The 288,358-nt window shown below is 36.2% G+C and overlaps 2 protein-coding genes across 7 annotated transcripts; one reads left to right on the forward strand and one right to left on the reverse strand.

Moving 5' to 3' along the window:
* Window positions 1–103,654: 103,654 nt before the first annotated feature.
* Window positions 103,655–186,712, reverse strand: METTL15 (methyltransferase like 15). Of its 6 annotated transcripts, none has more exons than XM_033006846.2 (7): window positions 186,528–186,630; window positions 185,815–185,897; window positions 184,450–184,729; window positions 150,819–150,955; window positions 110,467–110,658; window positions 108,226–108,404; window positions 103,655–104,209 (listed from the first exon to the last, which is right to left on the reverse strand). In XM_033006846.2, the coding sequence occupies exons 2-7, from the start codon at window positions 185,829–185,831 to the stop codon at window positions 103,767–103,769; spliced, it is 1,248 nt and encodes a 415-aa protein (XP_032862737.2). In that variant the 5' UTR covers window positions 185,832–185,897; window positions 186,528–186,630; the 3' UTR covers window positions 103,655–103,766. The 6 variants fall into 6 exon arrangements, with proteins under 6 accessions (XP_032862737.2, XP_042640790.1, XP_032862741.2 ...); XM_042784856.1 differs by having other exon boundaries at window positions 186,497–186,626; XM_033006850.2 differs by lacking the exons at window positions 185,815–185,897; window positions 186,528–186,630 and adding an exon at window positions 186,642–186,712.
* Window positions 186,713–186,718: 6 nt separating this feature from the next.
* Window positions 186,719–230,535, forward strand: KIF18A (kinesin family member 18A). The gene is made up of 17 exons (XM_033006845.2): window positions 186,719–186,763; window positions 187,567–187,961; window positions 188,649–188,806; window positions 189,924–190,028; window positions 190,988–191,098; window positions 196,406–196,603; window positions 197,885–198,061; window positions 198,945–199,019; window positions 199,294–199,403; window positions 204,182–204,344; window positions 208,979–209,143; window positions 210,304–210,425; window positions 211,712–211,950; window positions 224,299–224,782; window positions 225,303–225,407; window positions 228,014–228,123; window positions 229,635–230,535. Exons 2-17 carry the CDS (start codon window positions 187,634–187,636, stop codon window positions 229,781–229,783), a joined length of 2,799 nt encoding a protein of 932 aa, XP_032862736.2. The 5' UTR covers window positions 186,719–186,763; window positions 187,567–187,633; the 3' UTR covers window positions 229,784–230,535.
* Window positions 230,536–288,358: the final 57,823 nt, after the last annotated feature.

The following is a 288,358-nucleotide window of genomic DNA, read 5'->3' on the forward strand; positions in this document are numbered from 1 at the left end:
TTTAACCCTTTAACTGTCTTTAACTGTCAGTCAATTCTTATGACTATCAGTATTTCATCACACCAACTACCAACAGACTGTGCTGAAATAAAGAACAAAGTGAACTTTACTGATAACAATAATTACTATAATTCTTTCGATGCCTCCAACACACACAGAAGACAGAATCAACATACACATGCAAGCAAACAAAAATAATTTATAACAAATATTTCACTTGACAAAGAACTGAGATATTTTAAATCATTCAACCCAACAGTCACTGGGTTATCTCAAATTCTTGTCAGACAAAATCCTTTGCAGAATAGTTCATGAAATCCAGAGGAAAATAAACTTTCCCACAGTGATAGGATCATGAACAAATGGCACTTACTGAACCTTGAAGTAACTAGGACCTTTTTTCTGAAAGTAGCCCTGCATGAATGGTCCGAGTACAGCATAACTGAGGATGGGCTTAAACACCTAATATTGAATGCACATTCCTGAAGCTCTTAAATAAAGCAGAACTAAACTCTGCAACAAAACTTTTAGTATCCTGACACAGTGCTGTTCTTTTCCTTTTATAAGGTAACTCTATTCCTATGTAGCCAGAGGTCAACTTTATTCTTAGTAAACTTCTCTGTAGAAAAGTAAACCAGGCCACTTTCCACATATCAGCATGGAATTACACCTGCATGACAACACTACATATAAATAAGAGAGTGCAAAACATGGAGAAATCTCTGACTAAATGAATCAAGTTTCTCTTTCCACCTGGAATAAACTCACAGGCCACAAAACATTTTAAGCACCTACTATATAACATTTGATAGGGTAAACTTCAGCTTAGTTTCAAGTAAATTTGGCTATATTAAGTCACAAAGTGACCAGAAACTCTCAACTTTCTAAGTTAGTCACTTCTGAAACCTGAAGTTTTACATTCTATTGAACTCCAATATGAGGCTCTAAGACTGAAAATGTACAGTTTTCAAAATCCTGATTTTTCAGGAAATTGTTTGAAAAGAATACTCTGGATATCACATAGCTATCTTGGTAATATTCTGAATGATTATTCATTATGACACACATCCACGAATCTCATCGTTAGCATCATATGTATCACAAGGTAGATGAAAATTTTTAAACATTACACAAATTACAAATTTGTCAGAGTCCAATACTGTCTGACCAGTTTCTTTTAGATATTTCACACATGAAGGGTATAATGTTTGATAAAAAATTTACTTACTTGAAGATAACTGGTGTTACATGACATTTCTGTTTTAGCAGAGTGATACAAAACATACTGACACAACAATGCAAATGTAAGTTACACTCAGCAAAATATAACAATTGAAATATATAGTTCAACAACAATGCCAGTCTGATTCCCAATACCGGTCTCTATAATGTGCTCACTGTCATGACACTGGGCATCTCCAGTCACCAAGAAGGAATATGTGGGTTGAAGCCAGATCAAGCCCTCTCCAAAATACTTTTGTTAGTTGTCTAGATTTTGTACCCTATGTTGGGCTGAGCCAGGTATTCACTCCCCCCATTCTGGTCCTGCTAACTCAGGGAGAGGTTTACACTCTTCATGAACTTTTAATGGGAGAAACATTTATACCACTAGTGGATCCAGTCAACAGTTGATAGCTGTTTGTCTAAACCAAAGGCCACTCTTCAGTCCCCTTTGTGGTTAGATAAAGTCAGCTTCTTTGCAACAGCTGTGGTCAGTCAAACTCTGCATTATTCCTGAGTTTCCGAGCTTCCTGGACACATCACACTTGCCCATCTCCTCTGAACCTTCCTCCATTTTAGGGGTTTATTGGTCAGTCACACCACTTTAGCAAGATATTGATAACAATCACTGCAACTACTTCAGTAATTTCTGAGCTAACAATGACAACCAATAGTAATACTGTTGTTTTATACAATTATGGATAAATCCACAAACTTGGTGCAACAAATAAAACAAAACATCTGTCATGGAACAGAAATTAGAGTTTGATGAAGTAAGTGAAACTTGCTGTTTCAAACTGCAGATGTTTCCATTTGTAATTAGAATGTATGCTTATATGGCCTGTCCCAAATAAAAGCAACTGGGAAAGCTCCCAGTAGCTCTATGGTAGCTCAACCCAACGGTTCTACCAAAGTAGAGTATCACTGTATGGTGAAAAAAAAAATTAATCACATTTACAACCTTTAGACCTAATAATCTCCTCCTAATAAAAAAAAAAAAAAAAAAAAATCCCAGTTTGTCCATAACCATTCCTGTTTTAAGCAATATGCAAAATGCTAGAATTATTTCTTACCAGGCAGATTCCATTTGGAAATTTACACAATACAAAATTAACAATGTCATTTTGATAACTATGAGATTTTCATAATCAATAAAACAATAGACTTAATTCAACATTTTTTTCATAATTTTAACACTATTTCATAATTATTGTGTACCTGTGTAAAATTACAACACACTGAAACAACTTTTTTTTTTGTCATAAAAATGGTGTTCTGAACAGCTTTTAGCAAATTTAAAGTAGCTCAAGTAATTAAATTTTTGTTTCATTTCTGTCTTACATCCCCAACCCCACCAGTTCATTTCACTTTTATTTCATTTTGAATGGGATATATGAAAATTCTTACAGAACACTTTGATACCTGCATGCCTGAAAATATAAAACCTTGAAAACCTGATCTTCCATCACACTTCCAGAATTTCCTCATACTAAGGAAATTCCAAGGTAGAAGCTACAAAATACTGGTGCTATTAGAAACATGCATGAACCAGATAGGAGAACTGAATTTGAAAGCACACATTTATGAACCTCTAGGGGTGAACACCATTTCATCCCCCTCTAATCTATTTTGAAAAAAGCAAGTTCATCTTAAGACAACATTAATTTGCTAATAACAATATTATCTCAGACTTTCCTCTTAAGAAGACACTTGGAAAAAGCCAAGGTGATTATGTCTTTGCCTTTAGCTGCAAATATGCTGGTCTACTGGATCCAGCTCTTAATCCCTCTTTCGGTGCAGACAGATCACAAACATCTTGCCACGATTGTTGTACAGTACTTGTTTCTGTGATTGATGACATCTATTAAACTATCTGCAGCTCCTCTGTTGCCTCTCTACACTTATTCAATTGCTTCTGCCCAGTCAGATCGCGTATTTAGCTCTTTCAGGACATCAACTATTTTTACTTTTAACTACATCTATTGTCAGACTACAAAGAATGTGCTTCTCGCTAAATTCATCATTAAAACTATCAGGCAAGGGAAGGAGACACTCTTAAAAATGATGCAAGCTGCCAGTGACTAGGATAGTTACATTTCATGGTTTTAAATAATGCTCTGCCTTTAGAAACATAGACCCTAAGAACACAGACTCTCCACTTACAGCTGTTCCTATATAAATCAAGGACACCCCAAGAAGGTGAACTACACAGAAAATCAGTGACTTTATTGATATACAGAAAATAAAAAAAATCCTATCCCTATCCTTAGCTCTTCAACTACAAGCTTGCTTCTTACTCATTGCTAACAGGCTAGAAGCTTTTCCTTTTATAAATTAAATTCTTTAGCCACTTGGTCATATTTTCCCAGGAATTCTACTCAGCATCACAGTTCACATCTCCTTGTGTTATGCTGACTAACCATGAGAATTGTATAAAATTTTGTGAAGAGGTGACAAAAACTCTTGAAGTGCTGAGGTTTGGGACACTGAAGAGCACTTGACAATGATAAACTTAAGAACACAGTAAGCAAGAAAAGTTATTCTAAAAGCTTTCCAAGGATCAAAGAGAACTAATATTCTGAGATGTAGAACTTTTTTAAACAGAATTAAAGTGAAAAATTTTAAATAGACAATTAAAATTTACAATACGCTAAAAACTGCTGGCAAGAATTTCTCCCTCATCACAAAAGACTACAGAAGCTCCAATAGCACATAATATTTTCTCCCTTATGAATGTGTAGGTAATTGTATACTTTCATTTAGTACTTGGACTATAATGATATACACTGAAATATAAAGTAAGATATTCAGAACCTATTAGAACTTTACTGATTTAATGACCAAGAATTTCTAAAGGACAAATGATTCTTGGTCATACCTACCTGTTTGTTCCTTGTCTTCTTACATGACTACTGCAAAATGCTAGAGGAAGGTAAGAATCCTGCACTGGGCACATATGAGATCCTTCTCTCTCCATTAACTGTTAAATGTTCATTGCTGCCATAATTAATGCTTTTCTCCACAGCTAACATTTACTCAACTCTGTTATAAATCTGAATTAATACTGGAATCCAGCACCCACCTAAGGCCACATTTCATCTGTAAAAATACAAACATGCAATGTTGAACTTCCTATTTTTCAGATATTTTGAATGATAAGGCATTGGGAAATCCTGGCTAGAGGATAAACTGCGCGTTTATGCAGTATAGCTAGCCTACCCAGTACTGACTGCTAGCAATGGCACTTTGGACAACCAAAATCTTTTTTATATCTTCACATCTAATTAAGAGTGTAATTTTCTGTCAGAGTGTACTTAGCTAAACGCCAGGCCTGAAGCTACAGGTTCAAGCTCCAGCCAATGAAAGTGAGACAGAATAGAAAATATACCAATTAAGTTTCTACTGAAATGAGGGGTTACACATCAAGGATTGTCAGTTGTGACCTTAAAGATCACATTGTACATTCTATTATAATTACCTCTTGTACCTTAAGGGATAACTGTTCTGGTTACGGAGCTTACAAGCAGCTACTGTATGGAGTATTTCAAGTAATGATTCCTGTAGTTTGGGAGTTTCTATAAAGTTAAATATTACTGAATGCTACTGAGATTATTATAGTTGGTTCAAAACAAACAAACAAACAAATCTATATTTCAACATTTCTTTTAAATTCAAAATTAAATTTAAGGAATTTTTTAAATTATTATTATTACTTTTTCATCTTCTATTTGCAAAAATGTATAGATTTCAGAAGCATTCACTTTGGAATTCTAAACTTCCAACACAAAAAGGAGATCTTTCTTTTTAGAAAAGAAAGGGTATCAACCAATATCCAACAACTAGTCTTAGCCTTTTAAGCTTTACAAAAAATGAAACAACTGTACAAAGAATCATGGGGAAAAAAAAAAAAAAACAAACCAAACCACTAAATGTTTGAAAAGTAAAATACCAAGAGAAAGAATACCAAAGTTTCAAAAATTAGAAGTTTCCCAAATATGTTTATATATATATATATATATATGTATACACATACACACACACACACAAAAGATCGAGTCTGTTGAGTCATACACCAATTTCACTCAGTAGCTATACAGTTATGTTTAACCTTGCTCTTATATTTTTTGGCACCTTAAGTACTGAATGCTTTCCTAGACAGTAGCATGACTTTAACAGTTGTAGATAAAGCATACAACATGCTACTTTCTTGCAAAGGACAGCCTGGACTCATCTTGCTTTGGTCCTTTTATATCACCTACACTGTAGCAAAAAAAGAGGAATACTCTACATAAGCACACAGCTCCAAGCAAGCAGCTGTTTTCTGCCTTTCACATACCACAGTGAAAAGCAGCTCCCTGCCCACCCACCTTCAGCTGATCTCTTACCAGCCACAGCCTAGGCAAGATTATTTTTCCTGTAGTTTCATGTGAGTTTAGGATTAATTAGCATGTTGTTCTTCAATAATGTAACATAGTTACTCTCTGGAGACCATTTTTAATGTACAGAATCATAGGAAATATTTACAGGTCTTATTACACAAACACTGAGCACAAGTTAAGAAATACACAGTATTATAAATAAAAAAAAAAAAAAAAAAAAAAAAGGAGTCAACTTTACAAATTTTAGCTACTAAATCTTTGTTTCAGTTTGGAAACACATTGTTGCTGAAGGCCAAAATTTAGAAGCCCTCTTCAAAATTCTCCCTTACTATAACCAAAAGAAAGAAAAAAAAAAAAAAAACAAAAAAACCAGTCTCAGAAATCTGCTTAAATCTCAGTGAAGTAGAACCTAAATCAACAAACTTTTTCTATTACAAGGCACAATTTCTTACCCTCTGTCAAAGTGCAATGATTATTATAGCAGAAATTTAATTTTAAATAAAGTCTCAGGGTTGTTTTCTTCTAGGTGAATCACTACTAAACTAAATTGCAGCTTTGCTAGAAAAATCACTTTTCCAGTAACTCAACATTACTTACAGAAAATCTACACCATTCCCTGTACTACAACATAGATCTAAAATACACACACAAAAAAAGCCTATTCACCATAAAAAATGTAGCCTACTTACTTATTATCTCCATTTTGCTGTTGTTCTTTTGCAGTGCAGACAGAGTAATTTCCCAATTTCTGTCTTCCACTGCAGATTTCAACCAGGTGCAAGAAATCAATGATAGTTCATGAAAAACATGTGTGCGTTGTAGAACAGCAATGGGACTTGCAGGCAGCTAGAATCTATTGCAACACAGCAACAAAGAATCACATGTAAAAATTAAAATAATAATTTCTATACTCTTATTATAGTTAATTATTATACAATTTCCCCATAAGAACAAAATTTTATTATCACTGTCATGATAAAATGGTTTTCAAAGTACTGTTCACAATACATAGAGCTACCGTTAAAATACTAATAATTTTAAAGTGAAAATATTTTTATGAAGTTGTCTAAATATACATATATACACATACAGAGGTCTAAAAACATACAGAAATTTCCTTTCACAAGAAATCACCACGCACACCAAAAAAAAAAAAAAAAGAAAAAAGAATTTGGAAAAATGAATTTATAGCTTCTGATTTGTGTTTAATAAGGAGTTTGAAGCAACTCTATTATTAACATCCTTTATCTGATTCTACAAATAAAGGTTCTTTTGTGTTAGCATATTTTGCTAGACTTTAACATTTCAAAGCAGACCAATTTGTGAATTAAGTTCTTGAAACAGATACTTTTCATGTCTAGGAATAGAACAAAATGAAGAACTAAAGTACCTAACTGGAAAAGATCTGTCAACAATTCTTTTATAAAGCCCCATTCTCAAGAGGTTACAATTATCACAGCACGACATTTTTTCAGGAAAATAATTTTGCCCTAGATGGCTTTCTGGCTTATAGGTTTGTGGTTAATTGTTTTCTGTTTTTTGTTTTGTTTTTTTGTTTTTTTTTTTTTTTTTTTGTTTTTTGTTTTTTGTTTTTTTGTTTTTTTGTTTTGTTTTTTTCCCTCTCTTTAAATGAATAATGACAGTTCCTATATCTGTGAGAGGAAAATTGCACATTACCTTACCACTCACATTTCTCTCAACGGCCTGAAAAGAGAGGACCTTCGACTAGGTCTAGATTTCACTCATTTCAGCTTCTCCAATATTTGAACTGAAAGCTTCACATTAACAAACTATCATAAAATCTAATAACAAAATTTAGATATAGACTCTGATATTCTTTGCTTTGAAGATTTGTCTGTGGTTTAGATCATAAATAAATAAATAAATAATCTGGCTTTAGAGTAACTCTTCTAAGCTAATTAAATGAACCTTTTTCTTCCGTGAATGCATATACTCTCTCAAAATATAAAAGCCAAGAATTGAAAACATCCACTGTTTGGGGAATGAAACAAATACTGGTTCAATCTCTATTTCATGGCTTCAATCAAAATTCCCTCAAGACAAAGGGAAGACATTTGCACATTAACATTTTAAATCACCAGGGAGAACATGGCAAGGCTTTCTTGTTGCATGTTGTGAAAATTCTGCAAAGGGAAGAAATAATAATAATAATAGATTTTAAGTTGGTTGTTATTTTTGGAAACTTTAACTTAACTGACATATTAGTGGGAATATGCAACATTTTCCATGTTTCTCAAAGCTCCTATCTTGAAATTTTGCTTTATCATTTAATACCTCAGAGTTTTATCATGTACTTTTTAGAGAAAATAGAGTTTTGGAAGAGTGGCAAACAGCAAATGCTAGAAATACTCTTACTCAGATATGTTTTTCTTCACATCAGAAAGAAAAAATGATTCCAAATATTAATTGTTTACACTGTGAACTGTTGTATTTCTTTGCAAACACAGCTCTTCAGTCAATTTGAGGCTGGACCACATGACAGGTTTAAAGAACTACCACTTCTAGTAACTTTCTTAACTCAGATCTTTTCTGTACACTGCAGACAACTTAATCCTTCCCATACAAAATTCTCAAGGTCTTTTTAATATGCAACAGTCATGAAGCCATTTTTCCTTGCTATTTTCTCCTGAATCAGAAGTGCACTTGGCAAGAACTCAAAGCATACACGGCTGCTGACGCTTCATACACTGGCAGAGAAGGTGAAGGTTGAATCACTCTAACACTTAAGAATCAGGTTGGAATAGCTCTTACAGGTTTGGAAAAAAACTACTCGCTCTCCCAGCTACAGAAATGTTATACTACACCTTTATAGACTGAAAGAGATACAGACATACAATTTATGAAGAAAGCTATTGTACTTCATCATACACTTTATTCCCTGAGCCTTGGCAACAAAGAAGGGGTTGAGCCTCCTTTGTGGGAGGATGATTATTGAATCGTGCACCTGGCATCCACAAGGCCTTTCTGTCCTTCATTGATTGCTGTGGGCATCAGAAATGAATGAAGTAGGGGAAGGCAGATTGTTCTAATACTCTGTTTCCCAGCAGATAAGCACCAAGCCAGGGCACTCTTTCCTGGCTTCAGATAGACCTTCGGGTATCTTTTGAATTCTGGAAGCAGTTTATTTATACTCAAAATCCTTAAAATAAATACTACCTCACTTTCAACTGCCTCAGAGTAACTACATCTCCCTTTCTCTGTAATAAAGCAGTTAAGTTCATTGTCTTGCCGAGGGCCACAAACCCCCTCCAGCTCAGCAGCTTTACAAAGCTCCTGCTTTAAGTATTATCTTGACTGATTTCTTCCTTCCCCCCTCAGAGCTGCCACAGCCGGTCCAGCAATCCCCTGCTGAGCCTCCCCCTCCTCTCCCCGCTCATACCTTTCATCTTTCCCAGGGGCATCTCCTAACACCAAACACCTGGGGCTCAGCCAGCTGGGAGAAGAGCTCAGCCCAGCCCTCTCCTCAGGGCTTCTAGGCCCAGGCCTGAAAGCAACAAGAGGTTGAGAGTGCTTCCATCACCTGTGGCAATATTCATCAGCTATATCTAAAGATTAAGCAGTTAAGAAACAAAAACTTCTGGGGATTCATAAGCAGTTCAGAATTCTAAAAAAAAGGGCTTCAGCCATAGAGAAATGAAGCCTGGCAAGAAAACAGTGAATTTATAAATGTGTTTTCCCAGATGATAGGAAAAATGGTATTTAGTTCATGGTATCTGCTGCAGGGAACTGATTGGCAGATGGTTTTTGTTTCATTATTGATTTAAAAATGGCCTTCATTCAGAAAAGAAGCTGTTTGCAAAAAAAAAGTTATATCTTTGAGGGTTTTCCCTTTTTAAAATGAAATAAATTTTAAAATTGTTTTAAACAATGTTTCTCAGATTTATTTTCAGCAGGTAACCAGTTTTTTCTTTGACTTCTTTCATCTAGTCACATATCAGTAGTTTTGCCCCTGAATATAAGTGAAAAAGGAGAACTTTTCAGGTGTTGCAATTTTCTTTTCTTTTATAGATTTGGACATCAAATCCTAAGGAGGGTTTGTTTTTTTTTTTTTCCCCCAAACTACATTCAGAGTGCTCCATGTCAGTTTTACTAACATATGTCTAGCAACATTTATCTGACCCAAGCACCAAAGATGTCTCCAGAGCACCTAGTTCCATCACAAGATTCATTCATGAGTCAGGTCTTCATCTGCCATTTTTCTGTAATTTAAAAAGAGGGAGGAACAAGGCCACATTCCAGAACTCCCAAACTAAACTCAGTATTTTAACTGATTCAATTAAATTATCTTTTGCAGCTAGTGAATTTTTCCACCATAGAAAATGGAGCCATACTAAGAATATTAATTCACTTTTCTTAATTTGATATGGACGGTTTCATTTAAAAGTTGCACTTTGCTCTTCATGGTTTAGAACTTGTCAGCTAAATTGCAAAGTAATTAATCTGTCAGTCAACAAACAGTAAATTTTAAAGGAAAAATTTAAAGACATCCTTATCTGCATATGACTCCGTTTGTTCATATGCCTAACTAACTATTGTCTGAAGAAAATCCATTCCCCATACTTCAGTCAAAAAAAAAGCTCTGTTCAGATTGTGGGGAGAGATACATGCTATTACTATGGAGAGAATGCCTAAACTATTCATGCACTGTCTTTGTAAAGTACCTGTCATCATACCCTATTAACACCTCCATGAAAGGGTTGCCACAAATCTACTTTATAACTAGAATCACGGTAATTTTTTGTAGAGCATGGTGATATTCAACTATGATACAGACTGACTTGCTATCCAGAATTCTCTTAAATGTTTCTCATTTTCTTTGAATATTACCTGCCTTGACTGTGAAAACCACATCAAAACACCCTTTTCAACAATTACATTTAAGCACACAACAGTTGAGTTTTACTACTACTATGGCTACGATAGTGGTAAAGAATACTTCCTAGAAAAAAATGTTATGTAATGACTCACATGGAGTTGCTAATAATATGGAAGTCAAGATGAGGTCAAGTGTCTTGTCACAATCAAGGTTGCAATCCCCTTAAGTCTAATTTTTTCAATTAATTAAGCTTTGTTTTAAAAGCATTTAGCCTTTCTTCTGGTTTTGAGTAGGTTGTTTTGTTTTGATTTAATAAAAATCTAAATATACCACCATATTTTCAGGACATAATTTTGAACAACATCTTACAAACTGGTCCTGTTACAGATACCCTAATAAAATATCTTGAATCCTAGGTGACTTTTGTTTAGAATATTATTTTGATTTTAAAATGGAGTTATAGCAGCGATGAGAATATAAAGCACATTAAGGCCCTTAGGAATAAGTAACTAGTATGGTGTGTGCCCTGATCACAGAAATCGTTATGAACTCTGAATCAAAACAATGGGTACTGGTTATGGACCTTGAGTCAAAACAATAGGTACCAGAAGAGACTGGTTTTGGTTTGGAAGATCAGCCAAAGAAGAAATAAGTATGTGCAAGAATGGAGTTCGATCAGCGGACACAGTGAGGAAGACTATCGACAACCACCAGAAGACCCCTGTCCAACATAACCACACATGAGTTAACAACATTTGCATATCATAATGATTCCCAGGAAATAACATGAACATGCTAATCATTACCCTCCCCTCTTTATATTCAAATCAATCAGTAAAGTTCACCAATGATTTCTATAGAATAGGAATATAGGTAATGTGAGGTAACTAAAAGCCGATCATTATAGAAGTCAAATTAAACTCTATGCAATTTATTGATCTTATGCAACCATGACTCTGCTGAAAAAGTGTATAAATATGTTGTGCTTTGCACCTGTTGGTGAATACATCTTTGGTGGAGTTCTCCCCTGTGTTCCTCAGCGCTGGAATAAAGAAGTGCCTGCTTATCTGCTTTGTGTAGGTAAGTTCTATTCATGACTGTGACCGCTAACAGCCCTGGTACAACATTCCCTTCAACAAGACAGGACAAATCTAGCTGACAAGAATGCTTCCTTGCAATCTAGAACAACACAGGAGAATTTCAGTTATACTCTTTCATTATGTGCTTTCTCAAGTGCTCATAGCATGCAACATAGTAAAACCATATTTGTTGAGATGGCCAAGAATCTGAGTAGCATTAATACCTTTACCTGCTTTGTTAATCGTGGCTATTAATTTTATTTTGATATTTATTTAATGTCCATAAAAAACAAACCACCAGAAAAAATAAAACGCCTGTTGCCACTGTGCTTTATTCTTTAACTGGGTTTTAGATTATAGCTGCATTGTTAAGCAACTTCTCATTACCTGCCATATCTTTTCTCAGACAAAAAATGGGAAGAAAATTAAAATAACTACTGCTTACCCCCAAAAATATTACCTATTTAATTTCACTGTGTGCCATAGAAGTCTTGGTATCCAGCATGTCTTGCACAGCATGATAAAACCATAGAGTTGACTTATTGCTTAGTGTTTGGCCACAAAAAAAAAAAAAAAGAGGTCGGGTGTCTGGGCAGCTCTGTCTTTGAGTCATGGTACAATTTCTTCCCTTCTGTTTGACCCAGACTATTGAGTCCTCTACACTGATTCAGCAGCTTTGACCAAGGTATTGAAATGGAAACGAAAGTACCTGTGTCAGCCTGACTTCCCATCCAACCACCACCTGCAACACAGACTAACAATGGGTCTTCTTCTTAAACAGCCTTCTAGAGGTCAGGTATATAAATGTGAAGTGTTGGCCTGGAAGGCACTGAGAGTTACGACTCTGTGATAGACTACTCAGACCTCCAGTTACTTCCATCCATACATCTGTGACTACATTGATCATGTGATGCACATAGAGGTGTAAATATATCATATGCAATTACAGAAATTAGAAGCTGTTAATAACTTATATAATTGTAATTGATATTATTATAATTTTACCATCTTACATAAAAATTATTCTGCATCAGAAAACATTAAATTTAGACAGGATAAGGGATACTGTGAGGGTCTTGAAACTATAATATGCTAAACAGAAATGATACTAAGCTTTAACAAGTATATTGAGTGTTCCCCTCTCCCTATACTCAAAGCATGAACCATATCTAAACTTTACAAAAACTAACTTGTGATAATTTTTATCATTTTAGTTGATTATTCTGCAACAGCATATAAAATGAATCAGATTGCTGAATGATCCTAACAACAAAAGAGTGGAAATAGTCTTTTAAGTATTATTATAACATTTGACTAATAATGTTTCCATATGGAAAGTGTCTCTGCACTTAAAAAATATACAAAGACAAATACTGTCAGATAAACAGTACTTGAGAAAGGAATCCTGACATCTTCCATGGCACCTCACAGAAAAGTTCTGAAAAACTCATTCCTGAAAACCATTTCAACAGAGCACAAATGTGATACTGACGCCAGTTTAGCAGAGACAGCACAAAGAACAAAACCCTGCGCTACTGAAAGGGCTTTGTGAACCTGCATAACACCGCAGATTTAACAGAATCATCTTGAAAAGGTGACGAATACTGAGTCTGTCACCATGCAAACTCTATGACATATGGCCAATAGATTGCTGGTAAATATTTAATAAAATGAAACATTAGTCTCTGACATAAACCCTCTACTATTACAAAGAGGCAAAGGTACAGCAACAAAGCACGTGCTTTTTTTTGACAATGGTGCTGTGTTTCAGGTTGCCCATATCTACAGACTAAAATTAAAGCTCAGTCTGTTACCACAGCGTAATACAACTCAGCAAAAGAGGCCTCTATAGATTTTCTTTTTAGTTAAACCTGGCTTCTATGGTTCAACAGCTTGACAGCAGTGTGAAAGTATGTTTTTGCTGGAACACGTGACCTTCCAGTCATTACTATTCCTACTTTAAAATCTTTACTGTAAAAGCCAGTAGAGTTTGGATGTTGGGTTTGTTTTTTCCCTTTGTTAATACCTTATACTTCGTGTCAGATGTAAGATGCAAATGTAGCATAGGATTGGTGCTTCTAAATCAACAGAAAATTATAAAAAACATCTAAATTTCTTAGTCACAACTGCTTATGTGGTAGAAGACTGGATTTTATAGAGGAACAAATAATTTTTTCCTTTGGAGGTGTGATTTAAAATCAGAATTATTAGTAAAAATAGTTTGGAAGCTTCAATTCCAGTGGAAAACCACAAAATATTTGTCATCTCCACTCATGACTGATATGAATTGCCAGAATACAAAATGCCACACTCAGATCTATCATGTGCAATATTGTTAATCCAAATCCCCAAATCATGGATGGTTTTAAAAGTCTTTACTTTTAAGAATAATGAATATTGAGGTGGGGGTTTTCTCAAGTTTTATATTTTTGCACACTTAGGGTTACACTTATTACATCATTTTCTAATTTTGGACCAAAAGACTATAAATATAATTTCTTCAGTGAAAACAACCACACAAATGTAATTTCCTGATTTCTGCAGCTGGGTTTTTAAGGTGCCAAGTTCCCTGACAAAAAGTTAAAAAGTGGTACAAGATAGAAAAAATCCATGATACAAGATTGAATTTCATTATGAAGACTGACAATTAGCAACATTGTGTATGGAAAGTATAAACAGAGCTTGCCAAGTTTCTGTGATGGAATTAATCAGCCATCAGAAATGTTTCTCTCAGTCCATTTGCTACAACTACTTCACTTTCCTCTAGAAGCAGTAACTTACTGCTGTACAGACCTACTACAGAAAACTCAGTGCTTGAATGAGTAAATACATGAATGGATATGCTGGATAAATTGCAGGGTCAGTATGTCTGTCTCAAAAGCTGTTCTCCAATAACAATTTTTATTTTTGACAAATTAATCAAAGAACCTCATGTAACTATCAACTTTACAGATTAAAAATTACTGAAATTCTTCTTTTCCAGTAGAGAAGAGGCAAATTTTTTTATTATTTCTATTAAAAAAAAAAAAGAAACAGTCTTCTTAAAAATAAATTCACCTGGCAGGGCTATAACATTTCTTCAGGATAGTCAAATCCCAAAACTGCAATTATGCCTCCTTGTATAATATTATAATTCTTAAACACTCCACACAGTGCTATCTTGCTCTAAGTTATTTTCTGGTCAGCTTACTTATTTCAGTGCCTCATTATTCATAGTCAAAATTTCAGCCAAACTAAGAACAAACACATATGTAACATTGAAAAAAAATCCTGGCATTAATTCAAATCAGTAATAACATTTCGAACATTTGTTATTTAAGTTTGTTTAATTTCTTCCATCTTAAAGTCTGTAACAAGGCAACTTGTCCTATGTATCATCATGAGATCTTCCATTATCCAATCATATATCAAGAAAACACAAAAAAGTCATGTTAGTACAGCATCTGTTAATGTGCTTAAAGTTCTGTGGTAACTAAATCTGATACTGAACGCAAACAGAGTCCACTAGATGGCATAAAGCAATAAATATCATTATAAAAACCATAATGAAACCCCTGATTTCTGTTATGGTATTTACTGATTTCTTTTATGATAAAAATCATGCAATGACAGAACAAATTTCTTTTTACTGAAATATTAATAAATATTAATACTTTTCTTCTTCTACACACAAAGTACTACAGAAGGAAACGTTGAGGATACAAGCATACCTAAGGAGCTCAGATAATATTAGTATGAAAGTTATAAATACAACCTTAACTCTACCCTTTGAAACTACATATTCTAGTACAACATTACTACATAATCACACACTACTTCAAAAATAATGCAAGACAATAATTTAATTTTTTATACATAGCTTTCCTCACAAAAAAAAAAAAGTAGCAGTTTTCCTTTTTTTTTTTTTTTTTTTTTTTTTTTAATATTCAAAGTGACTCTGCCTCATTTTAGCTAACACAGTTAAGAAAACACCTTTAAGATCGAGACCTGGCCTGGAAAATTTCTCCAGCCCTCAGGAACCTCTCCCAGTCACCACAATCTTTCAAAGATAATTAAGAATGGCCTTGCAAGGACATCATCGTTCTCTGTCAACACTTGTAAGTGCATTCCATAGATCCCTTGGACTTGTGTACATCCACTGTGTATACATGTCCCTTGATCTGATCCTTCTCTACCAAAGGTAAGTTTTGTTTGCTCAAGACTTTCCTGCTTGTCTCTGGGGGACTGGGACTCCTGAGGGCAAAATCCTAGCAGTAAAGAGCAAAGAGAAGGCGGCACTGAATACCTGAGCCTTTTCCATACCCTTTGTTGCCAGGTCTCCTGCCCCATGCCACAGAGGGCCCACATTTTCTCTAATATTCCTTTTGCTGATAACATATCTAAAGAAGCCCTTCACATCAATCACCAGATTAAACTCCAAGTGAGCTTTGGCTTTCTTAACACTGTTTCTGCACACTCAGGGGAATGAAGAAAAGAAAACCAATTCTTAATGTAACTAGATTAAACATTGGGTAGTGTGTTGAGGTTTTTTCATTTCATTTATTTTATAATTCTTTATAAACTTGTAACTTTGTTTATTCTGAATGTTATGGACAAATGCTTCTATGTGCATTTAATCTTATCCGGACATGGTCTAATGTGATTTACAATAACTACGTAACAGCATCCCTCACCTCAGGTCATGACAAGTCTATAAAGCAAGACCCTGGACCACTTTACCAGTAGTCCCAGCTCCCCCACCCATCCTCCACTGTTTCCAAAAGTTAGGTTTACAGCTGAGCTGATCAGGCCAAGGAGAGAACAGCCACTGCAGGAGTCAGGAGAAGCAAAAAGTTTCAACACTCTTTACACTAAAGTCTCTGGAATGCAGGAAGGTGGTGGGACTCTACAGGAGTCACAGATATTAGGTGGATGTTCTGCACTTTTGAGGTATACTCTTTCGCTTCACTGAAATTTCTGTTTTCTATATTTACACACTGCCTTGGTTCGGCACTTTTCTACCTATATACTATTATTTTATGTTCAATTCATGCTATCTATAACAAGTGGGTGGACCAATACAAAGCCTGCACCAGAAATAGGGACTAAGTTGTTAATGAAAATGTTTGCAAACCAGACTGGTGTTAAGTAAAATCTTTGTAAGGTTAGATGATGCTTTTTCAGAGCATGCAGCTTCACTTCTACATTTAAATGGTTTCTGTAGCTGAACTTGACAGTTATAAAGCCATGGACTTCCAAAGACAGGTTTATTTAAAGGCAGCTGGAACAGCTTTTCAACCAAAACTAAATTATCCTTTTCCCTATACATATATATCTACCTCATATATATATATGTGCACACATGCACATTCCATATGCTCTATATATATACTATTCAAGTTAGGTATATGTAAGTGTATATTCAAATATGTTTACATAGAAATGTTTACATATATATGTATTTTCATATTATGGTGCACAGGAAAAATCAAGGATCAGGAGAAATATTTAAAATCCAAGAAAACATTCTTTGCAGACAGTGGTGGAAAAGTCTTTTGCATAAAGAAATAATGTGAAGCAGACCATTTCTCATCAGTGTAGTGTTTCCTGGTAGTTATTAGTTCTTCTCTTCAGTTTTTCAACTAGATTGTTATCTCTAGGTGGTAATCAATGGACTCCAGCACTAGACATTAATTACTGGTAGTAGCCAAATTGTTATATGAGTTCAGACAGAAAGTAGAATAGTCTTACACAATATCTTCTATGTCTTTATTTCTTTTGCTGTCATGTTTCTAGTTATGTAGATCCACCAAGATTTTGGATGTCATCTTTCACTGGTGTTTAATTAGCTGTTCTATGTACTCTGCGAAGCCATTCCCTGCATGCTTTTTCTCCATGCTTTCACCCACTTGCTCCTTACTTACCTTATGCTGAAGTGTTCTTTTACATGTATCTTAAAACTTTTCAGCATAAAGACACTGAAGATATGGCAACAGCATGACTTTTTTTGTGAAGAATGAGTCAGGTTTGCTACCTTTGTGTTAGTTGTTCAGGCTTAGTTTTTACAAATGCATCAATTACTATGACAAATTTTTTTTTTTTAGTACTTCCTTGATCTCCACTTACACAACTTCAAATTAATTTCAGTTTCTGAGAAGTGTCAATCTCTTGACTAATTAAATTAAAGCCTAATTGAAATTGAATATTTTGGAGGCATAAACTTCTAAAAAATTATTATTATTAAAAAAACCCCATGTCATTATTCTGCCTCTAATGTGCTGACCTCAAAGACTGTGCCTACGCAAGCAAATTATTATATAGAGAAACATGGTTTTTCATGACTGCATATCCATAGGCCACTCAAGTTATGAACAGCTGTGGGACATCTATTTATGAAAAATAAAAATGTTAGTGTGCATAATTTTTTTTTCTAATATAATTTTAAAACAAAAGCTACTTCACAGTTAATTGAATGTAAAAGAAGAAGCAGATGTTACTTTATTTAATTACCTGTTCTAATCTTTACTGAGGAATATGTTATCTTATTAAAATCTTATTGAAATACTAGATGATTCCCACCCTGTCTGTACTGATATCCTACAATAGCCTGAAGTTATTTCAAGGTTTTGTTTTGGTTTGGTTGCATATTTTAATGCTTAAGCAGCAGGCTCAATTGTTAGTAGAAAAAGCATGTTTGATATTTCAACTTTAAAATTAAAATTCACTCTGGTACAACTTGAATGCTGAGTTTGCAACATGAGAAGGCTGAAAATAATTTTTAAGTGTTTCTATAAAAGATAGGATATATGGGGGAGCCAAAACCTTACTAAATTCAATCATTTGTATGGCATGTTAACTGGGAACATGGGCAACACAAGGATAAGAGTGCAAGAGAAAGCCAGTCTTTCTGAGCCTCTTTACAAAAGTAAGAATCAATACAATCAAAAATGCCCTAGAGAAGTACTTGTCCACTACATACACGTGCCTGCCATTAAATCAAAGGTTTTGTTCTCTGCCAGAATGGAATACCTTTAAACATATGCTCATGGGCTTTGATATATTAGGCTTGAACTGTAAAACAGATCATAAAATAGAATTCCAATTATATCAGAAATTCTGAAATCTTTCTAAACCCCGTTAAAAAGAAGTTAAGCATTTTAAAAAATTTCAATCTGAAAATACTTTTAGAAAATGTTCCTAAAGCTCCTGGAAGAAACAGGAGAGCTGTTAGAGAGCTTGCATATTGAGAAGTCTGGAGACCCTGGAATCTGAGAATGCTGAAGACAACATAGTCTATAGGCTTCCTTGTAACTTCATTATCACAAAAATTTTTGTGAGGTGTTTCATACAAAGATCGCCAGTGGATTAGATTTGATACTGAATGTACAGAGGCTACTATAAGGCTTTTCAAATTTTTAAAATAAGTAGTAAATCATCCACCCATTTAAGGTACAAATTAAAATGAAAATAGCTCTAAGTTCATTTAGATAATAAAGAAAGAAGAGCAAGAGTTAATATTCCAAATGGAAAATATTCTCCCATATCTTCAATAATAAACCTGTATCCCTATGCACCACTCAATATATTCCACTTTACAAAGGTCTGCACCTGTGCTGGCATACCAACCTTTACACAGAGTTATCACTGCCACCCACAGCTGTAGGACTGGCAGTAGACACTGAGACCTTGCTTCTGAGATGTTATGTTTGGAAACTGAAAAAAAAAAAAAAAAAACCTACAGAGTTTACAAGACCTTCTAATTCTCCTTCTGTTCTACATTCTTCCTCTGTATTCCCTCTGTTGTACGGAGCTTGATAGCTCCAACTGTGCGTTATGGTTCATGTGTGGTCTTATGATACAAATAGAATGAATGAGGAGTAAGCAGAAACATCTAGCAGATCCTGGGGCTGCTTCTGAGATATGTTTTAAAGACACTAAAAAAAAAATTGAGACAAGTTGGCAGTATACAACCATCCTGAACTCTACAATTTACTAAGCTGCGTTTTCTAAATCTCACATGTAAAATTTCTCCTTTTCTTTTAATACACTAAATAATACTACCTCACCAGATCTACACAAGCCAGAATTTCTGATTTTCATCAGTTGTGGCTTTGGGATTAACAATTATTGAAAAAAAAAAAAGTAAAAAAATCAGAAATTCTCAGTAACCATTCCAGCTCACTAAAGAATTGCTTGATGGGCAGCATATAGACCATTACTATGGACTTGTACTCACTTTTCTGGTTCTTGAAATACATTGGTCATAATATTGTTTCTTAAAAAGAAAATTAAACTCAAGACATGAAAATGCTGTATATCACCTGTCTAGTCTCATTTGATTCACTTTTATCAGTAAATCTATACATCCTATAACAGCTTTGACCAAAAGCTTTCTTTTCAGGATATTGCTATTTGTTTTATAAAAGCTCAGATCCACAACCCTAATTCTGCCTTCCAAGTACATATGCTTTATATGTATTGCTGGGGTCAAATAAGCCACTTTTGCTCTAATAAATTAATAACATTAGTTTTAGTTTTTTTCAAGTTTCCTAATCTGAAAACAAAAAAAAATAGTGGGGAAGTACTCTATTTTTCATATTTAAAATTCTTTAAACTTCTATTTCTGCACAAAAAGCAGAGCATCTCCACGTGGCATATTAACACATGAAAAAATATAATTAATATATAATTCAAAGATATAATATGGTGTAGAAAATACTTTAAAATATATATCATTAGTATCAGGATAGTTTGCTTGACATTTTGCATATTTACAAGGGCTGAAACTGATTTGTGTTCAAGAGTCATGAGATCTACTTGAAATAAAAAAGCTCTTTACCATCTCTTGCTTTCTGCAGTAGGACATACTTGACACATGTCAGAATGACATAACAGAAGGTATATTATAATACACTGTAGGCACTGATCAATTAAGAGAGCTCGACTTACATCACAATGCATTACTAAACTGACACCACAACAAACATGGTGATTTTTTTGGCACTAAAACACTTTTCTGGTAGAGTTGTTGAACAGCACAAATGTAATAGCACAAAAAATTATTCTTGTAAAATAGGTAAGACCGCTATTTGACCTTCTCAGTGATACTGGCCAAAGACAAAACATTATAAAAGACTGCTTGGAAGAAGATAAACTCCAATTTAGCAGTGCCCATTCATATATATCATATACATACTTTCAATCAGGAACTAAGTTGATCACTAAGTTACCACAGAAGTTGAAGATGATAATGAAATGCTGAGTCATTGCAGTATCAAAACTCAGAGAACCCATTAATATCTATGGTGAAAATTATTCTGTTCTGAATAACAACACACCATAGATTTAATTTTCAAGCATGTCCTTGTTGAAATCTCCCTTCTTTTCAGTACTCATCAGCTGCGTCTGAAATATTTCACTATAGAAGTATTTACTAAGTTCTCGGGATACACAACTGCTCCCTAAAATGGGGAATTGTGCTTTGAAAACAGAGAACAGCAGTATTTGTTTACACTTGCTGCAAACGATTTTGTTAATCTTGAGCAAACATTGTTCCTAACGTGATCACAGTCTGCCAAATGAAGCTCTACATCCAGCCTCATTAGGTAAAACCCAGTTTCTTCTTCAGGCAGTACAATGAACAACTTCATTTGTTGCCAGGTTACTCCGTCTCTAATTTCTTTTGCCAAATGAAGTTGGAATTGGCATACATCTGAAGATGCCACAATGAAAATAGGTTGGCACAATTTTGTTGAGAAATTACTCCTCTTTTATGATGAATTTACAAGTCAACACAGTGAGTAGTGGCTTGAAACTGATGTTTCTGCCTATAACTGATATGTGGCTCCTAAGGATACTCCAAGAAATATCCATGCCCCATTGAAGTGCATGCCTTAAGAATGGAGGGGAATACAGACAATCTTCTGAGATTTTAATTAAATTCCTTCTACTGAATTGATAAGATTAATTAAGAGCATTCATTCTGAATGGCCACAGTCCCCATCAGAACAGTACTCTGGTAAAGTCATAAAAGATCCAGCCCATTTCAGTGGTATAAGGGGTAACAGAAAAGCACCTTTGAAAACTGTCACTTTCAAAAAATCTTGTAACTCTAGAAAAGCATGTAAAACTTTGGACTGAGAGGCAATCTTTGGCAAAATGTTACATTTTATCCTGACTATTTTTCTACTGACACTATTTTTGGTACAAAGAGTTCTTTCTATTGCAGAAGATATATCTCAGACCCTTTGTCCTTGCCAGACAGTAGTAGAGAAAACAGACCCCTCTCCCCTCTCCACCCCCCCCCCCCCCCCCCCCATGCTTTTTTTAAAGAAACTTAAACTTGGAATAGGGAATCAGGGATATGAGTAAGCAGGCAACAAAGGTATGTTTTCAACTTCCGAAAGATACAGCAACTAAATCTACTTCATTAAAAGCGAGCTGTTCCTTTATATTCTTCCTCCCTATCCTGGCCACTGGCAAAGTTGCATTATTATCCTATGAGTCATTCTTTCTTCAAAATATCTCTCTGGGTAGTACTTGTTAATTAAACTTTCTCATCCTTTCTTTCTCTCTTTCTCTCTCTCTCTCTTACAGTTGTTGGCAACAGTCTTGTATCCTCTCTTTTGAATAGACATCTATATGTAATCTCCCATTATTAGAGTAGTAGGAAGGAACTGACTATCTTTTACCATGTGTGCCTGTTGAGCATACAATTACTAATTATATCAAGTATGCCTTGTGAGTGCTACTGGTGATTTAAATAGTACATTTTCTTCATCTCTTTAGGACAATGTCATCTATTGTACAATGTTTCTGTCTGATTCTTTGGTGTTATTTTAGCTAGTGAACTTGAAAAGTTCTTCAGTTTCAGAAAGAAAAATGTGGAACATCTGTCCCTTTTCTGTGGATGTGACTCTGCAGTAGCTAAAACAGCCTGCTGTTCAGAAATGCAGAGTAGGAAATAAAATGTCATTTGAATACGTGTGGTAATAATAGCCTGGTGGCAGTGTCACAGCCAAAACCAATATTCATCAGAGTTGTATCTAGTAAAGTCATATGTACCGATTTATTTTCATTTTTTATGAAATTATAGGAAAACATTTTTCACAAAAACTAGGTTTTACTCCCTACCATACAAACTTACATACATATTTCATGAGTCTGTCCTACAAAATATATAGAGAAGTAACTGAGCATGAATGAATCAACTGAGTAAGAATGAAAGGATAATGGAGCTTCTGTTTATGCTTAGTGAAACAAATTCACAGGGTGGCTCTGTAGATGGTCAAGAAGTTAAAGCTTATGTCTTTATCCATAGCCGTTTAGTGCATAACTCTGTACAGAGTAACAGTTCTAGCTTTAAGCATATGGCAGGATAGGGAAGGCAAAATATGAGTGAAGAGCACCTGATATATTGAAGGAGCAAGGTAAGCAGAGAGAAAGCCTGAGCAGAGTAACTCCTAAAGATCTTCAACTGACATCAGACCTCCATGGTGGAGACTACTGTATAAATGAATAATTAGAAAGAATTAGAAGTCTACAATTAGGACTGAATGGGAAGGTATAAAAATTCAGCAAAAGGTTTAACTTAGGCCAAAGAAATCCTGAGGCAAAACCAGGAAAATAATCTACTTTTTTGAAAATCAATGCAGACCTCATCCAGAAAACAGAATACCATCCCTTTTGTAAGCAGAGACAGAACAACACAGATTGCTGTGCTCTGGGTAGCTATGACTCTGCCTTAAAGCTGATCTGGTAAATCCCTCAAAGCCCCTTCAAGATCTACGTTTCTATGGATTCAACAGTAAGATAAAGATAACGAGAATGGGACGTTATATGTGTCATGTTTGATCTTTTTATTTCTGTCATGTATGAACATCAAAAGCGTTTGTTGGGACTGCAGTTGTCAAATTGTAAGCCAGCATGTGAAAACAGCTGTCTATCCTCAGCACCAACAAACATGAATAGATCTGTCATCATAATTACAGCTCAGAGCTGGATTGTCTTCAAATACCAACAACAGTCTGCACTGTGAGCTATGTCAAATAAGCCTGACTCAACTGGTTTAGGATCCATTTTTCTAGAGAGCATAATGACAGCCTTTCTCTTCTATGAAAGGTTGCAAAAGTTTTTGGGTAAGAAAGTCTGTTATCTCTCATGTTAAAAATTTCATGACTTGCTCAAAGAAATCATTCTAGAAATCAAAAAATGATTTACACATTTAATAAAATAATTATGCAGTTTATGTATGTGTATGTAATTTTAACTTGATTACACTCCAACAGTCTTATTTCCTTATTACAGCATTAACTGTCTTCTGATACTGCTTTATGAATCTTTCACAAATGTTTATTTAGATACATACAGTAGCTCAAGGGGGTTATAACAGAATACTGAGATTTTCATCCCAAAAGAGCTGTACATTGACAAGAAGTAACTGAGAAATGTCTGAAAGTATCTCCTGATTTAGCAGCAGCCTAGACAAAACTGATTTGGGAATCTTATTAAGAATGAAATTTTATAACATAAATATCACACTGTCAGCATATCTGGTCAGTAGGTTTAGCATGAATATTACAATTCTCTGTATATCATTAACAATATTAAAAGGAGACAGGCTTGTCTGAGCTAGAGACAATAATTTCCCTTGGGACACAGAAGAAGCAGGAACCAAAAATATGACTATTTGAATCAATTCCCAGTCTCTCTTCTGAACCAAACCTGTGCAACTGACCTGTGTACTGACTTTTCTCAGGAAATCAGATTACAGTCTTTAAGCGTGCAGATTATAATGTGCCATTTTGAAATTACAACTTCTAATACTTGTTCTCTAAGGATATAGTTTCTCTTGAGTCTCAATATTGTTACACAGTCAATGCTCAATAACAGGAAAACCAGGATACTCTGCTTTCCCGTCTCACATTACTCCTACATTCCTGAATTATTTTAATTATCATAACATTCTAGCATATAATCAAAGTACCAAAGCATTCCAGTAAAGCAAAACTGTTAAGTAACAGGAATTGCAGAACACCAATACTATTATCCATATAAATCAAACTGGCTGTATAGAGGCAAAGGCTTCTGCCTCTCACAATCATCTAGCCTGAGGGTTTGCACGTATTTGACATGACATTTTGTTAAATGTACACTTTCACAGTAAATGGTGGTATTTTCAATGTGGAAAGTATACTACTTTTGAATTACTGTAGAGATACATAATCTAAAAGAAGTAGCCATATTTCTAAAAGAAACAAACAGGAGAGAAGGGTAAGAATGTAGGAAAGGGAAAGGGAGGGAGGCTATAGTTCACTGGTAATTTAGTAAAAGAATAAACAAAAAGAGGAATTTCAAGTCCACCATCACAGGACTTTGATTTGAGTCTATACTTGAAGTTAATGATATAAATACTGTGCAGTCACATGATCTTAAAATCATCCAAGTTAGAAGGGACTTCAGCAGCTTTTCTGGCCTGTCCTCCTGCTCAAAGTCCAAGGCATATCTCTTAGTCTGATTATATTTTTATGCATATGCATGCTACTGACAAAATGAAGTACGTTCTTTTTAATTTTTCAGGTAGAAAATAAATTTTCATTATATTATGGATATTTTTTTCATTTAAAATTATCTGAAACAGCTCACCGAAATAATTTCTAAAGGTCTTAAAAGTCAGACATTGTGCAGTAACACACTTAAATCGAAAAGTGGTGACTGATAGTTACCAACGGAGTAAATGAGACACTGACTGAAATGAAATCTGCTGATGATTCCTCTCTTAGCTGCAGGTTGTAGAGTATGAGTTCAAGCCTAAGTTCAATATTATTGTCATTTCCCTTTCTGTCCCTCTCTCCCTGGCAAACCCAGCTGTATATGCACACTTGGTCCCTGGATATGGGAACCAAAGACAGGTAGGAGAGCTGTTGGCCACTTCATTTCACTTGTATGATACAGGTAGAGGGTTTCTCCCTCTGCCTCACAATTCTCAGAAAAAGATGAGCACAGTTTAATGTTTATAAGTACCAATATAACTGTGCATGAACAGAGACACACATACATGTTGTATTGAATAGTGCAACATAGTAAACGTGGCATAAGTCATTAGCTTAAATTCAGCTGAGCATTGAAGATGGGAGTGAACATAAAGGGAAGATGTGAATCTAAATATAGCTCATTGGTGCTCTTATGGAGTGATTTTCAAAGCATCACAGTATATATATACTTACTCTGTAGACTGTATCAGAGAATTAAGTGGAGCTTCTAACTGCTGAGAAAACAATGCAATAACAATACACAAAAAGGAATAGAAGCGGTGTGGGAATGTACACATTAGTTGGCAATTTAAATCATGAAAGAATTAATTGTTAGTAGCTTTTACTAATTCTTGTTTAAGCTACCATCATTCCACTTCACACTAAAGATCAGTTAGATGACAGGAGTTAATTCACATTTCTAAAGGCCATTTTGTGTTTCTGGGAAATCTGGGATCTCGAAAATATAAACCAAAATATAATCTCAGCATGGTTTGCACACTTTATTTTTCAAGGTTTCTTCACAATTCATAGGTAAGAAACGGAGAATCAACTTGTACCTGTTTAGGATCTACTTCTAACTGATGATGCAAATTGTAGGAAGTGAAGAATGATGTCTTCTATGAAATATTAGGTCCCTGTGTACCTTTAGGGTACTCTAGAATCATGGTGATTGAGGGAAAGTGATTATTTTTAGGCTTGCTTTCCAGACTAGAGAACTTGAATTTCAAAGAGGCATTCTTGTATAATACAATATTGTTCCCCATGACTAAGGTTTGCAGAATCTCTTTCAAATTTCACACAGGCATACATGAGGAATGTGCAAGGAACAGAGAATAAAATACACTATCACAGATCTACCAGTGATGATCTCAAAGTCAAAAAGAATCATGTTATTTGTAGGCATGAAGAAGGGCTAAAGGGAAGACCTCTGGAAACCAAAAAATCTATTATTTGAGATATACTAGGCCATAATTCTCCACTTCTGATTATGCAATCCAGCAAGAATAGATAGATATCCCCAAGAAAGGACCTCTGAAACCCACTCATCTTTTGTGTCAGCCTGTAGAAAGAAAGGAACAGGGAGGATATGTTTCAATTCCATCCTGACTAGATGGTGAAATGTGTCTGTAACAGTCGCTAACATTTCTTAGATATTTTCTTTAATCACATGCACAATAATGCAATTAAAGGTGCAAAACCACCAAAAAATGAAGTCTTGTCTAAAGAAGTGGTGATTCACAAAGAATTGAATACACAAAACCTGGTTTGAGTCTGAGTCATGTGGAGCTCAGTGTACTACTGATTTTTGCCAAAGGCAATTGTAATAACGTTGAAAAAGATTAAAATTTTAAATATGATTAAACTCATTAAGAACTTGTTTTGAAGCTTAAGTGGATGTGGCAGCAGAGAAGAGGCTTGGATGCATCTGTGAATCATGCCAATTTCACTATGAAAAACCGTTCTCCAAACACTTGAGTTGTACTCTGTGGCTAGGGAAATGAGCTAAACTGGCTTCCCAATGCAGTATGCCTGTACAAGTGAGAAAGTTCACTGACCCATAAATGCTGTTTGCCATAGCACCTTTGCAAGTCCCATTTCCTGCCAATTGTGTAATAACTTGAGACTATATTTGAAACTGATAGGGAATGAAACTGAGAAGGAGGAATGGTTGGACAAATTAAATATGAAGCTTTTCAGTTTAAAAAGTTGTCAGAAGCTTGTCAATAGGGATTTAAATATGTGGGATGAGCCACATTCTGGAAGCATCATTTTCTCATCACTTTCTATACAGCTTATTTAGATTATACAACAACTTGTAGGTGTTTATATATAGATGTGAGGATTTCCACTTACAGAAAATAGAAGATAATTAGAAAATGAGAGAAATAGATCACTTCTTATTTGTAAGAAACACTATTCTGACTCTCTATTAGAGTTTCAGCTTCCTCTGATAGAGCTCATGAGCTCTGGTCTTCAACTAAACAATTCTAGTTTCCCTGCTTTTTGGTACAAAGCTTGTGAATTATTCAGAATTATTCTTTTCCTCGCTACTGCTGAAGGAGCAGAAGCTTCAAGTTATCCTTAACTAAAATAGTCTGCACTTGTCTGTAATATTTACAACTACATTTGAGGCTTCCACTGCTAAAGCTGGTCACTGTCATTTCCAAAAATGTTTAAAATACGATATGTATTTCCTCACAACATTGACAAAGGAAACCTTTTTTAAACCAAGGTTAGAAATAACCAGCTACCTTCCTAAGCCAAGCAGGGTAAAAGAGATAGTATTGTAAAGTAAATCAATCATTTTTTTTCCCTATGTGAAGTCCATGAACATGTTTGTTAAGAAGAAATCATTGGTTCTTGTAGGGCTTTTTTTCTGAGGGAACTGAAATTTCAATAGTTTCAAGAGTTTCTCTGGAATGCTCATTATTTTTTCATTATTTAAAAATGAAGCAAAATATACAGATCAGAAAATTTCATCAAATTGTCAAAAAGATCAGTTTGTTGTTTTGACAACATTAACATAATTTCTTCTAGAAAGAAAATCAGAAGATATGCAGTGGTACTCACATTTCTTACTTCAAATCCTCAATGTATCTGTAAACTTGTTATTCTGACCTTTCAAGTTTGACCTTAATAATTCTGACTTTAATGATTATTACTAGGGGGTAGCCTTCATTTTAACTAAGTGTATTAAAGAATCTCTCGTCAGGTGAAGCCCACTTTCAGAAGCCCAGCCCCACTTACATGAACCATTTAAATACTACATACAATCACAGGGTCGTTATTTTTTTAATGAACCCTAAATTAATAGGGCAACTGTTCACAACTTATTTATAGAGCCAAATCTTTGGGCTAGCATTGAACTGAAAAACACCAAGTCATACCACCCTTTTATCAAAGCAAAATTGATTTAAATGTCTAGCACTGAAATCTCTCAAACTCTAAATATTTTATACCTTTACATTCATAGGTTAGGGATCATCATATCATTCCTAAAGAGTTCTGACCTAACAACATTTAGTGAAAAAAGTGTAGTTAAAAGTTAACTGTTTTGTATAACACTGAGAGAACTTTTTGCATGAAACTGGGTAGGTTTTGATCTAATTAATGACTATCCTTTAATGGTTTTCATTAGAAATTAGATAAACACTAAAGCAAAAGAGCATATCCAGCAGTCATATATCCAGTTGATTTTAAGTGACAAGACCTAGTGCAAGACAGAAAATTATTAGTATTTTAGTCATTTTTTTCTGGTTCAGTTCAGCTCTACCTGTAGTTAAAGTGTCCCATGAGTTTCAGTATGTTACAATGGGCTTTCAGTGAAAGAATGAAATATGATTAACTTTAAGCATCTATTGCTGAATTGGGGGCTGAAAATACAAATATAAATCAAAGATTAATAGTTCTATTCAATTCTCTCCGGGATTGTACTTTCAAGGAAAACATTCAAACTAGTGTACTTTAACTAAATAACTATTTAACCTCCAATAAACAACAATTTGTTACATAGAATAGACCTCAAAACAAAATATTGTACTGATGCCAAACAAGTTGTACACAGGCGCAAAGGAGATTTTCTACTTTTCAGTTCCATTCAGTGTTAATACCTTAAAGCTGACCTGGTGCAAATAAGCATCTTTTCCAATGTTTCATTTAGCTCTGCAACAAGCCCCAGGTTTCCTAAATATCTTCAGGACAAAAATCCACCATCTTTCCAATAGATATTAAAAAGATAATATGATTTTTTCTTTGTTTTTGATTTTAAATGGGATAAACCAGTGCTAAGATAATTGATTGTTTCTGAATCACAGAATATTATATTAAAAACACTCTTACAAAAAATACACTATTTATTATCCCATATGGAATTTTCCTCTGATGACAGCAAGCTTTGAAAAGAAAGTATTCTCTTCTCCTTCCTACACCTACCTGCTCCTCCCTAATCAAAATTACTTATGATAAGTTCAATTACTCAACATTCTTCTTGATTTCACTTGGAAAGGGCTGGAAATAGAAGAACTGCTTTAAGTGAAACAATTTCTTAGCAGTTCCACGTAATTATATAACAAATACTGACCTACCCAGTGCGAGGAGTCATATGCACATCTCCTGCCAAAATCTTATCTCTATTCAGAAACAAGACATTCCTGTACTCCACTCCTCTGAAGAGCCAGGGGCTGCTAGTTGGGGTGGTTCTTCACTTTTGCTTCTTGTAAAATCAAAACAGTAATAATCAAGACCTAATGTCTTAGGAGATACCATGGTACTAATATATAGTGTGCATACACAGGTTTTCTATTTGCTTCTCCCAGGACTATTCTTGTGTTTTACACAAATTATCTGCTTAATTCAAGTAGAGGATTCATCCTGAAATCAGATATGGCACCCATTCTCTTTCTCCAAGTGAATGTTCTTAGCACTGCACTAAGCAGACAGTCTCCTTTTTGAATACTTATTCTCTCTCATTATCACTCACAACAAAACAGATCTTCAATTATAGGTCATTAGCACGATGCAGGAGAGTGTTATTGTTCAAAACAGACAACAGTGAGGTTTGACTACCTGCTTTCCAGAAGCTGGACACCTAGATCTGAATTAAAAATTATAGCCAGACAACTTTCTGCCTGAATGAGTGTACCAAACAACAGACTTCTAAACCAAGGATCATCAGTTCAGAAAAGGAAAAGCTGTGAAAGAGCTCAGTTCTTTGAAAGAAAATGGCTAGCAATTTACTGTTTGTAAAATTTTACACTGTATAATCCACCTTAAAGCCCTGACATATTCCACTAAGAGAAAGGAGATTTCAGAACCTGCTCCATCCTCCTTATTTCCTTTACTAGCTGGAGCAGGTCCCACACTGTGATTATGCCTAATCTCCTCCTTGTGCTATGATGCAAAATATAGCATTCTGTATTCCATTTATACTTAAAGATCAGAGGCTGCAGTCTTTAAATGCTTAAATACTTATCTATTTTCACTGTCCTTCTGTAAATAACTCTGTCTTTTACTCTTTATCTTTTCTGATTCCACCTCCACAGTTTCTATTAGTCAGCTGTTGACCATTACTACATGTTCATAGCAATGCATTTATAGGCACTGCTACAATACAGATAAGAAAATAACAAAAATAAACAGTTGTCAGTGAATGAATGATGTTCTGTAATGATGCCAAAGCCTACCTGATCAGGCACAAAGCCCAAATCATCTTTATACTAAATATGATATTCTCTTGCCCATTGTAGTGAAAGATTCATTTTTCTTACCTGCTCTCCAGTCCAACAGAGAGCTTAGGAAGGGTATGCAGCACATGATACTGTGATAAAAATAAGAAGGTGGAATACATCAATGGAACCAGAAGCAAAAGTAACTCATGGTGCTGATTCCCGTCATACATGCCAACAACTCAAAAAGTTGCAGTTCATGAGTTTGTAAAAAAAAGTTGTCTATTCCACAAGCTGTTTTGGCCCCTACCTCATGGCTGCATGACAGTAATTTAGTAATTCTTGATGTGAAAGTTTGTCAGATGCATATTCCAGGCAATACCTACTCCCCCTCGTTGAATCATACAGGCTGTATCCTAATCAAATTATATTTTTGAAGTGTTTCCTCACTGAATCCCACAAGATTGTTTCTCATATTTTCCCCCACACCTGCTTTTTAAACTAACTGTCCTGAGGCTGCCAGCATAGCCTTCTTTCTTCTCTCTCTCTTCCCCTACCCTCCACTTTCCTTTTTTTTGGAGGGGGGAGGCAGGGAGGAAGGGAGTCATGGAGTTACGTTTGTCATTTTTCAGTCCTTCACAATCTGCCCTGTCAGCTGATAATATCTAAAAATATCAGGAAGACCAATGCTCATTTCTGTCAGGTTTATGCCTACATTTTTTTTCATATGGCTGAGAAGAAGGAGGTGTTGTCTATTAATTTGAGGTAAACCCTTGTTTTCAGATCTATTGTGCCCTGTTAGTTGGACTGTCACTGACCTTCCCTAATATTTATGAGGAGGCTCATGGATCTCTTTCAGCAAATACAATTAGATGCTTCCCCTTACAGGCCAGGGACAGAAGGCTTGCTGGAGAGCAGCACAGTAGTGACATGGAATCTTTCACCTAAACTGCTGCCATTTGCTTCCTCATCATTACTCAGTGATTATACACCAGAACAAAACATTATGTGCTTGGCTGCCCACTGGTTACCCCTGCTTATCACAAGCCAGTTACATCATACCCTGTTTTTTACTTACAGTGGACTCACTGTCTTTTGAATTATCTCCTGTTGTATTCCAAGAGTTGTTCTCTGTGCATTGTAATAACCATGTACCACCTGTTTCCTCACAAACTGACTTGCAAGGGGACATTTATTTCACTTGTGCCCAATCATTTGCTAAAACAGGCCTCATTGCTGGGCTACAGCCTATTGCTTTTCAGAACTTTTTCTGATGTTCTAGCAATATCAACCAACTGATAACAGCTTGTTGCCCAGATCTTCATCCTCATTCCTCCTGTAGTTCCTGGTGCAAAAGTAGAAGGGGAGACAGGGTCATGGGAAGAGATGATTAGGGAAGGCTGAAATGCAGCTGTAGGGGTAACAGCCTTGTTGGATTCAGTATGCAAACACTTATACGTATAATTTGAGTAGGACACATCCACCATATTAAACATAGTGGGGAGAAGGTACTGCCTGGACTCTGGGACCATGCAGCAAAGGGAACAGGTGACCCATGTACAAGTTAAGGCAAAGTTAGGTTTGCTTTTATTCATACTTGGGCTTGAACAGTTTTCCAGCAGGTCTTATGCCCTGGGAAAATCAAAGAGAGTCTCCATGGACTACTTCCCTAGCATAGCACTGATCACAACCAGTCTCTCAGTAAACATGCCTAAAAACACCTATTACTACTGAGGGCTGGTTTGCAGCTGCCACTTCAGCTCAAGCTGGTTCCACCTCCTCCTCTTTCTCATCACGTATTAGTAGTGCTTACTAAAGGCTACCATACAAATGATAGATCATATTGTGCCAGGGAAGCATGAAATCTTAGCTCTTTCACTTATACTCTTAGCAATTACAGGGTGTCAGAGATGAGCTGAAAAATATTTCTTTCCTAAGCACAAATACCAGCAAGTTATCTGAAAACCCTGATTGTCATAGATGACATGAAAACAATCCCATTCTGTTGGCACAAGTAAACTATCTCTCTGTGACAAAGACAATGCAAATAAATGAAGAAAGATATGCATTGCACAGAGGACACTGAAGAGGGACTGGCAGCTTCATTGAAAACTTTACATATTCTTTATCAGTTACTTAAAAACAAGCTGTGCACAAACTGAAGCAGCCTGGGGATTTAAGTGCCACATTTATTTTTAAAAAAATCTCCATCTAAGATGACATATGAGACACAACACAATTCCAATCATTATTTCAAGCCAAAGGAACTAGATTTTAATAAGAATTGGTTGGGGAAGATGGAAAGGGGTTTTGAACATATTCTGAAGTGGTTTTGCAATATATACATGGCAAAAGGTACATGATAAATCTGAAATAATTAGGTATCTACACTCCTATTATGTATATTGACTAGGAGCCAAAATCTGCAGTGGTCTTCATTGGATGCACTCTGTATCTCCAGTGCACTTCTCTTCCCTCATGTTCTACATGTGTAGAGTCTGAGTTTAGGCCTGAGCAATGCAATTACACAGGGACTCTAAAACCTGCTGCACTATGGGATGGGAAATATTTGGGGCATAGCCTGATGTTGGACAGCTAGTATCTTTGATGAAGAAGACTTTAGCTAGATAAGTCCCTTGTAAGGATGATACAAGTGTCAAGAAGCAGCAAAGTGTACATGTTTCATATAAGTATTTTTAGCCTTTATACCTTCAGTTCTAGGCATATTGCTAGAGCTCTTTTGGAAGATAAACTTTTGCGAAAAAAAAACTTATGGGCTCCCTGAATGTTGAAGTTGAGCTGCTAGAAGTTCTAGAGACTCTATTTTCTGATCTAGCAGTCAGTACAGATCCTAAGTATGATGCCCCGATTAGTGGTGAGAAACAAAGTAAATAGGTCAATGAAAGTTTGTCAAACCAAATGTGTGTCTGGACATGATGAATGGTACTTGGGAAAGCTCAGCTAGATTTGTGTGCTGCCATATAGCCTTGGCAAAATATTCAGTCTATCCAGGGGACTACCTGAACTTATCTGTACAAGAGGATAACAGCATTTTTCTCCTTCTCTGGAGCTTTTTAAAGATAAAATCCAAGAGTGATACCAACGTGTTCCTATGATAAGGCAACAGTTACCAAATACTATGCATATGATAGCGATAGATACATATCAACTGGACTTTTACCCTAGTTCAGCAACCTAAACTGAGCTTAAATGACTGATCATTTTTCCATTTCATTTACCATATCCTCAGAATCCATGATGTATCTCAATTTGGTAGGCATTAAGAATTACAGTGCACAGCTTCTTTGACTTCTCTATAGCCTATCACAGATGTGCACAGTTTATCCTCATACCAGTTTTAGGTTTGTGTACTTTGATCTAGTTCAGTTTTGCTGCATCTCTCTCACAGGACATGTCTAAATCTGACCAGGGGCACCTGTATTTCCAGTCAAACCCAGACCAAGATGAGTCCTCCCAAAAATTCCAGGCAAATTCTAAATTATCATTACTAATACCAGCAAAACTGCTGATACTCATACATTCATCCTAGTCATTGGTTATCAAACTGAAAGTGAATAGAAGGAAAAGTTATCGAGACTGATCGGTTCACCAGCTAGATTACATTAGAACTGTTCCTGAACAGCTGAAATAGCAACAGGCAAGAAAGAGGTGTCAGGGACATTAAGTGGATGCTAAAGAACCAGTTAGGCATATTCATCCTAGATATAGAGTCTATGAAAGGATCCACCAGCAGGGACAGGAGCAGAGGAGAGTGGAATAGGTATTAGGGAGACTAGATAGGGATGGGAAACACGTTGTTTAAATTACTGTTGATTGCCAGTAACAGGAAACACATCATCTGGCCTATCAAAACTGCAGAAAAACTAACAGACAGACAATTTGGAGAGATATTGACAATATTTGGGCAGGTCAGTTCAGAGAAAAATCTGTGCATATCCTAAAAAAAAAATTTAAAAATCTTATGATGAAAAGATTCATAGGTCTAGTTTCATTAACAAACAGTAAGTGAGAAACAACAGGAGAGATAATCTCTGAAGACACTGTGAGTGTACCCAATAACAGAAATTAGTAAGTGGAACATCACTTTGACCAAGAGAATAAGAAAAGCACTAAGATAAGGCAAATGGCATCAAATCTTTATACAGAGGTTTTTTTCCTCTACTGCTACTGCCCACCTCTCTACATCACTAGCCACAACTCATATCATAATTTTTTTCTTAACCATGCCACATTAATCTGCAACTATTTATGAAGTATACTACATACCCCAATTTTAAGCATGTATGTCCAGACAAAGCAATTATAGAATACATGGGGAAGAGTAAATACTAAGAAGGTATTACTGTGTAGAAATCAGTATTAAAAAAGTGTTCTTGTCTGACAATTGCCATGCTCAGTCCACTCTACTATGCTGCCTCCCTCTGAGTTATTACATCATTCTATCTACCCTTGAGGCAAGCTATCTCATTGAATTAACATTTGCATATTTATATCTCATCTAAAAATACCTGTAAACATATGTATATAAATACTGTATCCCACCTGCCCATCAGCCCCAGTCACCTCCCACCTCCTGCTCACTAATAGCACAGTCCTGCATCACCTCCCACTCAGCTAAGCTAGCTGCTTTCGACATACTCACAGCTATATATATTTATGAGCATGATAAAACCCTTCTGCAAAGTAAAGATAACATCTTTTTTGCAAGAGTTACAATGCATTTTAGAGTCACTGTGATGCTCTGGTTTTTTTACACCGTATTATGTGCTACATTTACATATACATGTATGTCTTTGCAATTCATCTAGTTTGAAAAAGTATATACCACTAAGACTAAAAAAAAAAAACCACAACCAGCCATGTTTATGTAGGCAAAGGTATTTTTTCTAGCACAATTAAATCTTGATAATTCTGAATTACCAATACATCTTACAAAAAAGTGAACACAATTATGTTTTATTATAGAGGCAGATTTCTCAGGGCAACTATATTCTACCGTGGAAAGACAGTCTCTGGATTGCTTGTACTCTATACATTCTGTATCAGTGGCTAAATGCAACCATGGTTAGGAATTCCTAGTGTTACTATGCCGTCTATCCTTTCCTAGTGCATTTCAAATCTATCATAAAATGAATTTCACATGATGTAAATTTTCAGTTTTCTCTTGCTTTTCTTATGCGGCTCTTCAATTCTGTAGCATTTGATCTCACTGAAAAGAGTATTTCATGATTCAAGCTGATTTTCGTTGCTTAATTTCATTCAACAACTCTAAAATAAAAATTCCCCCATCTTGGTATTTGTCCTTTACAAGTGCACGTTAACAAATATCATAACCTTTTTGCTCCATACTTTTTATTTGGCCAAGTTATACATAGCAATTTCTTTTCATGGTCAGTCAATTGCCTTAATCTCTAACTTCTCTCTAGTGGGTTGAATTAGGATTTAATGCATCGAGGTCTAGAAAAGTCCTTCAATTCAAAGAGGTAGGCACTCCTATTCTTGTGGATTTAAAAGATGCTCACAGTTCAATGGGTATAGCTGCAAATAAGAAAAAGTTTATAAAACTCTCAGTGAGAGTTAGACTTGAAGTCCTCTAAGAAATGTTTGCAAATGCATGTAGGCTACTACATTTCTGTATTACATAGATTTACTTCATGCAAAATTGTGTTGTTTATAAGGAGTTTAATGAATATGATTTATGGCAATTGTTTCTTGCCTGATTGACTGTCAGATGAACACTATGATCAAGAGATGGTCTCACTCCCACTCAAGTCTCAAATACCTTGTTTGTATCCCCACAGTACACAAGGAATATCCAGAATATTTCTGGAGGGTGAAAATTCTCTGGAAAAGCTCTGGACTGAAATTTTCAGATAATTAAACATTTATATATAGTTGATAAGGGGTACTTTCTGGGTTTTTTTGGTGGGGGCAGGGAGGAGCTTCTTCCTCCTGTGGCCCTTCCCCTGAAGCAGTCTTATTGGCTGTTTATGATGGTACAAAAAATATTTTCGAGACAGGAGTGACTCCTTACAAGAACAACTTCTCTTGGCAAGCAAAATAAAAGTATAGCTAAACTTTTAACACCCTATACCTAATAACTTTAAAATGTCTAAATGTTTTCTGAGAATAAGACTGAGGTTATACCACTATCTCGCCACCCTTGAAAAGTCAGCAATAGTGTTCAGCTGAACAGTAGACAGCTGGATTTTAGAAACACCAATTAGTTTTGTTATCATATTACTCACCAGAAACTTTCCAACCAGAGAGTCTCTAATAAAGTTTTGTTTCATTGGGATTTTTAGGTGTCAAGCTTCTAGGTATCAGAAATTACTAAGAAAGCAAGCAAAAATATAACGTGACTCCAAAACCACCGTAGCTATCTCCAGTAAAGGAAGAAAAAATATCTGTTCAGGTCCTTATGTTAATCTTCTTCCCTGCTTCTCCTTAGCGCTCAACTAATTAGCTTCCATGTGTAGGGGTCCAAGTACAGGCCTACAGGATACCAGACTGATAAAACCAATGCATTTTCTGAAGATCTGAGCCTGAATCTTAATACAGATTGTCTTATGAAGTGGCATGAAAACAAAGTACACATTCCAACGTAGGAGGCAAAAAAGTCTAGGAAAGCATTTTAATTATGTTTATGCTTTCAGTGAGCATAGTAATAAGTACAGACAAGCAAGTAGGCAGCAACAAAACTCATGGGGATTATTTGTAAACTGCTGTAAAGTTAAACTAATTAATTAAGTGCAATTGATACTCAGTTGCATTATCCTCAGTTGGATAGAAGCAGCATTTAGTTAACATGGACATTTGTTTGAACTATATTTCTGCATCAAAGGATCAAGACCTGCTAAAAGAAGTAGTTTCTCCAAACAAAGGAATTATTGCAATGTGAATAGTAAATAATGACACCTTGTTGTTTTTTAGGCAAAAAATACTTGTTCAATTTTAGGCAAAGTGTTCACTCAAACAAATTTCCATATTTCACTGGCTATAATTGTCAAAGGCAGAAAAGGTAAGTTTCACAAACTATAGGTGAAAACAAAACTGAAGAAGCCATTCTGTTAAAGGAGACTTAATTTTGCCACATTGCAAAACAGGCAATTTTCCATTTACAGCATTTTGCACGTTCTCTTGACACCACAAAGTTCTCTTATGTCCCAGTATATTTCCACTGCTTAGAAACAATCATAGCAAATGACCAGAAACGTTGATTGAATTGCATAGTGGCCCTTTCCCTAAAGTTATTACAGAATGTTGTAGAATACAGTGTACCAGACTACTATAAGAACATACATAATCCTTGAGTTTTTTCAACTGTCAATGTTAACATTAAATAATTCCCCTAGCTCAGGAAGAGAACCACAATCACCACTTTACTTTGCAAGAAACAAAGGTGAAGTACTCATACTCAGAAGTTAGTCACTGGAAATTAATGGAAGCCTGTGGGTACCAACTGACAACAAACTTGCAATTATTCTCATTTCTTCTTTATACCTGCTGTTCTGAACTCCACACTTCCACTTCTGCATTTCTCAGCTGCCATCCTTTAAAAGACATACTGAATGCCAAGCTTAAGCTTATACATATCAAGAAGTTCTGTCCATAAAGGATAGTGGGAGTTCCATCTGTAAGTCTTCTCAAACTACTGTGGTACTCATTGCTAATCACCCATGTTTCCAATGCAGTCAATATAAATAATTCCACAAACATTTGCAAAGTTCTGACATGTGGCAAATGTTCAGTAGCTATGTTTAGCACATGCTGGATAATTCAAGTTTTTCATACACATTAAATTAGCAATTTTGACTCATGATAAAAAGGAAAATAAAAAAAAGATTTTTAGAAACTATTTCAGCTATATGAGGAAAAATGTGTGTCATGCAGAAGTGATAAAAACTTACAGGAAGAGGTGCTTCCTTAAAATAACAAGCAAGGTACTTTTTCTAGTGTTGTACTACCAGTGTTATTACTAAAGATTTTCTGTTGTTCAGAACAGAGGAATCCTTGGGTAGTGTACAGCTGCTACAGTTGTTCCTACATCATCCTACAGCCAATATTCTGAGTACTGAAGCTGTAGGAAGGAAACACGTTAGTTGATATCCAACTGTCAGAATAGCCCCTTAGGGGAAGAGCAGACCTGCTTAATGTTATCTCTTATGAAGACATCCATACTTTCTCCAAACTTCTGTAGCTTTTATCAGGAGAAATTATGAAATTCACTCCCTTTGGGGAAGAAATGTTTAGTTGTTTCTCTTAGAGAAAGTATCACGGTTATATTTATCTTCTTTGGAAAAAGTAGAGTGACTGGAAAGTGGAATATCTTCCTCAGATTTTTGTTGCCTAAATTTGAATATTTTATTTTCTAATACTACTACAGTGCTTTGTGCGTCCCAGCTCAGATGTTCTCTCCTCTTATGAAAGACAACCACTCCTGAACGTTAGAAGACCTGTGTACGAGAAGAGTGTTCACCTGCCATGGATCATGGGAATTGTAGTCAAAGGAAAACTTAGCTAAGGGCAGCAAACTTATCTCCTTGGAGGCACTAGAGTAGAAGACTCACATAAAAATTAAAAGTGGCCACATCTAAAATATTGGGCTGAAATGCCGTGGGTATTCATTCATTTTATTTGCAAAAGAAAACTAAAAATCACAGATGGAAGTTAGAAACTTTCTGTAAAAAGCTAGGAGGTGAAAACAGCTTTAGTATTTTAAGATCCAGGTGAATGTTGTTACCATGATTACTAGCATAGCATTTGACAAAAGAAGAAACTGAGTCATTAAGGAGAGTACTTGCTCAGGGTCAACCATTGAAGTGGTGACTAAATGGAACCAAGCAGTCAGAAGCATTAGTGAGAGACAGAAGGTTGAGGAGAGGAAAGGACTGTATGAGCTGCAATTTTGATCAACCTTAACAGCTATGGAATCACATCATAAACTTTGCCTCTTGAAACAGCCACCTTAACTCTACCCACTGTGGCAACTTCTGTTGCTGTATTGTCACTTCCCCCCCTCTCCGTCCCAAATAATGTATTTCATCTGAATGAGGAAGAAGCATTATCACAAAAGGGTCTCTGCCTTTATTAATCTGTAAAGCTTTTGCCTTGATCTTTCCCTTGTCCAGCTTCTAGGCAGTTATTTAGATGAACACAAATGCTCAGCAGAGAGGCAAAACACACAAGATTAGCATTCCTCATCAGTGTATGCATACTTATTATCACAAGGTTCTTACTAGATGACGACAAGCAGGCAGAAGCATAGCTGGGTAATACTACATAAAGGTAACTTTTGTTCTGCAGTGTAGCAACTTAAATGTTCTATAAAATATTTGCTTTCATTTGTGTGTTTATCTGGACACCCCTTCGGTTCTTTGTGTCTAATATAAAACACAGATTTATTCCAGGGGTATTCAGCCGTGGTAGAAATTCCACAGATTCCCCTTTCTTGCAGGATCTCAGAGTGTTAGTAAACATAACAGACAACCAATCAGTCAAGCTACAGTAACACACACATCTCCAGAAGGCAGTGAGAAAGCCTTAAATAAAACATAGTACCAGCCTTCAGTAGAGTGCATTGAGACAAATGCCAGGGATGTGAAAGGTGTCGCTGGGATTACCAATGACGTGCTAATGGTTGTTCAAGCAATCTCTGTGCCTCCTTCTCTCTGACTCACTGTCTCCCTTTGGAGGCTCCTCTCACGTCATTAAGGGACTGAGGGTTATTCACAGATCACTGACTAAACGTAAGCTTTAGCTTCCCGCCTGCATTCCCCTGGTCATAAGAACAGGACTGAGGTCACTGCCAAGCAGCCTTTGAGTTTTTATCAATAGATCCAATGCAAAATGAACAAAACAAACAACAAAAAAATTGAGTACCTTCTGCTCTTCTGTTTCTATCTCCCACCACCCCGCTACCCCACCCCCCCAAAATCATGACTTGCCTTTCTGTTCTGTGCTGTTTTTCCCAAAGGGTTAAAATTCCCCTGATCACAGCAAAAGTGGGTTTATGGTTTCTGACTCTTCCTGAGGCTTCTGAGTAATAATGGAAGATGAAATATATACATGTATATAAAGCTCCCAAGTTTTATATGAGAAACCAGCTTCAGGATAATTACTAGAGAAACCTTTTGGTACCACTAGAAACAAATGAGCCGCAAGTCAACCTAACCATTTACTTATACACCTGTTTCTAATTACATTTTACAGTGTGCTGTGATGCTCTCTCACATGCTTTTTATACCATTACTTTAGTAGGAAGTGCTGCATGCATTGCTAGTGCAATGCCTTTGACTCAAGTCCCTTCCAAGTCACTATTATCACTCACTCAACTGCTAAACTGTTGTTGATTTTTCAAACTGGATTCCATGAGTTAGTCATCATTTTCAGTGTAACTGTTAGGTTAAGGCATTACGTCCCCAAATGACACAGGCACAAAATAGTACAGCCCCACTGCAGATACTACTGTATTGCTTTAGTGGCGCCTTTGACCAACTACAGTGGGTTTTTTCCCCTTTCCACATGAAAATTATCTGTACTGCAAAAGTGTACTTATAGTAACATAACTGTGATGATCCTATGTGAATGTAATGGGTACAATTAGAATCTAAACAGCAAAGTAGTATAATAATTGTGTGCAGAAAAATAATAAGAGAAGATTATTTTATAAAGGATTACAAAAATGAAGAACTCAAATCCTATGTCTTCAGTGAACAGAACAAGCTATTAGATTGGCTTCTGCACATACAAGCAAACTCTTTGCAGGTGCATGAGTGTAATCCATTCATAGGACTTTTACACATTGTCTTCCTCACAACTTCACATGTAGTTGTCCTGATACTGTTTTCTCCTCATCTTACTTATTCTCCTTCTATTGCTTTTATCCAGGTACCAGTTTTTGATCTGTAATCCTCACCAGAGGTTACAATATTCCAAAATCCAAGATGGCACCTTTTTCTACCTACAGCCCTCTTAAACAGAAGCAAAGCAGCAGATTAACTTCATCACCCTCTGGTATTCTCAGATTGCTCAGCAAATTCATCACAAAAGCCTATTCCATCACACTTGATATCACAAAACAAGATTATTATTTTTCTCCAGAGATAACAATTTCTGTTGCTTGCCAGGAACCTTTGTTTCAGGATGCTCAAGCCTCTATTGTGCATAAGCACTTCACATGATAACAGTAAAAAGGGTTGGGATGAGGCTATACAGGCTCAAAAATCAGGGAGAGCCTGGAAAATAGGAAGAGTAAGTATAGTAACAGACTTAATCTGCTTAAGCCTTTTTGTCTGTTAAAACTGAAATGGAGATGGTAACCTAGAGATGAGATAGTCAGCAGAAAATTCACTCAGGACTTTAACATGTTAAAACACTAGAGCAAAATTTTCCAGATTGTATTTCTTAGCACCCCAGCACAATCCATTAAATGTAGCTGTGGCAATGAAGCAGACTGGGGAGGATTCTATTTTTCCTCTCCTCCCAAGCACTCCGCGGAAGGAAAATACCACACCAAGTTCTCAGTTTACATTTTGTGACAGGGTGATGCTCTTAAAAATTAGTTGTACCCTCCACTGAAAGTATAGTTTTCTGCTGTCATGACTAAATCTCCTGAAATAACAAGTCAGTTTATTTTCACACTGTACAGTTCTCTGTGGTAAAGAAATTCCAATTTATTTTTGTCTCTCTCCTTCCTATTTTCAACATTTGTGACACTTCTACTTTATAAGATAAACATTTGAAAAGGAAGACGTCTCCATACTACTGAAATGCACTTTTATCACGTTGGCTTTTAAAAGAAAAGTTCAGTTCTGAAAGGGGGGAGAAATCACATCATCAGAAAATGACTTTGGATAGTCCTGTATATGAATTATTCATGTTCTATTTTATAGTCCCCTTTATTCCAAGAAATATCAAATGATTCAGCAAGCCTATGATTTTCTGTGTTAATCAGATGTCTGACACTATACTCAGGCCTGATGATGGGCCAAAAGAGAAAGGACTTCTTTATGTGAGCTGACTGCAAAGACTCTTGATGAATCCCACTCAGTTGCATGTCTTCATGTAATAAGATATTCAAATACAACTTAATTATATTAGTGAGAATGGAAAATTCCATCTAATGATTTATAGCCTGACCACTAAGACATCAAGAAAGTAGCCTGGCTGATATTTCTACCAGAACTGTTATGTACAAAATGAACTATAGCTTTCAATTCTTTTTGAAAAAAATAGATTCTGTCTCCCTATTTTATATCTTCCTTTCAAATCTATTAATACAGCTATCATAGCCTATAGTTTCTTTTTCCAATATCTTTCACACATCATCACTATTTATAGTAAAGGACAAGGATATACACACATCTTATATAGACACATAGTTGAAAATATAATGGTTAGGTTATCTTTCTAACAATCCAGAAAAACAATCTAGACAACTTTCTGTTTCATTTGATTATTATCATCTCACCTGCTGAGGGCCTCATTATGAGATATTTTACAAATCCATCAGTATTACAGAAAAGTACAGCATATTTGTCCAGAACACAGAAAATCTGTAGCATGGCCTATATAGCTATACAGATCTGTATATGGTCTGTATAGCCAACACTGAGGATCTTCCAAACCCCTGGGTTTTGGATCATTCTTTCTCCCTCATTTTTGTGGTTACAAGACCCCTTATTACCACATCACCCAGTAATTAGTACAAATTCTTTAGTTCTTTTAGTAACAAGTAATAGTAGGCTTTAACCACCTAAGAAAGAATTGTTATTCTTACCAGAAGAGACATAAAATCAGCTACAAACTATAATTGTTTCCATGGATATTTTTTTTTTTTCCCCTGCACTACTTCAGGAAGGATTTTAGTAACAAAAGCACGCTGAAAACAGGACCCCCATGCCAGAATAAGAAGAAAGTCTGAAGTTACAGCTCAACTAATTTAAAGCTTACCGTGGTCAAGGAAGGATGTTCTGCTCCAGCCCAGCTCACAATATACACTTCTGGTTTCCTTTACACCTGATCAAGCAGCAGCCAGCTGAACCCAATCACCATTTTGATAAGAGTATGATTTTTATTAGCTCAGCTGTAACACAAAGCTGTAACCTTGAGTATGTCTACACAGGAAGTGAGACTAGTTAACTTGCATAATCATCTTAAAATTCATGGTCTACGTTTTATGAAAATAAAAATATGTCCATAAGCCAGCAGGGTGCTTTTCCTAATGCTGATGCTTAAATTAACATTTTTATACAGTGTAACTTCTGAGACAGGTATGACAGATCATGCATATTTTGAAATCCCATTAGAAAAAAAAAAAAAAGATATACCACCCTTTGATCTGATTTTAAACCATGTTCAATATTGTAGTTTCCTATATCCTATGTAAGATAAAACAGTAATATAAGGACCAAGCTATATTTGAAAAATAGTAAATAACTAACAAGTAATGAGAGTTTACTGTAAAGGAAAAAATTGTCCAGTAAGATTATCAACTAAGGTTTCACTGCTGCTGCAGTAACTGCTGCCTGCTGAAAATAACTGTTGTGATTAGATAATTTTTTCACATTAGAATTTTTTAAATTAGGCTATAAAATACAAGATTAAAAAAATTAAATCAAATGTTTTTTACATTATTCTTAATAACACAGGCTAGTCAACTCTTCAAAGCCTCAGTGTAGATTCAATCTGATTTCTTCATTATGGCCTTTATGCACCAGCAATGTGCTTAGGAAAACAAAAAAAATTGAAGTCAGTTAACATTGAATTTCTAACTAATCCTTAAAATCTGACTAACCCACAGCACGATTATGGTAGGCAACATATGATAGATATATGGACTGACTGAACTAAGCAGATTATACATACACCCACACACGAGAGGTAGAAGGGGAAGACATGGAATGCAATGTGGCAAGAGTAAGCCTTGATACACTATACTCGACTGTGTATATCTCAACTGTAACTTTCTTGTTTTGCATCTGAGATACTACTCCAAGAATGAGATGAGCAGGCAAACAACACACTGAGAATAAAAGCCAACCTACACACATAATAAATATTGTATGTTCATTTTTGACTTTGCACCTTTTTCCTATTCAGTGGCTCAGCTGCACAGACTAGCTACTCTAGGACCATCCTAAATTGAAAAGCCTCTGTCATAGGCAGAGTAAAGAGTACAAGGAACTAAAACACAGCCAAAGCAATCACTTCCTTGCTTAACTTGCACAGTTGGTACAACAGTTGTGTTGCATTAGTTTTTGATTCATAGCTGGCTGGAGGGCATCATGGTCTGATAAAGCTGACTGAACAACAAACAAGTATGCTGTAGAACAAAAGTTTGTATCAGTGGCTAGTAAGTGTGCCTGACAGCACTAACTGCTTTTCAGGAGTTTGTTATAGATCAAGAGGATGCACAGCATAGCATTATCAGTTCTGAACAAAACAAACAAATGATTAAATAAGTTAGTAGTGACAATTGTGAAGAAGAAGAATGCAAAATTAGTGTATGAGAAAGAACACAAAATATACATACAATGTATTTTCTTTAATCTTTTTAAACAATCACTTCAATACTAGCAGTATTTTGTTAATTAATGATACTAGAGATCACAGCTATGGCATTTCTTGGCAAATTGTATGGAACAGATGTCTGAGCCTGAAGACACTGGCTTCTATTTTTCCCCAAAATAGTGAGCTGTTAGCATTCTTTCTGCTGCTAACATATTGAAATCTGCTGCCGTTTTCTCTCCTGTTGTCTCAATGCTAAATCAGAAAATGCATTGTTGGTTGGGTGAGAGGGGGAAGATGTATTAGTCCAAACCAAGAAAAGAAAAAATAAATTATTAGAGACATTAATAGACTTCCTTCCATGGCTTTGCCGCCCCCCAAGGAATATTATACTGGGGGAGAGGTTGCTGCAAGTATTTTCAGCAACAGTTGAGGAAAAAAGGATAGTATGTGGAAAGTGCATATAAGAGAGCTAGGAGTACCTCTGAAGGTATGTTCTGTTCCATGTTTTGTTAACTTCTTTTGTTACTGCTAAAGCTACTTGGAACTTGAAATCCCATATTCCAAAATTTTGGTATGGCAAAGATTTTAGTTGGCAATATCCTAAAGAAATCTTTGGACTTTCTTTCTAAATAACTCTGATTTCCTCCTCACATTTTTATTTATGAAAATACTTAAGAAAATTGTACTTTCTGTAAATGATTCTGTTTATTGAGACTTGATAAATGTGAAAAAGCAAAATATGACAACTGTAATTTGCATATCAGATCCAATAATGGTAAGTTCTTGATTTTATTCTGAAGTCTTAGGATCTGTGAAGAAAGGATTTGCAAAGTTCTTTGAAAGAAAGATAAGAGGAAGTATAGATGACTTGAAGATAAAAACAGCTAGTTAGTATACACTAAAGCCGTTTTCCTAAAATATTGAAAAAAATGTCCATAAATCACTGTTTAGAAGGAAGAAAAATTATTTCATTTACTAGTTAAATTTTTCCAAGTAAAAAGAACAATCACCAATTAAACATCTGGTTTAGTCCTCCCAACTTGACTTCTGAAGTCATTAATTCTGTGACCACTACTGGCCTACTGGCAGTAACATCTTGTCCTGTATGACTATTACCACATTATGTCTGTAAATGGCAAGCTATATGTCCTTGATGAAAAGCATGTTCAACAACTTCACACACTGGTTGACTGAAGGAATCAATCACAACATGAAACAACCATGAAATTACTGTAAAAGAGTCAAATCTCAGTGGACATTCCTGAACTATTTCGTAGTTCAGGTCTGAGAACGTTCAGCATACAAACTGGACTCTCGGTATATATTCCCAATTCAACTTTTATCCTGCTTTTCCCAATAGAATAAGGAGCATCAGGCTGGTAAATCCCTATGTCTCCATCAGTTACCACAGATAGAGAAGCATAACACTGCCCTTTTGTCATTGAAATTGTATTCTTAAATGTATTTAAGGAAGAACTTTTTAGGTGTGTCTCCAAATCCACTGTGATATAAGCAATGATACAGATAACTATGTCCCAGAATACATCATCATCCTGCTAGAAAAGCCTAATAAACTAAATACAATAGCAAAACAAGACTCATCTTTAGTACTGAAGAAATGCTCTCAATTATATAGGCCAAAAAGAGTAAGTCTGCGTGTTGGTTTTGGCTGGGACAGAGTTAATTTTCTTCACAGTAGCTAATAGGGGGCTATGTTTTGGATTTGTGCTGAAAACAGTGTTGATAATGCTGAGATGTTTTTCATATTGCTGAGCAGTGCTCACACAGAGCCAAGGCTTTTTCTGTTCCTCACCCCACCCCAGCAGCAAGTGGCTGGGGGGGCACAAGATGTTGGGAGGGGACACAGCCAAGACAGCTGACCCCAAGGAAGTCCCAGACCATATGCCATCACGCTCAGCATATAGAGCTGGGGGAAGAAGAAGAAAGGGGGGGGATGTTTGGAGTGATGGCATTTGTCTTCACAAGTCACAGTTTCACATGATGGAGCCCTGCTGTCCTGAAGATGGCTGAGCCCCTGCCTGCAATGGGGAGTGGGGAATGAATTCCTTGTTTTACTTTGCTTGTGCACAGCTTTTGCTTTACCTATTAAACTGTCTTTATCTCAACACACTATTTTTCATACTTTTACCCTTCCAATTCTCTCCCCCATCCCACTGTGGTGGGGAGTGAGTGAGTGGCTGTGTGGTGCTTAGTTGCCATCCAGGGTTAAACCACAACAGTTTGTTTTTAAAAGTCTGCAAACTTGATATGCTACCATCTTTAACACTAAGATGTTTAGAATCATGCTGTATTGTTTTAGCTTAGATTTGCCTTACTGATCTTCATAAGGCAGAGAAATATTTGCAAGGAAAAATCTTTCCAGTTATAGAATATGCCAGGCAGTGATTACTTGGAAAAACTAAAGCCAGCTTCTCTGTTTTGTAGAACTTTGGCAAAACGGTTCAGTGATACTGCATTAAATCCTGGGAATATTGAATTAGAAAGCTAAAGAAAGATATAATGAACTCAGAGAAGAGTAAGAAAGTAGCTGGCAGAGAAAAGGGAAAAAATAAAATTAAAAAACTCAACAAGTCTTTGGTGGACAATGGAGGGAGTTTTAAAAAGGTGGGTTATCTGATAAGTTTCTTCAGATGTTTGAGTGGTGTGCTTAATGAGCAGGACTATTTTTCACTGGAAATTGCACGATTCAGAGTAATCTGATGAATTTTGCAAATCGCCAAAGAGGCAAGAGATTAAAGTGTCCTGGATTGAGTGGTGGAATTTTTTGGTGGCAGGGGAGGGGGCTATCGGGGCGGCCCCCTGTGAGAAGCTTCTCAAAGCTCCCCCAGCTTCAAGTCAGTTCCACTTCTGTTCGGAAAACTGAGCCAATCAGCTGCGCCTCTGCGATAATGTATTTAAGAAGGGACGTGGTGAAGAGCAGTCGGACTTCTGAGGAGGAGTTGCTGCAGCTGCATGAACACCAAGGTCAGTGGAGGAACGGAGGAAGAAAGGAGGGGGGAGGTGTGCCGGAGCAGAGACACCCCTGTATCCTGTGGTGAGATGGCAGGGTGGCCCCTCCCTGCCACCCATGAAGATCTACAGTGGAGCAGACATTGATTTGTGGCCTGTTGTTCCTGCTCGGTATAATCAAGGTGCTGTGCCCGAAGAAGGCCGGGGTCTCATGGGAAAAGGCAGCCCCGCTGCTGTAATTCAGTGCTGGGAGGATTGCAGCATGCGGGGGAGTCCCACGCCGGAGCAGCTCGGGAAGGGCTGCAGCCGTGGGAGAGAATCCAGTCGGAGGAAGTTAGTGACCCATGACGGAGCAGTGTGGGGAATGCTGAGGCCCATGGGAGGAATTCAAGCCGGAGAAGGTTTGTGGAGGACTGTCTCCTTGGAGAGGGGGACCACGATGGAGCAGGGGGAACAAGTTCCAGAAACTCCCCTCACCGAAGATAAGGAAAGTGGCAGCACTGACTGAACTCCCCCATTCCCTGCCCCTGCACCACTGGGGGAGGAGGTAGAGATATCGGGAGCAGAACTGAGCCCGGGAAGAAGGGAGGGGTGGGGGGAAGGTGTTCTCAAGATGTGACAATGCTTTTCACTGTCCTACTCTGTTATGTGTTGTTAGTGTCTGTAATAAATGTATGTTCTTTTTTCCTTCCCCTAACGAGTCTGCCTTTTGCTCGTGATCATAAAGGGGAATTTTTCCCCATCCCAGTCCTATCTTGAACCCCAAGCCTGGCTCTCTGTCCCTTCTCATTGCCGGAGGAGAAGGGGGAGAGCTGCTGTGTTGTGGTTGGCTGCCAGCCAGGCCCAAATTATCTAGTCAAATCCTCCAAGAACAGCTGACTTCAATTGCAAAAACCTGTTTCTAGATAGTGCAGAAGGCTAGAATGCAACAGCTCTGGATGCACTTATCACGTCTTTCATACATATTATCAGCAAGTACAGGAGTGGCTCATCTCTCTCTGCTTCAGCTGTACCTTACTAAAATAAGGATATTGATATGGCCACTTTCTCAATCTTTGTTTTATCTATTTAAAATGTAAACCCTTCAGGGGCAAAATTACTTCATGCTGTGTGTTCACAGAGAGTAGCCTGCACAGTGGGATCCTAATTTCAGTTGAGTTCTCCAATTGCTTCCATAATACAAATAATAAATGATAATGTATAAAGACCACCAAAGAACAGCCCTCCAGTTTAATAAATGTAAATCCTCACTTGAGATAGTTAAATCTACTCTGGACTTAGACATAGAAAATATATTTCAGGGAATAATCCTGTACCAGTAGGGGCACAGCTGACCTATTTTTATCTCTAGCTCCATGAATCACAGAAGTTAAAATGGACGTATTACAGTATCAAATGTCTATTTTGAATGATATAATAGAAGGAGAAATCTTTTGAAGTTCCTTTTCTTTCAGGCACAGCACTCTACATATTAAGCCCAATGTAAGGTGCTTATCTTTGAAATATGGAATAAAAGCTGTTGACCTTTTAAACATAAAATCTTGGTGAGCTTTGGTATGGCTTGGTCTAATTATATTATAATGGATAGAAGGTAATCTCTTATGTATGCTGTCTAGACATATCATCTCTTATCAGAAATCTCAGGGAAAAAAATGGGCCTATAGGAAATCAGTGATGTAGCAATCTTTGTTGAAAGACCAGGATACCATGGCTTCACAACAGACAACAAGAGATGCATGACATTGCTAAGCAACGCTATGAGCTAGTGAGGTTTTCTCTGGCTTCATATAGTGTGGTAGTTAAGGAAGTAAGACCAAGAAAAGAAAGACAAAAACAACGAAATGAACTGAAGACTGTAAGAAAGAAAGCAAAAGAACAAATGGAAAAGCAGGAAAAATCAATGTTTACTTATGGATTTCTCCAGCTAAACTTTCATCATCCTATTTTCCTTTAAAGTTTATAATCACATATGGATTGGAAAATACTTCTTAAAGTAAACTAGGCTTTAAAGTAAATCACCATTTGTTAAAGCTCTTCTCCTGCAGGTAGGCTAGAGAATGTTTGAAAACTAAACAAGTGGGCTCAAAAGTGATTGACAGAAGGTTTAAGCATTTTGAAGAATAGAACAATCCGATAAATGGTAAAAACATTCTCTTCGACAGCTTGACATGTTATTTGCACTCTAGAAAGCAGAGCTGCTCATCTCCATCTTTTCTCTTCGTAAGGTAAATTCTCAGATAATGATAACAGGTTTGTCTCTATGATTAGACACTCCCATGTTTTCTTCTTTTTTAACAAAAATACTCACTACTGCTCATTTAATCTTCACGCAGCCAGAACTGTTAAAAGTATTTCCACCAAAAAAACCCCCAGCAGATAACTTTTAAAAGTATGGTTTAAATTGTTCATCAGAATAATCAAATCCTTGCTCACATACAAGAGAATATAGTCTAGAACGAAAGTATCATACAAGACTGTTTTCAATCTAATTATAAAAGGGCATAAGGTACACTTTCTAAATGGAGTCTTATTCCCTTCCCCCACCCAGATTATTCTTCAATTCTTTCTAAGGTCTCTAACTCTCTTGTACAACTTTTGTCTTCTGGTAAAAGATTAATGAACAATCCCAATCCATCTCTCACTCAACACTGAGGAAGTGTATTGTCACTTTGTCTACACATACCTCCTTTCAGGAAAATAACTTCTGACCTTGTTTTTCCTGGGGTACTTCGCAGATAAACTAAAGCTACCACACAGACAAAATAGAATTGCTGTCTCTTAATTCAGGAAGAATAGGAGAGATCCTTTGCAACACCTTGATCATGTGATGCAAAAGCTGATGTTTGATACTTGTCATTGTGATCTAAAATAGTTAAAAGGACCATCTAAAACAAACCACTTAAGATGTCATTAAAACAACCATTATGTGTCCATAATCATTGCACCAGTCAAAACAGAATGTTTCATTTACCATTTGTCCCCCAGTCAACAAACATTTTTCTAAAAATAAATTATTTAACTATTTAAAAATAAAAATCAAATATTAGAAAACAAACTATCTGACAGAGAATATGAGTCTGTGACTTTGAATGCTATTTTAATTCAAGTAAGTCTAAGTTTTTAGTTTCCTACTGTTTTCTAAACATAGGGCAAGAATCACATGACATAAATTCCCTCAAGAGTGAGCATCAAGTACAGACTAAATAAGCCACAATTTCAGTGTCATTATACTGTTTTCTATCTGATTCACTAAGAGGAACAAAATTAATCTTGGTAAACAAGCAACAATTATAAGCAGACTCTGGTCTGTAAACCTGTAAAATAGTACTACTGATGAAGTTGTCACTTCCTGACTATTATTTTTGTGTGGGAAGACTGTTTTTCTCCACAGTTTTCTAAGAAATTTCTGTAAGTGCTTACAATGAGTAGCTTATTTTGCAGTGTCTGTCAGCCCAGAAGTTGTTTAATTATTCTTTCAATCTTAATGAAACCATGCTTCTTATCTTGATGTTAATGGCTTAAAAAACTATGTTCTGTTAGACTAAGAACTGTCTACTTGCATATATGGCATGGTTATTCAAAATTTTAAACAGTGTATTTAGAGAATCTTTTACTTTCCAGTTGGAGTGACCCACAGTCCTATCCTTTTGTGTGCCATGCTTTTAAATCTCTTCTATCACTAATATTGAGTGACATCAGGGTGTTATCCTTTAATGAAGTCCAGGAATTACACAAGAAACTTTTAAAATTCAGTCACTTTGTTAAAAGTACTCTCGATTCAGTTTGGGGACTGAGAAGTGGTTTTTGACCACAAGAGGGAGCTCATATTGTTCTGTTATGTGCAACAGCAATGTGTGGAGGTACACAGGATAATTTCCTTAAAATCCATTTGGTATAGAAATGAGAAAGGTCATCAAATATATTTTAATAAGCAATATAAGTACAGATGCAAGATTGAATTCAAATCAATCTTAATTAAATACTTTTTCAATGAAACCAGAATTGTTCCCAATTTTGTTCAACGAAATAAAATGTGACATTTTTAACTATGTTTTTGATAGTAAAATGATTTAAGATTTATGCCTGCCACTGTTCTATGAGTAACTCCATAGTTTCAGTGAGACCATTTATGGGATAGCAGATCTCTACAGTGATGAATGATGGCTGCAAAATTCATCCTAGCTCTGTATATAATAACGATATACAAGTGCTAATGTTCCTAGAATAAATCTTAGATTCCCCATCAAGCTCTACCATGCATAAACTTCAGTAGTAATAACAGAGTTCTCTGAAGGCTTAGAACACTCTTGAGCCTCTTGGTCTCAAGACAGAAAGCATCAGTTCCTGTATCTGCAGCCAATGAAGATTTACTCCAGTGCAGCTTAAAGAAGGATGCTCCAGAGCTGTGAAAGATGCTGGAAACACATAGGAAGTAAATTACATCACCAAAACGTGTTCTCCTCCACATGGTGTTTTTTGAAGACCGTTTTATAATCTTTAGGCCAGTTAAGTTCTAAATGTCTTGAGCTCTGAGGCTTTTATCAGTTCCCACGTTCTCCAAACTCCATAGTTAAATATTTTTGAAATATTTTCTGGCAATCTGTCTTATCTTTTCTGTTTCTATTTTCATCTCATTACTTATAGGCCTATGCATCTTGACAAACAATCCCACTTCCTTCTTATTGCTTATCTCTTTGAAATAATCAGGTCTTGTTCATTTATCCATATACATCCACAGACATGAAGGGCCCTGGAGTTGAAGATGATATAAACTGGGTATTATAACCTGAAGCATCCAGAAACTGATTCAACCACAGAATTAAGTAGGGAGGTTTGGGATTTTTTTTTTTTTTTTTTTTTTTTTTTTGAAAGAAAGTATTTCATGGATGTTTTGAGATGAAAACTTCAAAGTTTTATCTGGAATCTCAAGTATTGCTTATGCTTCACTGGCAGTATTTCCCCATGCAATCTAACTAACTGCATATGCACAAATGTGCGTCCTTTACATCAGTGTATTTTAGATATTTGCCTGTAAGTACTCTTTTTCATGGCCCTTTCAATCATTATTACAGTTTTCAACAGGGATTTTTTATAAAGAAGAAAAATATCTGAGGTATTGTTTTCTGTGCAGATCTATTTCAATGCTATTTAAACATTTATATATTGGTGTGTGTTCTACTTTGAAAAACAGAAAAATAACAAGACTGCGGTCTACTGTGCTGACAGACTTAGCCACAAGTTGTTCCAATATATCACAAAAATATAACAAAATTGTAATTCCCCAAACATGTATGTAGATCATTAGTGGTTTAAACTAAGTGATGTTTATTGATTTTAAAAGACTACTCCTTTCTGCACGTAGCATTTGACGTGGTCACCCACAACCCATTTTAACCCCCAATAACTTCCCTGACAAAAAGTGTACTACCTCCAAATTCATACTATTATCATTACTAAATTAAAAAAAAATACTAAAGGTTTGAAGATATATAACCATGCAGATGGCATTAAATGCATCTTATTTGTGCAGAATGTTTTGCTGCATTGCAAATCTATACATACTACTTCGTTTTATTGTGATATAAATCCCATTAAACTCCTCATCATATTTCTGTGTTTTTTGCTAATTTACATTTCAATTCTGTTCATGTGTCTTCCCAGTAAACTGTATAAAATCAGATTTGCCTTTGTTTTATTACAATGTAAAATACCATTTGTAGCTTAATAAGTGACGCATACATTAAAAAAAAAATAGAAAAAAAAGAAAAAATAGCATATAAGTCACCACTCTCTCCTCACTGCAAATTAAAACAGCAGTTGAGGAGAAAAAAAGAAAAGAGAAAAATTTTATTGAGGGTAATATTATACAGATTTATGTAATAAAAATATGTCTGACCTTTTTGCAGTCCCCAAAACTGCCAGCTACTGTAAGGCTTTCCATAAACTGCCTGCCAAATTGACAGAAAAACTGGCCACTTTCCTACAGTTCACATCTGTGTTCAGTTTGCACGCAGTAAGAAGAAAGCAAGACATCAAGAATATTTGATTTGCGCCAATCTGTAACATTATTTCCGATGAGAAAAACACTTTATCATGAGAAAGCAATGAAACAAGTGACAAATACCCTTGATAAGGAATATGTTCTTAATAGTAGATCACTTGAATACAGAGCTTACTCCTCTATGTTTAAGTTAGTCAAGTCACTTCAAACAAAGTTTGACACAAACTTTTCCTCTGCAGTGACATTAGAGAGAAAGTGACATCTCTGGGCTTGTGTTGTCCAGAGGCTTGAATCCCAGTCCAAATGTGGAAAACATCTGCAAGGCTTGGTTTCACTATTAATGAGCATTTAATGACACCAGCAAACCACAACATGAGCTGGCAAAAGAAGCAGCCTTTCTAAGGAAAGGAATGATACCACAGTAGCCTACTTTGGAGCCTGAACTTTGAAATTTGTGTATGTGTGGGATCTTCATTAGAAGACATGATCTTGCAAAAATCCTGGTTGTTTAATGAATGCATTTATGTTAGCTCACCAGACCTTTTTCTATAGCTACACTGCAGCAAAGTAGCAGCTCAACTCATCCTCTGAGGCTGCCATGTCCTCAGTTTCTCTGGGACACAGTTGCTTAAAACAACCACCACCACAGACTTTTATGCCCTCTCAGAGTTCTCAATTCAAATTTAACTACTTGAGCAGTCTCACAACTCCCTAATCCTCAGCACATCTAGCATTAAATGTGATCTTACGATCTTGTGCAAGCAAAAATGCTTGCTGAATTTAGGTAACTGCTGACACAGAACTAAGAAGTTGTGTCATAGGTGTTACGAAGATGGAAACTGCCTATACATGATTCAAAACATTCACATAGCCAAAAGAACCTTGTAAAAATGTTTACAACATTCCTTTAATGTTTTACCTCATCACCTTAATCATTGCTATCCTTATAAATATCAGATTTCTCTAAAATGTTTTCAAAATCTAGCACAGTGCTCAAAGCTTGACCAACGGTAACACAAATTTACAGTGTAGAGCTGCACTGCCTGCAAAGTACTGGCTCTTTATTGTTTTCCATAGAAAAATGAAACCTGATGTTTACTAAGGTGAAAATTTTCTCAGAATTGGCAACTGCATTTAAGATATAAAGAATAAATTAGTCAGGAAAAACCCTGAATGTGAAGCCCTTACCTCCCCTGTTCTAGAGACACGCCATTCTGTACCATGTGCAGTGGCAAGCCTCTACTCCCAGATCTCTTCAGCAAAGCTGAGAAAGTTGGACTCTTCTTCCTGGGTCTCCAGACACCTGCAGAGATGGACATAAAATAAAAAAAGTATTTCTGATCGTGGGCATTCCACTTGAGGTACCCTAATCAAAACTTCCTATTAAGATGTAGGAAATCACCACTTCCTGAAAAATGAATGTATTTTTCTGTTTACAAAACTGAATAATTTACAATCACTAAGTCCATTTGGAGGCTAGGCACCACTATAATGCTAGTATTTAAATAGCAGTACCAAACTTAAAGGTTTATTGTGAGAATTATTCTTTTTGTTTTTAGCAAAATGGTTGAAATATAAAAGGTGCAACTGCATTAAACATACAAACATGACATCAAACCAACACAAGTCTATCTTGACACCAGCCTTGAAAACTGAAAACTTTAAAGATTTGTTTCAATGATAATTCCTAGCCTTTTGTTCACAAAACTAGAATAGAATACATGCTCTTCTTGATACATATTCTTAAACGATGTAACAACAGTAAATGCCAAAGCACTGAATTATGAATTAAATATTTTATTGGGAAATGTGGGTTTTCTTGTTGCATCAAAAATAAATTAAGGGTAGATCTTTTCTAAAGAAAGTAAAAAAGTATTTTTCAGTAATTTTAACTGGAAAATAATTCAAACATGAACGTGTCTGTAAACAAGGGTTTTCATTAAATACGTTTTTCAAAATCCTAGTTCTATCTTTAAGAATTTGAGTGTTCTCAAATGAACTTTGGCAGACAACAAAGGGGATGTCCACATTTTCCCTTAATTCAAACAATATCTGTATATTCTCTTTCCCATTATCTTAATGCTATTCCAGGCTAGTGTTTAATTTAGGAGAGAGTATCTCATATGTGAACGTAGCCAGGATATCACTAAAAGATATGCAAGTTTTTCTCTGTATGTTTAATGGAGAAAATACAAGAAACATAGATAGAATTTACAGTTTGAGGATTTTATGCTCAATACAAATACTACCCCACAAATGTTTTCATAGCAACTTTTAATATTCCAAGATAGGATTAATTTCCATGCCTTGTTTATCTTCGATAAGGCTAGTCTCTAGTATTTTTATTTTGAGAAAGATTTTTTTTTTCCTTTTCCATAAAAAAAAAAAAATCCAATAACCAACATATCTGAAAGGGAATATCCACTTTCAAGCTTTTTAAACATGTTAATGACAGCAAACTTAGTGCAGTACACCAAGAAGCAAGATATGAAGAGTCTGCCACACATCTAAAGAAAAGGAACAGAACCACAGTTATTTTACCAGTTAAGCAAATGAAGATATTTTCCAACTTATATTTCTCCAATAGAATGATCCTATTCCCACAATAAACCTAATTAACTATCTCAGAAATATGAAACAGCTCACATTTTCTGTTAGCCCCAAATAGATTGCAACATGAAACTGTTTGAACGTCATTTTTTTTTCCTCTCAGTGGCATACATCTCTACATATCCTTGTTCTGCTCCAGTGTTGAAGTACAAGTGGTGTGAAAACAAAAAAAATGAGTTCATTTCTGGCTTTGTAGTTTTAGTCTGCACTTGGGAGAAGTTTGAGGCTTTTTGCTTTGTCCTGCTGGGGGAGCTTACCCTTTACAAAGAAAAAGCTAGTGCCAATTAATAACCAGGACAGAACTTCACAAAAGCGGATTGGTCAAAGAAAAATTTTTCATTTCATGTCAATTATTCTCATCTCCTTCAGCTAACTCTAAGATCTTATAGGACACTCCAGACTCAAATATTTGGCATGGAAGGACAAAGAAAGAATTGAATTTGTCCTACCAGCAATTTCCAGACTTACTCCTGTCCTCACTCTTGACTCATTGTTCTCCCTATATTACAGTATTCTCTTCTAGTTTTCACATAAACTATTGCACGTAATTGCACCTGGAAGCTGATCAGCAAGGAATTTGGAAAGCCACAGAAAAGGAGAGTACTGTCAACATTTGTGACAGTTTTAAAATACCATAACACTATGAGAAAAGAGGGGCAGATTGCCATGTTAGGCAGGAAAGCAAGTAAGTCTCAGGAGAGTATTTGACAAATATTAACCTTGGTGAAATGGACTAGTGAAATGCACTTTTTAAGATGCTATTAGTTGTTTCACTGGAGATTTGAATTTATAATATGGATACTATATTACACATATTTTAATCCATACTTAAAGCAGCTAAAAAGTAATTAACAAGATTATAACCAATAAATAAAAATACAAATTAATTTTAAAGTGACTCCTGGCATGTGAACAAGCAATGTGAAGAAGTGGGCTTTCTAGGCTGGTATAGAAGAAACAGCAGCACTGGCTTCTCAACACAACCAGCAGAGTGTTCTGGAGTTCCGTGTTCTTAGTATGGAACCAGATCTGTCTCTGTGTTTGCTCATGCTGCAGTCCTCTCTACTGACATAACCTGTGAGGCAAGTCTGGAAACAGTATGGCTCCCAGATGTACAGAGGCCCTTCATGGACTAGGGATAAAATGTGAACTTAGCAAAGAATAAAGACAGCTTTGAAACGGTTTCATTGCATGAATTTGATTCAGTTGCATTCACTCAGACAGGGCTGCTTCACAAAAGAGCCATCTGCAAAAAGTGAATCTGAAACTTCTCTAAGCATCTGCCATATCAGCTAAATTGTCCCATGTTGAGCTTATACTAACGACGTCAATAACAGCATTTTATGGTTTAAGCTAGTAGTGAACAAGGCATGAACATAAATGCTTTCAAACAAAATGGAAAGTCATCCTTACCCCTAAACAAATAAAACACAGCCTTCCCCTTACACACATTAAACTGACAAACCAAGAAGGAATTTAGATTTCTTTATCTTAAAGTCTACTTTATTAGTAATCACCATGCCCGCTTTTTAAGAGTTTTGTCAGATCTGGGGTTTTTTCAGTTTAGCAAACCTCAGCTGAACTTCACATTTCAGCTGTTGCCTTGTCTGTTCCTTAAAACAACTTCTAAGGTATTACACACAGTTGACATCAGCCTGTCTAGTCTGTCTCAGGTCCATACTGATCAACATTACATTCATCTTTCCTGGTCCTCAGGTGGTTTATTTTGACCTAATACAAACTGCAGAAAGGTTCACAAAAACCTCTTAATTTTCCAATTTCTTTTCATTTCCTTCCGTACACTAGAGTACACAAAATTTGGGTAGTAAAGATGGCTCCTCAATGAATTGAATGCTCTTCCTATGACCACCTGAAGGATTATTTGTAAAGCCTCCTCATTTCATCTCCTTTTGATAGGGATAACTTGCTTCTTAAATTGAGTAAAATACCTAGCTTCATAAAAATAGCGCTCATTGATTTTCTACCTTCCATTCATTTTACATTTTGTTTTCAATCTCGTGATGTGGGAATGTAATTTTTTTCTTAGACTACATTAAAAATAATCACACATCAATAAAAAACAAGTACGCCATTTTGCCAGTAGTTACTTCTATCTAATTCAGTTTCTTCAAACATACAATGAAACAGATCCTACTACACACCATGTAGATCCAGTTTCTTCCACCTTTTTTCACTTGTTCACAGGCACATAGATGTTTAGACTTTTTATGCCCAGAAAACACACTGTAATCAACACACTGGGGTCAAAATGAAATATTTAGAATTTGAACTAAGATGCATAACATGGGTATTTTCCCCATGACTTGTGGTTTATCCCTACCTCTTAAATGTGGTCACTCCAGTCATCTACTCCCAATCCACATTCAGCCTACAGCATGACAGAATCTTAGCCTTAAAAGATCATGTCCTCAAGGGAAACAGACCACTACTGACTACTCCAGTTCTTCCAAATTTGTACTACCTAAGTCAACTAAGAAATTCTGTTTCTCTAGCACAGAAAAAATACAGACAGCAAAAAATAACCACTCGGTAGAGCCTTTTTTTTTTTTTTTTGATATATTTTTCCCTAAGATGATCCTTTTTGCCTGATGGGAAAGTCTTTGTGCTAGTGGGATACAAAGGACATGTCTGAAATTCAGCTCACTCTAGATATTACTCCTGCAGATTTGTGTGACACAAATGCTCCAGCGTCTCTACTCCAGTTCTCTGCAACATTGATTATAATATGGAGCATTAAGCTCTGGAGTAAATGCACTGAGATCAATAGACCTATATAAATATACCATTAAAGTGGTGTGGGTATAAGTGACAACAGGACCAAATCTCATATCCTTACTAAATCAACTTTTATGTTTATTTTAATCTAGGCATATATAAAATATACTGTGTAAATATATATGAGGTTTGATGACAGCTGCCACATCCTTAAGGAAAATGTTTAAATATGATATTAGTGTCAGATGAAGACTATGAAATTTGTTGTTCCCATGATCTTCATTGCACTGAACTTCCATCAAATTACTTCACAGTGCTCTTTGAAAGCTCTGCAGCTCTGAGCTGCAACAGGAGAGATGAATTCATAATTAGTAAAACCTCCCTCACAACCACACTCCCTCACAATAATCTCCAGAGCAAGGCCCAGAAAAAACTTTTAAATGCAAATGTTCTCCAACAGGAAGTCCAAAAAAAGAAAAAAAAATAAATAAAAGCTAGTCAATAGCAAAACAGACTTTTAATGACAAAAACAAAGGTAAGAAAACCAACCATACAAAAAAAGAAACCCCCCCCAGAAAAACAAAACAAAACAAAACAAAACAAAACAAAAAAACAATTTAAAAAATGTAAAATGATGCCTTATAACATTAAAATCTGATGTCTAAATCACCCATCTAAATACAAAGGAGAAAGGCCCAACACTGTTTTCAGTGGTTCATCTGTTTTTCAAATAATACTGGTTAAATGGCTCATTACTTTATATATAAACTTGAAGTACTCCCACTTTAATTTCTTTGCTTCTCTGGTTTGCTCTATCTAGAACCAAAATTACAGACGGTTCCAATATTGTCCTTTAGGATGTCTTCTAGTAATAAACTATTGTGTACAAACACTTACTGGTATCGCTGACTAGTGGTGTCACAGTATAACCCAAGGCCCCAATTTCCACAAAATCCTGTTATGGTAAGTACTGTACACACTGTAAACTGTGTTTAACACACTGTAAAAGTCAGCAAAAAGGATATAAATAACTCAAAGGATTAACAGAAGTTTCTCATATTAACCACAAATACATTTGAAAAACATTATATGATGCATGTTTTACATAGAGGGTGTCACATGCCAACAAGTGACTGCTCATCTTTATCACTTTCAGAGATATTGTTGATAGACTTGGCACTAGAGTCTACTAAAATTCCCTTTGGAAAGCTAATTATCTGATTTTGCTGGACATGTTCTAGAAAGTTTCCAAGGCTTCGGTTGTTCTAATCCGGGACTTCACTCCTGTCCATGTACCACAAGCAGGTTCATCAGCTGGAGACCATACTTGAAACCAGTCATGCTTTCAACACAGTATGATCTTTACACATTTATATCACATTAATGGTTTTAGTTTTATCCTAACACACTCATTTAAAATCAACTGCAATCTTTTCAAATATAATGTTATTCACGTACATAATTATTTAGAGGACCACGTCCCTGGAGTCCCCAATGTATTTCTCATCAATGTCCACAAGGTTTGGGTTGCTGTTTGATAAATTATTATATATTATATGTACTTAGAGGTATAGAGAACATTTTGGAAGGAATCAAACTTCTTTTAACAAATATTCATTACTTTTATACTGAAAAATATATCTCACTGGAGAAACTCTCACTTAGCCAAATTCATTGCATGCTACCTTATTACAAGAAAGTGCTTTGTTTCATTTTCTGTATGTATTTACATACATATTGCTCAGAAAGCTCATAAAGAAATGAACAATTATCTATCTAATGGATGAATACTTAACATATGGTAAAATCGACTTATTTGCTATGAATTACCATAGAAGAAATACTCAAACACATTCAGATGGACTGAAATGTGTAATGCCACCACAATGATTAAATCAATGCTTAGGTTATTATTTTAACAACGACACTCTAGCATAAATATTTATCAGAAAAAATTCAACATGTAATTTCATTCTATGAAAGCTTAGTATAATAGCTACTTAGAGAAGATAAATGGAAGGTGGCTTAAGGGAAGTCATGTTAGGACCAAGACTAAATCTTGGACAAAAGCCTTTGCAAATGTTATTCTCTATGACTAAATGTGAAGCACTATGAGGTTTCAAGGAGATTTCAAAATCTTTCTGCTTGTGGGAATCAGAAATTTCAAGTCTCTAAAATTGGATGCTGCACAGGAGGTTTGGATTGCGACTACCTGCTTTACTTTTGCTCTGTATAAATGGTGCATAGCCTGACTATTGATCCCCTGGTCACCTCAAAGCAATCTATTTCTTTTGATCAATCTCAATTTTTAGAAATACTTTTAACATAAATGTTAATGAGAGGTAGGAGAAGTAATTTTGAAGTGCAGGGCATTTCAGCAGGCCTGTTTGCAATTTCAATAGATGTCTGCACTTAAATAGATTGCTATGTTAGGGCCTGTATTAGAAGCATGTATGTAATTTATGTTGCTTCACATACAGTTCTGTCACAAACCCAGCAGAGCAAGCAGTCTCCAGTCTACTAATGTACGAGTTACCATAACATTTTTGTGTGATACACTGAAGTAGAATTTATATCTAGAGATGGGTCTAGCTCCCTCATAATTTTAAGATTTAGCTTTTCAGATACCTGTCAGGAGAGATGTTGGTTAGCCAGTGAAGTAGATCCATTCTGAGCAACTATTAAATGTATTGCCAAGCGGGGTCTTTGTTAAGAGTTCAATTCCTTTTTCTCTTAATTCAAATAGTTCTTATTACTAGATAGGCAGGATGTGCCCAAGTGAGTACAAACAGAAGCCAGATATAGAAGCTTATTTTCTTAATAAGCCATTGAATGTTTAGTTAGGTCCTTGGTTATGTCTTACTCTCCTGTGTAACTCTAGATGCAGAGCTTGAGTAACTCATGTGTAAAATAGAACAATACGTCCCTGTCTCAGCATGTATTGTATGCACGTTCACTTCAAAAAAGGAACTGTCTTCTGTTCAAAGGCTTCTTCTCCCTGTATTCATATTAAACAAGCAGTCTTAAAGAAAGTATGTCAACAACATTCACCAGGCATATTGCATTACAGAGCACCAAAGTGAGGTTCAAACCGCTAATCACTAATGCATATATGGCTGTAATGAGTTTTTCTTCAATAGGTCAGAATTACTATTCTCATGTCACAGATGGAAAACCAAGAATAGGAAAGGGAATATCATCTCCCTTATAAGGTCACTCAGTGTGTCACTGGCAAACTTGGGTACAAACTCAGAATTTTTTTGGGTAGCACTCAAAATTGTAGGCAGCACTGATTCTGATCACATGAAAAATATCGTTAACCAAACTCACCACAACAAAATCTTAGTGCTTCCCCAACACAGAATTCTAGCAAGGGGCATTTACGTCACAGGATAAGCGTGACTAATAGTGAAAATACTGGAATGACAAAAATAGACTTTGTAATAGTAAAGAAATTCAATCTATGTTTTAACATTCATGCATTATACCTGAGATATTTCTAAAAATAATCCTCTTGTTGTAATCGCTTATCTAGACTTGTGGGATGCCAAGATGGAAATAAAGACTGAAGCTTCAGCTGTGATGGTGCCTTTAATTACTGACACATAGTTGTGACTTATCAAAGCCCACAGTCAAAATTAGCCACGACAGTATATATCATTAACAACAGATACAGTACAGGAATGGCAATGGCACTTTAGGATTGCTTTATATCCAGAAGAGTCAAACTCAAAATGCTTAAAATTAAGGACTTCACAGTCACAATATTTGTTTGTTTCCCATATTCCACTTACAAAGATACAGAGAGAACATTCATGATTTCCCAATTCTACCATAAAATGCTTTGCAGAGATCTTTCACTATAAGCTTGCGTGGGAGTAAACTGAAGACTTACTTAAATAGCAATACCGAATTTAACAGCTCAGCAATGTGTGAACATTCTTTAATCTTGATCCAATAGTCAAATCACAGCCAAGATAATAGCACTACAGGTTTATTTTGTATTCATTTAAGGTTTTACACCAGTACTGCAACAAAGTCACTTACAGTACTCTACCATAAGCACATTCTTTCTCCCTTAATATCAATGCTCACCTCTTCCAGCTCTCAAAATTTCCAGACAGAAAGTCAGAACTTTGATTAGATAAGGCCCAGCGAATCTCCATCTTGTCCACTGTGAAAGACACAGTGATGCTGTGGTTGTAAATGACAATGCTAAAAAAAAAAAAAAAAAAAAAAAAACAACAAAACAAAACCCCCTTGTATTTATTCAGATTCCTGAGTGGCCACTAGCTTGGTATGCAAACATTAAAGATAGCTTTCACCTTAAGTCAAGCCTGCCACTTCACGGTGATTGTCCATGAACTGTCATTTCACACAGGATTCCAGGCACATAACCATTAAGCACATGTCATATGGTAAACTACAAACACATATTTATATAGGACACAAATAGGGATTTGGTGTATAGCGTCATTAAACGTATTCAGCTAAACACTGATAGTCTACTTAAGGAAAAAAAAAAAAAAGAAAAAAAGAAATTTTTACAGAAGTCCTGAGGTAAATATTTGTCAAATATCAGCCTTCATGTGAATCAATTATCCTATGACACAAATATGATAAAGTTACTTTTTCTCATTCTATTACAAATTTCATATATAGTAACAAATTAATTACCTTCCTCATGAGAAAATGGTGAAAACATCAGGCCATAAAAAATTCAAAACTGTCACAAGTTTTGCATTCATAACTCAGAGCATACTTGTACTATTCTATTACATAACAGTTTCCTTTAATAGTATCAGTGTGTTCAGCCTTAGGAAAAAGAAAATACATTCCTATATAGCACAATGGAATTCCAAAGTTAAATTCATACTAAAATCAAAAGACACTCTGGTGGAAAAAAGCATGTGTAATTATTTTCATATTGCATATACACAAGATAACGATAGATTAAAAAAAAAGGGCTTCATTTGTTGAGAATGTACTAGCTATATTTAATGAATTAGTAATTTAAATATTTTCACAAAAACTCAGTGTTATGTTTTACTGTTTCAGACTGGATAATCAATGCTTCAGATTATGCGCAAGACGACACAATATTACAATACAAACATCTTGAATATATGTGACTATTAAATAGAAAATATGCATTAATTTTTTCATTATTTGCTTCCATTCCTTCATGTTTTTCTCAATGTTGTTGGATTAGCACTAGATCTATGTTCAAGATTTTCTTACACAGAATATATTCATTTATGGGATCACAATTCTTTCCATGGCAACCAACCTTCATGTGAGAGATTCAGGACATGTGAGCTTAATGACAGGTGAATAGACACAGAAAATATTAGTGGTGTTGAGATGAAGAGGATGACATAGATCTGTCTAGTCCTCTAGCCAAAAATTACCATGAAATTCTGTAAAATAGTGGCTTTGGGAAACTGAGAAATAAAAGATACTTTCTATTTTCATGTAACGTATGACATAATAAGTCAAAGCACAATAGATGAAAACATTGCTCAGTTTATGTAAAGAAACGACATTTCACATACTTTTCTGTGGTGTAATTTTAGTCAGCATTAAAAATCATGTCCCCTGTAAAACCACTTTACACTGGTGGAAGTCACAGGAGCATTTCAGAGGAAGCCACCTTCAAGCGAGCACAGCAGTATCCCCCACTCACCTCTCACAGGTCACACCAAAATCAGGGAAAATTGGGGTATTCCATCTACTTCTGAGACCCGTGTTTCTCCATTGGTCACTTTTATTTATCCAAGGCCTGCCTGGGTGGGTAAATACTAGAAGCCAAGGGCAAACCCTGAGCAGCTCTGACAACACTTGGAGTGCAAGGGTGCTCTTCCAGAAAGAGCAGTAGCACTGTGAACTAAAATAAACCTGAAGGAAAGACTCTAAATCATTACTGCTGATGAGACAGATGTACAAAATGTTGATATTAATAGTCAGTGAATAGAAAGGTGGGTGCTAAGCTGTTAAATATCTAGATAAACTAATTTACCCTTAACACACCTGTCATGGTGCACAATTGCTGCACGATTGCTGCTCCACAGAGCAATAAGCCTTTCCAAAGGGGAGAAAAAAAAAAAAAAAAATAGTGCTTTGAATTATTCTTACAATGTTACCACAAAAGTGTTGTAAGGGCTCCTCAGGACAAATCCTTCTCAGGTACAGCAGCACTGAACTTGCGGGCCAGGTGGCGAGGCCACACAAAGATGGCAGCCAGCCAGCTGCCCCTCAGCACCGGGCCCTGCTGAAGCAGTGGGCCTGGTGGCACCGGCTGTCCCTGCCATCACCCCGGGCACTCTCCACTGCCTTGCAGCTCCCAGGCCGACCAGTTTTGCTCAGGGCAGCAAGCTGCCTCTTTCCATCCTCCTGCCTAACTCGGCCTGAGTCGGGTCTGGAGCATGGAAGCTAACACACAGGGCAGGCAGTCACCTTCACCTGACGTCACGTGCTCCACAACCACTGCGTCTGGGATGGAGTATTCCCCAGAACTTCAGAAAACAGTCATAAGTAAGCAAATAAGGCGAAACTAAACTAATTTTTAAAATTAAATGACTGTTTACAACTCTTAAAGACTTCCAGTGAAGAGTTAACAGCACTTTTTAGGTGGCAGTATTTGTGTCAAGGACTTTAAATCAGAAGGAGATGGAGGAAGAAAAGGATACTGTTTTAGAAAAGAATACATGTATTTTAAAAAAAGCAAAATGGTTTAGGGTTTTTATTAATTTTGTTATCAGTGAAGAGCAAAATTACCTGTAGGAGCATGAAGCTGTTGAAGAGAAATATTATTTTAACCTTTTTTTTTTTTTGTCTTCAGAACCAGAAACCTGGGATAAGCACCACAAAACAAGCAAACTGTTTCAAGAGGTAAATGTTAAACTGAATTATTATACTGCAAATGCCCTTTGTAATGGACCGAAACCCAAACAATCCCTGACACAAACAACCCCAGTCTCAGTTCAGTTGCCCTGTTACAAGTCTAGGCACTATATATTGAACTGTCTTATAAGAAGCTGAGAGATTTGAGCTCAATTTATAGCACCCTGCTTTAATAAAGATTAAGTTTTCAAAAGACTGTGTTGACCCAACCCTAGTCTCAAACTGGACAGTATCTACTGTTGTGCCATAAAGCTGTTGGCAAATATTCAGGTATGTTTCCCCAAACATACAAACATAATTTTCATTCCAGTGGCACAAACTGAAAGCATTCACTTTCCCCAATACATGAAGGAGAAAACATCCTTATAATCACTCCCTTTAAATAAGCAACTGAACCCTGAAATCACAGTTTTCCTCCAGCGTTTTCCATCCAGCCATACACACAGCTACCAACACATTTTATTAGACAGAAGGTGAAAAGGCTAGAAACAGATAAAATCAAATGAAGCATTTTCAATTAAAAAAAAAAAACAAACCTCTACTTATTTCATCTGTGTAGAAGGTGAAAATAAAAGATATGTAAAAAGAAAGAAGCTGTTTAACATCCTCCCCAACAATATGTTGAAATTACATGTTTCTTCTGGAAGAGGTATTTTAGCACAGTAGGATGTTCTTATGTTGTGACAAGATAATGTGTGTGTAAAGCACTCCTATAATTTAGCTGTCACACAGATGCGCCTACTCAAGTGCATGTGTGTCAGTGGAGAATTAGCTTTGATCTGTAAAATACATCAGATGTTTTTCATTCCTTACGCTGAATCAACTCAGTTTGATAAGAAATTAATCTCACCATCTTTCTTATAGCCATTGTCAGAGTGTTTAATCTCTGGAACTGATGCTATGACTGCATGGACCTGCTTACAGGATAAAAACCTAATGTCAACATGGATAAAAATCACATTTTAATGGGTTTTATCTTAGTGCTTCCCATTTAGAGTGTCCTAGACATTTAAGGGCCATCAGGGGAACATTTTATGCAGCAAATTTTTCTGGGAATTAAAAAAAAATTAAAAAAAAGCAATATTTAATCCTGAATAGACATTAAACTTTGGAACTGAGAAATAGATTTTCTGTAGCTTTTGTAATTTCATCATTAGAGATCCAGATGTGAAAATAGAATTATTTTAATAACTATGCCTGCCAACACTATAAAGACTGACTTAAATTTGCAGTAGTTTGAGCTGTTTAAATTTAATACCATAGCTGGTACTGTTTTTTCACTACAATCATTCTTCCAAATACAATTTAACTTCCTCCTGGACTCTAAATTCTTCAGCACATGCTTCTTCATACAAACAAACAAACAGAAAGCAAAAGTGACTCTGATTTTCAGGAATTAGACCACAAAGAAAGGAAAATCACATGTGCACACTGTAAATCTAGGGTGAAAAATTTAATTGATTTTGAGGAGTCAGTATGCTTTGAAGCTGACGCTAGCTTTGAGAGACTGGGATGTGGCAGTTGTCTCATACTTTCCTCATTTACCTCCCGCACATGCTCACTTGGATGCACAAAATCTTTCTAAGAAATTCCAGTGTTCTTTTTACACTAAGCATGCTTCAATCTCTAAAGTTTGGCTGCCACCGCAATTCATCTGTAACTTTTCATTTTGGCAGGTGGGAAAAAAGGCTAAACATCAGATCAGAAAAATAAGATCAGCTTAAACAAGGCCTTCATCTCAAGTACTCGTTTTTGCCATATACATCATAGTGCTCCAAAGTCTTACCTCTAGGCACAGACAAGTCCTTAAGAATCTAGTGGCAGAGATTGCCTACAGTCATTTAGTACAGCACAAAACAGAGGACCCAGCATAACAAATGAAAGTCATGCCCAACCTTGTTCTTAAGTTAAGCACATTACATGTTTGGTTCTTTCAGCCTCTGATCATTTAGTGTTTCTAAAGACTACTTTTATAGAGTGAAAACTATTCTGGGGAATCTAGAAGTCTTTAAGCCCAGTAGTCCACTTCTATAAATAAGTATGCCTATATGCTAACGTAATGGATATGGTAATACTAGTGAAGGAAAATAAAAAGAGAATACCTGCACATAGACAAGTTATTGCAGCATCTATTGAAACTCAGGTGACAGGGCACTGAAAGATGAAGTGGTGGAAGTATTTTTTAAACTTCTCAACTGGTGGAGTAGGAGTGTAGAGAAGAATGGGAACTGTGGTGAGCAACCAGAACCAAGTCATTTGGACAGGAGACAGGGAAGAAAACAACCGAGTCTCCTCTCTGTCTATCTGTGGCTGTATAGATATGTGTGCAGTTATTAGTTGTACTAGTAAGCAACAGTTACACCTCGGATCAATAGTTGTATCTAGTAGTCAGTTAAATACACTTTAGTTTGTAGTTTCATCCAGACCAGGGAAGGTAGATCGGTATTTCACAATCCTGTTCATGAGATTTTTTTGCAAAGTCACAGGAATCAACAGCTTTGTTGCCAACCCTTCACTCAGAGATTCAGTTCTTCTCTGGTGTTCCCAAGGCAGCTCACATCTATTTTCTCTGTGATACCAGTTTCTGTTAAGTGCTTATATGCTTTCCCTCAAGCACTTGTATACTTTCTTCCTCACTTTCCAGTAGGAACACCCTCCATCCCTGCAGGAAACAAACTAGCACCTCCTAGGTCTCTTTCAAGTACCCCTTCACTACTAAAGCCCACTTTGAAGCCAGTACTGTCAGCTCATGACAAGCAGGTAGGCCGCAAATTGCACACCTGTTAGTGGTTGGTTGACAGAGGTTCTCCCCCTCCTGGGGGGAAATACCTATTCCACTTTTCATCTCTTCTCTTTGCCTATAATCCCCATCCCCTTGCCCTGAAAATCTGAGGGAGGAAATAACAAACCAAACCAGCATAAAAATCCTGACCTACTTCATCCTTCCCCAACTTCCAGAGAAACTATTCCTCCCTTACTCAAACATTTGGGGTTTTTGTGTTTTTGTTGGTGATTGTTGTTTGGTTTTTAGTCTCATCATGCTTCAGTGGTCTATCTTCACTGCCTTCTCAAATGATTCTTCTGAGATCTTGGACTTCAGATACATACTGTAGTTTTACTGTATACTCATTTAAAACACAGTAGATGGGATTTCATCTTGGTCTGTATCCTTGGCTGAAATTGCTGGACTGCAAAAGGACTAGTAGTAACCAGGTGTACATAGAACTGAAGTTGAGTAGGATGAGCTATATTGTGAGAAAAAAAGTATCAAAGTGGAATGCAAACCTGGTAAAGACAGCAGTTTTTTGCTTAACTCTGAACAAAAAAAGAGATGGCCAAAAAAGGGTGTATGCACTTTTGGGCCCATTAAAAATATAGCATATATATCTGCAAAAATTTATTACATACAAGCTGTAGGTTTGTTTCTGGCTTGAAAAACAGAAATTTGCAAAGCCAGAATTTGAGTAGGCAGAAAAACTTAATAGATCTGTCCTCAGAATACATTCAGAAATAAACTTGTATACCTAGTTGTATAAAGAGTTTAATGGCTTTCAGATACACAGTGCTGTCCAATAATCAAACAGAATTAAAGTGCAATTAATTACACAGTTTGAAAATAATATATTAGTAACCTGATGGTACCATTTCTATCCCTTATGCACATCAAGCTGTATAACCAAAAGAGAAATTGTAACCACAGCACAACTTGCTATATGCACAGATAATAAACAGTGGCCATTAACTGCTTTTAATGGTTTGCACACCAAGAATTCACAAAAAAAAAGGGGCTACAACAAGTAACCAAATGATATACTACAGTGAAGGTGAAAACAGGCATTCCTTACTCTTTGATGGAAAGCTATCTGCAGTAGTTGAAGAAATAATAACTCATAGGACAAGAAAACCTGGGCTAACTACCGAAGTATAGAAAACACCAAATAACCAGTGTTTACCTGATGAAAGTTTGAAATGACCAACCACAAAAGGAACCAGTCATTGTTTTCCTCCAGAACGCAAAGTTTTTCATTTATGTTGTTTTAAGTAAAATAACACACACACACACACACAACTGTTTTAGAGTCAGTAGTGAGTAAAGAATTGTATTGAAATTTCCAAATGTTTCACAGCGTCTTAAGTGCAGAGAAATTATATAGTATCTCCCTCCAGCTTCCTTAAGGTAACACATTCAGACTACACATAAAAGCTCTGCAGGACAAGGGAAAAGAATGAACTTCTGGCCACCAGTTGAGAGCCTTTCAATAGGCTGCCGCTCCTGTGCAACCATGAAGCAACATTTTGTTACTCATCATACAATTTATTTATTACTGTCATAAAATAGGATTCGAAGGGTTTAGGATTTGTGGAGATATATACCACAAATCTTTTACAAGCAGCAATGCGGTCTATAAATTTGCTTTATTTATACAGCTTTTTCTAAAAATAACACACAAACACCATTTCAAGATAACTTTTTGAGTTTGCCACTTGTCTTTGTCTTCAAAAGTTTTGCAGACAGTAAGTGCATTAGAAATACTATTTCACTGTTTTAGAAAAAGGGTAGACCTGTATCAAATGAGAAAAAATGTGAATCAACTACGTCAAAGTATATTTCTATACCTAAAATTTACATAGACAACATTATCGATCTCACAATATTGTCACAGTACCACAAATTATATGTAAAGTAATGACAATACAACCATCCATTCCTAAAAGCTGATACCTGGAAATGCACAAAAAACTCTTCAGTAATCTTCTGGGCAAATTATTGAGGAATCAGGCAATTTGAAGCCATTCCTCATTAAGCATAATTAATTGCAAAATCTATGATACTCATAAACAACATGTAGTTTAGATAATAAAATAAAACTGCTATGAAAGGAAGTTCTTTTCAGTGTCCAGTGTTATGCTAGACATACCTGCAGTGCCAGCTACATTAATAATCATAAGCTGACCTTAATTTGTCACATTATTATAGAATTTTTGCTCTAACATTAAAAGCTACAGGTTTCTATCTGAGAATTACCTTAATAAAATTACCTATGTATTGTTTTTATCCACTATATATGCCATATACAAACATTATATCATACACATGGCTTGTACTCTCATCTTTATGCCATATCTTTGTGTAAATAAGCTTTGCTTACATCAGTTATCACTAGATAAATCAGTTCATTGATTGAAAATATTTTAAAATAAATCAATCAACAAAATAAAGCTTATGGAAAACATGAGATGGAGAACAACCAAGGACTGCCATTCTTCCCACTAAGCCTCTGCTTGGCAGCAGTGTACACTGTCTTGCAGGAGATGCTGCTTGGATTTGATTATACAACCAACAAAAACTGTAACCACTTTAGATTTAAGATTTATAGGTTTAAGACATTGACCCACCTTGGTAAGATCTGCCATTTCTGTGCGTGCTTCTGTGAGGCAAATGCAGCTTGCTTGCCTCTCCCCCTCAGCATGAAAATACAGAATTGACTCATAGCAGAGCTCTTATCTCGAGAGCAACACTGCTGGTTGCTTCATTATGAAGGAATTTCCTAAATGACCTTTGTGACTGCCTTGGGTTTGAAGACTGAGCTATGAAAAGTAACATATAGTAGAGCACTTGAAGGTCTTCTGGTAATTCAACACAAAATACTCTCTATATGGACACAACGAGCTCTTGATACATAACTTTAGCTGTTCCCTCGCAGCCTTATATAAAGTTCAGTCATAAATACTGTTAGCATTGTTTATGCTTAGATTTTGCATTAGTTATAGAATTAAAAGCTGAAATGACAAAGCATTTTCCAGTTTCACTGGAAAGAAAAAAAAAATTAGAGTGAAACATATCTGTATGATCTGCATGTGTGCATCTAGAGAACCCAGAGCTTTCCAGGGAAAAAGAAACAAAGTAACAGTGAGATGCAAAAAATAAGTACCTCCCCAGTTCAAATGTGTGATGAAAGCAATTAAACATAAATTTACAACAAATTGTATTACCAAACTTTTGTTATCAGCAGCAGGCTTTAATAATTGAAAATATTTATTTTATTCATTGTCTCATTTAAAGTTGGTTTTACCTTCCCTAGAGTATCTGGATTTCAGAAGGTTCATGTTTTATCAACATCTTTATTGTGAGTCAGTGAATAGCAGGATTCCCAGATGGACTCCTGCTTCTCCTCTTTAGCTGGATTTGACCTGGCTCTCATGAGCTCAGTCTTGCATCATTCAGAAAAATTATTCAAATAACTCTACCCTCAATGTTGTTCACTGAGAAGTTGTCTTTTTCCCTCTTTACACAGAGAATAATCTGTGTTCTTATTAACATAGTGTTCAGCCAACTTCCTGCACCCCCTTTTAAATTCATGGCCAAGGTCATTTTTACATTTATCTGCTAGACAGATTTTAAACACACCAGCCAGATGTTACTTCTATTTTAAAAACAACTATGGAAAATGTTTTATGTCATAACAAAAGAAATCTGAAGATTTTGGAATAGATTTAAAGTAACTCAAACTAAGAAGGGAATACACATGATGCTGCAATGAGACAGTTAATATATCACATCGAAAATACAGAACACTGGAGAGATCAGCAATCCTGAAAATTCTGTAAAAGCATATAAAAAACTTGGGAATAAAAGAAATATGATGATTCATACATTAGCAACATTATTAATGACATCCTAATACACCTGTCCAAACAACAACTTCAGAAGTCGCATCCACTCCTGCTTTCAAGAAAGATTCTACCACAGGTTTGTAGTAAAACCTATCTCAGCACAGTGAAAATCTTCTACTGCTCAACAAGAGCTTAATGTTCACATGGGAGATCACTAATGTACACTACATATTTACAGATCACGTGACCTATCCTAGGAGATTCTGGGAAACTAATCATGTATACCATTTCATACTTATTTAATCAACTACTTAAATAAAGAATTGAGTTCTCTTTTTAATCTTCTGCCATAAGCAGCCCATGTCAGTGATGCCCTGCTGAAACCGCCCACACATTGGTCTACCAAGTAGGAACAGTTCTTGCTTTCTTGCACCATGCAGACACAATCTCACATAAATTATTTCTTAATCTCAGATCTTTTGACCTTAAAAAGCCCAGCCCTAAAGAATCATCAGGCTGTGGCTGTGATCTAGTTATCCAAACTAGAAAGGATCAAAGAAATTTCAGTCCTTTTACCTCTGCTTTTTTCAGAGGATCCCAGAATGCTCAAGCTAATGCCCCACGTTGAAACCTCAGCATCTTCGTAAGGAATGCTTTTCGCTCCAAGCTAGGGGAACCAATTTTCTCATTTGTTCCATGCTATTTGATACAATTATATTTCAGCATATTATTATTTTAAAAAATTTTATCCAAGGTATAGTCAGGAAAACTTTGCAACTCTGCATTTTGTAAATGGTAGCAATTGTAGTACACTTGCATTTCCTATTTTACAAAATTATCCAACCCTAGGAAGTGCTGAGAGCATTGAACTCCACTTAAAAGGGGGAATTATACAAGAGATTTCCAGAACTAAACTAAATATTATCAGGGTTTGTTCTATGTCCCCATGGCCACTGAAAAAGTCTTTCTGCTTTTATAAGATTAAATTATCTTTTTTTTTAAAAATGGATTGCTTCCAGCTGTTGGTTGGGAGTGATCCCTGGCCCATGCTAGTACTTCATGTTCAAGAAAGTATCAGGGAAAACACTGTCTGACCATGCCAAACAAAAGAGGCAAGGAGCATTCTAACAGGAAAGAGAATAGGCAATCAAGTTTCAGTGCTGGGAAGCACTCCCTGTCACTGTTGGACAGGATTTACATCTTGGCACTGCCTATAAACCATAAAACCCTACTTTGTGCAATGCTAGTTATACACTAGATATTTGAGGCCCAGATAAAAGCCCTTGTAAAAAGGCTACATGTAATGCTCTCTCCTTTCATTAACATGGCAATAAACAAATATACAGGAAAAAATATTATTACCTTACTTTAAATTGACTTTTCCCTTGAGTCTAGAAGTCATGAAAGATCTGAAATAACTTCAGTTGTGCTGTTGGCAGCCTTATGTTATTCTCTGAGATGGTACAGCAGGCCTGACTGTTCCAGTTCATTCTTCAGTTCCAAGTTCTCCAAAAGACCGACAATGCTGTGATGGAGCCACTGGGGACTGAATGACAACTCTACCAGATCCTACAATGTAGTAACAGTGTTAGTTCCTTTCACTAAAGAAATAAAAAATATAAATATATTATGCAAAGCCATATCTTAGCACCAATGAGATTTTTTTAACACATCAAGCAGGCATGCACCTGGTTATGAGGCGCATGTTACTTGTTCAACATGTGGGATCTCCATTATTCCAGCATATAGCCTAACCACAATTTCATTTATGAAAGCACTAATAAAAAGTCAGGAGGCTGCTCCTCTGGGTCAGCTGTTCTACCTTTTATCCTTTCATTTTTCCTTTCACTGCAATCCAAATAAAGAGCCATGATTTCATACATGCAGGCCCCTGGTGGGTTACCACCTGTTTTGCAGCTGGTGGGTCTCTTTCTTTGAATAAAGCAGTTTTCAAACCAGACCTTCATTTTGGCACCATAGGGCAAATTTTAGTCCACTAAAACTTACTGTCCGACTGTCTTCACATAATCATAGCCACAACCCCAAGCACTGCTGTAACGATTCCAAAAAGAAAAAAATCTGTAGCAGTTTGAAAACATGCTTTATTCATCCAAGATTTAATGGTCTGTTTGCTTCTTCTGGAAGAATACATATTGTGACATTTTGCTCAGTCTAACAGATACTACAAACAATTCTTCTTAAAGCTGTGACCCGTATTTTTGTTCGCTGGTTTTGCATAATATGAAAAGACATATTAACAGTCTCTCCAGTAACAGTGAGAATTACTGCAATGGATTTATTCTTTGCCTATGTATTTTTTCCACATACATAAATTTCCAATGAATCTCAGCTCTTCTGTAATGAAAACTCAGACTTATGCTCTCATATTCCTCCTGATTGGTGTTTGATTTCACTTTTATTTTTATTCCTGTCCTGTAACAACAAAATATATTTTATTTAAGAACCTGAGAAGGAAGCGGGTGTCTTTTCAGGACAAAATGATAAGGGCATTTCAGAGATTATTTTTTGTGGAGCAACTGTTGTTTCCATGATTTAACTTCCATTTAACAATTAACTGGTGTGCCAGCAGGCCAAGTTGAGATACAGTGACTGTGATCAAGACATCATGATGATTTCACTGTATTAAGGGAATATATATAATACAGGTTTGCAGGTTTGTTGTCCAGCTAAGCATGAAGGCAAATTACTTATGTTTTTATACAAGATTTCTAAAGTTTACTGTTAAGCTTTTCTTCTTCAAAACAAAACACTGTGTTAGTACCTTTTGGATTTCCCCACCAAAGACATTTTTGCCTAGGATGGCAAATATTGATCCTTACACAAATGCAATATATGTGTGAGTTGTACTTGTTGAAAGTGATTCATAACAATTAAATATTTTGCCATGTTCATTGTATTTCATACTTGTTGCTATTGAAGTATTTTAACAAATGCCTTCAGAGATTTGCTGCTATGGCACGCTGATACATGGAGAAACACACTCATACAATCTGTGACTGAATGTAGCCGGTCATCATCTTCTCAACTGCAATCTGCTTGCACCATGTAGCAATCACACTAGCTGTGTGCAATTTTATGTGACAAGAAACAACAGTTTGGATAGATGCAATAAGTGAAAGAAGCATTCATTCTGCATTGAAAGAGCAGAACAAACAGCAAAACCCAACACCAGGGCTTTTCCTAAAGACGTGTGTTCTCTCTACAGTTATAAATGTACCCCTCTCCCTCTTTATCTCTCAGTTTCTTTCTTCTGACGCTGCTATTTCTAAAAAGCATTGTTTTGGAGTACAGCCTGTATGAAAAGTTGCATTGTTCAGAGAGGAATAGATCACTGACCCACAAAAGCTTTTGTATGTTTACCAATCTGCCTTCTGTGCACACTTAGGGATTCTCCAAAGTTATCTAGGCTGAAGAAATCTTATCAAAGTCTTTTGTATTATACCAACTGCAGAAGCTTCAAGGGGAATTTTATGCTAATGATTCTCTTTAATCTCCATATAATTCAGGCCAACTAAAAATAGACCTTTTACAAACAATGAATCATCATGACTTTAAGTGGATGCGGTTCTGCCACAATAAAGTTGAAATCTCTGTTCCATAGCACCTTTCTTTCCTCTCTTCACATAACAACCACCCAACAAGCCACTGACAAAAATTAATACAATTGTTTTCTTTTTTCCCCTCTTACTTCAGCTATCAGTAGTAGGACAAGAGTCAAATAAAGAAACAGTTCCAGTACCATATTCATTTGAAGGACAATACCAGAAGAGAAATAGAATTTACCAATTTTTTAAAATTACAAAAATTAGACATGGGATTATCAAATCTCATGACAGTAGCAAAAGTCAAGATAATTTATTTTCTGAAAGAAAAAAAAAAAAAAAAAAGTACCTCATCCCAGAGCACGCTGTAGACCTACTTTTACTGCTGTTCCACCCTCCTGGAATATGTGAGAAATCAGATACACACAGTGACTGAAGCAATTTGTATGATTAATTAGCATACATGTTACCTTGCAGATCAGATCTGTCTCACAAGATTTCACACAGTGGTATTCTACATGCAAAGATTTCTCCTGGTATGTCACTACCAGGAGACAAATAGCTTTGCAAATGTATCTCTAAGATAATGCAGGTCTGTGCAGTAAGGAGCCAGTTTTGTAACTCTTCTTAGCCCATTTTACTCAAAACTACCATCACTGAAGGGAAGCAGAAAGTCATGTTGAAATCCTAAACAGTAATTGATTTGGCAATTGAAAAACTACTCACCTCTCAGTGACAATATACTTGGTTTCCTAACACAATTCTTGTGGATTCCTTGAATTTTACAAATACCCTTCTGGAATTCACTTAAGGCTAGTACACAAAATAAAGGTTTGTATGCATTTTTCTTAGACCAAAGGTGGAATAAATGAACAGCTAGAGAGCAAAGGCCAAATATTAATATCATAGAGGTTTAGGGCTAAGGGAGAACCAGGTGCTGGCTGATGAGAAGTAACCATAAGACAAGCTGAAAGACTGTTTCCTGGACTTCTAAAAGCCTTCATGCTTGAACTTCTCTGACATTTGCTTTTCGATGTCATTACATTTTATTTTATAGTTTTTCAGTGGAGGTCAGCAGTATGATGCCAGGGTCAAGTTATGTTCCTTACTGGCTGAGAGACATATCTCTCAATTTACCCAAATTTCAACCCATGGAACTTCATGGATCTGATGTGGTAGGGTCCTTTAAATGAACATGGATGTCAGCATTGGGTAGCATGATGGAAGCAAATCCCCATAAGGAGCAATGCTCCAGGTGCGATGCCACCCCTCTTACCCAGTGCACAATGAGAAATTACAGACATTTTTAAGACTACTCCATTTGAAAAAGTGCTGTTTAAAATTACTGCAATATATACACACCAATAAAATCAATAAGTACAGACGCAAAATACCAACCAGGAGACAACAAAGACCAATCCTGATGTCTATAACTAAGCAGACAACTCAGGCAAAGAAGCAGATCCTGCAGGAGCCCTGGAAGAGCGAAGCCCCCAGACAGGGGCTTTGCCAAATTCTTCATAACCCTTCCTGGGCAGCAGAAGGGGCCACCAGTTGAGAGAAGAGGCTGCTAGTTGAGAGTAGCCCACTCTCTGGTCTGCCACCTTTCCCAGTCCAGAGTACGAAAGAGGTTAGTAAGAGTGTCTGAACTTTGTATCAGCATGAGAAGAGTGTATTTTCAGACAGTGGTATTTATCAGGATTCTGATACCTGCACAAAGCTTAAATTTAACATTTTATTATTTACCTCTCAAGTGAACATCTAAATCTCTATGTCTTGCAGATTTTTTAAAAATATGATGAAGGAAATTGCTTTCTTCTCTACAAAGATAGTTCTCACTTAGTTTGCAGGTGCTCTGAATTTTGGAGATGTAAGTTAAATTTGAATTGTATACTTATTAGGATTCAGATTTTATATTTTCTGCAGGAAAGCATTGGAAGCTCTTCCTTCTGGGCGAGTAGTAGCAGATCCAGACACACTAAAATCAGTACAGTGCTTTTAGATCTGAAGGAACATTTTCTATAACAAGATATGTACAGAGATACACATTTCCAGCACAGAGATATTAAAATATGACTAGTAATACAGACTGTTACAGTAATTCAGTTTTGTGGTCACAGACCACAATGATGAAGGTGAGAGAGGATTCAACTACAAGGAGACTGTCAAATTCAAAGTTTCCTACCATCAGTAAAAGGAAAGGAAAGGATAACAAAGAATTAATGAAAATCAGGGCCCCAAGAAAGCATTAAATATAAACCAAAATAGTGTTAAATGGTATTTGACAGACTGTGTTAAAAATAAGAGGTTGACAATGAAGCTGAGAGAAAGTGTCATCTAAAATTCAAATACAAAAATTTTGTAAGAGGGAATAAGACTACATAAGCAGAACTATGCTACTTCTCACTTAACTGCTGATTTTTTTCATCTCTTCCAGGCTACAATCTATGCTTTGACTTTAACTAGGGATACACAGAGAAAAAAATGAGAAAATGTTTGAAAGTACTCAGTGTTGCTCAGTGTTGATACTTGGGTAAATTACTTGGGTAACCACTACATAACAGATAAAAGAATTCAGCTTCCACACAAAATATTCGAACACTCTTATCTTTCTTTCCCCTTTATATTTCTGCTTTTATCCTTATTTACTTCTTCTTTAAACTTGTTCTGGATTTCCCTTTCTGCTTACAGTCATTACCTTCTTACTACCAAACACTCACTCTGTGCTAATAATTATCAAACTGCCATATTCATAGAAGAATGAACATTAAAGTTTGACTTCACTTTTTGAGTTACCCCTACAAATTACTGTAGAGGACGTCCAAGGAAGTACAATTACATAACATACCCTAAAGGCAATTAATAGACATGAAGTAATCTGGCCTAGAAGAAGATCCACTAAAGAATATTTACTGGAGCTTAGTAAACCTTGGAATAGCCTGTTCTGAAAGGCTGTTCCTGCATGAAGGAACACACACATATATATTCTTTAAGGTCAAATTGCAACTACAGGCAAAGAAGGGTGATAGTGAGTTCCTTCCGTATTTCTGAGTGAGCCCTTAATGAATTCAAACACATGTGGAGTTCACTCTGCTCTGCAGCAATCATACAGTATGCCTCCCTACTTACAATCTTTGTAATTTCTGAGGATCAAGAAACCCTCAGAAGGGTGGAAATTCTGATAATTTGTTGTTGTGTAATAAATCAGAATAACAACTTACAGAGCATGACCATATGAATTATTCTTTAGACAGTCTTGGCTCAGACTAAGCATGAGATTTGTGAAACTTTCAGGTCTAATTGTCCAAATGAGCCAGAAATAGCCCATGTCAGGTGGGTTACGTCACCTTGCATGCGTTGCACATCAAGCATATCAGCACAGGGTACTAGCATAGAAAATTCCAGTAAGCTACCATGTTCCTTATGCATACATATTGTTATTCGGAGTTTTCTTTCTCAGTGATATAACATACAAATTATTCCCTTGCATCACTTAAACTTGCTTACAAACTTAAACTTATGCCGGGAAAGTCTTTCTTCAGAGTTTGCCAAGAACTTTCCAGATTTGTTTATTTCATTATTTTCATACCACGATGTCCATTTTGAGTGCCCATGGAGCATAACTGTAAAGATTAGGGTTGCAACTCCTTAGCAACACTTTAAAATTTTGAATTTACTGATTACTTTATAAGAAAATAAACACTATCTTCCCCATAGCCCTTTAGTAAATGATGTTCCTCTTTTTTTTTTTTTTTTCCAGTAGTGTACCTACCCCAGACAAATACTAGAACACAAAAGCTGTCTATTACTTTCTCTCCTTGCTTGCTATTTTTCTTTCATAGCATTTCTTCTGTGCTGTAAAAAACTGAATATATTTTCTAGATTAAAAACTGTTTTGTGATTTCTCTCTTCACGGAATATCCCATTCTGCAGTGAGCTACACACAGTCTTACTGCTATCCCAGGAGAGAAATTGGAGAAAAGAAATCCTACAGTACCTTCATCTCCTAACTATATTATTTATAATTGTGAAATATGTGAATAAATTTCCTTAGAAAATACTAAAAATTGATCCACATTGGTACATTACTATTAATACTTTCAACTAAATTAAATTCAACAGTCATACTTGTACATTGCTTTCCTGATGGCCAAGTAACAACATCATCATCCTTACTTTGTTGTCATCTCCATTTTCCAGTTGCTGAAACCTCCGCATTGTAAAGAGAAAGACATGCTGAAAAATCAGAAGAAAAAGAATTAGCCTGCCCCACAGTTCTTTGATTCTTCCCTGCTTTGCCTTATTGTTCTCCATCATTGACTATCCCGGATAAACATTCTTAAACTGAAGGAACAGCAGGTTGCTTCCCCTCCCTCTGCAGAGGGATAGCACAGTAACTGTTCTGAAGAAGGTACCATCTCACATGTTCCAGCATTTTCACACAGGTTGTCTGTAGCTTTCTTTGAATCAGCTAAAGTGCCTGTGGGAGTTTCTTGGGCTTTGTATTTTTAAGCAAAAGGCCCTAGCACCTAGTATTTTGGAAATTATTTATCAATACATTTCTCAATTTATACATTTCTTAGGCTAAAATTGTTACCAAAATGAAACCAGATCTCCCCATAGAAATTTTTGCCAGACATTTTCATTGATTCCATATTTTGTAGAATAATATGTTGTCAAAATACATCATATTGAGTCTGCTGTTAAGGCATTTTGTGTGAATGCTGTGGGTCAGTCAGCCCATGGGCTGTAAAGAATATATTCTAACGCACATTTCCTAGGGCTCACCAGAAATGAAGGACAACATAACTCTGTGACAACACAAGATTTCATCAGCACAATTGCACCAACACAATAGATGCCTGAAATTTGTGCTTCTAGTGATATCACTGGTGTGCATCTGTTTGTATAGCTGGTATCTAAGTGAAGTTATCAAGTTTAGAGTTTTTTTACTTTTTCCCTCAAAAGCATATTCCTAATTTTTTGTTACTGAAGGGTAACTTTTTTAAACTATCAGAGAGCAATATTTTAAACTGTAAGCTTCCGAAATGGTAGGATAAAACCAACTTACATAACATTAATGAAGTTCTTAAGCACCTGACCAAAATTTAATAACTTGATTCTCTTTCAGAGGTGTTCTTACTATGTCAACATGGTGCACAAATTAATATTGCCACTATGATTAAAAATCAGATTTTTTTTTTTTTTCCAGTGCACTTGGATCTTAGCAAACCAGGGCGTGCTTGAGCAATATATTCCTTGGGAAAATGGTCAAAAAGCTACCTTCTTCTTTCTCTCTCCCACCAAATAATAAATTCAACTTATCCATTATGAGTTCATTTTAGTGATAGAGTAACAAGTATGGGGATCAGAGGTACACCAGTTACTAGTATTATTTCATATCAAGATACTTCTGGATGTTTCAGATGGTCCCATTACAATGAGTTCTATATGTCAACGTATCTCACTGGCCTGCTAGAACAATGATTTTTTTGGGGGGGAAAAAAAAAAAAAAAAGCAATCTATTTTTCAAGTAACAGATGGATAAACAGATGGGTGGAAAAGTCCACTGAATAGTGTGTTGGCTGCCTGTCATTGCCTGTATGACAGCCAATAAATATCATATGGATTAAACCTGTAAACTAACATGTCCCTATTTAATGAATTCTTTCAGAATGGTACGTTTGCTTGCCAATACCCATATAAATTAAATGCCATTTTGGATAGGTAAATTTTTGCAAGGAGACCAAACACCTAAGCACAGCTTGTTCTAAGATTAATAACCAAAAGCAAACAGGGAAGGAAACCCCATGGTAAAGCGCGTACATTTTTTCAGATTTTCTGTGAGAAGGTACCTTTTGCACACCTGGAGTGAATTCCTGGAAAGAACTTAACCTTCAGTATGTTTACACTTAGGATAGTGTTTTCATACTGCTTGCATCTCTTTTTGTGAGAATTTAATATCTTTGGTTCTCAGACTTGCATAAAGGAAAAGTGCTTAATTCAGCAGCCAGTCATGAGATACCTATCTACACCAGGCCAACAGTAGAAGACATATTTCATCCTCTTTTGAGAGAGTCTCTCTATTTTGGGCTGGCATAAAATTAATGAAAGAAATACTGACATGACATGAAACTCTGTATTTACTGGCACTTAGGCCTTTCTGTGTCACATGCACCTTGCATTACAAATGATGGCAATTTGCCTGTCTGCCAAAGCCAACATGGTTGTGAGACATGGAAGGCTGCTGCTCGCTTTAGGGTGTTCATCAGCACAGAGAGAGATCATTATGTGTAAAAGGGTAGTTCCTTTACTTTTCTTCTAGCCTACTGTCTAATATTCACTGAGTAACTCCTAGCTCTTCTACTGAGACAGAGTAGACAATTTCTTCCTTAGTGCACAAACCATTATTTGTTTTACAGACAGAGGTAAAACTGGTAGAGGCTTGGTTTCACAGGCTTCAACATGAAATGGAGAAAAATTAAACAATTTCCCCACAATGCACTGAAAAATCTGCCTTGTAAAGGAGTCCAGTTCTCCAGAGCAATGCTCCAATGCCTTCACCATATGGGAACCTTATTTCTGAATTTTTGAAGAAAATACAAAAGCAAATATTCAGGCTGAACGACACGTGAATTTAATCATTAAAATTGTTTCGCTTTTAATATTTTTTCACATGTAGTAGAAATATATTTTCTGATTTAAAAATAAATCCTGAAAAACAGCATTCCTGAAAAGAAAAAGCAGTGCTTGTCGATGTCATAAACCATAAAATATTTAGTTGTGCCAAGATGGAAAATAATAAAAAAGAGAAAATAGTTTCATTAAGAAAATATAATCTATTAGCACAAAATCAATAGATGGGGTAAATTTCAGTAAAAGTTTCTGAAAATGTACAGTTACAAAACGCTGAGAACAGTATTTTGCAACACTATCAGACATACAAACATGAATGTATCCAGCAGAATGGTGTATGACAACATGAAACTGATTCTAATTTGAAAAGGAAATAAAAAAAAAAAAAATGGGCAGAAAAACCCTGAATTGGTTAGAAAAAACATTTGACCTAAGGAAGACACAGTGAAAATTAACTCTGAAATTCTGCCATATGAGATTATTAGTATGAAGATATCCTTGACTTTACATAACACCTTTTCCCTGAGGAGCTCCAAATCCTGTAAAGAGGTTAACAGCTTCATGATATAATAATTAGTTTAATATTATGCCATTTATATGAAATGTGGCTAATATGACATAATAGGAAAGAAACCAGAAAGCACTTTAAGACATTCATTTTAAAAACTAAAACTGAAAAATTAATAGAAAACCTGATCAGCTGAGCCGCCCAAAGCGTCTGAAGAGGAGACCTGCAGTGTTCAGAGCAGGCCCAGGCTGCAGGGCTTGTCCTGTACGCTGCGCTGCAGAGCCTAGACAGAGCCAGGCTGCCGGGAGTACAGCACTAAGCAGAGATCTACAGTACTTAGGACAGGTCTAAACCACTCAGGGGACAGCATGTTCCTGTTAGCTACGGAAGAACATCACGTAAGAAAACACAAAACACAGAAGTGATGTAACGAGAAAGCACATGCAAGAGATTTCTGATTAGCAAGGTTCTTAGTCTGCTGCAGGAGTTGGTCCTAAGCAGAGACAGGACGAGACAAAATTGCACAATCCATTGGTGCAGGACCAGATGTAGTGTTGAGTCCTTAGTGTAATACAATTAGTTGATGCCTTCTTTAAATGCATCACAGAAGCCTGTGAATAACCTTTTTATCTTCAGTCTCCCTTACAAGGTTCTAGTACAGCCAGCAAGACCGTAATGCTGAGCAGCCCTCAATCCACACTGACACTGCTCCTAGTCAGCATACCCAGAAACGGGTAAATTTAGATTTTAAAAAACAGCCACCATTTTTTTCAGCCTTTTTGGGCATATGAGGCATGTGTTTGTGAAGACATTATCTGGATTCAGTATTGCCTAGGGCTGGAGAGTTCCTGAATGGTTGGTTCAATTTTCTTATGCACTACAGCAGCCTTTTGAGTGACTGCACGCCTCTAGATCTGACTGAAGAGGTGAATTAAAAGTGGAACATTCTCTTTTAGTGTAATATTACATATCTATGCATCTTGCTGTACACTTAGTCATCCCTCCATGTGTGAATAAGCCCCCCTGTGAAAGAGCTGCTCTACTCTGGGCATATTACTATGATTGACAGAATCTGTCAGAAACCATAGTGAGATTTTTGCCCTCTTCCTTAACTTACATTTAGCAGACAGTAACATTTTTAAAGTAGTAGAAAAGTTAATAACACCACTAGAAATGTAATTGACATAAAGAAACCCAGGAATTTTATTTTTACCCCTCAAAACTGGAGAGATTAAAATCTTGCCAAATGAATTTTTGTCCAACTCTTTTTTTTTTTTTTTCTTTAAACACAGAAGTCTTACATTCCAAAAATAACTAAATATTTCCATAGAAGCTTAGATTAAAATTAAATGAGGCTTAGATATGTATCTGAACTAATTTTTACTGCTTGGCTGGCTAGTCTCTGGAGTCTTAGGAATGCCTGTGTCCCAGATTTAAAGCTACTGATGTCTTGATATTTTCACATCCCAGCAGGGATGGGTTATTCCATGGAACAACAGCCAAAGCCATGCATGAAGCAATTGATCACACACAAGTAAGTAAAAACAGTGCAGATTATTGCCAGCCTTTTCATACTTTTCTCCTCCTATTCTCCTTTTGCACTGATTTGTTCTCAATATCCATGTCATCATCAGTCTTAGTTTTCTCCATCATCTAAAGGATCTTAGTCACTACATACTTCACTACTTTAGTCTTGTTTTTTCAACATACAGTGCACAGTTAAGTGGATCTACTTTCTTCACCTCTTCTGCTTTCAGCCTTATGCACCTGTCTCCAACAGATTAGACTGAGAACCCTAGCAACTCCAGATATATTCCTCTGACAGGTGATACTAGATTATTATACAGGTTGATGTCACTTCCTGATGAATTGACCTGTGAAGAGATTTAAACAGACACACAGGGAATCTCCCTGAAACATAGCCACAGAAAACACTGCTGAAACACAATTCCCTGCAATACTGCCAACAGAGGATCATCTCCAGGGGTTCCATGTACACCATTACACCCCAGGTGGATGCTCTATTTATACACATTTATCACCACCAGACTACAGATGACTAGTTCTGAAAGTAGTCTGAAGGACACCCAGGATGATTTACATCTCTATGGCCACATTGCTCTCATAGACAACTCCAACTTCCAACTGCCTAGAGTGTCTAGGAAGGACTCTGGGCCAACTTTTCTGTGGAGACAAGTCCAGGCAGGTTACAAAGCAGCAGCTAGATGATGTGCAGTCCCATCACAGACATACTCTTGCTTCCAAAATACAGTCTAATCATGTGTTCAACCCTGAAACATCAAAGTTGAGATGCTACAGAGATGGTCTGACAGTAAATCAGGTAGCAAAACCTGGAAACCTAGAAAATTTGACTTTTAAGGTCTACTTTAAATACAATATAGTGCTAGCTCTATCAGTTCCTTGCACACATGCAAGAGGATCTTATGATTTGAATGATCATAACAAATCCTTATTACAAGTGTGTGTTATCATTTGGAAAAATTAAAAAAAAAAAAAAGACATAGAAGAATGAGGCTGTGTGCATTTTATTACTAAAGTTGCAATATTAATGTTGTTTTTAGACCCTGAAGCTTGTGAGCCTCATAACAACAATTGTCACATTGGACAAAATAAAAAACCTGATCAGTATCCTTCTTTATAAACATCTTTGTTAAAGGGTTGAGCATCTAAGTAATCCTCCACATTCCTGTTTTTCTTTCCTTCATTATTTTTTTTCTTCCTTATGTTAAGCCATTAAAACTATCTTTCTTAGACAAGACGACAAGAACCTGCAAGAAATAAGTTCGTAACATATCAGCAATGTAGGCTGACAAAAGTTTCATATCTCTTTTTTAAAAAACTTGGTGATTCACATTAAATTCCTGAATTTATTTGTTGATAGAAGAAAAACAAAAGCCAACAAAACTCCAGGAAATAGTCTGCTATTCAAACACCTAAAAAGGTTGGTAAGAGCACATGGGGATTTTCAGTGTGTTTAATTCCCACTATTCTTTTTCAACTTCTGTAAAGAAAATAAAATCTAAAAACCCCAACAAACTTAAAAAAATCCAACTCTTCTTTTATTTCACTTCAACTTATTGGTTCTAATCAGAAACGCCGAAAAATCATGGTGTTTCTGGCCTCATTCAAATTAACTAATGAGGAAAAGGTCCCATATAATTCTCAAACTTATTTGGGGTTCCAAGAGGCAGAAACTTTGAACTTCGGTGTGCTTTTTAAGCTGAAGCCCTAAAACTTCCCAGATTAACCTTTCAATGTATTAATAACAAAGCTGTTTAAACAAAACTGCCATTTTAAGAATTGAACCTCATATTACAAGTACCATGCAATCTGGTCTTCCCAAACATCTTCCCTAATAAATCCCTTCCAAGCCTTCGAGCTGTGATTCAGACAGAGAAGAATAGTTCAGGGGTAAGAACACAGTGAAGCCTTGAGTCATGCACACTTTGTGGAAAGAGTTGGTGTATCATTAAGTAATACAGGAGAAAAGAATAATTGATATGAGCCTAGTCAGCCAAGAGAGGACAAAGCCTGCATTTGTGATGTGTGACTCAATGTGCTCTTCAGCAGCAGCGCTGCAGACAAACAGCTCTCTGCAGGTCCAAAAGAAGTGGGGTCTTTCGAGAGGAGAACATGGAACTTTTCTTTGGTAATTCGCTACAGCCCAGAATGTCTCTCTGCAGCATCACTCGCATGTAAATGAGAGTTACACATTATAGGACATAATTCAAAAACAGCTAGGGCCTCCTTGGTACTTCTGCTATGCTATATGCAGTACAAAAATAGCACTATATAAACCAGAACACCCTCACAAAGGTAAAAGAAACACATTTTAAGCATCACAGATGAAAAAACTGGAATTCAGTAACGTCATTTGCCATCTCAGTTGTCATTTTAATTGCAGAAGTCTATATGTTTCTCTACATCCCTTTTCATACATGTCTCTCAAACAATGGCCACGTCACACAGCAATAGAAATACTGACATTAACTAATGTTGTTATTATTTAAACATTAACATAAATAGGAGATACTCCTTGGCTTTCTGGGAAGAAAGTGAGTGCGGTGGATACCAACATTGCCAGAAAAAAAAACCAACAGAACAGAGCAGTGAAACAGTAGATGACTATCAACATCTTCCATCTCCAACTACTCATATATCAAATGTAAGCATCAGAGATCAAAGAAGTTGCACTCTCATAATCTAGTGGCCTAAAATGAGAAATGGACTTATTTCCGTTCGTCCCTCTACCAGTACAGAATAACTCCTTACATGATAGCTGCCATTTCTTCAAGTCTGCTTGGCAAAGCCACATGCCAATCTTCTTTGAAAAAATCTGTGTGTTAATATAGAGTTTTTCAATAAATTTACCCTCATTTTAAAATCTATTCATTCATTTTTTTTTCCCCTTCAAACCACCCTAAATTCTCCTCCCTCTTACTCTTTCCATGTTCCAAGTATTTATATTCAAATATCACAATTCTTTGCAATGGTGACTTGTGAACCAAATGCTTAGATGTCAGTGTGTACAGATGCAAGATGATATTGCAGTAAACGGAGTAGGAAGTGCAGTCCATTATCATTGTTCACATTTAAAAGTTTACAAACTGGCATCTGGTGACTGAATCTACACAAGTGGTCCTTACACCAATACACTTAACCTTTGTACCAGCTCTTTTAGGTATGCTTTTTTTACCCTCTTTTGGGTTATTATTGGGTTATATTTAAACTGAAAATTTTGTATAATTTAGGAACCAGGGCCGTAGGATACAAAGATGGGATTTTGGTGAGATACAGAACAAGAAAACCTAATTGGAAAATGTGCAATAAATGGTAGGGATAAGATCACATTGTATTTATATGCTAGCATCCTGATGACATGTAGAAAATGTATGATCTCTTCGCCAGCTACTGAACTTATCTATGTATGAACTTCCCTTCATTAGCCTGCTGTATTCCTCTTGAAGTAACAGGCCTTATTTTCTCAAATACCCTAAGGATGGTTATGTTAATTAATGAAGCATGATTTCTTTATGTGTGTGCATCTATCTACATGCCCACATATGTGTATGTATATATGCATTCCCAGATATACATCTACATACATAAAATTTATTTGTTTAAAACAGTTCAGCTATATAAACTTTGTGCTGAGGTAAACAAGTGTAGAACTCATCCACAATCCTACAGTGTAAGACCTTTAATGCAAACAAATTCATAGCCTTCAGGAGTCATTTGCCATTGTAGCACTCTTTATATTGACATTAATACCTCTGTAAAATGGAAATTTGATCTAAGTTCCAGCAGAGCTGCACCAAATTTTAAAGAAAAATACAACTGAGATGAAGAAATGGCCAAAACCTCATTCACTTGTCTATATCTTCATTCTGGGATAAAGAAAGAAAAGTGGAATTTTCTTTGCTCCTACTTAAAATCTGGAAAAAAAAAAATGCCTGGTTTCAGATACACAAGCTATTCTATTTCCTTCAGCATTTTTATTGAAAACACTCTGCATTTTCCAACAGTCATCATTTTGAAGAGGTGTAATATTCTCACTAGGAGTAAGGTAGTCTCCAACAAGGTGTACATTATTTCAGTAACACGAAGAGAAGAGAGGTATAGGATTCACATAGGGGAAGGATGGAATTTGAGAAGAAATACTTTGGATCTTGGTAAGCAGCAACTGAAAGATACTACCATGTGAAAGCTGATCTGTGTAACATGAGGTGTTTACCCCTTCAGTCTACATCTAAAGACTTCAGCCTCAATAAAGACCTTACAGTGGTAATTAGCACCATTTCAAACAAATTACATGAGTTTGCAATTCATCGCTTAATTGATAGTTCACTCAACAGAAGGTATTTAATACTCACATGAACCAGAATTTTATTAGAAATGTGGTGAATGTTTTATTTTATAGACAAAGTAGCATGCTAATAAAGACTGAGCTAGAACTATGATCCCATTTTGAGGCTATGCTGGTGCAAGGACAATTTTGCAGCAGGAATTATACTGTAATTATACTAATTAAAACCTTTGTTTTCAGTCAGTTCTTCACATGCATGCCATTCAGATGATGTTAAGTATTTACATATTTATAAATAGCTATATAAATATGTAAATCTGTACATACTTATGATCCACTTTTTCCTGGTCAGAAATGACTAAAATCTATGACTATCATTTAGCGAGGAAGATGAGGTGCAACAGAAACCTTCTCTTCCACTTAAACACTGGAAGGCAATAGAATTTAAAAATACTCTATTTGCCATTTCAGATTAGTTGAATCTTTGGTGTGCAGCATTTTCACAAAACCAATCAACTTATGAAACACTGATTTAGGCATCTAACTTGTAGCATTCATGCCAGAATATTGCTGTCTAACATGCTGCCAGCCAGCCAGGGAGGCCAGGAACATAACCCCGAGCCCTGCCTGGTTGCCGTCCCGCCTTCGAACCACTGAAGTCTGGTTAGCACTGATCTTGCTTTCATATTAATCAATACACAATTTCCTAACAATTCCACGTTACTCTACAGTACTGTATTCCCTTCTGTAATGTCAAGTAACCAGTGAACCCGACAGCACGGCAATTTACGTAACTTCTAACTTCAGTTCTATGGCATAGACTGTACCACTTGTGCCAATGGCTTGCCTTTCTACAGGTTCTTCCTCAATTTGAGAACTGCACATCCCTTCTGATAAGAGGAAGAGCCTCATTACAGTGTACTGGGACTATCTACAGCAGATGGATTGTTAATAACGGGAAGACAAGAATATGTTTATATAAGCAGGGGAACCACAACTCTGTTTTTATATAGAGACTTAATTCATTTAAATAAGGATACCTGGAACTTTACAGAAAGCAAAGCAGACTGCTGAAACAGGTGATAACACTGTTATTTTTAAGTCTTGGAAAAGATTAAATAAAGAAAATAAGATATAATTAATGAAACTCTGCCAAGATTACAAAAGAAAACAAGAACGTATTTCTGCAAGAACATATCAAACCTACTCATGAACTAATCTTCAAGGAAATGAATCTTTCCCAAAACAGCCACTTAGGTTAAATGGAAGGAAATGATGAAACTGTATCACAGAGCTGTAGGGCTTATGTTCACATTAAAAAGAAAAGTAATAGGAACCAATCACCCACTCTACTCTGTCTTCTGTGGTTGTTACTGTTGTTTGGTTTTTTTTTTTTTTGAAAAAATAAGAAACTAAGCAGGCAAAATTAAACTCTTCTATTAATGAGTATTTGTTGACTCTTGTGAAAAGAACAGTGCTGACTTTTCAGTCGTGAGCAGCTGCTCACATTAGCTATTTTTAATTTATTGCATAGGCTTAAACAACCTGAACGACCAACTGAATGTCCAAAAAAACATTCAATCTGAAAGTATTTTAAACAAATTTAAGCTTTCGAGTGTTTTTAATTCTCAGCTGAGTGAAGCTTGCTAAGAATTCTTCCCTTTTCTAATTTATTGTTCACAAAATGCATTTCTGTGGTTTGTGAGAGTTGCTGTAGCCAGCTACATACAGACAGCAAAGTTTATTTCATTAAAGCCACCCACAATGTTGGGCTGTACTTGAATATGGGCCCCTACTTATCTACCCCTCTGGCTGTAAAGAGCACTGAATGGAATAAAAACACACCTAGAGATAGCAGTAAAGTATTTAACTTCATTTATTAATTTTTGCAGAGCTAGAGAAAAATAAGGACTTTTTTTACAAGTCCCTGCCAAAGAACTACGCTGTGACAATTTTCTATTTGTTTCCTTGCAGAAAGTTCAAATAAGGAACAACCGCAAGCAAAATATCCACCAGAGTTTGACTCATGTTTTGCAAGCAAAACGGCAGAATTATTTATTTCTAGTAGAATGCTGTTTTCTTCTCAAGGAACACAGAGGTGTTCCTTCACTGAGCGAAGCTCTCCACCTTCTTTTTCAGCTGAGCAGCAGAAGGGGGCCAGTGCCCCGCGCTGCCAGTCACTGGGGCTCGCTTTGCAGAGCCCTCTCCTGCTGCTGGCCCTGCTGAGCCACAAGCGCCAGGCATGCCTGAGCTTAAAGCTCAACTCACCTTCTGCATTATTCAGCCTCTGACCACTTACTCTCTGAACGCAGAAGACAATCCACATCAACTTCGTGAAAGGAGCACTTAGCACCAATACACCTGTTTGCACCGAAACTTGAGCTGTCGCCGAAAGCTCAGAAGAGCAGCTCCCCCAGCAGTTATGTCAGTGAGGGATATCAGTGGTGACAGCCAAGGAGGAGAGGCTGCCTGGGTAGAGCAGGGCAGTCACAGGCAGCCTGCCGCGCAGAAATGAGAGGTTGCAAAAATAAAACTGTACAACGTAAAATGCATTAAATAATTAATTAAAATATTAAGTAACTTGCTCATATCTGCATGCAGACACACACTTACACACACCTCATGGACTCCTGGTTGAACATCAGAAGGAATTTCCTATGTGCAGTTAATTAGATTCTGAATATTTTTTCATATACATCCTGATGATTTGGAACATTTCCAAAATATTAGTTTTATAATTAAATAGGTATATGACATTTTAGACATTTCTGTAAATAGGATTTTCATCTTACCTTTTCTGCATAGTGGGCCTTGTCGTGGCTCACTGGCTGAACAACTTCTGACAGGGAGCTGTCCTGTTCGTTTATGTGCACACGTGTGCACCTCATTATAAAAATAAAAATCATTGAAGCTGAGGGCTTTCATCCATCCATAACCCCATGTATTTTTTTAAGCCAGTGGCTAAATAATCTACTGAGATTTTGATAGATCTTAAGAATCCGTACTTTGTCCCTTAGAAACAGCTTGTTAATGAACTTATTTATTTATTGATGAGTGTAGATGATAGGAAAGGAGCAAGGGTAATAAGGAAAGCATACATTCCCAGCCTGTTAACCTCTGCTATTTGATAATGTTCCAAAACCTCCTTAACTTTCATTTTTGTCTCTCTCTAGATGGGCAAGGCAACATGTTTTACATTCAGTACAGAGAAGAAATAAACATCTTTGCCACCTACATTTCTGCAGAAAATGAGACCTAGATCAATAGATTTGTATATTTACAGACATCTGCCACAGATGTTGAATCCTCCAGTAGATTGAACTCAGAAGAAATGACAAATACTTGCTAGCATGTTGATGGAGATTGGCTACGTTGTCATTTCCCATGAAAGAGTATGGGCTTCTAACAGTCTTTAACCTTGTTGGACAAGAAAAAAAAACCCAAACTACAGTATTTGCCAAAACAGCACTTGTCAACCTTTTTCTGAATTAGTTTAATATCTGCTTTACTGGTGTGCTCCACTGCTGCTCATCATACAGTACTTTAAATAATTCTAGAAAGGAGGATAGTGTTAAAAAAAAAAAAAACAACAAACCAAAAAAACTATAAAAAGATAACTGCAGACATTGCAAAGAAAACAGTAAAAGATATAACATGAATTGGCATTTAATGACAGTTTAATGTGCTTGCAAGTCAGTTGGCATGCTATTAAGTAAAATATCACTGATAAAAACCCAAGTTGCTATGGTCTCAGTATATTCAAGAAAAAGGTGTGATAGACATGGTTATTCTGTCCCAAATGTAACAGACATTTTAACATACTGTCAAGCTAATAAATTGTGCTCAACAAAGATTAATAGCTCTGGTTGTCCTGGTTTCGGCTGGGATAGAGCTAATTTTTCTTCTAAGTAGCTAGAGTAGTGCTGTGTTTTGGATTCAGCATGGGACACTCTAACTAAACTGCTTTAATTTCCAGGACTAACATGTCATCTGCACAGGTTTTACTAAGCCAGTTATTAAAAGAAATTCATATCAAGTAATTAGATTGTGTGCATTTAAGCTAATTCTTTATTTTAAATAAAATCACAGCAGTCACAATTCCTTTTTGATGCAAAGCATGTGCTTTTCATGCAACATTCAGGCATCTACAACCTTTCATGCCTGCATATACCCGACACAAGCATTTTGCTGAGGTAAGGAAAATGACATTTCTGTGCTGTTGCCCCTTCTTGCCATAAAAAGCTGTTATAACATGCACTGCCAAGACAAGCAGTCAGCTTCAACTCCCTCCTCCTTGGATTTTGGAAAGGAAGCAGTGGCTGCAGTGAATGCAAATAGAGCTAATAATAATTATTAAAGACAGTGACTGGGTACTAGTCACACATTCTAAGGTTTCTCAAGTTTTCTCACAATGACACTTTAAAGTCTTAGAGCATTTCAAGCTGCTGGATTTCACACTGGGTCAGACCCCATATAATGCTAACTGCCCACCAGTGTAGCATAATTTGGGGAAAAAATGGAAGTATGACTCAGGTGATTTGAATTATATCTCAACTTTAATCACTGAAAGTGATATTCCCAAAGCACTATCTTTCAAACTAAACACATCTCCCCACTGCAGAAGATATACTCCTATTTAACCTGCCCAAGAGAAGTCAGGTGCAGTATTCTTTTTGAGAATGATAAAATGACTCTTCTTCTCCAATAATAACCCTCAATCTTTATCATTTCCCAAGGCAACTTTAAACTACACAACCACCAACTATACTGTGTAGCACCAAAGGTATTCCTCAGTCTCTTAGTATCACTGAACAATCCTTTCAGACTTCAGTCAACAGCCAGACCACGCCACATAGAAACCCCCTGATTTGTCACACAGGATGGCTCCAGGGACTGGATGAGGAGCCAGTAAGTTGTGGACCCCAGATCTCCAGCTCCCCGAAGCACTGGCAGTCTCGTTCCAGCAAGATGCCCCACATTGCTCAGGAAGCTTTTCTGAAAATCTATTGAATCTGGCTATCCAGACTAAGGAAATTGCTCATTAGGAAAGATTGAGTTTACAAAGATGCATTTGTAAATATTTTCATTCATTAATTTAATCCAACAATCTGTCACCTCAGTGGGATATAAAGTCTAAGAAATAGTTTTAAGGATCCATTTGTAAAGATTCAAGTTTAAGAGAAGCTTTTATGCTTTAGAGAGGGTAAAAATTCGTGTGTTGAAGATGACCTGGATTAGCTGATAAATCACAGACAAGCAGGAAGTGGCAGCAAGCCTCCTATTCTTCCACTTCAAACCAATGCCATCACGTGTTCTTCACTGTGTCTTGACTGGGATTCAGAGATACTAAAGATATATGCCAATTAACACAAATCATTTGGCTCAGATTTCAGTTTGAAGCCCTAAACATTATAGTGTGTTCTCAAATTCTATGCATTAATTTAAAACAAAGATATCTGATCCCTGTCTATTATAGTCCTGAGACAGTAACTAGAATTGTAGCTTTTCAGCAGGCAGTGCTCAACAACAGATAATTGTGCACATAAATGAAAAAACCAAGAGCATCTCAAATGGACTAGAGGCAGTAATCTACGGAGGGAACACTCATTCGTACAGCAGCGAGGCATGTAATGGCACACTCAGATGCGTTCGACGTGTTTATTTCATGGTTCCATTAGAATTCCTAGTAAACTGATAATTAATGGCATCCTACAGTAATTGAGATGGTACAAGTTGGTACCACAGAAGAACAGTGGCATGCAAGCAAGGTGACAACACAGTCCTGTAGGTGCTTCCACGCTCGGCTACGCGCACACCCTCTCGAGTGGCAAATGGAGGGCAGGGGGAAAAGGGAAAGGGCTGAAATTGTTCAAAAATCAGAAGTAAGGCTCCAAAAATGACAGGGCTATCTTGAAAAAAAAAAGAGAGAATAAAAGAATACAGTTGGTTATCAGACATACTTATGGGAAAAGATAAGGGGTTCCACTTCACATGGTTTTCTCTGCTGAAGGCTGAAAATCAACTTTAATGTTTCAGGAAAGCTGAGAGTCTCATGCCCATAATAAAACTTGGATCATCATTAATTACAGAGGTAATGACTGTTGACATCACTGAATCTGAGACAGTGACTTGAACACAGAAATATTTTGTCATTTTTATGTGCAAAAGTCAGTAAAATTACAAGTGTGGATTTCACTTAGAAAAAAAGAAAAACTAATGTAAGCAGTCATTATATAGTCTAGTTATTAAATTAAGAGGAACAAAAGGTGAATGCATGCTGAGGAATGCCGATATTCTGCAGGCTTTAGGAAATGACTGGGAGTAAGGTCAGTTCAGATGATTGTGTAAGAGGGACATGATAGCTAATATTTACAGAATTCAGTAGCCAACATTAATTCTGTACCCCTAATACAAACAATGAAATACTTCAAACGAGAAATGACGGCAGAATTGATTAGATCTGCATTTCCTCGACATAGTTAAAAACTAAAGGAAAAAAATAAAAATAGGGTGGTGGCAAAAAAAAAAAAGCACTGTTTTCTTAGCACAAGACTATATTTGAAGAAAGGAATCAATTGCCTTTTCTCAGGAAAATTAAGTACTTTATAACATTTTTCTATGCAAAGCCTGCTCAAACGAAACAGAATCCTGAGAACTAAGCTATGGCTTGGATAGGCTCAGTAAAATATCTGCCAACTATAATATGGAAGTGGCTAAACTGCAAAAGAGTATTTTCAATATGTTGCTGAATTAGTGAACTATTGGGAAATGTGGTATTTATGAGGACTGTGGTCCCACTGGGATATAATTGGATTTAATGTTCACTGTAGTTAAATTCATTAATTATTTTTTGTCTCAAAGAAAAATGTTGACTGCTGCTGCTGATTCCATGACAGTTTCACTCAATTTTAAAAGAACAATAGCTAGCTTGTCCCAAGGCGGGGGGGGGGAAGCTATCAAGTTCAAGCAACAACCAGAAAATACCCTCTACTTTCAGCTTGTAGTATGTTGTTTTCCAAGTAACTAGAGCTCTATTAATAAAGCATTAGCTAATAAGTGATTGCTCTAAAAAGTAAGATATTGTACCATTTTAGGGGGAGGCTCAGATTTTAATCTACGTGTCAGTCATCACACTATCAGCCAGAGCAGCACTCCTGCCCAGGCGTGCAGGCACAGCCCAGCACTGCTGTGTTTACTGAAGACGTACACAAGAAAAACTGGCAGGGTCCTGGTGTGAAGGCTAGTGTGACACATCCCTAATCATCCCTTAATTACCTTAGTTTTAGAATACAGTTAAGTGCAGTACAACTATATGGCAGGGTATTTGCCAAGCTCATTTCATTAATCTAGTTTTATAGTTTCACATCACCTGCTAGTTTTTAATAGACTGATCAATAGTGATAACTACAGTACATGTGCATTTTAGGTCTTGAGCCCACGTTTTTTAAACCAACTGAACCTTTATATTACCTTTAACAGGGGCAGCAACTGTAGAGACTAAATGCCCTTTCCTCTCAAATAATTTTTCTGTCACCCTCCTGCCCTCCCCAAGAGAAGCAGTAAGAAAATTATACATGAGCTTCAATTCCAAGGATATTTTTTTTTATTATTTTCCTATGTTTTTATTATGTTCCTATTTTCTTCGGAAACCCACTGCTACCATTGTTAAGCTGTTGTGAAATACAGTAATATACACCAGCGGGCCTGCCTCCACATCAAGAACTTTGTTAATTCAGCATTCCCGTGTTTAGTCGCTATGGCACAAGCCCAGGCAGTTACCCCGGACTGCCCCGTACCCAGCGGACCTTGTTTTGCAGAGCATCAGGTCTTTTCTGCTTCCACAGAGACCCAGGTACCAGCCTCCTGGACTTACTTCTGCTCTCTCTGGCCGCTCTCACTGCCTACCCAGATTTCAACTCCCATTTCTACCACGACTTTGGGAAATGGGACATTTTAGAATTAAAGCATGTGTCTAACAAAGCCGTAACCTGTAAGTAAAGTTTGCAAGATTAGGCTCTCAGATTGTGCATGTATTAACAGGCACGCATGTGTCATTACTCTTAAGAATCTAAGTTTTACACTATATTACAAAAGTTTTTATGATATCTTTATTTTCAGATACTTATCAGCCAGGACTGTCAATACTTCTTATTTCAGTTCCTCCCAGAGCTTATGAGAAATATTCTTAAGCAGGAAACTACTTCTGCTAAAAAAAAAAAAAATATATATATATATATATATAAAAAATTTACAAGTGTGTAGAAATTAGCTTAAAATATAGTTTGAATTAAAAAAGAAGCTTTTCTAGCCTGAACTGTTGATGACTAAGTTGTTACTAAGCTTCCACACAATTTAGTGTACAAGTTATATCACAATGCTTCAAGATTTTTCTTTTATAGTTACTAACTTGTGATATAACCTTGTTAATGTTATGTTGCTATGTAATTACAGCTAATATAAAATGCTAATAACATCATAAGCCTAGCAGAGACTTATTTTGAGCTCTAGTATACACTCAGTACAAATATAAACCACAATCTAAAACTGAAAAGCAGATTACACTTTCTTTGCCAGAACCATATCCAGAGACTCAAACTAATGTGTCATGCAAACAAACGATATTGGAGTACACTAAAACCTAAGCTTTACTCAGGTATTCTAGCATGTATCAGCTCTAAGATGTGATTTATATAGTGTCATTTATTTTCATTCCAATATCTGTCATATCCCCCAATGTTTTAGTGTTGATGCAGATTTTTCCACCAGCACAATTTTTTTTTTTTTAACTGATGTCAACAAAAACATGAAGTACATTTGCCACTGTTATGCCTGTAGAAATTGAATGGGCACTAAAGAATAGCTAGAATTTGTATACATATATATTTAATTCTAACAGTAAATTATATGTTTGAGAGACTGGGCAAGTTTGTTTTCTGTCTTTTGAATTACGTATCTTGATTGAAGTATTTTCAGATAAAAAACAACTCGCTCTTTGTTCTTTTCAAATTTCAGTTAGCATAATTTAAAACAACTAATGACCTGTAAAAGAAGTTATCCACATGTTTTTATCCTATATCTTCCTGTTGACAATAAACATGTTGTTACTATAATCTTTTGCAGGTGCACTCTAAAAACAACAAAGCATAGGTATTCTCAGGACAGATAGAGGGAGCTGTATCTCCAGTTTTACTCTTTAAAGAGACAGCTATAAACAAGGTGTCAAGTTTAAATTTGCAAACATAAAATAAATAAAAAACCCTCCAGCTTTTGACAATTACAACCAATCAAATTAGGCTTTAAAAGCATTGGGGGAAATATAATTTGCCTAAAGATCAAGGTACAATGAAAAAGTTTTATCTTTTATGAATATATGTCAGTATGGTAAGACATTCGAGCAACTGATCACTTGCTTTGTTTTTTTAACTGTGGTTTCCCATGAACAATAATTTGCCCCTTTTCCTGTCTTACTGATGTAATAGCAGTATTGAAAAACATGGCACGTCATCAGTAAAATATGTTAAGAAAAGTATTAAATAGCATTAATTTCAATAAAGTTGGATGGACAGGTATTAGAGTTTTCTGAAAAAGAAAAGCCCTTCCCTCTCATTCACCCTGGGATAAGCTTACAGAGGATTCAGAAAGGTAAACACAATTCTACCTGCAAAGGAGAGAGAGGGAAAAATATAGAGAGCTGGATTTAGAAGCATATACGCCTTCCCACTATTACCTTTGATTATGCACTAGAAACCATGCTCTGCATCCATGTACAGAGATTGAGCTCTCCCACTGCTATTGCTTATCCCCAAACAGGTAAAATTAGGCAATGAACAGAAAAAGTAACAGAATACTGAATATAGGAAATTTTGTTAAAATTGGATGTCAGCCTCATAAATTACATGTTTTTTCTGTGTTCAAAGTTCAACTTTACTTCTTGTTTCTTACTTTTCAAACAAACATGTTTCTCTTCTGTCTTCTACAGAGACTGGGGAGAAGGGGAAGGGAGGAAGTTGTTCTATATTAAATGAAATACTGTGCCAGATTCACTGTAGCACTGCAGTCTTAACCAACCCACAAAATCTTGCTTTCCCTCCTGTATACCTCAAGTGTAAAAAGGCCTCCACATGTGACTATGCTTCTGAAAGAGTTACAAAAATAATTGCATATTTTTCTAAGTTACAGATTAGTTTTAAGCAACTGCTATATGAAAAAAAAAAAAAAAATGTATGGCTATAAAGACCGACTTCCATACTACACTAAAAAGTGTTTGTAATCCTGATGTATATGGTCCTAATCCTATTAAAGCGCCCTTCCTGGAGATATCTTGGGGCACAAAAAAGCAGCTCTGAACCCTTTCATTACTTTTGCTAGAGATAAAGATGTTAAGTAAGATGGGCAGCACCAAACTGATTTATAAGTTCATTACTTCTCTGTTTATTCAAATTCATCTAATTTTTCATCAGTGCTTTTGTACAGTGATACTCCAAGCAATGCGTCAAGACTGATATCCAAGTTATTTTAAAATTTAAATTAATCAAATAAAATCATCAACAATTTGCGTCTAAGACTGCTTATTGTAATCATCCCACCCCTGCACATCACCTTTCCTCAGGGCACAGTTCCTCACACTTCCCCCCTCACTGTGCTGTTACACTATTTAGGAGCAGAAACTCTCCAGTTAACACCATGTCTTCTCTGAAACAAAGAGTAATATTAGAGCAATTACATGAATCATTAACAATCATACAACTGCTACTCTAGAAAGTAGTATGCAAGAAGTGCTGACACAATACTTGCTACTAGAAAAGCTATTTACTAAGAGTGTTCAATGAAGTCAGTATTTTTCCTGTTTGTACATCAGGAATCCCCTTCTTCCAACTTCCATCTATCAAATATTTCAATACAACTGTACAAAAGCTAACATTTGAGACTGGGATTCTTCCAAGTCAAGTGGCAGCAGATGCGACTATAGAGGACTATTGAGAAATTACTCAAGTGTAATAGTTAAAAAACCCACAACCCTGAAGAAAGAGATATTAATTCCTTGTATTACTTAAAAACAGTATGATTAAGCCTTTGCATTCTGAAACAATGAAACTGATTCTTTTTCTTTAGTAAACAACAGGGAAGTAATAATTACTGGTAGGCAGTCATATGGGCTATAAATGCAGCTAATTGTGCTCATAGTTTAAAATGGTATTTTTTAAAAGTACTATATTGTTACTAGAAAAACCTTATTCACAAGATAACTGTGTCTAGTTTTCAAATCATTATTCTATGTAAATCTCTTCACCAGGTAGGTATTTTCAACAGCATATCAACTCCTTACATTCACTTGGATTAACTAATTAAATCTTATTTTCTAATAATTTCAATAGAAAGTATGTTTACAATGTGTAAGAACAGTCTCACAGCTGTTTTTTATCCTTCCTAAAATTTTTCCACAACTTTCTGAAGTACTAACATGAAAAGATATATACTTCAGCGATACGCTCTGCACGCACACCATGTTGGGCAACACCATCGTCTCTTCACAACTACCACTTGATACTCTCTACAAATATTCCACATTTTGCATGTTGCTACTATTCCTATCATGTACAGCACCTCAGTATTACCATATTCCTTGTAAATATGGTCTACTATCTTTTTTTTCTCTGTTGATAGATAATCTTGCATTTAGCTGTATTAAAATGTACATGGCTCAGGTTCAGTGGCAAGTTTTTAGAAATTATATACAATTTGTATTTTGACAGTATGACTTGGTTTTCAGTGAGACCAATTTTCCACCAGATACCATCTCCTTCATAAAAAACATTTTTGATTACGGTAAAAAAATGTTTAGTGTTACTAACACGTCACATGTATCATTTTAAGAAAATTTAAGATCTACTATGTAGACATGTGTCCTGGTAAGAACATAAAAACGTAATACACTTCACATAACATACTTTCACCTACTAAATGAAAATGAAATGCTTGAATATACAAGAATACTTTGACTAAATATAACCACAGGTTTTTCTGGAAGAAACAGAAAATTCTTTTTTCAGGCAAGCAGAGGTTAAAATTCCAGGACTCTCCATACCACAGTTTTAAAGCTGAAAGTGAGGAGACCCTGAGAGAAGAGAAACAGATCCTCTAAAGAGGAGAACTCAGCAACTGATGAACTGCCATGGCAGTGCAACTCCAGCCTAGAAGTAAAGTCTCCTACTTTCCCTGAGGGAGTGAGAGTATTTACAAAAAATTATATATAGTGTTCAACTATCATAGGAAACTGTGCCATGGAACTTACATGTGAGAACTGTGGATCTTAAATGTTGTTTTAAGCATAGGGACTTTTCATGATTTCATATGATTTCTGGGATACTGATACTTCTGCTATAAGTGGATTGTCTTTCCCTGAAGTGTGTTCCTGAATGACGCACAGCATGGCATTACAACTCTTCTAAGCCTATGCTGGAGGCACAGTTTTTCCAACCTACTATTGGAGTACATTTCAGTATGGAATCTTAGCTAAAATAACACTGGCTATTTATATTTAATCTTTGGTTGAAAAAAATATGTATTTAAGATAAAGTCTGTTGTCTCTAAGATGTCAACAGTGAGTAATATTATCTGAAGTGAAATGTTCTATTTAATATGTAATAGCAGGTATAATGAAACTAGTGGAAAAATATTGAACTTTCAGAAAAGTATGAAATGCCCATCATCATTCAATGGTTATTTCAGAGTAGTGATAGATGTTATAATGTGTATACCTCAGAACACATTAAATAACTTAGCTTTACCAATAAACTAAACAATATTCAGATATTTCGATATACTGTATATTATAGACATTGAACCTAAATTTCACCTTGTGTCAATGTGACCCAAAAAACTACCATAAAGTAATCATTTACATCAACATAAAGAGGATGCTTGATAAAAATCAAGTCCAGAGTGATACAGTCAGTTCTCTTTTAGAAGCTAGTGCAGTAATCATTTAGCTCAGTCAGAAATTGCATTTGTTATTCTACCAGCCATTTCAGGTTCATCACAAATGAAATCTGCTACTGATTTGATTATCCAAACAGGGAACTTTTTCCTGAAGAGATGAGTCAGAGGTCAAAGAAGTTGAAACTTACACTATTTTCTGATCACTTTTAACATACAAAGACAGCAAAACAATGGTCTTTTAAGATAAAATACAAACTCAAAGCTAAATCCAATTCATATTAACTTACTAAAAAATAAATTATCTTACATATTCTACTACCTAGTAAAGCATTCAAACAGGAAACTGGTGTTACAGTACGCCTTTTATAAAAAAAACTGAATACTCACCTAAGTAGCACCTCTTAATAAATGATCACCAGCAAAGGTAAATACTTCGTAATACTCACAATACCCCTTTTTTGATGGGTTAATTATAATTCCATCAACACCTAAAAGTCGTACTGGATCTACGCACAGATGTTAGGGTCACAGGATGAAATTCAAATGGTCAAGTACAAGTTTGCTTGTAGTGTTCAAGTGCAAACAGTGGTCTTTTAAGTATCTTTATTTCCCCAAGAATTCATAAACATTAAATAACCAGGTGATCACTCAGAAGTAAATATTTACTTACTTTTAAAAAAAGGTAAGAGCCCATTTACTAATTCCTGGATAGAATGTTACATACTGATATCAATTTATTTAAGAAATAGCTCTTGTCCTACAGGCATCCATGCAACAAGTCAACTGAGATAAAGACACTTACATATCATGAATAGGTTTAAACTTACTCGAGAATAAAGCAGCCATCTGACTGAGGTGTGTGAAATCCACCCCCATAAAGATGTGTCTCTCTCAGCTACTGTATTTAAACGGATAATGTCAGGGGTTTTAATCTCATCTAAAGGAAATACTGTAAGTACATCAAACTTGTAATTTTTATAAACTTTGGCTCTGATGCTCTTTTTAAAAAGATGTCTTTTTTATGTAACTAGTGACACCCACTTATCTACATTTATTTTACCTTTTGATGATTTACACTAATCCTAATTAAAAAGAAGCACAAGAGTAAGAACAAAATGTTTTCAAACAGCCTTTATTTTATTTTTTTCAGTTTGATACTGTCTGTCCAGTTAGCTTTCTGGAAAACAAAATTTAAGGAAATCATACGATTACATAATCACATATTTTGTTTTAGAGTTTAATAGCAGCTCTTAGCTTGGCCGACCTTCCTCTTGGGTTTGTTTGAACATCCTTGCCCTGGGGTGTGAGTACTTTTTTCTGTATGAAAGCCCACTTCGAGTTGGATTTTCCAGAGGGAAATTCTTGCCCATCATCTTTGGTGCAATTTTTTAGAGCCTGTCTTATCTTCTGCCTTGAGCTAAGATTGTACTTTTCTGTCATGTCTATTCCATGAAGAAAACGTTTGATAATACGATCTTCTAGTGAATGAAAGGAGAGGGCTACAAGGCGACCTCCAGGTTTTAGAAACTTCTCAGCTGTCTCCAGCCCTATTAAGAGTTCATGGAGCTCATCATTTACAAATATTCGCAAGCCTTGAAAAGTTTTGGTAGCAACATGTGTAGGTCTCTGAAGCAAGTCTTTTCGTGCATACAGTGCCGATACTGGAAAAGCACCTGTCAAATTTTAAAAGGTATATGTTAATATCTTATTGTTTCTATATTGCTATCCTGACATTAATCCCACTCATGCATGATGACTTTAAAGGAAAACATACTTACAACTGAACCCCAAGTGGTGAGCTTCCTTCTTTATAATATAACTTTAATTTCTGCTTTGAATTCACATTTCTAAAACTAAACCTTATTAAACTGAGCTAGCTGGCAGCTGAGTGTCGGGGTTTTTTTTCCAAGAATTTTTCACAGAAATTCCTTCCCCAAATGCTTCACAAAGTTAAAATGCAAAATGATGTCTGAAACCATGATAGGGAAAAATGAACGTGGGCTAGATAAATCTCACTTTACAGCTCAGTGTAGTCAATGTCAGTTCAGTATTTGTGGTGGTTTGTTTTATGCTTTTAAGGCAAAAAAAAAATAATATACAATGGATACAATTTTAACTGTTGCCTTCTAGATAATTATGCATTTCTTCACAGACCGAGGTAAGACAGAGACAATGTCTACCTGGTGATCAATATCTTTCAATGAATTACTTAAAGCTTAGTAGAGGCATCCTTGTTTGGGGATAAAAATTGTTGATCACTACACCTGTGTTTCTTCAAATGTGCACAAAAATACCTTGAGAAATTTAGAAAATGCAGTGACACTGTTGCTTTTTCATGTGCCTATAGAGCAGAAAGTGTCAAGGTGTGAGTTCTTGGACAAAAAAAATCACCAGATTAAATAATTTTTTCTAGCTCCCCAAAACTCCCTCCTCCTTTCTCCAAAATTCTTATGAATTATAGAAGTCTATGTAGAGACTGAAATTTTGATAGAAGCTTTAATATATCACTATTTAACGTATTTTAGGTTTGAATCTTCATTATCTGAGTATAGAGCAAAAATCCAGAGAAGCTAGATTTGATGGATCAAAGGCACTAAAGTGCAGGAGTCTTACAAGATCTCTGAAACCTAAGTAAATTTATAATCTATTATGTAAAGTGACTGCAGGAGTCTGGTAAAGATAAACTGAATGAATAATGCTAGTGCATAACTGGAAGGAATTATTTTTCTAAACAAGAGGGTCCATTAGAGATAAGGCAATACAGCTGGTATGTATGTATGAGAATGCCTTAATTCCATGCCAGTGCTAAACTACAACATAATAAAGCAATGGGTTTGAAGTAAATACAGTTCATAATCACGTAATTGATCTTCTACATAGTGGAGTACAAAAAGGGAACATGGTACTCTGAAACAAGTTGACCAAATTCACATTTACACAGGTGACTGAAAACAATTTAACAGACATATCATAATCCAGTATGTTGGCACAAAATAATTTATTAGTGGAGTTCTTGAGAGTTTTAAAAGGTAATATTTTCCTTCTGTCAGAAAACGTGTTTGGCAACACAGACACACAAGCAATCATCAGAGTACAGCAAAGGGAGAAGCCAATAATGAGATTTAAAAGTTCAATCATTATTAACAAAGTTATTATCATGTATGTGATATATCTAAGATGTATTTCTGCACACTCAATTTTATTAGTCTGATTGCTAACACTACTATTTTTCAATTGCAATACTGAATAGATAAACAAAAGAAATTAGATACTCAGACTACCGGTATAAATAGGTTATTGGAAGGTTCTTCCACTTGTGCTGCCACGGTTGCTGAGTGCTGGGTCTTCCTACAATAACCTTCTATAATAATTAACTGCCGCATTAATTTATTACTATGAATTAGTTTATCACACACTGAGGAAAAACAAATGAAAACTCAGATAAGTTCTGTAAGCATAATCTAACTTTACATGCCAAACTGGTAAAGAAATGCAGCCACTTCGCAGATTTATGCAACGAAGCCTCGCCCCCACCATGTTCCCCCTCCTTCACCCTCCAACTAAAACCAAAATCAAACCATTTCCAAGTTCAAAGACTTATCTGTCTGTCTTCAGACTAATAAACGTAATCTGTGGTAGTGATTTTTGTCACACTGGCCTTCATGTTTTCAGTAAAGGCAGTAGATTTTGATCTATGTTCCAGGGGTGAAAAATTTTCCTACTGTACTCTTAGTCTTCTGGTACAGTTAAATAAAAACCTAATTGTGCTTTCTGTTAAGGTACCAAATCTCTCACCCAGCCCCGCTCCAAGTACCATGACACTAAAAGAAAATCCTTCCTGGTAACAGGCTGTACAACATACAAAAATATAAAAAAAAAAAAATCTGTATGGGAAGTTTGTAAAATGAATTTCATTCATAAAACCACCACGCTTCTGGCTAGATGACTAGTTTGAAATCCCAGTGAGAGAAATTTTCATTTTTACTTTTGGGATGCCTTGATGCTACTTACGCTTTTAAAAATCTAATAGATTCACATGTTGAAAAGTATTGAAATTTTAAAGCTTGTGAATGAAATTAGCAACGTGCTGTGCCTGTCAATATGAACTATTAAAGTCCCCAGAGTGTAGGAGAGTGGGAGAGTTTAAAAATTAATTCAGATCGTGCACCTGTTTGCAGGAATCTGTCTGTTGAATTAGCATTGCTTTTAATAAGTTTCTGTGACGCAACTAATGTCCTTTTGTCTGGGCTCCCTCAGTAGAGTGTTCATTCTCATTCATCTGAAATTCAGGCAATATTACAAATTCCAAACTGATAATTAAAGTCTATAAATGTGAACCAATCTGAATGAGACTGGCTTTACCTGTTAAAGTTCTTATTAAACTTTTAAAATTATTTTAATACCTCATCATCAATTCCTTTCAAGTCCAAATGTTTACATGATCTCAAAATGATCTGTTAATAGATTACATACCTAAATAACACCAAGAAAAATTAAATTTTGAACAAAAACTAATAGATGGTAAGGTATATTACCCACTGAAAATAAATCAAAATAGATCGTCAGTTATACAGAAAGAGCATATTAAAATTACATTCTAAAAATTTAACTATTTTTTAATCAGTTTTCCTGAAAATCGAGTTTCCAAACAACCCAATGGGCTACAGCAAAAGCCATCAGGAATTGCTTTGTAATGGACTTCCACACATTTTTTCACAGACCTTCAGTTGAGAACTTCAGAATCTTCAGTATTTACAGAGCACTCATCACTGCACATAGGTGCGTGAAAATTATCAACAGTGATCTGAGTTCAGTTGTGCTTCAGGAAGAGATGATGCTCACACGACTGAACAGAAAACTCCTCCCTTTTCCCATGTAAACTCCATACTCCAGTTCTCATCTCTACCTCACAGAGATCTTTCTAAATGGATCAGAAGCCTTTTGAAAAACATTTAGAAAAACAAAAAAAAGATGAACTTTTTAAAGGTTTTTTTTGTAGGTCCTTATTCACTGGCACAATTATGATGTTACATATTATGATGTTAATGAACAGGATTTGAGTCTTACATTTTTCCTTGAAAATTTTCACTTGACAACACAAACATGAAGGTTCTTAATGTGAGCACAGTTTCTACCTAACAACATTTTGTTCAAGTTGTTTACAGTGAAGAGCAAGTAAGATGAAGTGTTTCAATAGTCGCTTCGGGCTGATCTAGTTGGCATTCACAAGGTGAAGCAAGCTATGTACTGCTTTACTTTTTGCTTCCTGTTTTTTTAAGCAGACAGAAGTGATCTGATTTCATTCATAATTGGAAACTGCCATGGTACTTCACCTCAAAATATTAATATGCAAAAATTTAAAACTAAGAGAAGTATATGACGTATCTGATATTTGAAGGTTTATCAATAGCTGGGATAAAGAATTCCCTAGGCTGTTGTCATTCTGTGTTTCAACTTGGCAAAATGATAAATCATTTCATGTAAAAATCTATTATTAAACTAATCATCAAACTACAATATAAAAAGTGGGGGTTTAAAAAAAAAAAAAAAAAAAAAAAGAAAAAGCTGACATCAGAGCAGAATAGGCAGGATTAGATCCTGCATGATTTCAAGTACAAACAGATCCCTCTGGGACTTTGGGGATTAATATTTTTCCTCCTCAGCCACTGTGAAGAATTAATGAGGGTACCTGCAACAATGCTTGCAAGCTGCTGAGTTCTGGTGATGGGGTATATGCTGCGTGCCTGAACGATGGCTGAAGCGATTTTCTTGGCGTGCCTCTCCTCCCCATATGTTCTCAGGATGGACGCAAGCGCCTGTTGATCTAAAGCATTCACAACATCAGCAGCGGTGGGCATGTCAGGGTACCTACGCACAAGAAGAGCCAATTAGTTCACTGACGTCAGTTTTCATTGACAAGAGGTGAAGCTTCATAGCATTGAGACATAAAGTCAAACACACACACCGCATACAAGTGTCTTTGGGGTTTTCAAATAAGAGACAGCAACCCTATGAAAACAGATATAGCTTGCACCTTTTAAATCCTTTTCTTGCTGCTTTAAATTGAATTTGTTCCTTAACATCAATTAGAACAGCTGAAACTTCCAAGCATTATCATAAAATATGCTTAGTGAGTTGACAAGAATAAATTCATTTCAGTATCATGTTAAAATGGAAATGCTGTGTGAATTTATTTAGTCAGCTTTAGAATATAAGCTTGCCCCTTATGGGTTCATTTTAGTCACCCTGCACCATAGAGGTTGTTTTCTAGTCAGAACTGATTTCAAGGATCTTTTCTTTCAGATTGCCTGCTATGAAAACAATTGCTCATGAAAATAATTTAACTTTACATAAAGGGCATAAGAATTTATATCCAAATACTGTTTTGAGGGAATAGAAATGACCTAATACTACAAATGACAGTAATTATTACAATATAAACAGTATAAGCCATTAATTTATTTTTTAAAAAATCTCTCGTCACTTTGTTATTGAAATAGTTCAAGGTCTTTTATGAACATTGTATATGGCTTTATCAATCAAAACATACAACCTACTTAATAAATTCTCTTCTACAAAAAGACATAAATGCGCAGAATATTTCTCAGGCATTTATTACTCTCCTGCAGTATCTTACAAAAGATAACAAAACTTAGAAATCAGAGGCAAGTAGTATCATAGCAACAACCATAGTGTAAGCCTTTTGTTATGCCACAGGTATCCTTTGTTCTTATGCTCCTGTTTCATGTATGGATTCTCATGATGCAAATATATGCCTGGAGTTCAGAGTCTTGAAATCTGAGGGTTGAATCCCAGGAGGATCACGTGAGCTTTTTACACAAAACTGGAAAAAGCAAGTATTGTGAAATTTGCTGTGTTAAGACTTAACATTAATGTGTTAAGGGAATTCCTTAGAAACGGAAGCTTCCCATCAGCTGCATGTAAGCAATGAAAGATCAAATGGCATTTCTTAAGACTACGGGTTCATCAAAACACAAAATAAAAGTTATCATTCTCCCAGTGATGCATTATGCAATTCCTGCCATCACCTATACAACAGAGATCTTTGGTTGCTGATGTAAAAAGGACAATGCTACAGAAATATATGAGGCTGTTTGAAGATGAAAACTGCTACGTAAGTAGAAATTATTATTTCACCATTGATTTTCATACTCTTGAATGTACTAAACACTAATTCTAATAATTTAAATACAGGTGATTTATTTAGTAATTGTTAATTTGATAATTAAGACTGATGTGCCTCCTACACAATGTGAAAGGAAGCTGATAATATTGCTAAGGAAAGCTTACAATAAGCCTGTGGGCATGGGAGACAACATTATACTAGTGTGTTAAAAGCAATGTTGCCCTCTGATTTCTATTGGCAGATATCATGGAAGAGAATTTATTTATTTATTTTATATTGCATTCCTTTTAGAGAGAAGTAACTGGGTCAGATGGTCATCGCAGAAAAGTAGGAGGTTGCTCCTTTCCTGAGGGAGCAACTGAACATGCTCAAGTGAAGGTTCCACAAATATTAAGTGTGGCAGAAAAGTGCAGAAAGGGGTTGTGAGCCTGCAGATCAAGTGCAGTCTGAGAAACTGCAGAAATAACAGGGAGAAGACAGGCCTCAAAGTGAGATGTCCCTGTGACTGTATATCATACACTCCAAAAATGTAACATTTTAATGGTATAGTTAACAAAAATATTACTGGTTTAATCACTTATCACTGGAACTTTCCTCTTATTTCAAAGAAGAAAAAGACGATAACCAGGGTTCCAAGTACTGAGATCGAAAAATGCTTTGTGGTAAAAGAAAGACAGTATATAATTCAATGACAAGAATCCTTCGCTTTAAGGGGAAATGCACAGGGGTTACTGAACACACAGTTTTTGAGTTTCAAGGGGAAATATTTTTATTAACAGGTACCTGTCACTATCCATCCTCATGTCCAAAGGTCCATCCTTCTGCAGGGAAAAACCTCTCTCTGGTGTATCAAATTGCATAGAAGAACAGCCAACATCGAAGAGAACTCCATCTAGAGTCCCTGGCTCAACTCCAGAGGAGATTAACAAAGCCTCTGACTGGCTAAACTGTCCTAGAAGAGGTTGAATCTGTTTTCTGTAAGAAAATAACAAATAAATAGCCTCAATTTTAATTATAACAGTGCACTGTCTTCCCCTTGTATAGCAGAAATTAGATAGTAGCACTCACTTGTCTCAGAAGCAATAGGGTTATTCCCAAAGTAGTAGTTTAAGTATCTTTCATATGTCAACACTGAGAACTGGTCCAACCCACCCATAAGCAACTACTTAAGCTTTAACTCTTTACTCTCTTCCTGCTTGATCTCAAAGAAATGGAAACCTGACTAAAATTTCATTTTTTCACCACACAGGAACTCAAAAGGACACCATTCACAATCAGAGGGAATGTCCTGACCACAAGGTACCAGCTGTGCTGAGCAGGGCCCTTAGTCTAGTGAGGCCAAAGTGCAGAAAAAATGAACAGTTCTTGGCCCCAAAGGAGAAGCAGACAAGGTGGAACACAACTCCACAGCCTTGAGGTTAATAAAAATAATTGGGCAAATGAGGTGCACTGCATCATAAGCAGATAAAATTCAGTGTAGTTTCAATTCAGGCACTTAATCACTGGGGAGAGTAGAGTTTTACATGCATTTTTGTGCTAAGCATTCTTCTCTCTTAAATCTAAGATGGTGCTTGCCTAATATTCCCATACTGGGAAGGGCCAGGGAGAAGACGACACATCTCTGAGGTGTCCAATGCTTTCTTGGGTGTCTAAACCTGGACTTTTGATTTTTGCTTGTATATAAGATGTCTGATGATTAAATAATTTATTTTATCTATCTCTCAAAACCTCAGTGAATTTCACAGATTTAAAAAGATTAACCAACATGCTGCTGTATTTTTAATCAGTACCTGCAAAACACAATACATTTCTGCCTCTAGAAAGAAACCACTGCCTCCACCTCTGAGTTTTGATTATACGTTGGATAACTGCTCTTCAATCCCATTAATTAACATTCAAATTATTAGAAGGTCCACTAGGTTAACTCATATAATTTTGTCTAAGTTACCTGGGCAGCAGTGAATGGATGGAGAGAGCAACTCCTTTAACTATTTCTGCTACAATAGGACATCTGTCCACATATCTTTTGACACTTCAGCATTAGAGTAATTTTGAAAAAAAAAAACCCAACCAACAAAACAAACAAAAACTTGTCACAATATCATCTTAAAGTCTAATCCTGCTTTCAGGTCAGTTGAACATGAAGACAATTGGCACTCTGACACAATTTAGTCAACTCCAGTGGCTACAGCTCTAAAAGAGCTTACTAACAGGGAATCAGAACCATCAGAACCTTTTTTGCACCCATATAACTGGATTCAGAAAATGCTACAAAGATAAACAACAACAACAACAAAAAAAAAAAGCAGAAAAAGTTCCATTAAAAGGAGTAAGTTATGAATGCAAACATATGGAATAAAAGTTAGCTTCAGAACGGTATCCTCATTAGAACAGAATAACTCAACCTATTTAACATAGCACAAAAACCTGGAAATACCTTGAATGAACAGATTTCATGAGGGGTATCATGATCACACATATGCATTTTTGAACTGATTACTGTCCAGCACATAATTAAATACAACTATTCAGCCTAATAAGAATTGTCAGTTCCTGAAAAGCACAATGATCCACTTAACATAATATTTAAAACTATTTAAGCTATATAGTTATAGCTTTGAGATTGTATTTGCCCTCAATATAATGAGGGCAATTTTCTTGAATATCTGTACCACTTTGTCCAACTGGGCAGTATTTCTAGCTTTACAACCTCTGTAAAATAATTAATTAATTCTGTATGTAGGAGATGAAAATAAATGAGATCTGGGGAAAAATTATCAATTGCCATTGTCTAGTTCCCCCAGCAGACAGTAATCCATGTCAGAAGCTATGAACTAGTGCTTTACTGTGCTACACACCAATGTGAAAAAATAATTCTGAAATATATTTATAAATTTCTAGAAATGTGTTTCATTAAAGAAGTCATAAGTATGAAGAAGGCTAAGAAGTTTGGGACAGCGGACTTTGATTTGTGATCTGCCAATCCTTTGTGATTAGGAGAAGGTAATTAAAAAAATAAGTATATTTGAAGTAAGTCAAAATTTACTCTTTGGAAAATGTTTAGAGTGTGCAAATACAAAAAGACTGAAAAAGAATTAGATTGACATTTTGATGTCAGCCTTTCAGCTGTGTGCAATTATAGCTTCTGTATATAACTTGTTTGCTATACACAGCAGTTTGTGTATCAATAGTGGATACAGGCGTCTTGGTGAATATAAATTTTCACTGAAAACAGATGCTTTTTATGAGATAATAACAACTATATTAAAACGTTCAGCCCAGCTCTCTGAATTCCTCTTTCTTTGTGGACAAGAAGAAATAATTTTAAGCATCTTTGGTATCTTATGCTTTTCAATTAATCAAACCAAGTACACAGCTATGAAAGATTTATTACCTTATGAAAAGAAATACAAATATCAACTCTTTTTGACAGGATAGTAACACTGATGATAGTGATGACAATGACTAATCTATTAGATTATGAGTATGACACATTTATTTAAAGAAAAATATTTTACCAAGTATTCAGAAGGATTTATTAGAATATAAGAAAACTCTTCCCCTGTCTACTGTTCTTTATGCCTATGTTTAAATAACTGCCTGTAACACACATGATTTTCCCTAAAAATGCTTAATCTAGCTTCAATTCCTTCTGTCTTCAGATTTTTGCTTACATCACCTGTAAATCCTGTTTCCAGAATGACCTCAAATAAATAATAAAAAACCGCGTACCCTATGCTAAAAATGTTTATTTCTTATAGTCACATGCCTTCTGCTCTGCCCAGGTATGTAGCAATTCTTTTCACTTTTTCAGTGTTCCAATGTTGGTTTTGGGCATTAGAGGATTTGTGTTCCATGATCATACTTACCTAGTGCCAAAATCTGTCTATTACCCTTTGTGTCTTAATATATTTCAAAAACAGTGCTTAGCGGAAAAAGCAGGAAAGGTAAACCAAGGAACATACCTAAGTACCAAATAAAACAGCCAAGCATATAGTTCAAAAAAGCCTGAGAAGAGAGAGCATATCAAAAACATTACAGACCAAGACTGAATGGGGGTTTTAGGCAGGTCTTGGGGATACCATCAAAAGTTGTTATGACTAGAGACGGTCACATAGAGAGCATTTTTATCATTTAGGTGATCTTTAAAGGTTACAATCTAACTAAATCCAATTATCTTGCTTAACAGAAAGTATTTAAACTTAGTATTTGAACAGCACTTTACGTATTCAGAATATTTTAGAAACATAAAACAACTGTGAAGAGCTTTTAGCCCCTCTCTTATAAATGGAGAAATAAGATTTGCAGATTTTAATACTGAATGCCTTGAAGACACCTGTGTAGAAAGCTAAGACAACTTCAGAGATTGTGGTCTGAGGATGTAAGAAAGCAGACAATACCTGTCATATGTGTAGTTCTCATTTGGCATGCGTGTGTATGTGATAACAGCATGGTAATTTTTGATAAATTTCCAACTGCTACAGTCAAGTAGCCTCTAACTTCTAAAAATATTCAACATGCTCAGTCCCTCTTTATTAATTTTGACATTCTCCAAGAAAAAAATATTCAGTATTTTAAAACAACACTGGGAACATGTACAACATAGAAAATTTTGAAAATAATAAAAACTTATTTCAGCTGTTATATATGTTGTTGGGGCCTTAGTAGATTTTACTGAGCAACAACCTCAAGAACTTGCAGAATTCTTGTACTGTTTGCTGCAGTTGGAAAGTAACACAAAACCTTGGGTTCAGGACCTTTTGTTCAGGTCGTAACACAGTATTTTATTATATTATACTATGACACATAGCATGATGATTCTGATAGACGACACTTCTCAATTACATGAAAGAACAGAATGAGAAAGAGTTTGAAGTCTCCTAACGTATTTCAAGCTCTTCTGCTTTCAGTTAACCTCTGGTATTCTACAACACTTTGTAAATATATTTCTTTTTTATTTTACTCAACTGAGAGGGATTCACAAAGGAAAAAAATCATGAACATAGCTTCTACGAAACAAACAGAATCTTTTCCCTTATCTAGTTTCTCTCTGTTGTCACAGAGGTTGCTGTGACATCAATTGTTCAAGTAATTTCACAGAAAAGTACAATTACACTTTCATGGTGCTTCAGCATTTTTTATGTGTATATAACAATACTTGCTCTTGATCTTTCACCGTTGCTCCCCTTACAAATTCTATGTATGAATACACAGAAAGTCAGGAAGTGATGATCCCTTGTCAACAACGAAAATTACCTTCTACTCAATCAGAATAAATGTTCCTTTGAGACAACTGGAAAAAAAAAAAAGTTTTTCAGGTAACTCTTGCCAATGCACATCGAAACAGGAGACCAATCTGGTGCTTTGTTTGCTTCAGTAACTCCAATAAGACTGCCAACTGGGGTGCCAATTAGCACCAGCTGTAATGAGGACATGGGTACAGGCCTGGTTTGATGTCATTGGCTCACTTCACCTAGGTCAATCAGCAGCCTTCAGATAACTCTGACTTCACTCACAGCTGCACTGTGTCAGGCACACCTAGAAGCAAACCACAAAGTAGTCCAGTCATAAATCCCTGGAACTTTCAGCATCCTACCTGGATATTGTTGTGAGCATTACTCTGACTCAGTGCAACACCCCTCTCAGAAAAAGTATCTGACTATTCTGTAAAAAATTTTAAATGACCTTCGACAAACGGGAAATGTGCACTATATTCATGTTTGAAAAAAAAAAAAAATATAACATCTATCAACTTATAAACAAATCTTTTCATTACGTTCCTAGCTTTATAAAAAATTAATTACAGCTCTGGAAAAAGCCTATATATCTACCTGAGAACGAACAGTTCAGCTGAGGCTGGTCAACTTGAGAACTAACAGTTCAAGTCTCAGCCACTGATTAACACAGACCTGAAAACAGGAAGAAGCATATGTAAAAAGCAATTTCCATAAAATCAAGTAACTTCCTACTTTCAAATCTGAAGGCTATTATAATTTTATTTGGTATGCTAAGATGACAGAAATGTCATTTTAAGTATTCATGAATTGGTAAACATTTACATACCATGTACTCCAACTTAAGAGCAGGGAACGCTTAAAAGGAATGCATACATTCTAAAAGTGAAATACTCTTTTCCATACAACTTGAAGATATCACAATATTAAAACCCTAACAAACCCCCTTTCTGTATTAATCCATAGAACACCAAGTAACTTACACTGTCAGTTACTATCCCAAAGGTGAAAATACATGCCTTGCTGTCTCCTCTTGTCAATCGACTGTCTTCTCTCTTACACAAACCCTAGCTATGACAATTGACTGTCTTCTCTCTTACACAAACTAGTTATGAAACTAGTTATTTCCTGTTATAAGTGTTCTCCTGCAGCTTCCATCAAAACTTCCCCTCCTCCTTACTCAGCTACATATTCCATAAAATGATGATGTCATTTGCTCCTTGTGTCTCATCGACTCCAGGCACCAAAAACTGTTTCTAACTACCTCTCAAGCATACCTATAAGAAATTTCAGGATGCCTCAAAACAGCTTTTGCTCACTATTTTTATGTTTTTTTTACTTTTATATAAAGCATGCCCTCCACTATTCTGACCACTAATAGAAACACATTTTTAGTAAAAGCTACTGTTCTAAATTGAAGGAACAGTAAACACTGTTTCAATTAAAGTAAAAGAAATAGGTATTTAATCAAAAGCACAAATATCAGAGTTCATTTTCATAGAGTACATCAGAAATCTTACCATATTAGACATCTTTCCTAGCAGGTATGTTCAATCACATCAAAAACAAATATGAAAATTTAAGTTCCTAATGAGCAATGTTCCTCTCTGGCTAAATTACAGATTAAGGAGGTAATTTCTTTCTGGGCAAAAGGAAAACTAATGGAATAAGACTAGTGATTATTGAGGCAAATTTCAAAATTATATGCCTCACCAAAATTTGAGAAAATGTATTTTTAAGTTTCCTAAGTAACACAAAGTTTTGCTGAGTAATAAGAGCAAATAATTTTATTTTATGCAATTTACAGCTAGCCAGAGTTAAAACCTTTGTTATAAAATACACATTGCTATGCTTGCCACCTTTATTACCTAATATATATAAAATACATAATATATTGTCATCATTCAGATATTGCAAGAAAACTAAGCCATTAGAACAATTTGGTTTTCAATCATGAGACATCACAGTTCAAAGGATAAGACATCACCCATCAAAAGTATCATAAATATTTCTCTGACTTTACATCTGAGGATTTTAGTTTGATATATATGTTACTTCAGCTTTTGTGTCAATAGGGCAGTCTAGTTTCACAAGGTTCACTGACATCATGCAAGAACTGTTGAATACCTGTATCATCAACTCGGGTCTACCAAACATTCTTTGTGACCCTCAGCTTTAACACTGATTTTAATTTCAAAGCTGACCACCTTCCTTTACATTTCTGACCATTTTTGTACTGGTTTGCATTCCCTCTCCTGTTCTCACACAACCTCCAAGGAACACAATGCAATGAAAATAAAGACGAGAGAGCAGAGAAAAGTTTGCTGGGCAAACCGGCCAATCAGGTAGCAAAACTACCAGATGCACTTGCAAAAAATGTTCATTTTCCACAGTCATGAAGAGTTGAGAGGAATACCTGACAAAAAAAAAAAAAAAAAAAAAGGAAGTGAATCACATTGGGATTTAGGGTCTCCACTGACACCGGCATGCCCCACTCCAGCAGCTCAGGATGGGTTTGGGTTTACAAGCACAGCCATTGTGGTTCTACCTCATTCAGCCATGCATGGAAGTGGACAGGCTACAGTATAGTGCTGAAGCAACAAGAGACTTACACAGGAACTTCCAGAGTCAATGAAACCACCTCATCAGATCCAGTATGTATATATTACATATATCAATGAACCTGCCCGTTATTTCAGCTCTTCTATCCTAATAACTACTATCACTTTAACAATTACCACAAGAAGTTTTGATGGTCTTGTTGCACTTCTGCTAACAGTTTGCACGATCACTTTTTAAGGGTGAATGTTCATCTCATTATTCAAGTTCTATGTCTAAGATTACCTTCCACTGTAAGAAAAGGTAGTAAAGCAACTTTGCCTAGAGTTGATAAATCTTATGCATTATTTCCTTATTCTTTCTATACTAACATCTTAAAAGATATCTTTATAAAAATCTCCTCTCCATTTCCCAACAACCCACATATAAATTCATATTTTCATTAAAGACACAATGGTGCTTCATTGAACTCAAAAGAAATGTTGCTACTGGCCTTAGAAGGAAGAAAAGTTCTGTTTAATTCAGTTGCCAAAACCCTGCAGAATACAGAAACAAATTCTAGATATACATCAGTAAGATGAAAAGTACAAATTGACATCAGAAACATAACAGCTGTACATAAATATTTTTCAGACCATAAATAAGAACACTAAAATCTGTAACAACAATCATTGCAGACACATTTTTTTCAACATGCAGGGAAGAAGCAAATCATATCATCTTTTCCCCAGAGTTAACACCCAGTCTCTGAGGAATCTCAAATTATATTCAGGGTTTCAAACTGGGGACAAGGCACACAAACAGATGTATCAATCAGCTTTACTGATCAATTACTGACCAGCTGCCATCAGCTAAGTATAATGACCAAAATACCATACATGAAACATTACACTTTCAAAATTAATGAAAAAAAAAAAAAAAAAAGTGTATTTTCTCTACTAACTGCTTTCCTTCCTTGTGACATTTTGGTTTGTGTTTTCTAAATATGTTTCTACCTTACCTAAATCAGTAATTAAATATTCTCTCCATAATATGGATACTAATGAAGAAGGAATTTTTACACATAGCAGAATCTCAGATCAAGTAGATTATTTTTCTAGGAAAGAAAGTTAAATTATTAGTGCTTTCTCTCCTAAACTCATAATTTCAGAAATACAAAAAAAGTGCAGAATAATCTTGTAGTCAGTTTGCAAAATTAGAATATAGCTATCCAACTTCCAATGGTATTCATTCATTAGCTGAATAAAAAGTTTAATTTACTGGCATATCTATCTGCATATAAAACATGAAGTTATCAAAGGGTACTCCTACCTACAACCCACACAGTCAATTGTTTTAAAATTACCCTTATTAAAATTTGATTTACATTTTATAAGACTGTTATAAAAACACAGACATACAGCATGTAAAAAGCATCTCTTTTTCCTCCTGCAGAACCAAATAATAAATTAAACTATTGTTAAATTTTCTTTAGCTAACAAAGCAAATTTACACAATACTTTTCCACATCACCAATTCTGGCATTCTAAAGAGCTCTATTCATGGAGAGAGCTTGCTCAAGATTGTGCATAACTGTTGCTTTGACAGACCTGCTGCTACTGATACATGGAATACATTTGCATAACCTCTGCCTTGTTAACAAAATATGAGTCTAGACCTTGAGACTCAGTGGCAATACTATGACATAATAAATGGAAAAACAATCTGATCCACAGAAGCTTTTTTTCTTTTCTTAATTATTCAACAGCTGACAGTATTGGAGTGGCCTGATAGAGCCCTGCAGGATTTTTATTTCCTTTGACAAACTATTTCTTTGTTTGATACACTAGTTAAACCTTAGAACACTAAGGATGAATACACCTGGCATCAAGAATTTATTACAAATGAAACAAGTAACTTTTTCTTCCCTCCTGTCATTCTTATCCAAGCTACCTCATATAAGAGCATGTATACGTTCTTAATTGAGTCCCACATTAAGCATTAAACTGTCTGCCCATCACTTGGACAATGTCACATCTCACAACTATATGCTCCTAATTGTGGGAAGAAGAAATATGAGAAGCAGAACACAAGAGGAATGCAAATAAGGGCAGAAGTGAAGTAGGGGCATCCCTCAGCTGGAAATTACAGAAGCCACAAAACTTTGCTCTTCTGCATCTTTGCTCATACCAGGTCTTACCCTTTTTGAGACAAGGGAACAAGAACTGTGCATAAATTGAAAAATACAATCATATAATGGGTTTTAATGACATGCTAGCATTCACTATTCTGTTCTCTATTCCATTCCTAGTGGTTTTTAGCATGCTCTTCTAACCACCAGTGAACACCAAGCATTAAGTTTTCACATAACTATGTAAGTCTGGTATTTCATTACTGACTGGTCAGCTCATAGCCCACTACTACATCACTACAGTAAACCTAACATGTTTTTTGACACATGTCACTTTATATTTAACTATGTCTTTTCAGCTGCCTGCCTTGTAAGGTTTTGCAGTTCTTCAGATTAAGTCTTAATTTTTGCCATATTAGGTAACGTAGCCTCATCAACAATCATCAGGAATTATGCCACCAAATTACTATTTTATTTAGACCGTTTATGAATAAATAGATTGCATGCCCTAGCTACATATCCTTGTGGTGCTTCACTGGTGAGCCCATTGCTTTGAAATAAGATGAGTGCAACTCAGCTAGGCAGAAAAACCTACACCAAAGGACTTCTTTGCTTCTACTACCCATTCTTTACACAAAACGGTTACTTTACCTTCTTAAATAGTACTTCTTACTTCTGAATTTACAAACTGAAAATTTGCTCCAAATTACAAAGCACTTAAAATCAAAATTAAATCTATATTTGCTTCTCACAACATTGCAATCCATACTTAGAAATAAAATAATGTACTTAATCCTACTAAAGATTATAAAGTTTACATGCATATTTAAAAGGGACTATTTTACTGGTTCATCAGATCAAAACCTTAAGAAAGTCGGGATTTTAAAATATTGTACCTGAGAAGTTAGGTACATCCTCTAAGATAACGTACTTCTAGTTACACTGCTAAGCATTAAATTCTGAAAAACTACTAAAATTATACAAAAGAATGCAGTATTAACAATTATAATAATGCTTCTGATTTAAAATGCAGTCTTAAAACACTATTTGGCAGCAATTCACTTTCTCAGAGCACCTGACTCTTTTTCTAATTTAAAAATATCAATTTCAGAATGCAATCATAAAAATAAAACTAATTTGTTTAATAACCATTAACATCTTGCTGCTCTGTAGATATCACCTAGTTAAGCATCCACATAGAACCTTACAGGCAATTCTATATTAAATTCTAATTCTGTTATCCTATTTGTGAAGTATCTGGTAAAAAAATCTGGCAAATTTACTTGCATTTCACCAGTGACAATCTTTCTTGACAATCAGTGTTTCATATATTGACATTTTTACTTCATACAAGTCATGAGATGCTGCATTCAAATGAACTTCCCTCCTACACAGTGAACATCCAGAAAATGTGCAAATTATCTTTTAACTAAATATAGGAAGTAAGAATGACTACTGGTTTTGGTGAAATACCCCAATTTCAACCACCCATATTTTTTTAGGTACAGAGACTATACGTACAGTCTAGTTACTCACCACTGTAGATGAAAACAAAGTCTGAAGTTGTAAGTATTTGGAGAAACAGGAGGATATTTAATTGGATAATGTTTGTTCCTGGAAGTACACACACAATTTTAAATTACTGCTCTGTTTCTCTCTACTAGGAAAATATATCCAATTGAGATTCATTAAAAAAAAAAAAAAAAAAAACACAAATAAATGCCCCACTTGTGAAACAAGACAACATCTAGAGGTATTTGTAGTCAAGTTTCTATCAATCCAGAAGAGCCAATATCAATCCAGTTAAATTTGTTGCAAGCATCCCAGCAAAGAATTACAAAGTTCATAAAGAAATGACCAAAGAGAAATGTGATGAGTTGAACAGCATCACATGTGAATTCATATACTTAAAGTGCCAGAAAAACCTTGAATGAGCTGGAAGCTCATCATCTGGACATAACTGTGAGGAAAAGGAAGGTGAAGTTTTATTTGACCATAAAATGAACAAAAAACAGTAGTGCAAACACAGCCATGAAAAGGGAAACAAAATCCTGGGATGTACAAGTCAGAGGTCACTTCATTAGGAACAGAAAATTATTAATGGTAAGACTTCATCCAGAGTATAGTATGCCATTACTGTCTCCTGGGCTGTACCAAGAGCAGTGTGGCCATCAGGTCAAGGGAGGGGATTCCCCCCCTCTGCTCTGCTTTCATGAGACCCCCCCTGCAGTGCTGGGTCCAGCTCTGGGGCCCCCAACATCAGACATACTCATACTCGAGTGGGGCCAGAGGAGGCCATGAAGATGCTCGGGGGGCTGGAGCAGCTCCCCTGTGAGTACGGGCTGAGAGAGTTGGGGTTGTTCAGCCTGGAGAAGGGAAGGCTCCAGGGAGACCTTAGAGCGGCCTCCCAGTGCTGAAAGGCGGGACAGGAAAGGTGGGGAAGGACTCTTTATCAGGGGGTGTAGGGATAGGATGACGAGTAATGGCTTTAAACTGAAAGAGCGTATATTTAGATTAGATATGAGAAATTCTTTCCTGTGAGGGTGGTGAGGCACTGGCACAGGTTGCCCAGAGCAGCTGTGGGTGCCCCCTCCCTGGAAGGGTTCAAGGCCAGGTTGGACGGGGCTTGGAGCAACCTGGTCTGGTGGAAGGTGTCCCTGCCCGTGGCAGTAGGGTTGCAACTAGATGGTCTTTAAGGTCCCTTCCAACCCAAACCAGTCTGTGATTACGGAAGACTTACATGAAAGAGATCAACTCAAACTGGAACTGGCAGACAGAAGCCCTAATAGAGTGACTAGAAGAAATGAGAGCTACTATTGAGAAGAAAGTATAAAAAAACCCAAACTTGTTTTGCATACAAAAAAGAAGGCCAAGAATAGAGGTTAATATTATCTACCAAGTATTTTAAATGCCAAGGAGATAAAACAGCTAATAGATATTAATCCACTATTAGTTACTTTTATTCAACTAAAATTAAATTCGGTAACTACTTTAACCGGAAATTTAAAGAAAATTTCATATAATGAAAAATTAAGACTCTGAAATAGCTGGCGCACTGCATATAGAACTCCTAATTACTTTTAAGATAGAGCACAGTGAAGAAGATTAAATTATGCAGTGGCTTGTAATACCAGGCAATTGGATTCAATGATCTAGAAGTCTCTTACAGCATGTTTATATTTGAACAGTTATGGTAACTCTCCATTTCACCCTGAAAATGTTTACCTAAACTTATCGAGACATGTACACATTACACTTTTCACATGTGTATAAACACACTCCAACCTAAGAATAACGTACCTCTTAGGTATAAAACTATTAATTTTCTTTTTAGAAAAACCTATACTGAATGCATAAATACAACATTGGCACTGAAAATGCTTCTTTCTCTTAATTTTTCCCAAAGTGATTATTGGAGATTTTTAAACCAAATTTAACAACAGCACTGACTGGAAACTGCTGTTTTCTGATAGTAAACTCAAAAAAGCTCTCGGATAAAATGATTTTTTGATTTTTTAGATACAGAAAAAGAGAAAGCAACTCCCAAACCCTTTTGCTGCTACAAAAGGATGATTAGGATCCCAATGTCAACAACTTTTGATCGTTACTGAAGGAAAAGTTCAGAATTTATTTTTCCATAGAGAGCAATAAAATAGTCTAAAGTCATTAACTTAATGTGATATAAAAAGAGAGTTCTGCAATACTCTAAAACATGCCCCCCCCAAAACCAAAACCAACTTACACCAGTGGTATTTTAATTATATTTATGTCCAACCAGACTAAAGGAGAACTGACTTATCTGAAAAGAACATTTTAACACTCTGCTCCACGGCTTGGGACTTTTTAGCCTGTATTTCTCCACGTTTATGATCAGTTTTTCATCTGTTTTACATAGTACCTGATTTCTCAATTAGACCAGTACTTTCGTTTGTATTACAAGCTTTATTAGAGGCTAAGATCTCATAAGTAATTACAGGTAATTTCCAGGTGAAACTGAACACCCTCTGAGATGCTAGAAAATACACAGTAACATGATTTTGACAGGCTTCAGAAGACAATTAGTCTAGTTAAGCAGTTATTTAAATTGAAGTTTTTCAAAACAGGAATTATGCAAGAATCTATTTGATCCACAAATGTTCAGACTGTTAAGCACAACTTTTTTCTGAGGTGTCATCGTTTTACCTGAGAATCACCGAATCAGAGAATAATTTGCCAAGAGAAACCTCTGGAGGTCTTCTAGTCCAAACCCCTGCTCAATGCAGGTCTAATTAGATGGGGTTGCTCAAGGCCAGGTCCAGATGAGCCTTGAACGCCTCCAGAGATAGATTCCACAAGCTCTTCAGGCAACCTGTTCCAGTACTACCACCCTTATGGCAATTTTCCCCCCCCCCTAATATCTAATTGGAATTTCCTGCCTTTTAACTCATGTTTCAGAAACTCCAAAGGACTCCCAGCTATATGGCAGTCCTTCAGGCAGGTGAAAAAGTTTAGTGCACATCGTTCAGGAAGTTGGTAAGGAGTTTTAAATTATTTAAGTCTTCAAGAACACTACAGATGACCGATCCTGGGTTTGACTTTTTTTTTTGCCCTCCCCCCCCCCCCCCCCCCCCCCCGAATTATAAACTTGAAATTAAAATAAATAAACTGTGTATTTAGTCAAATTAGAAAACAAGTGTAGTTTGACACACCTTTGGAACATTACTCCTTGGTTGTGGTTTGTCACAGAGAAAGCTGAACAATTAGTCCTGAATTATTTACATATTTACTACAAGCAGGTTAATTCTCCTTATCAGGGTACTAATTTAAGACTCAAATTTTTTTATGTTGGATTCTTGGCAGGATATAAAATAATCACTCAACATCACCTGATGACATGAAAAATTTAAGAATCAAACTGTAAACACAAGCTGGCTTACAGCTTGGTATTTTTGCACATTCTCAAAATAACTGATTTTTCAGTTATGATATGGTTTCTCTCTGGGAACGTCAGTAAATGGAGTTTCATTGCTCCCCATTTGTTACAATACTCTTTCAGCAGAAACAATTCATTACTGTGTAGAATAATCCTCCCTGGAAGAAAGTTTCATTTTTGTTACTATACAAATATATTTGTGTTTCTGTTCACAAGATGGACTATTGACATCAATATAAATACCAGCATTTCAAGCGAAAAAAATATCCTTTTATTTTGAACAAATTGCTCTTTGCCATGGCAAAAACATGGGTAATCCGTTAAATTCTTCAAAAGTCACTAGATGGCTCCACTGATGTTCCTGCAACGTTCTCTGGTAATGTTTCAAATCTCCCATGGGAAATACTAAAGAAATACTTCACTATTTCATTTCAGCAGTATAATGTATCATCTAGAGCATACTCTTCCGTAAGGTGGCATACCATAACATTAAGTGTAACTCCATTTGAAAAACTTCTATAAGAGAAACCTAAAAGACACAGGATTTCCAATAACAAAATGTCAAGATAAAAATCAAACAGAATTCAATAGAACCATCCAGCAGAACTCGTTAACCTTAGAACAAGCATGCCTCCAGTTTCACTCTACAGAACACTGCCATGAACTCAGCACAGTAAATTCATCCCCACCACATACCTCCTACAATACCTATGACTTTTGTATTATATTCACAGTATGGTTATTAGATTTGTTATAAAAGTGCATAGCTCAATTTGATTTATAAAAGTAATCCTCAAGTAATCCCAGAGCTATTGTTCTGTCTTACAAAAGAATCCAGAAACTATTGCCCAAAGAACGTCCTCTGTGAGTCTGACTGCTCAACACTAATGCATTTGGACTGACTTCTCCATGTAAAGCAGTTTTCACATCATACTGCTTTCGTCCATAAAACCAGTGAGTTATCTGATACATAGATTAATGAATAAAACATTATGGAAGACGCTGTCTGCTGACAAGGTGGTCAGAGATTTCTGTTTCTAGTAGATGGGGGGATAAAATACGTCTTAATTTCACTATAGTTATTTTGCATCTTTCTTCTTAGAGAGGAGCTGAGCAAATCAAATCAGAAAAAGGCTTAAATCGTGTCAAAAATATTCTGGGGTCTTCTCAGAACATGTTCATTACCATTTATCTTTATTGCTTATCTGATACCACCTCTTTGTGGATCACCCTGACAAATACTAAGGTCTAAGTGAAGAAAAGTACAGAATGACATTCTGCACAGTAAGGGTCTGGCATGTCTTCTGTATATATATATGTATCTTCTTCACAGTGTATTAACTGAAGGGAGAAGATTTCTGCTGATGACTGAGGACCTGAATCAGATTTCTCTCACAGCTATGAAGCTGGTACTCCAAGACCCCTTGTCAGAAGCACATGTCTATGGCAGTGATACACCAGCATTTGAGATAGGGTAGAAGTGAGCCTTCTGATCACCCCCACTTACTGCACTTTGGTTTGCATCAGAGTGGCTTCTGTGCACATAATCTGAATCCCTGCCCAAAGAATCTAAAACATGAGGATGAGTGTTTAATGTGCTCTGGGCGCTAAGGGGCATTCAGTCCTAGGGATAAGAGTATTATTCAACAGCAAAGATCGCAAAACACAGTACAGATCTCAGGTCAAAAGCACCACCACTCCTGTTGCATCACGCTACATGTTAATGCAGGCATGGCTCATGGCTGGGGATGGCTTCATCATGACTCATGACATGGCTTCATCTGGGTATTCAGATGAAGGATTCCATCATCACATAGGCTCATGTTTCCAGGCAGTACCTGTCTCACTTTACAAAACACCTTTTAAACAGAAAATCAGAAAACCAGAATAGAATAATTTTCAGTTGGAAGGGACCTACAATCTAAGTCCACCTGCCTGACTACCTCAGAGCTGACCAAAAGTTAAAGCATATTATTAAGGGCATTGTCCAAATGCCTCTTAAACTCTGACAGGCCTGGGGCATCAATGACCTCTCTTTTGGGGTTGTTGAAGATCCAACAGATACAGAAAAACACAACAAAATAAAGCTACATAGGAATTTTGCAAGGAAGTTACACGAAACCCATATTTTGGTTAAGAGGAAAATAATCCCCCCCCCCAAATGGATTGTGGGTAGCGAATATAGAGCACAGTTACTGCTAGATCTTGACTGTTCCACATATTATTATAGCAAACTAGGAAGTTATGGTGGAAATTTCCATAGTGTAAAAAACATCAAACCAATAATTATAAACAGTCTGTAGCCAAACTGAACGATAACAGAATTTTCACAGTCACTAATCCTGGGTCTGGTACAGTAATTATTTTCTATACTGATGGAACAGTAATATTTTTTTTCAAACTTAGAGACAGCTCTAAGCTCAAAAACCATGGATGACCAAATGACCATAATTCTGAAAAAAACCCAACCCCAAGACACCACACCAAAATAAGAGATGATGGTATTAGGAAGAAATGCAAACATTTTCACAGTATAATTAGCAAAAGTCTGATAGAATAAGAGTCAAGTATTCCATGCAACACAGAACTAATCATGTATCACCTGAAGTACTGGGCCAAGTTTTACACACAGTGCTTTAAAATAAGTAGTCAACAAACTGAACAAGATCCAGGGACCAACAAAAAAAGTGGTTAGAAAACATGACTCATATGGGAACACTGAAAGCTGTGTTTTGTTTGATTTCTTTCTGGATAAAAGAAGGCTGGAGATCAGGATACTTATCTCTATCAGAAGTTGTTAAAAAGATGTCAGTATTCAGTCATTCTGCATGCCAAGCAAGAGCAAGTCAAGAAATGCCTGGCTAAAGTGGCAACAAAGCAGCTCTGAACCAGACATTAGGAAAAATTCTTTATACCATAAACTATACAAAAATCACCAGGACAGATTATTTATGCAATTCCTGTTACTTAAGAAGGTTTCTAAGAACAGGAAAGGAAAACACCATTTAGGAATTCCAGAAGTATGTTTGATTTTGGTTTAGATCAAGAGAAATCAGCCAGGTAAATGTTTCCAACATCCATGATTTATTTTCACTGAATTAATTTTTGGAAATAATTTAGGGTAGAAGCTGTTCCATTCCTATCGTTGATCAGGAAAGCTGCAGTTAAAAGTTGGTAACAGCTGATTTCATATCTTAGAAAAAGTGACTGATCAAATTTTTGCCTACATCATTCCATTCTCTCCTCTCTTAAAACTTGTAAGACTGCATCAGGAGATTCTTTATCACAGATTTGTTTCCTTGTTCTATAGGCAGAAAAGTCCCCTCCATGCTCTTTTCTCCTATCCCTGCAGTCAACAGTCTCCCAAGTACGATTTCTGAAAGGTAGAGATCATAGTGCCTACTCTTTTCTGTCTATTTATTAGTAAGGTGATATTCTGCACAGATAAACCAGATTTTGGATATACTGAACACTTTCTGCTTGAATTTCCAAATGTTACCTTTGACTATCCTTCCCTCAGTATCATGAATGGAAAAGTATCCTCAGTCCCTCTAATAAACTACAGCTTATATAAAATATATATAAAAACCTCCTCAGAAAAAGTACAAGTAGTATGTAAATAATTATGGGTGTTTTGTTTTGTTTTGTTTTTTTTGTTTTTTTTTTTTGTTTTTAAAGAGCATAACATATAGAACCCACATTTCTTTTTTTGTGTGTTATATATATTGCAAGTCTGCTTCCTGAGAACCAAAGTCATTACCCACAGAACTTAAATCATCCTTATTTCTTTTCCTACATGCAGAAAAAGTGCATAGAATGTTTTTCAGAAAATCTTGGCTGGCCAAGTGTGACAGGAAATGTTACACAAGTTCCTGTAAATTAAAATAATGGTAAGAAAATCTCTAATGTAATCAGACACAGGCAACTATCACTCATTTCAAATGAGAAATTGAAAATTTTAGCTCTAGGCTGAACACAGATGTTACAAATAAAAAAAAAATAAATAAAAATAAATAAAAAAAAGGTGGGCAATTTCCAGGCAGCTCCAGACTGTGCAGAAGAGCTGTCTGAAGGGACCAGTGTACAATTAGAAGCATTTTCCCTGACCGATTTCAGGCTGAAGTGGACAGAGAGGTGTAAAGCCACAGTATGTTCCATAGCAACTGTAAGAGGTGGCAGATACACTTCCGCTGTAGAGCAAACAATGAGGCGAGGCAAAAATGCACAACCATTCAGTTTTGTTTTTTTCCCTCTAAACAAAAAAACAAAATCTGTCTTTCACTCAGTACTTCCACCTAGAACTAGATATCTTGAAGTTATACCCCGAGGACTCCTCTAAAGCTGCCTCTTGGCTATCCCTGACTTTCCCAAAAATTTTAACTACTGGCATTGAATGGTCAACCAATATTTAATTTCTGTTCTTTGCCATTTTGCCATTCACATTCCACATTTACATCTTTTCCACTCATTTCGCCTCTGACTCATTCTTCTTAAAAATGTCCTATCCCCTTCAATCATGAATTATTCAAGTCACTTGGCCTTTTGGTATTTTTCTGATGCTCCATTTTTCTCAGCAAGACTTGCATATAGTTCTTTCCTTGTAGACTTGTTTTTTATCCTTTGCTTGCTATATTTTTTCATTTGTCCTCATGTTCCTGAATTTCCTGCTCTCTTGCATAATCCTCCCCACTGCTTCTCCATGAAGTATCAATGCAATCCTATAGATATGCTTGAGACATTTTAATTTCCACACTCTCTGAACAATGAATGGGTGTTCACCACAGAAAATGTAACTTAAAAAGCTTTTCCTATTTTCTAGGAGAAAGAAGCCTTGTGTTTTTCTTAGGATGCTTATTTCTTGCTATTACTTCTCATTTACCAATGTATAGCCCAAGTAGTTATGAGCAATACACTTCTTTTCTACTACATCGATACATAAAATATATTCATGTTCACTACAAACAAATCCTAAGTGATATGAAATGACTGAAATTTCACAATTTTGCACAAATGAAGATCAACCTCTGAAGCTAATAACACTTACATCACAGTCTTCCCAAACTGCAATTGAAGTTAGAGGGCTAAAACACTGAGTTGTAGATATAACTCAGTTCCTCACAAAAAACTTTCCATTATAATATCTCACCACTTGGACTTGAAATAATCACTTGTGTACCTTGCATCTAGTTTAATCTAGCTCCCAATGAAACGGTGAATGTTAAGAAAATAAAAAACATCTGAAATTAATTTGTGGACCATCCCTGTTCTTCTGTAACACACTTTGTTCATTCCAGTGACAATGAGAAGAATATAATGTGTCTGAATGACAGATATTGTTATAAAGGTTAATGTAGCATATTGAAAGAGTTTAAATTCTTGAGCAGATTAAATCTAAAAAGCTAGCATTTGTGTGTGATAAACATACCTGATTTTTGGAGGGGAGGGAATGCTGAGGAAAAAAAGGAACTAAAACTACTGTGAAACCGTGCAACTACTGCCTGTATTGTAACAACTTACAAGCAAGGCAATCACTGGTTTATGCCTTTCACAAATACATATTCTACTTAAGGGCTGTTTCTGCACTGAAAATTTCTTCATTCAATAACCTTATCTCACGATTAACAAAAACGTGCATATCAGGGATATTCACATTGCAGGTATCTAGATTTTGCAGGGTGTAACAACCTAAATATCAATTAATTACGAACTGTTACTTCAGAACTTTTCAAAATGTTACTTTAATTTCCTTTTTCATAGGAAGTTCTCCAACAAATGATCTTTTCCCTGATTCTTGCATGTGCAGTAGCAGGAGAAAGTCTATAATCACTATTCAGATTTCCAGAAATGACGGTTCCCAGTATTGCCTAAATATGCGTAAATTATTAGCACTCAGGAAAAAACATGAAAAATATTTTGTTGGCATTGTAAATCTGGATTAACATTAGAGTGTAATTCTTAAATTTGAGATGTAAAGTAGTTTTCTATCTTTCAAAAGTGGTCAACCTTGTACTCACATTCACAGTTAGGCTTCTGTACCAAAAAAACTAACAAATAGCTTCAAAATGTGCATATTCCAGTGAACAGAAGACTGTTAATGATCTCATTCACAACAGCATGAACAAGTAATCTATCCACTAAATTTACTTGAAAAGAATATGGGAAGGATCATATCAGAAATCATGGTTGTTTTTCTGTGTTCCAAACTTCAAAGTGTGGGTTCTCTTATGTCATGGCAACATTTACACAGTTCAGAGTGAACATTCAGACAGATGCAAACAAAATGTGTACACAGGAGTAACCAATAGTGCCACTCTCACTTTCTGGAAGACTTGTCTCCTTCATACAGTTTCTTAGGCAATAAAATCCTTTCTCCCTCTCTCTTGCCTTTCTCAAAGAAACTGGTAACATTAAAGCAGTTTACTTTCTCTTCCAGAATCAAGTGTAGCTTTTTTCTTTTTGTTTTAATGGTCACCAAATCCCATCACCTTCTAGACAGTCCTCCCATTTAGTCTCTTGGGCAAACAAACCCCTCTTTGTCAGTCCTTACAATTACTATTTTCTATCCCATATGTTTCAACAGTTTTTTCAGTCACTACGCTGCAAGAAGAAAATGTTTGCCTCCATTAACCTGGTAAGGTTACTAAAACAGATGTTGGTAAGAAACACCAGAGCCTCTGATGTGCTGTATCGGCCATCAGATTCTGCAGCACCTAGAACATCCAAATTACAGGAGAGCAGTGAGGGCTGTCAGAGGCCCCACACATGGCAGATACAAGAACTAGAAGCAGAATATTCAAAATTCTTCCAACTCATGGCTGCTCAAGGGATGGTTGTTCACCTGGAATTACCTGAAAAATCCTATTATATTACAAATAAATGTAGATGCCTGATATTTTAGGATCAAGCAGCTTCTATTTACTTGGAAAATTAGGATGTGGCTGCCAAATTTAAGGAGCTTTAGTTTACAACCATGATCATTTATGCAATATATTAAAGTTAGCCTATCATAATAAAGATCAGAGAGTTCAAGAGAAGCATTTTTGCAGGAAACAACCTATGACAGAAGTTGACAATATTTTCACTACTAGGCTAAAGAACACAAGATCATTAATAAAGTGCAGGAATGGAAAAATCTTCTTATATAAGAAGTGCATTCCCTTAAAAACAAATCTACAGTGTACCAGTAAAGCAACATGTATTAACAAGTGTTTGGTATCTTTTGTAGACAGGCGACTCCAACTTCACAGGCAAATACACAGTGCGTATTATCAAGCCCCCATGAGATCGCTGAAAATGACACAGAAGGAAAGATGCGTCTGTTGTAGGTTCTGCTTGTACACGGTGGCATTTCTTATTGCCAGAACACAGACAGCGGTCCTAAACCAAGCACCAGGCATCAGATCCTGTAGCACCCTCCTATGCAGCTGTTCCATCACACTTGGTACGTAGTGCATGCAATACGCAAATGCTCTGAAGTCTAGTGTTGATGAAATTTAAATTTGGGGGGAAAAAGTCAGCAACAGAAACCATGACTGAATTTTCTTTAGAAGACATTTGATATTGGCAAGCTCACTTCCTCTGCCCAATATTCCTCCACACCCCCTGTATCCTCCCAGTTCGCACTACCTTAGGTCTTCAGCCCCTTTCACAGCCCACCAAAGCTACCAGACTGACCTGTGAGCATGACTCAGCTGCAATTAACTTAAAATCTAATAAAGGCTCACGCATTTGATTAGGCAGCCTACCTTAACCCCTGTCTATCAAATACATGTGTACAGCAAGCAGTCAATCTGAAGTGTGGCTCAACAGAAAGTTTTGTGAACGCTGAGTACAATAATTCATACTTTTATGCTGTTGTTTTTGGAAAGCTACATTTAGTAAGTTATAAAAAAGATCTCTTCCCTTATTTCTATATTGAGAAACAATCCTAATTGGCCAAAACCAGTCATAAAAATTTAACCGTGTTTCTGAAAACACAAGTGCCAAAGGGTAATGCATCGCTAATGGTTGCCAGTGGAATAAATAGCAGTTCTGACGTCAAAACTTTGTTACACTCCAATAACTGGCTCACTTGGGGTTTCAGGTACAGCAAGTTACATGTCAGTTTTAAATAAAGTTATAAAAATAGAATACACTGTGAAGCATATTGTCACTATGCAACCCGAAACTACATGATTTATGTCTAATAAAATGTTAACAAAGGTGATAGATGGTATAAAAATAGTATTTTCTACCTCATAATATCCTCTTACTTGGATTTGAGAGGGCAAAACTGAGCAGGTGTTATTTCTCTTTTGTTTTTCAAAACATATGGCCAAAACTAGGAGTAAGCAATTTAGAGTGAAAGTGACATTTTTTAAACATTTATAGTACCTTTACCCAAAAGAAGGTCTAGTAAAACTGGAGTTGTAAAAATCTGCATTACAACAGATCTTTGATTCCCTAATAAACACATTAAGTAGCAAGTGGCTTTTCCTTGTCTTTCAAATTCCTTCTATAGATCAACTATTTAACATAATTTCTTTACATTTAATTTTGTAAGAGACCCAAATCACAGGCTACACTTGTGTAACTAACCATTTACAGGTTCAGTGATACAGTCACCCAGACGAGGGACAGAACTATGGTGCATGTTTGGAGCTTAATATGTGAATCCTTCCCACTGTGCCAACGTACAAACAGAGGTCTAGCCATGCAGACAATGGTTGTATCCACAGGAAAGGGAACGGACAATGCTCTTAAGGTAACACACAAGGCTAGAGATAGAAAATCTGATCTGACAGCAGGATCCCCAAACCATTATCTGGGGTCCCACATAGATAAGACTACACCATCCTGATCAAATGCTAGCATTTAGTTACTAATCTTTCCCGTTCTAAATTTAAGTCTGATAATACAATCTTGCCAAAATATAACCAGAAACGGTAATATTTTCCATTTCAGAATAGCTGAAGTGCTGAAGAACTTCCACAAAAGAGGTCATATCATGTCCAAAAACGAAGTTAGAAGAAATACACAGTTTTGCCAGAATTTTATAATCATTTAACTGAGCACATCCAGCAGCTCACAGTTCTAGAGCTGGAACTTGAAGTGTGGTGACAGTGTGAGATGCAGCTATGATGACAATTTGGAAGGAGGTAAAAGTTGTCCAGCAACTAAACCCTCTAACCTGTCACTTAGGTGCAAAATGTACATTATCCTGAATACTGTTGAGGAGACCACCACAGGTCCTCTAAGCCTCGCCCTGAGATTTGTCTGGAGATGTGCTTTTCAAAGGTTGACACATGGGCTCATCCTCCTTCGGCCAGGTCATAAAACTCTGAAAATTGCTGTCTCCTAATTGTGTAGATGGTTCATCTGTGGCCCTGCAGGAAGTACTGGGACAACTGATCTTCCCAAAGCATACTATGAACTAGAAGTGAAAAGGATTTTTCCTGCCATTGCTCCTCACAGAGGTCAGGGGTCCATGGTGCCACCCAAACAGAGTAAGGAGGCTGGTCCTTTCTAAGAATAAACTCCCCTGAGATGGTGCTCCCTCTTCCTTTCAGCAAGCATCTTGGGCATAGCCTGTCAATTGGTCATGTGGTCACTAAAAAATCTCCTTCACTTGAATAGCAAGTCTTGTTCATGTCAAATAATTTCTGTCTTGAGCTACTTTAAGTATTCCTGGGAGAACAGGGAGAATAGGCATTATTTCCATTTCAGAGATCAGAGTGTGAGCTAAGTAATTTAAATATTTGTACCATGCTCTGCGTGTCTTCAAATACTCACAAAAACTTTTGTTCACGATTAAAAAAAAATGCTCAAGATGTTGCTCCAAGAAAACATGCAGACAAAATAAATCCAGTTTGTCTGTAGCCCCTGTAGAGTTTACCAATCTTTTGTTATAAAATTTAAGAGACTGAATTTTAGATTCAGCATATGTGAACATTGAAACACCAATTCAGATGATACTAAATAATAATTAAAAATTATAACAATGTTAGCCTTTAGCACCTGTTCCTTTCAAAAATAAAAAGCATTAGGACAGTTAGAACCAATCTGAACAGAAAAAAAAGCAACAGGGGAAAAAACCTGCCAAGAAAAATTCTTACATGTTGATTATCATGAGTACCTAAGGTGTGGCAAAAAATAGCTTACTACATGTACTTCAGCATTTTCATTGCTGACTTGTCTACTCCATTTTCAATACTTGATCCTGAGTGGAAGAAACATACTGGAAGCAAAAATTATCTCCAAGTACCTTTTAAACCGTAAATTACACCCTATTATATATTGCAAGCATGTTCTTCTCAGCTGCAGAACAGCCCTAATTTTCCAGTAGGTGTTTCCCTCCAGTGAGTAGCAACAAATACTAAAAGGAAAAGAAGAACAAAAAGGAACAAGCAACAATTGCCCTTTCAAAGTACAGTTGGCTATGAACAGTAAATTTCTCTAATAAATATGGGTAATTTTTAATCCTCTCGATAAAGGTGACTATTTTACTTGCCATAGTCCTTTAAATTGCAGTGCACATAACTTCCTAACATTGTTTTATTTCTGACACCGATGAATAACCATCACATTTTAAACACACCATTTTTCAAAACCACAGATCTGGTTTTGTTTGCTTTGCTTTCCACCACTTAGGACAGTGGGTCATCCCAGATGTACAAGCACTTTTAACTGTATTTAGCAACTATAGCACTGTTTTCATGGATGGGAAGCATCACAAAAATGCCACCTACCAGTTTTCAGACCTTCACTTTGCTTTCAAAGTTCTTTAGTTTTTAATACTTACAATACTTAGGAGTATTTTTTCTTTTATTCTTTAATTTTAAATTTAAGATAATTTTCCCTAAGTAGGGGGAAAAAAACAATTAATTTCGTTAATGAGGCATCAATACTTCACTACACTATTTTATCATGTTAGATTTAAGACAAAAGTCCTTATATTTTACAAAATACATTATGCATCAAGAATTGCCCTGATGTTTCTAATAATTTTTTCAGGTAAAAGAAAATACTTTTTAAAGACAATATTAACCAAGTTTCCAATACATCAACATCTTATCTCTATCAATGTAGACATTTAATAATAAATGTATTCTAATATTAAAAGTCTCAACTTTTACGAAGAAATAGCAAAAACCGCTATTGTGTACACACCAATACAAGAGTTCTGACAATATATAAAGACAGGAATTATAGCCCACATCTCTCTAATACTTCAGGATAGATAATGGCCATCATTAGACCATGGAAGTTCATATGCTCGATTCCAGCACTTCGCTTGGTTTTTTTTCAAGATCCTAATACAAAAAATTCTTTACATTTCTTCTATAACAACTTTTCATGCTATACAAAGAGAAGAAGATGTCTGACCCAATAATAAGTAGGATACAGGCAAGACAGTACAAAATATAAAGGGTAATTTCACTGATCTCTTGTTTCCTCAATGGGGAAGAAGCAGGTTTAAGGGACAGGAGGCATGAAAAGAAATATGAAATTTTTTAAAGGATTCCTTCTAAAATTAACAATTTAAATCCATGTCTGTCCAGGCAACCTATTCCATGTTTCAGTGTTTCAGTTTTTATTTTGGTTGGTCTTTATGTGATGATCAAATATAACAATAAAATCTTAATTAGGTATAAGGTAATTATTTTCCCAAGACAAGACTTTATAAAGTTTTAGCACTTCATCATCAGAAGACTTTAAAGAGAAAAAAAAATGAAATTAAAGACAGTATCTACAGCAGTGTTTTTAAAATCCAGAAACATTAGGAAAACCAGAGAAAGTTACTTTTTATCTGCTTTACTACTCTGAATGGCAGTACCCAGACACAAAGAATAATGAGCACTTTCTTAAAACGTAAACAAGAAGGGTGACCAAAACTTGGTGAAAAAAATGAAGACCTAGTAGCACCTTCTCTCCTCGCACTGTTCTCATGACTTATACAGAAAGGGCAAAAAACTTGGAATAACAAATTAAAAGATAAAGTTTAAAGAAAACTGAGAAAGGTTAGCTTCAAATTCAGATGAAAAAAATCAAGTGGCCAGACGCAAAAGACAAATTAAGAAATCAGGCAAAGAAGGAAGATCTCAATACCTTTAATACAGAATTGCGTTTTCTGCATCCTGCTTTACTTCTGTAATTGCTTATGTTGTTGGAAATCTCTATTATTACCTAATTTTCTAAGACATAATTTTCTGAGACAGCTAAAGACGTCTAGCTGTTCCATTTCTAAGCAGCAACCCTAAGTGTCTTGCAATTGTTATCAAAGCAACATACTCCTCATACAAGTTCAGGCCCTCAAAGTCTGAAAGTCTGATTTGAGTCTGCTAATATGAGCAATGAGTTTCTGGAAAGAATGTTTTCTTAGCAAGCAAGAGGAAAATACGGGAAGGTGCTCTTGATTTGTTGAACCTGAAAGACTCCCAAAACTCTTGAACAAAAGCCATGATTGACAACCACACTGTTCTACAAAAAAGCCTAAAAAAGGTATGGTTCTATCTGTGCTGAGATCAGTGCCCGATTCCAGTAAATTCATCTAAGACCACTGAAATCGCATAAATACGCACTAATAAGCCCGCGTTTAATGCTCCTTTCCCAATCTCTAATGAATGTCAAGTGCAACGGAGTACTCTGCTACACAAATTTATCTATGAGGGATAAAAACAACACAAGGAGAGGTCCTAGAGCAAACTGCTGGAAAGCATTCATTTCATAATTATGAACCATAGCATAAGCACAGAACAAAACAAACCTTGCGATCAAAGTACCTGTCGACTTCTCCCAAACAGAAACAGGGTGAGCCAATGTAGCTAAGAGAAACCCCTTTTACTCCTAACTACATTTAGCATTTTTTCATAACACCAGAAGAACATAGCTTTACTTTGCTACACATTCACTTAATACAATTACTTAACATATTGAAAATATACTTCAAATAGTATTCATTTCAAATAATGTATTTTTACTAGAAAAGCACATCATGTAACATCATGATCAATTTAGAAGATGATGTGCCATGATCATAGAAACTGCATATCCAAACTCTTTTAAGTACTTTTAAGTACAAATTGTAGCATGCAAACTTTAATAGACATTTTCAATTTATTTAGTATACTGCACAACATGCATCACATTAACAATTTATGTGCCTTCTGTTTGAGCCACAAGAGCAATTTTAGAAAAATAATGATTGCAATCAAAGGACATTTAACTGCTATAGTTTCAGCTTCTTTCCCTCTCTTAACTAAAAATAAAACCAAAACACCTACTGGCTTAGCATTTAAATCATACAGTCTCACAATAACTGTATAGCCTTCAAAGACCTTTAAAATTACTCAGAACTAAAATAGGTATTTTCAGAAAAATTGTGAAGAAATCGCATTAACTTCAGTCTAGTTTAGGAATAACAACAGTTGTCATTTTGACCCATAGGCTCTCCAACGTTTAGTTGAAAAATCTTAAGACATTCATACCATTACATGTATCTCCCAAAGCAAAAGAAATTCAAGTAGCTTGCAGAACTGCAGATCAAAGCTCACATGAAATCCCACCCTCATAAAAGGCTGGTGCTAGACTTACAAGTTACCTACACTAAATCTAACCTTTCAGCAGAAAACATTTAAGCGTTATAAGAGCCTGTAGAAGCAGGGGAGTAAACTCAGCACCAACTTCAAAAATTGGTATTTGTAATCAAATATATAACTACTACTCTATGAAAACTGTGAGGAAAATTTTGGAGTGAGAAAGTAAAGTTTGTCTGAGTTTTGTTCAGAAAAACAGGACGTGGCTATGTAAAAGTGAATGCAATCAAGTACCCTGGAAAGCGTGTGGTAAAAAAAAAAAGAAACTCATAGATCCCATCATTTCACATGCAACGAAGTCTTGTCTCTGGAAAGCACTAGCTATCGTTAGTTAAATGTTTATAAAAGACTTAATCTTATTTTAAAAGGATCCTGAGCTTTAAAAGGAACATATAAACAATACAAGAAACTATACTCTTCAGACAGAAAACTTGGACATCATCATGGAAATGGCTGGTTTTGTTGCTCTTCTAGTTCTGTAATATTTGAAGATATAATACCTTCTTGCTGTGCTGACAACCTCTAAAGAGACTTACGAATAGCAAAAAAAAGAAAAAAAAAAAACACAAAAAAACAACACCCTGAAAAAAATTATTTATTAAGACCGATATCCACTTAAGTGAATGTTCTTGAGAAGAGGCCATAGAGCAACATTTCATTAATTGAATAATCACTGCATTAAATATGTAGAACCTAAACTTTCTTCTTTATAAAATTACAAGAGAAAAATAATTATTTGAATTGGTTCTTTGTATTCCTTACAATAAAACACATTTTTATAGTACCAAGTACAACCAATAAAATAATACTTATTTTGACTTCTAAAATTTATTTTCTTTGTTCATCAGCATCAGTTGCACCACAGGCTCCTGCTGTTTATTGTCCTGGTCGATTTTAAGCCCTTAGGTGACTTGTTAGCAAATGATCTGGAAATAAAAAGTGACGCAAAAAGCTGCGTAAATCCTTATTAATCGTTAACTCACTCTACCTCCAAGCCACCTGCAGTACATCTTAAAGTTGATTATGGGACAGAAAGACGTCAGAAAGCCAAAACACTGAGAACATTCTGGTTCCAGTTAAAGGGTTCACGTTTTTTCATATAAAGCTCTACTGAAACTGTCAGTCAAGCTTAAAATATTCAGAGTTTGACTAAAGCACTATAGAGACATGTTAAACCTATGACAGGTTGTGACTGGATTAAGCATTGCAGCAGGGAAGAACAAACAAAATATCTTGTAAAAGATTTTTTTTTTTCTAAATCCAAAAAATTAAGAAACGCCCCCTAGCTTAATAACTGCTTTCTCACACTAAATGTTGTTGACTTAGACTATGATCTAAACCAATAAAGATCTACTTCAGGTTTTTTCTTTAAATCATGAAATTATAAAATAAAGTCAAATGTAAATATCCAGTCCCCTCTTACCTGCACAGAAAACCTTCCAAGACCACACGCTACTTTAGAGAGGGTCTTCTCTTCTCACTGAACCTTGAACCACAAATCTTTTTCTCTAAATCTTATTAGAGGTGGTAAAGAAACAAATCTGTCATTCACTTGCAATTTTACACAGAAACCTTAAAAAAATCCCCCCAAAACCTCAAAGAAAAAACCTCAGAGTTTGGTGTTTGACAAAAATAATTTTCAACTTATCATGAAGTTTCTTAATATTTACAGCATAGATTTATTGTGGGGTGGGGTTTTTTTTATTTTGTTTTTGGTTTTTGTGTGTGTGTGTGGGTTTTGTTTTGTTTTGTTTTGTTTTGTTTGTTTAGGTTTTTTTTTAACATGGATACATTCAAAATGGCTGCAAGTCAGTCATGATTTGAGAATTTGTCAGCATTTAAGATCACAGTACAGTGATATTTTTAAAAGAAATAGAAGAATTTGACTGAGTCCAGCTTCACCTCTAACAAATATGTTATCTATTGAGTTTAAGCAAATCTGTCAATGAGAGTTGATTTAAATTAATCTTAAGAGATTATTTTAGTAATTCACGTATTATGCAGGTTATAGTATTCCTCTTCTGTAATAGCTTTTTAAGACAAAAATGTAAATTACAATTCCATTTTGTCAAAGGCAATTTAAACTTTACAGTACTGAGTATTAGAAATTACATTCATTTTATAAATTAAAAATGTAATTAAACTCTTCATGAATTTATCAGAAATGGTCTTCCATATATTTATTAACATACGATCTGCAACCTCACATTCAGCTGCTTTCTGGGAATCAGTAAATTTTCCTGTATTGAAAAGAAAAAAAGATTACAACAAATGTAGAAGTACATGAAAATTGGACAAAAGCTGTATGTTTACACAGGAGCACCAAGCAAGAAGGTTGCATACAGAATTTGGACATGTACAAGGCTAAGGGATCAGACGACAAATATCTGAAACTGTTGAGAGCGCTGGCTACTGTTATCATGACGACACTTTGTCAACTTTAAGACATTGTGGTAATCAGGTCCCTGATGACTAGAAAAAGGTCAGTGCCACAATAGCTTCAAAAAAACTGTCAAGAAGGATTGTCCAGAGAACTACAGGCTGGAAGACCTCACCTTCATCACTGGTGGAAATGAAGTAAGTCCTCATGGAAACCACTCTCCAGCACATACAAAGCAAGATGAAAACAGCCAACATCTATTTATTGAATTCAAAACACTCCTGACCTATCTAACTGCTTTCTAAGTCAAAGTAACTGGCTCTGTGGATACCAGGTTAACAGTAGATTTAATTTGATTTTAATACAGCTTTTGATTTTTTTTCTCTGTTTTCTTGGTACCCAACACGAAAGGCACAAATTGAATATATGGGCAAAAAGCTGGATTCAAAGGCTACTGGTACAATGGATTAATGTGTGACTTGTACCTGGAAGTCTAACAGGAGAGATCTTCCTTCGAGAGAAAGCCCTGTCAGAAATGCCAGGAAATGTCATTTTAAGTTGAAAACTTAAGCAAGATTCTGTAATTAAAGTGTATACACTACATACGTGGCTGCAGAATGAAGGGATAAACGCATTTTTGTGTACCAGAATTTTACTATATATTAATCTATTTCTAATAAACTTGAAACACTGACTCATAGAGAAGCTTCCAGATTGGCACCCAAATATTGACTTTTCTTTCTGTAGTTACGATTAGAGAGAGGAGAGGACAAGACATGTTTAGTTCTGCACAGTCTTATTTCTCAATGTTCAATATCTTATTAACTACAAGAATTAAAAATAGAAACACATCCTTTTGAAAACAAGAACTTCCCCTGATTATACAATGAGATTCAGTTCTTGTTTCTAGCCTTAGTAAGATAAAGGTCTTCGAGACATGAAATCGCTGCACAGAAAAAGCACAGATTTTTTAAAAGTTTTAAAAATATAGTAGAATTTTGGTTTATTTATATTTCTTTCTGCAATATATCTGAATTTATAATAAAACTAGTGTCTCAGGCAAACAGCTATGAAAAAGGACATCCAATTAATATCAAAAGCCTACAGGAGCTTCTTTTCCAGTCCATCTGTTACCTGCAAGTTATTCAAAGAAACAGAATTCAAGGTTTCCTTTGGACATAGCCATGATGCCCTGTGTATCAGGTACAAGACCATGCAAAACAAAGGAACAGATAAGACCAGGAATACCAGCATCTTCCACACCTGCTGCTTATTCTACTAATTTGCCCACAAACTTGTAGTAATCCAGATACCTGGGAACCAGAATATGGAAATGCCCTATCACAAGAATGATGTGAGAGGTCTCATCTACTTTGTACTATAAACCACAGTGGAAAAATCCTACCTTAAGCGTACTGTAAAAATAATCCTATTTGTGGGGTTCCCATTATTACCATGATAAAGAATACCACACTACCATTAACCTTCATACTTGGTCTTTCTTTAACTACTAGTTTTGACACATATAATAGATTCACCTTGGGAACCATAATTCTCTGCATAAGAAGAAAATTTCATGTTATATACACAATTTTTTGTTAGCTGGAACTAAGAAATTGCCCTTTGTATCAGTTTCCATGTTGCTCTCCAAATTCCCTCTAAGTGAAATGAGCTTTGCTGCATCAGAATGTTTCACAAAGTGACAGTATTGATTATTCAAAATGAGCCCATATTTTTGGTCCTGCTAGTTGGAAAAGCAAACTGCACACTCAATTCTGATGTGACACAGAATTTTTTTATTTATTTAGAAGACTGAAAGGTACCAGCATAATTTCATATATTATTAGATTCATATAGTCATAGATTCATATATTCATAGATTAAATATTACTACATGCCAGAAGGTCGCATCTTAAGATTAGGGTCACCAAGTGCTAACATCCACTTCTTTTAACAAAGGCAGACTGTGAGAAGGCTTGAATTCAGTTAAGCTCTTCCACTGCATACTTGGACCATCACACATCATTCCACCTCAACCTGGAGTGTATTGCAAGGAAGCAAAACTCATTCAGATGCTCAGTCAACTGAATGAAATTCTTGCCTTGTCCTTTGTGGCAAATCACTCTGTTCATTAGGAACAGCTTGTAGTCATGATTGAGATGGAGGATGAACTACTACCTTAAACTGATGGAAAACACAATAACATGCAACATGTCTTCAGAAGCGGTGGGAAGAGATAATATAGAAGTGCATTATGCCTTCCCTGGTAACAGAAAACTTGGCTTTGTAAAAGCTGCTCTCGCAGTTTCACAGAAATTGGTTCCTAGTTTCTTTCAAGGGGCAAAGGTGCAGGTTTGCAGGTCCCCGGTAATCACTGGAATAAAAACCATAATGGTGCTTTCCCAGAGATAACAATGCAATGCCTTGGGGGAAGGGAGTGCTTCTTATCCTCCTCTTTCCCTTCCCAGCCTAGCAGGTAGCACAGATCATCTTGAAAACGAATGGCCAATCTGGATATCATCATCAGAAAAAAATTGTTTCTGTTTTCCTGATTCATATTTAAAAATATAAGTTTCAGCAGCCTCTAACTTCTCATGATCAGTGTAAGACTGTAAAAAATACCAATATTACATGCTGTTTCTGCTGTTGAAACATGACATTCTTATTTCTTATAAATCTGTGTGTCTCAAGAATTAAGCCCACATACTAGTCAATATTGGTTTCAAACATTTGCACCATTCAGCGGTGACAAGGCCACAGTAACTTCCATTCAATGTTATACATGTTTTCTCCACCGAGGTTTTACACAGAAATTCTCTGAAATCTCCCTACCCAAACCTTTGCTGCTTCATCAAGTTAAGTTGCTGTATTTTTCAGGCAGCCAAATACAAAAGCAGCAATTAACTGTCCGATTTTACTTTAAGTCCTTTGAATATTCTGCACAACACTTGGCACAGCTGAGTCACAAAGGCCAAAATCAAATTAAAATGCAAATGATGTTTCTTATTATTATGACAAGAAAAAAATAGAATTATGTAGTTGAACTCAGAGTAATTCATTTTTATGGTCTCTGTCACTTATATGCATAATCCTAATGTATCTAAGATAATAGTATTTGAAGTACAGTGACTCAATCAGAAAAATAATCTGAACTCCAAATAACTTCTCTATACATTTGTGTATTTCATACTTAGTTAAGTGTGAACCTCAATACTGATACAAAAATATGTGGACAAGTATTTTCATTTAGTTACCTGCTTTCCTTTTATAAAATCCAAAGAACTAAATTATGAATCAGAGGCTATCAGCTTTTGTTTATTTGTTTTAGTTACTTAGTATACATGTTTAGCTTAAATACCAACACAACTTGACCTTCTCTTAAGTAATAAGCACCTTTTTGTCCACACATTTGTATCATCTCCAACTTCACATGAAAATGATGGAATCTTCGCCTCTCAAAAATTATAAACTATGTACTGATGAAATATACTTTTGCCTTTACTGTCTGATACAAGGAGAGTATACGTCCTCTTGTTTTGTGTAGTGCCTCGATGCCTCCTATTGTAAATGTGTATGAAAGTAAGCTAAATACACAAATAGCTAAATTGACATAGCTAAATTGACAAATAGCAATCTAAAATACTAATTCCTGCTGAGAAATATGAAGATTAGCATCTTCTCAATCAGACAAAAAGATCTGTAGACAACTAGCAGTCAGCTGCAAAAAAACTTCAGACTAGAACCTATGTTCCCATCTCTTTTCTTCCTCTTCATTGAAAAAAGCAGAATCTTGAGTTTTGCTGCTATGAAAAATTATAAGAAAATATTGCAAGTACTACTCTATCAGCTTCCTTTAAAAAACACTGTTTATTTTTATAAACACCAAACTGGCTTGTTACTTTAATGGAAATATAACCAGAACTCAACTGTTCAGCTATAAAAAAAAGAAAAAGCTTTAAACATTTATAAAATATATTTCTGATTTTTTTTTGACACATACATTTTAAAATGTTTTTAATTAGAATTTAAGTTCAAAAAAAAACAGAAAATGTTTTACATGTATTTTAGTAATGAAATGGTTACAAAGGTAATACAAAATACCCAAGTCATCTAAATATCTGTAAGAAACTTTCTCATCAAAACCAAGATGGAAAACTGGCTGAAAGGAAAAGTTGATGTCTCCTTTATGGATCATATGAATCAAAGATTATTTCAGCATCATAATTCCTTACTTGAAAAAATAAAGACATTTGTTCCTTTTAGAAAAAAACTACAACCCTAATTAAGCTTCACAGAACTGTCCTCAGAAACACTCTGCATGTAAGAGCTATAACATTAAACTTTAAAGATGTTCTGAGCACTTGCATAAAACACTGATATAGATGATTAAAAAAAAAAAAAAAAACAAAACCACAAACTATATAACAGACATGTCTGAAACTACTGCTCGTTAAAGTAACACCTGGCACTGCATTCCATATGAAGTTGACCTAGCAGGTCTATATAATGTCCTTAAAAACAGATTAAGGATCTGGACATTTGTACTGAAAAGAATTACAAATCACCCACTTTCAGCTCCAATTCCTTAACCAACACCTGGAGTTTTTTCTTTGTTTTAAATTAGTTCAGAAGCTTCTTATCCCTCTTAATTAACTTAAGAAATAATGTTCTTCTTCATTTCTTGATCACTATTTGTGGTCTAAAAGCTGGAAAGTAGTTAAGCTGCCTGGCCAATACTTCTGTTGTTGAAAGATGTCCAAGTGAATTTAGAAACACATCTAGATTATTATATTGACTGCCCTGACCTAGCAATATCTCAGAGAGTATGCAGAGGCCTCCAGCCATACTGCCCAAGTTGCAGAAGGCAAAGGCAGGAGAGTGAAGAACTGCCATTCTGGGAGAATGAAGAACTGCCCATCATAGGAAAAGATCAGGTCCAAGACCATCTAAGGAACCTTAAGATGAACAAGTCCACAGACCTGATGAGATGCATCCATGGGTCCCAAGGAAACTGGCAGATGAAGTGGCTAAGCCACTATCCAACCTATTTGACAAGTTCAGCTAAGTTTCTGCTGACTGGAAAAGGAGAAACATAACTCCCATTTTTGAAAAGGGAAAAAAAGAAGACCTGGGAAACTACAGACCAGCCATTCTCAACTCTGTGCCAAGAACGATGATGGAGTGGATCCTCCTGGAAACTGTGCTAGGGCACATGGAAAATAAGTAGGCGATTGGTGACAGCCGACATGGCTTCACTAGGGTCAAACGGTGTCTGACAAATCTGGTCACCTTGTATGACAGGACAGGGTTACAGTGTTGGTGGACAAGGGAAGAGCAACTGACATCATCTACCTGGACTTGGGCAAAGCATACAATGTTGTGCAGGTCCCAGCACTGAGCCTTGCTGAATCTCATACAGTTGGCCTTGACCTACCATTCAAGCCTGTCCACATCTCTCTGTAGAGCCTTTCTACACTCACTCAACACTCCTGACCAACTTGGCATCATCTGCAAACTTACTGGGAGTGCACCTGATCCCCTCATCCAGATGACTGATAAAGATCTTAAAACAGAACTGGCCCCAGTACTGAGCCCTGGGGAACACCACTTGTGACCAGCTGCCTGCTGGCTTTAACTCCATTCACCACCACTCTTTGACTTGGACAGTTTTTTACCCAGCGAAGAGTACACCCGTCCAGGCCATCAGCAGCCACTTTCTCCAGGAGAATGCTGTGGGAAACGGTGTCAAAGGCTTTACTAGAGTTCAGGCAAATAGCATCCACTGCCTTTCCCTCCAAAGTTGACAAGGTTTTAAGAAAGCAATAAAAGGGTCATGTTATAAAAGAAGGTAAAAAGTAAAAGGGAGGAGAAACAATTGTTTTAAGTAGACTCTTGCAGATGTTTTGTACGTCTGGAAACTTTGAATTGGGCCCAAATTTGAACCAAGAACTTGATTCACTGAAGGTTCAGACTGCATGTATGAAATCAAGCAAAGGTTTCTAGTCATTCTGAAACCTGCACAGCTGGAACTTCAGCAACAAGAAATAGAATTTTTATTCTTTATGTTTTTATATGGAAATGTATTTGGGTTTGTTATCCAAATAAAACTTTTAGGGAACAAAACAGATGACAGAAACCCACTATTTTAATATAACAGCATTTAAAGGTCTTTTTAGTGCTCGCACTTGCATTTTCCACCTCATATTTAAGGCCACTCTTTTATCTATGTTGTTCATATTTGAGAAGCAGCCAGGTGTTGACATACATGGAGAATTCTTTAGTAAGAAATAATGCTGTAGGTAATTAACTTACATGTAGTCAATGCACCATTAAAATGAATATGCCTTGATTGCACACTGTTAATTGTATCCCTCTATGCACTACAGTCAAAAGTTAAATATCAGACTAAATAGATAACATATAGCAGCAAAAGCATCAATGTATGATACACTCAGCTACAATTCACAAGCATGTAAAATAAGCTTATTGCAACTGAAAAAAGTTCTGTTTTCACTAAAATTGAACAAAAATATTTGTTTTCCCCAGAACATAAAACACACAGCTGATGGTTCTATCCCACTTTTTCTGTAAACTCAGTGTAACCCTGAAGCAAAACCTACAAGCACCGTCACACCTCAAAATTACTTTAGAACTACAATAAAGTGGTAGTTATTGTATAAGGAATTCTATACTATTTATCCTTACTTTTGTGGCACAACTTCTTACTCTGCTCAGAGAATTACAAAGAAAATATTGTCTTCTCTGCGTAGGCTTTGCATAGGTTTCTCGTACTTAAAAGCTTGCAGTGATACTGATTAATTGCCAGATTTCAGCCACCTCTCTAACCTCTCCCTTTCAGTGGGCGTGAAAGGGTTTACTTGTAATATATATTGCTACTGACTAAATTTTATCTTGTTCTCCTGGATTCTCAGCAGCAATTCCCAAGTTAGAGGCTTCCCCAGAAAGCACGTCAAAGGATTCCCACCCACACACTGAATATCTAACAGGCCCTGACCCATTTTTTCCTTATTAAAGCAGCACTACATATTTTAAAAAATAAAAATAATAAACAGAGAAGCTAAATGAATGCAAGAATTGCAGTTGGAACATTACCCTCTTCAGATTTAGATATGACAAAATCACCACCAATAAGCAAAGAAATATATTTAAACTACAAATATCAAATGTATTTTTCCTCAGTGTTCTCATTCAGTAACTTATTACTCCAGCTGTCTTTCAGCTAAGTACAAAAAGGACTTAATTTATTAGTTCTGAATATAGAAAATTGCCCTAATTTAGCCATACCTACCTCCTCTTCCAACCATATCTTTCGGCATACTTCTGCAACTTGAGCTTTAGTAATCTCATAACTCAGTGACGTAAGATAAAAGATGCTTAAAAAATGAAGCCTCGTAGTGAGTAACTGTTAGAACTATATGATTTACTAAGGTTATTAATGTTACCTAACCAGAATAAACAACAGCAATTAACACAGAATATTTAGAATTGAAGTTTTTTTGGTAGGATTGACTACTGCAAATATTACTGCAAGACTCAAGATCCATCATGTGGTTGATATACTAGAATTTATTAACATCCTCAATTAAACAGGTATAATATTCTAAAGTAGAAATAAAATGGCAACAGAAATTTCAATTGATGTATGACTTTGAATTTGTCCAAATTTGCACTGACAATTTCAGACACAGTAGGAACCAGATTTTACTGGTTACAGTTGCATAACAGCCTTTTCCCCACCCTTGTGCTGTCACCTCTAAAAGTGAAGCACTTCAGCAAGTCAACTAACCTCTTCCCAGAACAGTAATGTTAAACAGAATAGGGAAAAAAACCCTAGCACAGAAAAACAGAGTTTATATTTTTGTGCTTCAGTTCAAGTCAGTTACCTCTACAGCTGTGCTTCTTACAGAAGGGACAGGCCTTAATTTCTCTCAGTTTGAACTGCATGCAGTCATTGCCATTTTTAAGGTAACACAACTATTTCTGTGGCTCCCTGGTGAACCTGGGAACTGTTTTACCTGAGAGTAGATCTGACTAGATAAAGATGTCAACTGGAATTCCCTGAGCTTTTGATGCCAACACAGATTTGAGTTAAACTGATAAAATTATGGTAAAATATTTATTTTTGAGACAGTGCAGAAAACAGACAATAAAGCCCCATAATATTAGATCAACCATGTTTAATGAATTCTGAAAGAGAATATTCCATTCACGAAAGGCTCCATATCTCCTAAATAATTCCTTTATACTTACAACTGATTTGTAAGCAAACCCTAGCTTTACCTGTTATTTATAATTGATATATCTCCTCCTTTGTTCTTTTAATTTAACAATGCTTTATGCAACTGACTTCCCAGGGAAAGCAGATTAATAATGAGCATATATACTATATATAAACATTCTTTTACCTTTTCAGCATAAACTATTATGAAAAAATTATATATTTACCTTCTGAAAAAGGGCCCACCTGTTCTTTCCAGTAGGAAAGACGGGATATGTGGGAAAACACCAAAACAAATAAGAATATTGCTCTGTATCTTACAATATATATTCAAGTAGCATGCAGTCATCTTTCAGTGATTAAGACTTTTCACTAACAACGCTGTTATTTCAGAATCCACTTCATTCTAATGGTAACTTGCATCTGTAAAGGTGGACACTGCCATATCTGGAGTCCACAAAACCAAGTTCATATGATTTTATGAACAAAAATAGGAACTAAGATACCTCTTTTGTTTATAAAGCCATAGGAAGTTACATCAACTGTAATACGATATTGACCCTAGCTCATCACAAACATTAGCAAACAGAGAATTAATAATGTCAATCATTGGCAGAACAACCACCAACACCTGTAAGATCTCTTCATCCATCTGTAAAATAAATTTCCTTCACAGTCAGTATTGCATAGCATACTTTACAGATCAACATATATTGGGTCAGAGGACTATTCATGATTGCATTACCTTGTGTGAATGTTTCTGAAAATTTTTAGTTGACAAGATCAGCTTTAATTTGGACTACTTTTTTTTTTTTTTTTTTTAATGACACAAAGAATATAAAACTTTAAAACTCCCATGACATAGGGTGGAACATGTTTGCAGGCTTAGTTTAAAAGAAAATGGACTTTCCTTGCCAGTATTGTCTACACTGTTCTGCCAACAAGAGCATTCTCTGGAGAAATAACAGTTGAAAGAGGAATTCCACAAATTTGTAAGTATATACTCCATATCACTTCAATCCACAAAGAATTGAAAATTTACAGAAATACATTTAAGCGGTCTTTACAGAGTAGGACAACTAGAAACTGAGCTATGCTTTCTTGTCACATGCTTGCATTTTCCCACTGGCCCTCTGACAATGGCACTTAAAGAAAGGAAAGCACAGTATAGCCTCTTCTTGTAGAAAAGGTGAAGAATACCTTCTGTATAGCTTGAACTGTACTGCAGTCTTAGAACTCCTTTTTCTGTGGGGAAACATGACTGAATAACCAAGTGTTTATCTGCCTCTTCCAGTTTTCTTCTTATTGGAAAGATTTGCTTTTCCTCATGTAAAAACTCTTGAAATAAATAACGTTTTCAACCTGACAGAAAGTGTCCTTCCTACTTTCCCTAAATTTCCCAACTATTAATTATTTCATTTTGTATCTACATATTTTTACTTCTCGGTGAAATTTTAAAAAATAGCACTTTCTGAAAAGCTTATATTCAACTCTACATATTGCACACTTCTGCATTAATATACTCATGCTCTGACTGGGCTGCCTCTTGAATAAAATAAAGGAACAAGAACTTTGTCTAACTAAAACAATCTAAAAATTTTATTTAGCTATTGTTCATTTAGCAAATTCAGCACTCAAAGAAACTGTAGCACAAGCTTTACACAGAAATAGTAGCTTATTAAATTGTTTAGCAGTTGCTGAAGCCAGTGGCAAAACTAATACCGAATCACATTTATTTTTTAATTAAAATATTCAAAAGCCATATTTAAATTACTTCATTATTAAAAAGTATATTATTCCATCATTTTTTGTGAAATATTTACTATAAACTGCATGTTTTCGTACAACTCTGCCATTAGACCAGACAAATCTTCTGTAAATCAATTTTTAAATATAAAATTGGCTACTTGACGAATCCTCAAAATTAAACCTCGGGAGAACTTGCATGCAAATACTGATGAATTGAATTGGATCTCCTGTTTAACAGGGTACATACAGCTTATAATCATATTCTAAAATAAGCCATTAAAACCATATTAAAACTATAAAAAGATATAAAATTGTGTATATAATACCACAGTATCAACCTTATCTCAACCACATTTAAGACATGAGAAGACAACTTACGGGTATGATTCTGAAAGCTGCTGAGCTATTTTATAAGCTGTGGGGTCCCTGTCTAGTGCATATACTGTAATGTCGCTGGCTTTCTCCAGGAGAGCTGTAGTATGACCTCCGGCTCCAAACGTCATATCAAGGAAATGCTGCAGAGTAAAAAAGACAACACCTTTACCTTAGAACAGTAATACTCCAACTGTTGATATAAAGCTTCTTTTGCTAATCTCATATGCTGGAGGAAAACCTATCATTCAATACAGTCACGATGCCTTGCTGAAAATACTTTCATATTTTGTGCAGAATTGAAATCATGCCAGAGTAACCTTTTTAGGGGTTGTGACCACCCCTCCACCCCCCGCCAATCCTTCCAGAACAAAAGGATAATAATTTGGTACAACCAACTGCAGCTTTATACTCTCCCCGTTTCCTTACATTCTGAGTTTAGAGGAAAGCCACTCATTTGACTGCTTTGTTTGGACTTGCTTAATTTGATGGATACAAAGATATATAGGAACGGGGACTATAGGAAGTAATCAGCACCACCTGCTTTGTAAGAATGTGTCTAAAAGGAAGGCTGATGTATTGTGTATCAATTAAAAGAATTACATTATCATAGTTTCATACCACAGATCAAAGTGTGATGGCAGCACAGGCACATATATATCCTGTCTGGGACTAACCTATCTAGCACTGAAAATCGAAGTTTTCAATGCAGTACCATTGATTTTGAGTTCACAGTGCAAGGACAAAGCTATGTATTTAGGTTAGCAAGATAGAGCAGAACTGGGCTTCAGCATATCTTCTGTACCATCACTTCATGTGTTAATTAGGTGCAGGATAGCATAGGAATACCCACCTTAACAGCAATCCCATTTCAATCGCTGATGTGACATACTCTACAGGCTTGAGTTACATCTTTTGACAAACAATATGTATTTCCTTTCTCCTGAGGAATACTTAATGCCCATGAACATACACCACGTCTGTTTTTTTGGATACACAAACTAAGACTGGAAGATTTTTAGTAATACCAGGTAGACACAGTCACCCTCTCCAGTCTTCTGAACTAAAACTGATGACACATTCAAGAAGCTTTGAATGCACTGACTAAAACATACATCGGTACAAATTCAGCACATTAAAATTGGGCATTATGCTTTATCTCATACTTGAGAAGGGTGAAAGGGTCATCAAATTTCACACAGAGATCAGGTGACCTCAAAAGGCTGATTAACTCCCAGCCACATCACAAACAAGAACATCTGGAGCAAATGGCTTGCCTGCAAAGAAGGGAGACTGAGGGACTGGTATGCAGCAGAACCCAACAAGAGCAAGGAAGGAAGAAGCAGAAGGGCAGCTGAACTAAGACTCTGGAAAGGTGAACACTGCTCTCCTGACAGATCTGCAGTTTCTGTAGGCTCATTCTGGAGACATTTCTGTAGTCAGAGTCCATCTGACCAACAGGCTGAACAGGAGGCTTTGCTCCTGAGACTTTCCTAAGAAACAAAGTCTTGGGACACAGTCAGCCACCTTGAACCAAAGCAGGTTAGTCTACATGATTCCCCTAATGAGAGAAACGCATGAAAATTAGATAGAACTTAATGTTGGTTTAAGTCTTTTATCGTATGTAAAACAGCAGTACTGTTTCTAGAAGTTGCCCCACACACCTTCCTCCCTTGGCCTCACAACACTGGTACTTAACTGCTTAAAAGTCAAGAACTATTTCGTTGACAGAAATAACTGGCTCTTCACTTATCAACATAGAGGTTGTATAACTGCAATTTCACTTAGGAAATATTTCCTTTTCAAATTATGAAGTATCTATAATCTTATACTCTATGAAAAACATATTGGAGTTTAGAAAGAAACAATTTTTATTGTTTTACGACAGTGTATTTAAACCAAAGTAGAAATGCAACTGAACAGAATCTTTTCTAGTTTCTGCATCTCTGAATACCCCTAACTGTTTCATCTCAGTAGGTTAAACAGATCTCTGATGACTGGGGGGGTGAGAGGGAATAAAAATCAGACTCCATGCAAGCTAAACTATTAGAACAAATTCTCCATATCCTTCAATATGAATACCTGGTTGTGTTTTTTCACTTATGAAATTATTTCTGTATTATGTGAGACAGTTTCTGAAGACCACTTATCAAATACAGTGATATTAAATAGAGATTAATGTAAACTAAATTTATTTACAAAAATTATACACCCTGAAAGGTAAACACCTTTTAAGGGAAATTTTTTAATTTGTCTCTTGAAAGAACTAAGGTTCAACCACAAAATCCCTTTGGATAAAAACAGAATTTCAAAGGCAATGAAGAAAGACTCAAACATTTTTTCAGAAAGAGTTCTTAGGAAACACAAATAAAGGCTTTTTAATGGAAATCCTGTAATAAAACTGAATGTTCATAACACTAAATACAACTCTACCGTGGCTAAAAGTAAGTGTATATTATGATCTTTCAGGATCTTTAAGTTGCCATCATTTTATTTCTTTGTGTTATATCATCATGTTTCCTAAGCCTATACTCCAGAAGTAGAATTTTCCTATAATATTTTACAAAGCTCATGGAGAAAAAAAAAAAAATCTGGTTGACTCACCATCCAATATTAAATTGCACCATTCATACAAAGAACTGACACAATTTTTGGTTTTTTTTTGTAAGCAGTATGTATAAGACAAAATTATGTTTACAGAAGATATAATATCTGTACTACATAAATGCTCCCGTAATCTATTTAAGCATTCTGATTAATCTTCTGTCAAAACAAAAACAAAAGTATGTTCACGGAAGCCAATTTATAAACACAAAACCGAAACAGTCATAAAAGCGTAGGTAATTTTGTATAGACAACTAACCACAAGAATTCAGATGTTTCACAAAAACATACATTAAAAATTCCACATTACTGAAAACATTTATATGTTCTCTATAAGCTATCACATTATCACCATTGATCAGATTCAGAGAACCTCTCTCATGATAGAGAGTGCAGTCAGTATGGGGTTTTTTTGCACTGTATTGTTACTTGTGCTAGCCTTGTGAAAATCCAATACTGACTATTGAGCGGGATATTAAACCGATTAGTAAAATTTGTATTATGTCTCATAAATTAAAAGTACTAATATAAAAGCATAATTGTTAACTCTGAATTTCACTTAAAAGTTTCAAAAATCAACATGAATTCTAAAAAATATACAAATCTTCTTAAATTACTCTTGAAATTTCCAAGAAATATCTGGTATTCTTTGACTTCCACTCAAGTTATTTCCATTTAATCCTTACCAGAAATAATGTACATAAGCAATAAACAGACCTTTCACTTTTTTTCTGCTGAAAAATCCCTTTAGAAAAATGTGAAGGAACAATAGAAAATTAAACCCATCTTTTTATTTCTTGCATAGAATTAACCCACTCAGAAATGCACTCAAAAATCCTGGTCACAATAGTCTCAAGTGTCATTTTGGATTGCACTTATTCTGCAGCAACACAAAACAAGCAAAACCAACCTAAATTACATCATAACTCCTCTTGGAAAAAATAGATTTAATCAACATGAGTAATATATTCTGGGTTGAGTTTGGTTGTTTTGTTAAAAAAAAAAAAAAAAAAAAAGAACAAATAAATGTTCTAATCTAACATCATAGCTAGAAGTCTAGCACTAACATTTTTGAGAACATCAACACTGCCTGTCCTGAAACAGACCTACAATGTTGGCAGGAAGATATAGGAAGTACTAGAAGCATCTACTTATAACTTCTTTATAACAAAAAAAAAGTTTGGAAGAATAATTTTATTCTACTTAAACTCAGTAGTAATGTGAAGTTCCAGAAAATAGTCTTTCACCAATACTTTTAGCAATTCACTTATTTCTTGTACATCTGTTCATTTTCTAAAAATCTAATTCTTCCCTGGTGATCTCTAGAAAGTACTATACAGATTCGTTCCTTTCTGCCTTTCTCTCAACAACACTTCCGTACTACGGAGATCCTTTGTTTCATCAAGTTTGCATACCAGAAAATGAAAAGATGAGTCAGGGACCTTTTTTGACGAGCATGTATTCATATAATTTTGTTATTTAAGAAATATTCACTATTTTTTTTCCCCAAATCAATCTTTGAAGATCCTGTGGCTCATTCAAGAATACTTATTGTTATTTTGCTTAACAGTCTCACCTTTCCTCACACACATCTGCCTCTGTTTTCAGAAATTTCAAATTTGATTAAGTTTGATAAACCCCTTATATATGCTGAACATTAATGAACCATACAGAAGATCTTCTAAGTAAACCGAAAAAATAAATTAGCAGTGCAAAGGAAAGAAGAGAAAGGACAAGGCTCATTGTACCATGACACAGTGACAAGCTCTCAATATTGTGGTAGCATCTAAAAGCATAACTTAAGAATTCATGCAAGTATTCACTGTGAATAAACACATGCTTGCTAAATTATATTGCCCTTTCTGAAAGAAGCAACACAAACCAACCAAACTTTTAAGCAACAGTAGACAACTATGACATGATCTTCAAATTAGGAGCACTACCTAAGAGGATACCGCTCTGATTCAAGCAGAAGTGACTGCAAGACTGAATACACAGTGCTGGATAAAATACATCACCAGCATTAATGGAATAGGCTAAAGCATTTCTGGCACCCTAGCAAACCTAACTAAGGCTACATCAAGTACATTTTGGCATAACTTTCTGAAGTAAATACAGGCACTCCATGAATAATCTTTGAACCGCACAGATCATATGCCTAAACCAGGATCAAGAACTGAGACAGATGCCTCATAACCTAGCTGCTCCGCTCCAAGGCAACACTTTGCAGCTAGAACCTAAAAAAAGCAAATATCACCTTAAATGAAAAACAAAATTACTTCATTTGGTAACACAAACCTTTTGGAGCACTGATCAGATTTGAAATTACTATACTATACTCATTTCATAATATGGTTTTTATATATTCCATTCTTCATTCATGTCTGAAATAAAAGAAAGACGCTTCATTTTTTCTTCCTCTTTCTCTCTTGCCTAGTAGTTTTTAATCAAATAAAATTAAATGACATTTTATCCTCCTGGTCCTATAAATACCAGCAAAGATTATTACATGAATTCCTCCTGCAGTGACTCACCATTCCATTGCTAAGTTATGATGGCCCCACCAGAGCTCCCCTCGAGAATTTTGTAATCAGTTTGTGACTGTACGTTTTAGAAACCATTTGGCTCTTTCATGACATATAGATAGCAACAAACAAGAACTTCATAGCCTTCATTTTACACCTAGTTCTTAGTTACAGAGATACAGAGACTTCATCTTCCTCATTTTTGCATAGAAGACTTACATTGACAAGCTATCTCCTAATAAATGAAACCTTTTAAGCACTTCATTTTACTATGACTGAAGCCATCTGTAATTCTGCTTATGGTTATGTTCCACATCTAATAAAGTATAATCTGCAACACCTGATATCCTTTGCAAATATTTTTTCCTTTACTATGTAACAAAATGAGATAGCAAAAGCTACACAAAATTGAAACACAAACATGACATACATAAATTGAAACTGACTTACTTTTAAAAATATGTAAAATACACCTTTTCTCACTAGTTTCAGTAATTTCTAGTGTCTGCTGTCTTTCTTTTTTAAAGGTAAGAACTTCATCATGTTCTTAAAGTAATTTGATCCTTTACACGTACAACTTTATGCACTGCCACTAACCTTAATTCTTTCAAGCACTTAATGAAGATCAGCTGATTCTTTCACGAAACATTTTTTCTTTCTCTTGTAACCCTGACATAGTCTCAAAGAGAACTTGGCAATTTGTACTAAATATCCATGACATACCAAGTGGGAATATAGTACATGAAGTACTATGCCACACATATCCCAGGTGTCAGTACTTCATGAGCAGTCCCTCTCTTCTCCATTGTGGACCGTATGACAGATTTCTGATGTTTGACCATATGACAGGTTTCTGATGTTTACCATTAGGTCTAGACAAACCCAGTCTCACCTTGTTCACTTTACAGTACCAAAAGATCGTTACTATGCTACAGTTAACTAGTATGTGTAAAACATTCTCCATGGCTCTTTCCAAGAGATAACGTGAATTTCTTCTAAAAACAGAGAATCTGTTATTCCCCTAAAAATGACCTTCCACTGGATTCTTTTTCTTCAACCCCCAGCCCTGTTTAGCAACCTTTTTTCTATTAAAAAAACTACACTGATAATTGCCTTCAGCAAGGTTATCACCTGAGCCATCTTAACCCCAAATTTACTGATCTAAAAAAAAAAACAAAACAAAAAAAAAAAAAAAACCAAAACAACAACCAAACAAAAAACACCAAACCCACACAAACAAAAAAAACAACCACGATCTCAAATTAATCTTTCTGGGAAAATGCAGTTCCTTCCTCCAGCCCTGTTTCGAACTTCCTCTGAAGACTTACTACACACTCACAGAAGGGACAACCATACAATTGTTCCCCTCGATGCATTTGTATCGTATTGCTGTCATTTTTTCCTTCTTGCCTAAAGAAATACTTCTTTAAGTGGCAGTGATTCAAGTATAGCAGGATAACATACTCAGCAGAACATTTTGCAGTATCCTTCAGCATACATCTGTTGGAGTGTCCTCCTCAAATTAAATGCTCATAAGACCCAAGCACAGCACGAGTGAATCACTTTGAAGGTAATGAAGACGGCCATCTCAACAATCAAACAGAAAGGCAGGCCAGTCTGGGAAAGATAAACTGATACTACATCCTACAATGCACAACCTCTATACCATGTAGAAGTGATTCAGCTTTTCCATTTGCAATATATGTACCAAAAATAGTTTAGATGTAATTTTAAAAGGAAAATGTTACTCACTAGTAAGACAAAAGAAGGGAAAAGAGTCTTACTTAATCACATCTTTTATCTAATAGGAAAGACACACCTTCCTGAAGTGCAAAACTCAGTCAAGAATAGTGTAGTTTTCAGCACAGAAAACAGTATGAATGCAAAGATTAAAATATGAGCGGAAGAAAAATTAACTTGGAAAAGCTGCACACGCTGCCAGTATTGTATCAATATTAGATATGAATATAACATTTTAGCAGTGATACATGCCTGATGGAGGACTTTCCACCCAAAACTGGGCTTCACAAATGATAAACTAGAATCAGAGAACTTTCCTGTGTGAGGTAGAGAAAGGAAATATATCCACAATCTCTGCTGCCGCAGCTGAGAAGCAAGTCCCAGTCCCAACAGTCCCTCACTCTCCATATTCCATCTTCCAGAATAAAAATCAGGAGTTAGAAAGAGTAACAATAACAAAATTAGTATGTTTCCAGTGTTTGCATATTTGTTTTGAAAGTAAATGGCACTCTTCACTTCTCACAGGCTTGAAACAAGTACCAGAACACTGATTTATTTCAAAGAAACTTTGTAAAGAAGAGAACAACTATCCAGCATCCAAGCTATGCTGCCTAACTTTTCAGCTCATTAGAAGAAAAGAAAATGCCTGGTATCTACTCCCTGAAGAAAGAAAAGAGAAAAAAAAAATGAGAAAGACTATTTCATGCAATTGAAACATCAAACGTCTCGACATGTTGTTATACTGGATATTCTAGCAAAAATAAGTTCACAAAAATAAAAGGTTATGTAGTAAGAGTGATGACTTATTTCTATGATACTAAAGCCACCATCCACTAGTGTATTCCAAACCAATCATGACCAGGTCAGAACACTTCTCTTTGCTTTCACCGATCTTTCTTAGTGGGATGACAAGTCAACTTTTGTCACAGTAATAAAGTTTCCATATTTGAAATGAGTGCCAGTGTTTTCTTGTAAATGCAAAGGTCAAACTACTAGTGTGCTTGTATTCTGAACAGAGATGTTTGTTAAGGCTAACAATAAATATTTATTCTATTACTGCATTGCCAGGCACTGTTGGTAGGTATTTAAGTACTTATTTTATTTGTATCTAGTCCATCAGTTTCTGGGGAAAAAAGTGTTCCAGGAACAGAAAAGTAATATCATAAACAAAATAATCAACACATTGCAAGATGGTTTTTACTTCTTCATTCTCCTGGTGTTTCTATGATGAGTCATGTTCTCTAAACTTGTTGTCTGAATTTCCTTGTTATTCACAACAGAAATTGTTCATTGTCACAACACAACTTGTTTTCCACTCTGCTTCATTTTTCAAATATCAACTCTAAGTGCATTAAAGTATAAATATATCTGACCTCTTGTTCAAACATCTTGAATTTGCCACAGCTTACCCATTTAATACACTGAACTATTTCATATACACATAAGGAGAATAACAAACTGAGCTGAAGTGGGGAGCAGTGATGAGGAATTCTATAGGAATTTTTTCCTAGCAGTGATTTTTTTCCAATGAATAGTTGGTCTGCTGTATGCTTTTATTCCCACATTTTTCACAACTTATCACTGCAAAGGTATGAATTAATGTAGACATTTTAAAAATAATTACTGGAGTAAACTCTTCTTGAATAAAGTACATAGACTGTTCAGGCACGTATTTTAAGGTCCACAGCGAGAAAAGGCAGAGTCTCAGTTCCTTAGTCTTTTCCTTCCCTTCTGCAAAGGTCGAAATCCACCAGCTCAAAACTGAAAATTAATGATCAGTGCCAGCCTTTGTTAATATCAACCTCAGTGAACCTATAGTTTTTCAATAAACACAGACAGAAAATTAATCAGAAGCAAAAATCTAAAAAGTGATGCTAAGAGGAAAGGAAAAATACATCCAAACTTTAACATATTTCCTTTCAAATTTCTAAAAGTAGGGATTTTGTTAAACCACAACGGGAAACAGAACTTACTCATACTACAGAAGAGGATGGTAATCCTCTAGAGACTTCAAAACCTATTCCATCCAGCAGGCTGGACTAAGAATGCCCAAGATCCTAAATGGGCTTCTGTTAGGAGGTAGTGGCAAAAATGGCTTTAAAAAGGCAACCTTCCCAAAACCACAGCCCACTCCACATCAAATCCTTACATGGAATTATAACAAATATTAAGATTGGTATGAATGAAAAAAGAATGGGAACCTCTGGGTGGGAACGTATCAGTTCTGATCCCCACAGACTATCAGTAAAAAAACAGCCAGTACATGCATAAATACACATACAAATTTCTAATAGTTTCTAATAATAATTTCTAATACTACACAATAATTTTATGAACAGAAAAATATTGTGATTTTCTAATACTTTTTAACATACAGGAGATAGATTTATATATACATAGGGCCTTTACAGACTACCTTTCACATTGGTGCATGCATACCAATGAAGAGTAAAAAAATGCTTAAAAAAAATGCTGTTCAGTAATTTTATATAATACCTATAATAGTAACGATACAGCTAGCTAAATCAATAAAGAATAATTATACTAATCCTTTTTGTCCATATTAATTTACAATCACCCCCAAAATTGAAGTTAACACTTTTGTTCTATGAACATTAAACTGTGTACACATGTGCACCTTGCAAGCTGGACAACCATGTACCATGGAGATCTAAAAGTTAGCTTGCCCCAGTGCCTTAACATGGCAAGGAGTTATGTTCCATATAAACCAGGTAAGCTATTTCTGGAAATAAACAGAATTTAAAGTATTCCCATGCTACCAAAACCACATACGTTACAGATTATGGTTTTTAATCAACAGAAAATATAATTATTCTCAGTGACATTACGCTTTAATTCAGCTATTTTCATAAGAAACTGAATGAACAGGAACAAAACTGTTCCATGCAGCAAAGTATTTTAGAAGAAAGCAAAAGTGTTGGGGTGTTTGTTTCTTTTTTCACACTAGTATCTGATCCAAACATTTTTAATCAAATTTGCTGCTGAAATTTTTCACCAACAGGACATGACAGTACGTTTCTCCTACCCTCTTTCTCCATGTCACCTCCTAAGCATGCACAACTCAAGTCTACTACTAAGATTTCCACAAACCGTTGATTTTGAATCAGATTATGGCAGTATAAATTATTCCATACAGCTCTCAAAAGACAATTATGTTAAAAGTATTGTTTTGATATGCTAAATACAGTAACTGAAAAGGTAAAATAAGCATACTTTTGTATTCTTCTGTAATTTTTTTACATTACAAAAAAAAAAAAATCTCCTAAACACCAATGAATTCAATGTTCACACTTCTTATAGTACTTCCCTTTAATCCATTAGATATATTTTGTAAATAATTTTTATGCTAAAGCAGACAATCACCTTGTCATCTTCTTTCCCACACAGGCTGAGATCCTTTTCAAAGAAATTTTAAGATTAGCTTTTGCAAAGTACAGCAAAACTAACACGAGCGTCAAAGATGTTGAGGTACATGCACAAAATCTTTGTTCTTGCAGCACCACTCTTGAAGGCACATGTCAACATCTGTTGGAGTAGTTTATGACCACATACAATGGAAAAGAAAAATTAAATTTAGGACTGTCTTAACACATGTTCTGAACAACACAGTCTAGAAAACAATAACCAACAGGAAGCTAAATTTGTATTTTGTAGTAATTTTAAAAGCACTACTAAGGTATAACTTTGTCAGAGACAAAAAGGAAGCAATTTCAATTCTTCACATAGAATTTATTTCAGAAATTATTTTGCATTTTAAGTTATTATAATTATTTCTGAACAAATTCTGATGGTCGTGCAGCAAATAAAAGAATATTGTTCAAAAGGAACTTTGAACTATGTCCCTTAGGTCACTGTGAACGTAATGATGTAAGAATAAAAATGTAAAGTGTTTCTTTAAAAACTTATTTAAATTAACATTTACAAACAAAACCCCCCAAACCTATTAATTGCAGTGCCATTGCAAATTCACACCCAGGTAAAGTCACTTACACCAGCTCAGTTACACAGAATAATCCAAAATGCCGGTGTTGACTTTGAAACATCTTACTATGGTAACAAACAATCTATTTAAAAGAGATTAATGGAAGTAGGATCACTTTTCGTCTGAAAGGCATATGGAGTCTTCTTCCTGTCAACTGAAGTTCATGGCTGGATTCAATTTACAACTCTGATTGGACTAACATGCTTAAAAACCTACAGTGTCTACAAATCTCACAAATGTTTCCCATTATTAGATAATTATGTAACTTTGTAACATTATAAATAGTAGTCCTTCTGTTAACTGTACAAATATATGAAAACAATGTAAATATACACTCAGTTTGTTTTTGAGCATATCACAGTAATAAATTAAAAAATACAAAACCACACAAAAAATAACCAACCAAAAAAAAAAAAAAACAATCCAACCCAAAACCCATGGCATTCTCCAGAAGAAAAAAAATCTCCTTGAAAAATAATGTTTTATTGTTCACCTTTGGCTGACATGTAAAGACAAGATCATATATTGTACACAGTTACCAATTCAACTACATTATGATTGAAAGATTTTGTTAAGAGTAACTTACCTTCAACATCAAAAAATCTACTCACACCAACTCTTTAAACAGTTTTCTCTTGGTAGTATTATTTCATATAATATTCCTTACTGATTAAGTAATGGATATTTCAAAAAGTTACATCTTTTCAAATACATTATTATTCTATAAGAGGAAAGTCAAAAGGCAGTGATCTGACAATAATCTTCCCTTTATTTCTAACATTATTCATGCAATAAGCTTATTAACCTTTTTTTTCAATAATGAACTCCAAAAGTTCTCTTCTCTCATTCTCCGTGCCACTCTAATTTCACTCTCTGGAACTCACATCTGAACACATTAAAAATTGGTTTCTGAAAATCACCATCCAAAGGCGAAAGTTTTAATTATATATGTAGAAACCCAAAGTAAGATAGCCCCCAAACATCATGAAGCGCTATGTTTTCTAGGTAGTATATAACAGAAGTTCCATTTCATAAGAAAGGTTTAAGAAAGAAATGAAACAAAAGCCACCCATATTATTCCATGTACTCCCTCCTCAGACAAATCCATACCACTACAGTTTTGGATAAACCTGAAAAAGTGTGATGCAGCTTTACACATTCTGAACAAAGTTATCATGTAAATGAAACCTCTGTCATAGTATGCATTCAGAAAAGACCACAATGTTTGTCCTACCACCTTGCTCCTTCCATTTTCCATTTCCAATTATTTCAATTGTGCAAAACTGAAGTGCTTAGGGGTGTTTTATTTTTTTAACGCGCACACACACACACTCACTCTCCATAGAATTGGGCAGAAGGAAATAAATATGATTAACAATTAACTCTATTCTTTAGGAAACTGAAGCTCAGCTGACTTGCAAATGAAATGTATTATATACTCTATAGCTATTTCTCTTTACTTTTTTAAAAATAAAAGCATTTGTAAAGCAAAACCAGGCTATTCATGTATCTTACTCAATAGGCTTAATACACAACATTGCCCTCCAGCTCCGCTGTGTTATCAGTCTTGTCTCAAAACCACAGCAGTGCTTAAGAACTGCAGGCTTGGGGCATGTTCAGTAAAACATGACATATTACCAGCTTTGCTTTTGATATTAGTGAAAGCAGGCTACTTTGCTTCAGCTCTAGGATCAGTATTTCTTTGAAAAGGTCACACCTGCCGACTGTTTGCTTCCTGCTCAGGATATGAACAGTTCAGTACAAGGCTGGAACAGGATGCAGTGCACTGTTGCCAAAGGTAGCCTGTAATTTAGATGCTTTTCTATTTGCAGATGGTTGTGTTGATGAGTAGAATAGATCATCAGAAGCAGAGACTGAGCAACTGTGCAACAGTTTTATACCCTTACCACACCTGTTCATGTTAACCTATCAAATAGCATTTGCTTCCCTAACACAGACATATCAGGCACCATGCTGATGGCACCTCCTTTAGATACTGAAAGAAGGTAAACTAAACGTTATCAAAAGGGATGTTCTACTTAGAAGCACAGATCACTGCAGAAGATATGCTGTCAAGGGACCATCTGTAGCAACAAAACATGGTGCTGTAGACCAGCATATACTAAAAGCCAAATGAATTCTGGTATCTCTAGACCTTGGTTGATACTCCATATCTTGCACTGAATGCTAATTATGTCTGATAATATTGTGATTTATTAAAAGATTTGTCATGCCATGATATTATGCTATTTTTGCATATGTCATATTTTTGTATTGTCTTGATCAACCAGACCTCGTTCTAGACATCTGAAGACTTCCTAGTATCCAAAAAAATCCCATAATTGGATGTATGAATAGAGAGCTAAGTTAAAATATCATGAGAAATCATGTTCCAAGATTAGATCATCACCCTTGTTTACAATGCATTTTAGAAAGAGGCAACTGTGCTGGCTCAAATTCCTACTTTATATCACAGTAGTATTTGCAGTATGGCAACACCAGTATTAGTAAAGTTTATCCTTACAATTCAGAAGTGCAGTTACCGCTAAACAGCGGTAAGCTTTTATACACCTAAGTCTTATGACTGACAACCTAAAGCCAATAAAAATATTTTCTGCAAATCACTTAGTCTCAACATATTTCAGTGCCTTTCCTAGAAATTTTACATTACTTCTAGCAGAAGTAATCTCTGCCTGAATAGGGAAAAGGTCAAGTGTAAAGTGGAAAGCGAAGAAAAGACACTGCTACTGAGAATGCATGGCTCATCTTTTCATTAAATTATAACAATATTTTTGAACCATGGTAGAATTCAGCCATGTACTTATGAAATACTAAAAAATATTCTCAATTGACATATTTATTTTACATTAAAATATTTCTAAATTATTTACAATGACAGATTTCAAAAAATAATAAAAAAAAACTTTTTAAATTTTATAGTATGTGTTACAGCAATTGTTTTCCATATTGTCAAAAATCCCAGTGGAGTTACCTATAAAGTGAGTGATTGTCTTACTATAGCTAAACATAGCCACTCTAAAACAAGCAACAAACACATAGTACATTTTTCAGTAATCAGATATGCAGTGCTACTATACTTCACAGAGCAGAGAAGATTTAATGACCTCCAATACACCCTAACTGGAGATGCTCATATTCTCATCTAGTATGCAGGTACAATACAGTAATACATAATTAAAGAACAGGCAGTTACTGATTTATATTTATGTGAGATCAGCTTTACAAAAAGGAGCATACTTCAGACTCACAGGCAATTAAAACCAGATTAATTTCCTACCACAAATATGAGTTCAAACTCCTGGTGAGAACAGTGTGACTTATCATTTACTTTAATACTCTTTATTACATTAATACAGCAATCACAACATAATACAGACCCTGAGAAAAATCCTGTCATTCACCACTGACAAAAATAATGAGCATAAAAACCTTGTAGAATGACACAGTTTTCATATAATTCATTGATTACAGAAGGGATCTACTCTGCCCTTCAGAGCATGTAATCGAACACCAGGAACTTGCAATCTCTTGTGGAAACTCTGCACCTGGTTCAATTGTAGTATAGGAAGTCTTAATCAGCAACATTTCATTACAGTAATAAAACATGTGTAACGTGTCTGCAGTGTTGACGTAAGTCTCTGAAAAATAACATGTATCCACAATCTTTAGTCTGAACAAGTGTCCCTTTACTTCCTTTTTAAGGCAAAAAACATTCTCAGTTGTATTATTTGTGTATTTTAATATAACATGCAATGCTGGAAATCTCAGAATACAATGGCATGACTGAGTTAAGCAAATTGTTTGTTTGGTTGGGTTTTTTTGGGGGGGGAAGGGAGACGTGTTATTCTTTTAAAAAAGACATTCAGCTGTCAATTACAGAAAGAATAATCAAGTGCATCAAGAACATAATAAACTATATTTTACACTGAATTTGTTAAACTAATTGCTTGCATTTCAACATGACAGTATAGAAGTTGTTATAGCCAAAAGCTGGAAAGTGGCAGCATACTTTTTGACAACAGTCTTTGTTTATGAAGTACTACCTGTGGCAGCTTATTACAAAATAAGGAGCTGATTTGGCTCACCTCTGGTAGTTCTTAACGGCTGAAACAAAAAGCATAGAGCAACCGCGTCCAGCTTAATTACACAGATAGATATACACAGTAATTGAATCAACCAGTTCTAACACAACATTAGTTTAAAACACAACAAACAGGAGCAAGGCTACTTACCATGCTACTGTCCATGTAAAAAACTGTTATAAAAATCACTACAAATACACAGGAAATAAGACAGCTTTTATCACGAGAATGTAAATAAAACTTCCTTGTTCCGCTTTGTCTATTATTTATTGCCTGCAAACTGTTCTACTCCAGTTTTGCTATAATGATGCTTGTATGCCATGATCATTTATTAGCGGTCAAAGGAATTACCATTAGCAAAACTCATTTGCTTTATGAACTGTATACACACACAATACAGTTCTTTTCAAACAAATTTATTATCTAACTTAAGACCAAATCAAACAAATGAGTGTGTCAGAGCAAGAAAAACCATGCAGATAACAGGAGCAATTCCATGTAATTACACAGATTAGTAGTCATCTCCCTTGGAGCAAAGCAATTAAACGTATGTTTATCTTCAGATGTAGTTTCATTTACCTCCAAAAAACTATACATGGTTTTAATGTTACGAACATGACTAGAGCTCTTAGCTGTCTCTGAATCAACGTGCACAACTAGATTGGTCTGTTCATTTCATAGTTGTTAGCTTTATCCCTTATTTCCATCCAAAAGTTAGTTGCTTAATAAAAATGAAAAAACAATTATAATTTGGAATTCTCTCTTCCACAAGCAGAATCTGAGCCACTAAAACCTCCTGTTGGATCTAGTTCTCAACACGCGGTGCCGCTAAGCTCCTCCAGACAGGAACATACAATTACCCTTTCTTACCACCTGCTGTTGCATCCACAAGCTTGCACTGTCCTTTATGCAACCAACCTGACCTTCACTTTGTTGGTACTGTGACACTCCAGGCATATGCTGGGATGTAAAATTCACCATTTTACACTTTTAATACTTACTTTAATTAATTACATGGTTGATTTTTATATTTTGCCCCTTGTATCCCACTCTTTTCCTTTTAATATTTATAAATTTTAATACACTATTCAAATAGAAAAATCCTAGTGCAAGCAACCTGACTTGCTGAGAAAAAATAAAGACATTCGTAAACCACTTAGGAAAACTCTACAAAACCAGAAAAAACATTGCACTAAAAATGTTTCCAAGTGTACTTATTGGACTGTTTGTTAATTTACTTGATCTATTATAGGCTCTGAAATTATTCTAGAACTGGCACCTTAATTGCTTCATGCCACAGTAAGTGTTAAAATTTACCTACTGGATCTTCTAAATGCCAGCTCCACCAGGTTCTGAGCACTTAGTCTTGCCCACTCAGTCAGGTCAACAAGACAGAATTTTTGCATAACACTTGCTGAAATGAAGTCTTAATTCTCTAATTATTCTCCCTACCTGCAGTCAAGAGACTAACAAATACTTCAAATACTTGTGTTTCTGATGCTATTTAATGATTATTTATTTTTTCCTTACCTGTCTAGAAGAATGAACTAATCTGACAGAAATTTTGTGCAACAAACATCTGTAAAAGTAATCTGTCTACCACAGCAAGGCAAAACCACTGGCTGTAACACACACTATGTCAATTCACGTAGAAAACAACCTCTAAATATTTCACTTAAATGTTCTATTAAACTATAGAGGAAAAATAATAGATATTATCACCATTAGTTATTTGCTTGTGTTATGAAGAAAGCACTGTCCCACACAATTAAGAAGGCATGACTTTATTAATTAGTGTATGTAAACATTCCTGAATATTTCCTCTACCTAGAGGAAGTGAAAATTCCACTAGTGGTGGGATGTTCCAGACTTCTGTACTGAGATGCAGAAACCCCATTAAAAAGAAATCAGTCAGAAATCTAATTTCTTCATCTTCAGTACTCCAATTTAGAACACAAAGATTCTGTCCAACAATAATCTAACCCAAAAAAGTCTGAAGTGCTAAACACCAAAAAATTCATATACATTCATATGTACAAATGGTGTGTGGGAAACAAGATGAGAACAAACAGGAAACTATCACCACTTTTAACTCTATAACCAAGATCATGTGAGCAACAATACACATGTCCAAGGAAGAGTCATTAATACTTTACAAAGGAATCACATCCCACAACTTTATTACTGAAGATACTACTGCTCTTACTGTACAAAACAGAATATGACAGTTCCCAAATTATGGAGTTTAAAATCCAAGCTACAAGTCTCCACCACAGAAATATTTTCCTAAATCTTCTGCATAGAGCAAGAAAAGCTTGGCTGAAATGGAGTATTTTCATCTGATTTTAGTCTACTTAGAAATTGGATAACTCCAAGTAGAGGTTTATTCTCCTTAGTGACTTAACGCAGGTGGATGCTTTGCTTTAAATTTTTACTGCTTCTTCCAAATTGAAAAAGATGCTTTGAAGTATGCTGCGTTTTTCTCTTAAAAAAAATTTATTTCTAGGTTCTAGGATAGATGTTATTTTGGGGACCATATTGAAAATATATAAGCATCTTCACAAACTGATGAAATAGAACAAATACCTACATGAAAAAGTTACAGCCATAAACCTATTTCAGTATGTAGGGGTTTTAAAACTTTACATTACATGCAAAACCAAGTAGATACTTTGATAGAGAATAAGAGTACAATTGGGGAAACAGGAAGAACTGCTTGAAAAGGAGATGAACTGGATAAAAATCAAGATAACGAAGACAAAGATAAAAAACGCATGAAGGAGAAAATCCTATAGAAAGGAATAAGGTTGAACTTGAACTGCATTAGTAAGCCTTGCATTCCTAGGAGAAAGTTGATGTGATGGAAATCTAGAATCCAGAAAAACAAGATGATCATATTCAAAGAACAAATTTCAGAGCTAACTGAATGATAATTTCAGGAGAGAACAGAACACCTTCCATCACTGCTGCTTTATATGAAACTTGGCTTAGATGAGGACAAGAAGATAGGAAATGCGGAAAAGGAGTCCCTTAGGACACATCTCTCTGGTCCAATGCAACATCCAAAGGCTTCAGCAATTTTCTGTGGAGGACTATTAACATTGCCTTTATACAGCTGCAGCAGATGGTATGATTCACTTATCTCAAAATACAAGAGCTCAGGGAACCTGATGATATTATCAGGCATCAAGTTAGAACAAATAAAAAAGTGCCTTTCGTACAAATATTGAAACTATGGATATCATGCTGTATGGAGAAGACTAGTATTTAACACATTTTTTTAGAAAGACCAATCAAACTTGAAAAAAGACTATGCCAGTGATACTACATGAATACAACCCTCACCTTTTTTTTTTTTTTTTTTTTCCCCACCTCAAGGATGTCCTTAAACTACTGTCAGAGCATTAAAGGTAATGCAAAGTAGAAAAATAACCATTCCCTACTTCCTCCTTCTGTTAGGCTTCCATTAGCACCTGCTGCTGGGCACTGTCAGAGACTGCACTGGTCAGGCATACTTCTGATGTGAGCCAGTACCGTATTACTGATGGTCTTGTGATTTACCTAGATCTTTAGATCTAAAGAGCTTTGGAGAGAGGAAAAAACTGTTCAAGAGAAAAAGAATATGTAATCGAAACATCTTCTACCTCCTCACATCTCCAGCAAGACATTTCTTCCCCATCCTAGCTTCAGTATTTATCACGTATGGACTTAGCATAGACAATTTCTGAAAGTTTAAAAATACTGTCTTGAAGGTTTTAGAAATAAGAAACTTGGTTGCAGAGAGAGCCACCATCTATTCAAGTTTTCACTCCTCAATTGTCAGCTGGAGCAAGCAGGAGTCTTACACAAAGCCAGCAAGGGTTTTTTTTAATCATGTAAGTGATTTAAAAAAAATAATTAAAAAATTTAAAAAATAAACTGAGCGTTGCTTTTCCTCCAAGACCCCAAGGTGGCTTCCCTTCCTTAATGAAAGACAGACAACTTTAATACATGTCCTGTTCCCCCCGACCTCCCATATAGCTCTTTGCCTCCTCAAGCTGCACCATGGAAAGAAACACACACACAAAGGAAACGGAGGGAGGGAGAAGGCTCCAATGATACTGGAAAACACTGCCATCATCTGGGGATGATGGGCAGGCAGTGGGATAAAGTAAAGCTATTTGTTATTACACGACAGAGTACCACATAAGCTGAACATCAGAAATGAAAACTAGCAAAACTGAAAATGTAGTCTGCAAGCCAACATAAAAAAAAAAAAAATCCTAAGTTTAATTTTGAAGAAATTTTGCATAACGCTTACAAAAGTTTAGGAAAAGTGAAAAAGTATTCATCAGTGCTAATAAGACAGTTCTTAATGAGGAAAACTTGAAAAAAATCCTCAAAGGATTCTAAACATCTGTAAAACCACATGCATGTTAAAAAGCATAATTACCAAATATGTGACCTTACAAGGGAAAAAAAAAATCCAAGTGAGCACTAGAAAAATCATAAAGAGGATTGTAAAAGATAATGGCAATGGCAGTTCTATTCAACAGAAACAAGATCTTAAAACACACCAATTTTAACAGCAAAGAACAATTAATATAAGTTGCTAAAAACAAAATACTTCAGTAGGATGTCAATCAGTAACACAGAGCTGACAACTGTGCTTTAATTAAATTTGAGACTGTTACCAATTAGTTAGTCTAGAGCACTACAGGCTTCATGCTGCCTATGACTCAGTGCACTGACTCATCCAGTAAAACTTTTCTTACAGAAGAACTATCCAGGCACCCACAAGGATGCAAGATCAAAAGGAAAGTAGTTTCATTGACCTTCTTAGCAAAAGTCTTGTTTTAAATTTAGATGACCAACAGTACGTACTGACACAACTGCTCAAATACATTATGAAGGAAAGAATTTCAGGAGCATTGTTTTAACTTCATTTCAGATAAACATCCCAAACTCAAAATACAAGTACTGCTTTGTACAGTTTGAAGCTGAAGCAGCAGATTTTAAATCTTTTTTATATGCTGCTCAAGCAGCATTATTTATTATTAATAAAATACCTATCATTTTTTATTGGACAATCCTGTTTCCTGCCGCTTAGAGTCCTGACTGATTTTAACAATTGGAATCTGAAATGTTTCTGTCAGAAGTAAGGTCTTCAGCTGATGGAGGGGGGTGGGAGAGAGTGACACAAAGTCTTCAGCCATTTCCCTGCTCAGGGAAAAATCATGTTGCAGGGAAGCTGGACTTGACTTTTCCAGCAAACACTGTAGGAACAAATCAACCACTTCGAGTTTTCTTTTCAAAAGCGAAGCTAAATTAGAAATTGCAATATCCAGCACAGTAATTAAGAAATGTACTCAGCTGATGGATGAACACTGGAACCTCTGCCACACTGCTCTTGTGTCTCTCAGGAGCTCACTACACCAAGCAGGTAGGTCATGATACTTGTTCTTATTTTTCTGGCTGTAAAACTCAGGAACTGCTTCCCAGACATGCTATGACCTCAGCAGCTGCAAGTGGACGTCACTCCTATGTGTTTCAAAGCTCTAAACAAAATGTGTAACTCAAAATGTTAACCCCCTCAAAAAAACAGGAAAAGTGGCATTTCCAGTTGGGCACCCAAAACATAATTTTGGTACTGACGCCTCTGAGTTCTTCAAAGCAGAAGTAATATTACTGTGCTACCTCGTAGGACAGCTGTAAAGATAAATTCTGTGTAATGATTTTGAATGAGTGAATTTAATCTATGAAGATAATCTGTGAAGAACCCAAATGTCGTAGGGATATAATTCAGGAGACAAAAATCTGAATTCAAGGCAGAGTTTGAATAAGACGTGTACACGTACAAGAACAAAATAAAATAGCTTGTTCACCCAGCACTCTGGCTATGTCTACCTTAGCAGGCCAGTGGAAGATGATTCTCAGTGGGCAGAACAACCATTTTGTCTGAAACCCTACACATGTGCCAATCGATTTACTTCAGACCATTTCTACCTTGGTTCTTCAGGCTGAATATTTACTAACAGACGGAGCACAAGGTGCACTCTCAGAATCCATCTCTTGGCTCAGTCTGAAGAAATCCAGTTTATGCACTGCAATGTGAACCTCCTATTTCTGGCAGGGACAATCAATGTATTTTCTCAAAAGCGGATTCTTTACTCAAGAACTGAAATGCTAATGTAGATGAACCCTATATTGTGCTAAAAACATACTGGTTTTTTCCTCAATGTAATTTTTAAAATAAAATTTTAATATGTAATTATGTTTTAAAACTTTTTTTTTTAAATGTAATCTAAGATCATTTTCCAAATGAAGCTCACAAAATACAGAAACAATTGATGCAGTCTGGGAAACCTTTCAATGCCATAAATGTAAGTGAAAAATAACAATTCAGTTACCCTCTACTGCATAATTAAAACCCTACAAATTGGAAAACAGAGGACATAAATGACATCTGTCATAACAAGATGCATTTTTCATATATTTAGTTGTCTTGGGTTGAGTGAGTGGTGGAGTTTTTTGGTGGCAGGGGAGGGGGCTATAGGGGCGGCCCCCTGTGAGAAGCTTCTCGAAGCTCCCCCAGCTCCAAGTCAGCTCCACTTCTGTTCGGAAAACTGAGCCAATCAGCTGCGCCTCTGCGATAATGTATTTAAGAAGGGACGTGGTGAAGAGCAGTCGGACTTCTGAGGAGGAGTTGCTGCAGCTGCATGAACACCAAGGTCAGTGGAGGAACGGAGGAAGAAAGGAGGGGGGAGGTGTGCCGGAGCAGAGACGCCCCTGTATCCTGTGGTGAGATGGCAGGGTGGCCCCTCCCTGCCACCCATGAAGATCTACAGTGGAGCAGACATTGATTTGTGGCCTGTTGTTCCTGCTCGGTATAATCAAGGTGCTGTGCCCGAAGAAGGCCAGGGTCTCGTGGGAAAAGGTAGCCCCGCTGCTGTAATTCAGTGCTGGGAGGATTGCAGCATGCGGGGGAGTCCCACGCCGGAGCAGCTCGGGAAGGGCTGCAGCCGTGGGAGGGAATCCAGTCGGAGGAAGTTAGTGACCCGTGACGGAGCAGTGTGGGGAATGCTGAGGCCCATGGGAGGAATTCAAGCCGGAGAAGGTTTGTGGAGGACTGTCTCCTTGGAGAGGGGGACCACGATGGAGCAGGGGGAACAAGTTCCAGAAACTCCCCTCACCGAAGATAAGGGAAGTGGCAGCACTGACTGAACTCCCCCATTCCCTGCCCCTGCGCCACTGGGGGAGGAGGTAGAGATATCGGGAGCAGAGCTGAGCCCGGGAAGAAGGGAGGGGTGGGGGGAAGGTGTTCTCAGGATGTGGCAATGCTTCTCACTGTCTTTCTCTGTTATGTGTTGTTAGTGTCTGTAATAAATGTATGTTCTTTTTTTCTTCCCCTAATGAGTCTGCCTTTTGCTTGTGATCATAAAGGGGGATTTTTCCCCATCCCAGTCCTATCTTGAACCCCAAGCCTGGCTCTCTGTCCCTTCTCATTGCCGGAGGGGAAGGGAGAGAGCTGCTGCATTGTGGTTGGCTGCCAGCCAGGCCTAAACCACGACATTAGTTTAGTCTTTCATAATACCTATGTGATGCTCCAGTCAACTTCCTTGTTCTTGGTGGAGTTAAGATTGAATACCAGACCACTGTGTAATGCAACTTTTTCATGTCCATATCTGTACAAACAATACCACTTCAACCATAAACCAATGGTTACACCAGTGGTTATACAAATACAGTCTTGAGTTTAAAAGAAAAAATCTATTTTTTTTTTTACACATTTGCCGTAAAAAGATCAATCTTATTAATGCTGCCAGTATACCAACTACAGAAATCCAAAATACTGCAGCAAGTCATCTTAAAGGGCTACCTTCCTTTCTATAGGCCAGGAAAGCTGTTAAGTATTTTTGCTATAGAAATCTAGTGCAATTAGTGTTTCTTCATGTTTTTACTATGCCAGATCAAAATTGTCTGTAGCGAGTAACTGTTTAAGCTATTCTAAGCCATGCGCAAAACTTCTGAAGAAATTCATAAACCATTTACAATAAGGTAAACCTTTTACTGTCTCACCACAGAGTAATTAAGAAAGTACAGCAGATCTTAATTACCTCACAGTGTCTGAAAAATTCTTCATAAAAGGAAATCTCACCATAATAAAATAATCCAGATGTGTCTGCAAATAATTTATAACTCCTTAAAACATTACAAGGAATCACATCTTGGACACTATTCCAAATGATCTATGCAATACAAGGAATCCTATTGGCGTTATAAAATATGTGTATACTAGAAAGCTCTCTAAAGAAGATAAAACTACTATAACATGGAGGAAAAAAAAACCCACACAACTAATTAAGTGCTAGTTGTGGCCAAGTAAGAGTTCACTACTTGAGAATTAAGTGGTTTACATTCTACTAAGAAGAGCTTTTCCATAGGATACCATTTCCCAAGGTCACTTCGTCATTTTTACACATTCTCTAGAAAACTGTTTGCATATAAATTCAAGGCCAGCAAAGAGGTCTGCATTCAGTCCTGCTGAAAAATTACCCATATACAAAATTATTTAAAAAAAAAAAAAAAAAAAGATAATTCCTCTCTATTCAAACAAAACATGCAATATGTATGCTCACTTCAGACTTTGCAATAACAGTATTACTGGTTTTAGAAAATGGCATCTGTCAAAACTTACAAAAAGTTTAATCAGACCATATTTCTAGACCCATTAGAAATCTAGATCTATTTTTGTTAGAGCAAAAATATTGATAAAAAGATTTATCATTTTGAGTTATTTTTTTTCTCCATGATGTTAGCATTTCAGTCACCAAAATACCAGTAACATAATTACCCATGAGAAAACAACGTTTCTATAAATCTTTCTCCTCTTCTGCTCTGTCAGGGGGTGCACTTACTGATTTGTTAGAAGTGGTGACATCTATTGAACAAACATACCTGATGTAAGCTGAAAGATGTGCAGCTTCTCAAACACATTTAATAAATACTTTATACTAATCTTAAAAAGCAGTCTAACTACCTACCCCTGATTAATTCTGAAGCATGTATCTATAAATTTTAATTATTATATTTCTCAGTTCTAAGTGTTACTTCCTTGGTTGACTCAGTATGTGGCTTATGATGAATAAGGCTCCTGCATCTTCCCCATTTATCCGAAATCTGTTTATTGCACCTATCACTATGTCCTACCTAACACATGCATAGATCAACCATGCAGAGAAAGGATTATCATTTTATTCTTGCACAACTACCTAAGAATTTGTCTTTAATTCCCATTAAATATAGAAAAAGTAAAATTGCATACTTTAAAAATTATTTTAAATAAAAGATTGTTAAAAAATATTGGCACAGTAAGACATGATATACAAGTTGGTTACTTGTGGGATCACAACTAAGATTTTTTAGCAGAGAAATCTACTTATAGAGATGCTAGAAAAGTTTTAATATTTGTCTAAAATTAAGAAACTGTATAGAAAGTCACAGCTGAAAAACATTATTAGAACATACACTTTGCTTTTTATCACATGCAAATAAGAAAAATTATCCTACAACTAAGAAAATCAGATATCAAAGACATTCCAAGATACCCTTGCATTTTTATCAGGATATTTTTATACCATTGCAATTTAGTAAGAAGCATTATTTAGTCTTTAGCATACTAATAACTCTTCCTCCCTCTTACAATAATTTAAAACATTTTGCAAATATATTCAGTTTCATGAGGTAAATCAGACATATCTGTTTTCTTAAACTAGAGAGTATCTATTTTGATTTTTAATAATTGTTTCAAAACTATTGCCTCACAGAAAACACTGCAAATCTAGAGAACCACATACTGTACACAGACACCTAGATACTCTGAAATCCTCACCCCCCTTTCTGAAAAAGTTGCAATTTGCATTTGTATTCTGTTACTGCCATAAGGAACTCCAAAAATGAAAGGTGACTTATTATTTGAGTATATGATCTAATGTTATCTCAACTGCAAGCAGTAACCAAATACTGCCATGTTGTAATATGACAGCATTTAACAAGAAAAAAGGAATAGAAAAGGAACTTCTGGAAAATAAAAACATCTGTGGCACGAAGTGGTTGAAGTTACCCTGTAGAACAAAGCAGTAATTCCAAGTTTCCCTGCAGCAAACTTCAAGACGTTCAAAACATATGCAAAGTAAACAAGCTTTCCAAAACTCTGCACCTACTACCAAAAAAGTGATGTTGATGACGCTGCTATGAAACGCATGAATAGCTACATTGTACAGACTAAGCCCTGTGTCTGTAGAGCCACAATCCCACCCAAACCTTGCTCAAGGATTCAAGAGGTGAACTTATCAGTGAAAATATTATACAGGGATTAAAATGTCTTATTTCCTATGATATTACCTGCTAGAAAATAAAGACAAACAAAAAAAAAATTTCATCTTACAGTATGTTTTTGCTAACGGTAATATCCTACACCATACAAACCATTTTTTCTGGTATCTCCTAGAGATAAGAGAAAGCAGCAAATAAAGTACACATCAAACAAAGAGTTTTAGTTGCAAGCAAAAAATATCTCCTATTAGTTCTGTACACTATGTGTCTTTCATCCATGTAAAAAGCTATCACATGCAATTTAAAAAAATAAGGACTGATAGGTGGAACATAATTGAACTGTAATTTTTTTTCCAAAAGCATCTTTGAGAGCATGTGAAATGATAAAAAAGTTGTTTACACTCCAAGTTTAACAATCTACATTATGAAAAGAAATCTAAATAAATAGTTGGCATTTTGTAGGAAAACAACCTTCTCACATAAAGTATTAAGTACAATCTAAAATGATTTTCCAGTACAGTTCTACTCAACCATTCAACATAACGCAACCATTATTACCCGTTTTTCACATTCATCTCATTGGTACACTAACAATGGATGCTACTAAGTTATACCAGTGACTAGGTCTGCATATTCAAGCATTTCAGTACTTGCATTTTCTAGCAACCATCTCTACATCATTCCATACAGAGGAGAAAAAAAGATTGTTATGAATATATTTTGAAGAACACATCCATCATAATCACTCAATAGCCTTAATATTAATTTCAAATACATCTTCTTCACAAGGGTTCAATTTTCTGATTACAGCTAAACACGAAAGAGCAATTTTATGGGCAAGATACTCCCTTAACTTATGAACATTTTCTGTATTAAAACATAGAAAAAGGCATTTTACCTCTTCGTTGTTACTGTTTTGCCACCTTCACTTATGTTCTAAAACTGCATACCTTTATTTGTGATCTTGATTCTACAGAACATACTGGAATACTCCACCTGTAAACATCTACAATTTATCTTAAGATACGTGACGGCCTTCTCAGTCATCAATTGTGGCTCCTTCAGAGAAGCCTGGCAAACTCCATGTGCTGGTAAACCACTCTGACCCTCACACGTCCAGAAGTGGAGGGAGCCCTGTCCCCGACCATCCAGGGTATGGCAAGCAGCAGCCCTTGCCTAGTGCGAAACCTGCCAGCCAAACACTGCATTTCACGTAACTGAGTGAAACATACAAAAAGATTACTGGGAACAAATTTTTTCAATGCAACAGAACACTGAAGAGCCCTTTCTGCCATCCCTCTCAGATCCGAGGTAAGAGAAGCAAATAAAAACCACCACCACCTGCCTTTCTCACCTGCTCTTAGGCAGCTCTGGCAACTCTCTCTTCAGTATGCATTATTTACGTTACTCATTTTCCTAAGAGTAATGTTGTCTGGAACTAGATTTAATGACATTATGACTCAAACACGCCATTATTAACATTTCCATAGGAAATTAAAATTTCAATGTCTGAATGACTTCGGCTAATCACTAGACTTAGGAAGACAGAACTGATTTCCTCAGCTACCTCAGAAGAAACTTCTTTCCTCAATTATAACTGAAGAGGTATTTTTAAGATGCAATTAATTTTTTACAAAGGCTCAACTGAAAATCTAATCCATGCTTTAATACTTATGGTTAGCCAACCCCAAAAAAACACATACATGTTTTTGATAGGTCTTGGCTTCCAGATGCCTACAGCACTTTGACATTAGATAATACAACTGTTTATAAGGAGGGAGACTAAACAAGATCAGTTGATTTCAGTGTTTAAAACACAGTTATTATAAAAGTATTTTCCCAAGCTCCTGGGCACCAGCAAACACCACTGAAATAAAAGATGATGTGATCAAACTCTAGGAAGAAGAAAAAATGTTAAAAAAAAAAATAATAATCAGATCAGACATTCACATGACTTCAGATACCCATCAATTTTAAACATCAGATTTGGTAGTTTAACCTTTTAATTATCTCTTTATGCAGAACAAGCCTGTGCAGAGCTACTCATAACAGGATTATCTTAAACAGAAAGACAAGAAAGTAAGAAAAAAACCTGCAGCTATTTCCCATATTCCAACTGTGATTTTCAACTCCTAGTAATATTTTGTGTGGTAGAAAGTCTGTATTCCTGTTTGCAAACTCAAATTCAAATATTTAATAAGAAAGCTTAGCCAAAAGGCTGACTAAATAAGACACACAGTACTAGATGGGGAGGAAATGAGTAGCTACATATATTAATTATCACCCTTTCTGTGATCACAGGCTCACTCAAGTTAAAATTTAAAGTGCTTAGATTACTTTCTGGCGAATTTTATTAGTTTTCCCCAAGAGGTGCAAAGACTAATGCTGTCACAACAGAAAAGGAGAGCATATACAGCGTCATTACAAGCTGAGTCACCCGAAAGCACTGAATCTTGCTTTATTATAACACAGCGTCTTAAATAGTCTCCTGAAGCACTGTCATTTGTTATGCGATAGAGTGATAACAGCAAGCTAACCCAGTATTACAATAAAATGAAATCTGGCACATCTGCAGAGTCGTTCTCAGTAGGCAGACCAAGTTCCCTTGCTGCTCTCTTTGAAGATAGCAGCTGCAGGCTTCCCTTCCTCTACTGCAATAGAGAAAGATGCAGAACAAAGTTGGTGAGAGCTGTCTTGTTGTTGCTGATGATAACATTCAGATATGCCTGCTGGGAGCCATGCTGCAGGTGGGAAGAGGAGGAGGTTGGGCAGATGTCCAAGAATTACAACCAAAACATTCTCAAAACATTCTTCCCTGTGCAGCTACAGCCAACAACTTATTCTTCCCACCCACACCCCCCCCCCCCCAAGTTTTTTTAGTTACCTTCTCTCTAAAGAGCAAAATCTTAAGTATAAAAAAGGAAAATCAGAAGGGACTTCTTCACCATGTCTCATTCGTATCTTCTCATCATTCAGATCCAGTACAATATTCTTCATTTCCTAGTAGCACAGTCTAATCACACAGCAGTACCAGCTTCAAAACAGAGAACAGTTGTGCAGTACTCTCAAATAAATCGTATGTGTTTTAATTCATCTGTCATTAGGGAACTGATGATCCCTGCATTTTTTTGGAGCCCACTACAGAAGACAGTAATCCAAAAAACTTCAGATCATTAAAAGGCATGACTGGACACCCTCCACCCCCTCAACTGACAAGCTGTTCATGAACACCATCTCCTGTCTTGTTTTCTTCCCTGTCCCCTTCTTCCCTACCTTGTGTTGTGATGGAACTCACCCAGATGCAGATACTGTAAACTCATACGATGTTCATTTGCATCACATTGTTAAATAATACTTTAAACAGTGCTATCTGATGAGATTCCATTTAACACATTTCCTACTACACACCACAGAAAATTAATACACATTGCATACCTACACACATTTTATTACACATCTCCCTACACAGCTGTGATCTGAAACCTGGCTAGTCTCTTCTGTAAATTTATAATGTACACCACCAGGAAAACAGGCAAGACAGGAGTGACTGAAAGGGTAGGTATACAGGAGCTACATGATCAGCTGAAATAACTCTCAATACTCCCTAGTAACACTAAAGTATCACGAAAAAAAGCGTTCTGTAATTCCCTGAATATTTTCAGAATTTTTCTATATTAATTTATTGCTTCTTTCAAGTTCCAGTATCTTTCTTCCTGTTTTACAACAATGGCTTATCTTTACCAATCACCATATAAACCATTGTGCTGATACCACAGAAAAAGTAACCATACAATTTGCATATGAAAAGATATTTTCATCATGCTTCTCACAAAAAAAAAAAAAAAAAAACATATAGTTGTTTCTACAATAAAGAACACTTTATAAACCACTTGGTTTATGTCACATTCTTTCACTTAACAACTTCATTAGAAAATAGGCTATAAATGATAAAAAGTTACTATGTCCATGAAGGGTTTTGCATTTCCAAAACAAGTATTTCAGAATTTCTCATGATGTAATTAATATTCCAGGCCAAACTTGGTATTTTGGTTGCATCCTACAAAATACCTCACAGAACTTGAGAAAACTCAGAATTAAATTTTTCCAGGGCCCTTCTTAATTCCTGTTTATCTTGGACACCCTGTGGAAAACTTCACTTTTGAGAGCCTTTAGTGTAAATGGGTTGTTCCAGTTATAAATTATTTGCAGATGGCTTTGGAAGTACTATGATAAATACACTGGTCACCAGCATAGCCACGTAACTATTTATACACTATGATACTTGGAAACTATTCTCACAAAACATAAGTCCACTCTGCAGGGTGCTGTACAGAGAAAGGTTATCTTTGTCCTTAAGAGCTTACACTCAGTATAAGGTAGAAAAGGAATACTGGCATATAGATAAGGATATAAAGAAACTAAGGCAACAATTTTATAACAATAGACTCCACTTTTACACACCAGCGGTCTACCTCAGCTTCCTCTGAGTGTCATCTATCACTTGACTAACTAGCTCTGAGGAACAAGAAGAAAATAACCATGCTCTAGATCAACAACATCCAACAGTGGCAACAGAAATCCAGGAGGTGAAAGGCTACTGTCTTCAAGCTAATTGCAGAGCTCAAGCAGCACTTCAGTGACAAAAGACCAATGTCTGATTGTCAGCAATGTCTTATGCTGCCTCTTGTTATTTTGGAAAGGCCATGCTCATACTCTCAGCTCTTAATCATTTGACATTTGGATACATGAGAATAGCAGCTATCCTGAGAACAACATATACCTGAAAGACTGAAAGGAAAGCTCATGGCAAAGTTGTATTTTTTTAAGAAATACCTCTCTTTCTAGAAGCTAGTTACCACACATTATTTCCAAGACAAAGAGGATACCCCCTTCAATGAAAGCTAGGTAGTAATAACAATCAGAATAATTTTATGAAGAATCAAAGAGAATACCTCTGCAAGAAGTCCCAGCTAACTCAAGACGATGTCAGACAAGAACTGCTTGGTGAAAATTAACTTCATTATTTTTTTAGACACAAATTAATATAACAGTATAAAAAGATCATCTGATATTAACTCTGCTTCAGATGATTCACTTAAACACTGGAGAAAAGCAAACAGTCTTATTCATATTGTCTCATATCAAGTTTGACCACATCCATTTAATTCACAGATATTAAAAAATAAACTTCCAGAACCATCATAAACCAAATAATACTCCTAGAACTTACTGCATCTCCATTTTAGTCTATTCTAGATCATATTTAATGCAAAACCACAGATGTCATCAGATTACAGGCTTCTCCATAAAGTCCAAGTAGAGTAAAATATTTCTTTTTGTTATAGTTAGAGTATAAAAACTATATATAAAATTGTGCTAATTTGTGCTGGAGCACTATCAAAATAGTTTCTTAGAGCTCTGCATCCTCTAAGCACCTTTGTTATAAGACCCTCACATAAGAATAATTAAAACTTCAGTGTCATCCTCTGGCATTCATACCAGAAAACTCACTGCTAATGTAATCGTTTCATATCACCATAGCTGTATGATGTGGAAGAGATTTCTAGTTAAAATGCAAGTGACTTTTGCAAAGGAAAAAATAGGAAAAGGTAGTGTAAATATTGGGAAAACATGCTTCTGGATGTCCAAAGACATTAATTCTGAAAATACGCTTGCTTCTTTGGTACCTTTATAGTTTAAGAGAACAGAGAAAACGCAAGCTGCCCAGACAACTGCAAAAACACTGACCAACTACACGTAAAGAACACTAGTGGACTGAAAAGACCCAAAAGTAATTTAGTCAATACAGTAAACTTCAAGAGGAAATTACTTGTGTGTAGATTTACTGCAACAGACTTTTCATTGAAGAAAAGTGAGGGAGATCTGTAAAAACTAATTTGTACAATGTGCTTCAAATCCAGGACTACTACAGGGACTTTGTAGAAACAAGCTCTAAGGTAATAAAAGAAGATTCAAAGGTAAGTGGAAATAGTATTGCTTAAAACCCTGACAAACAGATTCCACAAAGGAAACAGTCAACAAGAATATTCAGTAGGAGGGTACTAACATCTTTATCTCAGCTGTGACTCACTCTTAAGTAACATTTATTGTCTTAGGAACCCCTATAAGCAAAATGAAAACACCATTCACCGACCAAAACCATAGGGAGAATGTTGTCTTTCTAATTGGATTTTCTTTATAATGGCACTGTCTTAGGACACAACAAGAAATAAAGGCCCAAATCAGTTTGTTTGTTTTTTTTTTTTTTTTAAATACTAAAGAATATAACTGTGTTAAAGCCCAGTAAAGGAAATTTTTGTGTGCGTAGGAGAGAAGAAAACAGAAAAACAAAATCCAAGATCAGAACATTACCTTCCTTGCCTACAAAATAAAGACAGTGTTCATGGACTTCCCAGTCATGACTATAACCTTAAAAATGTAAATTGATATGACAGTCCCAGTTCTACATCCACATTAACAGAAATTGTACAACCATTCATGTCAGTAAGAAACAGTATCTTCGTTTAAAATTTCACTGATGCTTACTCTAGCAAAACTCAGTTGACACATTGCATCTTTTTGCACACTACTTATTTTCAGAACTTGGCTTCAGAAAGTGCTGCAAATATATGACCTACTCTGCCTTTAAATCAAAGAAAAATTGAATTGCTGTTTTCATTTTCAGTTACACAAAACAGGTTATAGCCATATTAAATGCATCTGTTCAAGGTAACATACTTGTGCTCTCTTATATGTCGTTAGTGGTTCACCACTAGCTTTGGAATCTGCAAAATTATGTATACACAGACCTGAAAAAGTCCCACCCCAATAATAAGCTACGTTACATCTATAAGTATTTAAGTTAAGCAAAAATCCTCCAGGGACAATAGTTACTCTCTACAGTTTATAACCACAGTCTCTTTTGCAAGTTTTGTTGCCAAATTTTTTTTTTTTTTGTATCAAGAAACACAGGTTAATAAACAGTCACTTCGTCAGCCTCCTCTTCATTCTTATTTAAGCAGAAACTCACACAACTGGAAAACATTTTACACTCAGTGTCACAATTTATATGTTCATTTAACATGTAGAAATTTCATCATAGTTCTGACATCTGAATGAAATCTGTACTCAGACTTCCTTATGTATTTCATTAGTTTAAGTATCTTCAACAGTAGGACACAACCAAGACTAATGTGTATGTTACAATAACAACACTGCTTGGATTCGCTCTGGTTTTCAAAACACTTAAAAGTGACACATTGTCTTCCAAACTAAGTTCTCCCAAGGCAATGCAACAAGATTTGACCACAATTTTTTGATCCCTGAATCCACCTCAATCTTGCTATATCCCTTTGTCACTGTTGGACAATGTTGTTTTCAAGCAAAAATAAACACACACACACTTTGAACTTTCTATTTCCTTATCTATCATTTCAGTTTGCTAGTAAAACTACACACTGATAAGCCTACATTACTAAGATTCTATGAAGCTAACTCAAAAAGGACTAAAATCACAGATGAAAGAATCTGAAATGTGAAAATCATTTAAGTAATATAAGAAATCTTTTCAACTTAATATTGTATTTAAGATCCCTCAGATGAAAACTATTTCACTGTGTAACATTTTTGTAAAGGGAGCACGTAACAGTATACTTACATGCATACACCGATAAAGTGTAGCTACATCAACACTGTAGTGTAGAGACCTAAGCTAAGACAGATACCAAACAGAATCTACTCACAGTAGCATTGCTAAATAAGATGACTTGCAATACTTCCTTGTTATTGATGCTAAACCATTCCTGGTACCATACCCAGATATTTTATAGCTACGGTATCTCTACAATGCATCACATTATGCAGTGTAAGCATATCTTAGGATATATACTGCCTTGAACCAAGTGAAATCATGAAAATAACTATCTCAGAACAAGGTATGATGATTATTTTTAAAACCTACATACTTAGTACCTCTTATAAAATAGGAAGAGACCTCTTCACAATTTGATGACAACCATACATGAGAACTCCATGCTACTATTAGTAATTAACACAACCCTAGAAATACACAAGAAAAACCCAGAACAAGGACAAAAGCAAGAGATTATTCAAATACTACAGTTTTAACAAATACTTATTTGAGGATTCAGGCATACAAATACCAGATTTTTATTATTTTGAATACAGTCTTAATTTGAATTGCAAAACAATTTAGACTCTTTAAAAGGTGCAACTGATTCTTAAAGAGCGTACCTTGATTTCTCTAAACAACCGTTATCCCTACACTGCACAAGTTTTCCTGCTGGACTGCTACTGAAACACAAATGTTAATTAATCATTTAACTCACCTGGCCTGGCTGGGGGGATAAACAGTTAATAACCTCCTCCAGCATTACTGGTATGTGCAATCTTCCAAAATCATTGTTTTGTGTACTTTGAGGCAACTCTTCAGTTTCACATTTCTGGATGGTTTGTTCCTTTAACTCACAGTCAGAAAGCTTTTTTGCTGAAGAATGGATCCTTATGGCCAAAGTAGACACATTTGCTGAATTCAGCTTTAAGTTGCGCAGAAACAAACATTTGTAAACTTGGCACAGACACCGAGATAACATTTTGGAGTTGATCAACCTAGAAAAACAGTAGATGTCAGGAATTACTTCAAAACAAGTATTTAAAACAGGAGGATTGTTAAAAAACAAAGGGGCAATACTGTAAGTAAAGCATTACACAGTCCAAGATGGGAAGTTTTATAGGTATGTCATGTCAGCAAAAGTGAGATTCTCGAACTTGTTTTCAGAATTTTCAATGTTATCTACCAATCAATCGTATTCAAGCAACAATGGTTTTACTTTTCTAAGTAACACCTTCTTTCCCTTTTCATTGCCATTGTAACTGTGTTACAATGCCCCAGAGATGCTAACATTAAATGACTAACCAAATCTGAGCACAAGAACAGTTACTTCACTTTCAAATTGTCCCCCTCCATTTTGCTAAACATAATGAAACAATTCCTCTGAATATTAGCATTCAAGTGCTATAACTTTTCCACATTTCTAGTTAAAAATGGAATGGACAAATCAAATACTGCAACTGTATTTAAAACGGTGCTACAATTTAGTTTAACACAAGCAGTAAATACATGGATTTCTCATGCAATACATCTTGTAATACCAAGTATTTTGACTACAGCCAGAAATAATTGTTCCCCTGAGTATAACTGAAATAATTCTCGGAACTCTGGAAACATCAGTGATTAGCTACATAGATGTCTTTTAACTACATACAGAACAGATGATTTTTTCCCTCTGTCCAAAACACTCCAAAACCAAGTCAATAATCTAGAAGATTTAAGCAAATTTTTACCATCCATAAAACAAGAAATTGAAAGTTTAAGATAAGTGATAATAAAGCTTTATTTATAAGCTATCTTTATAAATATGAGACCTTCTGTAACACTGTATCACATGCTTTTTCCTACCAGGCAAGGAAGTTGCAAACTTTGACATAAAACCATTCAAAAAACATGTTATCCTACATTTTTCCCCACTACCATTGTGGGAAAAAAACATCAGTTTTATTACATGCTCTTCTTGGGGTCACCTAGCCATCAGCTTCATGTTTTGTCTACATAGGTAAGCACATGCCCTGTCATCACCCCTGGAAAGTTGTTCTCCTGATAATTAAAGCCCCAGCTGGGCAGTATTCCCCCTTACCTTAAATTTGGAAGCATGTATCACTCCATAACTTTGCACAGACCTACCACAGCCCTGAGATGTTGCAATGAACCACAATGACTCTATAGAAAATATTGTACGAACAGGTTGAAGACCAACAATCATCAGCCAACTCACATTGCTTTACGGTGGTAGGAACCCAGGTACTGTTAACACCAAGGACACCCTTTGATTACACCCAACCTCATTCTACATAATCAGGGATTATTTTTCTGAGAAGCGAGCAGAAAGCGTACTCTCTCACAGCACGCATGTTAAGCGGCATTAGGGCAGCCTGAGGCAGCCGTCCGCAGACTAGGACTTGCGCTGAAGCGGGCAGTAAAGGCAGCCGGGGAACAACAGTCCGACTCCGTAAGGCTTTTTCCCAGAGGGGCCCGGAGAAGTGGCGCGCATCCCGCCCCACGGCCCCGCGTGGGAGGCCGAGCACTGCTCCGCGCTCCCCGCCCGGGCCGGGCCGCCGGGATTCGAGCGATCACTGGCAGCGAGCAGCTGCCTGCCCGCCCACCCCCCCAGGCCCGGGGGGGATAGATCCCCTCACGCTGCGCTCCGCCGCTGACCCCCGCAGCCCCCCGCGCGCGCGCCCGCCCCGCCCCGCCCAGGCCAGGCCAGGCCAGGCCTCGCACTCTTCCCTCAAGAGAGCGCCGGGAAGCTGCGCGCCCACCCCCGCGGCGCGGCTGTGGGGGAGCCTCCACCTCAGCGCCGCCCCCCGCGGCGGGCACCGGGGGTGGCGGGGGTTGAGCCCCGCGGCCGACACCCGCCCGCACAGGCCCCAGCCCGCGCTGCGCTGCGCGTCCCCACGCGCTTACCGTCAGCGCCGTCGCGCTACCGGTGTCAGCCGCCGCGGCCAATGAGCGGGCGGCGGGAGGCGGAGCCGCTCCCGTTTGAATTCGGCGGCCGGGGCGGGCGGCGGTTGCTGCGCGGCGGTGAGGTGAGTGGCGGCCCGGGTCTTGCCGCCGTGGCCTAGGCCGCGGGGTGGGCTCCGGGGCAGCGTTGCCTGCTGGGGAGGCTCTGGTGGGGCTGGGCTGTGACTTTTCCGCCTCGGGGCCTTTCCTCCGTTGCCGTGTCTCGGTCACGTCAGCGGCTGTGGGGCCGCTCGGCTGAGAGCGGGCAAGCTTGACCCGAAGCTCAAAAAGTGCCACTGAGAACCTTTACCGCGAGGGTGACTGTCTGTTGTTAGGCGTGACCGGCCCTTAGTTTTCGGCGGGGGTGGCCTATTAAGAGGAAATTCGAGTTTGACAGCTATGGAACGTGTTTCTGTGTCCCCTGCGAGTTACGTTAACGTGAACCCCACTTTAACTGTCTCTTTAAATCTATGTGCAGTGTTACTAAACCAATGACCCGGAGAAAGCTGATCGGCAGCTACTCTGTGTTTTGCTGAAGAACGATAAAATTCACTTTAGTCTGTGGAAACTTAATAGCTTGTCTACAAACTTGCTCTGAAATAATAGAAAGCCAGTAGATGAATTATTAGCTTAAATTGTTGAAATAAGCATACGAATTTCCTAAGGAAATGTTACTTATTTTTCTTAAAACTGTGATAAACTAGGTTACATTTTTGGGCCGGTTACAATGTTTTCCAAAGTTGTTCTATCACTGTGGCAGTCCAGAGTGTTAATGAGGGATGGGCAGATCCAGCACAGGTGTGCAGTGATAGTCCCAGTTAAAGGTGTGAACGGTTTAAAAGGTTACGGGGGAAATATAAGGCTTTTCACTCTTCTTTGTCAATTGCAGACAAGATTCATCTGCTTGACCTGAAAAAGTCTTGGAAGCAAAGAAGGGGGACAAAAGGGACATTGTTATGTCTGCTGCTACGGAAGAAAATGTCTGTAATCATGTGAAAGTGGTGGTCCGTGTCCGTCCAGAGTCTCAAAAGGAGAAAGATGGCAACTTTAGCAAGGCTGTTCATGTTGTTGACCAGCATATATTGGTCTTCGATCCAAAGGATGAAGAAGTTAGCTTCTTTCACGGGAAGAGACTGACCCATAGGGATATTAATAAAAGAAAAAAGAAGGATCTCAAATTTGTGTTTGATGCTGTTTTTGCTGAAAGTTCATCCCAGTTGGAAGTTTTTGAGCATACTACCAAAAGTGTAATCGATGGCTTCTTAAATGGATATAACTGCACAGGTAATTTTGCTACTTACCTTCTTCAATTCTAAAACTTCACTGAATTCCTCAAAGTTTCTACCATTGTATCCAACTGTTGCAAATGCTTTAGAAAAGGCAGAGGTATAAATAAAGCATTTTGATTTAATTTATAGATATTAGAGGCTGACATTTTAGCCTGTAGAACTGAGGATAGCTCTACTCTGTTTTGAAAATGAGTTCATGTTAGGGTTATAATAGACTTCAGGATTTCATCTGAAATATGCATGCTTATGAGGGGAGTCCTCTGGGAAGAGTTACTCATCCAGAAGCAGTTGTGTCACTGAGTGTGTGGTAGTCTGCTTATAAACTGTAAGAACTAGGTTTTTTAATTGGTAGATGGAACATGGTGAGGAAATTATATACCTACCTGCAATAAGTTGGTGACTTAGGGTTTTCAGAGTAAGCAGATAATATTTTCATACAAATTGCCAGTGAATGAGTTTTGAACTGAAAATTCAAAAATAAATGTGATTCTGAAATAGCTTTCTGATTACAGCTGTAAAAGGTAAAGTCTAAGTAAGAAACTTGATTAGTTTATGAAAACAGCTGTGCAGAATGACAGAGGTGTGAGAATGGCTTTTGACTTGTGTTTTCCTGATTAGCTTACTGGCATAAAGTGCATCTTTCTGCTTTGGTTTTTTTTTGTGTGTGTGTGTGAAAATTCAGTGCTTGCATATGGCGCAACAGGAGCTGGAAAGACTCATACAATGTTAGGCTCCCCTGAAGATCCTGGAGTGATGTATTTAACCATGATGGCACTTTATGATTGTATGGATCAGATAAAAGAAGATAAAATATGCAATATTGCTGTCTCTTATTTGGAGGTAAGCAAGTTCCTGCATTTGGTATGTTGCTTTTAACAAGGCAGATTTTAATAAACAAGTTACTTTTGCCTTCCCCCAGGCTTTTCTGGGACTTTACAGAATGTGTCCCTGATAGGAATAGAACTGAACTGTACTCCACGAATTGGGTGTTACTCAGAGGCACCTATTATTATTTTACAGAAAGCTGCCCCAAAAGGCCAACCTGTTCCAATATATTTACTAAACGTTCTAATGATTTCTGTCTTGCTCATCAGCTTTATATCCCTCTGAACATCTGTTGATGTTACAAGAAAATATTTTTTCAGGGCTATACTTGAGGACTTGACAATAAAAACCTATAAGCACTGTGAAATCACACAACAAAATGATATCTAACCCCTTTTTGATGATGTTTTTTTAAAGTTTTCAGCTTAGTTTACTTATCTGAGGTACAGTATAACTACTTGAGTTAGAGCTGCTGTGCCAATGGCTAGCTCTTTACAAATATTACTTTTGTTCTGTGTCACTGTCTTCTCTCCTCTCCAACTTTTTGGTATCACAGTTCTGTTTTTACAAGTAACTGTCTCAGCACTGCTGTCAAGCAGTAATAATAAAATTGTTACCTCCTAGACCCCCCCAAAGTCATAATAGAAGAATAGTTAGTATTTGAGGGGAGAGAAAGAGGGAAAAGTTTGGTTTGCCGTGTGGTATTTCAAGTGCTTCTGCAGACCAAGAAGTAAAGTATTTAAGAATTTTAGCAGATGTACATTTGGATTAAGAAATCTCACTGAAGTATGGATTATGAAGGTGTAATAGAGGAGAATAAATGCTTTGGATTCATGCTTGCTGCAACAGGTTTTTTTGTTAAAAAAGTAAACTACTTTTTGTTTTTATTAAAGAAAGATTATTTACTAGGGAAGAGCGATTCCCACTTCAATGGCTAAAAAAATTCTGCAAATTGAATTAATATTTCAAGCTCAGTATAAGAAAGCTGTTTGGCAAAAATTCTACAGAAAGAATTTGTTACTTTGTCTTAAATAATTCTTAAAAGAATTGTAGTCATTTCTGGTTTGTTAAATTTAATCCTGTCAAGTATGGTAGGCTAATTTAATAAAAGATTTTCAATTCCTTTTCAAAGGTCTACAATGAACAGATCCGTGATCTGCTGGTAAACTCTGGACCTCTGGCTGTTCGTGAAGATGCCCAGAAGGGTGTTGTAGTTCAGGGGTTAACATTACATCAGGTATGTAAATAAGTATTGAAATTCAAGAAGCCTCACAATGTGTTTGAGAAAATGGTGAAGTCTTAGTGAGCTTTTTTCCTGGTCATAATCACCACTATGTTAGTAACTTGCAAACCTAACTAATTAATTATTCAAAAGCATGTTGTGGAAAAAGCTGCTAATGTTCTTGAATACAAATGGATAAAAGCATTCAGTCCATATTATTGAGAGGGTACTGTTGGTTTAATGCTCATCTTCAGGTTTTAGAAAATTCATTTTTTTGGCTAAAACATCTTACCATTTGATAAACAAATTCATTGCCTTCAGTGCTATCTTGGAGTCTTCTACATCTCAGGGCTGGTTTTGGTTTTCAATAACCCATGTTTGAAAAGTTTCATGTTAAATTACTTTTCCAGGCCAGCATAGCAGTTTTCCAATCTGAAAATCAACTCTTGCGGACCCATTTTCTTGCAGCCTTTTAGTGTATGTTACATGCTTTGTAGCTTCCAGCTTTTGTGTACATGGAATAATGGTTCAACAAGAAACAGTTACTAGTTTGGCTTACTCTAATCACCTGCCCTCTCTAAGCTTGGGTCTTGTGTGGGAAAAAATTACTATATTACTGTTTAATTCATTAGTATGAGAAAAATTAAGTCAATCTTTCATAAGGAAAACCTCTTCTAACTATGGAGAATCTTTGCAGATTTGTTTAAATTCTTTACTAAAAAAATTTTATGATTTAAATTTCTGCAGTTAATATCTTGCTTTCCATACCTAACTGCTTTTTAACTGAGAATGCTTGATTGAAGCGCCTCAATTCCAAAGAGGAAGTTTCTCTTCTTTTCTAGGTAACTGAAAGTTTAAGCTCCTTCATTTTTTTTTGAAGCTGAAGGTTAATGTATTTTTGAATCAGAGTAGAATCTCCTATAGTTGACCAAAAAGAATAAAAAATGCATTTATCTTGTGCTCTACCCTTAAAGCCTAAATCAGCAGAGGAAATCCTTCAAATGTTGGATTATGGAAATAAAAATAGAACACAACATCCCACAGATGTAAACGCCTCCTCCTCCCGGTCCCATGCTGTCTTTCAGGTAAGATGATATACCAGATGTACAGTGGTCATTATTGTAAGTTGCAGTTTTTGTTTGAAGTTGAACACAATGGAATCTTTATTTTTTTTTAAACTGTTGAACCTTTGGTTGAGAAGAGATTAAAGTTTTCCAGTTTACTCTTCTTGTTGACTGCTCATTCCTTATAAGTATGTAAAGGTTCATGGTGATTATATTTGAAAAAAGTAATTAAATTAAAAGCTCTCTAGTTCCAATACTTTGAACTAATATTCCTTAGAAGAAATATATTTTCTGTAAAACTGTAATTTTGAGCTTTTAATATACTTTCATATTGTAATCTCTCAAAAACTGAAAGCTGCTGGGCCTTTTTTAATGCTTTCTGGTTTCATTACGTTGCTTAGCATTTTTCTAGGAAAAATCTTTTACAGAATGCATTTATATGTTTGACTCCAAACTGAGAATCTCAAGTAACACTTTCCCATCCATCTTATTTTGGTTGATGTTGATTTTTACATGAAAGAGATTTCTTAATCTGGTATGTACCAAGTTTTAGAACAATTTAAGCAGTATATACTCTCTGAAAATATCTCCATACACATACTTGCATCATCAAAATGAAATGCTGATTTTTAGTTTCCATAGATGAGTTTTGCATGTGTTGTAGAAATCTGCTAGAAGTTAAGAATTCTCCAGAGATGATTGCTGTATGCTAACCACCACCTTATCCTTTTGACTCCTCTTAAATAAAACGTTTGATATTTTTAAAACATATTTAAAAATTAGTTTTGTTAGCTGAAGTTTTTTTTTTCTGTTTGCTAGTGCATACTGCAAAGCACATCTTGAATTATTTATGGTTGCCATTCTGGGCTGCAAAATATTAAAATAAATCTTAATTCTAGTCCTTGCATTACAGCTAAACTATTTAACTGTTATGTAGCTCTTAAGTGTATCTGCATACTTAGGCAATGCTTAGTAACTATAGCCAAAAGTTTGGGGTTTTGTCATAGATGTTGGCAATGCAATTAGCTGTAAAGGTAGCTTGCTGGAGTTCTACTGTCAATACTAATGAGAAGAGAGGATAATAACAGACAGTAAATGTCTTAAATACTTGTAAAATATGTAATGGAGCAAAAGTCATTCCCACTTCAAAAACTTCTGTGTTTTCTTGTATGTCTTTGACTTGTGTTTGAGATTACCCTTCCTGTTTTTAATTTCTCTGGAGGTCTTGCCCATGGTTGTACATGTAAGGCAAAGACTTATTGGGAAGTTGTTCAGTTTTAGAGCTGCATTGTTGTGCATGTGTGCTGCCCTTAATAAGGCATAAAGTACAGTGCCACAGGCTGAGATCAGAGAGTGAACAGCAGATTTATGTTTCTTTACTTGCTGGGCTGGAGTGTTTTACCTCCCTCACCCTTATTCCAAAAAAACCTCTGGATTGTATTGTCTGACAGGCTTTGCATTCCTCTCAGTTCATTTCTAAAAGTGGCAAGCAGTTAAATAAATTAGGTATATCTTTAAGAAGATAAACAATTTTGTGAGCAGGGATGCTGGAGAGTTTGTCTTTTCCAGCCTACATTCTCTATTTATTCTGGCAAACTGATCTCATTGTGGATGTACTTACTTGTTATCAAAAGCTGCATATTTGCCAAATAAACTATACTGACAAAATTAGTACACGTATATCTTAGCACAATTTTGTTTCTATGTATGACCAAAAAAATGGATTGGTTTACTGAATCAGATTTACACTTTTTTTAAATTAATCATTTCAAACTATTCTGAGCTTACAGACAGCAAAAGTGAACCAAATCTGAATGCTTGCAGGTGAGAGGATTGTTTACTCTCTGGCAATATAAGTAAAAAAAATAATGAAAACAAAGTTCCTCTTATATTTAAATATTGTAGGAATAGGAAACATAATTTCTCTGTGTGTGTATGTATACAAAACATACATATATTTACGATACAGCTTGTTTGAAATGCACTGAACAAAAACTTTCATTCTCAGTGGTTTTGTAAATGCTTTTCATATTCTAAAATAAACAAGCTTTGTTACTTTTTGTGTGTGTTATATACACACTGTAAACTGGTGTGATGCATGTGATAGTATAAATAACAATTCTTTGAATGTTTACCAAATACTGTTACAGTAAGCATCTGACTTTAAAAAGCAAAAAGTATATACTTTTGTGACTCACCTGTCTTAAGCCCTGAATGATATTTTTCTCTGAAGTCATTGCTGTTGGTAATAAGATCAGATTGCTTAGACTACTGTGAAAGTTTTTGTCTTTGAGCTCGAGATAATCAGCAAAGTAATTTCTGGACTAATCTCTCTGTTTTCTTTCTTTCCTTCTTTGTGTCCCCATAGCATGATTGTGTAAAATGCACTTGGCTGTCCCTTAGCCAGTCTCCATATGCAGCTGCAGTCAGTTAAATGGCATGGTTGATTGAACTTGATAATCATGGATAAATATCTGGGTGTTAGAACTTTTCCATGAAGGAAAATACACTTCAATGTAAAGATGAGGCATTGCCATGTCGTGGCTCAAAGCATGTGCTGCTATGTACTCAGCATTCAGTCCTAGCACACAGTTCATTCACAAAATCTGTCAGACTGATTCTGTTCAAGGATACTGTAGTTAGCAAAAACTTTCTCTGATGTTTTTTGCAATATTTCTAATCCAGTTAACTCCTGTAATGAGATAATCCTGAATGTTAGTTGCATTTGTCTTTTGAGATGGTCTAGCGGTCAATCAAGATATTTAATTGAGTTCACTTGAGTGTTATTTTCTGTTAAATGCACAAATTATTGGTAAAAGTCATGATTTGTGTTGTTAGACAATTGTATCTTCAACGTGTGATTTACATAAATATCTACCAATATCGTGTGTTCTCAAACATAAACTAGTGCAGCCTTTGAATAATAGCACATTTTAAGAGTGTATGAGTTTTAAGCCTTTTTCACAGAAGTGACTCTTTTATGCTTGAGAAGAGGGGAAGGATTATGTCATTTATTTACAAAAATGTGTGTGTAAATAAATGCTTAATGGCAATGCTGCATCTGTACATAGCACTTGAAAGCAATATTACGGTTGCTTAACTAGATTGTTCCAATGAATGTAATTGGAAGTTTAACGGGTTTAAATTAATGTGTACTGGTTTAAGCTGAGCAAATTCAGTCATACAATTTTTTAAAGTGGATTCTTAGATACTCTTATCGACTTGATACACTCATTAGCAGTGCTGGCATCTGTAAGACCTAGTTACAAACTGGAAAATTAGTAATCGCTGTGTTAGTTTCTCATCTGTTTGTGCAAATCTGTGACATTTTGCAAAACATGTCCTACCTGCTTATCCTTTATTGCCTCTTTGGTTCCACAGATATAAATTATGAGAAACTGCTATTGCTGTCTTGATTCCTCTTCATTTTTAATTTTTCTCTTATTTTGAGAGTTGCTCTTGTTTGTAGAGATCAGTTATCTTTTATGGTGGCTTTAGTTTTTGTTGTCAACTTGCTTGGAGCAGGTTGTTTTCTGGAACTGGCTCAGGAAGTAGTAAAAGTCTTGGCCCAGGACATTCTGAACTGATTTTAGAGATGCAAGCTTTGCCTTACTGTACAATCTGTCTTAGGTCTGAAATCTCTATCTAGGTCAGGCAATTACTTCATCTGAAAGTAAAATCCCAATTGCCACACTGTTCTATTGAAAGTTTTCTGCTTACGGACAAAGAAATATAAAAGATTCTGCTTTGGGGCTTTTCCTGTATCTTTCGAATTTTTATAAAAGCTTGAGTCATACAACACAGTTTGGCTGTCACTCCGCATTTCCCTACTTCATTAATGATAGTTACTGGATTCTGGTAAAGTGTTACCAGCCCGAGAGAGCTACTTTACCAAGGTAAGTATAGGGAAGTGGCTTTTTTTGTATATTGTACTAGAAATCATACAACAGAACTTACTTGTATAGTTTGATATAGAAACATGTCTGTTTGGTATAGACATGCCTTTTGTGGTAAGTCATAAGAATGTTATTCACTCCCAATACTTGTCAATTTTTTTTCCTATTATAAATTTCTGTGATGACTTCGTTTCTCACATGCAAAGCTTAAGGCTACAAAACTGGTGAGATATAGTCTTTCTCAATGACCCTATACCTATGACAACTCTTTCCTAACTCACTGTCAATACAGTAACAGAATGGGAAATTTTACAGAGAATCCTGAAAATGTAGAAGCCATTTGAGGATAACTGTAATTCTTGTTGACTATATAATCATGCTCTGCCTATTTTCTCAAACCTGAGGAAAGAATACCTTCACTAGCAAAAAGAAGCAAAAGCATTTACTTCCTTATCTATCTCCTGTACCATGAAAATTTCAGGAAAGAAGGGATGAGGGGGAACAAGTGGCCTCAGGGGTCACAGCTTTCCAAAAGACCATGGAGTAGTATGTGTTTTCATAGCAGTAAATGAGTATTGTTCCCCTATTACTGGTAGTTACAGTTAAGTCTAAATCACTAGAAGTCCAGCCTTTTTCCTGGTTTATCCCTGGACATATCTTTATGGTATACTCTTAAAGGTACCTTTAGAAAACGAACACCTTTTTCAGTTTGAAATGCAATAGTGTGGTATACATCTTGAGTGCAGAAAATTCAAGAGCTATTTTAGTTATGAAATTCATTTGAAGCTTACCAGTCTTTGCTGCTGTAGTATGCCCTGGCCCGGTGGCTCAATTTAATCCTCTGCAGCAGGATGGGAGAGAGAATCAAAAGGGCAAAAGCAAGAGGGAGAGGGAAGTACCTTGGGTTTCACTTACATGAAGAGGCTAGCGGGAGAAGAAATCACTTGCTGCTGGCAGACTGATGCCCAGCCAGTCCTCAAGCAATGGCTACTTTGGAGACAGTTTCAGTCAGTTGAGGTAAACTGTCCCAGATGTCCTCTCACAACCTCTTGCCCACCACCTTGACAGCGTACTATACAAAATCAGCACTGTTTGGGTCACAAATCTCAAAGCACCATATGGGCTGCTACGTAGAAAATCAACTCCATCCCAGACAAACCCAGTGCAACCACACTCTGCTTTTTTCCCTAATACCCAAAGAAGGTGACTTTAAGAGGGGTCAGAAATGGTTTCACTATTTTCCGTTAGGCTAAACTGCCTATTGGTGTTAGATATGTACTGAAAGGTTTAACTTGGATTCTGAGAAGTATTCCAGTAAAAATTTCTGAAAACAGTTGTTATACTGTAAAATTAACTCGCTGCTAGAGTAAGAACAGACTGGTTAGTGCTTACTTACTAATTCTTTTTTTTTTTTTTTTTTTGTTAATTGTAGATTTATCTAAGGCAGCAAGATAAAACAGCTAGTATAAATCAAAATGTTCGCATCGCCAAAATGTCTCTCATTGACCTGGCAGGATCTGAACGTGCCAGCGTGACAAACACCAAGGGGGCTCGTTTTAGAGAAGGAACAAATATAAACCGCTCCCTGCTAGCTCTTGGAAATGTCATTAACGCTTTGGCAGATCCAAAGGTATGTGCTGTTTTCCCATATACACTTCACCTGATAGTGTTCTGAAAACATTGTTAAAATGATAAGCTCTCATTGAGTAAAGAGGGATTACATTGTTGATGCTTCTTATGTCATCATTTTCCTTTAAGATTTTCTTACGGGTTTTCACCATCATCTTTGTGATAGCTGGAAGAGTCCCAATGGGAAGGAGTTCTCAAAAACAGTGTGCAGCTACCTAAGGATAGTGTCAAAGATGAATATACCTGATTTTCTTACTCGTCTTTTTCAAGAAGAGCATATGTAGAGAAGCTTGCATGAGTAAATAGCTAGCCTTATGAGGGCAAAGATTTTTCCGGAGGTTTGTGCCCTTTAATTTTAGGGGTGGAGGCTTTTATAGGAGCAAACACCTATCCAAAGTTTTTCTTGCCTATGTATTCCCCCCTCCCCATCTTCTGATCACAGTAGTGAATTAGTCTCCTGGTGTGGCTCACTGGTTCAAGGGAAGGAGTGTGGGGACAGTTGTGTGAGAGAATGACAAAACCTGAACTTTTGCCACAGTCAAGTCCAGTGCCTGTACCTACACCCTTTTTGTCCTTCTGGTCAGCTAGCAATTTCCCCTTTCAAACATGACAGGGAAAATGATCAGAGCTTTTATTTCCCTTCCTGCTGCAGTACATTCTCATCACCATCTTGTTGGAGCGGGAGGCAGAACATAAAATCTGTACCATAGATATAAGACTCTTCACATTGACTTATTTGGTGTGGGATTGGGGTGCTAGTGACCTGACTTTGTACCATGAGATGAAGATTCTGCAGATGTGATTGAAAAAAAGCTTCACAAAGCACACTTTCGGTTGTCTGGAAAGGTGGTGGAATCTCCATCATTGGAGATATTCAAAACCCAACTGGGCATAGTCCTTGGTTCCTTACTCCACCTGACCCTGCTTTGAGCAGAGGGATTTGATTAGATGGATTTTTGAGGTCCTTCCCAGCCTTGATTATTCTGTGAACTGGAAGTAGTTTAATGTAGTCTACTATGTCTGTTAGTTGCCCACATAACAAAAATAGTTGTTACATATCCAGACATCAGAAAGTAACCTGGCTAATACATATGTTATAAAGGTATTAAACAGTTCCAAGAGATTTAAAACTGTTTGAAATATATATGTAATTTTGAGAAAAATTACTTATGTCAAAGAAAAGTTCTAGGGCTGTTTGTCATGTTTTGTGGCATTGTTGAAATTCTAAGCAGGTGAATATTTAAAGTATGGGTGACTAATCCATAAAAATGCATCTCTCTAGAGCAAGAAACAACACATTCCTTATCGAAACAGCAAGCTTACTCGTTTATTGAAAGATTCTCTTGGAGGAAATTGCCGAACAATAATGATAGCTGCTGTTAGTCCATCTTCTATGTTCTATGATGATACATATAATACTCTTAAGTATGCAAACCGAGCAAAGGATATAAAGTCCTCTGTGAGTATGTTGGTATTTATTGATCATTTGTCAAAGTGTAATAATGTAGTATTGAGAGGAGAGTTATGTCTTTTAAAAGATTATGATTCCTTTAACTTTACTCTCAAAATTTTGTTCAGTTACCTCGTGCTTTTTTTTTCTTACAGTCAACTGTTCATCATCTGAGTGGTAGATGTAGTAGATGTAGATACTAGTTCTGGTCTAAAAGCAACATAGCTTCTTTAATGGGATTATGCTGAGAGTTTGGAAGAGTTTGTTTTATGAGCATCAAACTCAGAAATAATCTTCAGCTGATAGAATTCACCACCAATTTCAGTGTCATACTAGTACTTTCTCAGAGAAATGTAAAGTATATTAAAGAAAAGTCTGAGCAGTTGTACAAGAGCCAGCACAGATTTGTTGCAGGTACAATTCAGCTGGAGCCAAGAAGCTCAGTGAAATTATATTGATAAATGAGAACACTGGGGTGTCCTGTCTCTTGCTCTCTGTTCTGATTTTTTTTTTTTTCATAATCCTTGGTATTGCAGCTCCCAATCTCTTTGACTGTAGCTTCCATTTGTTCCATAGTTTTTATCATAGAATGCACAAGATAAACATTAAATAGTAAAACCTGTCTGAATAAATTCAAAATATGCTTGCGCACGCAAGTGTAACTATTTTTTTTGTTTTGTTTTGTTGAGGAAAATTACATGGCCAGGTATATGCAACAGATGACTGCAAAAGCTGACTCATATTTTTTTTGTGCAAGTCCAGATTTTGTTCACCCCTTTCCTCATAATATAGTGCAAGTGTAAATATGTAGTACTAATACACAGTGTATTTATTATGCAGGAAAACATGAAGGAGCCTTCTTAAATTTTAACTTGTTTCTTTTCTGTAACAGTTGAAGAGCAATGTTGTTAGTTTGGACAGTCACATAAGCCAGTATGTTAAAATTTGCAATGAACAAAAGAAAGAGGTATGTAAAAAGTCTATTGTTAAAAGTTTGAAAGATGAACTGTTATAATTTTAAATACAAAAAAATCTTCATGGTGTTGAACCTATAAGGAAATATTGTTCTAATTCTCCCATATAATCTTTTGAAGTAAGAAAGATGTCTTGTCTTCTAAGAGGACAAATATCACCTACTGCCATTTGTAAAGCTTTCTAAGACATGAGCACAAAATTATAGGTTTAAAAAAAAACCCAAAAAAGAATATTCTAACTAAAAGGTGCCTTTTTTTTTTGTTTAGATCCTAATGTTGAAAGAGAAACTGAGAGACTACGAACAAAAGCAGGCAAGCATTCCTGAAAATCATAATGCTGCTGTACTTCCAAACAACCAGCAAGTGGAAATAGAAAGGTAAATTAATCACATTACGATCTTGCCTCCAAACTGGAGTTTGCATAACTTGTAAAAGCATTTGTAAAGCAAACTTATTCTTTTGAATACTGGTTTCCTCATTCTTAACATTGCTTTACCTAGATTAGATGTGGTTTTGCATAACTTGCTACTTGCTTTCAAAACAACTTGGTGGTGGATTTAAAATGAAACAAATACAGTGTATTTGAGGAAGTATCCTGCTGTTAACCTTCTAGGCAAATTATTCAGTAAAACACTGCAAAATAATCATATACTCTGATCCTCAAGAAGCTGACATTACAAGTTAGATCAGAGGGAAAGGTCTCACATCTATAGTTGCTTTCTTATGAAGGTCTGTAAAATGCTTATGTGCTAGGTTTTTTAAAGCTTATCAATAGCTTCATTATTATAATGATATGTCATGGGAGAGTTGGGTATTTTTGTCTCAAGGCTACCAATGTTAATCTGTATTGCAGTACAGATTAAATTCTACCAATAATAACACAAAAGATTTTAGGACAAAGGTTCTATAGGGCTAAGTTCTTTTCTACTATCACAAGCTAAAGATTTCAGAAAAAAATGACAAACGTATTTTACCTTGGTTGTTTAAAGTACCATATATTAATGTAAGTTTTCAGAAAAACTAAATGTAAAAATTAAAATTTACTAGATGTAAATTTTATAAATTTCTTACCCTGTTTTGAGTCCACATTTAGCAAAATTGCTATGAATTGATTTTGTCACCTTGACTTTTCAAATCTGATTTCTGTTGTTACTCCTGTGTTACTAGAAGGATCCCTATATGAAAGATTATCTTTCAAAAACTGAGTTCAGGTGTGTATATACATATATATGTATACATACATTTGTGCACACCCACATGCAGTGGCAGATAAAAATGAAATTATTTGGTAGCAAAAATATTGCATGAAAGTGTGTGTTTGTGGGAGGTACAGAGCTGGGATAGAATCATTCACTGAGGTGTTATCAGGAACAACACTGGAAAACTGGTGAAAATCCAGTGATGAAAAATAACTGCCAGCCAGAAAATCAACTAAAAATGTATTAAATAAAAATATTGTGAAAAAAACAAGCAAACAAACAAAACAACTAAATAGCCAGACAACTGCTCTGTATGTGGGCTGAACAATAACCTAATGATAGAAATAGAATGATAAATGTAACAAAATAAGGTAGTGTTATATTTGAGTGTTATGTAATAAAGAAATATAATACGTTTAGGAAACGGCAAAAAAGTTGAACATAATAGCAACAAAAGCTTCCCAGTATATCTGTACGTGGAACAGCCTTACTTGGAGGATGATAGAAGTCCATCTCAGAGGACTTTTAAAACTAGGCAGAGTCCTTTAATAACAGGAAAAAAAGTCCATCTTTTGGTAGGAAGCTTATCTTCATAACCCAAAAAATCTGAAAATGTCTTAAGAGAAAGTTACTATAGTTTTAAGGTTATATTATCAATAAACCGGTCAAGATCTATACTTAAAATCAAGATGCTATGTTTTGGGGAGGAGGACAGCAGAATATTTACAAGGCTCTTTTCTAACAACTCTAGGAGCATGTTACCAAATAGAACTTGACTTTCTCTTGCATTGTACGGAAATTCCCAGACTGTACTCTATGTTCTAATAGTGGTGTTTCCCCTCACAACCCAGTCATTTTAGTAATCTCGGGGGGGGTGGGAAATGACACATGGATGCAGCAGGAAGGAGCATAGGAGCATATGTATGTTAGCTTTCAGCAAAGCTATTTAATAAGATGTCATCTTTGTAGGTAGACAGAATGTAGTTTGCATAAATGACAGCAGCTGCTGCTACTGCTGGCATATTACTTCAGCAGTATCATTCCTGCAAGGTTTAAGAGAGGCAAGAACTTGAAGTTCTTCTTTCCAAAGAGTTTAATTAATGTTTGTAGGTTCCTTACTTTCCATTGCTTTTATATTTCTTGGACTCTTTTTCTTCTTGGTGATGTTCCTGTCTATCTTTTCTGATGTGACAGTCTCTCGTGAGAGCACACAAAAAATAACAAAGTAAGATGTAATATATGAATTTGCAGAAGTCAATCTCTTCTATAAGAAGGTTAGGTTTTGGTGTGAAAGTCTGCTTGGATCTGTCCCTGCATATCACATGAAATGTTTCTGAGAATTATTCCCCTAGGTTTATTCAATTGATTTATTTTTTTTTTTTTTTAATTGGCCCTTTGAGCGTGGTATTTTTTTAACCTGGAAAACCTTCTGAGGCAAAAGAAAAAACCCATTCAAAGCACAATGCTCTTGTGAGTTTCATTTTACTAGCATTCCAAAGGTTTCAATAAACCTCTTACTCAGGTTATTTAAATTTTATTTTCACAAGAAGTGTAGGTCTCCAAGTCATGCTGATAGTTCTGACAGTTTTCCTGCGTATTTTTGCACTGTAAGTCTTCTTTCCCTGCCCCCCTCCCCCGCTTTGATTTGTCCTTTTAGTTTTGTGGGGGTGGGGAAGAATTGGTCATGGGCAAGGTCTCTAAAATGTCTTCTCAAAATGCTGGACATACTGTATGCCAAGATCTGTTGGTCAGAGATTGTTTGGGTTTTAATGTTCTGAAATATTCATGTCAGCCTATCCCATTCCCTCTATGATGTGATGAAGTGGATGTTTCATTCTCTTCTTCCCCATGATGATTCTGTCAGATTCATCCTACTGATGGTGTGGGTAACGAGTTGATTTCCCCCACGTTAATGTACAGGTTTTGAAGGTATTCTGCTGTCTTCCCCTCTTCTGTTTGGGACAGGTTAGAGAGCCTTATCCACAATCCTGTGTTTCAGTCCAGCTACCTATGGCTTTTGTTTCACTGTTATCTGGAAGAGACTCACTGATTACAGCACTTGCTTCTTGAAACCCAAAGGTCATTCCTGCTCCCTCTGTCTAAAGCTTGGAGATGCATTGTCTGCCAACCCTTCATGTCTTGAGCTTGTTGAGGTAGACATTGGATGCTGGCTTTGGAACTATCACTGTCAGGTCCATGGGCTCTTTGAGACTAGGTAGTCCAGAGAATTCCTACTCTGGATATGCCAACAGGATCACTTTGTCATCTTGAAATGCAGGAGGGAAAAGGTAACTGCATAAGAATAGAAGTGTACTTACTGAAAGAGTGAATCCAGCTCAAGGCAAGAGCTTTGTTAAGGCTTCTATACTTGATGCTATATTTGGGTCACTGATTGGGACACGAAGTGTTGATTTACCGGTAATAGTTCCTCATAGTGACTGTACACAGAGTTAGAATCTGTAGCCTCTCTTAAATTATGCCCAGAGTTTTTACTGTGAGGGAAATTTAGAGAGAGGATTCACCTTCATTTCTTATTGCTGTTTCCCAGGCAGCTGGGAGGAACCATGTTTCTATGGATACTATGTAGTAAAAAAATTCTCTAACTGGTTGTGCAACAGATAGTATAGTAGTGCAGATTGTATAGATAGTAACAGTGTAGGGTAAGAACTCTGATACTTCAGCTGATTATTTTATTCCTTAAAGAAATATTATTTCTAAATTCTGTGTGTCTTTTAGTACACACTTTTACCTAGATATGATAACATTCTCTGGACACTTCAGATAAAACTGTTATATTTCTAAAAGTGTAGAGAATTTTGTTTGTTGATTCTGTTTTTGAAATAAGAGCAATGAAACACTAAAATAAAAGACTGAGTTATTTAGACTTTACACTATGAAATGGAATTGCTGCTTCTGAAACACACCAGAAAGAAGTCAACTACATGGCAAAAATGTTTCTTCAGCTTGCTCCCTAGTTGAACCTATGTGTTATTTTATAGTATTTTTACAGTATTTAATGATACTCTGTGCTAAGCACTGTACAATGACCTCAAATGTTGCATGTCTTTAGAACATTTGTATGTTAAACTGTGTCTATAATCTTACATAGAGTTCTAACAAGTCAGTAGGATATTATGAAATGTCTTGTATACAAGGTTGGTCATTATTGAGATATACAGTACCTTTTGGGATATTCTGTACTGCATTTTCAGTATTCTGTGGTGAAGCAAAAAAGCACCACCACTGAAACTCGCATTGCAATGGGGTAATGCTTCCAGGCTTTATCCTTAATCTTGTTATTCTGATTTGCACTGCAGACTAGGGATAAGCAGATTTTAAGGCAGGCAAATCATTGCTCTCCTTGTAATAACTCTCCAAGTACCTTATATCGTTATTTTGTTTTTTTCCCCTACTAGCCTGATACGGGCTAAAACATGATACATGTTCTGATTTTTGTTGTCTATTAGTGACTAAAATTGTACAACAGAACTTAAGAGAAAGTGAGCAACTGAAGACTCTTGAGGTTTTCCTTTCTGAGAGATAGCTAGCAGGTTTTTTGAAGGAGACCTTATCTGTCTAAGGCAACAGTAGACTGACCTGTTTAATAAATTGGTATAAGAAGTAGAGAACATAGGTATTTAGCATATTTTGGAGGTGAAGACTTATGTGAAGAAGTTCCAAATGTTTGTCTTTTGAATCCCAGTGTCATCTTCATAAGTACAAGGTTTATTTAGTCATCCCTCCAAAATTTCACACTCCATTTCCAGTTTGAGTACCTAAAAGCTTACTGAGGTACTGACACTTTTAGTGCTCATCTATAGCAGACTTTTTTCCTTTCATTTTTTTATATATATTTCATTAACTTGGAATTAAAAGTTTCCCCTGTAAAGGAGATGGTCATAAAAAATGTCTTCAGCATGTAATCCATTATTTATTCTTATCCCTTGTTATAACAGATACAAAGAAATCCTTAAAAATGTGTTCGCAAACCGTGAGGAGATCAGAAAAGAATACCTCAAGTTGGAAATGCAGCTAAAGGAAAATGTGCTGAAGACCTATTACCAGAAACAATGTCATGAACAAATTCAACTGATGTGCTCTGAAGAAATAGTAGAAAAGGTGAGTTTTCTATAATGTAATACAAGTGAACATGTCTCTTAGTTTTGCTACGGTAATTTATGACTTCTGCTTAAGGAATTATATAAATAGTTAATGCATAAGTATTTAATTGAAATGGGACAGTGATTATTAGTCTAATAACATTTTCTGACATTAATACAGAAAATTTAGTAGTAATGTCAAGTGTGCTATTTTTTTTTCACCCCACACAGAAAACTGTTGATGTGCTTATTGCTGCTAATTGTGCAAACTTCTCAACTTGTCCTTATGTAGACTTGATTGTCATAACTACTTAAGACCTCACTAGACTTACAGGACTCCTGGTGGTCTTGTCCAAAACCAAAGCATGCTAATGTTTGTATGGTACAGCCATTGAAGTTGTTATCAATCTTAGTAATACATTTGTGTTAGATAAGGAAGAGCATGGACTTTGTGCTAAACAAGATGGATTCTTATTATTGGTGTTTTCAGTTGTCACTAGCCAGATGTTTGGGTATCTGCTGAAGGACAGTGTCATGTCAACTGAAATACACTTAGTTGCCTTAAGAGAAGAATTTGGGGTCTAAATATGAACAATTGCTGTTGTGCAGCATTAAAATTCTTATGTCTTCCTAGAAGAATCAAAGTATAAAGAAGTAAGCATGGTTAGATAGTATCTTAATGTTTCTGATAAAGGTCAGCTTAAAAGAATATGTATTTTATGTAGATAGGAAATTGAAGGTGGAGTTGATTTTGCTTAGTCACAGTAACAATCTGTATTTGGCCAAAAATGATAGTTTACCATATGACTATTTTTTCCCCTGTGATTCACATGAAATTTGGTCCTTAGATAAATGTCAAAGTGAAAATATATCACACATCTTTTCTTGTCATTAATGAAGATATTTCAAGTGACTAATGTGTTCTAGAATTCTCTTTTATGTCATAGAAACTCCAAAGTAGTATTTTGTATCTGTGCCGTACTTTTAAAAGCTTCTTACAATGGAGCGTAGCAGTATCTTTGTTCATAATGAAGAGTTATACCTTCATACGCTTTATTTCATACGAATGTTTTTTAGAAGCTGATTTAACATTTATTTTGAATATTAGCAGTGCTACATCAAATGTTGGTTATGCTATTAATTAACTTAGAGATGTGATTTACTAAGGGTCAAGAGTCACTGTCCTGTAAGTACAATGCCTTATTTATTAACAAGACTAAGTCACTGTAATTGTAAAATTAAATGTCCTTTTGAAACTACTTTGGAGCAAATTGGATTTTAATTTAGAATCCAGTCATTTGGTTATGAAAGTGACTACTCATGTTTCCTTTGTGTGCTATCAGTCTTCTGTTCTTCCTTGTATTTTTACACATTTGCTGTTTTTCTAAATTCTTCTGGGTTTTCTCTCTGTAAAATACACTGTTAGGCCACAGGGGTATTTCTGAAATAATAATTTTTAAGAGACAAGTTTTACTTATTAAGTATTTTCTTATTTTACATTTAATAGTCTGTGCTCAGTAACCAGATATAGTAATGATTTTAGGTAAGTTAATACAAAGCAAATGATATCTGTTCTTGAACTACCCCAGTCTGAACACTTTAAATCAAAACACTAATTTCAGAAATAATGAAAAAGCTTGTATGTAAACTTCGGTTACCTTAATCTCTGTTCTTAGAAATCCTTTCTTTTTGCAAAAATTTGTCACAATTTATCTTGTGAAACTTAGTCCATCCTGACCACTAAGAAATCCTTTCTGTTTTCCATGTGACTGCCCCTGTTTCCAGCTTTTTTAGAACTTGGATGCTGCACGTTTAAAGGGCCTGTTTACCTCCTTCTGTCTAATGTGCATTCCTCCCTTCGTTACTTGTATTTCTGCATCTGCATTGTTTTCCTATTGCATGCTAAGTATCAGCTACAGCAGTGTTAGCCAGAAAATTTTTGTGCCAATAAGAGAACGTTCCTCTTCATATGGAAACATAAAGAGTTAGTATGTGCCCCTGTACTATAGTTAGTTTTGACTATCTTTCTGAGTTTGAAGAAGTCTACTCAGTTTTGACCTATTTTATCTTGAAGGTTTCTGCATCAGTCATGGAATCTGTTTTACAATTTTTTAATTTTTTTTTTTTTAAAAGATATGACCAAAAACTGCTTGTGCTTTGGTAGGCTTTAAAAAAAAAAAGTGTATTACATTTAAAATCACTTCTACCTTTTGGATTCCCAATTCAACATTATTTTTACTGTCTGGAAAAGGAGCATGTTCCTGGAGAGCAGTCTAAATTGGTTTCAGTTTTTCTGCTTACTACAATTGCCTATGCTGGAATCAAAAATGCTTGTTGAATTTCTTCAGCTTGGGAGGGATGATTTCTTCTATATCTCTTGTGATTGTGTTTTTTTTTTTCCAATTTCTTGCCTACGGCTAGATGTGTTCCAGAGGTTGTATACAGGTAGCACGCATAACTCTATTTCTTTTTCTGCTCTGGCACATCAGTGTAACATGTTCTCTCTTCCTGGTAGCCTATGGGATGGGTTCATCAAATGGTGGGATATTGTCCATACCACCTTCTATCCTAATACATCTCCTGCACTGTGTAAAAGCTGGAGTACGCAAAACTATGCATTTGAGTTTCTTTGCTTCAGCAGTCCTGACAGCCCTCCGCGATGTCTCAGTGGTCAGAAGGAACCGGAGGGCATTGAGAGCTTTAGTCTCACAGTTAACTCTTCCTCCTGCTACTTTTCCCAAGGAACTGGTCCTTTACAAAGGACTTTGTCTTCTCTGGATCCTCTGTCATCTTAGTAGATAAGACAGTCTAGAGAGGAAGCAAAGTGAAATTCTTGCCAGAATCTAGTCTTTGACCTGGTAGATTGCCTGGAGCACATGTGTAGTTCAGGTGTCTTTTACCATGCTGGTTCTGTGTTGGGCACGCCATGTGTTGAAGTAAACATTTTGAAGTCAGTTTAAGAAATGCCATCTCCATCTCTCCATGTACTGTTCCTGGTTTTTACAATACGTTCAGAAGGGCATCAGGTAGAATAATTTCTGCTTTGTGCAACATTACGAAGGTGCATTGAGAGTTTCTTATGACATTTTATTATAGGACTAATTTGGCCTGCTATTCTAAATATCTAAATTTCTTCTAATTGTTGAATTTTTAATTTAGAATGTTACTTTTAGAACATATAGATGTAAAAGTTTAAGTAACTTATATAACTTTATATAACTTTTAAAAACTAACTGGGTTCTGTATGTTTGTTTTTGTTGAGTGTAGCAACATACTTCATATGTTTGTCGTTTTTTATTTTGATTTTTAACTAACTAAAGTTTAGGCAAAGCTGAACTGTATGAACTCTAAAGTTAATGTTCTCTATGACCAGTTGAGATAATGACCTAATTTTTAAACTATGATACAAACTATAGTTGTCCTCTGAATAGAGTCTCCTTTGCCTTGTTAAGACACTGCTTCATTCATATCCAGCTTGCTGTTGCTGGTTTTGTGCAGCCTTCTTGTCAGATTTCACAGAAGCATCAGAAGAATTTTGGTGCTTGAAGGCAGGGGCTTTTGCTTTTGCCAAATACCTGATCCTTTAGCGGACTTTTTCTAGGACATATTGCACTAGGAAAACAAAACAGATAAAACTTACTCTTCATATTCATGCTTGAGTTATTAGAAATTATTATGTTGTGTCTAGAAGTGTGTTTGTGCACGCATGTAGTTTTTCCAGTCTTTCCAATTTAAAATAGTTATGACCTAGGATAGAAATTGATCAAATCCAATGTGTTATTCTTTAAGGAATAATCTAATTACTACAGTCCCTGTTATAAGGGCTTCCAAAAAAAAAAAAAATTCGGAAAATTTTTAAATATAATTGAGTAATGCCCGTAAGGAGAATGTGCTACTTCACTTTTATTAAACTAGTCAAAACTGCAAAATGTTTGTTATGCCCACTTAAATATTGTCCTGGTTTCATCTGGAATAGAGTTAATTTTCTTCCTAGTAGCTGGTACAGTTCTGTGTTTTGGATTTAGTGTGACAATAATGTTGATAATGCACTGATATTTTAGCTGCTTAAGTAGCGATTATCCTAAATTAAGGACTGTTCAATTTCTTGTGCTCCGCCAGTGAAAGATACACAAGAACCTGGGGGGGAGCATGGCCAGCACAGCCGACCTAAACAAGCCAAAGGGATATTCCATACCATAGGATGTCATGCTCAGTATAGAAACTGGGGAGAGTTGGTCAGGAGAGGTTGATCGCTGCCCAGGCGTCAGTCAGCGGGTGATGAGCAATTGTATTGTGCATTGCTTGTCTTTTCTTGGGTTTTATTTCTCTTTTTTATTTTTTTAATGATACTCCTTTTCATTGCGCTTATTCATTTTTTAATTATTGTTGTTACATTTTAGTTATTAAACTGTTATCTCAATCCATGAGTTTTACTTGTTTTTTTGTTGGTGGGTTGTTTTGTTTTTTTTTCCAATTCTCACCATCTCACTGGGAGGGGAGAGGAGTGAGCGAGCGACTGCATGGTGTTTAGTTGCTGGCTGGGGTTAAACCATGACAAGCATAAAAGCATAGAAAAGCCCTTTTTTTAATATAGAGATGTTTGTGAATGTTGCTTGAAAGTTTTCTGCTTAAATACCAATTTTTTTCTTTTAGGCCACTTGCAAGCGGGATCAAAGGCTTGCAATGCTTAGAACACACCGCATACACATGCAGAAGAAGAAAGAAGAGGAGGTTGAACATTTTGAGGAAAATAACAATTGGCTGCATCGTGTTGAAAATGAAATGCGCCTCCTCGGTCAAGATGGGTGTATACCAAAGGTAAAATGCCTTTCACTTTGAGGGCAGATTTCATGCTTTGTGTTCTTAACTATCAGACTATAATTAAGAACAGATTTATGTGGTTTTTTTCTCTTCATCTTGCTTCTACTCATGGCTTCTGCCATTCTTTCAGGGTGGTTTCAAATTCTAGCGTTAGCTGTTTCTGTTCTTCTGCCCTAAAAGTACTTCATTATTTGTGCAAGTATTCCTTGTTCATGAAGTATATAATTACATACAAAAATGCAGACTAAAAAGGAACTAGTATGCTATGGCTGAGCAGTTTGGATGGCTGCCAGAGTGTTGATCCTACTCCCGGCCATACACTTCTAGTCTTGCCTTTACCGTAGCTCCCGATGCTGATCGAACCATGTGACAACTTAATTCTTAGCCTGGCCAAAAAAACTTTTTTGAAGGGTTTTAAGGGAGGAATGGGAAGGGAGAAAAGGCGTGGGAAGTTGTGTTAAGTTCTCTGCCAAGTTTTAGCAAGTAGAGTCAGCTCAGTGAAGCCTCAGACAATCACCAGACCTGGCAGAAGGGAAGAGATGAAGGTCTGTGCAGGAACAAGTTGAAGAGAAAAAGAAAGGTTGAGGGTTGTTCCTCCCTGCCCTTTAGTTTCAGCCAGTAATTGGAGTGGCTTAAATGATAGTGTGATGAGCACATATGTGATTCATATAATGGAATATGTTTCTATACCTGCATTTTTACTGGGATGACTAAAATATGTTGATACCTTAAAAGAAATTAACTTTAAGATATTTCAGACAGGATACTGGCATCTCAGAAAGATGACTGAATACAGTGAAGACTTGTCCCAGACAGTGTTACTGAAATTCAGATATGGAGCAAATACACAGGAAGAGGCAAACATATTTTTGGGCATGCATAGATAAGCGTACATGTGTGCCTGTTTGGATTCTTAATGATAATTACAGCACACCCACTATTGGTCAAAGGAATTTACAAAGCAATATTTATGCATGTAAATAAAAATCAAACAATTCATACTTTTCTACCATAAAACTTTACTATAACAACATAGATCCGTTCCATCTTGACTTTTCAATATAGGATGAACTAATATTACTTTTAATCTAGATTTTAGTTTCTCATTATTAGGTTGATGTGCAGTTGTTTGAATTTTTTCTTGCTAATTTCCCCAGGAACTCTGTAAGGATCTGCAGTGCTGCCATTTAAACCTAGAAGTTAAGGACCTGAAAAACCAGATTGAGTACATGTTATCTCTAGTGTCCCTTCAAGATCAGCATTATAAGCAGACAGAAAAGTAAGTATGGTTTCCTAGCAGGCATGGTAAGACATTTGTAGCTTGAGAAGACATATCTATAGAATTTAGTGTTAGTTGAAACAGAAGCAAGATTTTTCTCCAAATTTTTTTTTTCTAGGTTAGAATTGTGTTTTCTTAAGCAAAAAGACATGTAAAACAATAATCACTTCATAAATCTTGGTCTGTATCCACCATTTTTTAATAGAAACTGCACATATGCTCTAGTGCTTCTTTCGATTTAATTTTTTCTTTGCATAGTTTTTACAAATTGTTCAGTAGACCCAGGTGTCTGTCTTCTGTGTTGAGCAGCAGTATTGATTTTTTTATAAATATGTTCTCATTTAATTTCTTGCACTGTAAACATTTAGCTAGTCAGACTGCAGAAAACCTGAATTGGCAGGTAAGCATCAGCTCTTTTTCTGTTATCGGTCTCTTGAAAATGTTGAAGACTAGCTTTCAGAGGAATGGGAAGTAATTGCAAATTTGTTCAGTAAATAAGTATATGAAATTTATAATTAAATTTAAATTCCAAAATTAAATAACCAGCTTTTCATCCTTTGGAGAAAAGGCTGTTATCGTAAACATTACAAAAACTAGTGAAACTGAAAATAAAGTTTTTAAAGCTATACTGTTGGTAATTACAAAATTGCTTCTTTGGGGTTTATATACATCTTCCTTTCCCTATTGCTTGAACCTACTGTTTAGTCTTGCAACTAACTCCACAGTTAATGAACTTCTGTGTTCAGGTAGAATTGCTGAACTTTCGTCACTTCAGTTTGTTTTGCAGTTGTGTGCGGATCTTAATGTATTCCATTCTTTAATTAAAGATCCTAGTATCTAAATTTATTTGGACTAGGCTTCTAATAAGGTTCTATGCACATCTAATTAAGACGTGCTTGGTTTAAACCACATTATTTGGTTTATACTTTTCTTCATTTATCTGATACTTAATTTTAGAAAGTCAGAACTCAATCAAGATATACGGACTGTATTTCTATGCTGTGTGAAGACTGAAGATCTTGGACAATGAGGAAAAACTACACTTAGTAAATGCTTAGAGTCAAATACAAGATATTACAAAAGAGAAAAATCACTTTACTTAGTCATGAATGTTTCCTCTATGTCATGGTATTCCCCTAAAATCAATTAAAATAAATTACACAGCAGAACTTGGGGGATGGAGAGGAGGACAACAAACCCCTTGTATTCCTAATAGTGGCAGTGCTAATAAGGATCAGATTAGTTACGATTCAGTCATGTTTGTCTTGCCTTCTGTTGTTTTGCAGAGTATTAAATACTTTGCTTCCAGTTCTTCGCAAGCAGTACCTGACTTTGAAAGAAGCTGGGTTAACAAATAATGTAACTGAGACTGAATTTGGGGAGGTTGAACAGCTGATTCTGAGACAAAAATCGGTAGCTTGGGCTGACCAGACTGAAGAAAAGGAACATCATCAAAACCATGAATTAGAGTTGTCAACTATCTTTGCATTCCCACAACTTGTGAACAGACCAAACACCCCATGCTGTAAGTACAGAATTCATTTGTTCTCTGTTGGAAACACTGTTAAATGTCTCCTGCAAAAGCTATATATCACCCATAAACACAACGAATGCACATTTCTGCAAATATTGAAGCCAAATGTAAAACCAAGCCTCAGACACACTTTCTATGAATTATATACTATTCTTAATTGAATATAGGATATAAGTTTACTTTTTGCAACATCTAGACACACTCTGCCAACAGTCAACTCCCCTCTTGTTGTAACATAGTTAGTGCTCTGGATAGACAGCACTCAACACACTTGGGGCTTTTTAATTGCAGCTAATAATCCGTAACGTTGAAAGACTTCCGTAGGTAACAAGGGAAAAGCAGATAAATAATACTTCAGCTTCTCAAAAGCTGGTAGTCATGGAAGAACATTGACCCCTGAAGCACTGTGAAATTAGTTCCCTGATTCTTTTAGTTTTCTTCCTCTACACAGCTCACTCTAGGGTTGAGCATTTTTCTGCCAAAATCATTTATTGCCTCTCATTAAGTATGTATGTGATTCTTGGCATATGTTTGTGTTGCTGTTAATCATACCAGATAGTTGATGCCCAGTCTGTGGTGTAAAGATCAGATTGTGTCGATAGTGGGCTGGGTTTTTTTGGGGAGGGAAGTGATGTTGGGTTGTTTGTAGTTTGGGGTTTGGTGGTGGTTTTTTGGTGTTGGTTTGATTTTGTGTTTTCATGGAACGAAAAGAAAGTTTGTGGACTTACATACTTAAACTTCCTATTCTTCCCATGCTTGTCAGGGATTCAGCAAGGTTGAAAGTTGTTGTGGGCTTGCCCGTTTCTCCTTCTTCTTGGTGTGAGGGTAGTGGACCTCATTGGGTTATAGCACTCTTCCACTCTGTTCCATTCTCATTTCCCATACAGAAGGAAACTGGATATGATCTTGGATTGCTGGCAACCTTTTTCAGCAATCATTGCAGTGACAAGTAGCTGCATTTTGTGACATTGTGTTCATTAGGAACCATGATGCTACTGTCATATCATAACGGAAATATATTCTGCAAAGCTTTATGAAAGGCGTTAAAATAAAAGGTAGTGATTTCCTTTCTTGTTTTGTCTGTATTTTTAAACAAAAAGAATAATATAGTTTTTAAAACTAGTTTTCTAATCTGTTTATTCTGTCATGGCAAAGCAGATTTGTGAAGGGTTTGGAGGTGGGGGTTGTTTCCTGTCATAACTCATCTGAGAATTCAAATACTGCAACATTTTATTTTCAGTGCTAGAACACTGGAATCTTAAGCACTAGAAGTTCTCATTATAAAAAATGCCCCATTACTTCAAATCAAGTTGTCTGTGTATGTGTGTATATATGTCTATATTTTAATTTATTATTTAGACTGTGATTATCTGCCTGAAATTGATGATTTTTTTATTATAACAAAAAACTGAAACGCCTAAAAAGTGGCGTTTATGACATGGTAAGATAAGATTTGTAGACGTAGAAGTCTGTGACTGTAGAAGGAAAGAAATAGAGACGTCTCTAAACCACTTGTAAAATAAGAATTCAAAACTCAAGTGTAATGGGGTTTTCGCTTGGAGATTGGTATTGTATTATGTGCAAGACAAACATGAAGCAATGGTCTTAGTTGGTATTTATTTTATATCATAGACATACTTGTTATACTTTTTTTTCTTCCTTTTAGTGGGACCTTTTTTTTTCTGACAGAATAGGTAGAGAGATCTACCCAAATACAGATCCAGTAAACTGTATAAGATGCTTTGTAACTAAATATTGATTGTAGAGATTGTCTTGTCGTATGTGGGCTATCATTGTTGTGTAATTCCTGATGCTAGTAAGCTTCATTTGAGTTCTTGATTAATCTACTTCTGTTCCACCTTTCTTGAAGTCCTGTGTTTTAAGAGGCCAGATCTGTTCTTACTGAAATTAACATTAAAATTATTTTTTATGCATACAAACTTTTGAGGCATCAACATTTCACTACGCTAAAATTATTAGACATAGTTTGAGGGGTTCTTGCAAGTCTTATGTGTAGGTTTTCCTATTATTCTTTTGTTCTAAATGTTGTTGAACTGTAGGTTCGCCTAAGTAAACTAACACCATGTTTATCTGTTAAGATGGACTTTTATCAGCTGTGAATGGTGTCTTTGAAGATGTCCATAGATATCTTTTGTGGAATTTTTATTTTTGTTTACTAGTTGTTCCTTGCAAAAGGGAATAGGAAACATTGCTTTAACTCCTTTCCACCTCTTATTAGATGCAGGAGAAAACATGGTAGAAAAAACTGTCCTCCAAATTTTGTAGCCTTTACAGGAAAGGTTCTGATAATTTCTAACAAGATACTCCTCAGGATTTCTTCTGTGCTCTTTGTCCAACTGTGTGCTCTTTCCATTTGCCTTCAACTAGTTGTATAAATTCGTTGAGAATTTTAGTGAACGTTGCCAGGATTTCTTTTCCAAATTACTGAAGATTTTTAATGTTCACTAAGAATCTACTTCTGTCTCTCTTTAGCAGCTTAAGTTGGTGACCTAACATCAAGACAGTTTTCTTCAACAGCTTTTTTTCCCATCAGTACTGCTTGTTAGTATAAGACTTACTGTTCAGTAGGTGGCCATTGTTGTGCAAAAATTTCTGAACATAAGTCATTGTACAGAATAAGACATACTGTTACTAGGTACTAAAGTACTGAGAACTTGATATTAGACATTTGAGTTTGAAATAGAGTTGGAATTTAATTGAGAATTGGCTTTGCATACTGGAAGAAACTAACGTTCTAAAAATTATTAATTTAACGTTCATTTATTTAATTCTAAAACACTGAGATAACAAGTAAACATGAACAGTAGCACAGCTCTGCTCAGGGAAAAATAAACTCTTAAAATAATATTTTTACAGTAACATTTTAATCTTACTGTGTCCTTACCTAAAATACTACTGCTGTTGACACAATCATTTCCATATATCTTGGTAAGTGGGGTGGAGAAAAGTAATTGATGCACTGGTGCTTTAAAAAATTCTTTGTTGAGCTTGAAATACATGCAGTGAAATAGATCTTCTTCCGTTGCTTCTTTGAATTCACATTTAAGATGTGTTGAACTATTAGCTGATGATATGTTATGGAAATCCATTTCTCTTGTGCAGAATGTATATAACAGACTATTAAGGAAAAAAAAAATCAGAAAAAATACATTAGCATGGGAAAATGTTAAGTAGTACAACAGCAGCATCCCAATCAGAAATAGGAAGGATGTAGTAATTTCTTTTTTCCTTTAAAGATAAAATAAATTATTCACGAATCCAATTCCTTTTCCCTAAAGTCATCTCAGAAATATTCTTGGCAAATGTTAGCAAGAGCTGACCTAAGAACTTAGTGAACAAATAAAAAGGAAGATTTATACAAATCCCCTCACACCTTTGGCGTATTGATATTTTATTATTTATAATTTGTTCAAGATGTTGGGAAGGATATAGTGTTTTGCACCAAGATGAAAAAAAAAAAAAAAAATAGCCATGTGCTACACAGTGGTCATGATTCCTAACATAAAAATCCGTATTTCACATGTAACATAACTGCACAGACTTCATCTTGTCAGAAGGAAAGAGCAGTGCCGTTCATTTCTTGTGATTTGATTCTTATTTTTCATTTTATAAGTTGAGAGCAATAATTTTTTTTTTAAATCTCCCATTTAGTATACATATACATAGCTTCCTGTTAGAGTCTCAAACTTCTTTCCAAAATCATCTAGGAGAGAGGGTAGAGAAGTTGATTGGCGGTAAAGTTGTGTTTCTTTCATATGAAATGTAAGTCTAGAGCATCTTAGAGGATGAGCATGTACTAGGTCTGCTGGTAACAAATGTGATGTATTGCTTTTGAACCTATGTTAACACATGAAAGATTTTTTTTTTGGGGGGGGATAAAATCCATCTGCAAAAATGGGATGCTACTCATGCAGAAAATACTAAGATTTGAGGAAAATATAAGTTCCTCGTCAGTGTAAGCTTATGAAGTTAATAATTACATATCTTTTGCTGAACTCAAAAGTATCTAAGGTTGTATGTGGTATTCATGCATGATCCGGATTTGGAAATTTTGAATTCGTCAACAAACTACAAGTTAATGTTTAGGCACTATGCATTTAAAATGGTATTGATGCAGTAAAACATCTGTACTTAAGGAAACTACAGAATTCTACATGTCCTAAAACGTGATGGCACTAATCATTGCAGAAACTTCTTTAATGACACTGTGAACTTTTGCTGGCAATCCTTTTAGAGAAAACCATGACATTGTTCAAATACAAATGAGTTGTTATTAAGTGTTTTCACATAAAAATTAAAAGGCTTCAAGTCACATAAATAACTTCTGGTTATAAGCACTGTCCCCAAAGGCCAAAGCAGCTAAATAATTTCCGTAGAATAGAAAAAGCTGTGAAAGCAGGGATTTAACTGCTCATGGGTTTGTTGGAAATTAACTACATTCTGTTAGCTGATCCTGAAGAAGGAAGTCAAACTAGTAGTTGATGTGGAAAAAGAATATAAGAAGAGTAAAGGGAAGGGTAGCTAAGATCAAAGGGTAGGGATTTTTATTCCAGGTTTTATTGAAAGGCTCTTACAGAAAGAGTTTCAAAATACCAAGGAAACTCAGTTGAATTCCAGTAATGCAGCAATCTTCATTTCTAATGAAGATTTCTTCCTTCAGAAGAGTCTCCTATGTATTAAATAATATAAAGTCATAGTGAGAGAGGAAAAGATCAAGATATTCTGGCCATTCGTTTCACATCTGTTTTTATGGTCAAGTTCTCAAGATAGTCAATTCTTGTGCTTAAAAACTCTGATTTTTTAGAGAAAGCTAATTAAAGCTCATAAGCTTGCTTTATGAGTGATTCACTACAGGAATAGACCTCTTTCTGACTTTTTTTTTTCCTTTAATCTTTGAAACCTTTAAGCACTTTCTGTAAAATGTCTTGCTCTGAGAGTCTGCGATGTATGCTACTAGCTGACTGTTAATCAGCAACCTCGTCCAACCAAGTCATACTGCGTAGTCGTCCGTATCTACGGTAGCACTACCATGGGTACCAGAAATAGCTCTCAGAAAATTCACCATTTTGTCCTAAGGTAATGTTCCTTGTTGTCCTGGTTTGTTAAGACAGTGCCATGTTAATGCAGCTATGCATGACATGTCATTTGATCTAACAAGCAGTTGTTTGGCCGTGCATGCTAGCACACTACATGTAATGATTCAAGGAGCATTTTGTAAAGAACTTAACATAGTATCTGATTCATAAATATCTGATTGTGCCTATTTTATATTATTTTCTTCTTCTTCCACTTCAGGATTTTAAAAGTAAAATTAAATACCATCAGATTTAATCTAAAATATTTGAACTATCTTTTAATTTCAAGTTGTTCAAATAAAAATTACTTTTAAATATTTGCACAGCAGTAGTTTATCCTGAGTGTATTCACATTATACTTTTCAAAATAGTTGTTTTCCTTGTTAATTTTATTTTTGTTTCTTAAAATATGATTGAAAACACATTCTTTTGAGAACATCTACTCTTGCTCTCTTTCATTATGAAGCCTTAACACGGGTTTTCTGTAACATGTCTTAGCCATACTTTCTACTTGATATTAATGGGGAAGATATCTTCTAAACAATTGTTTTATCAATGTATGCTTCCATTTTTAAGCATCCACCCATGCTAACTATATATTCTGACCTTAATTATAAATTAGAATTGTTTTGTAGAAGAAATGCTGGTTTTCTACTATCATTTTTGTTTACAAATATGTTAAAAATTTAGGTTAAGTTTGTGTATGCTTCATGAAACCACAAATGTGCAACCTCATGAACAACTCAACTATTTGTCTCAAGTAAAGCACAAGTTATGGAAGCAATGTAAGTTCGTTTAAAAACATATTCAGGCCCCCATTTCTGGGTGTTGGCTAATGGGGAGCCATACAGTATTCATAGAGTATGGACTGATGGGTGGAGAGCTCTCACTGGTATTTGCAAGTATTTCTGTGAATGGGAAAGTTCTTGGCATTGTTTCAGGCATTCCATTTCCGGAAGTCTTACTGTACATTACCATTGAGAGAATGGAATTGATTTACAGGAAAAAAAAAAAAAAAAAAAAAAATCCATTACCTCTCCTTGTCACAAACATCCAAAAGTAAAGTCAATTTATTCTTTTGCATAGCAGGAAAAATTGGGGTGTAGTTGTTTGTAGTAAAAGTATGTGTCTGGTGTATAGCTGATATTGAGCATCTTCTTCACACTGTTCTATATGACCTGACACAGCATTCAAAAAAAAAGATACTTAAAATAGTACACCTGACCACTGGAACTCTCAAGGATGCAGCCTGGATTTTAGCCTTTTTCAGTTCACAGCAGTTGTTTGCAAAACTGTTGTGAAACTGGCCTTCACTGTGATGCCTTTGGGTCACATGAATATTAAATAATTGAAATGTGTTCACTAGACCTCATTTGCAATTTGGAATTCCATGAGTCAGTTGTTAAAAGAATGAAAATGTATGATTAGTATTGCAATTGGATCAATCATTGGTAGCCCAGAAATGTTTATTGAAATTAATATATTAATATTTTATTTCACTTTAGTAAAACAACCTGGTAGGCTTAATTTAGCACAGTTTCCAGAAATAATCCCCTTATGCATGTATTAACATGAGTTCCAGAAGAAAAGTCTTGGCCGTTATTTTGTCCTAAACATCAATTAGAGCTAACCCGATTCATCAGAGTCATTTTGTCATGAACTATCCTCACTTTTGCCGTGACGCATGTTTAGCAAATACTGCATTCTGCTTTTCATATTAACTCAGAGGACTGTAAATATCCAATACTCCTGATAATTAAGTTCTTCTGCCTAGTATTTTGGGACAGATAACACAACAAAGTAATGACCAAAACCACCTCATATCGTTTAGTAGGGAGAGGTTGGTCAGTGGAGGGTAACTTATATTTTTAATTTCAGAGTGAGTCTCTTAGAAAAAATAACATCTAAAAGAATTCTGACAATTATGTATTATAATAATCAGCTTGAAATTAAAGATTAGCAAAATGTGATGTTTTCTTTACAACATATTTGGAAAAATGCTTTTTTTGAGAGGTGTGGTAGCTGACAGCACTAGCAAAGGAAATACAACATCTGAATTTTTCTTCTGAGCTACTCCATCAGGTTAACTGTGGATTTTTCTGTAAAACATAGTGATTCATTTTTGTATATGAAATAAGGAAGTAAACTTAATGTAACTGTATCGTGATGATCCTTCTGATGCAAAAGATTGAACTGGACATAAAATGTGATGCCAATACAAACCATAAACATTATCATTTCCCTGCCTTATTATGGAACAGGTTTGGAGATTTTCTTTAGAGTTGTAATGTATCATTTTTCTTTCAGTAGAAAAGTAACGACAGTGCTTCATGTTTAGCATTAGGCATCAATTCTGGAAATGTTTAAATTTTTCTTTAAGAAAATATGAATAGCCATACTTGATCCACCACTATGGCATCTTCAGTACCCTGTATTTAGTAGTTCCCAGTAACACACTCCTAAGACAGTGATAACAGGACAAAGCTAGAGTCAGCTGACTTCCAGGTTCCAGTTCCAATGCACTGGGAAATCCCACTGAACCAATCGTATGTAATAATTACCAGTAGATATTTTTTTAGTTTGTTAAATCTGTATTTTGTAACCTATTTATACTTATGGGATTTGCCACAGCATGCTACAGTGAGTTCAACAGTGTAGTTGTTCTGTGGGAGGTAAGTATGGCTCTTAGAGTTAAAATTAGTTTGTGACATGAATGGGTTATCTACTGTTTGTTACTGTAAGAAAAAAAAAATAACACCTTATTAGCTTCATCTGTGGTATTTTACTGACATATTATATACTATCTCAATTCCTAACTAGAAATGTACTTTGTCTCAATTTTCTGCGTTTATTCATTGGAATAATATAAAGCATGTGCTATATACATACATATACATACATCCCACCTACAAACACTCGATAATATCATGTTAAAATTGAGTATCCTGAGAGAAAGCATTGACTGAAATTGTCATACAAACACTTTGATTTTAGTAGGCATGACCTGCTTTGAAATGAATGTCCCCTCTGTGTTGCTTTAATACTGGAAGTTCATGCTTGCCACTTAAAACTTTAAGTCCTTTGTTCTGGAGCGTTTTTGTTTTCCTTTCTTGAACAGAATTTAGGGGAACTAGTTTTCACTAGTTCTAGCTGTCCTGTTGCAATATAACCCACATAGTGACAGATGACTGCATTTTCTAAAATTGTTTGCTGAAATATTTGGTTCTTGTTTAGAAAAAGTTATGCTAAAATTGTATTAACTTAATATTTAGGAAAGGCGTGGCATGGTATGGTGTTTCAGTTTGAGGCATATTACTTTTGTGTCAGCTAGTGCTATTAAAGTTTCTTTCAGTACAGATCTTTATACATGTAAATTGTAAAGTATGCCTCTGAATATCAGTGTTTTTAATAATACTAAGTAGTTTTGAAGTGTTTGAAAATAGGTTCTCACAAAAAGAAATAAAGAATGATTTTTTTTTTTTATGGAGAAATACTTTTGATGATGTGACTGTTTGAAGTCATATGAAATCTATAAGTTTAGTGGGTTTGTAGCATCTATTCTTGTCTGAGCCCATTGTATTTAAAATGCCCAATGGCAGCTATTAAGAGCACCTGCATAAAATTAACTGGCTCCAGTATCTTGCTTCCTTCTTAAGACAGAAATAAAAACATTGGTAGTCTTTTATTTTGAGGGTTTAGATGTTTTTCTTGATGTATTTGTTTACTTTAGGTCATAACTGGAGCTGTATACAGCAATCCGTCATGGAATTGTGGTTTTGGGGTTGTTTTTTTTGTCACATATTTGGTTCATGTCATTTAGTGAAACTAAGTTAAATATGATGGTTCTGGTGATATTTTTGTTTACTTGGTAGTTTACTGTGTTAGGAGCAACTTAATGCTTTCACAAGAGGCTTTGAGAAGGGACACTTCTTGAATATTTTATATGCTTTCCAATACTTAACTGGCAAGAAAAGCTAGTTTTGTTTTAACTTTCTTTTGCGATGAGTTTTACTCCAGAAATAAATAGATTTTAAAAATAGGTCTGGGTTTTTACTAACTGCTTATATTTGTCCTATATAGAATTGCTGCAACTGTCTTTTTATTAATGTACTTATTACAGTATGAAATACTGTTCATTATGATGAAATTCAACAAATTATTAATGATGGCAATACTTTTGTGTTCTTTACCTATTTAGTTCATGGTTTAAATGCTTGCATTTACAGTTAATTTTAAAATGCTTCCAGTATTTAGTCCTGGAGAAGCTTCTAAAACTTGGCACTCTCACCAAAATGTTTCTCCATCAGACTTCCTTCCTATTAACTTTAGGACATTAGCAAAACCTCAGCATCTTACAGTAAGCAAACTTTCTGAAACTGGAACCTCCCTGCCCTAATGTAACAGACAAATAAAATTCTCACCATTATTTTTCCCGAAACACACACTTTCAGATATAAGAAGGAGGAAAATCTAATAAATTAATAATTTAAAACATGTCCTGAAATGTTTAGTAGGTAGTTATTTCAAACATTAGACTGGAATCCTTAGATAAAGCTTATTCTTGTATTTAAGAATATAAGCTGTCAAAAAAAAAAAATCTTTAAAAGAAAGTTTTGGTCTCGATTTTTGATTCTGATGACTAGAAAATATTTTCTTTGAAAGAAGAAAATGTTAGTCTTTTACATAAAAAAAAAATAACGTTGTACTCATGAAACCAAAGTTAAAGAGCATTCACGTTAATGAAGCATAGCATTGTTGATAGTGTCACAGACTCCATACTGACAATGGTCCATAAATAAGTTTGTTCCTTGTTACCCACAAAATCATACCATATCTTCGAGAAAAGTGTCTTCACTGAAGTAGACTTATATTATTCATGTTGGAAGTGAAAATCATTCAGGGGACACACAGACCCTGTTTTACTTCACTTTCCCTTTCACTGCTCAGGGACAATATTCTGATTTTAGCTTAATGTTTAGATTACAATCAGGCTACTGTGTCTCAGCAACCTGCTGCACTTTACCTGGTGAATGCTGATCACAAATTAGAGTAAGATTAAGTATGAGAAAAATAATACCTTTTGCATTTTAACAACACCAAAAAAAAAAAAAAGTAAAAACCCAAAACTTTACATTTATACAGTGAAGTGAAGTGTACACGGTCATATGCACACACAAATTCACGATTCAGTTATTTCAGGTTAAGTAGTCCTCTCAGGCCTGGGTTTTCTATGTTTCTTCAAAGCTGAAAACAGCATTATAGTGTTGTAGTTGTTCACATAATAGTCCAGGCATCTTTTCCCATAAACAGTTTAGTTTAAATTATAACCTGCTTTGATTGTTTATGCATTGTTGGATAAGATGATTCATATTTGTTGAACCATCATAGTTTAAACAATGTTCTTCCTGAAACTGAGCCCTCGAGTGAGGAATAAATGTTTGCTTTGTTTTGTTAATGGTTTCATTATCGAATTAAGTTCTGGCAACATAGAATAGATTTGTGGCCTATATATTGCCTTATAATTTACTTGCTACTTGTACAGACTTGGATACTACCCATTTTATCCTCTCAGAACAGGTCTAGGTCTCATGGTAGTCTTTAAATCCTTTCCTGTCTCCTCACAGCTCTAATATGTATCTTCTAATTGGGCATCATCTTCTGTAGCTGGGCATGAGGAATCCATCATATGGTATGTCTAGTTCTAAAGTGTGGACAGAAAACTGGTGCTGAGATCACCCTTTGACTCTCCTTCAATGAGGCTCTTACCTGGGCCCTTTCCCTAAGATTTCTGATTTCTGAGGGTACTTGGGGAATGAGCATTCTTAAAGTCTCACCTGTGGCAAGTTGGGGTGCAACTGGGCAACGAGGTCAAAATTAAATGGTGACTGAGAAGTGGTAAATAGAGAAAATAATACAATCATTTAAGCTTTGCTTTTTGTAAAAAATCAATGGGGGGGAGAATAACACAATACATATTTTTAATCAATTTTCCTTCTCTTCAAAGAACTTTTATGGAATAGCTAAAAGGACTGAGGAGTTCAAACTAACTTGATTATTCTGAGGCAAAAATAGAATGGAATTTTAGAAGAAATATTTATCAACATTTTTATATGAATACATAGTTAATTTCCAAGTAACTTGCAGCAATTTAAAAATCAGGAGCTCTTTTTACAGTTTAGTTGCTTATAGGAATGGAGTAGGCAATGTAGGAAAGGGAATTATGATGCTGTGGCTACCAGCTGAAGTGGGACCAACCTGTAGACATTTTAAGGATAGTAGGCTACCTGAATTTTTAAAAAATTTTCACTTAAATTTAAATATAAAAGCACTTGAGGTTTTGACAGCCCTCTCCTCTTGATTTGTTTAACAAAAAAAAAAAAAAAAAAAGTACAAAGCAAACAACTCCTTAATTTTTTTTACTAACTACTGAAGTCACCACAAGCCTAGCTATTCAAATGAACATCAGACTGTGTCTTGATATTATTCTCCTTTACTGAAAGCTTTAAGAGAGTCCTTTTCTCTCTTACTTTGGAGATTGCATTTATTACCACCTGCTTGAAAATAAAAATGTTATGACACTTCAAGAAAAATAGTGTCAATTGGAATAAATGGGAATGGCCAATTACTGCTGCATTGCTTGCTTTGTTATTTTCGCAGGTGGTATTTTTAGTAAAGAGCTTTCTTTCCAGAGTTGATATATTGAGATGATGGGATCCAAGTAACTTCTTTCTTTCCCCTTTTCTAAAACACTACTTTCTCATTTGCAATGTCAAAGAATTTTGCCCCATTAAGTGATTCAGTGTCTTTCCTTTTACAACAGTCTCTCTCATTCTACTGCATGGTACATGCTAGGGGAAACAATGGCTGGGATCAGGAGTCAGATGTAGATTACTGTGATAATACCATTTTAAACTAAATTAAGAGTTTGTCATGATAATGCAATCATTTTCGATACTCTTTCATTCCCTGTTGTCATGTGTCATATCGTACTTGTGATTACTTATAATATCTCTGGGATTAACTATACCAGCCTATGCATATTTATAATACTTTGAGTGCCACAGAACAAATGCTACCATCTGGACAATACTGCAATTGAAATAATTTCAGTTATATAGTCAAATTAAGGTGTGAATAAATATTTACTAATAAACATATTTCATCATGGAAGAGGTGGGAAAAAATAATATTTAAGTGGTAAAGATAGGTAAATGTGCTAATCATTGTTGCCTATGTTGCACAGGTACAACTTTTGGTACACCATCAGAAGAAATTAATAAAAATACGCAACAAACAGTAGAATATGCAGTACCACCACAGAAAAGAACTAGGCGGAAACTAATGGACTCTCCAGTCACAGCTCAAAGTCCTGCTGCATCCAAGTACTCCAGTCTCTCTCATCTGGAGGATTCTCTTACCAAGGAGGTCCGCCCTATTGTGTACACGCCAGAATACTGCAGAAAGCCAGTACAAAACTGCTGTACAGAGACTGTGGTCAAGAAAGCTTTACAGCTTGCAAGCCTTCAGAAAGCTAATGCATGTAATATAGATATGCCAGTGAAAAAGACAAGTATTATGAACTCTACCTGTGACATAATCCCAGAGTGCGATGAAGCTGACATGAACTCAACAGTAATTCTGTATGAAGACACAGGTAAAACAACTGAAACATCTACTGACTCACCCATGAAGGAGTCACAGACATGCAACAGCAGCATCCTGCAAAGGTATTCTCCGTTTATATGGGCAAGGAATATTACCCAAAGAAATTAGTCCTGTTCATCCTCACATGGGTTTTTCTACTGATCTCAACTTTATTTGCAAACCCAACATTTTGAAAATCAAACCCTCGGTTTTAATCAGCATCAGATTCAATTCTGTTATTATTTGAAATCAATGGTATGTTAGCAACAACAAATGAAGTTGAAAGATTATCTTGTTTTACAGGATATGTACTGAAAAGAAAATTTTTGAAATTGTTTGTGATGCTTTAGTCAAGTTACTTACTCTAAGCCTTATTTTTTCTGTCTTTAAAATGGACACCTTAACATCTTTGGCACTTAGAGATGCCATTTTTAAAGCTGCCATGTATTTGTGAAGTCCTGTAGAGCTGCCTTGAGTAATATTATTGAAACAAATTTCCAGTATTATTTTTCAACTTAACATATATTTATTTACAATTAAGAACAATTTCACTTGACTTCTACCCAGAATAAGTTTTACAAGAATATAATTATTTTATTTCAGATTTGGTCTCACTTCCTTAAAAACCAAAAATCCTACTTCAGTACTTGAGAAGCCCTCATATATGGCAATGACTTCTGCTGCTGAGAGAAAAAGAAAGGTATTAAGGTAAGGTTTAACTAACTCTTCTATACAAATGAGTTTGTATTCATTTCTTATGTTTTCAATTCAGTTTCAGTATTATATTTCAAATCTGAAAACCTCTTATACAAGTCATCTGGACCTACATATGAGATGTTCTGACTCAAATATGTTTGACAATTCAATTTATGGGGTTTTTTCCTGACAAGTTGCGTAGAATCTTTTTTTACTCTTGGTTTAGGACCTTCTGTTGTTTTAACAAGTATGAACTAATACCCTGTCTTCCATATCTGCTGTCAACTCAAAATAGAAAGATGACACATAATTCTGAAAAGAGGAATTCCATCATCAATTAAAAATCTAATTTGTTTGAAAATGTTATGCCTTTGCTGGAACACATTAGAAACTAACAAAATAAAAAGTGGAGAAAATGCTTAACAATACTTATGCAGCCAATGCCTCTGTTTTTCTGATAATTCATTTCCAGACTCAGTTATTATGAGTTCATTTTTGTGATCTGCTCTGGGAATAATTCCCATTTCATCACTTCTGTTTTATGACCCTGAAAGAGGCTTCTTAGTAGGAGCAGCAGAAAAGCTAAAACTGAATAGACATTCAATGGAACTGTACTTTTTTGTTTGTTTTCATTAATGTATTTAAGGATTAGCTATCAGATCAGCACTGATGAAATAGCTCTTTTTTTTTTTCTTTTTCCAAAAGTAAAAATTGTTACAACCTTTTTAAAGTCATGAGTCATCTATAGCTAGACAGTGAGTAGAACTGCCACGTTGTAGGTCTTCTAAAGAATGTTTCAAGACTGTTGGAATAAGCTCTATAGATGGATCACAGGACAGGGAATAAACTTAAGCACTTTTTTGGTTTATTAGCATCTTTAAGATAGAAAACCTTCCTAGAAGATCACAGATTTAACCAAACCAATTTAATGTTCCTATTCTAATTGTTATTGATTATTGTTATGAACTGTTTTTCTAGGATTGCTTTAGGAGGAGGAATAAACTATATTGCTCTAGGATGAGAAGAGAGACTCATATTTTCAATTTTTCAAGTAGCTGATTATGATTTTAGCAAAATAAATCACCTGCTCTATGAAACTGAGCTAGTTTTCTAGATTCTCCTTAGGGAGAGGTATGGTAACTTTTGGAGCGTGATATATTTTAAGGTAAATGTTCTAAGACAAACTTTAGGAGTAGTATTTTTGTAGTAACTGTGTAATGATTCCAAACTTATATATGCTTATCTCTTCCCCAAAGACTAGCTCTTTCTATTCTTTCATTTTTGTTCCTTCTGTGTCTCAAACACGTATATCCTAGTTCCCAAGTTAGAATAACACTACAGTAAAATCCCATAACTTTTATTCATTTTGGGGGAATTATTTCTGCTGTCTCAGACTGTAAACTGTCTGCAAACCAAAACTCTTTATGGCTTTGTCTAATAGTTGGTGATAAAGACAAGGAATTACATCATCTTATTTGTGATGAAGGAAAGGAATATGCTGTTGCTTTTCAGATAGCATGTACTTTCTTTTCTCTTCTTTTTCCCCCTTCGCTCTACCATGCTTTCCTTGTTTGAAGTAGTTCACTCCAGTCATTCATCTCCTACTAACATTAGAATAAAAACATGAATTTCAGACATACTCTCTACGTTAGAAAAATAATTTGAAACAGTTGTATTGCTAGGACAAGGGATAAGAGACAAGTCACTCATAATACAGAGGCTGCCTTTACTAAATAACGTTACGTTCTTATTGGCAAAAGTTCTCTTTCTAAGAAGCACGTATGAATAGATCTTAGGACTGGCACAAGGCACGTCTTACTCCTTACTAATTGCTATATATTTTCATTTAGATGGAAAGTTATTATTAGGGAAACAAGTATAAGTTAAGGGACTATAAAGTAGAAAGAATTTAATATCATTAGAGGAATGGGAAAAGTATGGAAACTTGGGACATAAATAGAATTAACTTGTTTATGAGGCTGTCTTACAGACTGGAACCAGGGAAGTCACCAAGGCAAGTGTAAAGGGATGAGCTCAGATAGGTCCATAATTTTCACTGTAGATCTAAAGTCCATCACATAAAAGTCTGTAAAATATAGAGGTTTTGTCTTTAATGAATCTGAAGCTGGAATAGCCTTTTTGCAGGTTACCTAAAAAGTATTGTCTGCTGTGAAGCCACCCCCTCCAACTGTTGGAGGCTGTAGAAAAATTATTATAGCAATAAGAAAATACAATTTGTTCAATAAAGACAGCTTGGTCATTTCAAGGATTTTGTACGTGCATTAAGATTATTTCTTAGTATAATTTGTGTGCAATGACCATCAAACTGACTTCTGTGGCTTCCTAAAAAATGTGGCATATTGGTCACATTTTAACATAAGTGGCAATACTAGTTCTTAATTTCACAGTTCAAGCTTTCTTTTAAATTTTTAAAAAGGAAAAAGGAGAATAATATCCATATATACATCATAAATACATTAGTTTATTCTTTACATTGTTATGAGCTACTAATACTAGATAACATAATTTAACGTATTTCTACATTGCAAGACCTAAACTACAGTAATGTAGCTTAATTGCTTTAGTGAAAGCTAACTCTTTTCTGGATATTTTTCAAGTTCTACATCAAATACTGCATTAGGCAGCCTGCAAGACCCTGTTTCTGCAAAACGCATTCGACAAGAGGTCTTGTTAAGCCATAGAGCTTTGCGAGTACCCAGTATGGCAGGTAAGTGTCAAAACTTAAATGTATGATAATGCATTGGTAACTGTGTGTGTACAGGAGGTTCAAAATTAAGTTTGATATTCAAGGTTTTGTCACTTCTAACAGCGTGCGTTTCTCTGATCAGTCCACCAACCCATCTGTTTGAACAGTATATCCATTCAGTAAAAAAATAAATAAATAAATCAGAGTGTTTAATCAGTTATCAAGATGGGATCTAATCAACACTCAGTATTAGTACAGCCTTATTGGGAAAACCTTTTCCTAAGAGTTAAGGTCTTCCACCAAAAACTGTTTGTGTACTTGTTGAGAAGTTTGGTGAATTTTATTACCAATTTTATTTTTACCAAGTGTGATTTGTCAAGAAATAAAATCCTCTAATCATTTCCATACCTGTTTTTAACTGCTTGCTTTGGTTTGTAACACTGCACGGATCTGTCTTTGCAGAGATGGGTTTTTTTCAGAAATTTATTACTTAAACTTTGGGACTATTTTGGGCCAACACAATAGCTGAGGAAAAATTATTTTAAAGCAATACTTAGTAATTATTTTGCTTCTAACGTATTGCTGATAATAATACTACCCACATGTCTCCTTTTCTTCTCTGACTTTGGAAATACACTTATTGATCTTTCTTAGTCCAGTTTCTTGGGCGGTTCAGCTGAGATCAAAGATTATTTGAAGTTTTAGTCTGCTGTTAGGAAATAGTCCAATCACGTAGCTTTTTGCAGTAGCATAGGCAATATGCCAGTTTTACAGCACAAACATGTTTTTATGTAAGAACTGATGTGAGGGCACAAGTACATACGAATAGGTATTATTCTTCATTCATAAGAAATGTTAGGGTTCTATTACAAAAAACTTTCTGAAACGTGTAAATCTGAGGCTAAGCATTGTCTAACCGATCATTACTTATTTGGCAAAGTGCATACAGTTACATAGGTATCAATTTCTACTACTAAAGACTGGGTTATCAGTCACAACTCTGGTATTATTAAAAAACTATGTAATAAAGCACCACATTCTGAATATAGAGAATAGGGTTTTTTGATTCTTCAAAGTTTGAAAATAAAATGTATTTTACATTCAGTTAAAAACATGCATTACAGCAGAATGAAATATGACCAAATCCTCAAAACGAAGAGCTGCTTTCAGATTAAATAGACGAAACTTTCTCTAATGATATAGTGTTCATTTTTCAATACTGTTAAATTCTAGCAATCCTCTTTATTATATAAATATATTTCTACATTTTTATATAGACCACTGTGTCTTTTTAATAGCATCTTGTGCCAATTGAGATTCTAATCACTGAACTTTCTAGGAAATTAGCATACTGGATTACTGAGCTGAGAGTGATTAATTTTGATATACAAAAATGTAGGCTTTCAATAGGGACAAGAAATATATGTAAAAACTCTTAGACATGCTCTGAAAAGTAGATCCTGCTAAGCCAAATTCTGCTTATGTTTACTGAATGAGTTTCATATTTCTAATAACATTTCTTTCTTTACTAGGAATTAAAACAAGGAGCTTGAAGCAAGAACAGGATGTACCAACACACCTAGTTAGAAGCTTTTCAGAAGGAAACGTAGCATTGGGTGTTAAATCAAGGACATCAAAAAATCTTTTACTTCGTGTTTGTAAGAAAAAAAATAGGATTTAGTTCTGAGTTCATCCATATTTCAAGGAGGATTGATGCATAGCAAATGAGAAATGGGAGACTTCAATTTTCCTCTTGTGAATTGTTTTGTATTAAATATATGTCTCAGTAATGCACTATTTCAGAAAGAACCACTTTTTGGAAATACAAGGATTTTGTTAAATTCCAAAATAAATTAGTTCTTGTTTTGTCTCCTATTAAAGGTTACAAATGTCTTTTGTATACTAACAAATGAATAAAATTTAGTTTGGACTTGGTAATGGAAAAGTGCACAGTATACCTATTGCCGTAATCTTTGTGAATGTTTCCCTGTGTTTACGACTAACAGATTAATAGTTCAGACAATACAAGTCTTTAAGGGGATCGATGGTGCTGTAATTTTTAGATGCTACTTTAAATTGCTTATCTACAGTCAGTCTTAATTTTTTAATGAGAATTTTGTGATAGAAATGTTAGAAAAATTCTTTTGACCTGCTTAAATTATTTTCACTGAAACTTCCTAATGTTAAAACTGTTTTTCGTTTGGAAGCAAGTCAAACGGATATTAATATCAAAATGCATTTATGCTTAGCATTAGGATGCCAATTTAATCTAAGATATGTTATCATGGATAGATACTACTAATGTAGTACCAGGAGACAAAAATATTTGAGAAGTGTTTGTAATGAAGTACTATATCTAAATTTTTTTTAGCCTTCCTGTTTTTAGTCTGTTACTTGGTTGTATGTGCTCCTGTTTTGTTTTTCAGTTTTTTAATTCAGTTGTAGAAAGGATAATTACCTTAATTACTTCTAATAAATTTTTGGTTTTAATAAGAGTAATATTACGTGAATTGGACTTCTAGGAAAAAAAAAAATGTACCTTTTTGCCTCTCTTCTTCCATTTAAAAAAATGTCTGAATTAATTTTAACAAGTATTGTTATATGTACCCATAGTTCATATTACATAAATTATTAATATTGAGATGTAGTGATATATGTATATATATATGTGTGTGTATATATATATATATATGTATATAGTCGTATTGTAGCCTTGATAGCCTGCCCACCCTTAGGTACCTCATTCTAGTGTGTTTAGTCTGTGCAAATTTAAGTGTACACATGAATTTCCCCAAACTAAGGAGAAGTAGTGGAAGAAGTCCACTAAGTAGTTCCAGTGGTGTCAAACAACTGTCTGAAGCTAGGATCTTGCAACCCAATCAGTTAAGCAACACAAAGTATGCTGCAGAAGAATGTTCTGGCTTTCAGCAATAGTAATGGGCTCAAAAGGGCTTCACAGGTGATTGTTGTTATTCTATCACAAACTTTCCTGTCACAGCAGAGATCTGGACTCCATGGTCTAATAGCTTTTATGAAATTTGTTCTTAAAATCGTTTCAATATTCCAAATGTTTATAGTTTTATACATTTCTTTTTTTTCTCTACAGTCTCTGATATCTGGTCAAACTAATATAAACTTTCTTCCCAGTTAAATCTCCCCCCAGTTATCAACTGTTTACATATTTATTCTTGACACATTACAGGGGCATTTTTTCAGAAGGCTTCTGAAGGAGGAAATGGTAACTGCCTGTATAAGATTTCAGGACCACTTGTGGGAGGAGCAGACAACATTGCAGAGGCTGACTTCGGCAGGAAAGTTCAAAGTGAAGCAACGATACCTTGAGAAATAGGCATTGCTAGTTAAAATAATGAGATGAGAAAAAGTGAATCCTATTTGCATTCTAACAGGTGATACAGTTGTGGTGAGCCTGGGGTCATGCTGATACTATAATGAGGACCGAGAAAATATTGTTTGTGGAAAAGACTTTTATGAACAAAGTTTTAAACATCGGAAACATCTAAAAACTAGAATTTGGGAGTTGACCACATCCCAGCAAGGTGACATAAGTAATTTCAATAGAATGAAGGGGGGGAGGGAATAATTTTAATATTTCTGTATCATGATCAATGACAAGATTTTTTTGAATTAATTTTAACTTATTATGATTTTGGCACCAAGTACAGCTAAAATTGTAGAGACCATACATTTTTGGCTATGGGGACTTCTTTCCAATTTTTGGTCTTTAATTTAAAATGTGCACAGGGAGATTGTTTTGCTTGTACTGCTTCACATCTGCAAGAGGCATGCTGGGCTTTGCTTATAAATGTAGTTGTAATGTGCATAGTTTTTGTGGCATGCAAGACTTGCACTTAAATGTTCCCAGCAATTTTGAAAGGTTTTGAGATGAGCTTGTGCATGCAACATTTTGATACACAGGCAAAACATAGAACTGATGAGATCTCATCTTCTCTTAATATGTTTTGCATACCCGTGAGTGGGATTGACTTGATTGACTTGCAGCACTTCCAGGGACTTAAAAAAAAAAAAGTTGAGAAAATTAGCACAATGAGATGAGAATTGACTTGTGTTCCTATCTACTAACCAGATGTTGATTACAAGTTTATGGGCTAGGCATGTATTTACCATTTAAAATGAGCATAAAATAAATGTTTCCAGGAATTAGATTGAAGCAGAATTTTCATATTTCAGGTTGCTGTTGATTAATAATCTGTTCTAGTAATTGTACGTTTATTTTGTTATATACTATGAACATATCTGGACTTGATAAGCAGAAGGTGCTTCAGAGCACATTCCATACACAGTGCTGGTGCAGAACTTCTCAGTGCCTAGTAAGTTTTTTGTCAGAGTGCCAATTTCCTTTTAGGTAGAAAGCAAAGCATGTTTGGGAAGCAGAGGAGGTATGATATAACTCATTTTATTTTCTTGCCAGTCTACATTGCTTGTTACCTGTTGGCCTGCCTTTACAAACTAATTTAATAGCATTTATCTGAAGTATACATTTAATTGATTTCACTCTGTTGTGCCATGCGCTGTTAAATCATGCCAGATGGGATGTAACGGAATATTGCACAACATAACATGAGTCAGGCTGAATCAAGAATTCAAATGATTTGGGTCAATTTAATCTTGTTCAGTGAAAAAAAAATAGCAGTAGTTCTAGAATAAATTCACTTGAAGAAAATGTTGTTCTCCTTAACTATTCTAGAGTCTGACGTCTTGGATACCTAATACTTCATCGGTACCAAGTGAATCATACTTGCTGTGTGAGATGCATGACAACTTCTGTATGTTTGGGCATATACAAGTCAATAGGAGTACTGATCTTGGCTCATGGTGCTTTCTTATTTAATATAGATAGCTAGTTTATTTAAAACAAATATTAGTCTGGGTCAAAAATTTAGGTCTAATATTCATGGCTCTTTCTAATTAACAGAACATTAATGAGTTCAGTGCTGCATTATCTGCATTGTGGAAAGCAGCCCCTCATAAACCTATGTCTTTAGTTTTTTGAAAAGCTCATATGCTAAATTATTGGTGTGTAAAACTAAGAAAATCTGTAAATAGATAAATTGCAATGATGTGGTATGTAGTATATTTTGGAGAAGAGAGAAGAAAAATATTTTGTAACGTTAATTCTTCCTAAAAGTTTCTTTCTTCATAGAATGTTTCTGAGTATATTTTGCAATACAAATCTCAAGCCTCTTTTTAAAATAAGAAGAGGTACATACGTTGCTGTTATCATACCTCTGTGTGTGTGTAACTGGATGTGAATAGTACTGGCTTTAATATGGTATTCTTCATGTTAGTGTTATATGTACCCTTGTGCAACTCAAAGGGGAGTATTGGAACACTGCTTGTAAAATATTCAGTATTGAAATTATCATTGCTCTTTCCATCAAACTAAGGGAGTTACGAGACCTTCAATGCATAAAAATATCGGTATACACCCAGAGGTATGTTGTCCAGGCTTTCTTTAGCCAAAAAAAAAGTTTTATTTTCCTATGTTCTACATCAGGAATATGTCTTAGTCCAATGTCTTATTTTTTTTCTTCTGAAAGTGATGGCAGTCAGCAGGGACCACTGTGTTTATTTGGTTGAACCGCTGCTAGTACAAGCTGGGAGCACTACTAACCTCTTCCTGGTCCCTAGCCAGGCCTTCAGGATAGGTCCCTACTATCAGCTTTTCAGAAAAGCTTATTGCAGACTATTTTACCAAGAGGTCGACATTTCCTGTGACCAAGTGGGCAGAGATTTTTCTGAAAGGCAATTTGTTGCAAGTGTGAAAAGGATGTTAGGGATCCTGTCCCACTGGGTTATTCTTAGGAAAACATATGAAGACTAGGGTGTAGTTTGTACTGTGACTCATTTACTTGCTTATTGTCATTGCAGGAAGTGAATGCATAGGAGCTATCTGAAGCATAGGCTTGGGAGGCTATGAATATTTCTAACTGGGAATGGAGTTAGATAGAGAAGAAAAAAATATACAGAAGAATGAGAACAAAATTGTCAGTGAGGCTATAGAGACTGAGCCATTCATAATAGACTCATTACATCTTCATACCTATTTTGCAAAGCATGGTTTTCATGACTAATTCCACACAAGTAGCAAATATTTCAGTCATTCCTTCTCAGTAACTACATTTAACCATGCATATAAGCCTGCACAGCTATGCTTCAGCATCTTTGTGTCAAGTGCCTAGGCACATGGAAAGCCAATCCCATCCATTGATTTTTGTAGAATTGTAACAAGTTTACTGTCAAGGTAACAAAACAAAGACTTGAACAAATTTATATCCAGACACACCTGTAGATTTCTACAGATTATATGAAATATTAAGATCACATGCCCAAAAAATTATATCTGCTGTCCTGTCAAACAGAGGAAGCACAAGAACTTGATTGGGTTATTCGGTAAAGCCTTATATGGTGTTGGGAGAAGTTTCCATAGTAGCCTGAAAGTGATGAGGCTCATTGGGACAAATATTTTGAGGTATCCTCTACTGAGGCATCTGAGTCTTTTGCACCTCCAAGATTTGGTATTTTGTCTGCAGAAGACAGTGGGTACTATTTGGAAGCCTGACTACATAATGCAAAAATAAATCTTTTAAGTTAGCAGAACGGTCCACCTTAAATCATTTGGACTCCTCAGTAGTTTTATTTCACTTTGATTAGCTTTTCTAAAATGTGTGTCTGTAAATAGGCATGAGGAAATTAGTTTTAACAACTAGAGAAAATAAATGTTCTTAGCAAATTTATCCACTAGAATTGTAAAATAAGTAGTCTTCCCTGCAGGAAATTCCAAGAGCTGTCTTAATAGAGAGTAGATGTGTAATGGTAAATGGCCCATTTTATTTCTCTGCTATGTAGTGCTCTTGGGAAAATTATTCCTGATCTCCCTGTTGTTTTAAATTTAATTGTGCTATACGTATTAGGTCTTAAGGTTTTATGTAGCGTGACTATTGTACATCGAAGTTCTACAAGGGAGTGATTGAATCTAACATTTATTAGAAACTACAGTAGAGTAAATCAAGTTATAAAAGTGTTCCACTAAAACAATTTTCATGTTGTGGTTTGAATGTTAGCCTGCTTCATTGCTGGCATTGGTTTTAACTGAATACCTGTAGTTAGATTTCACAAAATACTAGAGTAAGATGATGAAAATACTGTTTTCACAGCTAGCTAGCAAATGCACTTAAAGACTACTATACTTTGCATTTCATTGAAGCAGTTAATTCACTTTTCCACCTGTGTAAGGACTGGCTCATTGTGGTTCAATAAAAGTAGTCAGAGGAAAGACCATGGTAGAGAACTTAAAGGATGTAGCAATCTTAAAGGAATTCCTGAGATAGGTTAAATGAGACTTGCTTATCAGAGCTTTTATTGATGATAAATAGATCAATTGTCATTTAAGGTTGAAGATCAGAAGCACCCTTATCAAGTTTGCAGGGGCCACCAAGCTGCGGGGAGTGCAGCTGACCTGCTCGACAGCAGGACTGCCATTTGGAGCTAAAGGAATGACCAACAGGAACCTTTGCAACCAATGAGGTATGGGGTTGGAGTACAGATGAAGGCTGAGGGAGTAAGGTTTGCTTTGAGCTTGGCAAAGAGAAGGCCTTGCATACATCAGAGGAGGTTGAGAAGACAGGGCAAGACTGCCTGCTGAGGTGCATGATGGAAGAACAAGAAACAGTGGTTCTAAATTGAACTGGAGATGCTTCTAATGGTAAGGATAACTAAGCACTGGAACAAGTTGCCTGTGTGGCTGTGGAACCTGTCTTTGGAGGTTTCAAGAAAGAACTGGACAAAGCCCTGAGTGATTTGGTCTGAAATCAGTGTTGACCCTGCTTTGAGCAGGAGGTTGGTCTTAGACCTTTCAACCTCTGTGATCCTACCATTCAAAGGAATGGGATAAATTGTCTCAAATTGATGAGCCAATAGAAAGTATTTCATAAACAAATACTTAAAGGAGTACTAATAGATCTCTCTCACTAGTCAAAAACACTAAAGGTCAAATATAGAACAGGTGAATAACTGTGACATGAGATCTATTGCTTCAGTTGTCCTTAGTATCAATGACTTGTAAAGAGGCAAAATTGGTTTTTTTGGTTTTGTTGGGTTTTTTTAGAAGCTCTGGGGTCCTAGACAAAAACAAATACTGTAATAAGCAGTCTGTTAGGAAATATGGTCAAGATGTGGGACAAATAAACCTATGGACGGATATAACCTTTCTGTAGAAGAAAGTCATGTTTCACAAGTCTATTAGATTACAAACTCTGAAGTTATAGTTAAGACAGGGCTGTTTAGTGTAGTCCACTTAAATTTTCAAATAGGTGTCAGAAGGTACCTCATGGTACCTGTTAAAGAGACAAATTTGCCTTTGGGCAAAGGGTGTGGGGGGAGGAATTTGTGTAAGGGTTAGTAAGTGCTTTAAAGTTCAGAAACACAGGGTGGGAATAAATGGTCAGTGTTCAGAGTAGAGGAAAGATTACTGGTGCAGTCAATGTAACTGTGCTAGATCCATAGCGTTTAATATAATCACAAATTATTTCAAGAAGTGGTTCTAAAGTAAACTGACAAAATTAATAATACTGAATGAATTATTTAGGTAGTTGAAACAGAAGCTAACTATTGAAGACTTGTAGGATCATCTCAGCTACTGAGTGACTGGGCAATAAAATAATTGTTGAAACAATGTCAATGAATGAAAAAATAATGCACAAGAAGGAAAACAACCCGAACTCTACATACATGACAATGGGTTCTTAAATAGATATTATGACTCAGGAAAGAGTCCTTGGGGTTATTGTAAAAATACCATGAAAACATCAGCTCTGTGGTCAAAATAGCAAGAAAATGAATAGAGAACAAATCATTGTGCAAATCCTTGGCGTGCCTGCATCTTAGTGTTGTCCTACACATTTCAAACAAAAATAGTAGGACTACAAAAGATATAAAGACGGATGAGAGGAGTGATTAAAGTACTGAACAGCCTGAATACAAGGAGTGATTAAATAGATTGGGACACTTCAGCCTGGAAAGTAGGTGATTGAGGAGTTATGATAAAGGCGTATAAAATAATGAGTCATGTAAAAAGGGACTAGGCAACAATTATTCACTGTTTCTTACTGTATGAGGACTAAAGGGCAATTTGAAAACTCATGGAAGTTCTTCCCTGCATAGCATATTTTATGACAGAAAGTTCTGTAATTTCAAATGTGATGGGTGCCAAAAGCTTTGAGTTCAAAAGCAGTTAGGCAAACCTGTGGAAAAAATGGTTATGGGGAGCTACTGAGCACAGAGATCCTTGTTCAGCAGGTGCTCAGAGCAAGGAGCAGATAGGCAGGAGGGTAAGTTCAGTGTCATTAGTATGTTTGTTCCTGATATTTCAATTAATATCTGCTGAGGAATACTACTAGGAAGAGAAGTCTGAGCTCGTTGGACTTCTAACTCTAATATGGTTATTCTGAGTTTTTCCTTAATATCTTAATGTGTTTAGTGCTAAGAGGCTAGTCTTCCTGATACCCTGTGTAGTCAACAGAGATAGAGGGTGGAAGAGGTGCTCTCAGAAGGCAGTTCAGAATGGTAGCCTGGCTTGAATTTCTTCGGCAGTACACTCACCTGGCAGGTAAGCCATTTTTCTTGAGGACCTTCATGTGTGGGACTCTGGATATCTCATCCCAAGTGAAGCTCTCATTTACTCTCCAGATACTGCATATATTTATAAGATTGCACACTAATGAAGAGCAGATTAAAGTTTCTGATATTTTACCCAAGTTTTTGTCATCTCTCTTGGGATATGAAGTCCTAGGTAATAGTCTACCCTAGTTGAGCTGCAGAGGTCCAGGAACCACAGGAGGCATCAAGTGAGCTAGCTTCTGCTATCAGCACTGTAATGACTTCATGTAAATTAAGATTTCCTGTTTTGGGGAGAGAGGAGCAAAAACATGAAAACTCAAAACCCCAAGCCCAAAATAAAAAAAAAAAAAAAAAAAAAAAAAGTAAAAAAAAAAAAAAAAAAACACACACAAACAAGAGTCCACAAATATCCCAACATTGATACAAAACTTGGGACTAGTGATTTTCACACAATCTTATTGTATAAACTGGTTTTGCTTTTTCATCTGCTTCAGAGTTCTTCTTCCCGCCTTTTGACCTTTTAAATCATATATTTCTTGGCTTTCCTAACATTGTGACACTCTTCTGCTCTTGTTCACATATTAGGGAAAATGAGAAGTAAATGTGAGTGTTGGACATTCTGAAAGATACAGGCAGATTAATTTTCTGACTGCTTTTGGATATTTAAGACTCGATAAGATATTAAAGATTAAGAAATTATGAATGAATTACACAGTAACTAGTTTTAAATGCTGAAATTTTCACTGGAAATCTCTAAGAGCTGTATTGCCTTCACAAAGTTCTAAATCCATAAATTGGCGGTGCTGTGGAAATTCACTGAAATATATTCTGAATATGATAAAATACACTGAGATAATAAAATATTTTCTTAATAAACCAATTCCCAGGTGCAGGGCAATTGTCTCATAGGTGGAGAAAGTTTTGTCTTCGAAATTAGTCTGAACTATGTTAAGGAATACTTAATCTGAATACTCTCCCACAACTTTCCATGGACTGAGTGGAGAGGCTTGAAGTACTCATAACCCAGCAACCTTCTGTGCACATCTGCGCAGGTATGGGCACTCGTCCCCCCTGGCCCTCAGGGCAGGAGTGCGGGCACTCGGCTGAGAGCGAAGGCTGCAGCTCGGGCGGGGGGCTCTGCACCATCCACCCCCGCGCGGGCCGGCGCCTCCGCCCAGCCGAGGCCGCTGAGGGGAGAGGCCGCGGCGCAGGCCTCGGGCTGCAGGAGTGCCCAGACCCTTCTCCTGGGGCAGGGACGGGCCTGCTGCCCGCAGAAGGTGTGCCGGGGGGGATCTCCTGCAGCAGGGAGCTGAGTTGCAGAAGGCGGGGAGAAGGCGGCGTGACACCAGGGAGGCTGAGGAGGAGTGGGATAGCTGGTTCTAAGCGCAGTCAGGAGTGGACAACGCAGCCCGTGGCCAAATAGCCAAAAATTCCCCCACCGGCACACACAGAAGGGAGGGAGGACAGTGATGCACAAGAACAGAAGCTTGCAGTGGCAAGGACCTGCAGGAGGAAGAGACTCCCCCCAAAGCTGGAGGTGCTCTTGGCAAAACTGCTTCACTGCTTGGCAGACTGAAGAGGGAAGACCCATCGCATCAGGAGAGATGCTGGAGCTGAGCGAGGCAGCCCGGTCTGCTCCCTGCGCAACAACCAGCATGACCAGGAAAAGGTGACAGGTGACAGCAGTAGGTGACTCTTCCGAGAGGTACGGAGGCACCATCTGCCAACCTGACGCACTCTAGAGAGGTGTGCTGCTCACCGGGGGCTCATATCAGGAATGCCACTGAGACTGCTGAGCCTTCTACAGCTTCATAGGGGCCCAACTTGAATCCCTCTGCAAATGTGCATGGCATGGGGAATAAACAAGAGGTAGAGACGTGCACATGCCTACAGGGCTACAATCTTATTGACGTCACAGAGACATGGTGGGATGGATCCTATGACTGGCGTGTTGGAATGGAAGGATACAGGCTCTTTAGGAATGACAGGCAGGGGAGATGGGGTGGGGGGGGCTCACCCTCTATATCAGTGACCAGCTGGAGTGCAGGGAGCTCTGCCTGGGGATGGATGAGGAGCCCACCCAGAGCTTATGGGTTAAGACTTAAGGGAAGGCAGGGACAGTAGCTGTTATAGTGGGAGTCTGCTACAGGCCACCTGACCAGGAATACCGAGTGGATGAAGGTAGGAGCAGCCTCATGTTCGCAAGCCCTGGTCTTCATGGGGGACTTCAGCCACCTGGATAACTGTTGGAAGGACAACACTGCTGGGCACGAGCAATCTGGGAGGTTCCTGGAATGCCTTGGTGATCATTTCCTTCTCCAAGGGATAAAGGAGCCAACAAGGAGAGGTGCTATGCTGGACTTCGTTCTCACCAGCAAGGAGGAGCTCATGGGGACTGTGAAACTCAAGGACATCCTTGGCTATAGTGATTATGAAACAGTGGAGTTCAAGATCCTTAGGGCAGCGAGGAGGGTGCACAACAAGCTCCCTACCCTAGATTTCAGGAGAGCAGACTTCGGCCTCTTCAGGGATCTGCTTGGCAGAGTAGCATGGGATAAAGCCCTGGAGGGAAGAGGGGTCCAGGAAAACTGGTTGTTATTTAAGGATCATCTCCTCCAAGCTCAAGAGCTTCATTTCAACAAACACACAGGTAAGACTGCCAGGAGGCCTGTATACATGAACAAGGAGTTCCTGGACAAGCTCAAACATGAAAAGGAATCCTACAGAGGGTGGAAGTAAGGATGGATAGCCTGGGAGAAATACAGAGAAACTGTCAGCATTGCCAGTGATCAGATTAGGAAGGCGAAAGCCCTGATAGAAATAAATCTGACCAGAGACATCAAAGACAACAAGAAAAGCTCCTATAGGCATGTTCGTGATAAAACAAAGGGACAATGGGGCCTCTCTGGAAGGAAAATGGAGACATGATTATCCAGGATATGGAGAAGGCTGAGATAATAACTTTTTTGCTTCAATCTTCATCAGTAAGCACTCCAGCCACACCAAGTCATTGCAGAAGGCGAAGGCAGGGACTGAGAGAATGAAGAACTGCCCAATGTAGGAGAAGATCAGTTTCAAGACTATCTAAGGAACTATAAGGTGCACAAGTCTAGGGGACCTGGTAGGATGTGTCCATGGGTCCTGAGGGAACTGGGGGATGAAGTGGCTAAACCACTGACTATCATATTTGAGAAGTCATGGCAGTTCAGTGAAGTTCCCAGTGACTGGAAAAGTGGAAACATCACCCCCATTTTTAAAAGGGGAAAAAGGAAGACTCGGAGAACTACAGGCCAGTTGCTTATCTCTGTACTCAGAAAGATCATGCAGTGGATCCTCCTGAAAACTGTGCTAAGGCACATGGAAGATAAGGAGGTGATTAGTGACAGCCAATATGGCTTCACTAAGGGCAAATGGTACCTGACAAATTTGGTGGCCTTCTATGATGGGGTTTCAGCTTTGGTGGATAAGGGAAGAGCAACTGATACCATTTACCTGGAGATATGCAAAGCATTTGACACTGTCCTGTACAACATCCTTGGCTCTAAATTGGACACACAGGGATTTGACAGATAGACCACTTGGTGGATAAAGAATTGGCTGGATGGTTGTACTCAGAGCTACAGTTAAGGTCTCGATATCCAAGTGGAGAACAGTGATAAGTGTTGTTCCTCAGGGGTCGGTGTTGGGACCAGCACTGTTTAACATCTTTGTTGGTGACATGGACAGTGGGATCAAGTGAACCCTCAGCAAGTTTGGCAGTGACACCAGGCTGTGTGGTGTGGTGATACACTGGAGGGAAGGGATGCCATCCTGAGGGGTCTGGACAGGTTTGAGAGGTTGGCCCATGTGAACTTTGTGAAATTCAACAAGACCAAGTGCAAGGTCCTGCATGTGGGTTGAGACAATCTCAAGCACAAATAGAGGCTGGGTGATGAGTGGATTGAGAGCAGCCCTGCGGAGAAGGACTTGAGGGTATTGGTAGATGGAAAACTGACTGTGAGCCAGAAATGTGTGCTTGCAGCCCAGAAAGCCAACCATTATCTCCTCCTCTACTCCACGCACATGAGACCCCCCCCATGCAGTGCTGTGTCCAGTTCTGGGCCCCCAACGTCAGAAGGACATGGACCTGCTTGAGTAGCTCCAGAGGAGGCCATGAAGATAATCAGGGGGCTGGAGCACCTCCCTTATGAGGCCAGGCTGAGAGAGTTGGAATTGTTCAGCCTGGAGAAGACTCCAGGGACACCTTCTAGCAGCCTTCTAGTACTTAAAGGAGGCTACAGGAAAGATGGGGAGGGACTCTTTATCAGGGAACGTAGGGATAGGATGAGGAGTAATGACTTTAAGCTGAAAGGGAGTATATTTAGATTGCATATAAGAAATTCTTTCCTGTGAGTGTGATGAGGCACTGGCACAGGGTGCCCAGAGAAGCTGTGGCCACCGCCTCCCTGGCAGGGTTCAAGGCCAGGTTGGACAGGGCTTTGAGCAACCTGGTCTGGTGGAAGGTGTCCCTGCCCGTGGCAGAAGGGGGTGGGACTGAATTATCTTTAAGGTCCCTTCCAACCTAAACCATTTTATGATTATATGAAACTTCATATGCTTTATACTTTTTCTCCCTTCTCAAAAAGGATCATTTCTACCAGGTCTTACATTTGCCTGCAAATCCATTTAGACATTTCAGTCATCTTGGCTCTGATTAAGTTCACGAACATTATTTTTTTTCTTGCTAGTAATTTCCTTAATATTTTTTTTTTTGACTCTCCCATTCTTCCCTAATACCAGCTCCAGATTATCATGCTTGTTCAGTTCTTCATTTGGAATTGCAGAAGCCTGAGAAATAAGCACAGGAAGCAAGATTTTATCAGTTCAAATCAATACACTATTGCTGCTAAGTTTTACAATGGACAAAACGCTATGTCAGAATCAATAGAATTTTGACAAGTTGAGTTTGTCAGAATAACATGTATTGTAACTTGTTAAAAGCTTTTTAATGGCTTCCTAGTTCACTGTATGCTGTATGTTCATTTAGCTTAAAATACAGAAGAGCCTCATTTTGCTCTCCTAACTTCCTTCTCATGCGTTAACCTGTCTTGCAAAGTGTGTGTGATACCTTCCCACTGGGCACATGCTGACTCCATGCTTTCCAGGATTACTCTGTTGAAGGGCATAAAAAGGCATTTATATTTTTTCATATTAAGATAACTTTGAAAAATAAAAGGTGTTTTTTGTAAAAACAAACCCATTTCTGTATCTTCTAAAAATGTAACTTAACATTGTTACTTTGTACTCTAGATATAGTGATCATAAGACTGTACAAAGCAGGAAATAAACTTTGGGTAGACAAAAGAAATGGTCATTGTGAAAGTTATCCTCCAAATCTTTGGTTGAACAGTACTGGACCTCAAGATTCCCCCATTCCTCTCCTGTTCTGGTAGTAGGAACTGGGCTATCTTAACATTTTGTTGAATTTATAAAGAATGGTGTAAAACCAGCAACCATCCAAGAACTGAAGATTCTAACCTGATTTCTATTGCAGTGCACAGTATGACTCCTCCATGTCTATTATATTAATGCTTTGCATGCATGTTGTGTTGCTTAAAGATGGTTCTTATGGGCCCCTTGTGCTCAGACACTGCACCTATGCAGAATGCAAATCAGCATTCTGCTTTGCTACTTAATCAGACTTGCTTTTCTTCGTTCACCAAGTTCTTCTCTTCCCTTTCCATTTCCCAGTGGCATGGGGTGGGGGCATGTTTATCAGCATGAGTCCTTCTGATGATGTGGTTTGTTATTGTGATGAAGATAAAACTCTGGTTTTTTGCAGTATTTAGTTTCTTGGAAAATTCACTTTGCAGCTGTGTGAGGTGAGTCATCACAGGCTTGAATTTAATGGTGATAGCTATAGCTAATGTACACAGCGTAACAATTACAAATATGAACAAAACATACAATTTATGCTTTTGATGGTGAAGCAGGGAGAGACTCTTTGAGTGTGAAGCATTTTTCTCATATCTACAAAAGATCTTCAATAAAGCAAATCATCGAGTTTCACATTCTAGAGGGTGGAAGGGAATGGAGAGGAGAAACACAGACTTTGTTTTAGGCTGAGAAATGTAAGTGCTCTTTAATTTTTTGTTTTAGTCCTTAAAAAAAAAAAAAAAAAAAAAGTCATTCCTTTTGAATCCTGCATATTTATAAACTCATATCCTGGACCGATGCAAAACTTTCAATACTTTGGAGGGATTAATATCAAAATCTTTCCATTTACAGATAGGAAAAGCCATGTTGAGACAAGTGAGGGAACACATACAAAGTAACTCAGTATTTTGGTGACAGGCTGAAGATTAGAGTTAAACTCTCTCGGCTCTTCCCTTTGTGTTTTGCCTGCTAGACATCTCTGGATGGTGTATGTGTGACAGTGTTTTGAGTAGAGAAATCTCCTGTAATGTTTCTTGAGGAATCCAGTGGCTCAGAACAGTGAATGTGATGTTCCATTGGCTTGTACTGAGAGAGATATTAACTGTGTTTTGCTAAGTACTTGCTGTACTGCATTTAAAAAAAAAAAAAAAAAAAAAAAAGTGTTTATTTCAGTCTGAAAACATGTCAGTTCTAAGTTCTTTATACGAGGATTATCAAACAGATACTTAAAAATATCTAACAATTTCCCAGCCATAGATCTCTCTCTTGGTACTTTAATCCAGAAGGTTTTTTTCTCTGGGCAAAATGTTTAAAAGGAAAGGTGTAATACCTGAGCAGAGTTACAAACAGAATTTCAGGAAGAACTTTCATCAAGGGGATATTCAAGTAGCTTCCCTCTAGGAAAGGAAGGTTGGATAGACTGTTTCCACCTCTGCCAGAGGGCAGAAGAGATTTGTGGCATGAAGGATAAGCTGGAAGCTCCTTTGGAGGAGAAAATCAGCAAATGCATGAGCTTCAGCCATGCATGACATTTGAGGGAATGGAACATCTCAGATAAGTAGATTCCATGCAACTGGCTCCATAAAAAGAAAAACCTGCGAAGAAAGGGCGGGGGGGGGGGGGGGGGGGGGGGGCGGGAAATAATCTTCAGACCAAGAGCAGGAGATAATGAAGTGGGATTAGAATATGTACAATTTTCTTCAGTATCTAGCCAGTCTGATGCACTGGCTAGTTTTGCCTCAGTCATGGCCTAGGGTCATTCAGCGAAGAGGACAGAGCTCTACAGGAAATCTCATTTCTTGTGTGAGATGGAAGTGATCTTGAGTGAAGTAATATATTAAGCCTCACAGTTCCTTTAAGGCAACAGACAGGTGCTTCAAACTTTTTCAAGTCTTCATTTTTCCGAGAGCTCCATTTGAGACAAATAAGTCTTGATCTCAAAAAATGTTGAAGTTGTGCAACATTTTACGATCACAGCAGCGACTGATGTAATCAGGCTCTTTGGACGTATAAAAAGGCTTTAAAAACCTCAGCTTTTGAAAAACTCAGGTTCTTAGCTGACACTTGACTGAACATTTTGGCTGTTATCTTAAATATTCAATTCCTGTGGTGTAAAATAGTGATAAAAATATCCTCTTACTTCAAAAGGGTGATGAGAGCATCAGTTCATTAATGTTTTCAAAGAATTCAGATGCTGTAGTGAAAGCACCATACAAAATCCCATAAGGAAATTAATAAATCTGTATTCTGTGTAGGCTTTGGGTGATGATAAGTCATTAAGACATAAGATTATATACTGCATGAGAAGGATATCAAAAGATTTTTTGGTAGTCATCCCTTAAATGAATCCTGTCCACCCAAGACACTCTGTGTCAGGAGCTGTGCAAAAAATAGTGTTGATGCTGGACAGAAAAGGCATCTATACCATAGGGAATGGGCACTTGGGGACAAATTCATGTTGCACAGACAGCCTTAAAAATGTAATTTTGAGTTGACGTTTGAACAATCTCTTTGTGTAAAATTAAGTTAATGCTGTTAATGCATGTTGTCAAGGAATTGAAATAGAGACATATCTGTTTAATGAACCACTGAGAAGATCCTGTTGACATTGTCTTAAAAGCAGCCCTATGCTTTTTGAACATAACACATTGTATTTCAAGTATCTGGCAGAGAGCTTTACACAATGCACAGTAATTGCGAAGAAGAAGGAAGTCAGAAAATAATGTGGCAAATGCATCATAATTGTTATCATGAACCTAAGGATCCTATTAAAGCAGTAAATCTGGGGATTTAGTAATTTGGAAAAAACAAACTTCTTTGTTTCATGGAATTAAAAAAAAAAGCATCTCAGAATTGTTCAAACTATTCAAAGCTTTGAGATCTGTAAATATTTAAGCAGGAACTCTAGTTAACAGCTGTACTAAAAAGTTGTTATAAGGGAAGATGAAATCAGAAGGCTAATAGAAATCTAGAGGTGGATGAAACAAAGCTACACAGCTTCTGTAACCTTATTCAACATCTCTAAAGGTGTCCATATAAGTAATGAAGAATGGAAGAAGAAATTAAAATGAATGGAAAATTGTAGGTGTTATTGATCTATGTGACTGGTACGTTCCTTGTTTGAAGGAGCAGAGCTGCAGGAGCTGATGCTGTGGGAGCTCAGGCTGGAGGCAGTCTGAGCCAGTGGTGGAACACAACCTTCTGTGGGAAGCATGGCAAGTTCAATCCAACGGTGAAAACCGTGCCGCCAGCTGAGAGCTGTGAAGACAGTATGTTTAGTAGGGGAAGGTCAGATGATGAAATGTATGCCGCAATAACTGATACTTCAGGGGATGTTCTGGAATATAGATAGGTTAAGACAGAGTAAGACAGTACAGGGATTGATAATTGATCTTAAAAAAGAAACAAAAGCAAACAAACAAAAAAACAATCAACAAAAACAAGCGAACAAAAAAACCCCAGCCGATCAAACAAACATCAACTCATTTGGAAGTGAAATGAAGATTTCAAAACAGTCTTTAATACGTAAATTTAAGGTTAATTTATTGAACTATTACACTTAGGTGATCTAGCTAATTAGATACCCAAAACTGACTTGAGAATTTAGAAAACATGCATTTACTGGGCACATTCTGAGAGGTTCAAGTACTGCTGTGTGTTTGTGAACTCTGGGACCCATCAGAAGAAAGAAGAGATGATCATGGGTAGACAATGCTATGTTGTGGGCAGAACAAATGGATTTCTCTTCTGTAAGACAGGCACTAAGGATTGTGAAGAATGATATTTGCATCTGCTAATTTCCAGTAATAGAGATGTCAAAAAAAAAAAAAAATTGAAACTAAGGGTAGTTTTTTGTTCTGATACTTATTTTTCATAGGTTTAGTTTTTTTCTTGTGAAGACAAAGTATACGATCTTCTAAATTCTACACTCAACAAGAATTATAGTTGTATAATGCATCCCTGCCAAAAATGACCACTGAGTATAGGATTGAATGAGCAAAATTGAGAGTCAAAGTGAGTTGTTTATTTAAATTCCTGGTTGGGGGCTTAAATTTTTACTTAATTTTTACTAAGCTATATTACAAAAAGCCTAGCCAAAAAAAATGCTCTTGATTTTTTAGTTACCAAGGGGAATCTGGAGCAGAAAATGAAACATGTTTTCTAGATGCTCGTCACTTTTACAAAGAGAATCAGATCATGCAAGATTCTGCCCCTACAGACTCACACACAAGTAGTCTTTTTGATCTCATCACCATCATCATTATTTCTAAAAGTGGTTTAGGATTTGTTTTTTCCACACTAGACAATTTCTTAGTTACTCAGAGACTATTTTTAAGAAAGCCCTTACAGAATTCATAAAGTCACATTAAGTAACAAATAAGCACCAGAATATAACATCCGATGAATTCACTAAAAAAGTTAATGAAATTAGCAGTAAATGTTAACAATCAGAGAATGAAAATGTATTGTTTAAAACTATATGCAATAAATTAGTAGCTATCCATAGCTAAGCACTACTGAAACTGTTTAGGTATATCTTTAAGAGTAGACTTGGAACAATGACAATCTGCTTCTGACATTCATAGAGGAAAAAAGTAAATATATCATTACTTGATTCAATTATATCCGCAAGGTAATGAAGCAAGAGATTGAAAAAGACTGTCAGACTATCACTGATTTTTTTTTTTTTTTCAACACATAATTTTTAAAAAGCATGGGTGGTAAAACAAAGAAAAAATGCCAACAGTTGGATGGGGCTTCTGGGAAGTATGGAGGTGATAAACTGCACAACTGTTCCTACAGCCGCACAGTGTACACTGACACTAACAATGTTACTGCTGTTGACAGATACTACTTCGAGAAGGTGTTAATGTTTTCAGGCATATGTTAAGCTATTAACCCATGCTGCTTCCTTTCTATAATTTAGAAATTCACAGGAAAGTGACATATTATGGCAGCAGAATCTGCTTTCTTCTTTAATTAGACTTTAATATCTTTTTTGTTTGAAAACATATTATTTATTACTGGCAGCAATTATCTTAAATTTTTGTTCTTGCTTAATAAATCAAATACATAGTGTCAAATCTTCATTTTGGTCTCTAGGAAGAAATTTCTTCATGCAAGCAATTAGGAGTCCTCTGCTGCTCACTTGGATTTCTCTGTAGACACGAGCTAACAAAGGTGAGTTTAGGCCACTGTGCGGGTTTTTGCTCGCTGCCGTTGCAGTGCGTGTTGGACCATGAGCAATGCTGTATTCTGATCTTTCATGTCTAGACAGATATTCATAATGAAATAGATGTCTGGATAATGAAGTAGACTTTCACAGTCCTAATGGGATCGAAACCTACAGAGGCTGGAAAAAGAGGAACTTGCATTGCACCCTCCAGGGCTGCTGAATTTCATAGGTAAGATGAGCACAGGCAGTCAGGCTGGTTTTGCCTTATAACCTCACCTTCTCCCCACACGCTCAGCCCCGCTTGACCTGACTTGTACTCTCAAGGCTCAGCTTTGTAAAGGGCTGCAAAAGCATGTTGAATGAGACAATCGAGAGAAGGTTATGCAATAATTAATCTCATCTAAAATTTTCTAAAATATAGGGTTTTTTTCTCAGAATCAAATTTCAGCTTTTAAATATCGTGCACAGCTGTGATCTTTTAATGAATGACAGAACATGTTCTTACTTGCATTTTTTTTTTTTGCTTCTTGGCATATAGAAATCCTTCCCAACTACAATAAGAGTAACTCTAGCTCCCAAAGGCTGTCCTCTTACGTTTCAAGAGTTTTTGAAATAGTAAATCAGATCAGAAGATGCCTGTGTGAATGCTAGCAGTGGCAAGAAACCAGGTGGGAGAGCGTAGGCATAGGCAATTGCTTTTTGTTCTTAACAAAGTTGGACAACTAGAGAACGTATATCACTAATATCAGAAACAAGCTACAAGGCTCCCGCTCTCTTTGAGCTTCTCATAGCTAGAGTATGACAAAATTGCTGAAGAAAATAATTGCAGTGAGACAGCAGAAGTTATGGGCCTTCATCCTCATTCTCATTTATATGTAAAATAGTTATTTGTTCTTTCTATTTTAAGAAAACCCAAAAGCTTTAGGAGTTGGGAAATTTTAAAAATAATTATGGAAAACTTTGGGCACTTCCTTAGAGGTCTTTTTAGGATGTAGTGTCAGGGTGCCTGGGGTTTATTTTCACTGGGTCTTCTTGAGCAGAGCCCAGATGCACACTGCACCTAACCCTGCCTGTGCTGAATGCGACCTCCAAGACAACAGACCTCCAAGTAACTCTGCAAAGTTAAATAATGTTCGTAGGTCACTCATGTTCAGAGTTTCACTGGTTGGTGTTGCCCGAATAGCTACTATATACGAGCATAGAAAACTTGAAAATGTACTCAGCAAGCATACATTATGCATTTTCCCTTGTAACTGATGACCTTTCATAACATACCTGTGTGTTGGGCATTCATCAGTTGTAATGTGATCTATAACTCATGTAAATGTATCTCTTCAAAACCCATTAAATAATATATGGACCTATTCAAAAAAGTACAACAAAAGGAGGGGGTACAGATTAATGGATGCTTTTTCCTTCTTTTTATGAGGGTAAAATTTTAATTTGTCAATATTTCAAATATTAATTTCTAAATTTAGTTTTCAAATGAAAATATTTTTTTAATTTGCCAAAAGTACATTTTCAATATGTCAAGGTTTATAAACATGTTTTAGAATATTCACAGATATACGTATAGCTTTAAAAAAATATAAAATTAAGGCAACAACTGAATAGAATGCAAAAATTTCAGATGCTTTGAATTTAAATAGTTTCTCAGAAATTAGGTTTTGTTTTTTTGATGAGCCCATAATATATGCATATAAAAGAATACACATTGAGCATTGCCTGCAGCATTTACCATAAACATGTGCATAAAGACAGGAACCTTTTTGAAATTTTCCGCTTTACTAATAGCACTTCAGTCAATAGAACTGTTTATACTGGCTGAAATATTCACTATGATTAATAGGGCATACAGTGACATGAATTTTCTGATAAGATATATCACTAAAAATCATGCAAAATAATATTTACATTTTGGGCTACTTTTAGAGGCAAGAAAATATTTCATCTTGGACAGGTAGGCATGAATAGCATAGATTCAGCTTCAGGAAAGAATGTAGCAATGAAACTTAGGTATTTGTATTAACAGTGGTTTAATCATTTACTCGGAATTTTCCTGCTCTTTGATCTGCATATAGAATAACTGTTATGGGCTTTTAAGGTCTGCTGTTTCTGAAATTGTACTTATCTTGTTACAGTAAATTTGTATAATAGACTGAATTGTATGTATTTAGGCTTTAGCAATGCGTAGTTAGTTTGAAGATATCACACACCTGTAAAATTATATAATAACTTTCTTGGCAGAACATTAATTCATTGACAGTTATTAAAAGCAGGAGTATATTTAGTTCATTTTCTGGAAAATAAAAGAACATTGAAGGAAGTCTATAAGTTAAAACTTCTAGTTCTTTTCCAGTTCAGAACTGTGCTTTGCCATGTGTAACAGAAGGACAAGGATAAGCTAAGCAGGAAGGACAAATGTTAACTGCTGATTAGTGGGGCAGACAGAAATTGTGGTGAAAAGAACTGACCCAAGTTCAGCTCTGGCTGGACTAATGTTCCCAGCTGATGTAATGGTAAACGTGGTTGTCTCTGTGTTAACAATATTTGTATATCTGCAATGGGGTGCGCAGGCCTATTTTCTTGTAAATTAGCTGTATTTAACATCATTAATTTGTGACTCACTGGTTCACCCCACTCCACAGAATCTTCTAAGGCCTTATCTGTTATTATTTTAACTAGAGAAAATAACATCCAGACCCAAGTGGGGCAGTTATTTTAGTTGTGTGGAATAGCTGCAGTGCATGGAGTTAAAGGGAACATGGAAAAACTTTCAGAAGTGCAACATGTCCTCTATTTCCTTTGTTTGCTTCCTGGATTTAATTTAATGAAAGTATTTCTCATTGTCATTAAGCAAAGCCATTGTAAAACAGAGAATAAAAATAGGTATCTCTTTCCAAATCTTCTTATTAAATGCCAAAATGTAAATTTTTATTAGTACTGCAATCTCTTTATTTGACCATAATGAAAAAATATTTTAAACAGCTGAATTTTTATTAATTTATGATGAAGTTATATCTTGTGAATGAGGACTGTTTAGCCTCTGCTTGAGCTTCTTGTGTGGCACTGGGAGGTATTTCAGAAGGTGCAGTAGTTTTCTCATCTTCAGTCCATACACAAACACAGTTTACCAGGAATTTTAAACTCTTGGTATTCTGAATTTTTTGTTTCCTGTTAGGAGAGGGGAAAAAAGGTCCAATTTCTTTAATTTCTTGACTTTTAGCTGCTAGTCTGGTAAACTTACAGCGTGTTGGTATGAAATAAATGGCTGACACTGTGTAAGTATGCTGATTCCATCTGGTCTAATAACATCCCTTGCGTACTCTAATCAGAGTATATTATAATTATCAATAAATACTTGATAGTGTGTCAATAAAATTGACACCTTCCTCTACCTGTACCCTAATAAATATACTTACAGATAAACACTCACTTTTAACAGTGTATTGGGTCAGCCCTAATTATTTTTAACTTTGGGGTGGGATTCAAGACTCAGTTTAAGAATAAAAAGGGATTTTGCGCTAGCTGCTGCTTATGGCTGGGAGATGGGCAGTTGATGCAGTTTCATGTAGGATAATGCCCTTTATTCCTGTTTGAGGGATGCAGCATGTGCGTTTCTTCCTCAGTAATTTCTCTTTGTGGAAATTAGTATACCACAGACAGCAATCCTGTGCAAACTACAGCGGGCATACAAATGTTTCTCTTTTGGATCTTACTAAGAAACCAGTTATAAATTTCAAATTTTTAAAGATTCAGTCTCTTTGACCCGTGGATGGGACAGCAGCTGTAAACTGACCTGATGGGATTTCTCTTCCTGTCTCTTCTATTGGACTGTGTGATTTTGTGACAAATAACAATACTTGGTTTTGCCACACCTTCCTTAGTGGCCCTTTGCTTAAGGTTTGGGGGTATTTTTGGTTGTTTTGAAAAGGAAGAGGAGGAGAGCATTGTCTCTGTGAGGCTGGTATGTTCTAACTAAGCCCCAAAGTATATTATGTTCCATAAACTTCCTACTAAAATGAAATAATAACTTTTTGCCCCCCTCATGTGGAGTCCTTTTAAATGTCAGTAAAATTTTATATACATACATGTTATTTCTGGAGGTAAAACATGGCCTGGCTAAGCTAATGAAAGTCCATAGAAGACTGGACCTTTAATGTATCAACGATGCATTTTTGTAATTCATTTAGTAAAAGAAAAGAGGAATGAAACTATTCTTCTGATGCTTTTATTTCTATTTAGCGTTCTCTTGTCCCTTGACAGAAGTTGCACGGCTGCAAGGTGCTGTTATTCCCTTACTGACATCCCCTTGCAGTTGCATTATGGCCCCGCAAGACACCTGCACGTGTGCCTACCCGTCACCTGTCTGCCAGCAGCAGGAAAAGCTCTGTAGGAAGGAGCTGTTTGCAAACAGCTGAATATATGTAGGGGTTTCTATTACCTTTTATAAGGCCAAGGTAGGAACCTTGGGATATATCAGGGGAAAATGGATACTTGGTAGAAACTGAAATGTGCAGCAAGGATTCCTGCTGTTTCAAAAGGTGTGATGAATCCCAGTAGGAGGAAAAGACTTTCTAGACAATGCATTTATTAGGAAAGATACCTGATCCAGCTTTAAATAAACTATACTGGCCATCTTTGCAATTTGGTGCTCATCAGAATTCAATTTACCCTGCTTAGCTGTTGTGGGCTTATTTTTCTTTCCTTATTTAGGCCAATATTCTACAGGACTATTAATTTCCCATATTGCTTTTCATAATAAAAGTGAAAATTAGTGCCTCTTTAAGTTGACAATTAGGAGACAAAAATGAGAAACATCTGAGCTGAGGAAAACTTGCTCTTTTCTCATGATGCCTTTTTAATCATGGGAAAGTATATTTAGCTTCGGTTTTGGACATCAGATATACATTTGGTCTTTCTAACCTGGGTAAGACAGGTAAGACAAACCTGCTTACCCTCAAATTTATCACGCATCTTAGATAGGTGTAAAGCCCAAGTCATTGTCTCAAGCAGTATGTGTAGAAGCATAATGCAGGTGAAACTTCATTTCCAGTATCCCAATTAATAATTAAATAACTTGCTGAAGTGCTAATCCAGTATATTACGTGTTTACTGTTAACTTAGACTCAATAGCCAAATAAAGACTCATTCTTCATTTAAAGGAAGATGTCTCAGCTCCTTCAGCTGGAGGTTGTTTCCCAAATGCTGGGGCATTCATTTTATCTCTTATCATCAAGTGGCCAAAGGAAGGACAGTTGCGGCATTTGAAGTTCTTTGCTTGCCAGCAGAATAGCCAACAGAAATTTAAAAAAAACCTAACTCATATGTGCCAATTGAAACCATGCACAAATAATTAACACAGTCTATTAAATACAGAAAAACAAATGCATAATGATTAGTAAAATAAATCCTTTGTGGCCGTCAATTACTGTATACATTCCTATCAAAATTTAATCAATGCAAACCATCTTGGTTAACATTCCTGTCAGTAAGTGGCATATTTTGTTAAGCCATTTACTTTCTTGCCTTCTTTGTGTAAGATAATGTTATTCTGTAATAAATAGCCATAACTGAAAATTATTTATTATTATTAATATTATTTTGCAGTTGAAATTCTTAGAATGATCATGTGCTATTGCAGAAATAACTGCTGCTACTTTTCTAGAATTTGACTTTTCAGAACGCCTGAGGACACACATTTCTCATTGCTTCAAGAGGAGTGCAAATAGTCATTGCTTCTCTGGGTGATGTCTGCCACATTTTATTATTCAAACTTCATCACAAGTTCAGATTTTTATTGTTACATGAAAGATATGTCAGGTCACTATTTACACCTGAACATCTGGCCGTAATTATTTGAGTAGACATTAACTATTTCAGTGGGTTTTTTTCCAGTATAATTATGTCCTAAGGTAGAAATCTGATCCTTCTACAAGTTGATGCTTGTTATTGTTAGATGACATAATACTATGAGTGAATGATGGCAGCAATATGGCATACACCCCTTCCCCCCCTGACAGGATAGTTATTGCTGACCGATTCTGCTGTTTTCCAGAGAAAAAGGAAGAGAGTCAAGAAAAAACTTGTGATTGCTGAGTTGGTAGATATCTGCATAGCTATGAATCTGAACTTACCCCTGAATGAAAACCTACTTGCTTTATGGTGATTCTAAGTGAATTTCCAATGCTTCATCTGTGAACGGGAATTCTAGCTTGTAGGACCATTCTCTTCAGAAAGCTATGAAGATGGGAGAGAGGCATATGATTTCCACCAAGGACCTAATCACTAGAATTATGAGGACAGCTTTAGGACATCTGAGATAGAGTAAGATTTAGTGGGTTTTATTCTGCACAGAAAGACTCCCTCTCATTTTGTTTTATGGGGTTGGTTTGTGGGTTTTTTTTTAGGGGGAAAATGGCAGCTCTGTAGATTTTGAGGTTTTTTCACTTTCATTGAAAATATTTTTGTCTGTCTCAGTTTGAACCTGCTTTGGACCTCCAAGCTTTCCCCCAAAGAATAAAAAAGAACACTGTATAAGTTAGGGATGTAATATTTCTCTTTTAAAGATGGAAAAACTGATGCACAGTGAGAAGCTGAAGTATCAGATGCCTTGGCTAAAATCTCAAAGTGGATCTGGCAACATCCAAAATACAACTAAAATATTTCATGTTGAATACACAAAGCCTCGTTTCTAACACCATGTCATCTTTCTCACACTTTTCTTGTGCTCTGGCATAGATAATGAAAGCGTGCTCCTTGAAGATGGGGACTGTTTGTACAGGCTTACTAGAACTAATGAAGAGTGTGTACATATATCTATGGGAATTTACAACTCCCAGAAATCATTCAAGTTTTTGCCTTACTTTGCAAATATATCTATTTTATAAAACCATTATTCTGAGAGAAATCATTGACGTCTAGCTGCTGTTCAGACCTTTTAAAGTTTGCATTTTTTAATTCATATTGAAAAATAATTGATCAGATTCAGGTTAGTGGATTTAGTTTCAGTCTCATCAAATGACAGGTATTGGTTGCTAGTTACAACACCTTAGCACCTGATACTCTCAAGGTGGCTGAAGAGGCACTATCTCATTTCTTTTAGGATTAGTATTCAACAGCAAATTTACTTTCTATTTTAATGCAGACAAGATGAAGGTGTGCTAACTAGCAACATTTAGTAAGGTACTAGAGACAAGATTGAATCTTTAGAAGGAGGTAGGCAAAACAATACTTAAATAATGTTAATGTGAAGGCTTTGTGTGCTCTCCAGTAAACACTGGGTTATTACCCTTCCTCAGTGTAGACATCCTGGCCTCTGAAGACCAGTTTTGCAGTGCTGACAGACTGACTTTCTGCTGGTGTTGAACCAGTGTCTGCTGGTACCTCCTTCATGCTTGCCTGGCCTCAGGAAAATGGTCTTCCTGGTGTCCTAAGGGAAGTTCTCTATTCCTTATTTTAATTAAATGCTTCTTTTCAAGTTATCCTTATTCTCATGAAGGAAAATCTCTAAAAGCAGCACTGGGGTAGCCTTGATTTGGTGGGGGGGAGGGGTTGAGGGGAAACATGGGCTTCTGTGCAGCTTGGAAACATGATTTGAGTCCTGCCCCGGTAATGGGCAGAGCTCCCCACACAGATGAGAGAAATATCAGAGCATTTCAGCCATTGACACTGAGTAACTCTTGTGCAAGGAAGTGCTTTAAGAAGGTGTTTGTCTTGTTTTCATAGGGACATACCTGACTTTATGGCAAGGATTTTGCTTTATGCACTGATACTTAATAGCAGAGCATCACTGTGTAGAAGCTTGATGGTAGAGTCATCTTTATAAAAGCAGAGGACAGAATTATTTCTCAGCCTTACACTCTTGTCTATACAAGACATTCAGTTCATGAAATACTTTCAGGTGACCTATAACCTGTCCGTCTGCTTCACACTCTGAAAACCCCCTTCCTCCCCCCCCTCCTCGCCTCCCATTTCTGAGCTCAGATGTGTCTGTAATTGGAGCCTGGAGTCACCAGGACACAAGTGTTTCCAGGCTGTGTTGACCTTGGCTGTGGGTGGAAGCTGCATGTTTGGTTGTGCAATAGATTTGCTTACCAGCTTTCAGATGTCACCCTCATCCAGCGTGGAGAAAATGAGACAAGATCCCATTATTGAGAGGAGGCTCTGGTTATCTGTACAATAGCAGGCATACCTACTTTTTGGTGTACTGTTTCAAAACAGCAAATGCTTTTTTGCTGTTCTCAAGCACAGTGCAGCTCAGTGATAGGAGTGCTCCAAATGTTCCCATAATCCTTTTTCTTTGCACCCTATCCTGAGACAATAAATCTGTCAGACAGGAGGTATGTGTTTATATTGCACCTGCTGCTGCCCTTGCTGGACTGACACTGTGACAGCATACCACTGCATTCACATCACTGTATGTTACCTTTTTCTGTGCTACCAAGGAAAGTCCTGCCTACAGCTTAATGGGCTGCAGTTCTGCTAATGTTGGACCATTTTCCATAGTTTACTTAATTACAGAACATCAAAGTTATAATGAAATATTATCTCTTTTCTGCTAGCATGTCACTGGCTGTCTCCTAGAGTACTTACTTTGTGGATGAGTCTGAAGGGACCCCAAGGTGATGTAGGCATCAGATTAGGTGCTACTAATGTCTTCTTTCGGGTCCAGGCCTTGGATTCAGGTTTCTGTCACCTTGCACAGCAGGTACAGGCTCTGAGCAATCCACAAAGAGATTCTCAAAGTCTGCTCTGACATGGGCACTAATGACTAGGAGAAAGTGGTTTAATACAGACAAGTATGTGCAGTGACAATTCTGCTCCATGGAATGAGTAAAGCCTATAGTTTTCTTACCTTACCCCCAACACAGCATGCTGCTTTACCTGAGCATGTGGAGGATGTAATGGCACATCTATGAAGACCAATCAAAGATTAACATGCACCCATTTTTAACAGGTGCTTCATTTAGCTGCTCAGTGCCTTGAGCAAATTACTTGGCTCAGCATCTTACAGCTCTATCCTTTCAAGTTTAATTTACCCTAACTGGATTTAAGTAAAGCATCATCTCAGTATCATCATCACAGCATTGCTAGAGTTGCAATTTGGCAGGGCTGAAGAAAGCAACTCAATGAAAAGTCCCATCCTAAGAGAACTTACACTCCAAGGTAAATGTGTTCTAAAGGGAAATCATTCTCAGCCTTAGACCCTGCAGAATCTTAGTTCACATTGAAACCCCAGACTTCAGATATCTCAGAAATATGGTGAATGTTTGAAATATAAATGTAAGCTAAGAAGCTAAAGATGAGCTTGAGTGTTCAGAATCAAGAATTTTGTGACTTCAGCCTCTGCTTTTTGTAGGCTTGTGTTGTTTTTTCTTTTTTTGTTTTTTTTTTTTTTTTTCAAATGAACTCTCAAAGAAATTTAATCAATTTTATAAGCATCAGAGTATCAAAAAAAGCTAAATTGTTAAATGAATATGAGATTATTTTCATCCCTTTGAAGGATAAGTAAATTTAAGGCCAAAGGATTTTGCTGTAATTAAAACATGTAATGCTTTGGTATCTGTTAGCTTTGTTCTAATCATTTCACCATTATTTTATGCAGCGTTGTAGATACAATTTCCCAAAAGAATGTTTGGCATCTTCATGGCTGTGCTGGTAGCCATAGATGGTAGTAGGAATATCTTCTGTCAACCAAAAGATAGCATTTTTGCTACTTACATCTGAAGAAATGTCTTTACTAGAAGATAGGACACCTTAATCTCTAATGAAGAATCAAACATACACTTCTCTACCGACATGACAGATTTTTTTTTTTCCTAATAATGTTTCTGAAAAAACCTGTGAGGGAAAAGTACCAGACACAACAGGCATACTTTAAGCTTTAGAGGATAAGCACTAAATATACATGTATAAAAGAATTTAGTATCAAAACCTCATCATGGATTTGTAGGCACCACTATGATTTTTAAAGTACTGTGTTTATTCATTTTGGCAAATTAGTAAGTGCTGGACAGAAGCTACAGCTGTGCAGTTTGGCCGTGTTTCAGGTGCATGCGTTTCTCAGGGAGAAGGCAGCCCAATATATCCTGATCTGACATTCTGAATGGCTGGGTATTTCTAGACATAAAACAAAAGGCATAAAACTAATAATTTCCAACTGTTACCTTTTCTTAATAAGCATCAAGCATTTTGTGCTCTTACAGAACCCTACAAGGATTTTAAAAGATTTTCAAGCATTACTGCATAAAGCTGCTCATACTCACCCTGGTTTAGAGTGATGGTATCAGAGTTGCATTCTGTGCTAGGCTCCAGTAAATGATAGAGCATTACCTATTATCACATTACCGCATCAGTTTGTATTCTGGGAGTCTCCAATTACTTAACGGTAGACTCCCCTAAATTATTTATTGTTATTACATATTTTTTCTATGATTGTAGTGCCTAGGACCTTTAAACATGGAATGGGACCCAAACCCAGTATAAATACACAACAACATGAAAGCCTCTGCCCTAAAATTCTTGCAAGGTGAGATAGCATGATACATATATCAAGAAACAAGACAGTACTGGACAGCAGGCAGGGGTTAAACTCAGCAGAAGCCTACCTTCTGGTTTTGTAGGCATCATGAAAAAGAATATACCTAGCTGTAAATGGCAGCAGATATATCTTCAGTGAAGGAAAACTGATAGGCAAATAGAGGGTCCTCTGAAGTGGGAGTAGTTTAAGTTTGATGTAATGGCTGGAGGAAAGAGGAACTCAGCCAGCACAGCCAAAGCAAAGGTGAAGTAACATGGGCAGATGGGTCAGAAAAATTATCTTGGTAGAGCATTCAGGGTAGAGATCAGTGGGGCAAGGCTACATTTGTAAGAGTAGGATGCTGCAATATTTAAGATGGTAAGAGTTTGGATAAAATCTCTCTCTCTGTGAATAAAGCTCAAATTTCAGGGGTCTTGTACAAAAAGCAATGAGAGATACTAGGACATAATCTGGATGTCTGAAGTTAGAATGAGGCTGCCTTTCCCTTGCCAAGGGGGAACCATTAACTTTTTTTTTTTTTTTTCTCTAAGTGTTAACTCCACAGTGTTACCATATGCCAGTTGGGTTGACAAGTCAGCTTTATGGCAAATCTCAGAATACTTTTGTCTAAAGTTTCAAATGAGGGGCCAGAATCAAGGAACTCCATAAGAATATCAGTTTGGTTTTGTTTTTTTAGCAAAAAGTTCTGGCACTCAGTGTATCAGTAAGAGTTGAAAAACATTACTAAATGTGCAGCAAATTAGAACTGAATTAGGTGGAACTGGGAACTCTTGAATTTTTAAGTGACTTCTGTAATTTCTTTTGCCATCTGATTAGAGATTTCTAAATACTTGAAACTAACATTGTATCAAATTGCATATATTTGTTTATATAGCCCTGTTAGTTGCATTTCTGTTGATAATATACCTAGTCTTGGTACCACAGTTTTTAGTTTTACACAGCTCAGCATTCCAGTATCAGTGCTTTCTAGCCAATCGTTTCACCATTATTTTATGCAACTTCATTGTAGATACAAATTCCCAAAAGAATGTTTGGCATCTTCATGGCTGTGCTGGTGGCCACAGATGGTAGTAGGAACATCTTCTGTCTCCCAATAGATAGCATTTTTGCTACTTTACATCTGAAGAAATGGCTTTACTAGAAGTTGGGACACCTTAATCTAAAATGAAGAATCAAGCTGTAAATGCCAGTGACAATCTCACACCAAACTGACAACAAAACCAAAAATAAAGCCTAGGTTTTTCCAGAGCTAGCCTTATACAAAACTCATGTACTTGTGTGGGGACTTGCATCTGGTTAAAAATATCTGGTTCAATCTGCAGAATTTAAAAATTAGTATGATTAATACTCATACAGATCCCTGCAGAAGTTACTTGTTTTCCACAGGGAACGTTGCCTTGACTTTAAGAAAAACTGTGGGTTTTGACTTCAGGTAGACAATGTATTGACAATGAAGCATGATGTAATTTTTGTGTGATTTACCAGATTGAGTGAAAACCTCACAGCATAGGAAACTTCACTTCAGTCTGATGATTTACAGAGAAACCGTGTACTGCTTTGTCTTTGCCAGCATGTTTACTCAACCTAACTAACTCCAGTCAAGAATTCACCTTTGATAGAGTGTGTAGTCATGTCTTGAGCTCTGTAAACTAAACTCTTGACCTCTGGAAGCTGCTTGAGATTGTTTCATGCCTTTAAAGTTTACGGGTTTACTTTATAAAACATTAAACGCTTTTATACACTTCACATCTCTTGCTCTAACCTCCTTCTAAATAAATTCAATACAATTTTAATCCAGTGCCATTTCCATCTTTGATACTATGTCTCCATCTGACTCTGGCTTCACCATGTGGTTCCAAACCTCTCATGATGTGGGCCAGAATTGCAGCCTATTGGTATAACTTCAAAATTGCATTGCTGAACAACTTCACCATTATGCTCATGGTGTGTTCTCCTACTGCATTGTCCCAACTTTGCTGTCAAAAGCTGCCTGAGCACAACTTTCCACTCTACAGCAAACCTACCTTTTGTTTTGAGAAAGACCCTGTAGAGACCATTTTACCTGACTTGGTTAGCAAACAAAAGAATAGCAGAGGTACAGGAATTTTCTCACTTTCCAACAGGACTGAATCGGAACAATGTAAGTTTCCTCTCTTTTTCATTGGGCTTGCTTCAGTTTTCATGCCATGGTTGTATTTAATTATTTGTGCTCTGATAATTCAAAATCAAGTAAGAAAATTAACTACGTAAAAGCTAAAGTCTATGGAAGAGATATTGGTTTAGTTGTTCAAACATTTCTCACATGTAAACAATAATACCTCTTGAACTAATAAAAACTAATTTAGCATTTCACCCTGATACCAACAGAGAACATCTGTATGCTGAGCGTCATTCTACATGTAAGAAATAAAGATGATGTGCTTGACTAGCACTGCTCGGCAGTAGAAATGCCAAGTTTTACATCCATTAAAATGAGGGGTTAGTCAGTTGCTTATTCATAAAGTAGAAATAACCTTGATCTCTTCACCCTGCTCCATGTGGCTGACAGAGAACGAGCTACTTAAGAGGTGACGCACATATGTGTAATGGGCTAAACTCTGAGGTCTAGAAGTGAACTTCAGTTCCCTACTAACATTGAGAGTGGGGCAAATTCTGCCTGGACAAGAAATAATATGTCTGTCACCAAGGAGAAACTAGACCAATAATTCTCACTATGATTTTTCTGGAAGGCTTCCACACAGTCCTTCAGAATGGTCTGACTGGGCTACCAGTGCTTGTCAATAAGTGGGGGGCTGATAATTCTCTGTACTGCCAAGCCACTTATACGGGACTTTGCAAGGGGATGAAGTCCAGTAATCTGTGCTTATGTGTCTGGGGAAGGGTTTCTTATGAAGACTGTGCCTCTTTGTTGGTGCTGGGGGTGAGCGTGCGGGTTTGTAACCCAATTTGTTGGTTAGATCCAGGAGCTCTTATACAAATACAAGCCTTACTGGGTGCTTACATGAAAGAGGAGCTGGGCTAAGTGTAGATGAGCAAGAGAAGAGGAATTGCAGGAGCAAAATGACCAAAGATAGAGCTCATTCTCCTGTCTTATTCTCATGGGTCAATAATAGCTACACTTTTCTCCTTGAGAGAGAGAATTTGAGCCTGTTGCCCTAAAAGCCTACTGTTTTCTTTTGAACATGTAGGCAGTAAGAGCAAGCTGTGTGTGTAGATGTAGATGTCTCTTTTATCCCTTTGTGTTGAGTGTCACTGTACAGTTTTACATGTTGGTAAAATGCAGAGAATGGATTCCCACGCTGCAAGCTGCACTAACAGCTACCAGTAGAAGTCTGTTCTATACTGATCCCTGTATGCGCATTGTCTGGAAGAGTGCTGCCTTCTTTTGGGCCAAAACACTGCCAACTACTATGGTTTGGTAACAGTCTGACAATATCAAACCCAGGACTATCCTGTGTTTCCTGATATATAATCTGAAATAATGCTAATATCAAGAATGCACACTTCAAAGCTCATCTGAAGTAAGGAGTTCCTTTTTGATTATGGAATGATTAAGTAATTAGTCTCCTAGTAGTAATCTGTTGCAGTGTATCAATTATATGCTAAAGTCCCTTACTACTGGATTTCTTTTTTTAACAATCCCTCTACATAAACCTTTCTGACAAGACTCTATCAGTGCAACTGAGGTAAGAGGAACGCTTGATAATATTCCATACCCAGTCAAGGAAGGGAGGCATCTCTTCTCTATGTGCTACTGCATCCAAAATAATTTATGTGTTAGAAATGCAAGAAGCTGAATATATCTTGTATAGTTTCTTCAGGCTCAGAAACTTAATTGTTTTTACTATTGCCCTACCCCATGTAACACATAGCTGTCAGGAAATCACTCTTGTGCAGAGTTGCAGAATGTTAATACGTTATTTGGAAGACGGAGTTACAGAGGCAGTTATGTTAACCAAATACACTGTATCTGCAGAAAAATGTATAACATTTGGCTTAGTTTTGCAATAAGACAAACATAATCTTCCAATGTAAACATCCATTCTCTCTTTAACAAGGAAGACCCTGCTGCCTGTAAAATCAAGGGCTCCTCCCAGGAGGTTTTAAAAAGATACTTTGTTTTTATGAAAAAGTTTACTCTTGCTTTGTGGTTCAGCCATGCAGTGGGAGGGAGCAGAATGAGAACAATGTGGAAAGTAGACACAAGGATCTGAAAGGCATAGGAAACCCGTCACTTAATATATTACCTTTACATTTCAATTTGTTGCTTTTACATTTCCTGAATCTCAGTTTAAGAAGTCACTTCATATTATTTTGGCTGTAAATTATTTATATGTTTCCCCATCTTTTGTGTGCTCTGTTTCTGGGCTTCCTGCGAGACCTCATCAGCTTCTAGCAACATGCTGAGGCACTGCTGTAATCCGTCAAAAAGGAGGAGAGATGGGGCTAACAAAGTGATGCTCTGGGATTTGTACTAGCATGAATTGTCAAAGATGAATAACTAATGGTGTGTTTTCTCATTTCTGAAAAGCTGTGGAAAATCCCTAGTAATTTTGTTAGAATAATTCATTAACCAGCATTTTTACCCTTCATTGTTAAATCTCACATATCTCTCTTGTCTTCATCAATCTTAGTGAAGACCTTTAGCATTTGTACATCTTCCTGCTTGAAGAAGACTATTTCCCAGAACATCTTTTCTGGTATTTTGTTCCATTCAATTTAAAATATCTCAAGTAAGAAGGATGCTTCTGTATCCTTCAGAGATGAGGAAACAGTCCCAGACAGCTCACTGTCAGGTATTTTCTCCCTGTGAAATTAGCCACAATAGCCCTCTCTTCTTTGTATCCTATTACCACAAGGACTGTATATATCTTAATTCTTCTCCCTGCACTGTATTTCTCCTTTCAGACACTTAGAGGCTGTTATTTGGCATCTGTAGTTTTGACAAACTGTGGCCAAGATCAGATTGTTTAGCATCCTCATCAGCGAGCACAGGCTGAGCAAACCTGAATGGGAGCTGTAGTGTCCCCAAAGGCTGTGCGGAGCCCCTGGTCCCCCACAGAACGCCTTGGCAGTGGTGGGTACAAGCCTGGTTTATCCATTCCCCTAGCCATGTATTATTCTAAACTCCCATTTCATTAGCTCCATGTTTCTCTTAGGTTTGTTTCAGTGTTACTGTTTTTCAGTTTTCCCTGATCATACTAAGAATGTCAGCACTTTACTGTTTTGGACATAGTCATAAAATCTACTTGGGTTCTCCTTCAGTTTCTGGAGAAGGTCTTCATGGTTAAATTGAGATAATTAAGGCAGGATAACACATAGTCTTTTATGACCAAGATGATGTAAAATGTCATTGATGGAGCTGGAAAGACTTTTGCAGTTCTTAGGACGGTTGGGATATAGTTCCTCCTGTGCAAGACATATATTTAGAGCCACATGGACATGAGCAAGCATATGGAAGTACTTAGGAGTGGCTACCTATTAAATGAAAATTGTTCTTCTCGTGGACTTCTTCAGGCCCACAGCTACATTCTTCACTGCTGTGGGAGATCCTAAGCTGAGTCCCAAATTTTCTGTGGCTGACTTGCAATCAGATTTATCGACTAGGGTAGGCTGACTTTCAGAAAGTGTAAAAGACAAAACAGCAGCTGTGGGAATAGAAAGAACATTTTTTTCATTACTGGCTACTTCTTTGTTCTGACTTTTTGACCTCATCCCAAGGTCAGTTAAATGTCTCAGAGGAACTGGAGTGATTACAAATCAACTTTGTCATTGTCCATTACGTGGATGGAGAACATCTCATAAAAATGACAGAAAGGTTTCCAGGGAGACCTTCTCAGTAAGTGACTTGTCCATGAACTGAAGATCAGACCTTTTCAGAGGTCAATTTCCTGGTTTGCTCAAGTGTTCTCGCACAAACTTGGTGCCCCCAGATGTTCTTCTTCTGGCACAGTGGTGTCAAGTCAACCATCAACACTCCCAGCTGGAGTCCTCCTCCTTCCTTGGTTTCCTATCCTCTGGTCCAGTATATTATCTGTTAAGTACCTTGCTCATGCTGGACTGGAGAGATAAGTCATTATCGGGGAATAATACTCTCTGACTGTAGCTGTTAGGGAAAAGAAAAAGCAACAAAAAATGAGCACTAAATGAAGATGATTCTGTTGACTGCAAGAACTATCTTTGAAGACTTCTAAACAATCAGAAACTTCAGTTTGTTTTCAGCATATGCTCCCAGGGGAAGGTCATCTGATTCATATCCGTCAAATGTTGAAGGGATGAGTCACAGTCAAACAAATCACACTTTTCTAACTTGTCTTTACACATAGGGGAAAGAATAATCTCTCTTCATTTAAAAGGACTTCTTTTTTTTAGTAGACAACACTCAATAACTTAGGCCCATGTTATCTGTTTTTCTTGAATTATGAATATTTATTCCTCTCCATATCCATAAATAATACATAATCTACAGTTGCCTCATTTTTCTCTTATGACCCTTATACACATCCTGTACTTTAAATCAAACTCTCTCATAGTTACAAAAAGCTCTAATTTCCAGTTGAAACTTAATTCAACACTCACCAAAGAAAAAAAAAAATCTTGTCTTCAAATAATAGCTAATATCAAATCCTATGTTCTTTACTGCCAGTCAGCCAACATTGGACATGAGCAGAAATACACTACTCCAGAAGTTATCAGCTTATGCCACAGCATTTAAGATGTGATAAAATGCGTATGTTCCCATGTCCTGTGATACTAACCCCATGGCTGCAATATTGGGGTGGAGGTGTGAAAAGTGCCCGCTGTGTGCTGTACTCCCATGAAGCTGGCAGGACGCTGTGCCGGTGCAGCACCTGCTTTTTTACTCCAGGGAAATCTCAGAAGGAGCTGCAACTGCCCTCTTGCACAGGGGCCTTCTCCTTTCCTGCCACCCACCCCAGGCTGCACAGCCCTGGGTGCCAAATACTTTGGCATTTACGTTTGCTTTGCTTTATATGTTCTAGCGGTTGAATATGTTTCAAGAATGGCCTTTGCTGTAGCTACGTGCTTTGGGGCAGCATTGTGTATTTCAGCACACAAAGGTGCTCATCCCTGCTCTCCGCTCTCCAGCTGTGTTGGCACAGTTGGTGGAATGGCTTCCTGGTGAATCCAGGCGCTGTGTGAAAGGGAACCCAGCAAAAGAGCTCTCCTCAGCCAGCTCCACTTCTGCCTGGGGTTTGCTTTGCAGCCACCTGCATGCTTGCACCCCCACCGGGGAGAGGGGGCTCACCCTGGGCTGTGGGTGTGAGGGTGGAGGTCCAGGCCGACTGTTTGGCAGTGGTGGCTCGAGCCAGATGAAAAGCTATTAAAGCAGAGCTTTCAGAAAGGTGTGCTGTGAACTGTGACCCGAATGTAAAATAGATGTGTTTGAAAGACATGTTCAGGAAATTAAATTAACATCTCTGTTTGAAGGGAATTGAAACCTTTTTCCAGCCCCACCTCCCCCTCCCCCCCAGTGTATACTAAAATGCCTAAAGAATAAATCTGACTCAGACAACTATTTTAACAACAATCATCTCACACTATTTAAAAAATACATTAATTCAGATTTATCACTGTGCACCCCAAACAGTGCTCCGTGAATGTGTACAGGCACAGTCTGAGCTACTACATAGTAGGAATCTGAACTGGTGTTCAAGACCTAAGCTCATCAGTGTTAAGTGAATATTGCCATTTTAGAGAAGAAGAACCTTGATACAAAGAGAATGCATCCAGGACAATTAATCACAGGACGTATCTGGGACCAGAGCCAGATCTTCTGACTCGCAGTGCTTCCTTTTTGTTGAGAAGAAAACATACTTATTTTTCATAATTATGTCATAAAATTAGTGTTTAAAAAATATATAAAAATTATACAAAGCTTAAGGTAATCCTGTTTATTAATTCCGTTATGACAAGCATTATTTTTTAAATATTAATTTTTATATCACATATTTGTGTATTAAATATGTTTCTCTAATCTTTTAGTTTGGATATCTATATGAAATTTTTATAAATTATCTTTAAAAGATCTTTGAAACTTATCCTACGAGAAACACAGAGATTTCATGTTTTATTTTGAATTCTAAACTTTTATATTTCTAAAAAATTGGACCCGCCTGTGAAGGGATGCCAATCTCTTTCCAGCTCCTCTGATTTCAAATGGATGTTTGCTAAGACAAAAAGTTATTGGAAAGAGATCCACTGAACATTGAAATGTAACTTACAGTAGTATAAAATCAATATATAAAGGGGAAAAAATGAACCTCCTCAAAGCTCTATTTGACCATGAAGATAATTTATCAGATATGCAAAATGTTTTTGGCTTTTTAATGCAAATAGGCAAGCTGTATCTTTCCAAGGTAATTACAGAACAGTTTTCCTGACTAATCTCATTTAGATCTTTTGGTTACTTCATACTAAATACATGATGCCATTTAGACACATAACTGATTTTGAGAAGTCATTTTTTTCTAGGAAAAAAAAATGATTTTTGCATATCTTAACTCTCTCTTATCTCTTATGTTTCTCCACTCTCCAAAACAGCTATAATTTTGTATTTTCCCTGTCATAAAGATTCCTGTGCTTCTATGTGACAGACTTCATTTTGTCTCTTGCCCCATTTTTACATCCTCAACATCAGTCTTAAAGTGTATATTATCTCCTATTTATAAATAATTAACTAAACACAGATTTATTTAACTCTGCTGTTGCCCCAACTTTATCTTTTTCACAGTACGTAGGTGCAAAAGTACTATGTTACTGGACATTATGCTCCTGAGTATTCAATATCCCAAATATATACCAAAAACCCGTTACCAATGCCCAGGATTTTAAAACCTATCTGAAAAGGGAGGGAGGTTAAAAAAGAAAGAGTAATCTATGCAAAGGGAGAGCAGAGTTATTTTGAGAATTTAACCCCAACTGTAGATGCTGTGCTCTTGACACTATAAATCTCTTTGTTATACGATGTAAAATACAGTATCATAAACCCTTATTCTTTGGTTGTGATATACCATGTGAATGTAAATTTCCCTGAAACAGTTCTATTTACATTTTAGAAAGACTTAAACAAATGATACTTCACCCAAAAAGGTAATAAAACTCATCCCAGTATCACTGTGAAATATACCAGAGTGTCATGTGAGAACATGCAGAGAACCCTGGGGATGTAACACCTACAATCCAGATTGCTGGAATAGTGTCTATTCAGAGAAAAGGATCTTGTCTCAAGTTTTGTATTAACTGCGTAAGTGATCTTGATACAGTGAATCAATATCTCATTATGTGAGAAAGGTCTCCAAGATAAACTCTGAAGCACAGAGAAATTACTGTTAAAAATAACATTTCTTCTTTTTTCTTTTTTTTTTTTTTAAGCTTCATTTAGAGCTATACGTTGAAACAACACAAGGTGATGTAATAAGCAGACTAAATAGGACGTCACATTGCTTTAAAACAATGGGTGACTTGACTTAATGTCTTAATATTGCTGTATCTGTAACAAACAGTTCTGGAGTCCCACTTGAGAGCCGCTTTAATATCAAGTTAATTCATGTTGATGGTTACTGCCTATTAGTCACCGTTTCCAAAAGGAATGACAGCGACTGGATACTTGAAAAGAAACACTGCAGTTGATGATTTGCATTATGGAAAATGTCAACATTAGATCTATTTTGGTGTTCTTGAGAATTTGAGCTTTGAGAATATGACATGTGGAGTTCAGCACAGGGTGCATGTCCAGGCACAAGGAGCCCAGGGTCTACTCGAGCGTCCCAGCAGCCCTCTTCTATTGCATGGTAGACAACCCCTGACTGACAAAAGAGGTGTTTGGAAAGAAAGCCATGAACATCTTCCTCTGATGTGGCTGGAGTTATGACATCAGGTAGGTTTTTGTTCCATGTTGTTCCTGCACCCTTTGTTTCCCAGGTAATCATTATTTAAGAGAAATCTTCAGTGAAGGGGCTGGAGGGTGGATGCCACTTTCAGGAAGAGGCTGTAGGCTAATGCTTGGTGCCTAGAGGGCAGATTGCATAGGTTATGATCTCATACACACATCCCACCCCATCCAGGAATTGCTCTGGTCATTGGGATTTATAGCAAAGGATTGCAGGTCACCCATCCATTTCCTCCTCATCTGGTGCTGCTCAGTTCCAGACAAAAGAGGGCCTGGGGAAAGGCAGAAGCAGAGCTGTGTGTCACAAATGGTTGAAAGGACAAAAGCTTAATGGGCAAGGATTGACAGGATAAAGTGAGACTTTTGAAAATTGTCATCTTAGGTTCAGCAACTGCAACAATACATAAATAAGACTAAGATGTCCGAGTCAAGATCTTTCCTTTTTTATTTTAATTATCACCCCTTGGCATTATTACTGAACTTTCTCTTTGTGTATGGGTTAGGCATAGGGCAATAAATTATCCTAGGCAACTATTTTTCATTGGGCACTAAAGCATACTAAAAAGCATAGATTACAAGTTCTTCTAATGTATATACATATGTAAAATACTTCAAAATAGCAAATATCTAGGAATGTTTTATTATTAATGATAGATATTAATTTATTTCATCCTCTGGTCTTCAGATAAGGGTTCTGGTTGAATTTATTGAAACCTTTCATATGGATTATTAGAAGCAGTGTATTTAATTAATCTGTTTAAGAATTCTTATCTAGTGGTTGAATAAATTTTATAGTGGAATGAGGTGCAAAGATGATTCACTGCCCATGCATGTGAGTGACATTTGATTAGGAGGTGACACTTCACCATAGAAGTTGAATGGAGAGATCTCAAGCAATACATATGGGTTAATTTAGGAAGGTCCTCTGGAACTGGATAGAAAAAAGGGTTTAGGTATGGAGTTTAAGTAGCTAAAAATTTCTAACACTGTCTTTGTAGACTCAACAATCTGCTAAATTTAAAATAGAGTTTAAACTCATATTCATGCTGTGATTCCACTAAAACCTGAGAAGATCAATAAGGGAAGAAAATAACTTTCAGGAGATCAGTGCTCTTTCATGAAATTTTGGGCATTAAAAGGTTGTGTAGGTTTCAAAGATATGCTTTAAAATACGTTACAGAAGGAAATGAGTCATCCTCCTGTTCCAGGGGAATGGTTGCTTAGACCAATAACATGGGAGGGTTAAGAGAAGGAATAAGATTTGCAGATGAAGAAGTAATAAGCTTCTTTGTAATAAGCCTGGAAAACACTAAACAAAAATTGATTCATTTTCTCCATCATCCTTTCCTCTTTCTCTCTCACCCACCTCTTTTTAGCACATGTGACAGCTATAGAAATGTGATTACAATATGCAGAATTCATTTTAATTAGACAAAGTATTTTAGAACCTGATTTTGATATTAGTGCTTAGATATGTGAAGAGCATCACTCTATTTTAAGATGATGCTTCCGGGTACATAACTTGAACCTATCTTGCAAGATGCTGGGTGCTGCTGAAAAGGTCCTGAGTAAACTCTTCCTCCTTTCCTCCCCACAGCCATGCAAAATATTGTGTCTGTACTTTGCCATGCACATTGTGGGTGTGCACCGATAAGGGAGTCTATATGCCACTGTAACATAAACAACGAGAGCACACTCTAATTCATTCTATTCTGGCTTTCACACTGTTAATGAGATGTAGTTACTTATTTGTCGCTATTGTACTTTTTTGTAACACTTTCTTAGAGAACTCCCTTAGAGAATTTCCCCAGGAAAAAAAAAAAAAGTGTTTTGCTTCTGCCCTCAGTGCATCAGTTGTCAAATTCAAGGATGACTGCCAACGCAGCTCAGTCTTTTGTAGTCAGAAATTCATTTTCAAACAATGCTTTCCAATTGCTAGCTAATCTGTTGTATGTTATTCAAACCTTCAATGTATGTAATTTTGCAAGGATCGACATAGCCAAGTACAGAGAAGCCTTGAGCTGGCATGTCAAACAAAATGTTCTCTATTGGAAGTGAACATGATTTCATAGTGATTGAATAATTAGTGTTTTGAGTGTTTGCATCTGAGGTTTTGCAGTGTATTCCAAAGCCTAATTTTACAAATGCATCCTAACACTTCCTGATTATGACTATAGAACAGCTGTTTTGTGTAAATTAACAGCAAGTGTAGAAGTCTAGCCCTGGTTTAAGTCAGCTGCATAAATCACTTGAGTTTCTCTGGTTTGGAAATTTCTTGCCTTTCCCTCAGGATACAGCATGACTTTCATTCCCATCGATTCCAATAACAAATTAGGTTTTAAATTTGCAGTGAGGTCGGTGGTCATGCAGGGCTTCTTAACATTTTCTTCTTTGTTAAACCTGGGCCAAGGTCACACAGACGTTATGTGGTCTGCCAATTTCTTGTAACATCAGTGAAATCCAGCAGTCTTTCAAGAAAATCTCCTAAAAAAAGCTCATGACAGGGCTGGCTGTGGAGCCAATAGCCTTCCTCTTTTAGAGTAGCTGGTGAGTCAAAACAAGATCAGAGAAGTTATAGTGTTATGCATGACCTGGTGTTGGAGCTTAAATTAACAACTGCCTACTTGTCACCCAGACATTTTGTTTCAGGAGGCTTAGCTGCTCTGGGTACAAGGCTAACAAAACTAAACCCCTTACGTTCTAAACAGACAAAAGCCTCACAATCAAATAAATTACAAAACTGAGTAAAAGCAGGCTGTTGTCCCAAACTCTGCTTCCTTTGCTCTATAAAGTATTACTATGATATATGCTGTAAGACCCATTTTCTGTGCAAATCTTTCTTGGCCAGCCACCCAACCTTCCCTTTTGCAAAAGGGTAAATGGAGGCTACGTCTCTCCCTTTCTGTCCTGGGGAAGGGCAGGCATAAGGGAAGCAGAAAGGGACAGGACTCCTTTAATGAGCTTTAATATCAGTATTTTATCCTCTCCGTGTTTCAGCCACTAACCTGAAAAAGCATCATTCCCTTGTCAAGCTAAGCTGGTGGGTGTAGTGCCCAAGTTCTTCTCATTTCAGACAGTGGGGCTTCTCAGATGATGCAGGGAAGCAGGATTTGGTGTTGAATTTATGATCATTATAAATGGATTATGCACCTTGGGCTAGTCTGATGAAAATTCATAAAAAGGATTTAGAAGCTCCTATTATATACCAAGCACTTCCTTTACCTCTTTACAGAAATGAATATTTTCTTAATAAGTATACTGATAAATGGGATAGTGTCAAAAGTAAGGCTTTTTTCCATCAGTAATAAGACACATTTCTAGGGAAACAAATGAAATGTCTTGTGTAGTGAGAAGACTGGTCCTACACCACCTGAAAGAAACATTCCAGCCATTTCTTCAGCTGTATGACATTTTAATACATACTTGTTAAATACTACAATTCACGTAATCAAGTTTCAAGGCTTTAGAACTTGCGTAGTACGGTGAAGTTGATAATGTTGGGCATTTCGTTTCATCAGAAGAAAAACCCATACATCACACTCAGTAGGTCTTACACCCCAACACTTTCTTGCTGGAGAGCAGCAGGGCATGGTCCCTGGTGCTCTGCAGCTGCAGTCACCCCACGCTGCCCTGCCTGTGCCCCGACACATCCCTCCCAGCACTGCTGAGAGACCAGGGTCCCCACTTCTCTCTGGATGCATCCTCAGGGCAATAGCATATGGGGGCATAACTCGGTTTCTTTTGCTGTTATGACAGCCTTCTCCTTTGATTCTTTGTGTTACAGTAGCACCTAGGGGAACCGGGCATAGAAGAGCCCCATTAGCCAACCTTGTGATTCCTACGGCTGAGCTATAGCAATACAATCTCCTGAGCATGAGAACCATTTTTTAATTAAGCAGATAGAATACTGCATTATTTGAGGATCATTCAGCTTCTTCTAATCCTTATTTGATTTAGCTTTATTTCGCTAATGTACATTTCGCTGCTTGTTGTTATCTTTCTCTTTGAATCTGCTTAGAAATCCATTTAGTCTGGGTAATTGCTCCTTCACAGGGCACTTCTCAGTAATGTTCAGCAGAATGATCTCATGTCAAAAGATGATGTTAAAATAAAGTGACTGTCATGATAAAGTCTTTTTTTTTTTTTGTAAGAAAAGAAGAATTGAAATCTTGTTTCTGATTATCCTCCATTACAGGTAATGAAATAATGTGAATAAAAGTTTAACTATCATACTAAAGGGAACTCAGACACTCATCAGTAATATCAGGAACGACAAACATAATCTTATTTAGTTGCACATATTGTCGCAGTTGGAACTCAGCTGTCTGATTACAAGAAAGAAAAGGAAGCATCAATATTGCTACTAAAGTCTGAAAGAAATTTTATTTCCAAATTAACAACACTGTTGATGTACCTGCATATATTGGGTGTACACTTCCTTTATCAAAATAATTCCTCTGTGATGAACAGAAGGAATTTGAAGGTACTGCCTCAGACTTTTCATGTCTGAATGCCTTTTATTTCATTAAAAAAATAAAAGTAAAAAATACTCTTATTCAACTGATGGCTTCACCGCTTCTCATTTGGGTCCAGAAAATGGAGCCTTGCTTTGCAGACTTCCATGCCAGTGGCCAGTAAAAGCAGTGCCATGTACTGCAGGATAATTTCCACCCACGGTAGATGAATGGGCAGCTCCTGACTCAGCTGAACTCTCAGATTCAGGGTTGAGAATATCAGCCTGCGTCATGTGTTCGTCAGCATATTAACCTCTAATTTTAGAGGGGAGCTGCTGGCCTTGAACAAAGGTGTGTAGAAATGGGTGCACAATCTGTTTTATATTGCTTGTTTTGACTGACATTCATTTAATTCTGTGTTTCTGCACAGATAGGTACAAGTTTGTGTTGGGGTAAAAAATTTTAAAGCTATCGACATTATGGTTTGTTTTGAAATATTTTGTTAACTAGTAGTTTAAACAAACTATATTTTAACAAAATATCTTAGTCCTGATTTGCAAAATGATGATTCCTTTAAACTCAGCCACAGATCCATGTTTCTGTGATTGAGGTAGAAATGTCTCACTCTGAAGGAATCTGGCTATGTTGAGACTAGCAGACTGATTTATTATGTTATTTGTTGAATGTCCCTAGTTTGATGTTTGCGACTTCTTTACAGTAAACGTGGCAATGCAGTATGGCATAGGAAACCTCCAGGAGTGACAGTGAGGATGAATATTAGAGATGGGTACCCATGAGTGAAGGTGGCAGCTTACCGAGTTCAACCCTTATCAGTTGCACCTGCTATACCGTATGTATTTGTTGCTTTTAAAAATCTGTTAGCTGCCACTGTGGGTTAATCAAGTTTCACAGTACTTCAGGATGGCCACAAAGACCTGATAGGTTGACTTTTTAAGGAGAGCTCAGGAGGGGAATAATGGCACATCCCACAACCAACCACCTGGAAAACTCCTATTCTTGTTGCTGCACCCAAGACGCAACTCTGCCTCTGCTCTAGTACACAAAGGGTAAATAAAAAACAATACTAATGGTCCCCAAAAACTTCATAAGAAATAGTACTGGCACAAGCTTTTGGCTTATGCTTGTGACACTATAACATGGGGTGGGGAGGATTGTTTTTTCTGTTTCCCCTTTTTTCCTGTGTTTGCTTGTTTGCTAGTTTTTTGCTATGGTATTACTCATGCCTTATTCTGGGAGGAGAAGCAGTCAAGTACCCTTAAATAAGAGAGATATGTTAATATAGCCATCATCTGAAGCTAACAAGCCTGACAGGAACTTGGTTTTTATAAGTGTTCCTAGCTAGCAAGAATGATGGCGAAGGTGTCGTGGTTCAGACCTCGACTGAATTCTGCTTAGTTTCAGGACATCTGACAATACCAAGCAAAGTAGATATTAATGCTTGTGGTCAATGATCTGCTTGTAATAGACAAAGTGCTACATGATAGTTTCATGGGAAGATTGATGCTGCCGTCTCTGAGATGTTGCTGATTCATCCATGGCATCTAATGGATGCACTTCCCTGAATTAATTCCTGCTTCCAGTTCCATAAATATGGCTAAACTAAAAGATACCTCTTAGGAAACATCCTGCCTTCATCTTAATGTCACTTACTCCAACGGTTAATTACTCTTACTGTTAAACATTTGCATCTTATTTCTAGCTGAAAAGTGTCTAGCATCAGATTCCAGTTATAGCTTATTATCCTTGTGTTGTTTTTTCAAAAAGCTGGTTTTACTTCAGAGGTTTTGCAATTAAACAAGATGTTATTTTTTCCAGTAAGATTTTCATGATAACGTCACCAACCTTTTCACCAGAACACTTACTTTCCCATTCAGCATGTTCTTTTTACTGTAAGGAAGGATTTTGGAATTGTTAAAGTCTTTAAAAAATATTTTATTCTTTAAAATAATGGTAATGCTTTAGCTTTTATGTACCAAAGGTATAAGGGAGACAAGGTTTGTGAGGTATGGTCATATGTTTTATTAGACCAACTGATAAAGATAGGACAAAAAAACAATTGGACACATAAGCATTCCCTGAGGTGCCAAGCGATTTTTGAGACCGACAATGTACTTGTTTATCACTCAGTTTAATAAGAGATATTACTTCTTACAAGCCTTCCTTTTTTCGCAAGATTTCACAAAACAAAGGCAGAAAATGTTATATAAAGAGCATTTGAGTATCTTCTAACAAAAAGAAAGTTTTTTGAAAAAATAATCTGCACAAAAGTTATGAACAGTATTGTTCTGCTCAAAAATAAATAAATCAAAAAGGTGATATGTTTTCTGTGAGGCTAAAAGCATTGAGCTGGAGAAACTTCTGTTATGGTTCTCTCTTGTCTTTCATCATCTCAATGTTTATTAGAGGAAATAAATACCACTAAATGTATTCAGCAATAAAGTATTCTATAAAGGCATATAAAAACTCAATGACAGAGTGGGTAAAAAATTAGTAGCCAATCATTATAGTGTTCTGCAATAATTTTGAAAAGTACTTTGCCCCCCTCCCCTGTCGCCACCTCTGTCAATGTTGGAGGAGGCAGGAAATTGCATTGGGTGATCAAATAACGTAATTACTCTAAAAAAATAATAAATGTTTTTGTTTAAAATAAGTCAAAGAGGTGTTGATTCTTTCTCATTCACATTTACTACATATTTGACATTTGAGCTGCTATAACTGGGAAGAGATGACTCCATCCTGAGGGGAAGGATGTTATTTCTACAGCTAATTGGTTGGCTGATACTTTAATTCGTATATCTGTGCGCCTGTTCTCATTTACCATGGCTAAATATCCCAGCCATTTATAGCCAACAGGGAGGACAAGAATATGTATTTTTCCTGCTTTCTTTGAAGTCCATTCTTAAAAATCACTGAGATGTAAAATTTCTTTTGAATTGCTTTTAAAACCCAAGCACCATTAAAAATATATATAATACCAAACCTTCCCTAAGAAATTTGTCACACAGTGACGGAGAACAACTTCAATTAAATCTTCTTATTAAGTGAAGAAGTAATTTACACTCAGATTTCACCAGATGAGGTTAATGTAATTATACTAGGGATGTTCCAACAATTGACAGCTCCCTGTAGCCTTATAATCACCTGCAAATTAGAAGACTTCTGAGTTCCCATTTCTTCCTTGCATGATGCACACAGAAAGCTAAATAGGGACATTTCCAGAGGAGGCCACACCTTCTTTCTGGATGTTTTTTTTTCCTTGAAATTTCTGTCATGGTAATAGCTGTCCCCATTTTTATTTTTTCAAATGCACCTTCTCTGCTCAGTTTGATCTTACTGATTGTTAACCTTTAATATTAAGGCTCAGAATGAGATTTAAATTAAAAGAAAAAAACCCAAATGGTGGGCACTGATCTATGAATTACAACATAATAGATGATTACATTACCTATGCACTGTAAGATTTAAATCAGAGTGTACATTTCCTCTAGAGAAAAGATCCCTTAATTTCTTTTAATTACAAGATTTTTTCAGTATGGTTCCCTCCACATCTGATGCAGTAACTTGCATAATAATGATGTTTCAAACTTATACAATGACTTTTATGAGCTCTACATGTAAGATGCCAGATGAAAATTCTAAAAATTATTAGCTTATTGTTATTGAAAAAACCTCTCTCCAGTGGAAACAAGTTTGATATGAGCAATTCACGATTTAGATATCTAAAATGAGCAAACTGTTGTACCCTTTAGTGGTTAGAGCAAATCTACTGCATTACAGACTGTCTCAAAGAGTAAACTATGCGGAAAATATAAGTCTGGTCCACTCAAGAAATTCCCTTTATAATTCTGCACACTGCACTGTATAAAATGTTCTGGCACATATATGCCCTAATAATGCTCATACAGACCAGATAATTGTGTGTTAAAGTAGTCAGGCAAGAGTACAACTGGCCAGATAATCTCTTCAGTCAATCTGCTGGCGATGGTGCATGAACATTTTTGATATTACATATTGCATTCCTGAAAGTGGAAGAGAAAGAGAAAATGTAAGAAAGTGTTTTGAAGTCTTCAAGTATGAATCTTGGGATAACTAAATATTATTTTTATATTTGCATTTTATACTAAAAGTCATTCACTTCTAATCCACAGGTTATTGGATATATATTTGCTGCATAAGGAAAAATCTAGGCTGAAAAAGAGGTCTTTGAGGCACTGATTTTCTCCTTGATTTCCCGGATGCACCACAGCAGGAATTTTCTTAGTGATATTTTATTCATTTTTCTCCTTCTAATTATCTTTGACTTTTCTTTTCCCATCCGTCCTTCCACGCTATACCACAAAAAGTGCCTTTGTGGTGAGCAGAGGGGAATTCCTTCAACATATTTCAGGGAGCCTGAAATTCAACCTGGGATTTTGCTGCAAAAACTAGAGATGAAAAGTGCTAACTAACAAAATCTGCTTGAGGGGAAAACATTTTCTCACTTTCCTAATGAAATATTCATAATGTAACACTTTCCCCCCTATGACAATCACAGGTGAATCCTAGACTGAACTTCTGTGATCCCTAGAAATGGGACCTTGGCAATATCTCTTCTGTCAGGCTTATTCATCTCCGCACTGGATGCAAAATGTACTCAACCAGCTGCGTGGCTACAAACTCTTACATGTGTGTTCTGTATTTCATGACTCAGAGTGACATGCCAAGATCCTTCTGCCACAGGAATTATTGTCTAGGAACTTCCCTTTGAAGGGATCTGAACCTCAGCTATTTAGCCCCCATGTGCATTTGGACCACAGAGGAGAGGTGCTGAGCTTCTCTGAGCGGCACCGCAAGCTACCTGACAAGCGCTGCTCTTGCCATATTTTTAGACGCCCAGTGAGGCCTGATTTAAAAGGCAGTCTCCCTGCAAAGGTAGATGACTAGAAGGTCTAAATGGCTTTTTGTTTCTTTTTCATTTGTTTGTTTGTTTTGGATTTGCTTTGTAAAGGCAACTGGGGGAGGAAAACAACTTTTGTTTTGAACCAATGCCAGCACAAAACAAAATAATCAAAAATTAATCTCACCTTTTCATATCATTATGACACAACAAAAAAACAAAACATTTTCAGTTTTGGTTTTGGCATTTTTTTGAAAAGCCTGTATTTTTCTGTCACATGCATTAATTATTTTATTAACATCACATAGTCAATATCTGTGGTGTATGGACATCCCACACAGCACGACTTCTAGGTGCGGCAGCCCAGCAGAGCAGAAGGTAAACCTTCAATATGGTAAGATCTGCCTTAATCTAATTTTCTCCAATTGAAAGATACTGAAATAAAGCTGCAGGGTTGGGAAACAGACACATTAGTAAAAAGAGACAAATTATATTCTGAATGTTAAGAAATTATTTATTAGTCTCATGTAGTATTAGACTACGTGGTTTACTGGACTGCTATGCTGTGTATAACATGTGACACACTTATATTTCATGCAATTAACAAATGGTCAGAATTTCAAAGCTATCCCAAAGGGCCAACATGAATATATTCCTTAGCAATTATCAAATACATAATAAATATATTCATCAACAAAAATAATTTGTTCAATTTATAAATTATATTTTGTATCTGTTTGTTTATATTTATGGAATCAAGTTGAACACACAAAATGTTTTCAATTTGCTAGGTGATGTAAGACAGTCCTGTATTTCTGAATGGAAAATTATCTTATGTGGATAATCTCACGATTTGCACAAGAAATGGGAATATATAAAACTAAATGTTTAGTCTGAGCCATGGTTCATTGAATTCTACTTAAGCTCCACACTGTACTTTGAAAGATTCTTCCTATCTGACCTAAAGCAAAGAAGTCAACTAATTTTTTGTGGCTTAATTTACATTGGTGAAATTCCACTTCTATTGAAATCAATGGCAAAGCCCCTGTACTTTCAGTGGGACTGTAATTCCACATCCATGTGTGCACTGTGAATGATGGTCTCTGCCACATGTAGCTCCAGGAAATGTCATTTATATATATTTGTGCAATGCCCTGCACAGTAAAGGTTGAACTTGGCTGAAGTGAGCCAATGAGCTGGTAACATAATATAAATAATAAATGATACCTGCTTAACAACTTTATATAGGAGTGTTACAATTGTGTATAAAGGAGATTTATACAGTATGAAAAAATACTATTTAATGACTTTCTTGCTCATTTTTTTAGTCTGTTTGCAGATTAAATTGACAGTTCAACATATAACATGACTAATTTTCTTGATTGCTCAAGGAATTTAAAAGAGCTAATCATAAATTATTTTGGTTTGGATGTTATCAATGTAACTGACCAAAAAAAAAAAATGGACTTAAACTTTCCAGATTATTTTTTCCTGAAAACATTGCTGTGTTTCTTGCTCCTGTAGATGTGTCACTATTCATCTTTCCTAGAACTGGCAGGTAAAATAAATCATCTTTAGAAAATATAATGACCTGGCCAAAGGAGGAGGTGAAATGTCTTAGTCTTATCTCTCGACCTTCTGACCCATCAATGGAACAGACACCCGAACACAGTTGGTGGTGACTGCCAAAGGAAACACTTTTCCAATCCAGACAGGCTATATTCAATGGCAAAAGTCCAGTGTGTTCAATTCTAGATCATTTTACGTTTTGTTCCCTTAAGATAGTAATACTCAGCAGTAAGTCAGATGGAGATGAAGGATGACAAGCAAAGAACTCCACATTGCAACATAGTAAAATCATCATTTGGAATCTGAGTAGCTAAAACGGAAGGAGGCATTGCAGAGAGCATCTTCTTGTTGCTCAGTTATAAAGTGAGATAACATTTGAATACTCCTTTTGATTTATAGTGAAATGAATTTACCTGCAGAAATTTATCCCTAAATATTTATTTTTACTATCTAGCCAGGACATTGTTGTGTAAGCTTGCAAAAGTAGACACAGAAGCTTACTCTGAGTTCTTCTTATGCCTGGTAAAGAAATAAAATGCTTATTACCGTTCATTGCTTTTGACTAATATAGGGAAAAGTATTCTCTGAACAGACTTGGATGCTTAATGTTGTGATTAGATAGAGAGGAGGATACACATTGTTGTTGCTTTTCTGCAGTAACAAGCTATGTGCCATGAGTGTCTTTTCCTACATAACAACTACATGTGAGATACAAACTTTTCATGACAGTAATTTCACTTAGGGGATAAGAATCTTGGAACTTTTTTGTACAGACAAGAGCTCAAAACCACATAATAATGTTGACTATAATGAATACTATAAAAAATCATGTTTTGAGAGTTCTTGCCTTCATACCTTGTTTTGCCTTGAGATTTGTATAAGCTCTACCAAGAAAATGCAAAACCTCTCTTTAGTACTATAAACTACATGTATACTTGGATATTTGGTGCTATAGGTACCATAAATTAACATTTTCTACAGTAGGTAAAGTCCATACATCAATGGTACTATCCAAATTCATTGCATTACCTTCAAATTCCCAAGTAGAAATAGGAAACTATATGTAGGTAAAAGGAGTTCCAGTGCTTTTCTCCTCTGCAGACAGAAGATCTGACATTGGCATTTGCAAAAGGATGTTAAGGCCTCAGGAGCGTGACTTGGAAATTAGATGAGAACATCAGGAGCTGGGGGGGAGAACTTTAGACACTTGAAAAAAAAGTTACTAGCAGTATATTAATGTCCTTCCTCAAGGTACGCTGTTGTTTTACCAAGCACACCTATTAGTTGTTTCCAGCCTCTCGTTGTCACCTGTGGCAGCTTTAACCTTATTCTCTAAAATGATAATGCACTAAAATCAAACTGCCTATTAACACGGCTAAAAACCTACACTGCATTGTTTCTATCCAACATAGTTATGTTTAAAGATTTGTCAGTTAAAACAACATCTCAAAATGATAGTATTTGGTTCTTGAAATTTAATATTGTAAGCGTGTGGAGAGCCATTTGTGGCTGACTTGTGGCACCCTTCATCTCTCATTCCCATCAGAACTGTTTTCCATCTGCACTTTCCCTCAGTGTCTGCCTGGGAATATTACTATTACTAGAGCAGCAGATTGCAGCTGCTGTTTCCCCCCAGTCGAGAGCATCCTCCAGACCGCTCTAACCAGACAATAATGAAGAATAAATACCTAATGTCCCAATCTGGTAAATTAGATTAAACAATTGAGCATATCCAAAGAAATTAAATGTAGCCCAATAACTCTGAATGGCATGAAAAACTGTAGAGGGGGGAAAACTATAGGTCCTAGGGTAAAATTTTCATATATTCAGAAATGAGCACTACTTTAACCTGCTGACCTTAAGAGAAATTTTAAGAAATAAAAGTGTCAGAATCTGACTAACAGAGCATCATCTACCCCTGCATTTTAGTGAGTGTTGTCTGTGTTGACATCAGTCACCTCCAACTGTTCCCAAGATGTTTTTCCCCACCCCACGCTGTTTGTAAAATCTTGCTCGGTGTTCATAACAAAACCAGGTCAGAGGAAAAAGAGGGCATGGGTAGGGGGCACCAACAGAGGGTCATCACCAGTTTTTGGCTCAGTTTTGTACTCAATCCTCCTAAGTGTAAGCCTGAGGCCCAATACCCTGCCATGGGCTCAGGTCACCCCTGCAGCATCCCGTGGCTTTGTTGGGGCAGGGAAGGGAAAGGGGTGGCCACAGGCTGGGTGTATGGGCATGTGCCTTGGGTGGGGGGTCACTATGCTCTGCTTCAAAATCATTAAGCCTCTCCATGCTTGGGTTTACAAGAAGATTTTTGGAGCTGAAAAGTGCTCTCCTTCTTAACTTCCCTCTTTCCATGCTACTGGAGGCTTTTGGATGATGTTTGCATATCTTTCTTCCCCTCTGCTCCTAAGGGGTTATTTAGTTCTAACTGCCTGACATTTACTTGGCTTCAGGTCTTTGAATGAACATGAAGCCAAGCCGGGAAAAATCTTCTGGCATGATTTCATCATAGACATGGTGATGTTATAGATTATCCTATTTATTTTCTTTTTCACGTGAGTAATAGAGCAATGAGAGATTAGGAAAACAGTCCTGGCAAGAAAACTATTTCTCTGTTAAGTAACTTTTTAAATTAAAGAAAACAAAACAAAAAACAAGCCAAAATAAAACAATCAAACAAATACCAAAGAATCCCAGTATCTCTAGGAGCAGGGTTGAAAATGTTGTTCAATTACCAGTTGTTCTGTCCCCTAGGTCAGCTGCTAAGTAATTCCATAGGAAGTAGAAATAACCCCTCCTCAGGAATGGGAGCAGCTAGCAAACCCAAGAGGGTCTTTCACTGCTTTAAGAATGGAAAGAAATAATATTTGAAATTCTGTAACATTAGAATTATTCTTCTATTTGCTCTCAGGTGGCTGGGTGCATCACATTTTTCCATTCACAACTAATCCACGAGGTTTATAAACAATGATGCAACATAAAGCTACTCCTCAACCTGCTATGTTAGAGGGGGCCTGTAATGAAGACAGTGGGTTCTGAGCTGTTTCAATGGTAAGGTTTCCACAGACATAACTGGATAAGCACATTACAAATATTGAAATCCTTGAGTCTGGGCTCTCCTGGGGAACATCTATTTGGCCCAATATGGCTTAGCATAGAAGTTCCCCAAATTAGCTCCAAGTGCATATAAAGTCTTGTTCATATCCTGGACACTAAGTGCATAGGGTTTTAAGTACTTTATCCAGACCAATTCTCATTCCAATGTTAGGTTATGGATCTGTATTCTGATTTCCATTGGCTGATGCAGATATGCAGTCGATTTCTGCCCAAAAATAGAAGGCACTGGAAATTTCAGATCAGTCTTGTTTTCATTGGGAAAAAAAAAGAAAAAAAAAAAAAGGTAGCCTACATCTGTGGGTATAAATGTTTTCAGTTACTTTTCTAGCTGATACTTATCTTGCTGATGATTTGAATGTTAAACCTTGTTAGCCCAATCTTGTTTTTAAAAGTTGGTCCATTTGACTGTGATGGGAACAGATAAAAGATGTGCAAAGAACTTTTATAAATGCATTTTACTGCTAAAAGTGTTGCATTAACAATTTTACCTGCAACCAGATATTCCAAACCTGTTTCACCAGCACATCTGGCTCTGTTCTTTTGTGCAAATCTAATAGCTACACATGAGCTTCAGTACTTTTCTTTGACATTCTGCTAATGAAATGAAGAATGTGGTGATTGTAATTACATTTCTAGAAACAAATAAATCATAAATACTAATGAATCTAAGTTTGATTAAATACAGATTCTTCCTTTTAAAAAAATGTTATTGATCTCTTGAGTGACCTAAGAAGGTAGAAATCTGTAGATCCACTGTACTAAAACAGGTAACCCCTGGTAAATTGTCTGATCAATGGTGTAATCAGCATTTTCAGGTTCATAAGAGGCTACCATGTCTGAAACTTCTTTATTTTGTTAGTGATTCCAATGAATTATTTTAGGTACGAAGCTAAAAGCTAGCTTATTTTAAAATTCGGTACATTTTCTTTCTTCAGAAACATTAGGAATCTGTTTCTTCAAGAAATCAGCTGATATCTGCTCAACCTGATTTGGAGTAATTTCCTTTAGTTAACAGCTCACAGTTCACAGGCTTTGTTCACCTCTTGAAGTATGAAAGGATGTTGTTCGGAACCACATGGCAAAATAACAGGGTCTTCAGAGCATGGAGTGAGCTAAATCCTCCAATAGGTCAGAGGCATTTATGGCTTATTATATAAACAGTGACAAGGATCAAATAATTTGCACTGTGGGCTTTCACACGCTCTAGGGAAATTGCTGAAATTATTAAAAAATATAGGAAATCCTAGCAAGTAATCCGTCACCTTCACAAATATTTTTCTCTTTGCATCTAATTCCATGCAGATGTGGGAGAGACGTGGCAAAGATGCTTACATTTGAATCTCTGCTAAAAGGTGAGTTCAACATTTTTTTTCTTTTTTAATATTCTGCCACCTATTGGTAGCTGTAGGTGCTTTAGGTGTTGTACACCGCATAGTGATATACACAACGACCAACATAATTCATGTCCCTGTCTCTCTTAATTAACATGATCATTTACTCTTCTTCTTCCCATGCAATTTACTCTGCAAAAGTTCCTATGGATCAAATTACGTCAGGGGAAACCACCAAAGAATTAAAATGATTCCACTGTTTTTTGGTTGGCCTGATGACAAACCAAAAACTTTCGGATTTTGGACTGTCTTTCACACTAGCAATGCATCTTAAATACTGGGGCCTCTCTTGCTGGGTCTAGTATGAACACTTCATAAATCCTGTGTGGTAAAAGCATTTAGGAAACCAAGAGTATTTCTGTCTATACGTAACTTGAGATATTAATTTCTTTTGTTTGTGATGTACATTGAATAGAATTGGATATCCATTATGCCTGGAAAGTATTTTGAGAACTCCCTAATTCTTTGGAAATCATATCAATCTTGATTAGCTCTTTATGTCCAGAAACAGAGGAAGTTTTACTTCACCTTGAGGGAACCCTGGATGAGCTTAGTATTTGCCTGTGTTTTTTGAAGATAAATGGGAAAACCTCAGTGATTTTGATTTTTATGTAATATACCCCATATGTCTACTCTTTGTTCAGAAATCCACTCAAATGAGCCATACGCAATGTTAACTTTATCTCATATTTAACTCCCAATGTGTAAGGCTAGCATCACTTGAAAGATTTCCTTACAGGGAGGGGGGAATGGATCAAAGGCTGGGACTGGTCAGTTCCTCGGAGTTTGTTATTTGGGGTTAATCTCCCTATAAAGATTTTTATCTGTGGATGTGAAACTTGAATCTCAAAGACAGCAGATGTGGAAGGTTTTCAGCTATCTGGTATATGTTGGATGTTGAGTATCTTTGGAAAACAGGAAGGGAAGAATCAGTGTAAGAAGAAACAGAGTATTGGGGCAGGTAGAAATGGGTCAAATTTTCTATTTCTGGGTGTGAACCAGAAATACCAGCCTAGGAATAAGTTGAAGATGTCAGAAATGGAGTCACAAGGAATGGAAAAGAGGAAAAATAATCAGAAAAGGTGGGAGAGTAAAGCAGAGTGGCCAACACAAAGGTTTACCCACTAATTGACCCTCAATTGTATTTGGGCACATAAAAAAGAAAGGAAGAAAAGATTCCCAGTGGTTAAATAGCAAAAGTGCTTCAGCCAGACTGTGGAGCCAAAAAAAAAAAAAGAGTCCAAACTCTGACTGATATGGGAAATGTGGAAAGTAGGAGGCCAAAATGTGAAAACAAACAAGAAACTCTTTAAGCATCTTGTAGGAGAAAAATAAAGATTATAGTGTGACAAGTGGGTTACCAGAAAATAAAGGTGAGAGGTAATTCAAGAATACTGCTGAGGAGCTCACGGGTATACTCCTGTCAGTCTTCTCTGGGGAGGCTGCTGGGAAGCATCAACTTTCCTCCGGCAACAAAGGTGACACAGCCTGGGACTGAGGTGCTACTTTAACACATTTTGCAAGAAATAGATCAGCTGAGGGATAACAGGACACCAAAACTAGATGATGAAGTAGCTGAGGGCTTGGGGTTTGACTCTAGGGGAGCTTAGGTATAAAGCTTTAAACCATTCCCATGTAAGTATCCTATATATACTAGATACAGTGCCTATAGCAGATACATTTATAATGGAAATTAAAGTGGTGTTTTTCAGTATCCTTTAAAAATACAAGTTAGTGTTCATTACTTCTAGGAAAACCTGTAAAAACAATCATTATGAGTGGATGTTCAAAATGCTTGGCAGTGGACATGAACTGAAAGAGGAAAACCAGACTCTCTCTGAAGGAAAGATGTACCTCTTTAATCTCTTGATATTTATACTCACAAATGACTGTTAAGGAATCAGAGAAAGCACAGAATGAGAGGTAAAGTGCTATTAGGTTTAAAAAGGTTAGTGGTCAGAAAATAGAAGCTGCTCTAAATCTAAACCTGGCAAGGCATCAGCAGTGGAATGACTCTTGAAGTGATTGATGGGGAGATTTGGGGGGGTCATGACTGTGTCCATCCTTTCTGAGCAAGCCAGTGAGCCAGCACAGGCACAGCTTCCCTGCAAGGGCAAGCTCCGTGGTGGCTTCAACTCCCAGACTACGTTCCCCATTGACCCTTCCAGCTAGCTACACTCACAAAGAGGACTTTATTTCCACAGAAAGGCTTTCTTTCCATATCATGCAAGGGCCTTTGGCCCACGTGGCCAAGCCACACTTTGCACAGAAACAACAAATTCCCATGTACGTGCCCAATAAGCTTTGGTTTCTGGTGCTAGTAATACTCCTAGACCTCTTCTTTTGTTCAGTTGCAATCAAATTTACTGCACTGATCACTGATCTAGGCCCATAGTTACCTGTAGGTGCCAGGAGTTGGTGTTTGGTGCTTAGGTTTCCTCTGTGTTAACTCGGGTGTCCTTTCCCAGGTGACCACAGTCACCTTGTTCTTCATGGAGCATTTCCTTATAAGTTTGTGGAAAAACAGAGGTAAACAGTTTTTTCAGAAGGATCTATGGGACCTCTGTGCTCCTGTCAGGCCCATGGCTCCCTAGAAGCCTAGAGAAGGTGGAGCAGAAGTGCAGGACCTCTACAAGACAAAAGAATAGTTAGAAAACAGCATTGGGAAGGTATTGTTGGTAAACTTACATCACTGTGCACAGGAGGTGGCTTCTTAATCAATGTGTCTCTACTACTCCAAAGGAAGACTTGTTTGACAGTGTAGTATCAATTCACATATCAACATAGTTACAGTTCAGTGAAATTCTGTGCAGTATTGAATAGCGAACAAAAGGGATGAGAAAAACAGGGGATACAAATCATATGGAGAAAAATTATAGATATATGATACTATTTTAGAAATTAGTCATTCTTTTTTTTGAAAGTGTCATTTTTATTCCTTGTCACCAAACATGAAAGGAGACAGCTGAGGTAGAAGTGATTTAGTGATGAAGGAGAAAAATGATGGACTTTCGCACAGAAACACATTCATCTAGAACGGACGCAGCAACAGCTTTGGGTAGCTTATAATGCATTTAGAAAAGCAATTGGTGCAGCACTGGGCTGTCTTGGTGGTATTCAATTCTTAAGTTGGAAGAGAAGAAGTGGTAGCTAACAGAAAAACATGTAACAAAATTCTTACCAACTTCCTATGTATTGGAAGCTGGAAAACTAGAGGAAAAAATGAGGTGAAGGAAATGTGCCCTTCCAGAGCATATACATTCACAGATAAACAAAGCACAGACAACAAAAATAGGTTCCATCTGTACTATCTGTGAAAAATTGGTGTATAGTTTTTTAGATTTTAATCCTAGTCAGCCCACCCAGGTCTATATATTTGTAATAAAGTGGAGAATGATGTCATCAGTTGGCACTTTTTCTATCAGCTGCCATTGTGCTCTTTGGTCTCTTTGTTACTTCCTTTAAGCAACTACTAGACGTATTCCAGTTAAACACGCCATCCTGTGAACAAGCTGTCTGTGATACTTTGAAAATCACTAAAGACCTGGTCTTGGCTTTGGACATAGATGACACTTGCAGGATCTACAAAACTCTCAATCTGCTGGCTATTGGCAACTGAAAATATAACCACAGTGATGACTTTTACACTGGTATTCAGTCTCCTGTGACAGAAGTTTACTTACTGCTGCTAGTTTTAATACTGTAAGTGCACTAGTTTGTAAATCCACTTAAAAATGTAGATTCGCATGCAGTAAATGTAAACTCATGCCCTGTTTTAAGCAGAATGTCCACGGCAGAAAGTGCCTCTGCTGACCCATCTGCTGAACAGACCACACAGCAACTCATTTATTTTGCTAGGAAAGGAGAGGGATATCATGGAAACTAAAGACTGTAGCACATGTTTCCCTTCTCTCTGTTTTGCTTTTATCCATTTTCTCCTGTAATTCAAAAGAGTTTGTCGTGGGAGTAATTGCTATAGCCTTTGACACAGATTAACAAGGCCAGTATAGCTTTCATTTAGCGATGGCAGAGCAGTTGATGCTAAGCTCATGCATTAACATTTTGGTGGAGATACTGCAAGTAATACTGTGGAAAAACTATTTTCCTTATAGAAGAAGTTTCGT

Source organism: Tyto alba, unplaced genomic scaffold (assembly GCF_018691265.1).
Source record: "Tyto alba isolate M040663 unplaced genomic scaffold, T.alba_DEE_v4.0 Super-Scaffold_8, whole genome shotgun sequence".
Classification (NCBI taxonomy): domain Eukaryota; kingdom Metazoa; phylum Chordata; class Aves; order Strigiformes; family Tytonidae; genus Tyto; species Tyto alba.

What these genes read in the sequence shown, in the direction of transcription:
- METTL15 (XM_033006846.2), bottom strand. An exon ending in CAGCTTTCAGAATCATACCC is followed by an intron (nt 110,659 to 150,818) that starts GTAAGTTGTCTT and finishes ATTTTCTTACAG; the next exon opens with AAAACAGATTCAACCTCTTC. An exon ending in GCTTGCAAGCATTGTTGCAG is followed by an intron (nt 104,210 to 108,225) that starts GTACCCTCATTA and finishes AAAATTTGACAG; the next exon opens with GTGCTTTTCCAGTATCGGCA.
- KIF18A (XM_033006845.2), top strand. Translation starts at nt 187,634, where the DNA reads ATGTCTGCTGCTACGGAAGAAAATGTCTGTAATCATGTGAAAGTGGTG. An exon ending in AAGATGGGTGTATACCAAAG is followed by an intron (nt 209,144 to 210,303) that starts GTAAAATGCCTT and finishes TAATTTCCCCAG; the next exon opens with GAACTCTGTAAGGATCTGCA. An exon ending in CAGACCAAACACCCCATGCT is followed by an intron (nt 211,951 to 224,298) that starts GTAAGTACAGAA and finishes TATGTTGCACAG; the next exon opens with GTACAACTTTTGGTACACCA.